Source organism: Rhineura floridana, chromosome 11, assembly GCF_030035675.1.
Source record: "Rhineura floridana isolate rRhiFlo1 chromosome 11, rRhiFlo1.hap2, whole genome shotgun sequence".
NCBI classification, from domain to species: Eukaryota; Metazoa; Chordata; class Lepidosauria; order Squamata; family Rhineuridae; genus Rhineura; species Rhineura floridana.
The window spans coordinates 38,530,950-38,786,573 of NC_084490.1; the positions used below are offsets into that span (position 1 = coordinate 38,530,950).

The following is a 255,624-nucleotide window of genomic DNA, read 5'->3' on the forward strand; positions in this document are numbered from 1 at the left end:
GGGAGGGGAAGGGGAGAAACTATTTAAGAAAAATAAAGAAATCATGTTTATGTGAAGATATAATAAGTACCCCAGTCTGTTAAATTTGTTCCAGAAAAAGGTTTTGCCTAACAGGGGACAGCCTCCCTCCCTCCCTCACACACTATTCTGTGTCACCACTGAAGTATCCAAGTGATAAAACACCCCATCATCACACACACACACACACACACACACATTATGACTGTAATGCTAAAAAAAAGTGAGTGGCCTCAGGAAAACAAGCCATGTTGACCATAAAAATCAGGGCCACACACAGGATAAGTGATAAAACATGCTCCAGATGCTGCAGTTTAGAGGGTACCAGATAGCCAGCTATTGCAAATGTGTACCTTAGCTTCATCCCCTTGTCAGCTTTTTCCTGGGGGCCAGGAAGGAAGCAAGGAAGGAAGGGCTGACTGACTGCCTGGTCATCTTCCCTGTAGTTGCCTAGCAACCACCAAGGTTATCATTCTCTCCTACAAGCGGCACAATGACCAACTTGACCATGATGTTGGGATGCTGGACCCCACATGGATGGAAGAGAGGGAGAGAGTTAAACAATGAAGCCAGTGGAGGAGACTGCTTATGGGTTTCCATTGTGCTAGACTAGATGGCTTTTCCTCTGATCTAGCAGGCCTCTTCTTATGTTCATTAATACAAACCCGTTTGGCCCAAATTAGGACTTCTATCCTGGCCTACTGGGAAGGAATTGGACTGGGGATGCTTGATTTCAAATCCTGTTGTGTTCAGGTTGCAAATGGGGAGTGTGGTCTTGCACTAGGGTTGCCAGGTTCATGGCCTGAGACTGATTCTGTATCTTTAGGAGAAAAGAAAGTCAGCCAAGTGCAGGTGGTCTTGCAACACGGTAATGAGAAAAACCACAAGGTGGAATTCTCCCTTCCCCCTGCACAACTTTTAAAGATACAGAAGACCTCTTGGTTGCCAGGCCCAGCAAATTTTGCAAATCTGTACCTGTATCTCCTTTTGTCCTCTTTGTCAGTTGCGTGTTCTCTCTCTCTCTCTCTCTCTTTCTCTGGCAGTGCTTAAGTGGCCATCCTAATTTCATTTTGATCAAGTTTGCTCAAGCTACGCTTGGAAGGATAACTGGATATAAATGGCTAAGCTGTCTCTCTTTTTCCAAGCCGAAGCTCTTGCTCCTCATTGCCCTCTCCTGGCAAGGAGATGAGCAGTTTCCTTTATTAGCCTCCGGAGACCTCCTCAACTACTCCGTACTCTGCATTTATGAGCCGGGAGGCTTTTACCACCATTTTAACTTACCTCCCGGAAGCTTCCTTTACCGTCAATTAAACCATAAGCAAACCAAAGTGTCCCAGAGGAGGAAAGACCTTCTTTGAGCTCTGGGCTATCCAGAGCCAAACAGCTTTCAGGACAATATAAATCAAGAATATGAGATGCAGTGTAGGCTTGTTCCTGTAATATTTTTATTAGATAGGACTAGGGCTGGCGTTACCACCTGGCATCCTTGGGCAGCTTCTTGGGCCCCGGCAGGGCTTATTGATGGTCCTGTGCAGGGCCACCCCTTTATTTTATTTGTCTGGGCTGGTATACCAAACAGTGCCAGACAATTGGGTCAGGCCACCATATTAATTTCTCAGCACACCCTGACGTAGTGTTTCTCTGGGGCATTGTGGGCAATTTCCCACAGCTCTATTCCAAAACAGATTGCCACATCTATGATACTGATATTAAGAATGATAATTTTATCAATATTTCCTTGCAAAATATCCCTATTTCCTTTCAACATATCAATATTAATATAAATATTTTTTTGGGGGGGGAAACAGATTGGTAAAAGCAGCGGATAGTGGACAAACAACAAATCTGAATTGATACCAGCCTGTTTAAGTCAACAGAATGCTTTCAGAGTGGCACCAGCCGGTGGATCCCATCCCTAGGCTAGACTTAGCCACCTTAACCAGCTTGGAGCAATGCTGTTGTTGTACCTATCACTGCCAGGTAAATCTGCCAGAGTCCACTAGCAGAGGACCCTTTGCTCAGGGCCTCCTCAAACCAGGAGTCAACCCTGGATGACAAAGCTTTGCAATATTCACCCATTTGTGTTCTATTAGTATTAGTATTGTTGGCTTAGGCCTGCATACATGTATTCATGCTTACAACCAGGTAATCTAAAATACCATCCCTTGAAGAAAACATTATGTGACCAGAAATGACACATTCTGCAATCTCAACCTTGCATATATGTGGGCTTAATGTGTGTCCACGTTGGCTATTTTAGGTTTGCCCCACCTACCCTACCCTCCATTTGATGAACCCGTGGCCCTCCAGATATTGTTGGACTCCCATCAGCCGCTGCCCATTGGTCGGAGAGGATGGGAGTTATAGTTCAACAATATCTATAGAGCCACAGCTTCCTTATCCCTGTTCTAAAAGAAAGGCTGTATTCTATTTTTCTTCCACTTTGCCCCCAAATATCTGGAAAACAGGTAGGGCAGCTGGAGCGTATAGATGCAGAGTATATATTGGGTTCCCCAGAAAATGCACTTTTGCAGTGTTAAAAAAATCATCCTGCATGAAACAGAAAATTCCTCCTATATTCTCAGGCAGTCGCCCATTGCTAGAAGACCACTTGCTCCCACAGGAACACAGGAAGCTGCTTCATGCTCAAGCAGACTGCCCATTTGTTTATGATATCTAGCCCTGACCATTGTCCATTTGATGGCTGAAGGGGACTGTTCCTGTCAGCTTAAAAATCATTGAAGAAATAATGTTTTTAACTGTATTTTAGACTATTTTTAACTGTGTTTTAGAATGTTCTTAATTGTAATTGTGTTATGGAATGTTTTTAACTGTTTAGTAAGTTTTTCATTTTATTGTTAAACTGTTTTGTTTATGGTTGTCACCCTAGGCTCCTTCTAGAGGAAAGGCAGGATTATTATTGTTGTTGTTAATATTAATAATTATAATAATAGCCAACATTGCACAAGCAGATTTCCAGTTGCACAATGAGACTTACACTTCCTCTTCACCCACCCTGCAGCCCCCATGCCTCCTAAATCTGTGCCAAAATGTTCCCCAACCCTCCAGAGCAGAATGGGGGGATGTGCAGGGGATGAAGCGTGAAGAGTGAATCCATTCCGGAAATTGTGTCCATTCCACTGGTGGACAAAACACCATTGGATATCACCCATTGTGTTTTAAAGTTGTCGTTTAAATTTGATTGTTCTATTTTTGTAAGCCATCTATCTATCTATCTATCTATCTATCTATCTATTCTATTTCTATGCCGCCTTTTGGCCAAAGGCCCTCAAGGTGGCTCACAAAAAATAAAATAAACACAAATACAAAATACACATCAGAAAAGAATACAGTGCACAAAAATTCAAACAACAAAATATTAACATTGTTTAGAAAACAAGGTTCTTTACAGGTCTGGAGGTAACCTGTCCTTAAAATGTAGCACTGCCAGTGCCACTCCAAGAATTTTAGTCCTCAAATATTGAGCAGCTGTTGTAAAGGATTTGCTCACCAACACCATCGGATACTTGCCCGAAATCATCGTCCATAGACTTGAAGTAGAACTTGTAGTTGGGCCGGTTGAGGAGCCTTGAAGTCGCCCAGCGTCACCCGCTTGGCCGGGATGAGCAGCTTCACCAGGTACGGCGTGTCCTGGTTGTCCAGATGGTAGATGGTCTTGGTCTCTGCCGTCACCATGGCCACCGCCGCTCCTCGCGGAGGACTCCTTGGGCAGAAGGCTCCAGGTGCCGCCGGCTGGGCCCGGGCCTGTTAGTACAGAAGCAGCCCGTTCTGCCGGCAGCAGCAGCAGCAACGAAGGCAGGCAAGCTGCCTGCCTACCTGCCTGCCTGCCTGCCCGTCTTGCTTTCTTCGCTCGCTCGCTCGGTCTGGCGGCCTCTCAAGCCAGGGGGCGGCTCTTGCGGGCCAGGCAGGCCTCGCACTCCCTGGTCTCTCGCCTGCCTTGTTCTCAGGCCAGGACTTGGCGCCACCGGCCAGGTCTCAGCGCTTGTTGTTGGCATCTGTGTGGCCTTTGGTCGGAAGACTGGGAGAAGCTTCCCCCGTTTTGCGCAAAGCAGCTACCAAGGCGGCATTTGCAGTCACTGAGCTGCAAAGGGAGGGAGTCAGCTCCTCTCCAGTGTTGTAATTCTTGAGAATGTTTTAATTAGTTAGGCTGGATATAATGTTTCAATAAATAAATAACCAAGGCAGCTAGAATTTTTTCATTAAAGCAAAAACAAAAACAAGCCCCTCCCCCAGATCATCAAGACTGGTCCCACAAAAAAAACTTGATTACATATGCTGTGCAGGGAAGGCCCTGTAGGGTGTGCAGAGTGTGTGGTGCCCCAGAGGGCCCACAAGCCCTGCAGGGCCTACCCAGTTTAGAAATCTTAAATGATCATATACAAACATTTCGGTTTTTATTTTTTTCTCTGACAGAAATGCACCAAGTCTGAAGCTTGCCCACCCACAACTCATCAGAGGGGCCTATAGTGGGGATTACCTGTAAACTAAGACATGCACTGACGTAGTGAGATCAGTGCTTAAGTCTTATCCCATTTGAATTCCTGCTACTTTTTGGAGAGCTTCCTGCTAGTTTTACCATGGAGAACCCTGATGGTCATTAGTACTAGGCTTTCCCAACATGGTGACTGCAGTATATATTCAAAGCAGCATTATACCACTTTAAACGGTCATGAGTTGCACTAAGAAATCCTGGAAACCATTGTTTGCTAAGGGTGCTGAGAGACCCCTATTCCTCTCCCACAGTTACAATTCCAAGAGTTCTCTGGGAAGAGGGATTGATTGTTAAGCCAATCTGGATGCAGATTGGGACTCTCAGACTTCCATGACTGTTTATCTTGAAAAGCAGAGCGGTAATGTGAACGTTCTCCTACTGCTTATGTGCTATTTTTGTTTATTACTATTTTCCGAATGACCGCTTGAGCTCTCCAAAGCGGAATTTTGTAGATGTTTCTAGAAACATTGGATTACAACATATTGTTGCACCCCACCCCGATCTCCAAGCAGTGCAAGACTTCCAGGGGTTCCTGCACTTACCCAGGGTTTGGTTTCCTTAGAAAGAAGGTCAACGGAGACTATGGTGTCTTATAGAATATATGGTTTATTATTCACACAACCTGAGCATAAGATGGATGGCTTCTCAGCATGAACAGTCCCTCAGATCTTGCTCCCCATCACCCATAGTTTTGGGGTCTCTTCAGACAGGGACCAAGCAAGCCCCTCTGCCTCCTTCCAGTTCCCAGCCTTTCCTCGGATTAACTCTCATGCAACATACCAACTTCCTTGTTAGGGGGGAGGCCTCCCTCCTGAAAGAGTTCTTAATGGCCCACATTGCGTCCCTGGGTGAATCTTACACTTGTTAATGAGGGCACTTGACAGACTTGGCTGAATCTATTAACTTATGAATAGAACTAGTCTGACCAGTAGAGCAGGTTTCTTCCTTTGCAGATCCCAAATCAGAGGCTGGAAAGGAGATTCACAGAAATAATCCATCTCAGCCCCCAAATCCCATAACACTATAAATGCAGCTGTTAGCACAGCAGAGTGAGTTGACAGGTGGATTTGCTTTGCTTTCTATGTGCTCTCCTGTCTGCAACTAAATTGGGAAGATAGGTCACAAATGTATTTTGCAGAAGAGCCCACAGCAAAGTATGGCTACCAACACTGATGCTGTGTTGCTGTTTTGGCTGAGCTGATAGACTTGGAGCAAAGATTGCCCTTGCAGCAGTCAGATCCAGGGCCCACAAGGACCTTTGAAATCTCCAAGGAAGTTGTTCCCACAAAGCTGGGGCTGGCCCTACCATTTAGCAGAATGAGGCAGCTGCCTCAGGTAGCAGATGCTGGAAAGCAGAAAGTGGTAACAGGTGTTGGAGAACAGAGATGCGTGTGCCACACTGACACACCCTGCCCAGTGCCCCCTAAACCAACCTGCTGCCCTCAGTTGTGGTGCAGACACTGTCAAAAAATCAACTGCCAGTCCAGTCAGCTTCTGGACATGGGGTGTTAGTTGGGGGGTGCCATCTTGTCCTTCACCTCAGGCAGCAAAATGTCTTTGGCTGGCCCTGTATAAAGCCCACCAAGCCTTGTATCCATAAGTAGGGTGTAATGGCTATAATTCCTCAGGGAAAGTTTATAGGACTTTAAGGCTGTGATCTTGTGCAGTCTTACTTGGAAGTAAGTCCCAATGTACATAGTGGACTGACTTCTGAATAAACATGTGCAGGATTGTGCTGTAAAGGCGAAAGTACCCTGACTTGGAACCATACATTGTGGCACTCTTGAATGACCTCAGAGTATGTCTTCTACCTTCTCCAATGAAGATCCCCAGGTCACTCAATTAGCAGGCTGATTCAAACCTGAAAGGTTGTAGCATGCTTCCATGCTAGACGTTTAGTGTGGAATTGCCATCCTTCATTCACCCATTTTTTACAGGACACCACATGACACCATCACCCAATCATTGTTACCCTGTGTTTTCCCTGCAGTTCTTCCATCTTTTCTCAGACTACAGAAAGACCAACTTTCCCCCCCAGAAGTACAGAAGAATAGTGCAGTCTTTAAAGTATAGGTGCCCTAGCACCACTTCCATCTTTTGAAAGGGGAGAGGTTTAACATAGAAGTGACATATCAGACAGGTAAATCTATCAGAGCCCAGTACTCCCACTATAACCTTTGTGGTAGGTACCATTTTATTACCTCATTAATTTTTAATTGATCTTTTAATAGTGCTAAAATGATTTTATTTATTTATTATTTATTTATTTAGTTGCATTTCTAAACCGCCCTATAGCCAGCAGCTCCCAGGGCGGTGTACAAATTCTAGTTAGAATTTATATATATATATATATATTCTAAAATATTAGCAAAATATCACTTATTGCACTACAAGAGTAAAATGCATTTTTTTAAGATTAAGGTTCATCTTTTAAAAACTATTATTTGTAGTAATTATTATTAAATTATTGCAGAAATTTACATAAAAATAAAACAAAATTGTAAAATAAAGTTTAGATTTCTTAACTGAATCAATGATAACTGTTAGATGAAAAAACAGATTATATCTTATAAATATAATATCTGGTACACATAGTGACACCTCAGATTATTTAATCTTGTTTCCATTCTCATCCAGATTAGTCATCACCATTTTAGGAACATTTTAGGAGTGACCAGAAAGGATTCCTCCCCATCTTAAAAAAAAAAAAAAATCATTATAGTGTTCTAGCCGTACTACAGTCTTTCATTTAAGTGCTACTTTGCTACCTCTTAAATGACCTGTAGAGGTCCGTCAGTCTCCTACCTTATCAACATTTCAGCATCTTTTGAAGACACATCTGTTTACACAGGTCTTTGGAGAACGATGATTATTGCTATGATCTTGTTTTTCCTTGCATGCTGTTATTATTTGGTTGGTTTGCAGAGTAATCTGAGTCATGGAAGCCAGTATAATTTATGTCATTTTAGGTTCAGCTGGCATAAAGTACACCATACCCAAACCCCATTCAGGAGTGAGGCTACTGCTGGCTGAGCCGGCCCAAACTTGGCAAAGGAAAAACAAGCATGTAAAATAGAGTTTGACTTACACCAGTGAAAGTACAGCCAGGTTTCTAGGTCACGTGACTGAGCTGAACAAAGTTATGATCCAGTGTAAGCACCCCACCCAGTCCAAACCCCAACACTCCCCCGGAACTTGGGTTTGCATTGTGCTCTTGGTGATATTTTATTGTGAAACTGTTTTAATTTTTGTATTGATTGAATTTTGTTCTATGCCGTCTTGGGCTCATTTGGGAGGGAAAGGGACGTGAAAAATATTATCATCATGATTGAAGTTAATGTTTAAAGAAATTGTACCCAGAAAATCATTTTAGTACTAACTGAAAGATTGGTTTTAAAAAATAACAAGTTGAAAAAAAGCCATAACTGCAAAAAGTTATAGTTCATGTCAGCAGAGCTTCAAGTGGCTATTCAGGGAAATAGGACCTTCCTCTTCCCTCCCTGCATCATGTCCCCTCGTGTGGATGGACATAGAGAAAAGCAGTGTGGAAAATTAATTGTAATTTTGCTTGCAGCTTATAGCAGAACAATGGTTTTTCACTGTATTAGCACAATGATCATCAGCACTAGGAGCCCCCTTCTGGAAGCAGCCTGAGATGCCAAACCCTGGTTTAAACTTTGTTAACTCATTCTCCAGGCGGGTCATTTTCCCCAAGACTATTTCTGGTGGTTTCAGATGATGGGAGACCTTCTGATGAGAAGATTCCAGGGCTCCATGTCATAATCAGAGGGGTCTAGGGGCTGTGTCTCAGAAGCAAAGGGCAGTCCACAACAGTGTGACCCTCTCTTCTCTGAGATCTGGCATTATTTTCATCCGTGCCCTACTTCTCTCCCACCCGCAATCCCTGATGTTTCAAATTATTTGACAATGTGAACATTTGAAGCAAGAAAAATCTGCATCATTTCACAGAAAGAAACAGGGACACCCTTGTCTACTAGTCCCACCTCAGCTCCCACACTGAGGATCCCTGTCTTGGCACGCGCACCCCTTACATATTGATGAAGTCTTTTCTTTCCCATCTGTATGTTGTTCTCATTGACTCTGTGATGGCTTCTGGTTTCTGAAGCAGGGCGTGTTAACTTCAGAATACTTCACAGAAGGTTTAATCTCATGATGGATCTGGTGATGCTTCTTATAGAATTGGAGCAGCTCAAAAACAGAATCAGCATGGCAGCGTAGTTCCAATTCCAGACTAGGATGGAGGAGATATGAGTACAAACAAATCATCCATGAGCAACCTTGCACCCTTCAGGGATGTCAGAGCATTCTGACAAAAACAGGAGCAGAAATTTCTGATGTTTGCCTATTCTTTGCATGTCCAGAAAGAAATCAATCCAGCGATTATGTTTGGTATTTGCTATTGTTGCTTTCAGTCCGCAAACTGTAATTAATTACATCCCCCTACACACACACACACACATACACATTGTATTGTGCTTCCTTTGCATTTAAATTAATGTGCTGGAATAACATAATGACAATATAATTTACATAATTAATTATGTAACTAGTATTACATAAATTACGTAATTTCGCCACAGAAGAGAGCAAGACAAATAATGTAGTTTTGGTGGAAGATGAACTGCAGTGGAATGGAAACAGTGCCGCATGTGATGAATACAGGGCAGAAGGGGAAATGATGCCTTCTGACATCCCTAGTCACTGTCTCCACACTTATTCTACTTTATAGGTTTGTTATGAGGATAAAACAGGGAGGAACAAACAAAGTATGCTGCCTTGAGTTCCTTGGGAAAAAAGTGGAAAAGAAACATAACAATAACATTTACTGTTGGGGTTAGTGCAGTGGTGGGGAATCTGTGGTCCCCAATATGTTGGACTCCATCTCCCATCACCTCCAGCCAGCATGGCCAATGGTCAGGAATGATGGGATTCAGTGCATCACTGTGGCCATCCAGAAGGAACCAATGGTATTTCGATGCTCATTCTCTGTCCTTCATTTTAGCATGTCCTCAGAAATGGGGCTGAAGGAATCTCTGCTGCATGTATGTATTGTTAAGATTAAACAAACCAAAACGACACCTTCCCAATATTTCCCCATAAGGCAAAATAGGGGCATTGTTTTACCAGGGATAGGTACCAGAAAATGGGAACTGCTCCAAACAAAGAGGACAGTGGGGTTATATCAGATTCTGTGCAGTGAACATGTGCAGATGCGTGAACAGCGTCATTACACAGTTTACTCTCTAGGTAGCACTAGGCTCAGTTGTATCTGGGTGAAGTCAGGAATTTTTTGTTTTGTTTTTGTCAGAGAGAGAAAATAAAGTTCTTGTCTAGCTTCCTGACAGGTGTGTTCTCTGAGCCTCAGATATGCCTCATGCATCCTCTGAGCAGGGAACGTAGGGTTCCTGGGCGCAGAACTTTTCACAGTTTCCATGTTGAATACTCTCATCTTGGAGGTTGGATACAGCCATTGTTAGTCACTTACTGCCAGAATGGAACACAAGCCACACAGGGGGAAAAAGTGTACAGGCTGCATTTTGGTGTGACATGTTATAGGAACTCAGGAAGCTGCCTTGTACTGAATCAGACCAACGGTAAATCTAGTTTAGTATGGTCTACACTGACTGGGAGTGGCTCTCCAGGGTTTCAGACTGGGGATATTCCCATCCCTACCTGGATATGCTGGGGATTGAACCTGGGCCCTTCTGCACGCAAAGCAGATGCTCTACCCCTGAGCTATAGCTCTTCCCTTCACATTTCCTTTGTACACTTGACCTGTCCCTTACCTGCTACTTCGTCTGATTCCTCCTCATTGCTTTCTTCATATTTCCTGAGGAATATAAAAAGTGTATTTCCATCAAAGTCTCCTTCTCTCCCTCCGGCTGTGGAGAGCCTGGACTCCAACATAGCCCAGGGCCTCCTCGTGCCCACCTTCTCCAGATGCTTAGGCCTGATCTGGCACAAGTCAGGGAGCCAGGAGGCTGCAGCAGGCCAAGCCAGTGCCTGAGGCTAAGAGGCAGGTGTCTCGCATCACCTGTCTGCGGAGAGAGCCTGGGTTTGTGCTGACATCTGCACTAGCAGGTGCTGGAGGCAAAAGAAGACATTGGAGCGAGGTTTGCAGCAGAGAGGGAGGAAGCAAATCACCAGGCTGCTTGAATTTTATAACACATCCTGGAATCGTTGCTCCAGTTATGAAGGGGAAAGGCAGCAACAGCGGGGGGGGGGGAGGATCCTGTAAAGCAGGGCTGGGTAACCTTCTTCAGCTCGAGGGCCACTTTACCTTCCGGGCGGTCTTCCAGGAGCCACATGTTATCAGTGGCATGGGCAAAAGCGGGCAGAGCAATGAATGTGAATTTTTGTACAGTAGGCTAGTTTCTGCACACACACTCACACATCCCTCTCTATCTTTCATCCTTCCCTCCATCCAAGCACGGCAAGAAGCTTTGTCAGAGTTCAAGCCACATTCCAGGCAGACAAAAATACTGGAGGAGGATGCAAAGCAGGGGCAGTGAGAGGTGAGCCCTGGGGAGTCTTGAGGGTCAGACAGAGAGGTCTGGAGGGCCCTATTTGAGCCCAGGCTGAGATTCCCCATCCCTGCTGTAATGATAGCCATAAAACCCACTCTTTGACTCCCCCCTCCCATTTTAGCCAACCTACCCCTTCCAAAAACAGTTGCTAAGGGGTCTGTCTCAGAAAGTAAGGAAGTTGTCCCCCTTTGGGCCCCTCTCTTATTTGAGCACAGGCTAATGATTAATATCCCGTTGGTTCTGGCATAGGATGACTACTTAGGCATCACCAACAAAGAGGATAAAGCAGACACATAGCTGCATCAAATGTGTGTATGCTCAGTTATATGTATAGAAGCAGCTCTATAATTCATTACTATCATTTAAATGGAAACACTAGTTCTGTCCACAGTGGGGAAGATGGTGACCAGCTGACCTGTGGGCCAGCTCAGTCTGCTGTCTGGGTGCCTAACTGATGACGGGCACCTTCAAGGCCCCTCCTGAGTCCTGATCTCCCTTCTTAGGGTTCCGTATCTTTCAGCTGGACTTGGGCCATCCAGCCCTTGAAAGAGACGATGTCTTCAAACAGAGGACTGTCTTCTGCAAATCAGGATGCATACAGGAGAGGGAAACTGTAGGGCCAAGATACATGTGATGTTAAATTTATTTATTTATTAAATGTATATCCTGCCCTTCCCCCCAAAGGAGCCCAGGGTGGCAAACAACAAGTAATAAAATGATAAAACATCTTAAAAACAATTCTGATACAGATGCAGACCAGGAATGATCTTTTGTTGGAAGTGGAAGGTCTTCGGTAGGTGCTAAAAAGACAGTAGAGATTGCACCTGCCTAATAAAGGGGAGTGAATTCCAAAGGGTAGGTGCCAGAACACTAAAGGCCCAATTCCTGTATTGTGTGGAATGGACCTCTGATGAGATGGTATCTACAGAAGGCCTTTGCCTGCAGAGTGCAATGACTGACCAGGTATATGGGTGAGATGATAGTTGAGGATGTATGTGAGCAGTTAATGTGAATTAAAAAAAAATGTTTTAAATAACAGCTATGAGAAGTGACCCTCCCCCCTTCCCACAGAATTGGGACCAAGGCATAAGGGGAGTATTTTTAACCCTTTCCTTGTGTGCCACAATCCTGCCAAAAAGTTTCCCCTGCCCAGCTGCTATTATCCCTGGGAAGGAAGCAATGGAACATTCCTTCCCAACTCTAATTGTTGATTACCCATATGATTCCCATAGCCCTGGGAAAGAGGTTAAAATCCACTCTACAGTCTTGCTCCTGTTCTCCCCCCCCCACCGGCTACTATTTAAAGAATTCAAAATGTGCTTATTAACACATACATGCATTTAATGTTACATGTAGTTGTTAAACCTCCAGCCCCATGAGGGCTGGTGCCAAGCATGCCGGGGCCCTTGGGCACCAGCCTGCCGCAGGCCCTGGCACCCACATTCGTGCCCCACCAACCTACCTTTTCCTTGGTGAATGTTGGTTGTGCTGCGGGTGCAAGCCTGCCATCAATCAGTGGCCAAAGTTTCCCTAAAGGGTTGATGCCGCCTCCTCTGCCATCTTGTTTGCTGGCACGCATGCGTGCTATCTGTGTGCATCCCTGCCATCAACCAAGATGGCAGCAGAGTCATCAACCCATTAAGGAAACCTCAGCTGCCATCTTGGTTGATGGCAGGGTTGACCCTGCAGCGCAACCAGCATTTACGTCAAGGAAGAGGTAGGTGGGGCATGCAGGTGGGCATTGCGGGCCTGCGCTGCAGTAGGAGGGGTGCCTGGGACCTCCTTCTCATGATCCACGGCAGGGATGGGAGCTGACACTGTGGCGAATCACGGAAGGGAGCACTACCCACCCACCCTAAGGAGGGGCTCTTCAGGGGCCCCTTGGGAGCCAGGGGCCCTTGGCCAGGACCCGACCTGGCCGCCCTCTGGCACCAGCCTTGAGCTCCATAGGACAGCAGGCTAAACAAACTAGGGGTCAGATTGGGAAAGACTTAGTGTCAAGAATGGCCTTTTAGCAGTGTTCTAATTGAAGAGGCTGGATTAATGCAAAACAGGAATAGGTAGAAGTGCTCAGGAGGAGCAGAGGGGGCAGATGATGATGTGGGGAGGATACCTCTGTTAAACACTCCCCCCACTTCCCTTGAGTGGTGAGAAGTAAATAGTAGAAGTAAGCAGACTTTTACAGCAAACAGCACAACCATTAATCCTGCTCTAAATTCCTTAAAGCAACAAGGTGGATCCCCATAGCCTCTAGGCTGTTTCCAGTCCAGCTAACCTCATGTCTCTCTTGCAGCTTCTGTCTATATTCAGATTGCTGCTGCCTTTAGCTATTTCTCAAGTCTTCCTCAAAATTCCATTGAGTGTCATATTGCCAAGGCTGGCAAGAGTGATTCCAGATCATTAAGGACCATTACTCCCCTTTTGTTATGTCCCTAAGCATCCATCAAGTTTGCTAGGCCAAACCACAGGATAGGCACATTCATATGCTATCTGAAACAGCCAAACCTGCATTGCAAGTAGAGAAGAAAGCTTCTGGTAGTTTTGTGAATTTAGGCTGTGAACTGGCGAAATAGAGAAGTCTATTTGTTGGCCTTGGTGCCATTGAGTTCCTTTTTACCTTAAAACTGCCTCAGGGCCTCTGTTGTTCTTCTGCTCAGAGCAGAACAAGAGAAAAGAAAATACAGCTAGAGCTTGAGGTGGGGGGAGGATTGAGAGGGGGGGAGGGATGGAAGGAATGGGAAGGGATGGGATAGGGGTATTTGAAGGGGTATTAGAAGACCCATGGAAAATAAGGCAGAGGTGGAATAATGAGAGTGGTGGGCTGGGATTGTGAGTCATCACTCCACATTAGGGCTGGGGGAGAAATTCGATTTAGTTCATATTTAAAGGCGAATCTATCAAACGTGCACTCTCTGAAACAATATGAAGACAGAAACTCAGCCACCCTTCATAATTCACAATTTACTGAACTTTGCAAAGCAGTTGGCCAACCAACCAATGTTTACAAAAATGCATATTTGAGTAGAAATGCCTAAAAATGAATATATGTGAAAATAGCATACAAAAATGCAATATATTAGCAAAAATAACATACAAAAATGCAATGTATTAGCAAAAATAACATACAAAAATGCAATGTATTAGCAAAAATTGCTACATACAAAAATGTGTTTATTAGGAGAAATTTGCACTAAAATGAATTTCTGTGGGGCTTTAAAAAAAGCACTCACAAATTGCTGCAGAAATGTAGAGAACTCAGTTTAAAATTGGAAGAATGAGAAGCCAAGTGAGCCAAAACTGACAGATCCATCCGTATTCCACATAATGAAGGATGCAGTGAATCTTAGTTAGGGAGCCGGGAGCCACACTGTCCCTGCCCTGGAAAGTTCCTTTTTAATCCTGTGCAAAGACAGGATATACAGTAGTTACAGAGATTCCTTCCAGACAACCTGTTTGTTGGGCATTCCTCCTGATTTGTTTGCACAAAGTTTGCAGGGAAGTCAGATGATGTTGTATCAAGCAAATGTTGTTCCACACTTTCCAGTGCATTTTCCTGTGACTTTTGTTATTGCAAAAAGTGTAGGGGTGTGGGTTTGTTACACAATAGCTCAAAATCAAGTGAATTTACCAGTGTGCGATTGGATTCCACCTGAATATAATGACAGTCAGAAAGCACCCTTAGTTAAATAAAAACTCTTTACATCAAGGGTGGCAATCCTCAGGCCCCCAAGGGAGGGGACAAATGGAGTCCTCCAGCCCTCTTCCCTCTTCCTTTGAGTCACACACCTCACCTGCCCTGCGACAGGCCTTCCTCGAGTGCTTTTGCCTGGCTGCAATGTGTCCTTGAACTGTGGTCACACCTCTTGTTTGCCTGGATGGGGAATGGAAATGTGTGTGTCTAGAGCGCTCGGATTTTTGTGCAGCTGAAATGCAGCCTAATATAACGGATAAAAGTCACATTCATTGCCCCACCCACGTTTTGTCTCTTGCCCCACCCACCACTAGCATGTGACTTCTAGACGGTCACCCACATCGGATGGTGGCCCCCTGGCTGAAAAGTTTCCTTAGCCCTGCTTTACATGCTTAGAACTACTGCTTCTGTCTTATCGCTTCCCGTATTATAAGACCTGGTGTTGAAAAAATACTCTGAGGTCTAGGCTGCACCCTAAGCACATTTCATTTACATTGAACAGAGTGAGTGTTACTTCCAGGTAAACAGGCACAGGGTTGCCACCTTGGCCACGGTAAACTCTAGCACCAGCTTCAGTCCCTTTTGCAGGGGACAGGGGAGCGCATGATATGAAATTGAGATTAGAGGTGATAACTGAGGCACACTTCTCAAGTGTCTGCAATAAAGGGGTACTGCTGCTCCAACCTGGCTATGATTCATGCCATCTGGCCGGGAAACAGGTATGGAAGGTTTGGGGATGCTCAGTGAGGATGGAAAAGCATTCCACGTATGATCCCAAAAATGCTACCTTCATTTATTTATTGTCATACACACCCCAGCCCAGGGCTAAAGCAAATGGATTTCAGGGCTATAGCCTGATGAACCCTGTCTCAATTTAAGTCCTGCAGATGTGAGGAAGCACTGGCTGCACCCCAGAACTGGCTCTCTGGAATCCATCTATTATCTCTTTTTCACACACATACATACACACCACTCACAAACGCACACTTCTGTTCACAATGCTCTGGTAGAGTCCTCTTTATAAGTCTCCCCCCCTTCTCCAATCTCCACCCTCATTCACTCCCTCTCCCCCCCCCCGGCTGCACTATTGCTGCCACCTGGAGCCTGCGGAATTGCTATGGCAACTGGGAATCTGCAGCACTGGTGGAGTCACCATGGCAACAAGGGATCCACAGTGTGCAGCGTTTCCATAGCGACTGGGTTTCAAGGGAGCCAACTGGGACCAGTGAGGGGGGGAGAAGAGAAACGAGCATCAGCCAAGGTATTTCCACAATCTCAGGATCCCCCCCCCCCATACACACACTGCATCTCCATGAATCTCAAAGGTCAATCAAGGGTTCTCCAATCCAAACAGGCAGGAGCAGTTTGGAGACACCAAGCCTGATTCAAGGGAATTATGAGACAAAGACTGATGCACTCCAAAAAGAGGAGTGTATACCTGTAAAGGGAGACATGGACCTCCTTACCATAATATAGAGGGCCAACCTGACTGATCCTTCCTGAAACAACACTACTGAAAACACACCCGTGATCTCCACATACAGAGACCATGGACAGAGTTACAATGGAGCACGGTGAGGCAGCTGCCCAATGCTCTCACCTCATGTTTTGATTTTTTTAAAAGGAGCAAGCATCTAGGCCTCATGGTGCAGAGCACAGTCTGGAAATGCGGAGGTTTTGCTCGCAACGCACTGGAGCTCTCTGTCAGAGCCTTCACTGCCCTGGAGCTAGGGATGGAAGGATCTGTCAATTTTAGTTCCCTCAGTTTCTAATTTTAAGAACATAAGAACATAAGAAGAGCCTGCTGGATCAGGCCAGTGGCCCATCTAGTCCAGCATCCTGTTCTCACAGTGCCCAACCAGGTGCCTGGGGGAAGCCCACAAGCAGGACCTGAGTGCAAGAACACTCTCCCCTCCTGAGGCTTCCGGCAACTGGTTTTCAGAAGCATGCTGCCTCTGACTAGGGTGGTAGAGCACAGCCAGCATGGCTAGTAGCCATTGATAGCCCTGTCCTCCATGAATTTGTCTAATCTTCTTTTAAAGCCATCCAAGCTAGTGGCCATTACTGCATCTTGTGGGAGCAAATTCCATAGTTTAACTATGCGCTGAGTAAAGAAGTACTTCCTTTTGTCTGTCCTGAATCTTCCAACATTCAGCTTCTTTGAATGTCCACGAGTTCTAGTATTATGAGAGAGGGAGAAAAACTTTTCTCTATCCACTTTCTCAAAGCCATGCATAATTTTATACACTTCTATCATGTCTCCTCTGACCCGCCTTTTCTCTAAACTAAAAAGCCCCAAATGCTTCAACCTTTCCTCATAAGGGAGTCGCTCCATCCACTTGATCATTCTGGTTACCCTCTTCTGAGCCTTTTCCAACTCTATATCCTTTTGAGATGAGGCGACCAGAACTGTACACAGTATTCCAAATGCGGCTGCACCATAGATTTATACAACGGCATTATGATATCGGCTGTTTTATTTTCAATACCTTTCCTAATTATCCCTAGCATGGAATTTGCCTTTTTCACAGCTGCTGCACACTGGGTCGACATTTTCATTGTCCTGTCCACTACAACCCCGAGGTCTCTCTCCTGGTCAGTCACCGCCAGTTCAGACCCCATAAGTGTATATGTGAAATTAAGATTTTTTACTCCAATATGCATAATTTTACACTTGTTTATATTGAATTGCATTTGCTATTTTCCCGCCCATTCACTCAGTTTGGAGAGGTCTTTTTGGAGCTGTTCGCAATCCCTTTTTGTTTTAACAACCCTGAACAATTTAGTATCGTCAGCAAACTTGGCCACTTCACTGCTCACTCCTAATTCTAGGTCATTAATGAACAAGTTGAAAAGTACAGGTCCCAATACCGATCCTTGAGGGACTCCACTTTCTATAGCCCTCCATTGGGAGAACTGTCCATTTATTCCTACTCTCTGCTTTCTGCTTCTTAACCAATTCCTTATCCACAAGAGGACCTTTCCTCTTATTCCATGACTGCTAAGCTTCCGCAGAAGTCTTTGGTGAGGTACCTTGTCAAAAGCTTTTTGAAAGTCTAAGTACACTATGTCCACTGGATCACCTCTATCTATATGCTTGTTGACACTCTCAAAGAATTCTAATAGGTTACTGAGACAGGACTTTCCCTTGCAGAAGCCATGCTGGCTCTGCTTCAGCAAGGCTTGTTCTTCTATGTGCTTAGTTAATCTAGCTTTAATAATGCTTTCTACCAGTTTTCCAGGGACAGAAGTTAAGCTAACTGGCCTGTAATTTCCGGGATCCCCTCTGGATCCCTTTTTGAAGATTGGCATTACATTTGCCACGTTCCAGTCCTCAGGCATGGAGGAGGACCTGAGGGACGTTACATATTTTAGTTAGCAGATCAGCAATTTCACATTTGAGTTTTTTGAGAACTCTCGGGTGGATGCCATCCGGGCCCGGTGATTTGTCAGTTTTTATATTGTCCATTAAGCTTAGAACGTCCTCTCTCATTACCACTATTTGTCTCAGTTCCTCAGAATCCCTTCCTGCAAATGTTAGTTCAAGTTCAGGGATCTGCTCTATATCTTCCACTGTGAAGACAGATGCAAAAAAAATCATTTAGCTTCTCTGCAATCTCCTTATTGTTCTTTAGTACTCCTTTGACTCCCTTATCATCCAAGGGTCCAATCGCCTCCCTAGATGGTCTTCTGCTTTGAATGTATTTACAGAATGTTTTGTTGTTGGTTTTTATGTTCTTAGCAATGTGCTCCTCAAATTCTGTTTTAGCATTCCTTATTGTCTTCTTGCATTTCTTTTGCCAGAGTTTGTGTTCCTTTTTATTTTCTTCATTCGGACAAGACTTCCATTTTCTGAAGGAAGACTTTTTGCCTATCAGAGCTTCCTTGACTTTGCTCGTTAACCATGCTGGCATCTTCTTGGCCCTGGTGGTACCTTTTCTGATCTGCGGTGTGCACTCCAGTTGAGCTTCTAATATAGTGTTTTTAAACAACTTCCAAGCATTTTCGAGTGATGTGATCCTCTGGACTTTGTTTTTCAGCTTTCTTTTTATCAATCCCCTCATTTTTGTGAAGTTTCCTCTTTTGAAGTCAAATGTGACCGTGTTGGATTTTCTTGGCAATTGGCCATTTACATGTATGTTTAATTTAATAGCACTATGGTCACTGCTCCCAATCGGTTCGACAACACTTACATCTCGCACCAGGTCCCAGTCCCCACTGAGGATTAAGTCCTTTGTTGCTGTCCCTTTGGTTGGTTCCATGACCAACTGGTCTAGGGCATAGTCATTTAGAATATCTAGAAATTTTGCTTCTTTGTCGTGACTGGAACACATATGCGGCCAGTCTATGTCTGGGTAGTTGAAGTCACCCATTACTACCACATTTCCTAGTTTGGATGCTTCCTCAATTTCGTATCTCATCTCCAGGTCTCCCTGAGCATTTTGATCAGGGGGACGATAGATCGTTCCCAGTATTAAATCCCTCCTGGGGCATGGTATCACCACCCACAACGATTCTGTGGAGGAGTCCGCCTCTTTTGGGGTTTTGAGCTTGCTGGATTCAATGCCTTCTTTCACATATAGAGCGACTCCGCCACCAATACATCCTTCCCTGTCCTTCCGATATAGTTTATATCCAGGGATAACCGTATCCCACTGGTTTTCTCCATTCCACCAGGTCTCTGTTATGCTCACTATATCACTCCAGTTCTCCCATCTTGGTTCGGAGGCTCCTAGCATTAGCATACAGACACTCGTAAGCAGTGTCTCTCTTCAAGTGTCTTTGGCACTTTTGGTTTGGCCTGTGGTAATTTTGCAATCAGAGAATGACCTTCACATTCAGGCCCCATCTGCACTTCAAATTTACCACTTTAAACCTTTAGGTGGCCTATAAACAGTTAGCAGCACTTCGTCGGGAAACTCAGCAGACCCACGAAACAGTTGGTCACAGTCTCCCTTCCCTCCACCCACCCAGTGGCAAGATCTATGACCACTTCTACTTAAATGATGGTAATTGTTTCTAAATTTGCATCTATACTTATAAATTAGCACATGCAAATTGTATGCAAATACAACACACACACCCCGCTTTTGCCCTCTTTTTATTATTATTATGCATTTCCTCTTTTCTTGGCAATACATGAGTGGCCGCCCTATGTGCAGGCCTATTCTATGGCAGACATGCGAAAGGTTTCTTGGCAGACAGTTCTATGTAGAAAATGGTAACACTGCCAAAACCAGTGTGGTGTCCCATTGCATGTCTGCTATCAGTACTGTAAAATGCTAAATACTATGGCATGTCAGCTATTGAATACTGTCAAAATATCATTGGTCAAATACCAAATAATGGCATCAAACATCACGGGATGTCAAAAGCAAACCATCAGCCCTCCCCCAGGTGCCCCAGCCTAGCCATCTAATACAAAGGGGATGTAAGTGGGCCTGCTTCGGAGGTGGTGCCTCGCTTATGGAATGCTTTGCCCAGGGAGACTCATCTGGTTATTATTTTGATGACTGATTTGCTCCATGTTTGAACCTTTTTTGTTTTCCCAGGCCTGGTAACAACATTTAATGGTCGTTTCATTTTATTTCTTGCTGCTTTGAGCCAGCCCAAGACATTTTGTTGCCTGAGGCAAAGGACAAGATGGCTGTTCTTGCCCCCACCCCATCACCATTCTATGTTCAGAAGCCTATGACAGTTGAATCTTAGGCCACATCTGCACCTTAAAAGCAGTATTAAATAGTCACGGCTTCCTCCAAAGAATCTTAGGGAACTGTACTTTGTTAAGGGTGCTGAGAATTGTTAGGAGACCCCTATTCCCCTCACAGAGCTACAGTTCCCAGAATGGTTTAAAAATCAGTCCCTCTTCCCAGGGAACTCTGAGAATTGTAGCTCTTTGAGGGGAAGAGGGGTCTCTTAGCAACTCTCAGCACCCTTAACTACAGTTCCCAGGAACTTTGGGGGGAAGCCAAGCAGTATAACAGTGTTTAAATGTGTGTTGCGGATGTAGCTTTACTTTGTCTCTGGCAAGTGGCAATGGGTCAGCATCTTCTGCTGAACATAAGGGCAGCAGACTATGTTAGGAGGTGCAGGGCAGGCCCATGTGACATGATGGCTTTTGCCCACTGCCTCAAGCCGCTGCCTTACTCTACCTTATGGTAGGGCCAGCCCTGCTTTGACCTGCTGCTCAGTTTTTCAGTTGCTGTTAATTTATTTTTATTTATTCGATTTCTTAGTCGCTCATCTGGCTGGTTACCCAGCCACTCTGAGCGATGTACAACGCAAAAAACATATAAAACATCAAAAACACCAAACACTAAGCAAGAAAGCTAAACAATAACATAGAGACTAACTCAGTTACAATACGGCTTCTCATCTGTATAGTCCAAAAAGTGCGCCTTCAGATGGAAACTCGTTAAGGACCCAGGAACACCAGAACTTGCCTTATACTGACTCAGACCATCGGTCTAGCTCAGTACTGTCTACACTGACTGGCAGCAGCTCTACAGGATTTCAGACAGGAGTCTGTTCCAGCCTTCCCTGGAAATGCTGAAGCTGGAACCTGGCGCCTTCTGCATGCAAAGCAGATGCTCTACCCCTGAGCTATAGCCCTTCCCCTATATTGGGTTGCCTCCTTTAACCCTTTACTTTTTTGTGTGTATTTGTGAGCTGCTCCAGGAATATTTTGTGTCAAAGGGTGGTGTGTGAATGTTCAAAATAAATAAATGAATGAATAAAAACCATTCTGACTGTAGGGACCATCGCAAGTTAAAAAAAACACATAAGAACAAAATAACCAGGAACAATTTTTCAAAACAAATTAGAACAAAATTTTAAATAAGAAACAAGACCTTGAAAGCCACACTAATATAATATGCTTAAGATGTCCAAATAAGGATATAAGATGAACAAACCACTATGGAATGATCCTAACAGAAAAGGCTCAGAGGAAAACAAAACAAAAACTGCATTTTTTACTACTGCCGTGCAGATAGTTAGTTGCAGGAACATAAAAACCCCAGTGTTCATACTATGCAATGGACTGAAGAAAAAACAAACTTTGCCAACCTTTGTTAGCATCTTTACAATGCAGCAGGAGAAAACACACAGCTACTTGCAGAAGCAGAGGCCAGAAGTGAAGAAGCTATTTCAACAAGTCAAAATTGGACAATGACAACCACAATTAAAGGTGCATCTGGCAGCACACACAAACGCTTTCAATTTGCCCATTCATTGTATGTACTACTGAATTCATTGTTTGGGGCTTTAGCATTTTAAAAAATCTTTGTCTTTGTGCTGTGTGTTTATTGTGCCCCTGCCAAAAATAAATTGTCAAAACACATTTTGGCCAGTCACATGTTACAGTAATGTTTTTTATTCCTGAACATTAATCTGGGTTTTGTCTTACCTTTTTTTGGGGGGGGGGGAGCACTCAAATGAAGCTGATTGACAGTAGGTTCCTTCAGGAGAGCTAAAGCATAATGCACATGATTAACATACGAACTTCTCTCCCAGAAGACGCGATGAAGTCTACACATTTTGATGGCTTTTTTTTTAAAGGATCAGGACAGAATCACCAAGGGTTTTTTTTTTTAAAAAACCACCAAAGACAATTATGAGCCAAATCAAACCTCCATATGCAGGGGCTATATACCTTGGAATATCAGGAGACCGCTATTCATTTTTATTGTTTATTGAAACGTGATATGATTTGTAGTGAGGCATTTAGTGTCTCGTAGTTTGGTCCTGAGTCTAGCTGCTTCCACAGTAGAGCCTTTTAGCGCTGCTAAGGCACTGCTTTCTCCATAATTAGCTGGAATTAAAGCAGATGTTGTGTAGCACTGAACTAGCCAACAGTGCCCTTCTCCATGGCCAAGAACCTTTTATAGCATTCACTGGCACTGAAGTCCTGTTCGAGAAGGGTGCTTTCCAAACACCAAGGGTGTTTTCTCTTTGTGGGGGGCCTGCCCCTCGATTGTGGCTAGGGAATCAGTGGCTAATGGCTGCTTAATTGCCTTTTGGGTAATCTCTCTGACATATATACATGTCTACTCACATGTAAGCCCAACTGAGTTCAATGGCACTTACTCCTAGATAGGCATGGAGGGATCTGTCAATATCAGCTCTCTCTGTTTCTCATTTCTCCAATCTTAAATTTAGTTCTCTGCATTTCTGCAGCATGGCATTTCCTCATGGAAATTCTTCAGCATTTTTAGTGCCTGCTTTCCCTAACACACATTTTTGTAAGCAGTTTTGACTAATGCACACATTTTTTTGCATGCAATGTCTCCTAACGTAATGCATGTTTGTGTGTTTTTTCGCTAATATATTCATTTGTATGCACATTTCCTCCTACTCTATGCATGTTTACAAACATTGTTTAATTGGAGTGCTGCATTGCAATATTTGGATAAGTGCAAATTTGGAAGGATTGCTGTGCTTGGGTTCTCATATTGTTTTGGAAACTGTGAATTTTATATATTTGGCTTTAAATGCAAACTGAATCAACTTTCTCCCCTATCTCTCCTCCTAGGTGAGTGTGTACAGGACTGCAGCCTTCATTGCTGAAGTGTCCCTTCCTGTCCTTATAGGACATTTTATTTAATACTAGCAGTAGTTATTCATCATCATCATCATCATCATCATCACGTACATAGCACCCTCTCTCAATGACTTCGCCTTTATGAACTCTCTCCACACCTCCAGAGCCCAGATAGGCCACTGTCTTCCCCTCCTGACCTTCACTGTCGCACGTTGCTGGATCTTGTATCAGCCACTACTCTGCAGAAACGGGAACAGAGAGGTGAGGTGCTGGAGGGAGATTTAGGAAGAGGATTTTCCATAGCAACCGAGCTCGCCATAGTAATGGTGCATTGCTGCTGCCTGGCTGCAGTGTGCATATTATAATGGAGAAGAAATCATCACTGAGCAGCAGCAAACAGCAGCATTTGGGTCCTGGAAGGAGGGATAAGAGACAGAACAAGGGTGGATGCCGTGGGTGAATGCAGGAGATGGAGGTAGACTGACAGCTCAAATTATATAGATGGAGTTACTATGTGCATTAAAAAGAACCTTCCCAGTGCTTTAGTTTTTGTTCCTTGGAAATATTTCAGGACTCCCATTGTCTGTTTGCAGTTTCTCCTTCTGTGAAGCTTACCTATGCCCAGTGTGAGAGAAAGAAATCTTTCCATACGCAAGCACACATACCTGCTTAATCAGGATGCTAGCGCATACAACATTATGACAACAATGTGCTTCAAGTCTGCTCTCAGGTGCCATGAAAGGTTACAGTATGTAAACCTGCCTTCCTTCACAGCTTTTCTTGACTGGATTAAAAACTGTGTCCTCCTTGAGATGTCAGTATTGCATTTAAATATATTCATGCCCCCCAAAAACAGGAGTGGGCAGCTGTCAAAGGCATTTTCGTGATGACCACGTAAAACCCTGATAGCAACTGTCCTGCCAAGATCCTTTGACATACAGGCCAAACCCTTAACCTGTGTCTGTCTGTCTCTTGTTGCACCTTGGTCTGTCTTTCCCTTGTCTGCTGCTGTTGGTACCAGCTGTGGCTCATCCAGTCCCCTGATGCCTTTCAGTATCTTGAGGTGTCAGTTTGATAGGATTGCCCCTAACCGCTTTAATGTTGTCCCTCAGGGATCCACCAGGCCCAGAAATGAAAGACATGCGGGGGCAGGAGACAAGGAAGTGGGGAAGGAGGACTGAGAGAGTGGAGAGACTTATCTTTATGGTGTGATGGGGGTGGTGAGTCAGTGGCACCAACTTCCCTTGCGGAGACCACTATCTCCCATGCCCTCCTTCTGAAAACAGCCCATGTGCACAGGATGGTCCCCTCTTGATGAATAGTGGGCCTACAAAATGACACATTCATTCCAAGTATAAGAGTCAGAGCTGATCTGCCGCCGCCGCCGCTGCCACCGCAGGAGCTCTTAACAATTAGGGACCTCACGGTGACCTGACAGCTGCTAAGAGAGATCTGAAGGCATCTGTTAAAGCAGATATAATGGACAGTCCTAAATTAGAGAGAAAGCAGTACATGTCTGACTCTATCCTTCAGTCACATCCACATCATATATTTAAAGCCTATTTCATGCACATGGCTTCCCACAAAGAATCCTGGGAACTTTGTTTACCTCTCAAAGAGCTGCAATTCCCAGGGCTATTAAGTTTCCAGGATTCTATTGGGGAAGCTATGCACTTGAAATGGGCTTTAAGTGTGATTTAAATGAATGGTGTGGATGTGACATTAATTTAGGACAGGGGTGCACATCTCAAATCACCCTGAGGGCCACTTCTATGTTTTCAGTCATGCAAGAGGGCCACATCACTACATGAACAGCAATTGTTATATAAGCAGTGGTGGCTGGGCTCCATGTCAGTAGGGCAGTGGAATCTGCTCTGGGTTTTAGTCCAAACATCAGCACCTCGGATAGTTCCTTTAAAGGTCTGTCAAAAAAACTGGAGTGGATTCCAGTGTCCCACTGACATGGAGCCACCACTGTATGTGTTTTCTTAGCCAGTTTCTCAGTGGTGCTCTATGGTAATTTTATTTCAGATTCTAGACTTAGTGGTCTTCTAGGGACAAGGAGAGAGTTTTTCTTTAGATGGTAGTGTGTATTACTTTAGTTATTTCAAAATGCAGTAAGTCACCCTGCTGCATTTGAGGGCCCTTCTTATTCTGTTGCATGGGGCCCATGATCGTTGCCCCAAAGTCCAATGCTAAGGTCACCCCTGCTTTCTCTGCCAACCTTCCTCTGTTCACTCTTTCCAGCATCATAGATCTGCATCCACACCTTTTTATCAGGCTGTATACCAATGTATCTTCCTCCAGTGGGTGTTAATTTTTCTGATGCAGAGCGAGCTGTGCTTCTAATATCAATTGTGATTAATTACATTTTAAAACCACCCTTCCTCCAACAAGCTGAAGGGAGTATATCATAGGAATGGGCAGAAATTCAATTCTGCTTGCATTTAAAGGTGAACTTACATAATTTGCGCTTTCTGAAACAATATGTAAAGCAAATATCCCTCAAAGTTCACACTTCTCTGAATTTTGCACTTCTTCAACCAACTCATAGGTTATATCCAGTGCTGGTCCTACTCAGAATAGACCCATGGAACTAATGAACCTAAGTTAGTAATGTCCATTAATGTTAATGGGTCTACTCTGAAGAGGATTAGCATTGAAGACAACTCAGTGGGTACAGAAATGCATCTACTAGGGCAGCCTTTCCCAACTAGTGGGCCACCAGATGTTGTTGGACCACAATTCCCATCTTTCCTGACCATTGGCAATGCTGGCTGAGGCTGATGGGAGTTGTGGTCCAACAACATCTAGTGGCCCACTAGTTGGGAAAGGCTGGACTAGGGTAAAGTATGCATATAAATATATATTACTGAAAATAGCATACAGAAACACATCATAATCATTATTAATAATAATCAATTAACAATTAATAATTAATTAATTATATTTCTATACCGCCCTTCCTCCCAGAAGGAGCTCAGGACAGCGACCAAAGGACAAAGCTCTAAAAACATTTTACAAACATCTTAAAAATAATACATCTTAAAAAATCTTTTAAAAAAAATCTTTAAGACATCATAAAAAGCGATTCCAGCACAGACGCAGAGGGAACCGCTGTGCAAAAATGGGTGTCAGGAAAAACAGACACAAAAATGGGTATATTAGAAGAAACTTGCACTAAAATGCTGATAAATTTTCATTTTGTTTTTTTTTTTAAATTGCAAACTGATGTAGAAAACCAAGACTGGAAACATGAGAAACCGAGAGAAACCAAAACTGACATGTTCACCCATCCCTAGCATACAAGCCCTATTCCCCATGCCTTTTTCATCCCTACAGTACTGTGAGGTAGATTAAGCTGAAGTTGTGACTGGCCCAAAGTCAGCCACAGTTGAAATTGGAATTTGAACCTCAGTCTTAGTCCAAGATACTGTCTGCTACAATGCACAGGCATACTTTTTTCAAGTCCCAATGTTTGCTGTTCTACCTGCCTGTCTCAGCCTGAGAATTTATCTGTTTTATTTAGTACCTTTTAAAAAAGCCAATATAACGTGAGTGTGTGAGTGTGTTTGTTTTGAGACTTAAAACATTATGCCCTGGCTAAGAGAGTGAGGAAGTAGTTTTGTGATTGTCTCAAGAGCCAGGAAATCAACATTCTACAGCCAGATTTTCCATCCATGCTAATGTGTATGACATAGATGCATGGGCATGGTAAGAACAATTCATCCGAGCATGCCATTTTAAATCATTTTTTTCAATTATTTATTTTAATCATTTTTTAAAAAATATGTGCACTAAACCTTTGAAAATTTCACTGCTATTGTGCAATTGCTCCAAATAATGTTAAGAAGTAGAAGAGGAATCCTCCAATAAATAAACACAGTAATAAAACATGTAGATCACAAAGGCAGCAGGTATTTTTTTTAAATGTAATAAACCACTTTTTCAGTTAAGTTCTATTTTTAAAAAATACATCTGTGGAAAGCATTTTTTTTTAACAAATTTCTAAAATGATGCTCATGGGTGTGCTGTGATATTGATGCGAAGGGATGGAGATATGGAGGTGATGCCCAATACACCACCACACACATCAAAAACACACCTCTCTTTTTTTAAAAAAAAAGAAAGATATCATTAAGGCAATCTATGTTTGTGGAGACTATACAGTAGGGCCCCGCTTTTTGGGCGTCGGGCACCATTCTATTGAATGAGTTCTGCTTTTCGGCAGGTTTCACTTATAGGCAGGGGTCTGGAACATAACCCGCCATATGAGTGGGGCCCTACTGTATTCCTGTTACATGCATTTTTCATAGAAGGTCTCTGGGGAAAAGGATCAATTTATTATGTTAAAAAATAAAATAAAGGTCACCACCCACCAACCTGACCACCTCATCTTGAAGTAAGACCTCCGCAGCTGAACTGAATCATATGTTCCCTGTTTATTTTGGATTTAAATTAAGAAAAGTGATGATTGATGAATGCGGGTGATTATTAATTGAAGGGAAATTGATTTTAAACAAAACCCATCTGCGTGGGAAATTAACTGGGGACAAATTAACTGAAGAGGACTCACCTAACTGATTTGGGGAGATGGGGTTGGGTGCAAATTAAATGAAAAAATATATGGAATGATTTGGATGGGAAATTAATTGGCTTGCCTGTGAAATTTAAAAAATCTGGTGATTATTATAGGTATAAATTAGCACAGGCAAAGTTTGTGCACATTTCTCTTTTTTGATGGTGCAAATCCTCTTTCTTGGTGACACATGAAGGGTAGAGATACACTTACTGTGGTGCGATTCCAGTGCGTCTCCACTTCTCTTTTCTGAAAATGGAGGGACACAACACTAGTTAAGCTCCATTCCTTTTTACTCTAAAAGCTGGGGTAGAAACACACACACTGTTCTGCCACTTTGATCTGGCGACTAGTGTGTTTACAGCCCTGGTTGGATCAGCTCGAGTGAGGTTTTTTAAAAAAATTCAGCTTCAGGCAGCTTTCACAACTGATTGGTAGATCAACCTATTTGCCTTCCAGGTGTGGCAAACAGAAACACTTCGCAGTAGGCTCAGGCATAGACAGTGATTGGCTCAACACTTTGCTGTGAGCGGTCCTGAAGATCTGAAGTCAGCAGTGAGGAAGGGAGATGTGTCTAGTCAAGGGCAGAGTCACTTCAAAACGCAGCCAGAAAAACCATTCTTGCTGCTTTTGAAGCGACTAGTATGCCCATAGCCTGAGTGGCCACCCTTCGCCTTGTGCAGAGCGTCTCAAATGCCACACACTGGTTCTATATTCACAGTCCATAGATTGAAAAGGCCATACATCCCCAGATGTCTGCCATGACAGGCTGGAATAAATTTGCCCTTTCCCCCATCCTGATTGTAAGTGCAACAAGCAAATTAAAGCAAGTTTTGGAGACAGGTAAATCCACATTAAACAATCTTTAGAACGAACCATCCTAAAACAAATCCATATGTCTCTTGCTGTGTTTGGGGAAAAATCACTCAGTAAGCAGCAGTTTGTGTGTGTGTTGATACTGATCCGCTAAAGTCATGGTTGCTGTTTTCACAGTAGCCTTGTCATTTACCTCTATTTTTCAGGCAGGGCGATGGCTGCTCAACCTTCCATGGCATGGAGAATTAACTTGCCTTTCAAGAGAAGCAGTGATTGCTGCAGCTTTACTGTCAACACAACCAGCAGAAGTCAGAGCAGGATCCACCGTAAACCCCCGTGCTCAAAGTCAGGCGACAAGCCACATGCCGATGAAGCAAATAAGAATGGAAAGGTCTCTTTGCTTAGCTCAGCTCTTGGAGCCGAATCAGAAAACAGCACTGCTATGCACACACACACACAAGTCTGCCAACCCCTGATGATCCAAAAGAGGAAGATTGTCCTCTTAATTCTCACTAAGACTGTAAAACTATGCCTGGTCTCTACCACTTCAAACTGCAGGGAAGGGGGTTCACATGATTGAATACTTCTCCATACCATCAATTTTCTATAGAAAATGAGGGGAAATGCTTCTAGCCTAGGCTTCTCCCTGATAAGCTAGTTCTGTGTGTAGGATGTATTTGACTTGAGTTATGATCAAAGGAAATGCTTAATATATAATCAGAGGAAAGCCAGGAGAGATTCTTTAATACATGTAGTCTTTGGGATGATAGGCCTAAAAAAAGGTATGAGGAAATAAGAAGGGAAGATGATGATGACAAAATCTGGCTCGCACTATTAACTTTTGTGTATGCAAATATACATAGTGCCATGGGATGATTAGTATTAACTAGGCAGAGGAGAAAAGTGAGAGGGTATAAGGACCAGAGCTTGTAACAAATTACTTGTAATTCATTACTTTTTTTAGGAATGAGTGGGTAATTCCTTTACATTTTGATTGTAATAGAACGAGGAGTAATTTTATTACTTTTGAGGAGTAATTGTAATGTTTCCAGCATTACTTTGGGGCATTACTTGGGGGAGGGAGCAGGGGAAGTCTTCTGCTCCTCTGATTTGTGAATGAAAATCATGTGCCTCAAACTGAGCTTCTGTGCAGCATCGCTTTTCCCCTGTGTGGAGATAAAGAACTGTGGAGGTGAACTATGACAGAGTGTGTGTGTGTGTGTGTGTGTGTGTGTGTGTGTGAGAGAGAGAGAGAGAGAGAGAGAGAGAGAGAGAGAGAATACTGTGTTTGCACTTGGCACACAAAGTGGCCTCCACCACCCTCTCTGGTTAGTGTACTGCATTTGCTTGGGTGAGTGTCCCTAAGTTGGGGGCAGGGCAGGGCAGGGTCTGGGAGGTGGTTAAGTGAGAGTGATTATGCTTGCTGGCTGAGTGGGGGGGTTGCACTTGGTTTGACGCCTACCCAGGCGCCCATGCCAGCAATTTGTGGGAGTGCCCTGCATTCAAGACAGAACTATGCAGTTAACGTCACGGGTAGCTTGGCTCTCGGAAAACATTTTGGACCGGGTTCTCAGAAAGCTGACAGTACAGGCAGGTCTTGTGTCTAAACAGGAGGCGCAAGCTTAGGAAGCGGTGGCTCTCCAGGTGTCGATGGACTACAACTCCCATCATCCCTGATTATTGGCCATACTGGCTGCAGCTGATGAGAGTCCAACAACATTTGAAGGGCTGCTGGTTCCTTGTCCCTGTGCATCGGATGCCTGCCTTGGAAGAAGACCCTGCTCCGAAATGCTAGGTGTGTGAAAACAGGCTGAAGTTGCTCAGTGACATGGAAAAGATTAAGCAGCATCTTTCTTAGATAGTACCTCCTGTCTGTTTCTGTAGTTAAAGAAGGGGTGTGGCCAAAAATGGGAGGCAAGATGACTAAATGGGCATGGCTAAAGAAGGAACAGATGGGGGCTACAAGGCTAAGGCGTGGTGGTGGTGGTTCAACTTACAGCACTAGAACCAAGTGATCCAGCAGTCTTTCCTCCACCTGCTTCCTGTCATCCAAGATCATGGAGGTGTTCTGCTGGCATATGATGTGACTAACTGATTAACACACTGAGCTTTTCCCCATTTGTTTGTGTTCTTGCATCCATCATGTGGGGGAATTCACCAGTGCTATTTAACCCTACAATGTGTTAAATTGCAGTGATTTGTGACTAAACAACGCTAGATGAACGTGATTATTGTTCTGCTCCTGGCTGCTGCAAGGCTTATAAAACGGCTGTCACCTGATTAAAGACAGCTGATCAATCGCAAGCATTTCAGTCAATTAGCAACCCTCCACATACTCTCTGCATCAGTAATTTAGGCCTGTTTTAAAAAGGAACAAAATGAAATTAGATCCATTGAGTACAACGGGATTTACTCCCAGGTCGGTGTATAGGGTTGCAGATAGGGATGCGGGAGAGAAATTTGATTCAGTCTGCATTTCACACTGAATCAATCAAATCTGAACTTTCTGAACTAATATTAGAACTGAAACTCTACCATCCTTCAAAATTTGGACTTATCCAGATTTTGTGATGTAATTCTCCAACCAAATAATATCGACATACATGTATATATTAGGGAGAATAAAACTAAATGTATTAGTGAGAATAATATATAACAGTACATTATATTAGGAGAACTTGCTTGCAAAAATGTGTACATTAGTCAAAACTGCATACAAAAATGTGTGTTAGGAGAAATTTGCACTATAATGCTGAAGAATTTTCATGAGGATTTTTCTTTAAATGCAAATTCATAGAATCATAGAATAGTAGAGTTGGAAGGGGCCTATAAGGCCATCAAGTCCAACCCCCTGGGCAATGCAGGAATTGTTGAAGAAACCTGCAGAATTGAATTTAAGATTGGAAAAATGAGAACAGAAACTGACAGATTCTTCCATCTCCAGTTGCACATTAACAAAGTGCAATCTGACACATGTTTATTCACAAGTAAATTCCATGGCGTTCAGTGGTACTTACTTCCAGTAAGAGTGTATAGGATTGTGGCTTTTATCTATATAAGTTTTAAGATTAGCCACTGAGCCAGTTTTAAGGTCTGTTACTTACTACATATACAGTTCTAAACAACTCTGGACCTGGTTATCTGAAAGGCTGGCTTCCCTTCCATTGCAAAGTAAGGACATTGAGATCAACAAATGGAATTCCATTAGTCTTGATTATTGGCTTATGGTGTCGTGGAGGTGGGCTTTTTCACTGGTGACATCTGGTGTTCTGAAATGCATTTCTGCTGAAGTACAAGAGGCCCTATCTGGATTGGCATTTCCTCGGCTTTTGAGGACACACTTGTTTACACAGGCAATCCTTCGATCTCTCAACCAGAGTCTCCTAGTTTGATTATTGTGCTGTTTTAATGGGATTGTGTTATTACATATTTTAATTATGGATATTTATAATTTAATGTTTTAATGGGTTTGTTTTATTGTGTATTTTAACTATGGGTGTACCTGCAAACTATACTTTTGTACTTGCAAACTGCTTAGAAGCCTATTTTAGCGTTAAATAGTATATAAATAAAGAAATACTACTACTAAATAAATAAAATGAATTTTGAAGGGGGACAAATTTTTTTTGGCTTCAGATGTTGCATCTATATATGTTGCACTAGGCACCAAGACGCATTCCATCCATCCATCTGACAATACATACACGCTCAGGCAACATATACTTTTATGTTGGATTTCCCCCCCTCTTAGCACATTATCCACAGATTGTGAAAATCCAAATTAAATTGGTAAAAAACAGGGATGGGTGAATCTGTTAATTTCAATTTTTTAAAAAAAGTTCTCATGAAAATTCATCAGTATTTTAGTGCAGATTTCTCCTAATACATAGAATTTTGTATGTAATCTTGCCCACTATACACATTTCTGCAAATCAGCAGCCCCTGATATAATACGCTTTTGCATCTTATTTTCACTAATGTATGCATTTTTATGAGAGCCAGTGTGGCGTAGTGGTTAGAGTGTTGGACTACGACCTGGGAGATCAGGGTTCGAATCCCCACATAGCCATGAAGCTCACTGGGTGACCTTGGGACAGTCACTGCCTCTCAGCCTCAGAGGAAGGCAATGGTAACCACCCCCCTGAATACCGCTTACCATGAAAACCCTATTCATAGGGTCGCTATAAATCGGAATCGACTTGAAGGCAGTTCATTTATGCATTTTTATGCACACTTTCCTAGTATATGCATGCTTGTATATATTACTTGGCTGAAGAGCTGCATTGCAAAATTTTGAGAAATGTGAATTTCATAGGATGGCTGTGTTTCAGTTTGTGTCTTGGTTCGGAAACTGAAATTAGGTAGGTTCACCTTTAAATGCAAACTGAATCAAATTTCTCCCCCATCCCTAGTAAAAAGGGCAGGTTGCCACTTGGATGAGGATAACATCATGTGGATGACTCAAAAAACATGCACGCTTGGGAGATGCACTGAATCCATTTTAAATTGCCCTTTGTACACATACTGAGGAGACTCCTCTTCTAAAATGGAACACAGATTTGTTTTAGGACCTGACATTTAATGCGTGGAGACTATAGGAGAGGGCCTACATCCTGCAATTTCCATTTGTTTCACACAAATGTACACAGTGGCAACTGGTAGCTCCATGTCAGTGGGGCAGTGGAATCCGCTCTGGGTTTTAGCCTAAACTTTCAAGGAGCTTGAAACGCCCTGGACAGCTCCTTGAAAGCTCAGACTAAAACCCAGAGTGGATTCCATTGCTCTACTGGCATGGAGCCACCAGCTGCCACTGAATGTACATAACCAGCCACCCACTTTTCCAACAAAATTGATAATGTTCTCAGATATGCAGGTATTAGAACTGGAACTGGCAGAATGCAAATATTCACAATTTCCTCTAATAACAAGCACTGGTGATGAGAGCCAACAGAAATGGGAGCCAAAATGGGTTCACTAGGAAACAAGAGGGAGGCTCTGAAGGAATGGCTGGCTGGACCTCTAATACAGGAGCAGTCCCATTAGGAGGGAGGATCTACTGCAACATTTTGTTGCAGATCCCACTAACAACAGCTCTATTGCCAACCTCTTTTTGGAATGTTGGTGGCACCCAGAAAGGAATACAGTATGACCAATGCAGTCTTACTGTTGCTGCGCAGCATCGACTGTTAGTTTCCAAGCCTTAGAAACAATGCTCCACATGATACAACCCCAAACTCCTTTGGCTCAATGTGTCACATTGTTGATTCATGTTCATTTCGTTTGTCACTGGAACCCCAGCAACTTTAATTCAAATGATGAATCTTAGCAAGTTATCTCCCATCTCATATTTAGCTGGTTCTCTCTCTCTCTCTCTCTCTCTCAACCCATACAAAACAGATACACATAATGAACAACTGAAATAGCAATGTTTTCCCTTCCCCCCCACACACACATTACTTTCCCATTTGACTAATCCATGCATCCTGGATTGGCCATTTCCAACAGCTCTAGAAAGCAGAACAAAAAGCAGGCCAAATCCATGCGAGAAGTAGGGGACCAATCCATCACCACATGATCAATTGTGATCACCAAGGAGTGCAGCTGGAATTTCAGCATGGGAGATGTGGCCACCCTTGGCAGGAATATTGTGCTTTGAATCTTGTGGTTCTTAGCACTGGAAGCCCTGGAGAGAAGACCGGTGCAAATGATGAATTGTACAGTGGCATCACTTTAAGCCAAATGGCACATTGCAAGGGAGATGCTACATCAACCTTACCCAAGCTGGGGCTGTCCAGCAGCCAGCAATGCCAACCACTGAGGATGCTGGGAGCTGCAGGCATCAGGCTGAGGAAGGCCATCCTGCATATTTTCCAATGCTTGAAAATGAAGCCTCAGTCTGCAATCGAGCTTGGATTGACTATGGCAACAGTGCTGGGAGAGGGATGCTTAATATTTTTTTTACACACAGTTTTCCTTGTTCAGATCACTCCCCCTCCCTAGCTTTCCTCTAATGGAAGAGGAAAATCAAACAAAAATGGGGAAGGGAGGAGTCGATTGGAGAAATCAGGCGAGAAGAAACACCACCCCTGCCCTGAGCTAATTTGGGATCTCCTGTGGGCTGCCGCTTTTAAGGTTAAAAAAGTAAAGATGCCACGACATCCAGTCACAGAGCTCAAGTGTCACATCTATTTTGGCCCTGGAAATTTCACTTTAAGGTGAGCCGTGTCAGCCCCAAACTCTACTACCTGGAGCTATCACCCATCCGAAGGGTATGGAACCTGCACCCCTGTGGATGTTGCTAGAACTAAACTAAACTAAACTAAAACTCCCACCATCCCTGACTATTGGTTATGCTGGCTGGGGCTGATGAGAGCTGGAGTCCAAGAACATCTGGAGGGCCCCTGGTTCCCCATCCCTGACCTATCCTCCCTTCGCCCTCCAGTCTCTGATGGTGCAATGATGAGTGGAGCAGAAGAAGTAAAATCTTTTCCAACTAGGGATATGCAAAAATTATTTCCCATGGAGGTTTCTGCCTTCCTGCATGCTGATCCATGCACATCCAAATCCTCATTAAGCATGTATGTTTTGAAAGAAAAACAGGTGCAGGAGCATGTGCCCACAGCATTCAAGCTGCATCAAGTCCCCCCTTTGGAAGCATACATTCAAGCCATATAAATCCCATTGGAGAACATGAATGCATGTTATGCTCTCAAATGTAATGCTGAGAGGACAGGGGAAGGCACTTGTACCTTGCATTTTCCAGCTAATGCACCTCAGCTTACATACCCAGTTTCCTTTTACTCTCTGATTTCCCAAGAAAGTCACTGATAATATTCAGAGGGTCCCCTGAGAGTCTCAGTGGGTCACCTATTGAATATTGATCTCAAGCATGGATCCAGCAGAGTGAGTTGACACATGACCTTCCAACCAATAACACATTCAGATTTTCCAGGGATTTCTTGGTGAAAGGGGCTAGTATACCAGGAGCAGTGGCTGAGAATGCCCAGAAAGTCTTGCCGGAATCTCTCAGGCTGTGGGCAATTAAACCTCCTTCCGTTGCAAACTGTGGTATTTATCTGTGTTTATGTAGTGAAGGCCCCCTTCTGCAACACACACACTTGTAAGTACACAGATAGCTTGATGCATTTCACCCAAAAATGTTTGTGTATAAATGCATTGCACACACAAAAGTGCATAGGCGGCCAATTTTGGTGCATGTGTTGAAGTGCCCAGAAATATTAATACATGTAAGGGTGTACCTTTCATTTTAAAACTCATGCAATCTGTTTCAGTCACAGGCACATCTTCCTGTATCCCCACACAGATGCCCATATCCACACACTTGTGCATAGACACACTGAGACAGGCATATATACACAGACATGCATATATACATTCAAGCGCATGCATCTACACTCCCAGGTGCAGACACATGGACACAAACATACACGCTTTCACTTTGCATATTCACTGCAAAGATCTTAACCACTATAAGTTCTCAGTCTTTTTGTGCTCTTCCTGGGGAAGGTACTTAGGGTAGGCAGGGCTCATTCAGGCTGCTCTGCCCAGGCCCTAGACAGCATTTTGTTAAAAGGCCATGGTAGTGCCACCATGAGTTAACTGGAGCCTAGGTACAGTTATTGTTCATTAAATTAGCAGAAGTGTAGCGGCAAATTGAGAATCGTAGGGTCCCTTTGTGAGTCATGCCACCTCCCACTGCCACACTCCCTTCTAAGATTATACTACTGACACTCATTGGGGCCTGCAAAACTGACTTGGAAAACTACAGTGATAAAGAAAAAAGCCTATGATGTTGTATGGAAGCTTCACCCTCTCACGTCAGTCCTCATGGATGGCTCCCTTCCCATTTGATTCACCACAGATTAACCAACCCCCTTGCGTACTCCCTTAGCTCCAAAATTACCCATCGTCCTTCCACAAGATCATCTCCCCCCCCAAAACAACACTCACCAGCCAAGTATTGTGGCCTGCAAGTACATCGCAACCTGCATTTTTGTAATTTCATATAGAGAGCAAATAGGAGTTTTGCCAAGTTTCTGACAAACCCCCCTGCATGGCTGATAGGCTTTTTTAGTCACAGACTTCATAGGCTGGCCGGCCTTTGTCAGATGAGATGACTACAGGTAACTTTTTTCTTTTCTTTCTTTTTTAGAGAACTCTTTCTCAGTATATTAAAGAAAGAAGTTAAGCAAGTCTAGGTAGACAGACAGGAAGACAGGAAACTGACTTATACTGTGTCAGACCCTGGGTCCGTCTTGCTCAGTATTGTCTACACTGACTGGCAGCAGCAGTCCAGGCTTTCAGGCAGGAGTTTCTCCCAGCCCACCTTGGAGATGCCAGGAATACAACCTGGGATCTTCTGCGTGGAAAGCAGATGCTCTGCCACTGAGCTGCGGCCCTTCCCCATTTAAAGCCTATTTTCATCAAGGATTTTTTAAAAAAGCATATTGTGGTTTTAGAAGCTCCTTTGCTGAAAGATCCTTCCATGCCTTCTCCACCCCAAGGTTAGGTACCTACAATAATAAAGTGACCTTAACTCACATGAATTATTTAACTATCATCCTTTAACTATCATTCTTCTTGTCTCTAATCTTGTCATACAAAGCAGCCAAAGGAAGAAATTAACCTATTTTATAGAGATAAATCTGCTATAGTGTCATGCAACCCAATCATATGCATGTTTACTCATCAGCAAGCTCCACTGTGATCAATGAAGCTTACTCCCAAGTAAACCAAGTTAGCCTTAACATGTTCATGTTGCTGCCTTCCTGAGAAAATTGCTTCCTTGTTTACTCCTCCCACAGCAGCAGCAGCATCCATTCTGCACAGGCAGCAGGTGAAGGCTGCAATCCAATACATGTCTACTCAGAAGTAAGCTCCATTGGGTTTAGCTTAAGTTTGTTAACAAGAGAGAGAGAGAGAGAGAGAGAGAGAGAGCAATTTTATCTGGGCAAAGTTTGACAGAGAAGGAAACTTTGCTTTGAATAATCTGCCACTCATATAACAAACCAAGGCAAGAAGCACCCAACCATTTTCCTTCTGTTTGCAAATTATAATGCTTTGCATCAGGAATACTTTCAAATTGCATGGGAGGGGGAGAAGGAATCGGAGGGGGGAGAAGGTGGGAAGATCTCGCTTTAAGAGCGAGAGAGAAAGGGCACAATTCTTCATCCCTTTGCAACTAATGTACCTCTCTTCCTCTTGAAACCTGAACTGATCCATCATCTCTGGGAGGGGGTAAAAAACCCAAGAAGCAAGCACAGCATCCAACTCCTTCCTAGGCTGGGTGATTTGAAGTCAAAATAGTCATTCCTGGGGTCGCAACTGCCTTCTACCCCTGTGTAAACGACTTCTCTAGCCCTCCGTAATCCTTGCCACTGTCCTCCTGTCTAAACTCCTTCTCTCAAGTGCAGGATCCTTTCATGCCACCTAAAGGACAAACCACATCTTGCATACTTTCAGAGTTTCTAGCCATCCTTTCCTCTTTCAGGCTGTGGAGAAATATTATCTATGTGTTTGTGTTAAGAAATGTTATATGAGCTCTGTGACTGCCATGAAGCCTTGTATTGGTACATTGTTGCTAGCCTGCTTGGCAGTGGTTGCTTGGTGACAGGTTCTGAGAGGTGAAAGACATCACTGCTTTAAGATTCTATTAAACAGGGCGTGATCAGGTCAATTCTTTCTGATTGACTGGAGGTTCAAGTCAATAGAGGGTTAACTAACAGTTAGCAGTTAGAAAGGGTAGCTGACATTAGTTTTATGTTGGGAAATGTTTGTAAGGAACAAAAAACTGAAACATGTTGCTTGCATAAGTATTCAACCCACACACATTAATATTTGGTAGAGCCACCTTTCACTGCAATAACAGCTTTAAGTCTTTTGGGGTAAGTATGTACCAGCTTTGCTCACAGTGTCAGAGTGACAATTTTCAAGGAGCGCCGCAGATTCTCAATGGGATTGAGATCAGGCCTTTGACTGGGCCACTGTAGGACATTCACTTTTTTGTTCTTGAGCCACTCCAATGTTGCTTTGGCCTTGTGCTTGGGATGATTGTCCTGCTGGAAAGTGAATTTCCGCCCAAGCTTCAGTTTTTAGTGGACTGAAGCAGGTTCTCTTGCATGTATTTTGCTCCATCCATTCTTCCTTCAATTTTAACATGGTGCCCAGTCCTTGCTAATGAGAAGCATCTCCACAGCATATTGCTGCCACCACCATACTTCACTGTAGGGAGGGCCGGCCCCAGACATGCTAGGGCCCTTGGGCACAAGCCTGGCCCAGGCCCCAGCGCTCTCCTTCCGCGATTCGCGGCGGGATCGCTGCCATGGATAGCACAGCAAGAGTTTTGGGGCGCCACCATTCCCTTGCTTAACCTACCTTGTTCTGCGGTTGTGCACGCAGGAGTGCCCTTAACAAAGATGGCAGCTAAGGTTTCCCTAAGGAGCTGAAGCGTCTGCTGCCATCTTGGTTCATGGCAGGGATGCGTACGTGCAGCACGCATGCATGCTGTCAGCCAAGATGGCGGCAGAGGCTTTAGCCCCTTAGGGAAACCTCAGCCACCATCTTTGTTAAGGGCACAGCTGCATGCGCAACTGCAAAACAAGGTAGGTTAAGCAAGGGAATGGCAGAGCCCTGAAGCTCTCACCATGCAATCTGCAGCAGCAATCCTGCCGTGAATTGTGGAAGGGGGGCAGAGGGGCCCCTCAGGGGCCCCTGTAGCCCCAGGGACCCTTGGGCTAGTGCCCCACCTGGCCGCCTTTTGGAACCAGCCCTGACTGTAGGGATGCTGTGTCGTGATGCATGGGAAGTGTTAGGTTTGCGCCACACATATTGCTTTGAGTTTTGGCCAAAAAGTTCTATCTTGGTCTCATCTGATCACAAAACCTTTTCCCACATCGCAGCTGGGGCACTCGCATGCTTTCTGGCAAACTCCAGATGTGCTTTCAGATCGTACTTTTTGAATAATGGCTTCTTTTTTGCCACCCTCCCAGACAGGCCAATGTTATGCAGAGCTCTTGATATGGTTGACTGGTGCACCGTTACTCCACTCCCAGCCACTGAACTCTGTAGCCCCTTCAAAGTGATTGTTGGCCTCTCTGTAGCTTCTCCCTACTTCCTCAACAACAAGTCTCCTTCTTGTTCAAATGTTGAGTTTTGAGGGATGGCTTTTCTTGGCAGTGCCTGGGTGGTGGCAGTGCCACTTCCGGATTGTTGATCCAACCAATGTCACCTTAAAATAATTGATTTTGAGTTTCAGTGTTTCAAAATAAAATATCATACATAACAAAATTTCAATGTACCATTTGTAATTCTGTAATATGAAAGCATTGGTCAGGGGTCTGATTACTTTTGCAAGGCATTGTATATACTCAGGGTGTCATTACTAGCTGTCTGGTGAAGATCAGAAGGGGGCCAGTGACTTAGTCTGAGGGCCATCCTGAAAAAAGGTCTTGCCAGAGGGAAGTAACCACAAGTGGGGGTATAACTCTGGCTAAACTGTGCAACAGCCAGGAGCGCAACCAGAGGAGCTTTGGGGCCCCAGTAGCTGGACTGGGTTGTGGAAATAATTGGCTGGGGTGGAGGTTTAGGGAAATTGGCCTGAAGGGAGAGCCACTTAAAGGTTGACGGCAGCAACTGGGTCTCTGGAGACTTTAGAACCTGTCAGCCAGCACCTATAAAGTCCCCAAATCAAGAACCCCATTCCCTTTTGTAAATAATATCCCTTTAATAAACCTCCAACATAGTTCAACATTTATACTATCAGTGATGGTATAGCAATGGGGAGGAGAGCCTGGCTGGGAGTCCAGAGTCTGTGAGTTCAAATTCCCACTTGTGTCTCCTGGGTGTAAAGGGCCAGCTAAAGATCACCCACACAGTGAGTGGCTCAGGGGTTATGTGCCCTGCCACCTGTGCAGCCGTGGGCAAGCGGCATAGTCCCAAGGAGCCCAGTTGCCCCCCAGCTGGCAGTTGTGGTCAAGGAAGGGGCTGGCTTGTGCAGCTGTGGCAAGCTCAGCAGGCCCCTGTTGGGGAGGACTAGCCTCAGAGGGAGGCAATGGTAAACCCCCTCTGAATACCACTTACCATGAAAACCCTATTCATAGGGTAGTCATAAGTCGGGATCGACTCGAAGGCAGTCCATTTCCATTTCATCAGTGATGGTGTCATCTCACACCTAAAGCCTTCCATACATGCTACTAGGAGGATTATGTGGGGATTGGTGGCAATGAAAGGATTACAGATGCCTGTTTTATGTGAAGTGAGGCTGAGGAACCAGAGGAATCCCTGACAAAGGCAATGAGGGCTAGAGGAGTTGACTGATTTTGTCCTCCTTCTCATCTGCCATCTACCAAGCTAAACTGCACTTCCCTCATCCATACAACTCAGCCTGCCTCACTCCTTCACCCTTCCTCATTCGCTGCTCCTTCTTCAAGGATAAAATTGAAAAGATCCCCTCACCCTTTTCCTCCTTTCCTGGCTCTCCCTCTTCCTAACCCTTTCCTCTTTTCATGTCTGCGTACGTACCATACCTTTACACATGACTTCCCCGAGCACATGACTTCCCCAAGAGAATCCTGGGAACTGTAGTTTAAGAGTGCTGGGAATTGTAGCTCTGTGAAGGCCAAACTACAGGTCCCAAGGTTCTTTGAGGGAAGCCATGTGCTTTAAACCAGGGTTTTCCAAACAATGGTCCGCAGAGAGCTGCTCGGTCATTCTTAAAACCCAGCAGTCTGTCCAGAAGTTGAGCAGAACAGACCAGAAGTGCCAGGGGGTGGGAGAGGCACTTGGGAGAGGATTAGCAGCAAAATTAATGGGAGGCTAGAATTAAGACTTTTAATTTTGATTCAATTAAAAATCATACAATATCTAGCACAGCCCCCTCAATCGCTACACAGGCGGAGGAATTGGTCCACTAAGAACCTCAGCAGTTTTCAAGTAGTCTATAGGGTAAAAGGTTGTTCTCTGCACATAGGCTTGGCAGCATTTCCTATATTGCATAGTTACATGGGCATTCCAGTAAGTGCTGCTGAGTCGGTGTGCAGAGAGCCATGCTGCGCTGCAAGCATGAGCAAGGCTTTATTTAGGCCCCACTAGACATTTAAAACAGTATGATACTACTTTAAACTGTCATGGCTTCCTCCAAAGAATCCCAGGGCTGAGAGTTGTTGGAAGACCCCTTCAGAGTTTTTAGATTCTGCTACCCCCTTTCCCCCTTCGGTGGCATGTTTCCACTCCCCCTCCGCACCCCTCAAATGACTGATGGTGCTTCCTGATGGAGGCTTAATATTGTAAATTGGATGTTGAGATCACAAACATTTTGCAACATTTTAAGAAATGTATTGGATTTTCCCCAAAGGGCAAATCCAGATTAAATGGGAGTGGGGGAAGGTGAGAGCCAGGCTGACATTTTGATGCCAACAATGGAACATAGGAAGCTGCCTTATACCGAGTCAGACCTTTGGTCCATCTAGCTCAGTATTGTCTACGCTGATTGGCAGCAGCTCTCCAGTGATTTCAGACAGGGAGTCTCCCCCAGCCCTACCTGGAGATGCCAGGGATCAAACCTGGGGCCTTCTGCATGCAAAGCAGATGCTCTACCATGGAGCTACAGCCCTTCCTCTTATAGTGCGGATGCTGCAAACAAAGTGCCTGCTTGAGAGGCATGGCTTCTGTAATCAACACCCACCGGGAAGCACCCTGAAAAAAGATGAATTGAAAGGTTCCGCCGAGCACTATCTATAACTGCTCCACTGAAAGTATCTTTATAAAAATCACTGATGAGCTCCTCACTACCAGATCCAAAGGTCTGTCTTCCTCCTCTGACCTTTCTGATGCCTTTGATTCAGTTCACTTTCTCTTGCTTGGCTCCCTTGATATCTAGACTAGGTCTCCAAGTTTCTGCCCTCACCCAGTTCTTCCTTGGTGTGTGTCATTCCTTTTTCAACATTTCCACTAACTGGGAAGCTTTCCCTTTCTGCTGGGATCCCTTTTCCCTAGGCGACTTCACCTAACTCCATGCCTTTCAGCCCCACCAACTCATGGATGATACATAGCTCTGCCTTCTCTGTCCAGAGCTTTTTCCTCCTGTCAGTCCCATGTCTCTAACCTCCTGCCTGGCATGCTTGCTCGGATGTTTCATGATTGTTTCAAGCTCACTAAGTCCAAAACTGAACTTCTCATTTTTCTTCCCCAGCTTCTCCCTCCTCCTATGCTGTCTGTATCTGTTGACACCACCAACCTCCCGGATGATCGTTGACTCCTCTTTCTCCTTTACTCTATAGTCAGTCAATTGCCAAATCATGTTGCTTCTCCTATGACAACACTGTGAAAATGCAGCCCTTCTCCACCTGCACTTCATGGAAACCCTGGCCCCATCGACACTGTACATTTGAGCACTATTTAGTCACGGCTTCCCCCAAAGAATCCCGGGAAGTGCAGTTTGTGAAGGGTGCTGAAAGTTGTTAGGAGACCCCTAGTCCCCTCACAGGACTACTATTCCCAGAGTTCCCTGGGAAGAGAGATTGATCCCCACTATGGGGATGGTAGCTCTGTGAGGGGAACAAGGGTCTCTTAACAACTCTCAGCACCCTTCACAAACTACAGCTCCCAGGATGCTTTGGGGGAAGCCATGACTCTTTAAAGTGGTATAATACTGCTTTAAATGTATAGTGCAGATGGAGCCACTGTTTCCACCCTGGTGATCTTTCGGCCTGTCTACTGCAGCCTTCTCTATAGTCTTCCACTGTTGCCTCTTTGCCTTTTCTCAGTGCTCTGCTTCCAAAATCATGTCCCTGAATCATCACTTCATCTACATCGGGGTGACCATGGATGGGGGAGGGAGAAATTTGCTCAGTTTTCCTTTTCGTGTGAACTTACCTAATTTGCCCTTCCTGAACCAACAGGTGAATCAAAACGCAGCTCTCCTTCAAAATTCTCACTTCACCAATTTTTTTGTGATGCAGTTCTCCAACCAGCGTGCACAACAATGTATATATTAGTGAAAATAATATACAAATTTATATTACATTATATTAGGGGTAACTTCAGAAATGTATATATCGGGCCAAACTGCATATAATCAGTGGGACAGTGAATCTGCTCTGGGTTTTAGTCTGAACTTTCAAGGAGCTGTCCAAGGTGCCCACTGACATCGGAGCCACCAGTCTCCACTGCATACAATGCATCTCCACAAAGCAATCTCCACAAATATGTATCCAGAGATTTGTACGGAACTGCAAATGTATTTTTATTATTTTTATTATTATTATTATATCCTGCCCTTTCTTTCAGTAGGAACCCAAACTGATGCAGAAATGGGGCGAACTGAACTTAAGCTTGGGAAACAAAGAAACCAAAATGGGCAGATTTGCCCAATTCTGGGACTGCCTGGCTACCCTTTTTCAAAGTGAGGGTTGCACTGACCCCTAGTTAGCTCTCTAGAGGCTGCATGTCAAAGTGGACATGGTAGCCAAAGTGTAAAAGTGGGCATGATGGGAACAGAAGTTCTCAAGGCTGCCGATCAAAAAAACTGACCCATCAGCTATTCTACAGTATGTTTATCATTCATTATTGAATTCCTTTTAATATATATATATATATATATATATATGGGGCAAATGGGGGGGTTGGTTTTCACACAAAGCTTGGCATCATAGGAAGGGACTAGGGTTGCCAGGTTCATGGCCTGAGACTGATCCTGTATCTTTAGGAGAAGAGAAAGTCAGCCAAGTGCAGGTGTTCTTGCAACACTGTAACAGGAAAAACCACAAGGTGGGATTCTCCCTTCCCCTTGCACAACTTCTAAAGATACAGAAGACCTCTTGGAGACCGGGCCTGGCAACGAAGAGGTCTTCTGTATCTTTAAAAGTTGTGCAAGGGGAAGGGAGAATTCCACCTTGTGGGTTTTCCCATTACAGTATTGCAAAAACACCTGCACTTGCTGAGTTTCTCTTCTCCTAAAGATACAGGATCAGTCTCAGGCCATGAACCTGGCAACCCTACAAGGGACCCACAGGAATACTCAGTAAAAAAAATGATTGCTGTTGTTGTTATGTTTGAGGGGGTCATAAAGGGCCACAAAAAACATTTGGAGGCAGGGCAGATACAGCCTACAGGCTAGCTACCGCTGGTCCACATGATGACACCCCTCCATGAATCTCTCGCCTGGATTCCTGTCTAGTACAGACTCTTTATCCTTACCTGCAAAGCCTCTGATGGCCTTTCCCCCTTATCTTTCTGCTCTCATACCCCAGGCATCCCTACCTGTGACCTTTCTTCTCCCAGCCCTACTGCCTCTGCTGCCTGCAGGTTTTCCTGCACCCTCAGATAAGACACCCTTTCTCCCTTGCCTGATGTTGGGTTGTATTCAACTATGCTCTACTCAGAGTAGACCCATTAAAAGTAATGAACTTAAATTGGTCATATTTTAACTTCAACAGGTCTACTCTGAGTAGGATTAGCACTGAATAGCACCCTTGCGATGCCACCTCCCTCCCAATCCCTCCTCAAAACCCACCTTTTCTGAGAACCTTTTGGCAAACCCCTTAGTCTCCATCCCCTACTGAAGGTGGACTTGTGAAACAAATGCAAAGTCCTTCCCCTGCATACTGCATACTCCTGCCTCCCTCTGTGTCAAATATTATACTGTGTAAGCTCCTCAGGGCAGAGACCTGTCTTCTTATACTGTGTGCAGCACCATGCACATTGACGGTACTATATAAGAAAACAAACGACAGAAATACACACTAGGTTTTTTTTTAAAAAAAAGTTAGTTCTTGGGATTCTATGCAAGAAAGCAGATTCATCAGCAGAGGCCACACTCCACTCCAAACAGTGTCAGTGCCAACCCCTGGACACACCCCCTCTGCCTGTCCAAGGGCACCTTACAAGTATATGGTGTGAAGTACAGGCAAGTGGGTATCCCATGGGGAATAATGCGTGTTGCAGTACATGTGCATGTGCCCTAGCATTATTGCCACAGCATTACACATTCCTGAACAAACCTGGTGCATGTGAGACTCCATTCATGCTTAGCAACAGCAGCCTTATGCTCCAAGCAGATCACACCTGCCCCCGTCCCAAAAGAACCACCCTAGGGAGGGTTGGAAACATCTTTATGGATTTTATTAAAATAGGAAACTCAGACCAGACCCCAAAATGCCAAGGGAATCAACAGGCCTTTTTTTTTTGTGGCCGGAAATGCACTCCCCCACCAAACCCCACGTACCCACCCCCAGATTATTACAAATTAAAAAATACCTCCACGCCCCTGTGTCTCTGGGGGGCACACCGGCCATGCCTGCCATCCCATAGTAATAATACTAGTCATAAAAAATCCCCCCGAACCCTGTGCGCCTGGCATTCCCGCGTGCTCCAAAGGTGAAGGGGGGGGGAACCCTGGCACCACCATGACCTTCTGTCTCTTTATTTAATTTCTTTATTTTGTATATCCCATTTGGATGAAAATAGAATTTTGATGGAAAGCGGATCAAAATAAGATTTTTTTCTTTCCTCTCCCATTTTGCTTGGGTTTCTTTTTCTTCCTAAAGTTTATTCCCATGACCTCAAAAGGAAAACAAATCAAAGAGTGATCCTTCCTTATTCTGTTGTTGTCATCTTGCTTTCTTTCGTTCTTCCCTTTTTTTTTTAGTAATACAGCAGGTAGTTGGATACAGAAACAGCCCTGATCTGTATATAAAAAAAGTCTCCAATGTAAAGGGAGAACAGTAGAAAAAGAAGACAAGGGGGGTGGGGGTGGGGAGAAAAGAAAGGAAGGAAGGGAAAAAAAGATCAGACAGAGGGAGAGCGTAGTATCTTGTTCTGCAAAAGAAAAAGAAGAGAACATAAAAGGCTAAATTGGTGAGAACCAAAGGTGTCCACTTGGGTGGGGGCTTGGCATCCAAGATCTGCCATGGCGGTGGAAAGATCTGGGGTTTTTTTGTTGGGGGTCGGGGAGGAGCTTTTCCTCAACTCCCCCCCCATGTACGAATCCACTGCCACCCCCCCACCACACAAGTATTCCCCGTTGCCTGGGTCTGTTGGGCGTCATATCTGTGTCTCTTGGACATTCTCTTTAGAGCTGCTCTTGAACAAAAGAGGTTCATGGATGGAATTAAGCATGGGGTTCTTGGAACCGCAGGTGAGGGGTCCGCCACCACTGTTGTTGTTGTAGTGGGCCTTGAAAGCAGCATAGTGGTTGAGGTGGTCGTGCTCGATGGCAGGAAGAGCCAGATGGCTGTCGCCGGGCCCCCCGGCCGTGGCAGGCAGCTCATCTTCAACGTTGATGATCTCAATGGTACGTGTGGGCCCATGGTGCTTGTGAAGCTGGTGCTGCTTGCGGAGTTTATAGAAGACAATGAGCATCACAGCAGCCATGAAGGTGATGGCCACAAAGCAGCCAATGATGATCTTGGTGGTTTTCATGACATCGTCTAGGTCCTTCATGCCACTTTCTGTTACATCTGTGATAGGGATGGTGAACGGCTTCTCGGTGCTACGGGTGCTGCGTGGGGTCAATGAGGTGGTGGAGTAAGTCATGCCCCAGCCCTGTGATGGTGTTGGCCCAGGCTCTTTCTTAGTAGGAACAGATTCGTCTGGAACCGAGTCCATAGTCTCCACAGTCACGGTAGTGAAATAGGTGTAACCTGTGGTGGCTGGGTCCACAGCTGAGACATTGAGTGTGGCCGAAGCAGTGGTGTTACCAGCTGAATTAGTCACCATGCAGGTGTACTGCCCTGTATCCTGGACAGTCACATTAGTGAAGTTCAGTGTGCCATCATGGAGGACGGAGATGCGCACCCGGTAGGAACCATGCGTCATCAGTGTCCCATTGGGCGTCAACCAGTTGACTGATGTCATGGAGGTCCCTGTCCGGCATTTCAGCTCAGCTGCCATCCCCTCAGTAACATTGAGGTCAGTGGGAGGCTCCACTATAACTGGGGCATAGCAGGTGAAATGGCTTTGATCCAGCTCTCCAATATACCGCCCTTTGAGGTTTGGTGGGGCGTGGCACCGGGCACAGCAGGTGGTGTTGTTGGGCACTGTCTCCTTGAGCCACCAGCTGAGCCACAACACATCGCAGTTGCAGTGCCAAGGGTTGTGATTGAGGTGGACACGCTCCAGGCGGTGCAAGGGAGTGAAGAGATCGTGTGGCAAGGACATCAAGTTATTGTGAGAGAGGTTGAGCTCCTCCAAGGACTTGAGGTCATCGAAGGCATTGCGTTCAATGGTAGCCACCTGGGCATGCATCAACCACAATTTGCGAAGGCTGGTCAGCCCTTGGAAGGAGCCTGGCCGGATCATGTCCAAGCGATTCCCAGACAGCTCCAGTTCCTCCAGCCGCACTAAGGCTGTCAAATTAGGGATGTCCTTTAAATTGCACATTCCCAAGTTCAGGTAGCGCAAGTTGACCAAGCCTTCAAAAGCTGCCTCCGAGATATATTCCAGCTTCTTGAGCTCTCCAAGGTCCAGTCGGCGCAAGGAAGGGACTCGGTTGAAGGCATAAGAAGGGATGCTTTCAATAGGGTTGTTCCTCAGCCACAGCTCCCGTAACTTGGAGAGGTACTCAAAGGCTTGCGTGGGGACAGTGGTCAGCCGGTTGTCAAAGAGCTCCAATGTGTTGAGGTTGGGCAAGCCATTGAAGGCTCCAACCTCAATCTTACGGATGAGGTTCTTGCTGAGCTGCAGAATCTCAAGATGACGAAGGTGCTTGAAAGTGTCAGTCTTTATGACCTGGATGTTGTTCTCCTGCAAGTTGAGGTACCGCGTGTTGATAGAAATGCTCTCGGGCACCTCCACAAGCTCCCGGCGTGTACAGATGACCCGACTGGCCTGGTTGCTGCAAGAACAAGCAGCTGGGCAGGAGGTGGGGGAGGCTCCACCCAAAACAAGTGATGGCAGCCAAAGGAAGAAGAGGATGAGATGCTTCCACACCATTCTAGATATTCCGGGTGCCAGCAAAGGCTTCCGAGTGCAGCGGCGGGTGGCCATGTCCAATGTTCATGCTTCAGTGAAGAGCAGGGTAGGTGCTCAGGTCTTTAGAAACTGAGAACAAGAAACAAAAAGAAAGAGAAATAAGCCAGAATCTGATACTGGATCTCAGGAGCATGATAGCTATCAGAAGCACTATCACTCACCCTAGTGAATGTATTTGCAGTCGCTTTAGGACAAAGGAAAGGTCTTCTTTGCACAACAAATCATTGACTTGTGCAATTCATTAGCAATGGCTATTAGCCTAAATTATATGGTTTTTACAAAGAATTAAGAAAATTCACAGCAGACAGATCTATAATCAGCTATGAACCATGGACAATATTAAACCGAATCTGCATATGAGCCTTACCCAACCTGGCGTCCTCCAGATGTTTCTGGACTCCAACTCTCATCAGCCCGAGACTCCCATCAGCATGACCAATAATCAGGGATTATGTGAATTGGAGTCCAAAACATCCAGAGGACACCAGGTTCAGCAAAGGCTGCTGTACAGTGTTCCATGGCAATGCACCTCGGAGGCCAGAGACTGGGAGGCAGAAAACCAGGGAAGGCCATTATCACCTTCAAGTCCTTCCCCAGCCTTCCCCAACCTGGTGTCCTCCAGATATTTTGGACTACAACTCTCATCAGCCTGAAACAGCATGGGAAGGCTGCCTTCCCCTTATAAGTCTATAAGTATCTTGCTGACTGTTTGACTTGCTTCCCCCTCTGGCTCAGTTTCACACTACCTCCCAGTGGGAAAGAATGAGGCATGTGTGAATTAATGAGCCTTCTCCTTGCTCCTCTCATTCACTCAGGAGCAGGTAAGCAGACATCAACAGCAGGGAGGGTCAGCAACAGGATCAGGAAGCTCCAGTGATTGGCAGTGTGCTCCCGACTGGGACAGGGTTCTTGATGGTACCCAAGTATACCATCCCTTGACACTTTCCCTTACTCCTCTGCTGTGTTTTGGAAAGTTTTGGACATGTATTCTCAGGCCATGAACGGTTCTGATGAATCCTGTGGAGTATCACTGTTGTATGTGCAAAAAGAGAATGCAACCCAGAATGTGATCATAAAAATGTAAGAGTAGCCTGCTGGATCAGGCCAGTGGTCCATCTAGACCAGCATCTTGTTCTCATATTGGCCCACCAGATGACCATGGGAAGCCCGCAAAAAGGACCTAACTTGCCTTCAGAGGCATTCTGCCTCCAATGGTGGAGGCAGAACATAGCCATTGTGATCAGTGATGTCCTGTTGCCATGCATTGCAAAGGAAAATTAGTATTACTGCTGCTGTTGTTGTTCTGTTACTGTTGTTGTTGTTAATATCCATTTTACGTGTTCATCCTGCCCTTCCTCCAAGGAGCTCATGGTTATCCCTCCCACTTGCCATTTCATCATTTCAGCAACGTTGTGAGGTAGGTTGTGCTGAGGGAGACTGGAGCTATTAGCCAAAGATCACACACAAAGCATTGGGTATGCTTTAATGGATTCCTGCATTGAGCAGGGGGTTGGACTTGATGGCCTTATAGGCCCCTTCCAACTCTACTATTCTATGATCAAGCATAGCATTAAACCCAGGTCTGCCCAGTCCAAGTCTGCTATACCCCAATGACTCTATGAGCATGATGAACACGTTGCTGTTTGAGGATGCCTCCTCACTACTGAGGAACCCAAAGGATTGGAGGAACACAGTTGGAAAAACATTGCTGTAAGTGTCAGATGTTGAGAACTGGCTGCAGGACAGCCTTCTCCAACCTGGTGCCCTCTATGTATTGTCGAACTAGAACTCCCATCATCCATGAAGGTTGGCCAGGCTGGCTGAGGGCTGTCAATGTCTGGAGGGCACCTGGTTGGCTGCAATGAAACATAACAGGAAGGGCAGCCAAATACCAGGGCTACTTTTAACATTTGGCTATTCCCGTCTTAGAAAGCAGAGTGTCCTTACATGACTTGGCCATATGATAATGGACAGCTGAATCCCAGGTGGAGCGGGCCCTATTCTAGTAATGTTTGTATTGTTTTAACAGTTTTGTGTTTGCTCCCCTGGGCTCCTTTGGGAAGAGGGGCAGGATAGGAATTTAATACATAATTAACAACCACAACATAATGATTTTTAAATGCACCTGTTCAAGAGCAGGGTTGCATAGTCATCTTTATTTATTTATTTATCCTCAATGTGGATGTCATTCTGAATCACTGAAAGAAGTGTGTGATAAATAAAATAAAATGTAAGTTATTTCAAGAATTTATAGCTTTGTTCTCAGTTTTTGATGAAAATGTCCAAAGAGGCATGCAATATAAAATGATTAAAACATTTTTAAAAATTTGTCAGCTTGATGCAAAACAAAATTTAAAAACAACAAATAGCAGCAAAATATTAAAATACTGGGTAAGATAGCTAGTAGCACAACCTATATAAGATTACTTAGCAGATAACATCAAAATCACACACACACAGTAAACAAAAAGATCTTGACCTTGTGCCTAAACAAACAGGAATACCCCCCCATATCCACACACTCCCCCCACCCAGGGAGAGTTATATCAATGGCACACCAATGCTAAAAAGGCTCTTTCTCTGGTTACCTCTCCCCCCCCTCATCTCTGAAGGAGGGGGCTCTCAGGAAAAGATCTCTATAAGAAGTTGTTAATGCTTGGGCAGATTCACACAGGAGTGGCAGTAGCTGATGCCCATTGGGACTGGCAGGGTGGAAAGCAGAGATGCCCACAGTAGGTGGAGCTAGAGCCAATGACAGGCAGAGGAAACTAATTCTAGTTTTGTCCCCATCCTCCTCCCTGCTGAGTTCTGCAAGGGCAACACAGAGACTAAGGAAGAGGAAGCTGACAGCCAGGGCTATCCCCTGGGCTGGTCATAAGTAAGGAGGCAGGCAGGTGGAAGCTGACTGAGGTTGGTGGGACAGTGCCCCATTTACCCTAATAGGCCACCCTCCACGGCATAGGAGCAGACAGTCCCATGATTACAAAGCAAGGCTGTGAGTAGGGTTGCCAGCCCTGGCCTCCAAGACGTCTTCTGTATCTTCAAAAGGTGTGCAGGGGGAAGGGAGAATTCCACCTTGTGGGTTTTCCCATTACAGTGTTGCCAGAACACCTGCACTTGGCTGACTTTCTCTTCTCCTAAAGATAGGGATCATCTCAGGCCATGAACCTGGCAACCCTAGCTGTGAGTGATTTAACAAACATAAAGTGTCCCTCACTCTTAGAATAATTTTAGGTGGTGTACTAGGTAAAAAACAGAAATCAAATTAAATTACAAAACTAATGGTTTGAGTGCATGTAACCTGCCTCCCCTGAGCCTAATAAAGTAAAGCCCCATCTATAGGCCCCATCTGTAGGCCACAGGTTATCTGGATTTTTCATTGGTGAAGTGTAAGTCATCTATTCTATTTTTTGCTCCCCACTGGAACCATAATACCCTCAAGCAATAATTAAAAAGTGTGCCTTTAACTTTCAGCTCCATTGTTTAAAAATTGGACCTCCCACCAATGAATCAATTCAGCTTTAGTTGATTAATCTACTGTCTAAAGCTTGCAGCTTAGTTAATAGTGCTCTTGAGTTACAATTACAATGAGTTACTATTCATGCATCAGATGTTGCTTGGAAGGAACATTAAAACTGGATGGACTGCAGGAGGAATTGGGGAGAGGGGGAACTGGGGTTAAAATGAGGTTGTGCTGTCAGCCTCAATGAGGACACTCTGCAGTCCAGCAGAAGGACTTGCTCTGCTCAAGCAATTATATTCCTGGACACTGCTGGGCAATGGAGAAAAAGGAAGGAGAGGGCAAAGTTGAAACATTCAAGCACAGAGAATGCATCTTTTGTTAATAAGACCTGGAGCAAATACAGGAAGCCAAGGCTGGGTCAGGATCTGCAGAAAAAGCGAGTTGAATCTTTATGAATAAACAAGGAGGGAGGGAGGGGGTGGCAAGCAATTATGTTCCTTGGGACAAGATGTTGCTGAGAACAGCAACCGGAATACTGTTGACCACTTTCTGTAAAGGGCATTGGAATACGGAGAAGGGATCACAGAAGGCTGGCCAGAGTGTTTAAGTAAGCCTCAGAGTTCTCTAAAGCCCCTGATAAAGTATAATTAGCTAAAAATAGAGCAGAACCTAATTTGCTTCCCCAAATTCTCTCCTATGGATTTTGATGCAGCATCTCCACCTGATATTCTCCAGTTAATTGATATCTGAACGTGCTTTGATATCCAATCAATGTTTAGTACCAGTCTTTGACACACGGCATTTGAGTTCAAGACAGGATGATTTGACAGCTGATAGGTGACAGTAGTTGGTCACTGACATGTAACAGCATTTAGCAGTATTTGATAATGAACATTCAGTGATGTTCACCACTTTATCATTGACACATTCACAATGGTATTCAGCATTTGACTGCTGAAAACTTATCTGATTTCCCATTTGCCATCTGTAGAAATCAAAACATTGGCAAGATGCCAGCATGTCTAAGGCTGCAACCAAGATGCATGTACCTGGAAGTAAGCCCCATTGAATTCACAGGGGTTTACTTCTGAGTAGACTTGCACAGACTGCACTGTTAAAACCCTTAAATTTGAAAGAAAATGTCACAGCCAGATTATGAACTCTAATTTCAAATTTGAAATAGCTCTTGCAAAACTGGCCTGACCTACAAGAGACAGGTTTGTTTGTTTGTTTATATATTCAAATGATTACAAGAAGGTCACACAAAAGGTTACAACCTTTGCTTAAGCACTGGCTAAAATGCAATTAAACCATGTTGACATCCATGTGCTTGATTATCATTTGGCTCAATGGGAATCTGGTGACTCTTTTTATGAAGCCTTGATCTGGCTGGATTGCATTTTATCTTTTTTATGCTTACAGCAGTTCTCTGTTTCCATTTGTCATTATTAATATGGCACCATCAATGTGCATAGCACTTTAAAAAGTACAAAGAAAACAGGGTACTGCCTTAGAGAACTTATCATCTAAAATTCAACACAGAGGAGCCAAAAGAGAAAAGGGGGAGGGAGATGGGGGCAGAGGAAAACAGAGGAAGATTTAGAATCATAGCATGGATGGGAACTTGTGGGTCTCTGGATGTTGTTGAACTAACTCCTATCAGCATCAATCAGAAGGCCAATGGTAAGGGATGGTGGGAGCTGTAGTCCAGCAACACCAGCAGTGCCATAGGTTCCCTATCCCTGCATTATAGCCTATGTCTGGAAAGGAATGAGCTACTATGATGATGGAAATGCTACTGAATGTCAAATATTTCCAAATATTTGTTTTAGCTCTTACTGAGAGTTTCTCAGTGCAGGAAACATCACAGGCAGACATTGGTCATGTGAAATTTCAATACAGTGAAGTTGCTAGTGCAGAATCCTGATGATGAACCAACTACCTCTGTATTAAAAGTCACTGAAGTCAAGGGTGCTTAAACTGGACACCCTTGTTCAACACTGTAGGTCATTTTCAGGCCATCATATATTTTTAGGGAAATTCTGCATTCCAGCCACCTTTGCACATAATAGGCAAATGCCTAGGCACAACTGGTTGATTGGTTAGTGTAACTGGACTTAGATCCTGCCACATCACCAGGGCCCAGGGGAGATACTGATCTCACATTACTGATGCTTCAGGAATTAGGTGTTGATTCAGAGTATGGACAAGTCCACACCATACATTTAAAGCATGTCCTGGGAACTGTAGTTTGTTAAGGGTGCCGAGAATTGTAGCTCTGTGTAGGGTAAACTGTAGTCACAGGATTCTTTGAGAGAAGCCACATACTTTATATATATGGTATGGATATGGACTACGTCACACTCAGAATAAACACATGACTAACAAGTATATTGATTTAATTGGGTTGACTCTGAATATGGCTTAGTCAGATATAACCCCATATTTTATTATGAACTGACCTGATCCACACCTCCTGAACTAATGTGCAGATCAGATCAGAGCTATCATGCTGCTGCACAGTTCTCTACTCAAAATGAGCATTTTTAGATAAAAATATGCTTAGAGATTATAGCATTTTTAAATAAGAAAATAATATGGACATGAATATTTTTACATTTTATTATATTTATTTAAACACATTGTTAACTTTCCTTCATTGTGAAGGGATACCAGGGCAGCAAACAATAAAAATGTTCAAACTTATTTTAAAACATACTTAATTTTTTTCATACTTAAATATTTTAAAACATATTTCAATACGTATTTAAAGGCAAATTTTCATGCTTTAAAAAAAAATAGATTAAAGCAGAAATAGAAGAGAATGGACTTATGAATGAAAAGTGACGTGTACCAGAAAAGTGACGTGTACCAGTGCTAAGAAGCCCTATTGAAAAGGCCTGTCTTCTCCCATCTATTACAGAAACAAATTCTATTGCCAAATTGTTCTCTCCCAGCCAATTAAGACCCTTCCCTATCCTCACTCAGTCTAATCATCACTGAACAATTGCTTACCACAGGGTGAAACTAGGGACGGATAGATCTGTCCATTTCAGTTTATCACAGTTTCTCATTTTTTCCTCAGTCTAAAGTTCAGTTTGCCACATTCCTGCATCAATATGCACTTAAAAAAGAAAAAGTCCTCAGGAAAATTCATCAGCATTTTAGTTTGCATTTCTCCTAATATGCACAATTTTGTATGCAATATTGCAGAATATACTCATTTTTGCAAGCAATTTGCCTAATATAATGCAGTTTTGTATGTCAATTTCATTATTTTTTTTTGCTACTTTCCCCTAATATACAAATTTGTATACACTTTTTTGGATTGGAGATCTGCATTGCAAAATTCAGAAAAGTGTATATTTCAAAGGAGAGTTGTGTTTTGGTTGCATATGGTTCAGGAAGTGTGGATTACGGGTAGATACATAATAAAATGTGAACTGAACCATATTTCTCCCCCATCCTGAGATGAAATAGAAGTTGAGAGCCTCATATTTTTTCAGGAATTCTTTGGCTCCACTTTAACTCAAATCTATGTCTGAGAGCCAGACTAGAATTGATGGTGTGAGATCCATGTTCTGCTGTCCTGCAAGTTTTTTAAAAGGTGACTGTTTAGGGTTTTGCTTTTGGAGGGAGGGTTTTTCACCCTTTTCCCTCTCAAGGTTTTTTCCCCCCTATCTGATCCCCCTCTCCATGCTCCCAGGAGCTATTTGTCCCATAGGGCAAAATATAATGCAGTATTTTTGCTCTTCAAAAAAATACATGTGGAAGATGCAATCATGGATCTCCCACTCTTTGAACATGTAAATAAAGGACATCTCTTTTTTTAAAAAAATATGGGATAACTGTGAATGCAAAGAAACAACAAAGAAATGTTTGACCTGGGGAAAATGTCAGGAAAAAATCCTGATAATACAAGCTGTCTTGACAATGTATCCAGACTGCCTCATAAGGTTGTGGACTCATTTGTTAGATGTTCTTAAACAGAGGCTGGATGACCACCTATCAGGGATGTTGCAACAGATTTCCTGCATTGGCATGTGGACAAGATGACCTTTGAGGTAACCTCCAAACCTACGATTCTATAGGCAACAGGAAGGTATGTCCCAAACACTACAATTTCTCTGGGTTCTCTCTCAGGAGCCTGCTATGCCCAGCGCGAACTTTAACAAAGAGTGATCCAAGGGCTGTCCACAATGTCACTCCATATTCACCTTATAACTTCACTACTCCAGGACTGACTGCAGCAGCTCAGTGGGTTGCATCCCATAGCCTTTCCTGTGCCTTTGTCTTGAGCTGCACATACAGTGAGAGGCAGGCAGCCCTCCATTCAGGAATTGAGCCAGTAACCTCATCATTACTTGCAAGTGGAATCTGGCCTAGAGTATTACCTGGGCCTCTGTGGACTTGGATTCTGGAGCCCTCTTCAGGCAGAAAAGGAAATAAGAGGATGCAACATTGGTCCTTATAACTGACCATCAGTAAGATGCCCCTGGATTGGCCAGGCCTACTGTAAATATTATGTACTTTTGGCCTTGGCTTGTCAACAGAATTGTGTTTTTTGCAACTTGCACTTGAGGCTCCAAACGATGAGGTTACATTTTAAAGGAATAGAACTGTTTGGTAACTAATGTATTGTATTTATTATTGTATATTAAAATAGAGTAAAAAAAAAGTCATACTGCTTTCTAAAAGCCAGTATGAACAAGAAAGCCATAGAGTGTATTTGATGTATGCTGGATTCTGACCTTGTCAGATGTTTAGAAGAAGGACATTCCATAGCTAGTAAGAACAGTCTTTGATATGCCTTTATGCTATTCCTCAGTGTGTGGGCTTGCCAAATGGAAGATTAAAACATACAACAGTGTACTTCAGTGGGGTGTGATAGATGCTTTAGCAGAAATTTCCCATACTTTATTTTTAAAGGGCAGGATTCCCCCACAATACTGAATTCTAGAAACTTGATCTTTCAAACAAAAAACTGAATGAGAAGGTCCCAAGAAGGGGTGGGGAAGCAGATTTTTCATATCACACATTCATGAACAATTTTCAGCCCATGGATGCATAGCAGCATCAAAATGATGCTCCTTGCATGGGACAGAATACAATCCAATATACATCAGGGAGGTCTAGAGTGTGGCCAAGGGAAGGAGAGGGTAAAGCATGGCAGATGATTTACCTTGTCGCACTGATGGGATTAAAATGGTCAAAACAGGATTTTTAAAAAATCTGTAGAGTGCCTAGGCACTTAACTGGAATGAGTCAGGCAACAGAGAGTATGAATTAGTGGTAAAAGGAGAGAGAGAGAGTGAGTCAGGCAACAGAGAGTATGGATTAGTGGTAAAAGGAGAGAGAGAGAGAGAGAGAGAGAGAGAGAGAGAGAGAGAGAGAGAGAGAGGGAGGGAGGGAGAGAGAGAGAGAGAGAGAGGGAGGGAGGGAGGGAGGGAGGGAGGGAGAGTAAAAATGCACTTATAACAGTATTTCATGAGTACTTGCACTGTATGTCTATATCGGTGCATGTTTGGCTGCTAGTGGACCATCCACCCACCCCACATCATTAGCTCAGCTGCTGAAAAACAGATATCACCAAGGGTTGGGTTTGCAGAAGGCTGGGCTCCTGCTGGGAGGAAGGGCAGGATATAAATCAAATAATAAATAAATAAGTATGAAGGTGGCTAAGCAAGCCAGAATCCACATTGCACAGCTCTGAGGACATACTTGTGAAGAGGAGGATGGACGAGGAATGACAACACAGGGATCTAGGGAAAACCAGCTAATGGCAGAGTAGGGTGTCCATGCGTCCTGCTTTAGACAAGGCATTTCCCTGTTTGAAGGGCTGTCAGAGGACAGTCATCTTTTTGGAGTTCTCTATTTGGAGGGCTGTGTGGTCCAAATCCAGCTTAAATATTTAAAAAACTGGGAAGAGGGAAAGCAGAGGCCATGAAGTTGTCCACCAGTAGTTAGCACTTAGACAGCAGATTGAGCAGGTCACCTGTTCACACAGCTTTTCCCACTATGGTGAGATGTATTGTATTTCTTTTTAAATTATAGTAATTTTGTGTTAATTTATAACTATACATATAAACCAACATATGCAAATGTGTGTCCCTTTTGGGGAGGGGGTGATGCATAAGTCATCACCTGTGGCAGAGGCAGAGAGAAAGTGAAGGCAGGTCAGTGAAAGCAGGAAACTTCAGAGCAGAGAAGTGAAGATGGCAATCAGCCAGTGCGAGTGAGTAAGTAAAGAATGGGCCTGAAGAGGCAATGGCATAAAGAGGTTTGGGAATCAACCAATCAGGTGCCTACATAGCTTCCTTAACCAATATTGTGCTTGCTCTGGTTTCATGAACATTCCAACAAGTGAGAGGAAGAGTCCGTCATGGAATGCTGAAAATCACTGAAGACATTTTGAGTGAAAGGAAGGAAAGGTTGTCCTTACTGGCCCCCCAAAAATTCTGCACTACAGGCACAGAGGCAGGAGGATCTGTGTGCTGCAGGGGAACAAAAAGGTTCAAAGGGCAATCAGGCAAGGCTTGGGAGGGGCTGTTGACACAAAGGGGGTGCACTACAGAAAGATGAAGAGAGATGAATTTCAAATATACTGTAGCTGCAAACTATTGAGCCAGATCTTGGGCTGCAGGTGTCTAGTATGTGTTTTTTATTTATGTGTTGATTTTTATTTATTGCCCTGCATACCATGAAGACTCAGGGAAGGTTAATGGTACTATACATAAAAAGACAATGCCCTTGTCAGGAATCTAAATTAGCCACTAGGCAGTTAAAATTGTGTAGGGAGAGAGGGGAAATAGGGAGGGGGGGATGGGAAAAATACAAGTTAATTCCCTTCTAAAATCCTCTGGTACTCTGCTTCTCCCTGGGAGAGACACGGTATACCTTTCTCATGCAAACCGTCTACATAGCTTGGTTCACTTCAAAAGGATTTCATAATGATAATAATAAGAGTAATAAAAGTAATAATTTACTACTGCTGCACATTCATGATCTAAAAATTCTCCCAACAGACCTGAAAGGCAGGTTAGCACTGTTATCCCATGGTGCAGCTGGGAGGGGGAGCACCAATGCTGAGAGATAATGGCTTACGTAAGGCCACTTGGTGATTTCATGGCAGGGGTGAGATTCTAATCGGGGCAGGAAGACTTTCTGTTTTGCAGCTAATAACGCAATCCTATACATGTCTACTCAGAGGTAATCCCCCAATGAGTTCACTAGAGCATCTAGGAAAGTAGGCATAGGATTACAGCTTCCATCTCTTAGCCACTACATAAGAATTTAAGAAGTGCCTGCTGGATCAGGCCAATGGCCCATCTAGTCCAGCATCCTGTTCTCACATTGGCCAACCAGGAAACCTGTGGGAAGCCTGCAAGCAGGACCTGAGCACAACAGGACTCTCCCCTCCTGCGATTGCCAGCAACTGGCATTTGGAGGCAGTTAACATAGCCTGCATGGCTATTAGCCATCCAAGTTGGCGGCCATCACTGCTTCTTATGGAAGCCAATTCCATAGTTTATGTGCTGTGAGACAAAGTTACTTTCTTTTGTCTTTCCTGAAATTTACACTACGCTATTCGCTAGGGATGGAGAAGAATATCCACTAAATCGGAATTAATACCGGATTCCAAATGAATTCGACAGTCCACTATCTCTTCAGACTGGCTTCTTGCTGCGGGCTGCGGCTATAATTGGCATGGATTTTTTGCGGTGGGCCACAGCTGTAATTGGCACCGGTTTTTTCTCAATTTCCCCCCCATTTTATGTAATTATTAATTTACATAATTACGTAATTATTAATTGAAATTCATTAATTTCATCTAAGTTAATGCATTCATAACAGAGTATAGGTGTGATAAATAGGAAAAAAATATAAATAGGAAAAAATAAACCATGTGGAACACTGTGATAATTTACATAGGCATTTATATTAAAAAAATTACACACTTTTTTTTTGCAACAAAAAAACCAACAGCGATCGAATCGGCAAGTGCCAAAGCAAGCAGGAACAAAAAAAGGGTGGATCAGGATGGAACGACGGACTATCGGAATACAAGTGGATCAGAATTAGGCTGCAAACCCCATCCCTACTATTCGCTTAACAGCCCATATGCTAGGCTAGTAATAGTCCAATTTCACAGATAATGGACTGAGGCTGGAGATAGTGGCCTAAAAAGCATTTAATACGTCACTACCATCCCCACCTCCCCGGTTGTGATGACAACTCTTCTAAGCCCAGAAGCATGCTGGGTTGATCCTAGATTTGGTGCTTTTAATAGCCCTCTTCAGAAATGTCCTCCACTTGTTCGGTGAATGCATGGAGGAGGAATGCCGGCTGTGTCCACTGGTCCCATCCCTCATGTCAGATCCCCACTGGCTCCACCCCTAACCTCAGTGGAAAGCCAGAAGGGGGAGCCTGCATACATACAGCGGTAGACCTTTAGGTTCTTTGTTAGCCTGGCCTCAACTCATTTAAAAGCCATCCATTCTTTTGGAATGAAACTCTTTTAGTCAGGCTTTTAAAAGTCCATCTGGTTCAGGGTTGTCCATACTGATTGGCAACAGCTCTCCAGAGTTTCAGAACGAGTCCTTTCTTGATCTTACCTGGAGATCCCAGGGATTGGACCCTGGACCTTTTGCATGCAAAGCAGATGCTCTGCCACTGAGCTACGGCTGTCCTACAGCCATTTAGCTTTTGGCTAAAGCTCTACTAAAAGTTTTTTTAAAAAGCTCTATTAAAAGCAAAATTGCCCTACAATATCTTATCCACGGTTCGAAATATACCTTAGCAGTTGCAGTGTGTGAAATGGCAGGCTGTGCACTGCGCATAGTGTCTCGGTGTTCATTTCTGTGCATTTATAGGCATCGGAACATTCATTTCTTGCTCAGAGATTTCAGTTCTAGAGAACCTGGGGAGGGAGCTAAACCCTAAACAATGGCAACAACTCTAGTGAGCAAGTCACACAAAGAGACACCCCACCTCACCCCAAGGAAAAACAGGGCCAAGCAATTCAACAGGAGCAGGCACCGGGGGGGAAAGGAAGCAAATAGGAATAGTTGGAGCATATGCACTTCAAGAAAAAAACCATTAAAAGGTCAATATAAAAACAACTGTCTAACAGCCTTCAGTCTATTTCACAACGCATGTGAAACAAGCAAAGTCTAACAGCTGCAAGAGACCACAGGAGTCCATAATATTGTTCAGTTAAAGCGCAGGAAGGCAGAATGGGTTTCACTTGGTGTTTATAGGAGGGATGGGGTACCTCACGTGGGAGGACCAAATGTAGCCCTCCAGGCCTCTCTGTCTGACCCACGGGACTCCTTCTAGGCCATACCCCTCCCCAGTCCACATCACTGAACAACCTGCCCTGTCCCCTCCCCAACTGCTTCTCGCTGGCTAGAATGTGTCTTTGGATTGTAGTAATGCCTCTCGCTTGCCTGGATGGATGGTGGAGGAGTGTAAGCCTGTGACTGACCTCTGTGGCTGGAATGTAGACTTTTACAAAGGGAAAAGTCACATCTGTGCTCCACCCACTTTTGCCTCTGGCTCTGCCCATTACTGGCATGTAAGCCCCCATAAAGTTCCTCACAAGGAAATGCAGCCTTAAGGCTTTAAAAAAATACACCATCCCGGTCTAAAAGATAGAAGTGTAGGTGCTAAATGAGTAATTCTGGGAAAGGTGTTCCACGTCCGAGGTACCACCACAGAAAAGGCCCTGACTGCAGTTGCCACCTGCCTAACCTGTTAAGGGGGTAGCACCTGGCACAGTGCTGAAGACCATGGCCTCCACGGACAGGTAGATTTGTATGGTAGAGTAGCCATGTATTCCTGTGCATCTGGTCACCCTGGTGCGTACATGGCAAAAAAACATAGAAACATAGGCAGCTGCCTGTTTTGGAGTCAGATCACTCATTGGTCCATCTAGCTCAGTATTATCTAGGTTGACCAGCAGTGGCTCTCAAGGGAGTTCAGACAGGGGTCTTTCACAGTCCTACCTGAAGATGTCAGGGATTGAACCAGGGACACCTTGAATGCAAAACATGTGCTCTACCAAGGGCAGTGGAGGTTTTTTTTTTGCATCAATGGCACTTTTTGGCATGAGGAGGTAGACTTGTGTGACCAGCTGGGCCATAAAGGGAGGCCTGATTCTCTGTGCTTCTTTGTTTCCCATTCCCCAACACACTAGATGAGGGATAGGAAACCCGCATCCCTTCAGATGTTGCTGGACTTCCATCAGTCCCAGTCAGCATAGCCAACAGACAGGGATGATGGGAGTTGCAGTCCAATAACATCTGCAGGATCACAGGTTCTCTATCCCTATACTAGACTATAGTACAGCAGCATGAAGTGGTAGAAAGCTGAATTGGTAGAATGGATTGTACCACTCTAGACTATTGTTAGGAACCACCATTTTTTAATACTCTACTATGTAAAAATAACCTGTGCATCAGGGAGGAAGATTCTAAGCCAGCTCTCTGCTGGCTATGTTAGTTTTCTACTTAGAGAAGGTGGGTTGGATTCTGTGTTGTCATTGTTTACACAGGGGAACATTTTAAAAAGTTTTTCCCCACCTGTAGCCTGAAGTGCCTTCCACCACTCCACCACCTCATTTTGCTGCATGTGCTGACCCAGCCTAAGAGAAAAAAAATACTTGTGATGCATGAACATCTACTTGCCCTGAAAGAGGTCAAGGTTTCATGTGCATTCCAAGGAAACCAAGCTTCGAGGGCATGCAAAGAGCTCACACTGTCACTGCCTTCCCCTACCCCATGCTCAAGAAGCTTGCCAGCTGCAAACTCCTTACCGGTGGGAAAAGTGACTCTGCCAGGACCTTGGAACTGTTGCACTTGCTGCCTCTGTCTCACAATACGTTTCGTGGCCTTGGGAGCCATGGAAGAGGGAGGTGGCAGTAGCAGTTTACAGGTTTCTGCTCACAAACATTTGAGGAGGGGTGTTCACCTATAAGTATTTCTCCTCAAACAACCATGACTTGAGCGAGTGTAGTGTAGTGGTTAAGAGTGTTGAACTGGGACCTGGGAGACCAGAGTTCAAATCCCTACTCAGTCATGAAGCTCACTGGGGTCACTCACCTTCTCTAAGCCTAACCTACCACAAAGGGTTGTTGTGAGGATAAAATGGGGAGGGTGAAACTATGTTCCCCACCTTGAGCTCCTTGGAGGAAAGGTGGGATATAAATGTAGTAAGTAATAAATAAAATGTAAAAACTCACCAAGGCAATGGGGAGGGCACCATATGGACTGTACGGTACCCTAGCACCACATTATGACATTCTTTGCACTTGACTGGTGACACACTTGCCAAAAAGTTTGGTTACACCTGCCCTAATAGCACAGACCATGAGTTCTCATTCTTTTCTTCCTGCAGACTGCTTGAAAATTGCTAGAAGTCTCAGAGGATTACTCAATAAACCTTTTTTCTTCAGTGCCAATATCATCAACAAAACTGACGACATATTATGTAAATCACAAGCCCTAGGCCAGGCCAATGCAAAGGGCTGGTTTTAAGTGGTAAAATTCAAGGGGAAATTAGCGTACACCAACAGCATGTTATGAAAACCACAAGCCCCTAGGCCAGGTCTTGTTTTAAGCTGTTTGAATAAAATCTGGCTTTCTCCATTGTCCAAAAAAAAAAAAAAAAATTAAAAAATCACCTACAGATATTTAACCAGTATTGTTCTGCAACCTTTCTGTGGATGACACGAATGCCACTTGCAGAACACAAATGGTCCATGGACCATAGTTTGACAACCTCTGGCATAGACAACAGGGGGGGTTGTTCCATCTTACTCTCACAGAACCCCTGAGTTTTGTAGCTAAGCAGGGATTACAACCTAGATTTCCCACCTCCAGACTCTAGCTGCTGTATCATGCTGCCTGGTCTTAAGAGACAGGCAATGTCTTTTCCCCTATTAGAGATTCTTCTTCATCAGGGAACTTAACAGTTACAGTCATAATGGGTTTACAGCGTGCATTATGCTGTGATGTTACCCACCCACACACACAACAATAGCGCCTGCCACTTGAGACGACTGCACCCCTCAGAGGACCTTTGAGCCCAGCATGCCGCCATGTGAGATGTTGTACAGCGTTTATGGTATTATTTCTCTAAACACACTGGGAGAGCGAACAAGCTTTTCTTAAGATGCAACCCAAATAATCCTTTCTGTAAAATAAAAAAAAAATTTTTTTGCTTCTTCCTTTATCCTAAGTGGTGATACACTAAATACCCTGCTCTTTTTTGATGGTTGTTATCATGCTAGCCCTCCCTCCCGAGCCTTTCTTCATGCTAAACCTGCCCAGGTCTTTCAACCCCTCTTTGCTGATTTTGCTCCCTAATCTTATTGTTCATTCTAAATTAATTCCCTTTCATTTCGTTTCTTGGCTCTCCACGCTGCACAAGGGTCCTCTCAAAACTTTGTCAGTCATACGATGAGGAGGAGGGGAGGAGGAACAAAGTCTGACCGAGCCTCTCCAAGTATCTCAAGAGTAGTATCCATACAGTGTGGTTTTAATCAGTTTTTAGCACTAACGTCTGTGACTTCTCCTGAGAGGCCCAGGGAGATGTAGCTTTCTGAAAGTGAACATATGAATTCTGGTAGTGTGGGTTGTTAGGGAGAACCTAGGAAAACAGAAAGCTCCTTTATACAAGGTCAGATTATCTGTCCATCTGACCCAGTACTGTTGTCTCCAGGGGTGGGGCCTATGGTCCTCCAGACTTTGCTGGACTACAACTCCTATTATCCATGACCTTTGGCCATGCTGACTTGGACTGGTGCAATTTGGAGTCCAACCACATCTGGAAGGCCCCAGGTTCCCCATCCCTGGTCTATTGTGAGTGTGTGCTGTGGCCGCCTCCCCTTGAACCATATGGGAGCATCTCTGTAATAGTGAGGACCTGTAGCTCTCTAGATGTTGTTGGAAAACTCCAATCAGCCCAAGCCAGTATGGGCAATGTTCAGGGATGATGGGAGCTGTCATCCAGTAACATATAGAAGGTACAGGTTCCGCATTCCTGGGTAGGACTGGATCCAAGGAGGGGGAATCCTGTTGAAAATACACTTGAAACGGCTATTTGCTCTCAAACCTGTCATTTGCTGCCATTAGCTTATTTGTTTCAAGGAAAGGGATGTTATCTAAAATGGTAAAATGGTCTGTGGGGAAGGTTGACCCTTAACCCTTCCCCACACAGTCCTAATCTAGATGTGGGTGAGGGAGGCTCAACTATTATTGTTGTTTTTCAAGCAAAGGAGAATCCCAGCCATGACATTCAAAGGCATGTTCAGTGTCACATGTTATTTGAACCTAACACCATGCCTTAAAGCTGAATCACTGCAGGTATTAATTCAGCTTATGTACCATCACCAAGCTCTGGCCAAAGGAGGGACCTTACAGGGTGAAAGCAGCCAAACTAGCAAAGACCCTTCTTGAACACCAAGAGGACAGAGCATGTCATGTGATAAGGCCTAATCCTTACAAAAACCTCTTTTTCATGTTTGTTCGCCAATTTGAACAGGGTTGGCTCCAGACATGAGGGGGCCCTTAGCAAACACAGCTCTGGTGCCCCATCTCCTATGCCAATACCCCCTCAGGAGGCTTAGCTGGGAGGGGGGCACACTTAAATTCCCCACAGTGCTCCTGAATGATGCAATGTCAAGCTCACAGTGGGAAATTAAAAGGCTGTCACCCAGCAAAGAGAGAGGAAATGGAAGGGGGCCCAGGATAGGTGTCAGTGGTGTGCCTTGCTAGGGCCCTAGAAGCTGCTTGAGGACACTGCTGAGCCTAGAATGATATGGAACAGGTCTCAGCCTTGCTTTCTCAAAGAGGTGGGAACTGACACATTTAAAAAGGGATACCAATGAGAATTCAGAAGGAATTCTCATCCCACTCTACATGCCTCTGAATTCTCATTGGTATCCCTGTTAAATCCTATTTCCCTGGCATTGAGGCCATATTCACACTGTACATTTATTCCACTATTATTCTACTTTAAATAGTCATAGTTTCCCCCTCAAGAATCTTGAAAAGTGTAGTTTGTGAAGGGTGCTGAGAGTTCTTAGGAGACCCCTATTCTGCTCAAGGAGCTAGTTATCAGAGTTCCCTGAGAAGAGGGATTGATTGTTAAATCACTCTGAGAATTGTAGCTCTGTGAGGAGAACAGGGGTCTCGTAACAACTCTCAACAGCCTTCACAAACTAGACTTCCCAGGATTCTTTGGGGGAAGCCATGACTGATTAAAGTGGAATAACAGCAGAATAAATATATGGTGTGAATGTGGCCTGAGAAACATTTACTAGACTAAGCTGTGGCTCAGACCAAGCCCAGTGGAATGGCAAGTGGGAAGGCCTCCTGAATTGCCAAACATACAGGTCAAAGCCTGGGCAAATTCCACACAGAGACAGTAGTAAATGCAGGCATAATTTCTTGCACTACACCTTACAAATTTACACACTCACAAATAGGCACACATAAACATGAAGGCAGAAGTGCATCACTGCTAAGAATGTCTCTGTGTGTACAGTATCTATGTGTGCCCATTAGCCAACGCCAACAGTATAGCTGTGGTGGGAATATTCCTTGGTGATACATGATCCCTCTATACCAGTTTTTAATACATGAGAGCATTTCATTTCTTAGAGGTAACATGCTGTTAGCTAACTTTAGCACGTTAATTCTAATCGGCAAATTAAATGCCAGACCACTGGATTGCTGTAACACTTTTTACCTCTTGACTCATTCTCTGAAAAAGAGCTTCCCTGTGCCCTTGGCTTTGAGCAGAACAAAACATGAACTGAATGTCCTATGGAACCTACAGCCCTGATCCCCTGCAAAAAAAAAAAGTTGCCACCAGCAAGGGAAGGCAGAGGTAGTCTTCACACACCAAAAACTGGGGCTGCCATATTGTTGCCTAAGGCGAAGGACAAGATGGCGCCTCCCCCCATTCCATGTACAAAAGCCTGGCAACTGAATCTTACTTTGACACTGGCACTGAGACAGCATCATCCACTGCCTTTAAGGGCAGCAGGCTAGCTTAGAAGGCACAGGACAAGCCATGTGGCACACACAGCTTTGCTCACTCCCTGACCTACAACACCTCCCACCTGAGGTAGCTGCCTCACCTTCTCTCATGGTAGGGCTGGCCCTAGGTCCCATGTCCTAAAGGTTGATAGGGACCTTCCCTAATGGAGCTTCCAAGCTATGAGAGGCACTACATTGCCACCTCTATACGCTTAGGGAGCTAGTTAACACACCTCTGTTTCCAAAGGCATTTGTTTCTTAAACTCTATCCCACTTTTTCAGCCAGAAATGGTATCCCAAAGCAGCTCACAGCAATTAAAACTCAATACACAATGCTGCTGGTAGGCACTATACATGAGGGAGGCAAGACACAGGCCCTGCCCTCAGACTTATGAATTAAGAAGCAAAACACGCAAGAGAAGGGGAGTGGAGGGATGAGGTTTACAATGCCAGGACAAAGAGTAGAGTTGTTGCCAGGCATTTATATCCAGTTAGGGCCAGGCTGATCACATTACAGGAATGGAAGTAGTGCAACTACCCAGAAGCCCTTGCTCTTCTGGTCAGCGACCAAGACTAGAATGACCTTCCTCATGTTACTGTAGACAGCAGGGTTGTTGATTATATGGTACGTAAATAATCAGAATGACAACTTGGCTATTTACAGCTTCTTAACTATATGGCCAATGTCATGGAAATATTGTTAATTCTTGTAATTTCTAATTGTGAGATGCTTTGTGCAGCACTGCCTGGAAATGAAGCTAAAACCTTTTATTAGGCAATTTTTAAACAAAATGCATTAATCATATGAGCTTAATTCTATTAAATCTGCAAAGAATTGCATTTCAAAGCAAGGGTGGGGGCATACTTTGTGGATAATGCATGTATGTGCTGTATCATCTTAGAAAAGGCATTCCCAAAAAGAACGTAAAAAGAGCCCTGTCTTTATAAAAAGTAGCCACCGATATCCCCAGTGATTTTTTGGTAAAAAATGAGGTGCCAGCACCCAATGGTTGCCATGGGGAGCCAAAAAAGAGGTGCCTGTACTTCGTACCAGTGAGCACGATTACCGAAAAAGGCCCTAGATATCCCTATCTCGCATGAATGTTCGGATCCCCTTTTCAAGCCACCTAAGCTATTAGGCCATCATCACATCTTGTGCCAGTGACTTTCATAAGTTAACTATATGCTGTGTGAAGAAGTATTTCCATTTTTCTGTCCTGAATTTTCCACCGCTCAGCTTCATCGGATGGCACCGACCCCTTCTCTCACACTGAGACGTGAATGCTGCTTCTAAGATGAGGCTTACCACCGGCAGTTTTCATAAGTAGCTGTATTAAAACCATATTTTAAAGCTAACTCACAGATAGGTGACATTTTCTACTTCCAGCAGCTCCCCCGCCCCCTGTTAACAGCACACTATTACTGGTGTGTGGCCCCTTTAAGAAACACTCCCTTGATCCCAGTATGTTAGACCTTTGTAGGCCTGCAGATGTTGTTAAGACTTCAACCCCCTCAGCCCCAACCAACACGGCCAAAGGATAGGGATGATGGGAGATGTGGTCCAGCAACATGTGGTGGGTCACTGGCATGAACGCAGACATGTTCTTTATCACTAATGTGTTTTCTGCTGCTAAGGTGGAAAGTAGGGTTCAAAAGGTGGAGTTAGGTTATAAATGGTTCCTAAAAAAGTTGTGATTCTGTGCATGCTTATCTGGGAGTAAGACCCGTTGAATTAAGTAAGACTTACTTCTAAACAGACATGTTTAGAATTACAGAAGTAGCCCCCCTGGGTTCAGCGGGGCTTACTCCTAGTGTAACAGGATTGCAGTCTAGTAGAGCAATCCTATACATGTTTACTCAAAAGTAAGTCCCACTGGTTTCTATGGGGCTCCCTCCTTGGTGAATGTGTTTAGGATCACAGCCTATAAGTTGCAGCCCTAGATTTTATAATTACATTATTAAAAAACAAGTCTGAGAGGCTTTCTAATGTCCTAGCTCAAGTATCCTCCAGAAACCAATACAAGATCTTTTTAGCTTGGCCTGGCATTTGTTGACGGATGGTAGCAATTCATTATTTAAATGAATGCATTTTATATCTCTATAGTTTAAGCACATAATTCATCAGGAAGGGTTTCCTTCCTGTGCTCTTGCGCAGCTCCCATTCATCTCAAAGGGGCTCACACACACAGAAAGACCTTCCCACTGGACTGTACTCAATATCTTTCATTTTAAATGATTTGAGCCTCGGAACAGGCTGTCTTCAAAACCCAAATGAAATGTTCAACCCCTGTCAAGCAATTAAGTGGTTCTAGGAAAACATATTCCTGGCACTGCACAATGCCAGGTTCCCAGAGAAAACCCTCATATGTTTACTTAATGCTCCAGTAAAGAATTAATATTTTAAACACCATGAAAAATTAATTCTGTTTTTTATTATTGGCAGGGAAACTAAGGAGGCTGCACTCCTATGCACACTTAGCGGCAAGCAGGTCCCAATGATCATGCTTCTGGCTGAAGATGTATAAGCTTGGGCTCTAAATGTTGCTGCCTTAGCAGTTTGAGAGGCTGATAAAATATGGAATGCTGTGTCCATAAAAGAATAACACCCCCAAAAGCAACCTTCCCTCTCCCCCCCCCAAATAATTATTGGTCCCAGTTTCTAATATACAGGAAATATGAGCTCTCCAGCAAATGAACCCAAGTTCTTGTCTCAAGTTTTGAACATTAATACAGCCTGGCATTTAACTTGGCGTAAGCAATTCCATGCAGACCAGTGGCTGGGATGGCAGACAGCCATAAGAACATAAAACAGCCCCACTGGATCAAACCAAAGGCCCATCTAGTCCAACACTCTGTTCTGACAGTGGCCAACCAGATGCCTGTGAGAAGCCTTAAGCAGGACTTGAGTGTGGTAGAGCTCTCCCTACCTGTGATTCCTAACTACTGCCTCCAACCGTGGAGGTAGAACATAGCCACTGTGGCTAGCAGCCATTGATAGCCTTATTCTCCATGAATTTGTCTAATCTCCTTTTAAAGCCATCCAAATTGGTGGCCATCAGTACATATTGTGCTGACAAGTTCCATATTTTAACCATTATACGCTGTGCAAAGAAATACTTTCTTTTGTCTGTCCTGAACATTCCAACATTCAGCTTCATGGGCTGGCCTCAAGGTCTAGAGTTGTGACAGAAGGAACCCACTTAGTTTCTGTGGTAGCCACAAAGGAAGGATGACCTCTGCCTCCACAACTAGCACCCAAATGCAATGGAGCTGGTAGAGGAGAGGAAGCAGTTTTTTTTACTAGCCCGTTAAGAAGCTAGTAGCCTGTGTTCTATCCAATTGTTATGTCTTTACGTGAACTACTGAATGAATTGCTTAATGTTGTAATAATGTTGGTATTATTGGTATTTGATACTGTTAACTGATATATTATTTATACTATATAATACAACCTATTTATAATATGTAAACAGCACCATCCTATGCATGACTACTCAGAAATAAGTCTCACTGCATTCCATGGGAATTACTCCCAGGTAAGTGTGCATAGAAAGACTACAGCCACTGACCTATTATTCACACTCATTTACACTTCTGATGTATTTTAATTTTTGAAATGTCAGTGGTATATTGTAGTGTATTACTTTTATGTGCTAGGCTATTGTGCTACTGTGAACTGCTTCAAGTACAATGTATTTGTGAAAACTGCAGTATATAAATAAACGGACTATCCAAATCCATTTCCATGCTGGAAACCAACATGGTAACAAAGGCTACTAGCCTCTTAGCAGACTGGTAAAAAGGAAAAAATCTCAGATTAGTAACACTTGTGGACTTATTTACAAAGCTGCATTAATAACACAGTGAAATTGGGATGAACATATAAAGCTGTCTTATTTTTTTTTAAAAAAATTACAATATTTTTATTCCCCCTTCAAGGAGGAAAACCCTCCCAAGATGGCGTACAGTTAAAATACAGTACAGTACAATTGCAACAATAAAATCACTGGTCCATCAAGCCCACGGCTACCTAACTGGCTATATTCTCCAGGGTCTCAGGCAAATACATCTTTAACTGGAGATGCCTTGTATATTGATGGTGCTATCTAAGTAACCATTATTATAATTATTATTACTACTACTCAGGGCCGTTTCTAAAGGGCGGCCAGGTGGCCTCAGCCGCCCCTCCGCTCCCCTTCCATGATCTGCGGCCCCCCACGCCCCCACCTACCTGTCTGCTGTCTTTTACCATTGCCCTTAACGAAGATGGCGGCCGCGGTTTCCCTAAGGTACTGAAGCCCCTGCCGCCATCTTAGTTGATGGCACAGATGCGCGCGCATAGCACGCATGCGTGCTATCAACAAAGATGGTGGTGGAGGCGTCATCCCCTTAGGGAAACTGCGGCTGCCATCTTCGTTAAGGGCAATGGTAAAAGACAGCAGACAGGTAAGTGAGAGGTGTGGGGTGTGTGTGCGTGCACGCAGGCAGGCGCACACACACACCGGAGGCCAAGGCAAGCTGATGCCCAAGGGCCCTGGCATCCCTGGAGCCAGCCCTGCTACTACTGTACTGCTATTATTATTTGTTACATATCTATTCCACTTAGGAACATTGCACACTGCTTTATACTGAGTCAGACTGGTCCATCTAGTTCACTGTTGTCTACACAGACTGGAAGCAGCTCTCTAGAGTTTCAGGGAAGGCTCTCTCGTCGCCTACCTGGAGATGCTGGGGGTTGAACCTGGGACCTTCTGCACGCAAAACAGATGCTTTACCACTGAGCTACGGAGCTCAAGCTGGCATGCGTGGTTCTTCCTCCCAACCACCACATTTTATCTTCACAATTAAGGCCAATCTGAAATTTCTCAGAAAAGAATTTTCTGACAGATCTTGTAAATAATATTAATAATACATTTCAAGTTCCTCCTGAACTGCTGGACAATGTCAGTCCTCCTCTGGAGAATTGTTGAAATGGCCTCCTCAGTTTCACCATTGTAAATTTGGGGGCACAAGTGTAGATCCAGTTTTAATATTCTTTTACTATTGTTAAAGAAAGAAATGCACTTCCCACCCTTCCAGTCCTCCTCTCATTCCATTGCTTCCATGTTCTACCATTGTGAACTAATAACTGGGCTTCATTCAACATTAAGTGAGCCATAATTGATTGGAAAATTTCCTGGCAAATGTTTGAAAAAATTATTTGCTGGGCTCCTTCAGTCCTACCCTGGAGAATATTCAGTGAAACGTTCTCTCCTTCCTCATTTTGCCACTGACAAAGATCATGGAGGATTTTGGGGAGCCATTTTCACTCAGCCCTACTCACAACAACCCTGTGATGCAGATGAGGTTGAGAAACAAGTCACCCAGTGAGGCTGAGTGGGGAGTTCAACCTGGATCTACACAGCCTTAGTCCAGTGCTCTAAACATTAGACTATACTACACTGATGATATCAGGAACTAAACATAAGAGCTTCTGCTTCGGTATAAGCATGAGCTACAGCTCCACACCAAAGAGCTTAAAAAAACCCAACAACCTGACACAACCAAACGCACGAGCAAAGAGTAATGCATCTTCCATATATGCCTCCTGTATTTTTCCCTTGACGTTTCTATCCCTTAGGAATGACAATGGTATGAAAAATGATGCTTCTTCCACTAAATTGGACTGCATTTAATTTAGGTAACGTCCAGAGAGGTGAAGAATGAAACTCGCTGGTGAGGGAAATAGATGACCACTAAATGCATGACCTCCTCCCACCCTGTGCAAGCTGAATGCATCCAACATACATGGCCCAGCAGAGGTTTAATAAACATCCTGGGGTTGCTACCCGTTTGTGACTACAAAGTTTAAAAGGGGGGGTCAGGAATCTGGCAGGCCATAATACACAGTGGTGGGCTTGCATTTGGCTTTGTATGCCACAAGTTGTAAAGGTTCACATTAATTAAAATGGCTTCAGAGGAGGGCAGTGCAATGAAGATGGTCGGGGGGACGGAAAACAAGGCATGTAAGGAAAGGCTAATGGAACTGAGTATTTTTAGCTTGGAAAAGAGAAGACGGGAGGGAGTGCGGGCATGACAGTACTCTTCATATACAGCAGAGGCAGCTTCCAGCTTCTTGAAAGTTCAGACTAAAACCTGGAGTGGATTCACTGCCCCACTGACATTTGAGCCACTAGCCTCCACTGTATATATACATCAAGAGCTGTTTCAGGCCACTCAGCACCATACATTTTAAAGCAGTATTATATCACTTTAAACAGTCATGGCTTTCCCCCAAAGAATCCTGGGAAGTGTTAAGGGTGCTGAGAGTTTTTAGGAGACCCCTATTCCTCTCAAAGAGCTACAATTTCCAGAGTGGTTTAACAATCAATCCCTCTTTCCAGGGAACTCTGCGAATTGTAGCTCTGTGAAGGAAATGTATGTATGTATGTGTATGTATGTACTGTCTTCAAGTCAATTCTGACTTATGGCGACCCTACGAATAGGATTTTCATGAGGCTGAGAGGCAGTGACTGGCCCAAGGTCACCCAGTGAGTTTCATGGCTACGTGGGGATTCAAACCCTGGTCTCCCAGGTCGTAGTCCAACACGTTAACCCTTAACACTTCCCAGGATTCTTTGGGGGAAGCCATGACTGTTTAAAGTGGCATAACAGTGCTTTAAGTGTATGATATGGATGTGGCCATAGAATATATGCTTGTTCTCTGCTGCCCCTGAGGCAGGACTGGATTTAATGCTGAAGTCACAGAAAGGGAGATTTTGACTGAACATCAGAAGAAATGTTTTGGTAATAAGAACATTTTGATAATAGAACTAATTACCTAAAGGGATGGATGAGCTGTGCTGGAGGTCTTTAAGCAGAGATTGAATGACCATTTGTTGGGGATGTACCAGCACCAGATTACCTACATTAAACAGGGTGTTGGACAAGGCTCTTCCAGCTCTGTGGTTCTATTATAAAAGTACCAGTCCATAAAAAAGAAAAGTTGAGCCTCACCAGTGTACTTCTCAGAAACAAGTTTGCTGCAGGTTGTGGACAGGGAACCTGTAGCCCTTCAAGTGCTGTTGGACCCCCAACGCCCATCATCCCTGACCATTGGCCAAGCTGGTTGAGGCTGATGAGAGATTGGAGTCCAACAACATCTAGAGGACCACGGGTTCCCCATCCTTGCTCTAGGTTCACCAGGAGTCACCTTGGGCTCCTGCTGGGAGGAAGGACAGGATATAAATCAAATAATAAATAAACCAGATAAATAAATAAACGGACCCCAGTCATACTCCTTAGATCCTAAGGAGACTTTCATTCTCCCCTTCTTAAGCTTTTTGGGGTCCACTCATAGCCATATTTGCCTTTTTCTGCATTTTTTTTAAAGCATGTCAGAAATCTGGGATGGAGAAGGAGATTGACAACTTGAAATGTATTCAGCAGAGAGCGACAAAATATGAGAGTCTAAAAGACAAATCCTGTGAGAAAAGGCTAAAGCAACTGGATATGTAGAGGAAAGAAGATTAAGTGGGGATATCCTGACAGTTTTCAAATATTTAAAAGCATCTCAGAGGGAAGAGGAGGAAGGGCAGAGGGAATTAATCATCGTCTCCACCATGAAGAGAGTCAAAGGAAATGGGTTAGAAATATAGAGAGGTAGATTTCTGTTGAATATTATGAAGCTGACCAGTGCAGCAAGTGAGCTGGGGAAAACTGCACAATCACTTTCCGTGGAGGCCTGCTAGAGAATGTTCGGCAAGCATCTGTAGGGAATCGTGTCATTTGGGCTCACAGCCCTAGTTGTTCCTAGGGCATAGTTTATTTACCGACTTACATTTACTTCCCATCTTTCTTCCACCACAGAACCCAGTGCACCATACGTGTGGTTCCCAGATGATCACCCAGCCAGGCAGTGATTAGACCTTGATACTACCTTACTGAAGCTGTGTAGGACTGGGTCTAGTAATTGGCAGTGTTAACATGTCACAGTAAGCCACAGTAAACCATAGCTCACCATGCACAAGCAAATCATGCCAGCTTCCTCCTCCATGTTTGTGATGGGAAGAAACAAACTAGGGTCCCTGCCTCAGCATTACATCCAAACCAAGGGTCATGGTTTGTTTTGCTGCCAATGAACTACAAACTGTAGCCAAACGTTGTTGGAGTGAAACAACTGTCTCTCCTTCAGGCATAACACTAAACCAGGGACTCCCAGAATGAGCAGGAAGGAACCAAACAATTCATATAATTTATGATAATTCATTAATTATGGTTGATTGTGACATGCAAACTGGACCAGTGTCTGGATAGCACAAAAGCCAGAAACATATAGACCATCTTGAAGTCTTAAAAAAAAGGGGGATATAAATAAGTGCAACCTAACAAGGATCCATCAATTCCTGCTACTGTTGTCTTCTTGCAACAGGTGCCATGAAGCTTGTGGCTGGCATTGTACATGGCTGATAGGCTGCAATCTTTGCTAGTCATAAGTTGTGCAGACTTGTTCAGGTAAAGGGATGGAAGGATCTACCAATTTCAGTTCTCTCAGGTTCTCATTCAATCAGTTCTTCACATTTCTTCAGCAATTTGTGAATTTCTTTTTTAAAAATCCTCACGAAAATTCTTCAGTATTTTAGTGTGAATTGCTGCTAGTAAACATATTTTTATATGCAGTTTTGACTAGTGTACACATTTTTGCAAACAAATTCCCCTAATATCATGCATTTTTGTATGCTATTTTCATTCATATATTCATTTTTATGCACATTTTCCCCTAATATATGCATTTTTGTAAACTGTTTGGTTAGAGAACTGCATCACAAAATTCAGATAAGAGCAGATTTTGAAGGATGGCTGTGTTTCGGTTCTCATATTGTTTTGGAAAATGCAAATCTGATAGACTTGGCTTTAAATGCAAACTGAACTGAATTTCTTCCCCATCCTTACTCAGGGCGAGTGGAGGCTGACAAACTAGGGCTGTGTATATGCCATACACTGAAAGTACATTGAAAGCATATTATTTCCCCCAAAGAATCCTGGGAGTTTACCCCTTACAGAGCTATAATCCCCAGCACCCTTAACAAAGTACAGTTCTCAAGATTCCTTGGGGGAAAACAGTATGCTTTGAATGTGCTTTCAATGTATGGTGAGTACACAGCATAAAAGAACCAAGATTCTCTTCTGCAAATTTCAGTAAAGGAATATTCTCTGAATATTATTTATGTATTTGTTTGTTACATTTACCCCGCCTTTTTTCACCATGGAACCCAAGGCAGCATACATGTGGTTCCTAGGCAGTCTCCCATCCAGGCACTGAGCAGACCCAGACCTGCTTATGTGCCCTCAGACCATAGCCTGGGATATTGTTATGGGCATGCAAATATTCATCACATTTTGGGCAGCTCTTTGCTCTTCAGCATTAGCAGTTGATATTCAGAATTGTTGCTGCAACAATCAACATTTGACAATATCCAATGGTGGTATGCAACAGTCAGTCAGAATTTCATAATATCAGACACCTGGCATCTTCAGGTAGGGCTGGAAAAGACTCCTGTCTGAAGAGAGGAGAGCTGCTGCCAGTTAAGTGTAGACAATACTGAGTTAGATGAACCAATGGTCTGACTTGGTATAAGATAGCTTGCTATGTAGAGTTTAATCAGCGTTATTATTGACTTCACTCAATGTAGCCAACAAAACCCGCACTTTTACCAATGCTGAGGTCAATTTTTGGTTTAAAAATTTGAATGGCAAATTTTGAGATCAAATTTCAGCATCAAAATCAAAAAGTTTACATTTGCCAGGCTTTTGAATCCCCCCCCAAAAAAAGTTCAATTTCAGCTCTAGCTAGATCCCTTGTAAACAAAGTTGGCCTGAATGTACAAGCAATCAAATGGCTCCTTGGGATGCCAGTATTTTTTTTAGAGACATCAGTGAAGCAGCATAAAGTCCAAGAGGTACCATCCAGAATCTTCTGGGTCACTGGAAGGGATCTGCTCAGATCTGCAAACACTGTTGCTTCTTGGAGCAGTAAAATGACTTAAGAAAGCCCTGCTTTTAGCTATGTGATCATTTTCCTGTAGCATTTAAGCCATGAATAAAGGATCAATTACATAAGAAGCTACCTTATGCCAACTCACACTATTTGTTCACCTAGGCCAGTACTGTCTACTTTGGTGGATCTCCAGGGTCTCAGGCAGAGGGTCTTTCCCATCACCTGCTACCTGATCCTTTTAAGTGGACAAGCAGAGGACTGAATCTGGTATTTTCCACATGGCAAACCATATGCTCTACTGCTGAGTGATGTCCCTTCTCTTAATTCCACAAAACTAAGCACTATTCAGGAGTGCACTTCCATGGTATTGTATTGGACTTAGAGACGGAGGGTGCTCTGGAGAGAATGCACAAAACTGATTTGGGTAATTCTATTTCATGAGCAGGTACATGATGACATAGTGTCCACTTTTGGCTTGTTAAACTGAGACAGCTAAGTAACTACCTGTTGGTAGCTGACAAGAAGCCCACCACCTCTGCGGTTTAGCTCCATGTGTACCCAGTCACCATTCCTTTGTTTGAACACAGTGGGCAGCTGGATGTGCAAACACCTAGTGTGTGTTTACAGGAGGGTTGATTTCCAATGAGAGGCAAGTGTGGTTCCAATATGCATCCAAGCTTCAAAGTGAATTCATCCTGTGTGCATCCCTTGTCTGTCTCTGCCTGCTGTCACACAGGGAGGAAGTAAAAAAAAATGTTTTGGTTTCCTGTAGCAATGAAATTGACTGAACCAGAAGCTGATCAAATTCTGGTATTGTCAGTGTCAACAATCCATTTGGAAGCAGCTGCAATTTGGGAATCGGGAAAATAAAGCAAAGATTTCCTATCCAACCCTGCCTCCCACTATGTCTGTCCAGTTATGAAGCTGCAAATTTGGTATTGTAAAACAGTGATGGGGAATATGTGGCCCTCCTGACGTTGCTGGACTTCAACTCCCATCAGCCCCAGCCAGCATGGCCAATGACTAGGAACGATGGGAGTCAGAGTCCAACAGTATCTGGAGGGCCACAGGTTCCCCATCCTGGCTGCAAAATTAAGGGAATAAATCATTCCCACTGTTCCACGTGCACACACACACAAATGCCAGTAATCTGGCTGTGAAGGCAGGGAGCTGCCATGCAGACAGAAACTAACCCTTCACACTGAAATCTGATGTCATGGTAAAAAACAACAATACCCGGCTTTAGATTGTGCTTTGTGGCCTAAATTACTGCAGTCCTAATTTAGCAGTGTGGAGGGCAAGAGGCTGCAGTGTTGATACCACTGAATAAAAAATCTGTTGTCAAAAACGTTTACATACCCTGAGGTTTAAATGAGCCTGGGAGAATTTTACACTTAACAACGACAAATACATGCAAACTGGAAATGGGACAGAAACTGATCTCCTCCTCTTCCCTCCCTGACCTCCACCCCCCACCCCCCAGCAACCCTTAAATCTTTTCAAGAGATCTTGCTTGCCAGGTTAAAGTATCTTTCTAATTTATGTGGCCTGAATAATTTCTTTTCTTCTTTGGATTTCTCTACTGGGAAACATGGGAAGAAGGAAGAAGAGAACAGAGACAAGAGAACAGAAAGGAATAAGGACAGGGGAAAGAGAAATGATGAAATGGGAGGTGCAAGGGATTCCAACAGAGAGAGAGAGAGAGAGAGAGAGAGAGAGAGGTATATTTACAGCCATTGATTGCGCCATGAGAGGGCAGATAAGCCCCTGTTCTTTTAGCTCTTCATCTGCAGCACCTCAGAATTACAATACTGGACTACCTTACAGGACTGTCATAAGGGTGACTCAGACAATATAATGTGCCTTGAGCACTTAGGAAACAAGTTATAAAAGAGGAGAGAGACCTAGAGAAAATAAAAAGCAGCAAGAAGGGAGAAATATAAAAAAAGAGGGGAAGAGAAAATCATGATAGTCAAAAACAGTGCAGAAGCAGTGGTTCTGCAAAAAAAAAAAAACCTACAAAGATTAAAGAACAACGCAGAGAAATAATGTGAAGAAAGGAAGAAAAATAAAGAAGAAAAATGAGGGGGGGGAAATGTGGAAAGGAATAGAAGTTTTTTAAAAATAGACAAGACTAAAAAAAAGGAGAATCTAAATAAAATAATTACAAGGCTTTTAAAAAGAATGTAAAAAAAAAAGCAATAGAAATATGGAAGGAAGGCAGGAACAGCGCATATCTTGCCTTAATTGTGAAACAACATAATTCCAGAAAGACATGCAGAATCCTTCTCAATGCACAGTAACATTGGCAAATGTCACAGCCTGGTGGGAAACGCGCCAGCCAACTGACATTGGATGGGCACGCCAGGGAGGGCAATCTGGCTGACACTGTATGGACAGAACCATATACTTATAGAGTGTGGGAATGATTTGGGAGGGAGAGGAATAGGGTAGGACAAAGGGACATCTGTAGACCCATTTCCACAAGCTCTCTGATTTGTGATTGGGGATACAGTGCTGACACAGAGAGCCTGGATGGAGCCAATGCCGACGTTGCCTAGAGTCGCCTGTATGAAAAGAGACATTGACTCTCTCACATAAGACCAACATGGTGATGCATTCCTGAGTCTACAGGAGCTAAAGGGTTTGTCGCTCTCTACACTAGGGGAGTGCAGACTTCAGGCTTGCGATATCTAATTTGTTTTTTACTAGAACCCCAAGATCACGTGCAAAAGGCATCCCTGATGAGAATGAAAGAACAAAGTGCCTTTGAGCACATTCTGAGCTTTGTTTTCAGCACCAGAACTGTATAGAGCTCACGGCTCTTTCACTACTGCTCTAAACCACAAACTTAAGAATTGTTTTACGCTATGCTCCAAGCAATCTTGAGAGCAGTAGCTTGGTGAGGAAATTGAGAATTCTGTTGGAATTCCCTAGCACCCCCACCCCCCAATCTTTACAGAATGAGCTAGCTCCCAAGATACTCTAGACAATCACCATAAAACCAGTATAAAGTTTGCAGTGTAGATGTGCCCTCAGATAGCGATGTGCTAACATTCTGTCAATTTGGATTTTGTACCAAATTTTCCATTAATTCAGTTATTTATTGTTGGAGGTCGGAATTTTTATGTAGTAAGTTTCCACTATTTTTGAAATTTTATTTTTCTTAAAAAAACCCTCATCTCTAAAATACTGATATTAAGAAAGATGATTTTATCAATATTTCCTTTCATTTATCAATATTTCCTTTCAAAATATCAATTTCCTTTCAAATTATTGATATTAATATCAATTTTTTTAAGAGGGGGAAAAACGGATCAGTAAAAGCAGCAGCTAACAGACAAAGAATGAACTCAAATTGATACAGGCCTTTAGGCTGACAGAATGCTTTTGAACCGGCATTGGCCAATGGATCCCATGCCTACCCTCAGAGGAATATTTCTAATCTATACTGGTGGGCAGCAAATTCAGTTGTCTGTCTCACAGTACAAGTTTGTTGTTGTTGTGTGCCTTCAGGCTGATTACGACTTATGGTGACCCTATGAATCAGTGACCTCCAAGAGCATCTGTCATGAACCACCCTGTTCAGATCTTGTAAATTCAGGTCTGTGGCTTCCTTTATGGAATCAATGCATCTCTTGTTTGGTCTTCCTCTTTTTCTACTCCCTTCCATTTTTCCCACCATTATTGTCTTTTCTAGTGAATCATGTCTTCTCTTTATGTGTCCAAAGTATGATAACCTGAGTTTCATCATTTTAGCTTCTAGTGATAGTTCTGGTTTAATTTGTTCTAACACCCAATTATTTGTCTTTTTCGCAGTCCATGGTATGCACAAAGCTCACATCCAATACCACATTTCAAATGAGTGGATTTTTCTCATCCATTTTTTTCAGGTTGCAGCTTGTCTTCACTCCCTAACAGGAGTGCTCCTATTCAGGGTTCCAGCCAGCCACACCCTTCTCCAGGATACTATAGGCCAAAAGGGGGCTCAAGCAGGCTAATTCACTCCATTCCTGGTGTTCTGTTCTCCATTTCCAATTGACACTCAGCATTCCATGGCTTCTGGAGGCCACTGAGAACGCTCAGTCCTCATTGGGATGTTTTTTGCGGGAGGAACCCTTTGGGGTGTTTTTTGAAGTACATTTTGTACTTTGGCATTACTTGAAGTTATTTTTTCATTTTTATTTATTTAATTTATATACTGCTTCATACTTGAAAAAAGCCTCTAAGCAGTTTGGGTGAAGTTCACCCAAGTACGCTGGTGGTGATATCTCCCTCTGGTTTTTCCAGAGCTTGAAAGATTACTTTTAAAAAGGAATAAATTACAATTACTGTTATATGGCCCCAAAAAGGAATAAATTAGCATTACAATTACAATTGTTCTGAAAGGAATTGATTACCGTTACTCAAAAGTAATCACTACAATTACACTTAAGTTACTTACAAAAAAACCCCTAGAGTGTCTGCAAGGTGCCTTGGCTGCTGCACACCTAAGTCGCCTAAAACAACATTAAAAATAAACACACACACACACACACACACACAGAGAGAGAGAGAGAGAGAGAGAGAGAGAGAGAGAGAGAGAGAGAGAGAGAGAGAGAGAGAGGATAGTGGAATAATTCCTTTTATCCATAAGATAGCAGTGGTGGTCTCTCCGCTGGTAAGGGAGGTGGGCAGAGAGGCAGAGGCCACTACTCAGATCTTTGCACATGAAACCAAGTGCAACCCCCCCCCACACACACTCAGCCAGCAAGCATAATCTCTCTTACTTAACCACATTCTGGACACCAACTAAGGGACACCCACCCAAGCAAACATTTTCCCCTGAGATGCAAAAAAGTTAAAACACCAGAAATGCAGCAAAGTAGTCGGGGGGGTGGGGGGTGGCAGAGGCTGCTTTGTGTGCCAAGTACAAACACAGTATTCACACACTCACATGTCATCTTTCACCTCCACAGTTCTTTATCTCCATTCTGCTGCTGCCTCCTTCTCCTCCTTTATCCATGTTCTTGTCCTCCGTCCCCATTCTTCTTCACCTCCATCCATTTTTAAAATAATTGTTTTCTCTGCTCCACTCCATCTCACTCTCCACCTCCTCCCTCGTCACCTCCTACCCACCCACAGAGCATGAGGGAAGAGCGACGGTGCACAGAAGCCCAGTTTGAGACACGATTTTAATTCACAAATCAAAGGAGCAGAAGACTTCCACTGCTCCCCCCCCCAAGTAATGCCCAAAAGTAATGCTGGAAACATTACAATTACTCCACAAAAGTAATAAAATTACTCCTCGTTCTATTACAATCAAAATGCAAAGGAATTACCCACTCATTCCTCAAAAAGTAATGAATTACAAGTAATTCTTTTTGTAACTAATTATTGTACTTCCAAGCTCTGCGTTTTTCAGTGGCTCCATTTTTTTTTTACTTCAATTCTGCCGACACTCAGAGTATAGTTCTATCCCACCTTTCCTCTGTGGGGACCAGCACATGTGGGGTTCCTCGTTGCTCTCCCATCCAGGCACTAATCAGACTCAAATCTGCTCACCTTCAGTAACATTGATGCATCATGTACCTTCAACTTCAAGCCGTCCTCTGCATCCCAGTTCTCTCCACAGAATGGAAAATTATGAAGAACTATATCTGTAGGTCTCTCAGACTGTTATGTCTCATCTACAATCCCTCCCTTAATTGAACCTTAGTGTTCGTTCACACCAGCTCAGCTGAAGGATGAAGGCCTTCACTCAAAGTCTACAAGCCCCTTCTTGCTCTATCCCGGCTCTGCTACGCAGCAGGAAGAACCTTGACAGAGTTTATTAAGTTCAATTATCCTATTTGCAAACTCATTCTCTGAGTGCTGATGCAGATGCAGTCAAAATGGCACCATCCATACACAAAAGGGAGGTATCAGCAGGCTTAGGGGAACCCCAAGGTTTGCAGAAAAATGCCCTTATTACTTTTTAAAAAGGGATGGGGTGGGAACAAACAGAGCAACTTAATGAGGAGTAGGCATGTTCAGTGGCCACAGAACATTGAGTTTCTCGGGGGGGGGGCGAAGAAAACCAGGAAGTGGAAATGAAATGGAAGTGTCCTGGAAAAGGACATGACTGGCTGGCTGACACTTTGAACAGGAGCATTATAGCCTGCAACTTTTGAGGGGCAGGGGGGCTGAGATTCTGTTGGGAGGAGGAGAATACCAGGGATGAAAGGGGGATGAAATGGAGTGTCTTGGAAATGGGCACGGCTATCTGGCTGGCGAGAACTGTGAACAGGGTCATTTCACCTTCCAACATTTCATTGCAGGTCCCATTTGTTTAATAAAATATTAACTATAGCAATCCTTAAGGGATATTTATTTGGAAGGAAGTCAGCAGGACTTACTTCTAAGAAAACATGGGACTGGGCTGTGGCAGCAATACAAGTAAAAACTGGGGCTGTTACATGTAGTTAGTGAATGGGCTAGATGAATCAACAAGTTGATACACTTTTTTAAAAGTGCCCCCAATTAACTGGCTATCAGACCTGTAACTGTTTTATATATTTAATGCAATTATAAAAACTGTTGATGGCAAGTACCATCGTAGAGGAAAACATAATTTTTAAATAGTATGTGTTTTAGGAAAAATGTTTTTTCTTCACATGCACATTCATGCAAAATTAATTGATTAATTGTTTAATTGACCAAATATACAATTAATCAGCTAAGATTAAATCGGGGCAGCCCTAGTTTTTTTAAAAAAACAATTTTTAAATTGTTTAATTTAAACTTAATGATGCATCCAGAGGTAAGCACAATTTTCCAGCCTGATCCTAAACCACAGATACAATTCATCCCCTCCAGTGTAGGGAAAACAGAATACTTCCCACATGTCCCTCCCTTTGCACTGTTGCAGTGCAGTGCAGTGCGATGCAGTGCAATGTGTCCAGTCATTATCTGCACTGGAAGACCTATATGAATGAACCTCTCATATACAGACAGGAAGTTCCTACAGATACATCCTCTATCTTGGAATTTCCTGAATACCATCCGACCCCGCATGACAGCTGTTCACAAACAATATTTTCATTTTCTAGTTCAAAATAATTTCATTCAGTTTTGGGCTCAAAATCTGACCTACAATGTAGGGTTGTTGTGTGTGTGTTTTGTTTGGTGCAAGCCTAGTCCCTGATGAATGCACGTCTGAGAACAATTTTTGTCCCTGAGTATCACTGTAGGATTCTGAGCCAGAAGTCGCCTTCTGCTTTATCATCTGAATTAACTAATTTATATAAACTGAAGGACCATACCTAGCACATGCATGTAAAGCAACCAGTGATGAACATGCTGCATTTGAGATCAGTTACAAAGTTGTACAAAGCTACATCAAGAAACCAGTAGAATGCAGATGCACCTAACTTTAATTTGTGTGATCATTCAAACAACATTTAAATCTAATAAAATGGTCATGATTGTGCAAATTTATGGTTTTTTATTTGACTATGATACCATACACCCTGAGTCCATATTTACAAAGGGAGAGAGGGGGTCACCCCCTTAGCCCTCACCCATACTGAAATTTACAAACACACTCACACACACAAGGGAAACAACGGGACAGGTCAATTGGCCCTGATCCATCCCAGGGCTGTGTACATTAAGTATTCCTGCTCAGATACCCTGTATTGACTCAGGACTATGAATTGCTGGATAAATCTAGTCCATCAAACACAATATGGAATGAAGTATCAATTCAAATTTGATCTGAAACTTACTCAGAGAAATCTCATCTTGGTAATTCAGGACAAGTAATGCAATACAAATTGCAACACAGTCTGGAACTGATTGATAGAGCACTAGTACCAGCTTAACAAGGAGAACACAACAAACAAAAGTCTTCCTTGATTCAATCAGGATATATTACCTAGCATTATCAGGGCCTCAAATGATTTACTTTCCCTGTTCCTGTACCCCATCTGAACAATCCAAATCCATGATTGATTCTACTTAGCACTATTCATAGCAAATGTTTATGGTAAAGGTTGCCTCATCATTTTTCGGCTACCCATGTAGAGATTCCAAACCGGCACATCCAGGCGGAAAGAAAAAAAGGAAGTACTTCCTCTGGGTGAAGGGATCATCCAGGGATTGAAAGAAATCTCAAGCCCTAGGCCAGGGCTGTGGACTTGTGGCCCTCCAGATGTTGCTGGTCTATAACTCCCATCAATGTTGACCACTAGCTATGCTAACCAGAGCTGAAGGGAGTTGGGAGTCCCATGTTATTTGGAGGGGCACATGTTACCCATCCATGCCCTAGGGCAGCGTTTCCCAACTAGTGGGCCACCAGATGTTGTTGGACCACGATCCCCATCTTTCCTGACCATTGGCAATGCTGGCTGAGGCTGATGTGAGTTGTGGTCCAACAACATCTGGTGGCCCACTAGTTGGGAAAGGCTGCCTTAGGGGGTTGGCAGAAAAAAATTCTTTTTATGAAGGAATAGCTCTTGCCTAGGAATAATGCAGGACACTTGGCTTTGCCAGCACTATGACATCACACTTGGCTGCTAAGGACTCAGAAGCAAGCTGAGCAACTTGCACCTACAGAAAATAATCAGCATAGGCAGCAGGTTCATCACATCACTTTCAATCCAGCCTTCTCTCTCGAAGTGACAGATCTGTTGTTAACCATATTGAAGGGTTAAAAGCTTTGTGAGATTTAAATGGAGAAGCATCCCCTTGAAACTTTATTTCATTTTTTATCTCAAATTTCCTCTAGGAAGCTGAGGGCAGCACACATAGCCACCCCTCCTAGTTTCCTGTGAGGTAGATTAGGTTGAGAGAGAAAGACTGGTCCAAGATCACCTAGTGAGGTTCATGGATGGGTGTAGGATCTGAACTCAGGTCTCCCTGGCCTTAGTTCAACACTCAAACCTAGTTTTCCCTACCCTGTTGCCCTTTAGAAGTTGTTGTTGGACTACAGCTTCCATCATTCCTTATTAGTGGCCATGTTGGCTGGAGCTGATGGGAATTGGAGTCCAACAACACCTGGAGGGCACCAGGATGGAGAAGGTTGCAGTAATCACTCCAGCACATCAATTCTGTGAAACCTGCCTGACTCCTAGAGATACCTTTATTAATGCTGCGGGGGAAAGTTCACAGACATTCATAAACTGCCTAGCACCATAATTGCAGGGCAGCTTCCTATAACTCTATGGATCCCATTCTCAAGGAAGTGTCATTGCTTACTGTGCCATAGTGATATGTCAATGGTGTGTGACTGAGGGTCAGTCTAGAGTAGACACAACACCGTTTATGCAAGTAGCAATTGTATGAATGGCTTTTAAAAAGTAAATTGCAGGTGTGGTGGTTGGGGGAAATCCAGATCCAGACCCTGATGTGGCAGATAGAAGGTCTTTAACCCAGTGCCTGCAATTTACTTTTAAAAACCATTCATGCAATTGCTAATTCCATGAAGGGCATATTATCTATAGTTTGCCTCTCATGTCGGAGCAGTGAGGGAATGGCACGTGAATGAAGAAAAGGGGCTGTAGGGGTATGTGAGCATAGAAAGAGGTATGTGTACATGCAGCTGGAGTGAGAACAGCATGGTTGCGTGTGTGTGTGTGTGTGTGTGTGTGTGTGTGTGTGTGAGAGAGAGAGAGAGAGAGAGAGAGAGAGAGAGACTGGGGAGAAAAGTGTATGTGAGAGAAAGACATGGACTGAGTGGTTGAATTTGTAAGTGGGACAGATTCAGGGAGATTCTGATGGGCTGGCATATATGCACACCCTGATTCACAGGTTTGTGAAAGAACTGATGAAAATTTCCTGGCATGGACACACCCAGAGGTGTGAGTTGCTGGGCAGAGGAACCATGGAGGTCAAATGTGCACTTTACAAGGAGCTTTTCCATTGATAAGATATTGACAATGGGAGCAGGCTACTCTTGCAGCAGCATGAGCCAGATTACATTGGGACGGCATGCTTAAACTGAATGTCTTAGTCGCATGTAATTAATGGGCCTTCTGTTTTCATTTTCCCATGAACATGCCAAACCATCAGGGCTGGCATCAGCACCAGCCATCCTTGGGCTGTTGGCAAAGTTCACCACTGACGCCTGCCCACAGCCTGCCTTTACAAAAACACTGGGTTATAGTCAAATAACTTTTACTTAGAGTAGACTCATTGAAATCAATGTAGCTAAGTTAGTAATGGTCATTAAATTTCAGTGGATCTACTGTGAGTAAAAAGACCCTCCATGGCGCAGAGTGGTAAGCGGTGGTAACGCAGCCGAAGCTCTGCTCACGGCCGGAGTTCGATTCCAACGGAAGGAGGAAGTCGAATACCCGGTATTTAGCCACCATTTCAATTTCCCATAATGCCCCAATGTAGCAGCACTCCGTAGCATTGAGGGAAATTGAAATGGTGGTCCCCCAACCTAATACTGCTCAAATAACCCCCACCAGGGCCCTCTGACAGAGGAAAAGACCATTGATAGGCACTTTGCCAAATGTTCTTCAAATGTGGAGCTGGTCCTGCAGATCACCACTGGCATGAACATCTGATACTGATTCCACAATGACCTCCTTGACAAAGCATGGTATGTACTTTTTAAATCTGAGAATTTTTAAAGAATTTTGTTTGCCAGTCACCTCATCACAGAACCATATGAAGTTCCTCCAGTTGTCCCTGAACTGCAACTCTGGTACCACTTGGGGATATCTGGCCAAGGTTTGAAAGCCATCAAGTCTGGTCTCCAGAGTTACAGATGTTTACTAAGGAAGACAATCAGTAGGATGGTCAATTCCTGGAACAGCCCCTGTAGCTCTCCCTTTAATAGCAGTTCCATCTACAGCAGCCATGGGGAAGCTTTGGCCCTCCAGATATTGCTGAACAACAACTCCCACCATCCCTGGCCATTTGCCATGCTTGCTGGGGCTGATGGGAGCGGTAGTTCTGAAACATCTGGAGGGCCAAAGGTTCCCCACACCGGATCTACAGCAAAAATGGACAACCTGAAGCCCTAGGGCCACACGCGACCCTCTGCCTAATTATCTATCTAACCCTCAGCTTAATTTCAAAAGCCTTCCGCATGTGATCACTTCAGATCTCTGGCAAGAGTGTCCCTCCCACAGCAGTCCACTGAGAGAGGAGGAAGAGGGACAGAGAAATGCAGGTGTCAGAGAGAGAAAAAGAGGTGTCAGAAAGAGTGGGGGGAAATGGGCTGGCCCACCCACTTTTGACCCTATCCCCACCCACTCTGCCCACAGTCAATATGCAGCCCCCAGCACAGTGCCCCCAGAGGAACACATCCCATGACAGAAAAAAGATTGCCCATACCTGATCCACAGCATTGCTCTCCAGCTGATGGGTCAGGGCCACTGCTGTGTCGCAACCTGATCTAAGGTGGGTTGCAACAGCAGCACTACTACCATACAATTATATGGTACAAATAAATTACAAAGGGGCTCCAAATGCATGTTTGTGTTAAAAATGGGTCCTAGGCCTGAAAAGGTTGAAGATTATTGATTGACAGAAGGGATAGCCAATGTAGTGCTCTCCAAATATTGTGGACTACAACTCCCATGTGCCCCAGCCAGCATGGCCAATGGTCAGGGAAGATGGGAGCTGTAGTCCAAAACATTTGGAGGAAACCATGTTGTCTACCCATCTACAACAATTAGAAAGAACTAGCATGGTGCAGTGTTGGGCTCATACTAGGGAGACCTAGGTTAAAATCTCCAGTCAGCCACAAAACTTACTAGATGACCTTGGACCAGTCATTCTCTCTCTCTCTCTCACTTACTTCACAGGGTTGTAGTGAGGATAAAAGGTGGAAACCATGCACATCACTCCTTGATGGAAAGGCGGAAACCATGCACATCACTCCTTGATGGAAAGGCAAGATAAACGAGAGAGAGAGAGAGAGAGAGAGAGAGAGAGAGAGAGAATTTACAGGTGATTATTTGTGGTCTCTGTGCGCACGCGTGATCTGAGGCCCTACAAAAAGAGCTTCTACATGCCTTCAAGTTATGCATATAGCTAGCATTTAGATTACTTTATATTAAAAATGTAAAAGGATGTATATTCCTATTGTATTTCTCACTTGAATATCCAAGATAAATTCTTCACAAATTTGTCTGATCATCTTCCCTCTTCACACCTTGCATAGCTTTAGTTTCTTAGCTGAAACAATATCCAGCATCCTTGTAAATCAATACAGCATGACAATTTCTGAATAGTAACATGAATAATAATGCCAATCATCACAATCAGATTAACCATATATTTGAAAGCCACCATGTCTCTTGGGCTATGCTGGTCTTCCTGTACATCTTCTCAGCTTCTTGGTTGTGAGGGAAAGCATGGCAACGGATGCAGCATCTGCTAAAGACCAGTTCTCATAGATGGTTTCTGATGTGATGATGTCATTGCAGAAGAGTGGGCTTTCCAAAAGCATAATTCAGAGATGGCAGGGGTGAAATTAGATCTCAGGAGCACCAGGAACTCTGGTCAGCTCATTGGTTTCAGAACATTCTGTAGCATCCAGAACTAACTGCTGTCAAAACTCCAAAGCAAGTGTAGATGGGCCATTGGATTGACATAGACTCAGTTCTTAAGATTCTCAACATAACCTGATATGAAAAACTAAAGATTTTTCCTGTAAAACCCATATATGACTGAGCCCTCCCTTATACTCCTCTGCTACCCATTTATCCACACATTGGCTGATTTAAGGCATCATGATAAGCCATGGTTTATCATGACAGGAATGAGCCTGTCTTTCCCTCCAGGATTGTATGATCCCTACTCCACCTCTAGCACAACTGCAAGGAAGAATTTGGAAACTTTCATTTCCATTTTTATTAACTGCACTTTAGCATTAAGTCCAAACACAACAAACTGTGGTTAATCTTAATTATCATTTTTTTGAAGCAAGTAAATTTTAAACCATGAGTTATAAAGCTGGTTGGTTTTAACAAACCATAGCTTGTTTGCTTGTTTATTTTTATATTGAGAGCCCATCTTTCCTCCAAAGAGCTCAAGATGGGTGTACATGGCTCCCTCCCTCCACAGTTCATCCTTACAACAACCCTATGAGGTAGGCTAGGTTGAGACTGTGACTGGCCCAAGGTCACCCAGTGAGGTTCATGGCTGAGTGAGGATTTAAACCCTGGTTTCCATAATCCTAGCTTAGTCCACTAAACCACATTGGCACTCAGAGAATTAGGCAGAATTAAAATTAAGCACTTTAGGGTTTGGACATAGCACTAAACTGTGCCTACCATATGCTGCGGGACAGGGAGGAAGACTACAGATGGACAAGGAGTTGTGGTGCCAGCACTGAAATTTTTATTCAAACACCTCTCTGGCTTCTGAGATTTTAAAATCTCTTACATTCCAGCATATATTTGCAACCATGAGGGTTAGAAACTTCTGAAACAATTGAAATTGATATTCCCGGGATCCTAAATTCTGCATCCAGTATCATACTTTGCACTTGTTTGTTTGTTTGGTAAGCAGGTGTCTGCAGTCCCACCGAAGCCCTGGAAGGATGTGAGGAATCTACCTTGGGGGAAGGGCCATAGCTCAGTGGCAAGAGTGTATACTTTACATGTGGAAGGTCTCAGGTTCAAAGGCTGGGAAAAGCCCCTATCTGAATCCCTCAAGAGTTGCTGCCAGTCAGAGCAGCCAATACCGAGCGTGATGGGCCAATGTGAGTGTAAGTCAGCTTCCTGTGTACTAAGGCTAAGTATGATATTATGTACTTTTACTATACATGGTAACAGACCAACTGTCTCAGGACAAATTCTTCAGATAAAATGTGCAATTTTATCAGTACAGCCTGTAAGTACATAGTAAGTAATGCAGTATATAGCCTGTAAGCCTTTTGGCTTATGGACCACATCACATCTGTCTATGTCCTGTATAGCGCTTAGCACACAGTACACATGCACAACTGCAGTATATATATTTAGCTCACATACCATTCTCTTTGCATTGCTCAATTGACAAGCTGAACAGCAAGCAGAAAGTTGACAAGCTGAACAGCAGGTGTGGCGTTTTTTTTAAAGAAACCTTCCAGCTAGTGCAAGGCTTGCAGGAATATTGGGCCTGAGCGTGCCCTAATCGGATTTATAATCTTGTTGCTGTATCAGTTTTTAATCTCAACCAATGCTAGCGAAAGCGATAGAAGCCCCCTCCCCGCTACTAAATGGATTGAGCTGACACACACAGCTTTCTGATGGTTTAACAAAATCAGATTAAAGTTAAACCAAGGTAGTTGTGAATATCCGTGAGGTGTCATCTGCTCTAATGCTCCTCATTCAAAGTCTAGCCACCGCTGTCTCTCGCCCTGTCTTGCTCTCTTCCCCCTCCCCATGTGTACATGTGCTGTTCTAGTGCTGACTTGGAGATGGGGAGGAACTCTGACCTAGAAGCCAAACAGACAAAGAGCGACTGCAGCTGGGGCCTCATCACAATGAGCAGTTCAGAGACAAGCATCCAAGACTCTGAGATGGGCTGGGTGCTATACAGAAGGTGTCCACAAGAGCATAGCCTCTTGTTCTAGTATAGCTCAGTGGTCAAGCACCTGCCTTGCATGCAGAAGTTCCACGGTTCAATTCCTGGCATCTTTGCTTAAAAACATCTGGGAAAGAGTCCTTAGAGTGACACTACTCATCACATTAGGCAGGACTACGCTAGATAGGCCAAGGGCCTGATTCAATATAAGGCACCCACCTTCATATATGTTCAACTAAAAAAACCCCACCCCAGATCTGCTATTCTTGCTATCAATCAGACCAAACCTGCCCCCCTTTTTGTATACATTTCAACAGTATGGACAGAGGGGGGAAATTCAGCATGATCCAAAGCCTCGCTTTGGACATATTCAGTACAAACCAATGTGGTGTTACAGTTAGTATGCTGGGACTTGGGTTGGGATTAATCCTCACTCCAGCCATGATCCTCTTTCATAGACTAGCCTACTTCACAAGGCAAATGTGAAGCTAAAATGGCAGAAATGCTCTGCACTCCTTTGAGGCAGGGCAAGATATAAATGTCATCAAGTTACATTATGGAAAGAGTGTGAGCTATAATTCTTTTTCATTTTTCTGTACTTTGCAAGAACTACAAACATGCCAGTAAAAACAGTAAATGAATTTGTGATTTGGCATGCATAGGTAGCATGCAAGTCTGCCCAGTGTTGAGAAGAAATAGTTCCTTGGTTTCTATTTATTACCAATGAATTGGTGAGAGATATAGACATGCCTGAGGAATAATCTTCTACAATCTCCCACCCCCCAGGCCACTTGAAAATTGTTGAGAGTCTTGGCAGACCACTTAATGATTTTTCTGCCTGTTGTTTAGCAACATGCGCTCTCTTGGCTTCTTCCCCTCTCCCCTGTGTATTGACTTTCCACTCCTTTCAAGTGCCTTGTCAGCCTCTTTTGCCTGCTTGGGACCTTCCCTTGTCTTGCCACCAACCATAGCTTTATTCCACCGAGGAAGGCAGAGCTTCCTCCCTCCATCACTTCTGGGCCATCCCGCTCACCTTCTGGGTGGATCACCGGGTTCTACGAACAACACAGCAGCCCCTGCGCCTGCTCTGCTTTACGCATGCATAGCCCTGGTGCCCACCATCCTTTGCACACACACATACCATTCTTCACACACTTATAGCTCTGCTGCTCCGCAGAGCTGCCGCCATGCAGCACCTGAATGAAACTCACAGACCTCCGGTGGTCCGCAGACCACACTTTGGGAACCCCTGATCTAACATGGAGAGGTTGAAACTGCATGCATACACACACAATGGCATCCCTGCTTTGTCTCCATGAACAAGCACCTCATGGTATCCAAAACTCTGGCTCCATCTAGCTCAGTATTGTCTAAACTGACTGGAAGTGGCTCTCCAGGATTTCAGGCAAGAGTCACTCCCAGCCCTACCTGGAGATGCTGAGGACTGAACTTGGGACCTTCTGCATGCCAGGCAGATGCTCTACCACTTAGCTACGGCCATTCCAGCACTATGCTACTTCTGCTTTGGGGGGGCAGTGGGAAGCAAAGAGACACTGCAACTCCTTCACTTGTTACCTCCTACAGGGTCTTGCACAGGAGAAGGTGGGTAAATCATGTCCAAAGTAATTCTGAGCATTGTCCAAGAGAAATACAAGACAAGGGGTATTCCATCTCCCTTAAAGACCTCACCGTACAAAATGAAGAATCAGTTCCTTTGCCTTGGGGCTACTTGGAAAAATGTTAATCATTTCAACCACAAAAATGAGAAAAATGCCCGTTTCTCTCTTAAATATTCCAAGATCATGAAATGTTTTCATTTTTGAATAAAGTCCTTTCATCCCTCCCACAAGTATTTATATAGATATATAAAACAGCTTTAATCATATTCTTCATTTAGAATAGACCTCCAAGCCAATTGGTTTCTCAATATTGGGGGGGGGGGTTAGGCTTCATGCAGCTTCAGGGCTTATATAATGACTATAAACTTGTATCATTTACTGGCACACTAAAATAAGCCCTTTACCTAGTCAGTGGCTCTCTTTGAAGAAACTTTGACCCTTTGGCACTCAAAGAAGTGATTGAAGACTGGAAATGTGTGGTGATTGTTGGCTGACCTGTGTGATGATTGTTCACTCTGATGTCCTAATTGATGTTTTTAAGGGTTATTTTTTCATTTATGTAGAATTTGAGTGTGGCCAATAAAAATAATAGTTCGATTAAAACTGTTTTATACCACTGAATAGCCACAATGACACTCCAAAGAATCCTGGGAGATGTATTTTGGCAATGGTGTAGAGAATTCTCTTAGAGATCCCAGCCTCAACTCTCAAAACTACAATCCCTTGAATTCCCTAGGGAAAGATTGTTGTTATATGCCTTCAAATCGATTACAACTTATGGTGACCCTATTAATCCTTTTTGGATATATTCATAAGGTTTTCATGGTAAGAAGTATTCAGAGGTGGTTCACCATTGCCTCACTCTAAGCCTACAGCACCCAGTATTCCCAGGCAGTCTCCCATTCAAGTACTGTGTATGTATGTGTACTGTCTTCAAGTCAATTCTAACTTACGGCGACCCTACGAATAGGGTTTTCATAAGGCTGAGAGGCAGTCACTGGCCCAAGTGAGCTTCATGGCTATGTGGGGATTCGAACCCTGGTCTCTCAGGTCATAGTCCAACACCTTAACCACTACACCACACTGGCTCTCACTGACCAGGCCTGACCCTGCTTAGCTGCCAAGATCAGATGAGATCGGGCATGTTCATGGTAGTATGGCCATAGACTAGGGAAAGATAACAACAATTAATCCAGTCTAAGTCTGTGGTGTAATTATGCCTTGATTCATGCTTGACTTTTCATACTTAATATCCATGTGTCAGATCAACTGTGAATGGTGCACACATAACATTTAAATGACTGGATGTTCCCACAAGATATTTGTTTGATTGTCACAGGAGTGTCCAGCCTCTGGCATGGGTACCACAAGAGGCACAGGCTCCTGGTTTGTGCCTCTCCTAGACCAGCTTTCCTCAACCTAATACCTTCTAGATTACTGTTCTTCAACCTTGAATCCCCAGATGCTGTTGGACTCCCATCAGACCCAGATAGCATGGTCAATGATCAGGGATGATGGGAGTTGTAGTCCATCAACATCTGTGGACCCAAGATTGAAGAACACTGTTCTAGATGTTGTTGGACTACAAATCCCAACAGCTCTGACCACTGGACATGCAGGCTGAGACTGATGGAAGTTGGAGTCCAACATCATCTGGAAGACATCAGGTTGGAAAAGTGTAGATGCAGCATTTCCCACTCACAAGAGGCATCCTGCTAGATCACGCCAAAAGCCCATCTAGTCCAGTATCCTGTTTCCCCCAGTAGCCAAACAGACACCTCCACAAAACCCACAAGCAGGGCAAGAAAGCACAAGTCCTCTATCACTGCTGCTCGCAAGTGGCTAGTCACTAGCACTGAGAGGTGTACTGCCTCTGAACTTAGAAAAGGGGTGGAGAATCTATGGCCCTCCAGGTGTTACCAGATTACAACTCCCATCATTACATCTGAAAGTGGGTGACTGAGAAGCAACTTTCCACCACTCATAGAGACTAACATGTGAAAGGGCACCAGCAGGTATTAGAGTAGATAATTCTCGAAGGCCTCTTTGAGCTATCCACACAGCATTGATAGGGAACTTGTGGCTGTCCAGATGTTGCTGAACTCTTTTAGCCCCAGCCAGCATCGCCAATGGACCGAAATGATGGGAGTTGTAGTCTAGCAATGTCTGCACAGACACAGGTTCCCAATTCTACTAGGTTAGTATAAGGGAAAGGGTCGTACCCTTTTCATCCTAAGCTTTTGCAGGGCTGTACTAGCCTCAAGAGCATGGGGTAAGGTGTTGGCCTCTTTCTTTAGTGGCATTTATTTATTTATATACTGCTTACATACTCAAATGGCATCCAAGCAGTTTACAAGCATAAAATCAATTATAAAATCCATACAAAATTAAAATATACAATAAAACAATTCCATCAAAACATTAAAAACACCCATCATCAAAATACATTAAGTATGCCTAGTTTTATTTTTTTAGAAAAATGTTTTGGGCAGTTATTTACTTGGATTACTCGTCCATCCTGAATCCTGAATAATTAGAAAGGGTGGTATGAGAACACCCTTAACTCTTCTAGGTGTTTATTTTTTAGTATTTAGTCTGTTCAAGTTCCTAGCCCATAAGTGTGAGGGATGTAGGGTTAGTGAGAGCATCTTTTAAGCTTCTAGTCTGAGGAGTCTTTCCTTTCGCACTCCTATTTTGTGATTTTGTTGTCATACATTGTCTGCTTGCTATAGTATTTTATTGTACATTGTATATTTTGTTTTAACATGTTGCTCACACTTTAGCAGCCTTTGGGTCAAAAAGCAGTATATAAATAAATTGTAGTAGCAATCATCCTCATCTTCATCCCTGACTAAAGAACCATCATGATTAATAGCCTGATCCTCCAATAATTTACCTAATTATATTTTTAAACCATCTAAACTAGTGACTGTCTCTACATCTTGTGGCAAACCTCCCCACAAATCAATTATGTGTTGTGTGAAGAAGTATTTCCTTTTGTCTGTCCTGAATCTCCTGACAGTCAGAGCTTGGAAAAGTTACTTTTTTTGAACTACAACTCCCATCAGCCCCAGCCAGCATGGCGCTGGCTGGGGCTGATGGGAGTTGTAGTTCAAAAAAGTAACTTTTCCAAGCTCTGCAGTCAGTTTCAATGGCTGACCCCATTCAAATTATGGGGTCTAAAATTAAAGGGGGGGGGACAAATCTCTATCTGCTTTCTCCACACTGTGCCTTATTTTCTAAACCTTGCCCTTTGCTTGTGAACTACTATCATAAGATCACTGCAAATTCAAGCAGTGGAGGCCAGGGAGAATATGTCTGAGAGAAAGGGGCATGATGCTCCCACAGTGCTAAAGTTGAGCAGATCTCATCTAGACTACCTAGCAGCCTCTTGTTCCACCACTCTGAGCTGGAAATAAATAAATAAGTTATGCTCCAGCTCAGAGTTACTCTGCCCTGACATTCATGCCCTCCCATACACCTTCTCACCTTGTTAAGACTGGACATTGCAATCTAAGTTGCATTTTTTTACCACAGATGTCTCCATCCATGGGTGACCAGAAAGGAGTTTCCTCCAGCTCATTGCAACATAGGAAGTTGCCTTCTACCAGGTCAGACTATTTGTCCATCAAATCCAGTATTCTGACAGGTAGTAGCTCTCCAGGGACTCAAGCAGCACTTTTATTCAGCACCTGCTACCTGACCCATTTTAACTAGAGATGCTGAAGACTGAACCTGGGACCAGATATCTGCATGCAAGGAATGCATCTGCATGCATGTGTTCAAACACTGAACTATGGCCTGCCCTTAGAGGATGGATATGGGACAAAATAGGGAGGTGCTGGAGGGGGAGCAGTATAAGAGAGGTCAAAAGGGTGGAGGCAGTGCAAAGGACCCTAAAGGCAGAAGAAGCTGAGAGCAGCTTTGTAAAAGTTACTTGCCTTAAAAAAAAGTCACTAGCCTGCCGTGGGCTGGCAGAAAAAGAGCAGAGAGAGCCATCTTTCTTACAACAACCTGGTGCATTTCTATCGTGGGTGCAGAGCCCCTCCTCTTGCAGCCCAATTGGCGATCTGTCCCTCCTCCACAAGCCTGCATGCAAGCCCTTGTTGCCTATGGCTACTAGGCAAGTGCTTATATACAAGACTGAGGTGAGAGAGACAGAACTGGAAGGTGCAATGCAAAAGTGGTCTGGGAAGATGATCAAGCATTGGTAGGGGTAGTCCCTCATGTCCCATATCATTATCATCATCATCATCAAATTTATATGCCACCTTTCTTCCAAGGAGCTCAAGGTGGCATACATGATTCCCCCATCTCCCCTCCTTCTCATTTTATCCTCATTTGACTTCATGGCCAAATGGGGATTTGAACCCTGGTCTCCCAGGTCCCAGTGCAGCATTCTAACCACTATACCACACTGGCTCGCCACAAAGTTATAAGAGACCCAAAGGCCATCTAGTGCACTGCACATCCACCAGTCAAAGCCAGACCACAATGGACCAACAGGAAGAAGTTGCACTGCAGGGGGGGGGAGGACATGGCTGTACATCTGATCAAGAGCTCTTGCCTATGGAAGTACATGCCACAGTAAGTGCTTTAGTGTTCCATTTGCAACAGAATCTGATAATTTTTGATGCAGACAGAATTTGGCTTAAGTAAACAAGTATATTCTATGAGAGAACACAAACCCCTCCCCTCTATCCTGTGTTACAAGTCACAGTGATGGAAAGGAGGACACACAGAATTTCTTATCAAGCCCATAGATGACAGTCAGCTAGAACCTGAATATGAACAAAATGTATCCACTGAAGTTCTCCAATGCAAATGGTTCTGAGGAGCCAGACACCAGAATGCAACAGAGGATTGGAGGAGGAGGAGCAAAGGGGCTAGACCTCATTAAGGATTTGGAGAAAGGATGAAGGGAGGGGGCTGAGAGGCAACTAGGCCTAAGGTGTTTCAGGGGGTGGGCAAGATGCTTGGCAGAAGACAGAGGCTGGGGAGAAGGGAAAACAAGCCAGAATATGGGATTTTGGGGGGGAGGGGGTGCACATATCTCCTAAGATTAGGGTTGGGAGTTCCAGGGGGTACACTGAGAGAAGGAAACACGATGAAGAGAGAGAAGGAAGGAATGTATCCCAAATTGTGGCGGGTGTGTATTATGTGCAATGGTTGGATGGAGATGGAGGAGGCAATGAGCTGAGATGAGAAGAGAAACAAGCCGATGCTTCCTCCCTCGCTGGTTCTGGTGCATCCTCTCCATCCCGGGTCTATCCATTCCTGCATCCCTGGTACCCACCTCTCTCTCTCTTCTCCCCCCCCCCGCCTCTTCCACCCGCGCCGCATCCCCATGGCAACCGCTCACCATCTCCTCCCTTCGCCTTTCCTCCTTCGCCACGGCTGTCGCGCGGTCTTTCTCTCCCCCCCGCGTCTCTTTCACCGCGGCAGTGCAAAGGGGGAGGCGGGGGGGGGAGGAATCAGCCTTCGTCCCCCCCCCCGACGAGTGGAGCCGAGAGGGGAAGGGGCTCGGCATGCAGGAGCTGCCGCGGGTGGATGGAGACGGGGAGGGAGACGGCAGCACGGCGCATCCTCCCAGCGGCAGCGCGGCCGGGGGAGGGAATACGGGGATGGCGGGAGGGTGGGCTTCGTTCTCCTTTTCATTCCCCCAAGCCTTCCCACCTCCTCCCTCTCTCTCCTCCAGATCTCCTTTCCTTTCCTTCCATGGCTCTCCCCTTTTTTTCTTACCCCCATCCCTGTTCTTCACCCCTCTCTTTTCTTTCTTGTCCCCTCTCGAGTTCCTCTTTTCTCCTCCACTACCCCTCCACCCATAAGAATCTTACAAGCCTTACTATATACGCAGGCGCGCGCGCGCGCGCGCACACACACACACTCCTCATGGAGCTGGGCATCCCCCTCTTCCATCCCCCACCACCACTCTTGAGTATCCCAGACGGGAAAAACCCTGCAGAAACCAATTTGCATGTGATAATACCTCAGGGGCTGCAGATTCTGAAATTGCCCTATGCTTACTAAGCAGGGAGGCTGAGCTAGGTCCAAAACTCAGCACAACTGCCCTGTCCTCCACTTTTCCCTTGCATGACATGACTTAAATCCATCCAGATAACTTCTGGGCCTTCAGTCCATATTCTGTATCTGTTACATCGAGGGTAGATATCGTAGAATCCCTCGACAAGAGCGGCTATGCCCGTGCGGGATGGGGGAAGTTGAAACGGCATCCCATGTGCTTCTATCTTGCCCATTTTACCTTTTATCAGACCAGTATCCAGAAATTACTCACTCTGTTGCAAGGTTCTGTGCCACTGCAATTATCATATGCAGAACACTTACTAGCTCAAATGTCCATACAGCCCTAATTCCAGTTGACTAATGTATGACTTTTAACTAGTTTTAATTAATGTTTGATGTTTTGTACCGGTCATGGACCATAAATAAAATTCATTCATTCATATATATCTGTTACACACACACACACAAAAGCACGTGTGCACACACTCATGCATACACGTGCGGTCGCACACACACGTATTTGCACCTACCAATCTTCCTCATTTTTACAAACTGTCCCTTCCAGAGGAATGCACCCCATCTGTCCTGCCAGTAGTGACCACATGCACTTGAAACACTCTACCTTGTCAAGCCCCACCCCACAGGAGTTCCACAGAGGTCAGGCCCATCACCCCTCAGCCCTGCCTCCTCTCCCCCTCCCATCTTCCCAGTCATTCCCTCTCCTCCCCCCCCCATTTGTCACACCTGCCTTTCCATTCATTCTCTGGTCACCTGTCAGAAGAGCAGCTGGTTTAGTCCGTTTTAGCAAAAATCACAGAGAATCCTGACTCTGACAGCTGAGAAATTGAGCTTTTGAAGGCAAAAGTCTACTTTGTTGGAGGCACAAATTGCTGAATATGTGTCTGGCCACCTGCTATCACAAAGTTCCTAATCCTCCACGAACCCATCCACCCAAGCAAGTAAGAATCTGACTGCACGTTTTAACAAATATTTAATAATGAATTCATATGCAGCTACTGGGTTTGTATTTAATATATATAAATGTAGGTGTATTTTTTTCTATTTTTGTAAGATCTTTCAATGAAAGTTAAAAAATAACAAAATAATCTGAGTGAATGCCCAAGAGAAGACTGAGAGGAGATATGATAGCACTCTTCAAGCACTCGAAAGGTTGTCACACGAGGAGGGCCAGGATCTCTTCTTGATCATCCCAGAGTGCAGGAAATGGAATAATGGACTCAAATTACAGGAAGCCAGATTTCGGCTGAACATAGAGCGGTAGGACAATGGAACCAATTACCTAGGGAGGTAGAGGCATTCAAGAGGCAGCTGGACAGCCACCTGTTGGGTATCCTTTAACTTGGATTCTTGCATTGAGCAGGGAGTTGGACTCAGTGGCCTTACAGGCCCCTTCCAACTCTACTATTCTATGATTCTATGATCACACTCTTGTCCCACATTAATTAATTAATCCAGAATAATTACCACCCCTGTGTGGTTCTCTCCTTACAAAAGATTACACTCAGTCACATGAAATGAGTTAACACACAGGGGGAGAGTTTCACCCCATGTTTCTTTAACTACAAATTATGTTGACAAAGAGGTGGTTAAATCCACAGTTTGAGAGGAAAAAATTACAGTGAATGTCACGAAATTATACCACATTCACACAAAAAAATCCTTGCAAATCCTCTTGCTGAAACATTTTTCTTAAAACCTTGCAAAACATGCATCTTCAAAAATATGTCCACAAAATATAAAATTTAAAAATCCAGCTTTCTATGAATACTTTTCATCTCCAAAATATTTATATAGATGCCTTGTCGTTCAGATCTCATTGAAATAGTCCAATTTCCCAATTTAGGGCCCTCTCTCACTTAAGGGCAAATCAATGCTACAAAGTTACATTGGTCTTGTACCCATTTTAGCTGTCATGGCTCCCTCCCCACAAAAGAATCCTGGGAACTGGAGTTTAGTGGAGAAGCTGAGAATTCCTCCCCATTCTCTCCCCACCACCACTAACCCCCCCCCCCCAGTTCTTAGAGAAGATTGAATGGCTGTCGAACAGTCTGTGGTATAGATTTGCACATGGGACCTGCTACAAAATGTTGCAAGGTGCCAGCCAGCCAACCGGCCAAGCCCTTTTCCAGCTACTCCATTCCACCCTCCCCACCAGTTTTCTCTTCCCCCTCCCAATAGTCAATCAGCATTCCTTGCCCACTGAGCATGCTCAGTCCCCACTGAGCTGTTGTTTTTTAACTTCTGCAAAACCTGGGGTTCCCCCAAGCCTGCTGACAGCTCCACCTTGGGCATGGGTGGTGCCATTTTGGCAACGTAAGGATCCATACTTGGAGAATGAGTGTGTGTGTGAACTTATATATTCATATACATATATATAAACTTATGTTACCAGCAACAGTGTAGGAGCCAATTTGGCATGTTTGCTCTTGAGCCATTCCAAATAACATCTGAAGGAAGCAAACCCCCCAAATAATGTGAGGGAAATAACCACTCTGGGCAGTAGCCTACTAACTGGTCAGTGGTCAGCGGAAGGATTTCAGCTTGTGCAATGGGACTCCCCCACCCACTGTACACACCTGCTCCAGAGGATTGGGCAACCCCTAGAACAGAGTTAGGGGGTGCATGTAGGGAGGAGAGGAGGATAATGTTCCATTGCAGAAGTAGAAATCCTTGCGCTAATGGAGCAATTGCCTTAGTGCTGCGTTGGATTTCACCCACTGACAGATCCACCTACATAATTTGCTTCCTTCAAATGTGAGTGTGAGGCAGGGAGGGAGGGAGTGAAAGTGAAAGGTGTTATAGGAGGTGGTTTGTATTTGAATTCCGAAGCTGTGTGAGTTTTTTTATCTTGTCAGTTGCTCAGTTAATATATTGTATCGACTCCTATTTTGTACATGGCTTTGAAAGTCATTTGAATATAAAGCAATTAAGACATTTTCTAAATAAATCATAAATAAATTTTACAGGGACTGGGCAAAAATGCCACTTTTGCCCAGGGCCAGCTCCAGCGTTTGAAAAGGCCCTGGGTCCAAGTGTCCTCTGGTGGGGGCCCTCCTCTGTCAGTGGGACCTGGCAGGCTTGCCTGGCTATGGTGGCAATACTGCAAGCAACACTGGACAGATAGGTCCAGCTACTTTTTCCATTCTCCATAATGCCTCAGAGTGATGCTAAGGAAGTGGCATTGTGGGAAATAAAAAGGGTAGCCAGTTCTAGCTGCCTGGTGCTGCTCAGAGTGCTGGGTCAGAAAAAAATGAGGGGGCAGGATCAGAGTATCGGCAGTGGGCCCTCCCAGGTTGTCGGGGCCCTAGCTGCTGCTCAAGGCTGCCAGGTGCTGAAGCCAGGTCCGGGAGCAGCATGTTGAGGCTACAAATTGTACTCCCGATTATACTGTGGCCCTGGGGTATGGACCCAGAGGTTCTCTCTCTGGTCCCTCTCTGAGTAGAAAAGCGACACTTATTCCACACATGCAGAATGATGAATTAATGTTTTTGTTGCATAGCCCAACAAAGAATATCAAGGATGGGAGGAGTTCTGGAACAACTTGATTCTCCCCTAACGATAGCTCTACATCTCCTGTGGGAGGCTAAATCTGATCCTTACAGTAATCTATCGAAACAAATCCAGACTGAGAAAGAAGCAATGCAGAAATATAAAATAAGCCACGGAGCCAGCTGTTGCTCCAAAATGCACCAAGTGAAAAGCGATCACAACTTGTGTAAAAAGAGATGTCCAAGGACCGTCTAGCAGTGTCCAGGAATACAGGAGATCCAGCTTCAAATCCTCTTCATCTATGAAGTTTGCACCTTGGCTTTGGCCAAGCCACTGTGGACCAATTCAGACAATAACAAGAGTGGTGTGGTTGCTGTTTCCCTGTAGCTACAACAATGCTGCTCTGTGGTCACAAGGAATGAGGCAGGCCTCAGCTCTAACCCAAATCCTGGTTAGAGCCCTGGGGCCAAATGTTTTCTGGAATGGACACAAGGCCCAGCCATCATATAACAACAAGCATTGGGACTGTTCAAGAAATGGTATACAAGGCAAGCCTAGCAGTGGGACACCCCACGCCTCACAAGGCCCCTACAACAAAGGGCTCTGATGTAATGAGAGGGAAATAATGTTGTGGACTACTCATTGTACCTGAAATCTCAAAGCATGCAAAGCCAGGGCTTAGAGCAGCCTGGGGACATCCCTGGACCACACTAGCCACCTGCCTCTCATGCATGGAGACCTCAGATGGCATGAGGGGATGAGGATGTCACTACCTCCCACACCACAGAGAAAGCTTTAGGTCAGGGATGGGGAACCTGTGGCCCTACAGATGCTGCTGAACATCAACTCCCTTCAGCTCCAGCCAGCATGTCCAATGGTCAGGGATGATGGGAACTGTCATCTTGTAACATCTGGAGGGCCACAGGTTCCCCACCACTGATTTAGGGCATGCGCTCATTAGGCCACAGTTAACTGGAGTGGGGCTCTGCAGGTGTTGTTCAACTGCAGCTCCCACCATCCCTGACCATTGTGTATGCTGGCTGGGGTCGGTGGAAGTTGTAGTCTACACCACCTGGAAGACACCACACTGGCTACCCCTGCATTAGGCCTCTTTACACATCATTGGGATGGAGTATGGGATGCATTCCAGATCTTGCAATCCATTCTGGAGCCTGGGTGGAGGAAATCCATTTCACACTCCATCAAAACTTTTCAGAGCCAAACCTGTCCCTACCAAGTGGTAACCTCTCTAAAGACAAACTACATTGGTTGAATGAATGCCTTGGTTCATGCTCTGGGGGCATATGACTTTGGTGTGAAGGAAAGAAGAACCGTATCGATTGCTAGAGCAATATGGTTCCTCTTTACAGACATTATTGGAGCAGAGCAGTTGCCGGCCACAGGAAGTAGTGGCCATATCACTCTTGTACAGCCTTTGCCAATGCGGCGCCCTCCAGATGTTTTGGATCAAAATATCTTGAGGGCACCATGTTGGCAAACTAAGGTTGTTGGTGAAGGCTGCACATTAATGAAGGCTCCTTTAGTAAAACTCCCAAATTTTCAACACGGCTTACCTCGATGGTGGGAAAGGAATGTTCAATACTCCTCAAAATGCCACAGAAAATAATAATACGAAAATTACAACTCGATGTCTGACTAGCAAGTCTCCAATGGGAACTGATGATGGACAGAAGAGGGTTAGAAAGATGAGAGGGTTGGAAAAAGGTTAATCTTCTGAGATTAAAACCTTCCACTAATTTGCTATCACTTCCCATCCCAAGGCAGATAATTTCCGTTTTTGCTAGGATTAGACAAAATGGGAGGGGGAGGAAAGAAGAGCATTTATAATAAACAAAAACACCCACCCCAAAACAACATAAACTTATTTTATTTCTACAGTGTGAGAACTAAGGGCCCCTCTAGACTGGTGGGGTTTTTTTGCAGGTGTATTCTGCAACAAGTCATTGATGCAACAATAGGGCATTAGTGGTGGATTTATATTGAACCATCCACACATCATTCTGGTTTATTAGTTGTTCTGTGATGCTCCCCCAATGTTACCGTATTATTGCAATCTGGAGGGTCACCCTTGCGTTATAGCAGGATGTGTTATAGCACAACAAAAGCAGGCAAAAAAAACAACAACGGAACATTTGTGGTACAAAAACTTACATGATTTCAGCAGGAAGCTATGGGACATACCCCGCTGGAAACAAAGCAGTATGTCTACCCCTAAACTTTTGCAGGCACAAACAGTACTGAAAGTGGAATTGCATATACTGTAGCTGCTGCCATGCCATCAAAAGCAGGAATAATCATGAATGTATAATCAAAAAGGACATCTGGAGGAGACCTTACTTTGGATGTTGCTGTGTGTACACAAGGAAGTTGCAGGCAGGCCCAACCTTAGAGAATATGCTAACTCTAAATCTGAAAGACACTTTTCTGTTTAAAGAAAATAAAATCTGTCATAGAATCATAGAGCTGGAGGGGGCTTTGTAAGACATCTTGTCCAACCAGTACAGAAAATCTAGAGCTAGAGCATCCCCAAGATATGGCTGTCCTGTCTCTTCTTGAAGACCTTCCTACCCCACTTCCATCTAATTAGGTCTGTTATTGAACTACTCTTACTATTTAACAAAAAAGTTTCTTCTAATGTTCAGCCAAAATCTACCGTCCTGAGACTGAAGCCCATTAGATTTATTTCTGCCCTCTGCCCTAGGCATCCAAGAACCAGGAGGGAACAGCCCCAGCAAACCTTGTGGGGATGGTCACTCCGCAAAGCCAGTACAACCACACAGAGCATACAGAACAAGTCCTGCTCCTTGCCTTTATTCTCCCAAATGGAATGTGCTGGGGGCAAGGCACTGACAATGGCCTTCAAAGCTGGCTCATATGGGGGAAAAGTGGTCTCTCCATGATGCCATGGAGGGCTTGAAAGGTTAGAGCCACCTCTTTAAAATGGGCTTGTAAGTAAAGCAGCTGCTAGTGCAATTGACACAGAACCTGCCTGAATACGGTTTTGCCTACCCACAGAATACTCAGTCCTCTGTGTAGAATGTTAAAGCTGCCTAAATGCAAATGAAGAAGGAAGGAAGGAAGGAAGGAAGGAAGGAAGGAAGGAAGGAAGGAAGGAAGGAAGGAAGGAAGGAAGGAAGGAAGGAAGGAAGGATTAAGAGCCCTGCGAGATCAGGCCAGAGGCCCATCTAGTTCAGCATCCTGTTTTCATAGTAGCCAACCAGATGCCTATTATTTATTTATTTTATTTATATTCCACCCTTCCTCCCAGCAGGAGCCCAGGGCAGAAAACAAAAGCACTAAAAACACTTTAAAACATCATAAAAACAGACTTTAAAATACATTAAAACAAAACAACTTTAAAAACATTTTTTTAAAGCTTTAAAGACATCTTAAAAATATAAAAAAGGTTTTAAAAAAACACATTAAAAAACAATTCCAACACAGATGCAGACTGGGATAGATCTCAACTTAAAAGTCTTGTTGAAAGAGGAAAATCTTCAAAAGGCACCAAAAAGATAACAGAGATGGTGCCTGTCTAATATTTAAGGGGAGGGAATTCCACAGGGTAGGTGCCGCCACACTAAAGGTCTGTTTCCTATGCTGTGCAGAATGGACCTCCTGATAAGAGGCCCTCACCTGCAGAGCGCAGTGATAAACTGGGTATATAAGGGGTCAGACAGTCTTTCAGGGCTTTGTACACCAAAACTAGAACCTTGAACTTGGCCCGGAAGCAAATGGGCAGCCAGTGCAATTCTTTCAGCAGTGGAGTGACATGTTGGCAATACCCTGCCCCAGTGAGCAGTCTTGCCACCACATTTTGCACTAGCTGCAACTTCCAGAACAACCTCAAGGGAAGCCCCACATAGAGCGCATTACAGTAATCCAGCCTGGGGGTTACCAGTCCATGGACAACAGTGGTCAGGCTATCCCGGTCCAGAAATGGCTGAAGCTGGTAAAAGGCACTCCTAGCCACGGAGGTCACCTGGGCTTCTAGCAACAAAGATGGGTCCAAGAGCACCCCCAGACTACAAAGCAGGCAACTGACCAATTATCCGAACTCGGGAACCACCAATCCACAGTGCCTTTGTCTTGCTAGGATTCAGACTCAGTTTATTGGCCCTCATCCAGCCCACCACAGAGTCCAGGCAGCGGCCAAGGGCTGGCACAGCCTCTCCCAATCCAGATGTTATGGAGAAATAGAGCTGGGTATCGTCAGCATACTGCTGACACCTCGCCCAAATGACCACTTCCAAGGGCTTCATATAGATGTTAAACAGCATGGGGGACAAGGTGATACCCTGTGGCACCACACAGCACAACTACCAGGTGGCCAAAAGACAATTACCCAATGCTATTCTCTGAGAGTGACCTTGGAGATAGGATCGGAACCACTGTAAAACAGTGCCTCCAATACCCATCTCACCAAGTCGGCCCAGAAGGGTACCATGGTCAATGGTATCAAAAGCAGCTGAGAGATCAAGTAAGAATAACAGGGTTGCACTCCCCCCATCCTTCTCCCGATAAAGGTCATCCATCAGAGTGACCCAGGCCGATTCAGTCCCATAACCAGGCCTGAACCCAGACCGGGATGGGTCAAGATAATCTGTTTCATCCAAGAGTACTTGCAATTGCTGCTCCACAACCCTCTCAACCATCTTCCCTAAGAAGGGGGTATTTGCAACCAGTCAGTAGTTGTCACAAACCATTGAGTCCAGGGTGGGCTTTTTCAGGCATGGTCAGATCACCACCTCTTTCAAGGCAGCTGGAACCACTCTCTCCCACAACAATGTGTTGACCACACCCTGGATCCACTCGGTCAACACCCCTCGGCAAGCTTTAATAAGCCAAGAAGGGCAAGGGTTGAGAGGATACATTGCTGGCCGTATTATCACAAGCACCTTGTCTACATCATCAGGCCGCATCAACTGAAACCATTCCCAAGAATTTGCAGCAGACTTTGCACTGGACACCTCACTGGGGACTACAGTAGATGTGGATGAGGCATCAAGACTGCTATGGAGGCAAGCAACTTTTCCCTCAAAGTGCCTTGCAAACAATTCACAGTGGGCCTCTGAAGCGTCTAAAACTCCATTTCCTGGAGTTGATGTCAACAGACTCCTGACAATAAAGAAAAGCTCCACTGGACGGCCCTCACCACCACACAGTAGGCACAGTTATAATGTTTTACTCGTGCTCGATCAGCCTCACAGCACGTCTTCCGCCACTTGCGCTCTAGCCATTGTCCAGTCTGTTTCATTGCCCTTAGCTCACTGGTATACCAAGGTGCACACTGGGCTCCACAATGCCAGAGTGGGCGCTCGGGGGCAACCATGTCAAGAGCCCGACGTGCCTCGCTGTTCCACAGTGTGACAAGGGCTTCAACAGGGTCACCTGCTCTATCTACTGGGATCTGGGAAGCCCACAAGCAGAACCTGAGTACAAGAGCACTCTTCCTCCTTGCAATTCCCAGCAACTGCTATATAGAGGCATACAGCCTCCAACAGTGGAGGGAGAACATAACCATTGTGGCTAGTAGCCACTGATAGCCTTATCCTCTATGAATTTGTCTAATCCTCTTTTAAAGCCTTCCAAGTTGGTGGTCATCAGTACATCTTGTGGAAATGAATTCCATAGTTTTATACACTGTGTGAAGAAGTATTTTTGTTTGTCCTGAATCTTCCAACATTCAGTTTCATTGGACGGCCCTGAGTTCTAGTATTATGAGAGAGGGAGAAGTTTTTCCACTTTCTCCAGACCATGCATAATTTTATACACCCCTAACTTGCCTTCTCTCTAAATGGGAAAAAAACCAAAACCCAGATGTTGTAACCTTTCCTCAGAGGGGAGCTGTTCCAAACAGCTGTCCACACAGGAAAGCATCTCATTTTTAAAAGTAGTTTTTATTCCAAGCTGATTTATAGTTTCAGACCATAAAAAAAAGTTCAAGTCCATGCCCTGAGGTAGCTGCAGTGTAAGTTACAAGCATCCCACTTCATACTTTAACAGGATGGCTGCCTCTTTCCCATAGCTTTCACGTTACTCTGGCAACATTTGAGGACTGAACCACATGAGGTCACATGGCCTGAGGGCAGAACTACATGCAATTTCAATGAACCTACCTCAAATTCACTGACTAAAGTGTGTAGGTGTGCTTTTCAGGGGTGAAGTGATAGGTACTGCTAGACTCTCCCCCATACCATTTGTCACTTCCCTCTCCAAACTACCCTCTCCCAGTTGTTTTGTCCTTATTTCTGCCCCCTCCAACCAGCCTCCATGACTGAAAATAAGCTTGGCGGGGGGTGGGGATGGAACATGGCCAGTGAGTGATGGGTTGAGGATGGGTGACACAAAGGAAAAGGGTTAAGTACCCATTTCCTGTCAGCACCTCTCTCCTGAAAATGCCTACCTGTGCAGTCCTATTATTCAGGAAACAACATTATTATTATTATTATTATTATTATTTATTATTATTATTATTATTATTATTATTTGCTTACTACATAAAAGGCCTTGAATTGTAAACCCTACAATTGTAAAACAAACAAAAAATCTGATTGGGACTCTCATGTTTCCTGAGTAATTCATTTTCAGTTTGCTGACATAATGTACAGTTCCACCCTTCACTGCTGCACCAGCTGCAGCCCTCAACAGATAAGAGCAAAAAGCTCCCATGCAGATTGTCTTGTCACTCAAATCTTTCACTATGGAATTCAAGTTCCATAAATGTAACTCAACTGGCTTCTTCGACAGGCTTTTTTACATAGCTCCCTGGCAGGGCTGTTAACACAGGCCTGCAGCAGGGTTTTGTCCCCCCCTCACCCCCCCCGAAAGGGAAGAGAGGGAGAGTGGGATGGAGGTTGTATTACACACAGTGCACTGTTAGTTCATTGTGCCTGAATACAGAACAGAGATATGTCCCTACAATACCAACAACCTGGCCAAACCACAAATGCCATTCCATTAGCCATTTGTTGCTGCCCTCTGGCAGTCAAGTGTCTGGATCAAGCTTTTTCAGTTGGCTTTGGTATGAAATATCTACTGTGAGACCATGCAGCTTCTTACACCTGAGATGAGAGCAAGAAAGGCTGCTAACAGGGAAAAAACAATGAACTGGGCATTTTCTGTGCTGGTACCCATTCTGTGGAATTTCTTCCCGACTTAGAAGACTTGTCAGGTTACCTAACTTTCCGTTTTTATAAGAACAGTAAAGGCCCTTTTTTATCACACGGGACATTTGGAGGTGGTTAAAGGCAATTGTTGGATTTTCATCTGACTGTCCTTAATGCTGGCTAATGTTATCATTATGTTGACCTCATCCACTAACTGATGCTATTTTTGTGTTTTGTTGCCTCTGCTGCTTGTATTGTGGATCTGGTTTTAATCTTACATGTATTTTTTATCTGAACTACCTTGGGATACCCTTATAGGGAGGAAAAATGACCCATGGATTTAATTAATAAACATATAAACAATAAAAGAGTGCATCTTTAACTGATATGAAATGAGGCATGTGGCCAAATTGCTTCTAATGTGCAGAATGTGGCTTTTACACAAACAAGTGTGGTCCATGACAATGGGACAAATTAAAATAATGATTAAGCTACTATAGGGTGCAAATTAGGATTGGCCGCCTGTTACTTGATGGTGACAAAATATTGTCAAATGTTACATGACACCAAGAACGCCATTGGGAATGTCTTAGTTTTTATTTATTTTATTTAACAGGATTTATTAGTCATCAAAGCCTCTAAGCAATCTACATAAAGTATACATTAACATTACAGATAAAATCTGATGCTAAAAACAAGTTGAACTCAAAAATATTCAAAAGATAAATAAAACCAGCAATATATATATACATACATACATATACACACATACATTATAAATGTACATACTAAAATCCATGTCAGATTTACTTTTGGCTTAATAAATCAAGATTTGAGCAAGTCTTTCAGTTACACACACTGGCCCTTTAAGTCTCTCTTTGCAGGAAGTCTTCTATTAACTATAGTTTCTAATTTTATCTGAACTGAGAGATGATGGTTAATAGCTTCAAATCATGACTTCATATCCTGGCGTTTTCCAAAGCCATAGTTTTCTGGTTTGGACAAAATGGGACACTAAAGCTAATGGGAGACTTCCTGGTTTGTCTGTTTGTGAAAAGGGGCTGCATGTGCAGACAAAGTGCTCGCTCATAACTCGATTTATTAAATCAAGATATGACTATACGAATGTGACAGCAATATATAGATGGCAGCACACTTTTTTATTTCATTGCAGTGCTACTTGTTAGCAAGAGCTGGAGAGAGGGTGGTTTATCCCCCAGCCTTGCAACAGTCAGGTGCAAAGCTAGCCGCATAGCAGAGCTTCTCCTAGTAGCCACCTGCTATAACTGCCTAGTAGCCACCTGCTATAACTGCAGTCATCTCCAAACAGGAAGAGGAACACAGGGAGTCAGCATCTGCCAAGGATGGTCCACAACTCCATCTTGTATGGCACAGGAACCAGGGCATAACTCCTCCATATGAACTGGCTAACTGGTTTCATAAAGTTCCTGTGAGGGACTGGGCTCAGGCCTAGAAACTTTTGATTTCACAGTAACAGTGGGCTAATTTGTTTCTGTAATTTGCCTCACTGTCAGACCTTTTGGTAATCGAAGTCCCTTTTTTGTTGTTCTAATAATGTTAAAGCTTCAAAAAAAAAATGGCAATTAATTATTAGACAATGTTTGACCAACCAGTTGACCAAAATCCTTTTTCACTGGTCATATCCCTACCCCTCAGCACTTGTGTGTGCTAGGAGGCCAGGGCCCACACCAGATTACAGCAGGCCCTCAAAAGCAGGTTTAAATAAGCCCAGTCATGTCAGCACATTAGCACTGCTGTGCATGCACACCTGCCATCCCCCAAGATGGGGGGGGCATATTGATGCCCCCTCCGCCATCTTGGGTGATGGCAAGCATGCATGCATAGAACGCTAACATGGCAATGCAGTGAAGTAGGAAGTGGCACAGCCAGCCCACACTGGGTGTTGCCTGGGAGGATGGCTCCTGCTCCACAATCCGTGCCAGCATTGGGTCACAGGCCACATGCTCTGCAAACTGATGTTAGTGCAGATCATGACAGGAGCTACACTTACCCACCCAGCCCCAGCTGCAGGGGCCCTTGGCCAGGGCCCAACCTGGTTAACCACTGGCACCAGGCCTGTCAGGAGCACAACAGAAGCTTGATGCTCTTCTTCCCTCAGTAAGTGAAGAATGATTATAGTAGCAGGGTGAACTGCAGGACTCAAAGGCACAGAAAGAGACTCTGATGGTGGGTAGGGTTGCAAGATGTCTGGTTTTTGCCCAGAGACTCCGGTTTTTGGGGGTCCTCTCCAGGTCTCCGGGTGAGTCACCTTAATCTCCGGACTCTTAGCTTTCATTAAAAAAAAAAGGTTTCTAGGTGGTCTGGTTCAAAAGATATAACCCAAAATGTCAGCTGCGCCCCCCCCCGCAACTTCTGTTACTACCAGTTGCTCTAATCCCTGTCCTTTTGGTTTTTTAGCCAATAAGTGAAGTCAGGGTTGTTATTGACAAGATTTTTTGACCCCTAAGCAATACCTAAACCCTTTTCCTGCTTGTCTCACATAAGGAATTCAGTAAATATATTATTTTTCAGCAGGAAAAAGAGTACTTTCTCTGTACAGGATTGGGACTTCTGAGTAAACATGCATAGAATTGCACTACAACAGAAGATCACAGCAGGATCTTGGTACGCATAAAAGTGTACAATCAAGGTTTTTTAATTACCTGCAAAAATGGCACGTTATATATTTTATCTTTCTAATAATTTTTGAAGAGACGTTTTCGAAAGTGTACATGCTGCAGTGTTATACTTCTCTAATTAAGGAGTCAAACAAGTTTAAATTTTACTGGACTGTTGAAGAGCGCAGTTCATTTGTCTCAATGTCACTACTACCAGATCTATCCGCATATCCTTGGAGACAGTTGTGAGAAATACAGCAAGGGGGTAGAACTTTGGTGGTGGTTGAAGAACATTCTGGGGTTGTAAGCAACAAACAAATCTTTTCACTTGGAACTAGCAACATGCCTGGTCTGAGACTTTCATGCAGAGAAGTAGGACCAGGGAACAATCCCCTTAGAAAGGCTATGTGGGTGGCACAAACACTGCTATTAAAGGCAGAGGAACCATCTCTTCAATTGCATCTGTTCACCAAACTGCATCTGCTCCAAAAATTTGAGAAACAAATGAGCTTGGGGAAGGGAAATTATGTCTAATGGCAGAACACACACACGGGGCGGGCGGTAATGCAAAGCAGGGCCTACTTGCTACCTGTTGTGGAAGAGCAAACGGTTTCCACACCCTCTACAAGTCAAAGTGGCCAAGTTTTTATGGCATCTGAGGCAGAAAACCTCACAAGCATGTCTTCCTTAGAGTGAAGATACAATAATAATTAGGTAACTTATAATTTGCTGCCCTTTCAGGACCTCCAAAATCGGATGCCTGCCTCATTTTTTGTTACTCAGTGGTTGCTCCTACACTAGCCCTCTTTTCCCCTTGAAATTGCCATCCATTCACTTCTTGCGGAGCATCCACACACAAAGTTGTTGTTAGCCCATTGAATCCCGGTATTTGAGAAAGAAAGATGAGGGGAAAATCCTCATGGCTCAGATACGCCACAGCCTGGAATAGGGTTGCCAGGTCAGAAGCATCCCAAAACCTGAGATTTTAGGGGCAGGCCCCAGTGATGTCATGGGGCGGGCCCGAGTGATGTCACGAGGCGGGCCCAAGTGATGTCATTAAGCATGATACATTAAGCATCAATCACAGTTGCTTGGAGCGTACAATTAAAAAAAATCTGACTGGAAATTAAGCTAGACAACTTAGCTAAAAGATGGAGCCTGGGTAGGGAACATTTAATCTAGCCTACTTGCTTTTGGCAACAAGGGTTTAAGTGCCTTTAGGCCAGGCCAGTCACCAGAAGGTCACTGTAGGAAGAAAGGAGCCTAGTGTTGTGGAGATGTTAGATGGGAGCATTCGGGAGTAAAGATGGATGCCCCTGAAGGCTGCAATTCTAAACACACGTACTAAGGGACTAAGCCCCCATAGAACTCAACAGGACTTACTTCTGAGTAGATATAGTTTGGATTGTGCTGTTGGTAAAGCTTGACTAGGGATCCTCTGCAAAGACATCCATATCCAAGCAGGGTTGGCAACCCCCTGCCTGGAATCTTTTAGTGTGGCTGCTCCAAACTTCTTTACAGATTTGACCCTTCACTTCAGAAAGAGGTCTGAGAAACGAGTAAGAGTAAGAAGATTCTCTACCCTTTCTGTCTGCACATCCTTCCCCTGCACCCAGCAGAAGCTCTGGGCCAGGCAGGACGCAGTGGCATCTCATAGAGGACACCCTCCCCTTTCATGGGGTGTATGATTTGTCCTAGCCCAGAGCAGATTTTGGGGTGGGCACTGTGATGTTCCTATATTAATGTATATATGGTAAGTGTTGGTTGTTTAGAAGATACATGGTAAGTGGAGTGAAAGAGGAGGGGGAGTGAATGGGCAGTAGAATGCTAGATGATTGGCTGAGTGTTTAAAATGGCTGAACGTATAAAAGGAAGAGTGAGAGTGGAATCTGGGGGGAGAAGAGAAAGAGTGGGTTGTTTGGTGGGGTTTGAGAGAGTGGTTTGCCAGGAGAGAGTGGAGAAGGAGGGGGGTGGAGTTCGGATTAGTATTGAGTAAAACCATATGCTTATGTGCCTTAAGAAGAAATCTTGTTAATCTTGTTAGCTTTGTTATCTTTAATAAATATTTAATTTGGTTTACCAAAGGCCTGATCCTTGGCTGGGGTTTCACAGACCAGAAGGGAGGGTAAGGTAATGACCAAGGCTGAAGGGAAACTGTAACAAATGGTGGCAGCGGTGAAGAGAATAACAATACCAGTATTCAGAGTCTCTGGGAATACTAGTATTAGGACGTGACTGGTGGTTGCCTAGCAGGGGGATCTGTTGAGATCGGTGCTAGAGCGGGGAGAGAAACCATATAAAAGGACAGTCCGGACTGGTGGAGTCCCTGGTGGTGCCTAGAGACAGGCAGTAACCACGAGCAGGTAGGAACCTGACAGGGAGAGCCAGGGAAGGGCGTCACAGGCACCCCGAATTACTTATTTTTCCTGTGTGTCTTTTTCTGCTTTTATTTTGTATAGATGCCCTCTTCAATGTCCCCTTCTTTGCCCTGCGCCCAGCAGAAGCTCTGGGCCAGGCGGGACACAGTGGCATCTCGCAGAGGACACCCTCCCCTTTCCTGGGGTATATGATTTGTGCTGTCCCAGAGCAGATTTCAGGGTGGGTACCCCCAGTTACTTATTTTTTTCTACATGTTTTTGTCCATTTTGATTTTGCATTGATGCACCCATGCATACCTGGTGCCCAGCAGAACCTCTGGACCAGACAGGATGCACTGGCATCTTGTAGAGGACTCCCTTCCCTTTCCTGGGGTATATGATTTGTGCTGTCCCAGAGCAGAGTTTGGGGTGGGCACCCCCAGTTACTTATTTTTTTCTACGTGTTTTTGTCCAATTTGATTTTGCATAGATGCCCTCGTCCGTGCCCTGCACCCAGCAGAAGCTCTGGGCCAGGTGGGACACAGTGGCATCTTGTAGAGGACATCCTTCCCTTTCATGGGGTGTATGATTTGCCCTGTCCCAGAGCAGAGTTTGGGGTGGGCACCCCCAGTTACATTTTTTTCTACGTGTTTTTGTCCATTTTGATCTTGCATAGATGCCCACCTCCGTGCCCTGCTCCCAGCAGAAGCTCTGGGCCAGGTGGGATGCAGTGGCATCTCGTAGAGGACACCCTCCCCTTTCCTGGGGTATATGTTTTGTCCTGTCCCAGAGCAGAGTTTGGGGTGGGCACCCTCAGTTACTTATTTTTTATGATTTTATGACATCATTATATATTTATGATAATATCAGAAGCCTGATGATTTTGATTGCATAAATGTATTCTTATTCTTGACAGGGAGAGTCCCCCGATCACAGTGATATATCATACAGGGTACCCCAACATATATTTTGGGGTTCAGAGACATGTTAAATAAACAGGGGTGACATTTTGGTGTATATCTCGGGAAGCAGACCACCTAGAAACTTTTTTTTTAATTGAAGCTGAGAGTCTGGAGATTAAGGGGTGCTAGCCAGAGAGCCGGCGGGGTCCCCAAAAAACTAGAGACTCCGGCCGAAAACCGGAGACCTGGTAACTCTAGCCTGGAATGTTATAAAAGACACTTGAGGTCTCAAATCAGGGATTCTGTGATAGGCCTCAGGCTACACTTTGTCTATGATGGGTGGGGAATCTCAAGCCCAGGGGCTGAACATGGTCCTCCAGTCTTCTCTGTCTGGCCCTCAGGATTCTCCCCATACCACACCTCTCATAGGCCCTGTTCCATGGCCTCCTCAAGTGCTTTTGCCTGGCTGGAATATGTCTTGGTGATAATTGTTTGGATGGAGAGAGGTACTTGTTGACATATGTGTAGAAAATTCTGACTTTTCCATGGCTGGAATGTAGCCTACTGTACAAAGATCAGAATTACATCCATTGCCCTGCCCCTTTTGCTTCTGACCTCACCCACTCTGCATGTGGCTCAGCTTTAGCCCAGCACTAGCATGTGTCTCCTGGAAGGTTGCTCTTGAGCAAATGTGGCACTTAGATTGAAAAAAGTTTCCCACCCCTGCTCTATGAGCTACCCTAGGTGCTTATCATAAGAGGGAAGTGCTGCCCCTCTGTTGCACTTCAGTGCCACCATTTCTGATGGGCAGAGGGCAGCATCACAGCTCAGCAAAGGTCAGGTGGCACAAGGAACCAATAGTGTTTCACCTGGCTTCATTTTTCCTGCTGCTAAGTAGTTGCAAATCAGCTGATATTTGAAATTTCCCACAATGACCCTGACTGATGGTGTTTTGCAGTATTGTGGGAAATTTAAAATAGCAGGTGACTCACAGTTGTCTACAAATTGGGGTGGTGCCATTACCAGTTAGTCCATGGAGAGGGGCTGTTGATGTCAGGAGGGGGACTGATGTCATGGAGACATTGATGTCAGGGGAGGCAACAAGATGGCACTTTGTTCAGGCTTAAACCTGAAGCCAGTCCAGGCAAACAGATTACAAACTGAGTGTGTGAGCTTTTCTTAGAGTGCTTTTTTAAAATCCACAGTTCAGTCCTTGTCTATTTTCTTTTCTGTATGGACCTTAATAATTCCAGTCATTTCCTTGAGTTTTGAAATAGGGTGAGGATGGAACTTACTAATGAACCAATGAGTATTGGTGATTTTTTTATTTGGACCATCTAGACAAAATCAAGACAATTGGCAACCCTAGCACACACCTATTCTTGGATTCTGCCTGTGTCATCAACTTACAGTTTCGCCACAAACATTGTAACTTCTGTGGTTAAGAAAGATTCATCACCCACAGTACCTTAGAGCAGTTGTCAAGAGCTGAGAGGGTCATGCATTTGAGTTTCATCCAGAATGCCTGTTCTCAAGAGACCTCAGTGTAGAGGTCACCCCTACATACACTGTAACTGCTTTAACATGCTCACAGCCAGGGTATAGATAGAGAAGATTCCCCCCACCCTTTCAATCTAAAACTTAATCAAGGATTGGGAACCTGTGACCTTACCGTTGCTGTTGGACTGCAACTTCCCTCATCATCCCTGACTGTTGGCAGTGCTGGCTGGGGCTGATGGGAAATGGAGTCCAGTAACATCTGTAAGGCCACAGGTTACCTGTCCATGGAAATATATTGGTTTTTTTGAGGCTAAAGGTTGTACAGACAAAGCCCTCCCCACGGTGTGTTCAGTAGTGCCTAGGGCATTAGAAATGACTGCAGCTGAAGATGTAATAATGAGCAAACCACAGAGCAAATAAATGGTCTCTAAGGATGGGGGTGGACCAGTCTATGGCCTGAGGGCTGCATGCAGATCCTGACCTGATTTCATGGAGAACTTGGCCTAGTTCCATGCCATTTGACAGGGCGGGGAAAGGGGGGAAAGGGGTGGAGGATTAAGAAAGAAAAGGGGGTGGCAGAAAGAGAAAGAGGCACCCAATCGCCTCTGACTGTGGCCCTGCTCACTGCTGGGCTCCGACAGATTATCCCTGAGATAATGTGGCCCTTGAAAGGAAAAGAAAGGTTCCCTGTCTTAGTGGGTGGAAGCATGGTGACCAGTTTTAATCAGTGGTGGCTGTTGCCCATTGGAATTGGCAGGGCGGAAGGCAGGGACACCAACAGTAGATGCAGCCAGAGCCAGTGACAGGCAGGGACATCCTTTAACTGGTTGGTTGTAAGAAGGCAAGCGGATGGGACGTTGGGTTGTGACTGGCTGACAGCAAATTGAGGTTGTAGAGGTGGTGCCTCCACAGGATTTAATTCAAACCCTGCTGCTTTTCCCTTGCCAACACCACAGCTCCCATTTCTTGCTCTCTACAGCATGTGGACAACCTGCTGCTACTCCGAACTCACCCACAACTAGGGTTGCCAGGTCAGAAGTATCCCAAACCCTGAGATTTCATTAAGCATGATTTATTAAGCCCCAGATTTCTGTCCTAGATGCCATAACAACTTGGCCACCTTGACTTGTAGAGGGTTTGGGAACCATTTGCTGTTCCACAACAGGCAGCAAATAGGCCCTGCTTGGCATTCCCCTTTACCCCACGTGTGTGTGTTCTGTCATTAGACATAATTTCCCTTCCCCAAGCTCATTTGTTTCTCAAATTTTTGGAGCAGATGCAATTGAGGAGATGGTTCCTCTGCCTTTAATAGTGGTGTTTGTGCGACATAGGCTTCCTAAAGGGATTGTTCCCTGGTCCCACTTTTCTATATGAAAGTCTCAGGCCAAGCATGTTGCTAGTTCCAAGTGAGATGATTTGTTTGTTGCTTACAACCCCAGAATGTTCTCCAACCACCACCAAAGTTCTCCTCCCTTGCTATATTTCTCAAAACTGTCTCCAAGGATATGCGGATAGAACTGGAAGTGGTGACATTGAGAACTACATCTAGATGTACTTATCTATAATATATATATATATATATATATTCAGAATCACACATTCAGCTGTTTTGAAACTATTTTATGGCTATTGGGTTTTAAATGGCTTTATTTCTTGTTGTGAGCTGCCTTGGTTTCCAATCCTACCTCACAGGGTTATTGGAAATATTCCATATGCACACACTGGAGATGTAAAAATATATTCACCTCATATAATAGTTTATTGTCAAAACCAGTTGGTCATTACAGAACATTTTTTTAGAAAAATATTTGTTTTCTGCCAAATAAAAGTAGTGACACCTAAGCAAACCCTGCCTAACTGCTTTTTAAAAAAAGGATCAGAGGGGAGAGAAAGATTTACAACACAATCCTTTTCTATGTTCACTCAAAAGTACCATGGATTTTCAGCACAATCCTAACCATGTCTCCTCAAAAGTAAGTCCTACTGAATTCAGTGGGGTTAGCGCCCAGCTATGTGGAATTAGCGTTGCAGCTTTACTCCCAGAAAGGTTTCATATTAGAAAGGGTTTCAAAACAGGTTATGAATAAAACAAATGAACAGCCCTCTTCAACAGTCCAGTAAAATTTAAACTTGTTTGACTCCTTAATTAGAGAAGTATAACACTGCAACATGTACACTTTCTAAAACTTCTGTTCAAAAATCATTTGAAAGATAAAATGTATAATGTGCCATTTTTGCAAGTAATAAAAACTGCATGTACACTTTTATGCCTACCAAGATCCTGCTGTGATCTTCTGTTGTAGTGCAATCCTATGCATGTTTATTCATAAGCAAGTCCCAATCCTGTACAGAGAAAGTACTCTTTATGCTGCTGAAAGCTATACAGTGCCTTGCAAAAGTGATCAGACCCCTGACCAATGCTCTCATATTACTGAATTAAATGGTACATTGTGATTTCATTCTGTGTATTTTATTTTGAAACACTGAAACTCAAAATCAATTCTTGTAAGGTGACATTGGTTTTATGTTTGTAAGGAACATAAAAAACTGAAACATGTTGCTTGCATAAGTATTCAACCCCCACACATTAATATTTGGTAGAGCCACCTTTCGCTGCAATAGCAGCTTTAAGTCTTTTGGGGTAACTATGTACCAGCTTTTCACAGTGTCGGAGGGATTTTGGCCCATTCTTCCTGGCAGGTTCGCTCCAGGTTGTTCAGGTTGGTTGGACATTGCTTGTGGACCACAATTTTCAAAGAGTGCCACAGATTCTCAATGGGATTGAGATCAGGACTTTGGGCCACTGTAGGACATTCACTTTTTTGTTCTTGAGCCACTCCAATGTTGCTTTGGCCTTGTGCTTGGGATCATTGTCCTGCTGAAACGTGAATTTCCTCCCAAGCTTCAGTTTTTTAGTGGACTGAAGCAGGTTCTCTTCTATTTTGCTCCATCCGTTCTTCCTTCAGTTTTAACAAGATGCCCAGTCTCTGCTGATGAGAAGCATCCCCACAGCATGATACTGCCCCCACCATATTTCACTGTAGGGATGCTGTGTCTTGAGGCATGGACAGTGTTAGATTTGGACCACACATAGTACTTTGAGTTTTGGCCAGAAAGTTCTATCTTGGTCTCGTCTGACCACAAAACCTTTTTCCACATCGCAGCTGGGGCACTCGCATGCTTTCTGGCAAACTTCAGATGTGCTTTCAGATAGTACTTTTTGAGTAAAGGCTTCTTTCTTGACACCCTCCCATATAGGCCAGCATTATGCACAACTCTTGATATGATTGACTGGTGCACCATTACTCCACTCCCAGCCACTGAACTCTGCAGCTCCTTCAAAGTGATTGTTGGCCTCTCTGTGACTTCTCTCACAAGTCTCCTTCTTGTTCGAGCACTGAGTTTTGAGGGACGGCTTTTTCTTGGCAGTGCCTGGGTGGTGTGATGCAGCTTCCACTTCTTGATCCAACTGTGCTCACTGTGATATCCAAACAGTTGGATATTAATTTGTCCCATTTTCCTAATCCATGCATTTGTATTACATTATCTCTCACTTCTGTAGAATGCGCTTTGGTGTTCATTTTCCTTCAGATCCACAGCCTGACCAATAATCCTTCAACAGTGGGGGTTTTATCCTGACAATCTGACAGCAGCTTTAATGGCTCACAGGTGGAGGCCAATGGTAAGGTAACTGTGTCCTCGATAGGGCAATTTCTTTCATCTGTGTAAACTGGGAGCTTCCACAGCACTGGGGTTGAACACTTGTATAAGCAACATGTTTCAGTTTTTTATGTTTCTTACAAACATTTCCCAACATAAAACCAATGTCACCTTACAATAATTGATTTTGAGTTTCAGTATTTCAAAATAATATATCATACAGAACGAAATTACTGTGTACCATCTGTAATTCAGTAATATGAGAGCATTGGTCAGCGGTCTGATTACTTTTGCAAGGCATTGTATATTTATTGAATTCCTGATGTGAGAGAAGCAGGAAAAGGAAACTGTTCTCAGAACTTGAAATGGGGTTTAGGTATTACCGGGGGGGGGTGTTGTCAACAAATCTTGTCAATCACAACCCTGACTTCACTTATTGGCTAAAAACCTGAAAGGGCAGAGATTAGAGCAGTCGGTATTAACAGAAGTTGCCAGGGGGCATAGCTGACATTTTGGGTTATATCGTTTGAACCAGACCACCTGGAAACTTAATTTTTTTTAAAAATGAAAGAGATTAAGGTGACTTACTCAGAGACCTGGAGAGGACCCCAAAAAACCAGAGTCTCCGGGTGAAAACCGGAGACCTGGCAACCCTAATCTGGAGGGCACTACAGTGGTGGCAACTGACTCAGCACATGTCACTCATCCTCTCTTAAAATCAAAAGATTGGCTTGTGGAAGTGGAGGGGGGTTTGACTTGGATCATAAGATGTTAATTTAAGGACGCTCACAGAAGGCAAGTTTCCAAACTCCTCCTCAGAGCATCCCAACACACCCTGGTAGCCACCTACGGCCCCAAAAATGTCTCTCCAGAGGGTTGAGGGACCCTCCTGAACAATGTGGATGGGGTACAGGGAGGGGGTACAGGAAACTTTCCTTCCACAGCTTCCTTATGTCAATTTATCTTAGGATCAAACCCAATTTTAGGCAATTCCCTCCTTTCCCAGCACCCCCCACACCCTGTCCCCCATTACTCAGGAGGGAGCCCAAACCACCCAGAGAGGCTTGCAGTGGGGGTGGGGAACAGGAAGCCACAATGGGTAGGAGTAAGGGACAAGAAATGTTCCTTCCACAAACCACCTTCAGCTAACTTAACTTACGACCCAAGCCATCACTGTTAGGAACATGGTCAGGCAATTTGTCCATCTAGTCCAGGGATAGGGAACTTTTATGAGCCGGAGGGCCACATTCCCTTCTGGGCCACCTTCCAGAGTCCAAATGCCAGTAGGGGTGAGGCCAGAGGCACTGCGAGTTCTCTGATTAAGCACTTTGAGAGTTTTTGTGGCTTAAGGGTTTTCTGATTAAGTGGTTTATTTTCCCTCTATAATAAACAAACAGTGGGTGGAGCAACAAATGAGAATTCAACACAGTAGGTTATTTTGACACACACTCACTCACCCCTCTCTATCCTCCATCCAGGCAAGCAAGAAGCAATATCAAAGTGCAAAGACACATTTCTGTGAAACAAAAACACTCAAGGAGGATATAAAACAGAGTTGATGAGGGATGTGGCCTGGGGAGAGGGGTGTAGCCTGCAGCAGAATCCCTAGGACCAGATAAAAAGGATTGGAGGGTTACATTTAGTCCTCAGGGTCTGAGGTTCCCTTTCTCTGATCTACCCCACTATTATCTACTACTCTGCCCAGAGCAATGGTGCACCAGCTATCTCTTAACTGGGCTTAGACTGGGAACTTTCTGTTTGCAAAGTACATGCTCTGCTACTAGGAAAGGGGGAGAAATTCAATTCAGTTCACATTTAAAGGCAAGCCTATCAAATTGACTCTCTCTGAAAGAATCCACGAACCAAAACACAACCATCCTTCAAAATTTCCACTCCTCCAAATTTGCAATGCAGTTCTCCAGTGAAGTAATGGTAACATGCAGAAAAATGCAGAGTAAAGTGCACATAGTGAAGAGAACATATGAAAATGCATTAGTATATTATTGAGAACTGCTTTGAAAAAATGTCCATACTAGGCAAAACTGCATACAAAAATGCATAAATTTAGGAGAAAATTGCACTAAAATGCTTATGAATATTCATTAGTTGTTTTTTTAGTCAAAAACAGATGTGGAAATGTAGAGAACTGAACTTTATTTTGGAAAAATGAGAAACAGAGAAACCAAAACAGCCAGATTAGTCCATCCCTATCTACCACCGTATAGATATTAAGCTGAATCTTTTGCCTCTGACTTTTGACCTTTTTGGTTGTGTTCAGATCCAACTGCTAAGTTTTTCCCTGTATGCATTCAGATTAGATAAGTGCTTTCCTTAAAAAATGAGAGACTATGCATAACCCCAGAAGGTGGAGATTTGACAAAAGAGAATCATGTGGGAAACACAATATAAAAAATATGAATCTGGATAATGATGAGTAGAGCTTCTAAGTAACAAGCTTAAGACACTAGGTTCCTCCCACAAGTCTCTTCTGTACCTAAAAACATATTGTTGGAACAATCAGTATGTGCAATTATCTCCATGTGAGAGGTAAGGGAGGGGTGGCAGAGAACAATCCTTATATGTAGGAGGCCCCAGATTCTATCACCAGCACCTCCTGTTTGTTTGTTTTTTAAAAAGATTTCAAGCCGCTCCCTTGTACTTGAGATACAAATACAGGAGCACAAAATGCACATGTCACTGGTGGGAACAAGTGTTCAAAACTGCCACTTGTCTCACAGAATGCACAGAAGGAGGAGACCCAGAGGAGCAGCCATAGATGGTTACTGTCTTGATATTTAAAATGAAACTCTATGTCCAGAGGAAAGATGCTATTCTGAGTATCAGATGGTGGTTAACAAATAACATGGGGTGCCCATCACCTTCATGCCCAGCTTGTAAGTTTCCCAAACCATCTGGCTGGCTGCTGTTGCTGCAAACAGAAGGATGGGCTAGAAAAGAGGAGGGCAACGCCACATGCAGCAGTGAGTGAGAGGCTGAGGGCGGTACACCAGTGAGTGTAGCTGGAATCACAGGTGGGTGGGGCTTGCACTGGTGGTCAATGGGGCCAGTCACATGCTAATTCACAGAAACACTAACTTCTGGGGAGGACATATGGGAAGGGGAATCGTTCCACCCCAGCAAAAATCAAAGGCAGCAGAATTCAGCAGCAGGTGGGTCACCCACTCAGGCTGCACTTAAGGCACTGAAGACCACACACGAGCCATAAACTGCCCACTAGAAGATGGCCCTTGATCTGATCCAGCAAGGCAGTTCTTACATTCTTAAATCTTTTTCCAGTTGCCACATTCATGTGTTCTACTGAGAAGTGTAACCATTTATAAATGTGCATATGCCACTTTCAACTAACATGTGCCATGTGCATTTTGTACTTGAGAAAGCCATACTCGAGTACAAAATGTCAAGTAAGGAACATATAAAACCCTAAATGCTTTCGGACCCAAATATCTTTTAGGGCACCTTTCATTTAATCAGCCCAGACATATTCCTACATAGATGTACACAGACCAGCCAACCTGGGCCCTGAGATCAGCAGAGCAGGCCCTCTTCATTGTGCTGTCAGCGGGTATGGTTTGGTGACAATGAATAGGCCCTTCTCAATAGTTACACCCCAACTGAGGAACTCCCTCCCCCTTGAGGCATGGATGTCTTATACTTTACGGGGCTTCAAATGCCAGATCATTTTGCAACTTGCAATAGGAAGAAATGTAGGCACAACCTTACACAAGCATGTTCAGGTATCGTAGTCTGGCTATGTCCCCGAGGCAGAAGGAGTGAGACAGAAGTGCTGAAGGACAGTGGGGGCAGGAAAGGAAGGAAGGGTATGAACACAGAATTGGCACGTCCAAAGCTCTAAATATTAACTGCTGGCAGCTAAGGGCTTTGAAATATTATTTCCAAGCTTATGTGAGCAGACACAAGTGCAACCACAGACGATTGGGGGATCTCATCTCAAAGTGAGTTAATTAAGCAGCAAATTAATTATCCAGCCAATCGGCTCTGTTGAGAGCTAAATAGCCAGGGGGTGATCAGCTGGTGTATGTGATCGATACTGAGCAAAGAGACGGTCAGGAAGAAGGCCAAGAGAAAGTGTGTGCACATGGAGAGAGAGACGGATGTTCAGGGTGAGGAAAGGCCACATGGCATGTGGAAGGAGTGGTGCAATACCCACTGTGATTCCTCCCCGCCCTCCACCCCAATTAACAAGAGCTCTAAGAATCTGCTTGGCTATGCTCAATCAGCAGAAGGGTGTTCTTCAGTTAATTTGTGGACAGACCATCCCATCCACTGGTCTCACATCCCAGGGGGCATCTCCTACTCCATCCATCTCCTATGAGAGCTGCAGCTCCAGTTATCACATCTCCCTAATATTGTACATACTACTGTGTATGCTGAAGACATATTTATATACATGCCTTCCCATCCTGCATTAAGGAAGGATAGAGAAGAAAATAAACCAGCAATGGGATTCAGTCTGTGTACCAGTGGTTTAGTCATCATAGCTTGAGACCCTTCCTAGCTGATGTTGACCCATCTGAGGCATCAGCAGGGCAGTAAGAGAAGCCAGGTCAATGGCCAGCCTTGTGATTGGCTGCTGGTGCCTCTTATAGGAATGGAATCCTTAGGTATCCTTCAGTATTGGTTGACACTTCAATTATCCTGCAAGACTGAAGCACAGTGCCATCTTCCTGCTTTCTAAGGTACCATCACTGGCATACTCTCCAACATTTCACAGGCAGAACTAGGAGGACATGGCTCTTCTCATACCAACTATCATTGCCTGAGCCACAATAGTGAAGGCTCTACTCTGTCTGTGGTATGCTGCATTATTTCCTCTGCAACAATGTTCTCTGCCAGCTTAAAAACCAAGATGGTTTAAAGTATACCTGAGCACTGCTGTGTGCCTTAGTGTCCATTCACAGTCATTGACTTGCATGTACACTGGAGGCAAGATTGTCCCAGGGTATGATCTGAAGACACACAAGGCCACCACCTTGCTGAAGATAAGCAGGTCATGGTCTGGTTAGCACCTGAATGGGAGGCTGCCTGGGCACCACATGTATGGCACTTTGGGTTCCATGGATTAAGAAAGTCCTGCTGGAGCATGCGCAGAGTTTCGTCAGGCTCTCAGAGGGCCTCATCTCAGCCTTCCAGTTAGATCTCATATGGAAGCTGAAGTTATATGTAATCATCTTACTGCCAGGACAGCCATCACTTGTGAGCATTATGAGCTGTGTCTCAGACATCTGGATAAAATAGTAAAATGGTAAAACTATTCCTGGACTGTACCACTTGGGACTGAAGGTGGGGACAGCAGTGGTTGGTGCTTATTGGGACTGGCTGGGCAGAAGGCAGGAAAGCCCAATAGTAGGTGGAGCCAGAACCAATGACAGGCAGAGCCAACTAATTCTAGTTTTGTCCCTAGCCGCCTCCTCCCTGCTGAGTTCTGTAAGAGCCACATTGAGACTAAGGAGGAGGAAGCTGACAGCTTGTGGCATCTTCCTGGACTGGTTGAAAGTAAGAAGGAAGGCAGGTGACTGACTAAAGGCAGACTGAGGTTAGTGGGGCAGTGCCGCACTCACTGGGTGTGGGATTGCATGATCAAATGTAAACACACTGGAGGGGGGGATACCAACACAATTAAAACTAAAATAAAACAAAGCATTTCACTTGAGAAAGTATAGAACCTTTCTCTCAAACACCGAAGGTCTATGTGCAGGAAGTTCTCTCTCTCTCTCCCCCCCCTCTCTCTGGTTCAGTCATCCAACATTGCCCCCTCCACCAATCCAGTGGGGCACTCAGGACAAGATTTTAAGGCAGAAATCCAGAGCAGAAGGGCCCCCAAATTAATGATAGGGTGGCCATGTATCCTACTTTACAGAGGACAGTCCTCTATTTGAAGGTCCACTGGTCCTGTGTTTGAATGGGTCCTCTATTTACAGCCTTTCAATTAGCGAAGTGGAAGATTTTTTAAAAAAACTCATAAGGAGGGGGGAGAGAGAGAGAGAGAGAGAGAGAGAGAAGGGGCTTTCAAGTTACCCATCAACAACAGACTGATCAGGCACACATGTCCACTTCAGTAGTCTTCCCCACTATGGTGAAAATATGGACTGAATTTCAACTTAAACTATAGGAATAATTTATAAATTGCATCTATGCATCTAAATAAGCTTATGCAAATGATTTGCAAATCTGTGCCCTTGTTTGGGTGATGCCTTTCCTTTTGTTTGACAATGCATATGTGGCCCTATGTTAAGTGAAGCAATACTACATTACTGTACCATCTAAAGGGGGTGGGGAGCTTATCACCACAAAGTCCAGAATCTAAAATTACCTAAGTGCAGCCCCCACCCCAGTCTGAAACAGTCCAGTCCAGGAATAGCTTTGACAAGCTGTTTGTTTAAGCTGCTTCTTGCATGCATTTGCCATAGGATTCCCTCTGCTTGTCCCTGTCTGTCTATCTGTCCCTCAGGAGGACATAGAACTCCTTTTTGGCCTTCCTGTCCATTGGTAACTGGCAAAACTCACATCAGGAGCAGATGACTGAATAAACCACTCCTAGCCAACAAAGAATCCAGCCCTGGACCCATGCCTGGGTCTAGTTTTTGCCCAAGAGCTTGGCTGCTCGATAGCTGAAGAGCGTAGCCAGGAATGGGAGTTTTTCAACAGTTTTGGCCACTGAGGCTTCAAGGATACCCTGCCAATTTCATAAAGGATCAGATCTGGTTTTAAAATGCCATTATCCTATCTACAGAAGAAAATCCACCAGGTTTAGTACCTGGGCAGGCAGAAGAAAGGAAAAAAGAAGAAAATGAGAGAGAGACAGAGACAGAGACAGAGACAGAGACAGAGAGACAGACTTATCAGGGAATGTTATCACTGTGGTAATTTGCTCAAAAGCCATCCTTCTAATTGTAGGTGGTGCCCTTCCACCTGTGATTATCCATAATTACAGTTATCCCTGTTTTGATTTCCTGATGATATTAAAACACAAATTGCCAACATCTTCATCACAGGTGGGTTACACTAGCACCCTCCGGCTCTATGTAGCCTCAAGGCAGTTCTCTGCAAACTACTATGAGAATCTCAGCTTTCATTTTTAAGAAGGCTATGTTTTTAGTACCTGTTGTTACAAGGATAAGCTGGAAAATGTATTGGCAATATATGCTGAAAGCTTAGAAAACAAGACAACAAGTGAGAAGAAACAAATTCAATTTTATTCCCCCTCAGACTCATGATCTCAGAGGCTATCTAATTCCCCCTCTCTCCAAACTCTTTATATGTTTGGAGGCAGAACAAGCATATTTCCAATTAAGTGTATTTAGTCAACCACCTGTGGCTTGGTATCTACCTACAGACCCAGCACACTCATACAACATAACAGAGTAACTGCTGCTCAGGGCAATTTGGCTTACACTACCATACTTCAAAGCTGGATGGACATTTTGCTGGCTCAAGAGAGGGAAAGTGTGGGTGTGTATGTGTGTGTGCGTGTGTGCGTGCACACACACACGAGTGTGTGCAGGTACACGCATGTGTGTCCATGTGTGTATGTGAGCATTTTAGCCTGCTCTTCCTTGCAGAGCAATTTCAGAGTGAGGTACAATTAAAATACAAGTGGAATTGTTCAACATGCATATTAAAAAAGTGGCAACATTTTAAAAGCAGGTAACTTACAGCCACAGGGAATACATAACCAACCAATCTGGCATTAAACTCCAGCAAAGGCCTGGGTGAACAACCAGGTCTTTAATTGGCACCAGAAATTTAACAGCACCAGCACCATACGTAGCAGGGAGTTCCAAAGCTGTGAGATTATCACCAAAAAGGCTCTCCCCCATGTCACCACCAATCAAGCCGTAAAGGAAGGTGGCACCACCAAGAGAACTTTCTTAGCATATCTGAATAGAAGTGCTGGCCTATAAAGGAACAGGTATTCTGTCAAGTAGCCAAGTCCCAGATTGTTTAAGGCTTTGTACACCAGTACCAAAACCTTGAAGTTAGCTCAATACCATGCTGGCAACCCATGTGGTTCTTTCAGAATCAGTATTATATGCTCACAGTAGACCATCCTCAATAGAAGCCTAGCCTGCACCAGCTGCATCTTCTGGATCAGCCCCACCTAGAGCACAAGAAAGTAATCCAGTCTCATGATTACCAGTGCATGGGTGAGTGTAGCAAGCCACCTCATGTCCAGGAACAATAGCTGACGAACCAGCCTAAGATGTAAAACGGCACTCCTTGCCGCAGAAGTCACTTGAGCCTCCAATCACAATGATGGCTCCAGGAGCATCCCTATACTATACACCTGTTCCTTCAGAGAGTGTGTAGTCCTTTCCAGAACAGGCAACCTACCCAATTCCTGGACCTAGGCACAACCTACCCACTGTACCTCCACCTTATCAGGATTCAGCTTCAACAGTTTGGCCCACATCCAGCCCACCATTGCATCCAAGCAGCACATCAGGGCCTGCAGTCTCACTTGACTCAGTTGGTAAATGGACACAAGTAGGTATCATCAGCATACTGACATAACCTTGCCCCAAATCCCCTAATGACCGCTCCCAACAGCTTCATATATAAGTTAAACATAAATTAAATAGACTGGAACCCTGCTGACCCCAACAGCTCAAAAACCATGGGGTTGACCAGGCATCACCCAATGCCACTCTCTGATCAAGGCCCCCCAGATAGGAGTGGATACACTGCAACACAGTACCTCCAACTACCATCCCACCAAGTTGTTCCAGTAAGATACAATGGTCAATTGTATGGTTAATACATTAATATCTGAAAAGGTTTGTTCCTTGGCTACTCTGCAAGCTAGGTAGTTGCAAAGTGCTGTCCTCTTCCAGCAAAAGAATGGCTGGGCATCAAAACGAGTTCTCTTGGCCAAAATACAACGGTGAGCACCTAACTTTCAAACTAAGGATAGGAACAGTGTAAGGCAGAGATGGGGAGCATCCGGCCTCTAAATGTTGCTGGATTATAATGTCCATTATCCTTGGCTATCAGCCTTGCTGACTAGTGCTTATGGGAGTTGGAGTGCAACAACATGGGGGGGGCAGCAAGGGTTCCCCACCCCTGGCCCAAAGGATAAGGAGATGATGAACCTTAACTGGAGTCATGGTAGTGGAGGAGGAGAAGGAGGCAGGTCCTCTCCCCAATATTGGCCAAGCATCCATGGCCAACTCTTCCACCAAGGAGCAAAATTATGCCACTTAAGGAACTCATATATGATTTGTTCAGGTATACCAATTACCTGTCCTCCCTCTTGGCTGATATGAAGTCTCCAAAGTAGCTCTACAGTAGCGAGCAGGTTGCTCAAGCCTGATTTATAACGCCACAATCCAAATCCCGAAACATGCCAGCTGTACCTTCTTCCCCCACGGAATGCCATCTGTATAGCAGGCTCATTAGACATAATCAAAGGGAGGCATCCTTGACATACCAACTGCACTAAATGTGCAGCCCCAGAGGTTTTATAGGAAGTCATAGGGACAAAAGGGGATATTTGGTTGGTTCTAGAGAGAATGTCACAGTTGGGATATCCCCTCTCTCTCTCTCTCTCTCTCTCTCTCACACACACACACACTCACACACTCACACACACACACACACACACTTCTTTTGTAGAGCCAGGATTTAAGGGCAGATGATCCTGTCGATTGCAGTATCTGCAGAGACTGGCTGGGACTACACATTATGAGGCAAACACAAATTTCCCCGACCTGTGTTTGCCTGGTAATGCAAATACAAGTATCGGGGGGTTGGGGGTTGGGTAAAGCAATATGTGGAAGAGAATCAACAGGTAGGCAGAGTGCTTAACCACTGACCTGATTGGTGCTACCTCCTCCCCTTGGCCAGGGTCCAAGACCAGAGGGAAAAGCCAGGCTGGGAGAGGAGAAGGGGACAGTCAAAAAATGTGCAATGAAAGCGGGTGGCAGAGAAAAGGTTAAGCCTCTCTCACTAACCTGCAACCTCCCCACCCCATGCATTAGTATTTATTTATTTAACAAAATGTATACACCACTTGATGGTGAAAAACCTCTAAGCTGTTTACAAAAAAATCATGAAAATTATCAATAGCCCATTAGCATCAACCCAGTGAACAATTCAAAGTGCTGGCGTTGTTGTATAAAACCCTGAACAGCCCAGGACTAGGTGGGTATCTGAAGGCCACCTTCTGCCTTCCTGTTTACTGAGGTAATTTGCTTTATACTTTATTATTCAGTTGTTGCTGGGTTTTTTTTAAAAAAATGGATATTGTCAACCTTATAATTACACTGTTCAAAGACGGGATAGAAAGATTTTAAACATTGGGAATAAGTGTTTACCAGCATAACATCATTGTTGGCTCCAGGGGTCTTTTTTGGGGGGGGGTAGGCTTCAGCACAATGCCCTCAGGGTCCCCCTTCCCTGCATACCCCACCTCATTGCTGTTACCCATTTGCTTGTTCTGTCCTCTAAGCCCCAATCCATCTCATTGCCCCCAAAATGTCCCCCTGCACAATAAGTGGGGTTTTAAAAGCCTCCATGGGCCCAACATTAACACCAAATTGCTGCAGGGAGGGCTATTTTCAGAGGGGGAAGGAGGATTGCAGCATGCAGAGAGGGGAGGGTTAACCCTTCCCTCCTCAGGAACAACTCCCCGGAATATAGCCCCCTGCATAACAATTAGGATTTTTTAAAAGCCTCCTAATTGCATTGTAGTACAGGGCAGGGCCAGGGCCAAGAGGGAAGGCTGCAAGCAAGATGAGAAGTCCCACAAGCTACATCCAGCCCACGGGCCTAAAGGAAGAGAGCAGAGAGCCCTGCTCCTTTTTCCTTTCCCTGTTACTGCTCACTTGTCTAGAAAAGGCAGGTTCTCAAACAGGGCTAGTTTCAGCACGCAGCATTCCTGAGCAGCTGCTATGGTTCCAGTGTTCCAGGAAGGGTCACTAGCACCAACACCTGCCTTGCGTCCCCCTTGCCAGGTGGCAGACCACTATGAGCTACCATTTTAAACTTCCGGCAATACGCCAGAGTGGTCAACACTGTGTCACTTCAGGGCACTGTGGGGAATTTAATATGGTGGCCCCTACTGCAACATTCCAGGGCATTATGGGAAATTTAAGAGGGCAACCTCCTGGCACCAATAGGAGGTATGCTGCTGTTGGAGAAAGGGACACGGGTGCAGGACAGGTACCATAGAGCTGGCCCTGATCCCAAATTCAGACCCATTTGAAAGAGCCTCAGGTAGCAAGAATGGGAAAGACCAGTGCACCTGGCTCCTTAGAGAGTTGAGTGGCAGAGAAAGGCCATAGCAAAAGTCCCAAGTTCAATCCCCGGCATCTCCAGGTAAGGCTGAGAGAAACTCCTGCCTGAAACCCTGGAGAGCCACTGCCTGTTATTGTAGACAATACTAAGCTAAATAGACCAAATGGTCTGTCTCAGTATAAGACATCTTCTGATGTTCCACCAGCCTGCAGTAGACCAGGGGAGGGGAACCTGCGGTCAAAGGTCACATGTGGCCCTTGGCCTAATTTCATGAGGGTGTGGGGAGCCCAGAGGAAAAGTTTGAAAAGCAGAAAAACTAGAGGGAAAGCTTAAATAGACGGAGCTACAAAATGAAAAAGGGGAGAAAGCCCTCTGCAAGCAAGCAGTTTGGATTTCTGCCACGAGCAATCAGTCACTTCTGAGGCAGCTCACAGGGGTGGGGGATGGGGGAGGAAGAATCAGGGGAGAGAGGGGGTTCAGAAAGAAGGCAGAGAGAAAAAGGGATGTCAGAGAGAGAGAGAGAGAGAGAGAGAGAGAGAGAGAGAGAGAGATGAAATCGCCCCACCCACTGGCCTCCAGCCACCCGCAGATTACCACTGAAGGGGTGCCGCCCTCAAGAGAAAAAAGGTTCCCCACCACTGGAGTAAACTAATGATTCAGTATAAGGCAACGTCATATAATTACACATGCATGTCTATCCCATCCCTTGGCTATTGAAAGTTTGATGACTCACAGCTATACATGCATGAATTGCCTGTTGAAAAGTATAGTATTCAAGGTTATGTGACCACCTCTATCTGTGATGTCTGATAGGTGATGGCTCTTTCACATATGATAGTCGTCAGCCAGTGGCAAACATGCACATGTGAATATGGCTTAAGTCAAACACATGAACTTAGGCCACATTCACACTATATATTCATTCTACTATTATTCCACTTTAAATAGTAATGGCTTCCCCCAAAGAATCCTGGAAAAGGTACTTTGTGAGGGGTTCTGAAAGTTGTTAGGAGACTCCTATTTCCCTCACAGAGCTACAATTCCCAAAGTTCTTTGGGGAGAGGGACTGACTGTTAAGCCAATCTGGCAACTGTAGCTCTGTGAAGGGAATAGGGACTCTCCTCTCAGCACCATTCACAAACTACACTTCCCAGGATTCTTTGGGGGAAGCTATGCTGTTTAAAGTGGAATAATAGCAGAATAAATATATGCTACGAATGTCACCCTATTCCATTACAAAGGAATCTTCCGACTTAATGTCAGGGGATATTAAGAGTTCTGCCTACAACATCTTCTTTACCCTTTCACACATCATCACTTGATGCTACAATCAATGAATAATAAACTGGGCCCCAACTGTGCAGGCTGGTTTAGAGACTGAGCAACAGAATGCAATCCTAGCACAACATCACAATTTAGGGTGTAGCACCAACACCACAATGTGTGATGTTGCTGATGCACTGGCAACAGCACATCTGTAGCTCTGCTAATTTGTGAAAACCTGAAAGAGATTTAGACTCCTGTAAAGTTCTTGCCCCTACTACCTAACCCCCATGACAAAAGGAAAACCAGTGCAGATGCTATATACTAACAGCAAACTAAATTCTCCAAGTGCTGGTCTTTATGTAGTGAAAATGGCACCGTCCATGCTCAAGAGGAAGATATCAGTAGGCATGGGGAGCCCCAAAGTTTGTAGATGTACAAAAAATATTTAGAGAAAAGCTCTAAGTCAGGATCAGGGAGGGCATAACAGGTCAGTAGGCATGGAATGCTGATTGATTATTGGAAGGAGGGAAATTGAAAACTGTTGGGAAAGGGAAAGGGAATGGAATACCTTGGAACAGGGCATGGCTGGCTGGCTGACTGTCTGGCATCCCAAAGAAGTGCATTCCGCACTGAAACATTTTCTTGAGGATCCCACTTCTATTTAAATTTTGTATTCGTACATTCTACATATATGTTGAAATAAATACATTACAATGCTGTGATGTTTTATGGCCAAACAGAAATGGAAGTCAATACTACAGTCTACTTGAATATACTTCATTTAGGCATCACCTGCTTAACTTGCTGGCGAAAGAGCTAAGGTCTGCTTGCTGTTATATCTTAGTTCTGAGATATCCAGCAAAACAGTTTCTGCACAGGGTATCTTAAATTAACTTGCAAAAGAGCCAATTTCTTGTACTATTTTTAATAAATGTAGAGAAGAGCTAGCACACAAAGCTCTTTGATAGAATCTAGAATGCACCATCCCTGGACAACTTGCCTTCAAATGGGAAAGAATGACATTCTGGAAACCTCGCAGAGTGCAAGACTGACCATGGGGGCACAGCATTCAAAACAAATTGGGAAACCTACATTTGACATCATCACAAGAAACCACACAGGTGGCAATACAAGAAGTCACATGGAGACGGATGGACAGCAGGTATAATGGGGGACGGAGTAAAGGTAACTCACTAACTGAATGCCATGTTGCTTACCACAAAGCAATTACCCTTTTGCACTTGACCCAATAGTTGCACGGTTATTATAAGCCAGCGGTCCATTTTGCATAATTTAAGTTTTCCCAGGGAGCAAGAGAGAAGACAACCGTTGGGTTTTACTGTGTTGCGTCAAAAGTTTTATATAATCTTACCATATATTAATTTTATTATTGTATTATCCACCTTTATTTTATTGTGCATATCAGAGCGTATTTTGATGTTGCCAAGGCCAATAGCTAGTACAATAAAATTTGATGGTGTTGATGATGAGCCATGGCTTTTCAAGTTCCTAGGTTTTTTTGGGGGGGGGAGAAGAAACTGGGGAACGCACCTTCAGTGAAATCCTCCTCCTCCCCACCAGGAAGAGAGCTGGCAAGCAAGCAAGCAGCTGCTGCTCCCACTCCCAACCGCCATTGTTTATTTGCTCCCTCTGGCCCAAAAGGGGAGAGAGCAGGCAGGCAGGCACGTTGTGAAGGAGGAGAAGCAAGTCCAAGAAGCTCTTGATGGAGACAGTATATCTCTGCATACCAGTTTCTGCGAAGCGCAGGTGGGGAGAGTGCTGCTGCGCTCAGGTCTCACTCATGGGCTTCCCATGGGCATCTGGGTTGGCCACAGAGAAAGCAGGATGCTGGAATAGACCAGCCTGATCCAGCAGGCTCTTCCTACATACTTTTGAGCCCCTGCAGGGATGATGGCTGATCATACCAAGCTGTGAAGCTTTCCTTGATCCTTCTGCCATTCTTTCCCCGGTCCTGGCATCTAACCTCCCCATCATTCACACACACATACACACGCTTGCTGCGTGGTACCTCCAGAGCCTTGCTCATTACAGCAGACAGGGGAAGAGGGAAGGAGAACTAGAGCTTGAGAGGGGCAGGCGGAAGAAGCTGTGGCTGTCTTGTCTTTGACTGCATAAGGAAACTTGAAGGCATAATGCAGACTTCCTGATTTCAAGCCTACCTGAGTCGCTGATTTATTTATTTTTTTAGTGAAGCTGGTAGAGTGTGGTATATAGCACAATGCCTAAGAGACTGGGGGGAGGCGAGTCAGGGAGTCCCCAGTTCAAATGTGGCCTCTGCCATGAGGTAGCCTGCCCTTACACACGCCTTGCTCTTTCTCTCCCTCAGCCAGTCTCCCCACCCCACACCCCAATCTGCAATAATGTGGGTAGTAGGGATGGGAGAATCTATTTCAGTTTCTCTCCATTTCTTATATTTTCCTCTCTTAAGTTCTTCTCTCCACATTTCCTCATGTCTGTGATTTTTTTTTAAAAAGTCCTCATGAAAATTCATCAGCGTTTTCTCCCAGCATACACATTTTTGTATGCAGTTTTGCAAAACTGTAAAGCAATTTTCCCCAGTATGATGCATTTTTGTAATATTATTTTCACTAAGATATGCATTTCTATGGACACTTTACCCTGGTATATGCATTTTTGTATGTACTGCTTGGCTGGAGAACCGTTCTGCAAAATTCAAAGAAGTGTGAATTGTGACTGATGGCTGTGTTTCAGTTCACATATTGTTTCTGAAAAAGCAAACTATATAGGTTCACCTTTTAAATGCAAACTGGGTCAAATTTCTCCCCATCCCTAAACATGGGGGATAATAATACTGAGTAACAAGGTTGTCGTAAGAGTAACAACTAGATATCGCATGTGAAGAGCTTAGAACGCTTGAAAACACCACATAAATGCTAAGTATTGTTATTAATAAGATTGCCTGGATGGTCATCAGTCAGAACTTGCTGAGCTTCCTCCCTTTATCTTGCATAGCGACTGCATCAGCCAAGGCCACTATGTGCCCCCACTGCGGCTCTGGGGAATTGTAAGACAACACAGAGCTCTTTTCCTATGTGACCCTATTTAGAGACTTACACAACACAGCTATGACCTCCAAGAGCAATAAAGATGCACAGGGTGTATCAGTTATCAAACAGGGTGTGACCTCACCACAGCCCCGCTGGGGGTCATAACCTCAACATTTGCAGAAACACCAGCATCAGGCAGTCAGGCATTGTAATGGATAGAGGGAAGAATGGGAAAGATGGCAAATGTCCAGGGCAGCAAGCAGGAGAAAAGTGATCCACAATGGTGTCTCATTTTGGGGGGCTTTTAGTTAGTGTGACCACATGCAGAGAGCTCCTGTGCCTTTAAGAAGAGGCAGCTTCTCTTTTCTGAAACTGTATCTCCTTAAAATAAATCCAGGGGCCCTATCCTCCTGTGCATCTGGCATCCTGCTTTCTAGTCCATTTGGACAAATCAGGTTAAACTGTACCTGCACACCTAAATATGCCTGCTGCGAAAACGTTAATTGCAGAAACCCACAAAAGTACAATCTCACTCTCAAAACAAGCCCTTGGCATTGCAATCTCTGCGGCAACCTGTGAGCATTTGCCTGCAAGTATTTTGTCTGCATTAAAAATACAGGTGGCCACAGACTGAAACTCACTCAATCACACACACACACAAACACACAGGCTACCCCTAAAGTGCAGGCATAAGAATGTATGCAAGTATATTCTGTACACCCACAAACTGACTGCAAAACCAGATAACCTGCCATCTGTTTTAGACTTGAACATACTAAGAAGAACCACAGCTGTATTTAAAAAGAAAAGAAAAGGCAAGTTTCTGCAATTTGCAGAAACAACCACCATTTGCATAGCTTCATTAATCTGTGTAAAGCATTATTTCACTTTCACTTTCCAGGGCGTGTTTGTCCTGTGAAGCAAACTTCACAGAATGTTAGAGTCTAATCTAGCAAGGAGACCTCCTTCTTGACCAGCATCCTGTCACCAACAAAAAACAGGCAGGTGACTAGATATTCACAATCAGGGTTGGATACTGACAGCCATCTTTTCTTACCTGTCTGGCGTTCAAAGGAATACTGCCTCTGAATGTGGAAGTTCTGTTTAGCTATCACAGCTACTAGACATCTACAGACCTTGTTCTCCATAACACTGTGTAATCCTTTAAGGCACCTTTCTCCAACCTGGGGCTGGGGGACAGTGCTGGCTGATGGAAATTGTAGTCCAAAAGATCTGGAGGGCACCAGGTTGGGAAAGGGTCTTTAAAATAACCTGTCAAAGCAAATAGGGATTACAATAATTGATTTTGTAAGAAAATAATGTGATGGCTAAACAAATATTTATTTTTGTCCATCCTGATGCTACTGACAATCAATTTCTTTATGACCTGGAGTTCTAACATTGAGATAAAATATTTTTGCTATTTACAATGCTCTAATCTATTATCTCTCACTCACTCACTCACACTCTCTCTCACACACACACACATACATTTAAACTAAGGCTGCAATTCTATGCACGCTTTCCTGGGAGTAAGGCCCATTAAACAACAGGACTTATTTCTGAGTAAGCATACCTAGAATTGCACTTGCCTATAAGGTGTACACTTACCTACAAGTAAGCAAAGCCCGCTGAACACAGCGAGACTTGCTTCCAAGCAAACAAGCATCGTATTGTAGCATAAAAGGCCCCAAATCTCTTTGGGCCTTCCTCATAGGGAAAATGCCCCAACCCCCTTGATTATTTGAATTGCAGTTTCTTTATATGGTTCCCATTTTCCATTTCAATGTCCATTTTACAGATGGGCAATAGAGAAAATAAGTTACTCCTTAGATCATATGATATTTGTACAACTTGAACCCCCAGACGTTTGGATATAAGGTCGTTTGAATATAAAGGCAGTTCACCTCCGCACAGGACCATAGTAGCTTTTAGCATAGCAGCTTGCTAACAAGTCACCAGTTAAACACTGAGAACAAAGAGATACATTAATGGCCTCTGATGCAGGTGGATCAGACCAGTTACACTAATCTAGCTATTAATTATCAGTTGTTGTTAATGGTTATCTCATTCCAGATTCTAAACCTACCCTTCCACCATTTCAATCCCATGCAACCCTTTCTTGCACACACCCCTGCCAAAAAAAATTCAACAGCTAATTCTTGGATGCAAAATCCACAATAAATGACAATTTACTACCATGAGCCCAGAGTTGCCACCTGTCTCCTGACAAGGCTCCTGCCCCTCTGATCATAGCAGGCAGAGATTATGCTTTCCCCCTCATAGCTAGCAAAGCCTACACCAGTTGGGTTTCCACCTGTCACAACACAGCTCTTGCTCTGTTTCTGTTGCCTCATGATGCCTTACTGGGGCTCTCACATCACCCACTTTTGACAGTAATCTCCCCCTGCCTCCAGGTGTGACACTGTCAAGGGTGGAGTTTCCATCCTGATATTTGCTTGCTGCCCCTTCACACTGCCAGATTACTATTGCCCTCTTGCAGCTACCTGGAAGTGCTGGGTATTTGTTTTTGTTTTCAACTCTTGCTGTGGACATCTGGTCAAAAGATAGTGAGCACAGAAAGGGGGTGAGAGCTTTGTGAGGCAGACTTGTGAAATGGAGAGGTCAGTGGGGAAAGCCTGTATGAACCTCGTTGCAAATGTGCCACTGTTTGTAGCACGGGATGCGTGCCAGAATATGTTTCCTTTGACAAGTGGAAGTCCCCTACCCTACCCCCACTCTCTCGTTTCTGAGCTGCTGGTAGCAGCAACGGCTGCCAACACATTTGCAAGGCTTTCAACTGCTACCATCAGTGCAAGACAGTTGGGTTGTGACATTCAGGGAGCGGGGTGGGGAGAAAGAAGGAAGAAAAGCTGAGTTTTTTTGAGATGATTCAAAAACACCGTAGCATCCTGTGCTTGAAAGCTACATCTCATGAAGGCTTGCAGTACTAACATGTCATTCAGGGTCCTAGACCCAGACATACCCTTAGCAGGCATAACTTGTCCAGGCCTGGTATTAGCAGCTGGCACCCTCAGGCAGAGGCCAGGCCCCCTCAACCTTGCAGGGCCCATCAGTGTTTATACCTGCTCTCCCTGCACTAGGTGGTTAAGCCTCTGGCAAACCACCATTTTAAATATCCCACAATGCCCTGATATTATATTGGGGATATTGGGGGAAGTTTAAAAGGCCACTGAGACGCAGCTACCTGGCACTGATTGCAGCAATGCTTCTACCAGGTAAGCCTCCCAGAGCCCACACTCGGGGGGGGGGGGCAAGGACCTCTTCAAAGTAATGCTGGCTTCTCCGTTGTCCAGTGCCTGGGAGGCTGCAACACAGGACTGGTAGATTGTGTTCAGGTAGGTGGGTCACCAGGTCTGTAGCTAGAAAATTTATGACGAGGCCTGAAGGGTACAACCAATGGGGAACAGCCAGAACAAAAACATGGGCAGCCTGTTATGTTTAAAAAGACATTAGGGTTAAGAAATTAAACAATGAAAACATTTATGTTTTACTAAGCAACTGGACGATATTGTCTCCTCACTTTTCTGTATTTCTACACAAGTAAAGTTGCTAGGGACTTCTTTTTTTAAGACCAAAGCTGAAAAAGTATGGAAGGGTTCTAGAGGCTCTCCTCTCCCTCTCCCCCCCCCCCATCACAAGCTGTGCAGGCCTTATTTAGTGAGGAATAAGAACAGACCATTACCTTGCTAGTGCATTATCTGAAAAGGGATGTGAACTAATAACACATAACAAGCATTATCTTGGTAGTTCTTGCACAAAGTTTATAAGGTACATCAGCATAATTATTCCCACACTAAAGGGAGGAGAGAGGCTGAGGACCAAACTAGACAGGATGCTAATCGTGTGAATGCAAAATTTTGAGAGAGATTATTTTGTCCTGACCAGAAGAGATAAAACCACATTCCCTACCCACATGGTCCCAAAGATGCTCAGGCTTCCTTTTGGGAGGTGATGTTTTGGTACTATTTGCCAAACATCACCCACCCATTCACCCCAAAAAATGCATGTTAATTTGAAAGCTACATCTAGTTTGGCTGTAAGAACCAAACATTTGCCTAAGGCCAGCTACTGCATTCATGACAAAAATGAGATTTGAAGCAGGGATTGCCTGGCTCACAAAGTAATCTCTTACAGCACAATTCTGTCCATGTTCACTCCGAAGTAAATCTGGCTGCATTCAATGGGGGTTTACTCCCCGGCATATGAATAGGATTACAGCCTGAGCCACCCTGCTACAAGCTTTGCCACCTGCAACAGGCTCCTCTTCTAACCTGCTCCTCCTTTCCGCTCCACAGTCCATGGATTTTTAGAAGTCAACAGTCCATTGGGATCCTGAAGTCAGGGCACTGAATAAATTCCCTTCAGTTATTATTTGATTGATCCCACATGCACACATCGCTTTCTCGAAGGACGTCCTGCCTTTCTCAGACAGGGGATCTGCCTGCCTCTCTCAGCTTATTCCAACCTGACAGTTAATCACCCTTTACCGGCTGCAAAATTTATGCATTATACAAATTGCAATTTGGCCGGCATTCACATCTAGCTGTCAGTCCTTGTTCTGGAACGTACGAGGCTTGGGGGACAAGCAAAAAAACCCAACCCTTCTAGTGGGCCCCTGCACCTCTGTCATAAGAAGAGCCCTGCTGAATTAAACCAAAGGTCCATCTAGTCCAGCATCCTGCTTCCCACAGTGGCCATCCAGATGCCTCTGGGAGGCCCACAAGCAGGTCACAAGCAACGCCTGCTGTTGCCCTCCAGCTACTGATATTCAGAGGTATGCTGCCTCTGAACATGGAGGCTCTATATAATCATCATGAATAGCTATTTATGGACCTGTTTTTCATGAATTTATCTAATCCCCTTTTAAAGCCATTTAAACCAGTGGCCATCACCACATCCTGTGGTAGCATCTTCCACACATGTGTTGTGTAAGGAAGTCATTCCTTTTGCCTGTCTGAAATCTCCCGCCAATTAGTTTCCTTCCTGGATCTCCACAGACAGTAGGGTAGCCACTTACACATCACCCAAAAAGAGGGTAACACAAGAACAAAAATTTGCATAAAATGTGCATGTGCTTAAATCCATCTTGCCATACTGGGAAAGACTAAGACCAGGTGATCTGTGCTCAGGCTGTTGTCCAGGTGAATAACTGTTGATGGGCTACTACAAGGCCCCTCCTGATCTCCCTTGTTATGGTTCTTGATCGTTAAGTTAGGCTTGGATGTGACAGTCCTTCAAGATGCCCTCAAATAGACGACTGTATAGTAAGATACACCACCCTGAAAGACAGATTAGTCTGGAGCCTCTTCTTTCATTACTGAAGCACTACAAGCATTGATTTTTAGCTAAAGAGTCTGCTTTTTTGTATGCTTCCCACCCACCCCACATGCTCTATGCCATGGTGTTAAATCTGTGAAAAGAAATAAATCAAATGAACCCAGGCCTGGTCTGCACATATAGCAGCAGAATGGTTAGAAGCCTGAGGTGGTAGTGTAGACTATACCACTTCAGACTGCATCTGGGGGAAAGGGTGTTATCATGTTTTAAAGCTCCCCCGTGTGCTTATTTGTTATTTTAAAAAACTCACTTTAAGTTTTTGATATATTTTTTAAAGCAGCATTAGGAAGAAAGGTTCTAGCCCTGGCTGTCCCTTGCAACTTTTCCACTTTCAGGGAGTCTATTTACAGAGGAGCTGTTAAAGAAGGCTCAGATGAACCACCAGTCAGGAACAGGGTTGCCAGGCTCAGGGCCTGAGACTGATCCTATATCTTTAGGAGAAGAGAAAGTCAGCCAAATGCAGGTGTTCTTGCAACACTGTAATGGGAAAAACCACAAGGCGGAATTCTCCCTTCCCCCTGCACACCTTTTAAAGATACAGAAGACCTTTAAGTCTGAGAAGAGTTTCCTTTTCCTGCTTGTCTCACATCAGGAATTCAGTAAATATATTATTTTTCAGCAGCATAAAGAGTACTTTCTCTGTACAGGGTTGGGACTCGCATCTGAGTAAACATGCATAGGATAATAATAATAATAATAAATTTTATTTCTAGGCCGCCTATCTGGCCGCACAAGCGGCCACTCTAGGCGGTGTACAAGATCAAGTAAAATACAACATACAAACTACATAAAAAGGATTGCACTACAACAGAAGATAGCAGGATCTTGGTAGGCATAAAAGTGTACATTCAGGGTTTTTTTAATTACTTGCAAAAATTGTATTATAGTAGGGCCCCGCTTCCCAGCGCTTCGCTTCCCGGCGTTCCGCTAATGCGGCGGCTTTCATTCCCCACTTTAAAGGCGCTTTTGCCGCTTTTGCGGCATCTTCGTGTCATTTTCGCACGATGCACCCCATTATACTCAATGCGGTTCCGCATTACGGCGATTTCCGCTTTACAGCAGGGGTCCAGAACAGAACCTGCCATATAAGCGGGGCCCGCCTGTATACTTTTTATCTTTCAAATAATTTTTGAACAGAAATTTTAAAAAATGTACATGTTACAGTGTTATACTTTTCTAATTAAGAAGTCAAACAAGTTTAACTTTTACTGGACTGTTGAAAAGGGCACCTTATTTGTCTTATTTATAACCTGTTTTGAAACCTTCCCAATATGCTTTTTTTCTGGGAGTAAAGCTCCAATGCTAATTCCACATAGCTGGAAGCTAACCCCACTGAATTCTGTAGGACTTACTTTTGAGGAGACATGGTTAGGATTGTGCTGAAAATCAGTGGGACTTCTGAGTGAACATAGAAAAGGATTGTGTTGTAAATCTCTCTCCCCTCTGATCCTTTTTTAAAAAGCAGTTAGGCAGGGCTTACTTAGGTGTCACTGCTTTTATTAGGCAGGAAACTAATACTTTAAAAAAAAAAAAATGTCCTGCAATGGCCAACTGGTTTTGACAATAAACTATTATATGCGGTGTATGTATGTTATATTTCCAGTGTGCGCGTATATGGAATATTTCTCTGTGAGGTAGGGTTGGAAACCAACGCAGCTCACAACAAGAAATAAAGCCATTTAAAATCCAATGAAAAACTATGGAATGCTTTAAAAGAAATGGGGGTGCCACAGCATCTGATTGTCCTGATGCTCAACCTATACTCTGGACAAGAGGCTACTGTAAGGCCAGAATGTGGAGAAACTGGTTGGTTACCCATAGGGCAGGGTGTGAGACAGGGGTGTATTTTATCACCCTATTTGTTTAATCTATATGCTGAACATATCATACAGAAAGTGGAATTGGACCAAGATGAAGGAGGTGTGAAAACTGGAGGGAGAACTATAACAATTTAAGATAGCAGATGATACCATACTACTGTCAGAAATCTGTAATGATTTGAAACAAATGCTGTTGAAAGTCAAAGAAGAAAGCACAAAAGCAGGACTACAGCTGAACATCAAGAAGACTAAAGTAACGACAACAGAAGATTTATGTAACTTTAAAGTTGACAATGAGGACATTGAACTTGTCAAGGATTATCAATACTTTGGCACCGTCATTAACCAAAATGGAGAAAATAGTCAAGAAATTAGAAGAAGGGTAGAACTGGGGAGGGCAGCTGTGAGAGAACTAGAAAAGGTCCTCAAATGCAAAGATGTATCACTGAACACTAAAGTCAGGATCATTCAGACCATGGTATTCCTAATCTCTAAGTATGGATGTGAAAGTTGGACAGTGAAAAAAGCAGATAAGAGAAAAATCAACTCATTTGAAATGTGGTGGTGGAGGAGAGATTTGCAGATACCAGCAAAAAAGACAAATACTTGGGTGTTAGAATAAATTAAAGCAGAACTATCATTAGAAGCTAAAATGATGAAACTGAGGTCATCATATTTTGGACACATCATGAGAAGATATGATTCACTAGAAAAGACAATAATGCTGGGAAAAACAGAAGGGAGTAGAAAAAGAGGAAGACCAAACAAGAGATGGATTGATTCCATAAAGGAAGCCACAGACATGAACTTACAAGATCTGAACAGGGTGGTTTATAACACATGCTATTGGAGGTCGCTGATTCATAGGGTCACCATAAGTCATAATCGACTTGAAGGCACATAACAACAACAAAATCCAATAACTGTAAAACAAATATAAAACAGTTGCAAAATAGCTTGAAGTGGCATGATTCTGAATTTTGGATTGTGTGAGTGAAGTTCCTTATCACTGAATTGCAGTCCCGTGCATGCTTCCCTGTCTGAGTAAGCCCCATTTAATACATTGGGACTTGCTTTTGAGTAAGCATGCAAAGGATTGCACTATAAATATCTTTACAGGTTGTGTAAATAATAAACATCTTTGACATTCATGCTTATATAAATTTTTCTTCATGCTATGTCTTGATATGTATCTGATTTCACACTATGGTTGTAAATCATTATTTACAAATGATTATTGCCTCTACATTTGAAGTGTGCCTTTCTTCCCTGGGGTGGTCATGGTCCCCCTCTGTTGTTTTCACTCTGAGGGGCAGATTAGTCACCCATACACTTTGTAGCTTATTTCCATTTTAAATTGTAATTAAAATGATTTATAAATAGGCAAAGTTTATGAAGTAATGCAGATCCACATAATACATTTACAGCACATCCAACTCACATTTAAAGCACATGACTTCCTCTAAAGGATCCTGGGAAGTGAAGTTTCGCCCTCACAATTGTAGTTCTCACCACCCTTAACAAACTACAGTTCCCAGGATTCTGTAGTGGGATTCAAGTGCTTCAAATGTATGTTGAATGTGCTTTAAATGCATGGTGTGGATCTGCCCTAGTATGCTGTGCATTCATTCGTGAATTGAAAAGAGCAATTTTAAAAGATACTTTTTAAACAGGGCTGTAGCTCTGTGATAGGGCACATGCTTTGCATGCAAAGGTCCAAAATTCAATCTCTGGAAGAGACTATTGCCTGGAATCCTGGAAAGCCAATGCTAGTCCATGTCATCAGTACAGAGCTAGATCGTACCAAATAGCCTGACTCGGTACAAATGAGGAAAGAGACCCAAGGGCCACAATGACTTGGAAATTTATTTATTTATTTTATCTACAACATTTATATACTGCTTTATTGTAAAAAAAACACCTCAAAGCAGTTTATAGAAGGAATTAAAACAATAAAATTATTGGCAAAAACAGTTAGACAGGTATTTAAAAACATTCAAAATAATAAAACCAACAATGAGTTAAAAACATATAAAAAACATAATAGTTTCTACATTCCTGAGTAGGCTTGCCTAAACAAAAATGTTTTTAGCAGGTGCCAAAAAGAGTACAATGAAGTTGCCTGCCTAATGTAAATAGGCAGGGAGTTCCAAAGCCACACTAAAGAATTGATTTCTTACAAGAGCAGAACAAGTACTATGTGGCATCCGTAACATGGAAAGCACACCTCGAACTTGGCCTGCTAAGCAAATCGGCAACCAGTGCAGATTTCAGAGCAGAGGTGCTATGTGCTGATAGGGTCTCACTCATGTCAGCAATCGTGCCACAGCATTCTGCACTAACTGCAGCCCCCAGGTAAGGTTGTGCTGTATGGGGATTTCTGTGACCTTGGCTAACTGGCTGCCAGGATTGTTTTTATTTTGGTTAGGAACCCTGACTGGTTGTGGAATGCTGTTTTCTGTCTTACTCATAGGAATCTTGTTGTGGTTGGTATGGTATTGCAAATTATCACTGTCTTTTGTTTTTCTTTTTCTATTTGCATTTTAGTTACCTCTGACTTTACTCCCTTTCTTCCATAGAAGCAACGACAGTGTTTCCATGCAGTCAGCTCAACCCCCTTAAACACACTGATGATGCATCTTGTTATTCGCACGATGGTTTATTCCTTGCCCAATAGTGGTAAAAGAGAATTCACATACTGGGAAGTGTGGCTTCAATTGCTTTTGTTCCCAATCTACTCCCTGTGAAGGTAGACCAAATCATGCGTGTTTTCTCTCTGTCAATTATTACTCACAGGAATTGGGTTGGCTGTCAAAGTGAGTTTATAGCAGCCCACATAGTAGGCAGGAAAGAGTAGAGAATCTTCTTAACTCTTACTCATTTCTCAAACCTCTGTCTGCAGTGAAGAGTCAAGTCTATAAAGAAGTTTGGAGCAGCCATGTAAAAAGGCAAGCAGGGCATTCCAGGCAGGGGGTTGCCAACTCTGCTTTGATATAGATATTGTTGCAGAGGATCCCTAATCAAGCCTTACCAACAGCACAATCCTAACTATATGTACTCAGAAGTAAGTCCTATTGAGTTCTATGGGGCTTAGTAAGTGTGTTTAGAATTGCGGCCTTCAGGGGTATCCATCTCTACTCCTGAGTGTTTCCAACTAACATCTCCACACAATTAGGCTACCTTCTTCCTACAATGGCTTTCTGGTGACTGGCCTGGCTTGAGGGCACTTAACTCTTCTTGCCAGAAGCAAGTAGGGTAGATTAAATGTTCCTTGTCCAAGCTCCCTAAGCAGGTGAGAAGGAATGATCTTGTCACTTCAGCTGGACCTAGAAACACACTAATTTAGCTAAGATTACTATTTTAATTTCCAATCAAATATTTTTTTTTGTTTGAGTGGTATGCTCCAAGCAACTATGGTGGATGATTAATGTATCATGCTTAATGACATCACTAGGGTCTGCCCACATTACATCACTAGGGCCTGCCCCTGAAATCTCAGGGTTTGGGATGCTTCTGACCTGGCAATCCTACATAGGAATCACCTTCAAGCAACTAGGCAATAATATTTAATTTTCAAATATCATATCTTGCTATAATCCTTATAACAACCCTATAAGGTATGAGTGTTATTATTTCCATTTTGCAGATGGAGGACTGAGGCTGAGGGCTTATCCACATGGAAGCATAACTTCATACTAATGCCACTGTTTTTACCTCTGTTTTCTATCTGCACCTTCTACAGTGAGGGCTCTATACTACCTGTAAATACAGTCTTTTCAATTCACACCAGCAGCAGTCCTTCCTCTATCACGCAGTTTCCTAATGACCACGCCCTCTCATCTTACATTGCCACTTCCTCTGGTTGCTAGGGAACTAGGGAGCATGCTCAGTTTATTTTACCAGCTGCAGTAGATTCCTTACAACAAAACAGAGGGGGGGAAACAAAAATTGTGGGCAAAAGGGGGTGCAGAAAGAACACACCTCCCTCTGTTTACACCCATGGGTGAAGGACCTAAAATTAGTGTAAACACTAAGATTAGGAGTTCTAAAACGTTGTCTCCTACTGTACCTCATTCAAATTGCTAATGGTCTTTGTGGGTAAATGAATGGATTTTATACCTGTTATAGCAATTGTAATATGCAGGCTAGATGATCTATTACTTTTAAATTTATTTGTATTGCTCCTATTATTTCTGCTTTGAGTTCTTATATATTGATACTTTTCCAGCTTTCATCTACACAAAAGCTGCTTAAGTGCCCCAGCAAGATGAGACTGAAGGTCTAGTCTCCTAATGCATCACCAAATAATCACCTGCCTTTAGGTATGTTAAATCAGGTACCCAGCATGGCAATTACAAAGAAACTAGCTGGACAAGTTTATTTTTAGTTGATACTGCTGGAAGTCAAACCATTGTTTGAGCAGTATTACACCTTTGTGCACAGGTTAGGGGAACAGGGAAAAAAATAACCACCTCCCCACTCTTTTTAGGTGTCTGAAAATAAGGGAGAATAGGCGATGCCACCTATGTGAGTCCAGCTGAAAGTACAAACCTTTGTTTGAGCAGTATTATACCTTTGCGCACAAGTTAGGGGGAAAAAATAAAAGGCACCATTCATCTGCCAAGAAGGGGGGCTGCTTATTGCAGTAAATAGCTGTAGTCTGCCCCCTGTGGCTGCTTGCAACAACATAAAAAAGGCCAGCAGAACTGAGGAGAGCAGCTGAAAGTTGCTTGTCAACCCACAGGAAGCAAAATGAAAGAAGGGAGGAAACAGTGGGCATGGAAAGGGGTGTGTGAAAAAGTAATGATTCACCCACCCACCAAAAAACATTGAAGCAAAGCTTCTGCAACCATTAGTGCAGCAGAGTGGAGATGTATTTTTCTCCACTTTTTGTATTATCATATTATCAGCAGGTTGGGTTAGTGCGTATTTACAGGGGGAAAACTGTGTGGTAGCTTTTGTTTGCCAATAACGTCATGTGAATGATGTGAATTAAGAGATGTCAGCAGCAGCGAACACACAGTAAACCACCATGTAGATAAGCCCGAAGAGACAGTGATTTGCCTAAGGCCACTCAGCGACTCCATGGTAGATTCAAGAATCAAGCTTCCTTAGGTCTTCCTGATTTACTGCTCACAGCGCAATCCTAACCATGTCTACCCAAAGTAAGTCCTATTGAATTCAGTAAGTGGGGTTAGGATTGCAGCCTCAGTCTCTTAGTTGATATATGGCACCAGCACATCAGCAGCTCTTTCTTTCTTTCTTTTGGCTACCAGTGACTAGGACTGGATATTCATGGGGTAAGACCAATTTCTGTGCACACCAGTAACTTTTGTGAACTTGCAAGGCCGAGCCAAGGCATATCCAGACGGAATGCCACTGTTGGGAATCGGACCCATGGGATTTCAGTCCTCAAAATGTGGAAGAAATATATTTAGGCCTGATTGTCCTCCTCAGGACCTTGCAGCCAATAGGAACCCAGACTGGGACCAGCACAGGGATTTTCGTGAGCATGAGAGTGGTGCAGGAGGAATATCACCTGCTTTTCTCTAGGACATGTTGCACTTCCTAGAATAGTAAGATAAAGAGCTACAGGCCCCTCCACACTAGGGTTTTTGCATATGCGTTCTGCAGCATGTCTTTCACACAATAACAGTGCATTAGTCGTGGATTTATACTAAAGTGTCTGCACATCATTCTGCTTTATTAGTTGTTCTGCAATACTTCTCCAATTTTATTGTATTAGTGCCATCTGGAACCCCCATCTTGAACATTTGTGGCATAATAAGATACAGGATTTCAGCAGAAAGTTGCAGGACATGCACTGATTGGAAACAAAACAGTTTGTCCACCCTTTAACTTTTGCAAGTGCAAACAGTGATGAGAGCATAATTGTGTACAACTGCCCCAATACCATCAAAAGCACAAAACATGCCATAATGCACAAATATAAAAGACATTTGGAGGGTCCCTAATTGGTTATATTTCCGGGCAGGAAGTAATGCCTAGTGGGGGGGGGGAAGCAGTGACAAACCCAAACTCCTGAATTGTTTTACCAGTGTGGAGCCCACCTTTCGCCTACCCATGTCTCAGTTTCCCCTTTGTGCAGGAAAGCCTGGTGCCCTTATTTCTGCTATAGGGGAGTGTGAGCATTGCAGAGGATAGGATTGGGGGGCAGAGGAGAGGGGATCTTTTTACTGCATCCCTCATCTCTTGCAGGCAGAAAGTTGCAAGAGAGACAGGAAGGGCATGGGGGTGACAGGCCATCGATAGGGGTCGGGAAGAGAAGATGAATCCAGCCCAAGGAATCAATTTCCAATCTTGCCTTCTTGTCAGCACTAATTCCTGCCAGATATACAGCAGCACTTCTGGGAGGAAGGCGCAGGGAAGGAAAGGGGATGTCTTTTGTTGTGGATAGGGTGCAAAGGCGGAATCAGCATTTGGCAACATCACTCCTTCCTGAGACTTTCTCCTGCCTACTCCATTAGGTTTCTAATCATCCCACTTTCAAAAAAAATCTGGAGTCTTGGCACCTGAGAGATTAGACCCCACTCTCTTACGCCAAGATTGCAGGTAGCAACTCAAATAATACACATTAAACTAATCACGGAAAAAACTCTAGAATCCCAGCTTTCCCCACTTTCCACCTTCTTGGCTTCAAGTTGCTCTTATGTGAACACTTTCCTGGAAGATATTGCTTTCCTTTTCTTCAGTCCTAGTTCTTAGAGTACTGTTCCCTCCACCCCTGCAACACCACCTTCCAAGATGACTGCTTTCAACCCCTCCCAACCCAACAGACTCCAATGCAAACTAAAAAAGCCACAGGTGTCTAGAGGGATCTTTGTTTCCAGAAGCTGAGCTGATCTACACATTATGCAGAAAGAAGTGGCAGTGATGTCCCATTTTTATTGAAAAGGGGGAGGGTCCTCTAACAAATCAGCACATTTGGGAGAATGGTTTAGCATTAGGGTTGTCAGGTTCAGGGCCTGAGACTGATCCTGTATCTTTAGGAGAAGAGAAAGTCAGCCAAGTGCAGGTGCTCTTGCAACCCTGCAATGGGAAAAACCACAAGGTGGAATTCTCCCTTCACCCTGCACAACTTTTAAAGATACAGAAGACCTCTTGGTTGCCAGTACCAGCCTCCTTTAGAAGTTGCGCAGGGGGAAGGGAGAATCCCACCTTGTGGTTTTTGCCATTACAGAGTTGCAAGAACACCTGCACTTGGCTGACTTTCTCTTCTCCTAAAGATACAGGATCAGGATCAGGCCCTGAACCTGGCAACCCTATTTAGCATAGTAACCCTGTCCCTCATGTGCTAGTCATGCATGGGCTTTTTATGTCACGCCCACATTCAAAGGTATGAATCCCCGCCTTGGCTTAGAAGTGGTGTAATCTGGAATTTGACCACTTCTTAGTCCATAATGTGTAGATTGGCCCTCGTTCCCCACCCAAAGAAATAGGGGCAATCAACTCTTGGCAAGACTGTTGTCACTGTCCCTTTAACAGCTGCTTGGCTGGCAGCAATCAGCAAGTGACTGGATTGAGCTCAGAGCTATGAAAACATACAGTTCCTGCCTATATCAACCACCCATTAGAGACCAGCCTGGTGTGATAGCTAGGGCAGCCTCTCTCAACCTTGGGTCCCCAGATGTTAATGTACTTATAACCCACATCATCCCCAACCAGCATGGCCAATGGTCAGGTCTGATGGGACCTGTAGTCCAACAACAGTTGGGGAACCAAAGTTGAGCACAGCTGGGTTGGAATATCAAACTAGGACCAGGACCAGGGAGTACTGAGTTCAAACTCTTACTCGGCCATGAAGCTGACACTGAATGATCCTGGGCCAATCACCCTCTTCCTCTGCCTACCTGACCTCACTGGACTGTTATAGGGATAAAATGGAGGAGAATACAAGGTGCACACCAATGAGATCTCCTTGGAGGAAGGGTACAATAATAAAGAACCAGAGCAGGACAGAACAGTTTTTTGTATTGCTATTATTCTCAAGTCAGGTCACAATCCTACAAAGAAACCAGGCATCTTAACATTTTCTCTCTGGGCCTCTCCAGATGTCCTTTTTATTGTGCATTCATGACAATTTCTGCTCATGATGGTATTGGAGGGATTATAAGCAATCCCACTTTCAACACTGTGCCTGCAAATGTTTCAGGGTGGGCATACTGCTTCATTTCCAGTCAGTGCACGTCCCATTAACTTCCTGCTGAAATCCTATAACTTTTTATACCACAAATGTTCTGGTGTGTTGTTTTTTGTCCTGCTTTTGTTGTGCTATAGTGCATGAGTGCCCCTCCAGATGACAATAATACAGTAACTAGGGATGGGATGCGTTGGCTGGTGCTGGTCTGAAAGCATTCCATCAACCTAACAGGCTGGTATTGATTCAAGTTCGTTCTTTGTCCACTAGATGCTGCTTCTACTAATCCAGGGTGTTTTTTTCCCCTTGCAAAAAATATTGATATTTTTAAAGGAAATATAGATAATTTTAAAGGAAATATTGATAAAATTATCATTTTAATATCAACATTTAAGAGGCAGATTTTTTAAAAAAACAACTCCATTTTCAAAAATAGCCATAGAAAATCACTACATAAAAATCTGATCAACAATGACAGAGAATAAGCAAATTAATGGAAAATTTGGGTAGAATTTGGTAAAATCCGAACTGAGTAGAATTCTAGCAAATCCCTAGCGATCACTGAACTACTAATAAAGCAGAATGATGTGTGGACAGTCCAGTATAAATCCACCACTAATGCATTACTATTGTGTAAATTATGTGTTGCACAATACACCCGCAAAAAGCCGCCGGACTGGAGGGGCCCTCTCTTCTTACTCACCTGTCCCAAAAGGGCAAGTCTTGCTTTGAACCCCATCCATTCTCATACACCAGTATGACCTCCTCATTTTAAGACACCCAGGGATCCAGCTATCCTCCTCCTCCTCTCCATGCTCCCTTCCTAGATATTCTAGGAATCCCAGTTTCCAGCACTGTTACCAGGCTCCCAATGCCTGGGGGTTCATTTCTTACAAAGCACGATGCCAGAGCTCAAATGTGTCTACGAGTCACACCCTTGGACCTTGAAGCCCTCCTTGCTAATCAGTGGTGCAGTTAGGTCATTTTAGACTCTGGACTCTTATTTGGTGTGTGTGTGGGGGGGACTTTTTAGATGATAATGTGTGTCACTTCACTTACTTCAATATGTGCTAAGCCAGCCCTATAGCATTTGGGCGGGGGCATCCTGCTGATCTTGCTCTATAGGGCCCTGGACTTCTGCCCCAAAGTTCTTTCCTGACAGCACCACTGTTTCTAATCCCAGTTGCTTGAAGAAAAGGGAAGGTGCTCTGCACCTGCTCAGAGACATATCCATCTTTCTTGAAGACTTCACATCAGACATCCCAGAGTCGATTCCTCAAAAACACTTTCCTAGAATGCTCAGTGAGTCTTACTAAACTCTTCCCCAGGTGACCTGGGGAGGGGGTGCTGTCCTCCACCCCATATCCCTTTTGCATTAGCCCCCTGCTGTGTTTCAGAGAAGCAGGGTGGCCAGCTTCAATCCTGCCTGCTTGCCTGCCTCAATGTCAGTGGCTGGAGGCATGCAACAGCTGCCGGCTGGGCTGGGCCTGGCAAGCGGGGATATGTGAGGTGCATGGCAATGAACTGATGCAAAGGAGGAGCCCACCGCAGAGGTCTGCCCAGTCCCCTCCAGCTGAGCAGAGAGAGAGAGAGAGAGGCAGGCTGGAAGCAAGGAGAGGGGGCTGTAGCTGCCAGCTAGAAAACATTTCCCCCTGCTGATACTCTCCCCACATTCCTTTGCCGCCCCCACAAAGAAGACTGAGATTGAGATTTCAGGATTGTGGTGAGGGACCGCACCTCTCCCCTACCATATGGGAGCAGCAAGACAAGGGCGCCAGAACAGTCTGACTGGGGCTCAGGGACTTGTGGGGTATTAACACACACACCCCAGTAAATATTAAAGACATTATCAGATGGCACAGTGTGTTTGCAGGAGAAGGGTGGGAGGTTGATACATTCTTCCCTCCCTTATCACATTTCTTTGGTATCCCCCCCACTGCCCCATCATCATATGCTGCCATATCCCTCCCTTCCCCATCTGAACTCTTTTATTTTTTGCCTTTTCCTGAAAATAAATAGGCATCTTTAAAGGGTCCGAATGGAGCATTGAAACAGATGCCTGCAGCAGCTCCTGCTGCCTCCTCTCTTTGGCATGCCTGCTCCCCTCTCTTCAAAATCAGCTTCTTCCACAAGCCCTTGCTTGGACCACTAAAAATCATTCCTTTCTGCAATGTTTCTCTCTCTCCCTCTCGCACACACACACACACACACACACACACAACACACACACACACAACACCCCAAATGTTCCCTATCCTCACTTCTTTATCTAAGCCCTGCTTTGTCCATTAATTCCTCTCCTGCCCCTCTTGAAGGCTGGTTCACACAACCAAGGCATGGGTGAGGCTGCAATCTGGGACAAAAATAATCATCTGAGTGTGTTGCCTGCGAGATCTATTTTTGGGGAAATGGGAATTCCTCCTCTTCCCATTCCCACCACCACCACCACTACATTCGTTTTTGCTCCAGTTTAAACAAAGTTATTTAATCAGATAGTTTCCAGATAGTCATTGTATTATTATCTGGAGCTATTTTCCTCTGATGGCCTGCTAGAAAGGGCAGGGTCCTCTGAGCATATGATGATCACCTCCCTCAACGCCTCTGGGAGCACATTCCCATTGTAGTTCTCACTTTGGTGCAACCAGAGGCATGGGATGCAACTATCCCTGGAAAAGGGAGGCAAGGCAGTTGCAATGCACACTGAAGCACCAGACACCTGTGAACCTCAAAGATGTTAGGCACTGTAATAATGTGCCCCGTGCCAGAAGTTAAAAGCTGCCCAGTTATACCATGAATCATCATCAACCAGCATGTCTCCTATATGGGGGGGGGCAGAGAGCAGGGTTTCTGGGTCAGTGGGGCTTCCAAGAGGACATGAGCTGTGGCTTACTGCTTCAAAGCCAGCAAAGATTCCTAAAAGGTGTGAGCTGAAAAGCACATGAAACAGCAACTGTGCTGAAGCTAAGCAAGTCTGGCTCTGGTTTCTGCCTGAATGAGAGACTGTCTGGGAATCCTAAATACACCTCAGCAAACTTCAGGGCAGGGTATATGTGTAGTAAATAACTGCAAGGACTGCAGGGCTATAACTCAGAGGTACAGCACCTGCTTTGCATGCACAAGGTGCTAGATTCAGTCCCTGCTATTGCCTCTTTTAAAAAAGAATCTCCAGTAGCAGGGAAGGACTAGACTGGGCCGCTGCCTAAAACTTTGAAGAGTGGATAGTCCTAGCCTTAATTTCTTTACATTAAAGAACATAAGAACATAAGAAGAGCCTGAAACTGGCTTATGACAGAATTAGACCTGTTGATGCATCAAGCTCAGTATTCTATACTGATGGGCAGCAACTCTCCAGGGTTTCACACAAGAAGTCTTTCCCAATCTGACGTGGAGATGCCAGGGATTGAAACTCTGACCTTCTGTGTGCAAAGCATGTGCTCAGTCACTGGGCTGCAGCTCCCAACCTACCCACCCCCAACAGGACTCATCCAACGCATTTTGCCACCTATAAGCTCATTGGAAGATTACAGAGAGTGCCAGGATTGCATCCAAGCACCCTCTGTATCGCTGCAACAGACGCTGAGGCATGCCTCTCAGATCACATGCTGCTTCACTGAACTCCAAAAAGGTTGCTGTCCATGCACCTATTTGGGTTGCTTGGGCCAGTGATCCTGTGATCAGATACTTTTGTGGTCCTGCAATCAGATACTTTTCTAAGGAAGAGGATTACACGGTTTTTATTTTTTCTTAGCTGTCTTTTCCAAACATCCAGCCTAAATCTATCTCCATGGTATTAAAGCACAATTCTTATTGTCCTTTCCTCAGTGGAGATGAATCCTCCTCTAGCTGTCCAGCTCCTCTAGCTCTTAACTATCACAAGCCTCATAGTCTTCTCTTCTCTAGACTAGATCAGGGATTAGATCAGGGATCTCCAGCCATAGCTCACTGACAGAGTGAATGCTTTGCATACAAAAGGACAGAGCATTTTGAACTTTGCATACAAAAGGACAGCAACTCAAGTTAAAAACCATTGAACAGCAGGTGATGAGAGAGGCCCTTTGCTGCCGGAGCCCCTAGAGACATGCTGCCAGTCAGTGTTGTATAGAATATTGAGCTAGATGGATCAATGATCTGACGTGGTACTAAGGCAGCTTCCCATATTCCTAACTAATGCTGAACCAAAATGCCCTCTCCAATGTGGCCACCCTGTTTGTAGGATTCAAAATTAGGGGGGATATTGGCATTTTGAGGTGCAGAAGTATCAACAGGGGTTGCTTCCAGATGGCCTGTTTATTGAGCATTCATCCTGATTTGCTTGCAGGGAGGTTAGATGACATTGGCTGTTTACTGAGCATTTACTCTCATTTGCAGGGAGCTTAGATCATGTTGCATCAAGCAAAGATTATCCCACACTTTCCAGTGCATTTTCCCATCACTATCCTTATCACAAAAAGTCCAGTCTTTTGGGGAGGTAGGTTTGTTGGGCAAGAGCTCCCAAACAACTTTAACTGCGCAACATGAATCTTCCACAATGCGACAGAATCCCACCCATAGTCCGAAAGTGCCCAGGAATAAAGTATGGGGTCAAATTACCAGCAGTGGTGATCAAGGGACTGAGTGCTGGTGGGTGCTATTTCACACAGACACACACACAAGGCTCCAGAGTCAGGGCACAAAATATTGCCCTCACTCCAGGGAGCAGGACCGCCGCTACTGCCCACTCCACAAAAGAGGTGGTGGTGGTTTTGTGAAATCTCTGCACTCTCCCTAGAACCCTAACTTTTGATGAGAGAGAGAGAGAGAGAGAGAGATGCTTAGACCTTTCAGCTCACCTTAGTTGGGACCCACAATCAGGTCAAGCCCCAACTTAAGGTAGGCCCTGCTAGTGGTACCACAGCCATTTTCTTCCTTTTTGGCTTTCTTCTTAAATAGAAGGATACTAACAAAGAGAGAAGAAAGGGTGACATATGGAAAGGAGCACAGAGTTCCTGTTTCTTTTTAACATTTGTGTAGGATAAGATATTTTTGTAGGTGTGATTTTTTTCACCCCTGCAGGATAAGATGCACCTGTCAAATTTTTGCCCCTCTTCTATGCAACTATTAAAAACACAAGAGACCTATACTCTTTTGCATCCGGTCAACCTAAAGAGGGGAAAAACTAAGTGAGGGGGGTCTCGTGTTGCAGTTTAGGATTAAAGGTGGGTCCTTCTGGAACTATAAAGATTGGGGACTACTGAGCTGGACAGTTCCCAGGTTCTTCAATCTTTTCTCTCAAGGCTGGGCTTCCCGGCTGCTTATTATAGCTCTCCTGTGAATTCATAGGCCACATTTATCATTGTCCAGTTATGGTGAGATGCAACCCCATCAGTCACTCACTCCCAGCATCCACGCTTGATTTCTCCTATTCTGTTCTGAACTATGTTATGCCAAGGGGGGAAGGGAGGGCCTAGATTTCCATCCTTCCATGTGTCTTGTCTCTCTGACCACATTATGCCACTCCTGAAATCCTTCCTCCAGATCCCACACACACTTCTTGTCCTTCTGGGAAGGACCACAGTGATGGAGCATCTACTTTGCATGAAGAAGGTCCCAAATTCAATCCCCAGAGCGCTCCAGGTAGGGCTGGAATAGACTCATGTCTGAAATCCTGGAGAGCAGCAGCCAGTCAGGGTGAACAACACTGAGCTAGATGGACCAATAGGTCTGACTCAATATAAGGCTGCTTCCTATGTTCCTATGGCCCTTTAACACTCTCCAGTGCATTTACCTGATGCAGCTGGAACATTTTACAGCCTGGATTTAATAGCCTTACAAGGCGGGCAACAGGTGAGGGGATCCTCCTTTAGACAATATGCATTACTTCATTTGTGAAACACACAATTAATATTTATTTTCTTCCCCCACCCCACCGCCATTCCATGCTTTTCAATTGTTTCTACATTTCTGATATGTTAAAGTAACAAACAAACAAAAAGTTAACCCTGATTTAAAAAGAAAAGAAATACTCTTGAGCATGTGAAGCTTTGTATTTTAAACTCACTTCAGTCATAGCACCATCAGGATAGGAGGAATAAAGCTGAGTTTGCTTCTGCTGCCCTGCTGGTAAACACATACACTTGGGGATAATGATAATATAAAAAAAGTTTTTTTTAAAAAAAGCAGCATCTGTAACCTTGTACAGTCACCCCCTGACTATAGAATGTGATGTGGTCATTTGGCATATGTTTATTGATATTTTTTGCTGTAACAAAAATGGCAAAAGATGATACAAACAAAAATTGCGTAGAGTGCAAATCATGCCCTTCGTTCATATTGAACAAAACAGTTCAAAATAAAAAAAAACTTTGCCTTTACAGCTTCTTGCTTCCTTAGCGCATATTGATAAGGGACAGTTCAACTCCCTTCCTGTATTATCCCTGTCCACAACCTGCCATGTGCCAAGAATGGAAGCCAACTTCTTCAGAGTGATCATACGTTGAACAGGAAAGAAAGAAAGAAAGAAAGAAAGAAAGAAAGAAAGAAAGAAAGAAAGAAAGAAAGAAAGAAAGAAAGAAAGAAAGAAAGAAAGAAAGGCTGCTGTTTGACCAGCATCAGCCCCAGTGGGCCTGGCATGCCCATGCCAGCCAAGTGCTGACACCACAGCCCTCATCATCTGCCACTCTCCAGGGTCACATCAACACCATACATTTAAAACCATCTTGTATCACTTTCAGTCATGGAAAATCCTGGGGATTGTAGTTTTTCAAGGGTGCTGGGAATTGCAACTCTGTGAGATCAGCACCCTTAACAAACAACAGTTCCCAGGATTCTCCATGACCATCAAAAGTGGTATAATAGTGCCCTCCAGATGTTGTTGGACTACAACTCCCATCATTCCTGATCATTGGCCATGCTGGCTGGGGCTGATGGGAGTTGAAATCCAACATCTGGAGGGCACCACGGTGACTATCCCTGCCTCACTGCAAGAAAGCCTTAATGTGTGTGTAACTGCAACAATTGCATATTCTTCCCCTATTTACCTGCCTACATTTCTCTCTTCCTCCTTTGTCTCCTTTGTGCCTATTTGAGTGCAAGCCCCTCATCCTCATTCATCCTCAGCAAGTCCCACATCCAGTGACTTGGATACATTGTGCAAATTCAGGAATATTTGCAGAAAATGTCTCCAGTTTACTCTAACCATGTGTTTTTTGCAAGAATGACTCAGGAGGTGTGGTTTGTAGAAACTGGGTTCAGATTTCTCCTTAGCTCTAAGTTATATTTGCATTTGGGTCTCCTCCTGCAGCTCTGTTGTTCCTGCTCTTGCCCGCCCAGTGCTGTCCTTCCCATATTTCCCATCCTCAAGTTATTTTAGTTATTTAAATATTTATAACCTGCCTTTCTTTGCAGAATCAGGTCAGCTCTCAATCTCAAATTAAAACAATATCAAAGTTTAAAAAGGAGAAATAATTAAACAAAAATAATGTGAAATAATAAAAGAATAAAGCATTACAATATTAACAAATCATGACAGAGCTGATTATATCTAACTCTTCAGAAAAATTAAAAGCTTGCTTAAACAGAAATTTATGAGGAAGCAAGGGTGAGCAATGACAAGCTTCTTGAGGAAGGAAATTTCACAAAACCGGAGCCACCATTATAAAGGCCCTGTACCTTGCTCTGGCAGATATTACTTTGAATGGTACAATCACCAAGAGCAGAGCCTATCCTGATTGTCTCATGGGGCAAGGGGGACTCAAAGGGGGAGATGCATGCATTATTATTATTATTCCTGTGACTGTGGTCTATATGAAGTAGAGACCTACACCAAAATGTTGCAGCATATCCCCAGCCCTTAACAGGAGTGCCTCTGTTCAGGACTCCAGCCTGCCAGGATCAAGAGCCTGTTTGGGTCTTGCAGGGGAGGAGGGATATTTGAGGAGGAGGGATACCCTCAATATTCTGTGGCTCGGCTGCCCTCATCATTATGTATGCCCTGAAAGCTCACTGTGCACAGGTCCTTCCTGGGCCATTTTAATGTGTGTATTTTTAAATATAAATATGTATTAATTTACAAACTAATATATCTTTGCATACCTAGGAAGTCCCCAAAGTATGGAGAAAACACTACATTATTCTGGGTCTGTTTCATTTCCAAACTGACAGGCATTTGGCACAGGATCACTAAAGTTCAGTACAAGAGGGAACAAGTGAGAACGAGTTGCAACAAAATATTACAGTAGATTCCCCACTTCTTAAGACAGGGATGGGGAACTTATGGCCCTCCCATTATCCCTGACCATGATGGCTGGGGATGATGAGAGATGGGAATCCAACAGCATCTGGAGGACCACAAGTTCCCAACCCCTGTTCTAAGGGCCATGGTCTTGCTCCTGCCAGTCTGAACAGGAACTTTTTAGCACTATTTGGGCTTTACAGAGCTATATAACAGGGAAATAGTAGTTTCTGGAGAATGAAAAAAAGGGAAATGTGTCCTTTTCCCTTTTCTCACTCCTGAAACCTCTCCATATAGCATGGGGAAGGGTATATCATGTGGATATACGTATCCCCAACTCTAACCTCCCTCCGGGATATAATAAGCCAGGGGTAGGGAACCTATGGCTCTTTAGATGTTGTTGGACTCCAATTTCCATCAGCCCCAGCTACCAACGGCCAATGGTCAGAAATCGTGGGAGCTGTAATCCAATGACATCTGGAGGGTCACTAGTTTTCCACCCCTCTTATAAGCTGCTAGGAGCTCAAGCAGGCCAGCTCCCTCCCACCCTCCACTGACATCCTCAGCATTCCACAGGGATATTCAACAAAGAGTCTTGTAACACACTGAAGACTAACAAGTTTGTTATGGCACAAGCTTCCATGGACTAGTCTGCATCTGATTAAGAGGATTCTAGTCTACAAAAGCATATGGTATAATTAGTATTTTTAATCTTTAAGGCATCACAAGATTCTTTGTTGATTTTGCTGCAACAGACTAACATGGCAACCTATCTGGAAATAGGTATATTCAGATAGCTCTCCCCCTGTTGTTTGTAAAAGCAACAACAACAAAGGGATTCATGCTGCTGGACTCACAGGGCAGTTCACTGCTTTCAGTGCAATCCAATATATGTTTACTCAGAAGTAAGCTTTATTGGGTCTGATGGGACTTACTCCCAGGTAAGTGTTATATGATTGTAGCCTTAGTTCATTAGTTTCCAATCTGTAAAATGAAATCTTACCTCCCAGGATTGCTGGAAGGACGAAAACAATAAGGACATAGGAAATTTGGTGGAAGTTATGATGTTATATTCGATGTGATGATTTCACTAGACATCAGCAAATAAAATCGCAACCAATCACAACTGGGCTAAAACAAAATTGTCACTAAAAAGACCACTGAGAGCAAGGGCAAGTAAGGATGATTAAACTTTTTAAAATGAACATTTTTTGCAAGGAGTGCCAAATATCTGCTAGAAAAGGAAAATGTTTTTCAGCATACTCAAAAATGTTTATAAAAAACAGAATAGTTGGCTGAGTGTCCAGACTGCAGCCAAAGAATAGGGGTAGAGATAGAACTACACAAACCATTGTCCAAAACTGAACAAACATACAATTTTCTTAACAGACACATGATTAAAATCAGACCAAATGCAGAATATTTCTGAAAATTTATGTTGAAAACATAAACTCTACAAACACATGCAATTCCAATTTTTTCACCCTTAGCAGGGATAGGGGTGCAGGTCATTTCTACTTCATTGCATATGAAAAAATATTTTTAGTTTTTCAGTTACTGAATATGGAGAGTGGGAAATCCTGCATCTTTGGCTGCAACTGGGACACTGAGCAAACATTATTCATCTGTTTTCATGAATATTTTTGACAGTGCCGCAAACATCTCCCTGTCTCAGTGATTTTTCAGCACTCCTTGGAAATTTGCTGCTTTTCATTTAAAATGCCATCATTTAACCTGCTCTCACTGATGTCATCACATGGCCAAATTTGGACTGGTTGGTATTTAGGAATGTCTGGTGGAATCATCACGTCATAATGTGTGATCCCTGATGGGAAAGGATGACCCATGTGAGTAATTCAGATAAAATGGAAGACAAAGAAGCTGCCAGGGAAAACAATGGGTCTGAACATGATAAAAGAAAATGAATGAATATTTACACTATTATTATTATTATTATTATTATTATTATTATTATTATTATTATATTATATTTATTAGTCGCCCATCTGGCTGGTTGTCCAGCCACTGGGCGACGTACAAAGTAAAATACACTATCTGTGTCGTCTTCTTTTTCTCCCCTCAAGAGAAATTTCCAACCCATTAAAATTACCAGCTTTGACACCCAAATCAAAACTGGCTAATATTCAGCTCAACCCTAGCTGCTATTTTCTATACAAAAGACACAGAAATGGAGCGGGGGAGTGCCCAGCAGTGCAGGGCCAAGGAAATAATCTGTTAGCCCCATTCACACCATCCGCTTCAGCTCAGACTCCCTTCTCTCCCTTGCTCCCCATACTCAGTCCCTCATCAAGACTTGTTGCTTCTCCCTTTATATCCCTTCCTCTCTGCCCCTTTGAAGACAATAAATACTAATTGCTGGGAATTGCAAGTGGGGAGTGCACTGTTGCACTCTGATCCTGCTTGCAGGCTTCCCATAGGCCACTGTGAGAACAGGATGCTGGACTGGATGGGTCACTGGCCTAATCCAGCAGGCAGGTTCTTCTTACCTTCTTAATCCTGGTTTCCACACTGGTCATCTCTTCTTTGACTACTCCAACTACCACCTCCCTGGTTTTCTGTTGTCACAGTTCAGCAGTTGCCTCACCTCTATCCATCCAGCACTCTGCTGCCAAAAACATTCACCTCCCATTGCTCTGATCCTGTGATGCCCTTACATTTCTGCACTGGCTTCCTGTCTGCTCCTGGATCCAGTCCCAGTTCTTAAGCCTCACTTCTCCTTACCTCTTCACTCTCATGTTCTGGCATCTCCTTGCTGCCTCCATGACGTTCTCCTTCTGCAGCTTCACTACTCCCAGCAATCCAAAGGTCTCCTGCTCCCTCAAAAGATCCTGCTCTTTCTCCCTTGCTGTCCCTTACATAGTGGTCACTTAGGCATTGCCAAAAGAGAGGAAATGCATCACCAGAGAGAGAGAGAGAGAGAGAGAGAGAGAGGATAACAGACACAGATTTGCATAAAATGTGCAAGTGCTAATTTATATGTAGAGATATACATTTAGAAATAATGACTATAATTTAGGCAGAAACACAGTACATCTCATCACAGTGGGTAAGGAGTGTAAGCAGATGAGCTGTGGGCCTGTTCAACCTGCTGTCCAGCTGCTATCCATTGATGGGCAACTTCAAGGTCCCTGAACTTCCTTTGTATGGTTCCTCATATTTAAACCAGAGTTGCATCAGGCAGCCCTTCCGATACAGGTCTCCCTCAGAAGTCTGTCTTCTGGCAGCCCTTCAAATAGAGGACTGACCTCCATAAAGTAGGACATATGGCCCTCCTACAAGTCCAGGAGCAGTCCTTTCTCAAAATGCACTTTTCCTATTTTATTTATTTATTTATTATTTGATTTATATCCCGCCCTTCCTCTCAGTAGGAGCCCAGGGCAGCTTTCCTATGAAGCCTTTAGCACAGTCTTCCCCACCTGGTGCCCACCAGATGTTTTTAGACTATAACTCCCATTTATTCCAGCCAGCATGGCTGTGCTGGCTGGGCCTGACATGAGTTGTAGTCCAAAACATCTGAAGGGCAGCAGGTTGAAGAAGGCTGTTTTAACCCAACTCCTTAGTCTCCATATCCCACTGTAATTAATTAAGTACATGTTGCTGAAATAAATGCATATCTTTCCCCTGTTTACCCCCTTGCCCTCCCTCTCCTTCCTCTGTTGTCTCCCTTGCATGTTGAATTGCAGACTGCAAGCTCCTCAAGCCTCACTGACGGTGCTGGAGAAATAAATATTGAAAAAAGCCAAGTAGTATTGCACAGTACAAACTGCAAAGTAGCTAATGAATGATGAGGTCCTTGCTAGATATCCTCCACTCTGATCACACAATCCCTTTGCTGCCTAATGACTTGCCCATTGAGTAGTTGGGGAAAGTCTGCCCTAGCTTTACACAGTTCAGTAATGTAAGGAAGTCTGCCAGAGAAATAATCATTGGGCAGCAATCTCTTGCCATCCAGGTTGTTGCGAGCTTTGATTTGTATTTCCCAAGTCTTTGTCTGTAGGTAGTCTTTTTAATTGTTTATCTAGCAATTTGAACCTCAGTTATGGATTTGATGATTGCTCTGCTTGGTTAGGGGTTCTTTTACCCCTGCAGAGATGTAGATTGCATTTGGGAGCATTTTGGATAATAGCTACTAATAGAGCTAACTTATATTACCGTGACTAATGCCGCTTTTTCAGAGAAATAAAATAGCGAGATATTAGTTCAGGCTCCCACTTCAAGACAGGGCCCTCAAGAGGCTATGGGACCTACTGTATAGATTACTGACCTTCATGGAATCCCATGGCAGTAAGTTCCACAGGGCAATCAAGCTTTGCATGCAGAAGAGCAGGTGTTTCTAAACTTGCTGCCTTTCTGTTCTCTTCAGAACGCTGCACATTCTAGATGGCCTTGCACACCACCCAACACACAATTCTACTGAATCTTCCATGCTGCAAACAGCAATTTCCTTTCAGAACAGACAAGTTTCTAGACTCATGGTTGCAAAGAAAAGACTGAGGAAGGTGTAAGAGATATCTGCTGGAGGCTGGCTTCCTGTGTTCTTAGGGCAGAGGTTACTGGGGGTTTCCAATCCCTATCCTCACCAGCCTCCGCCCACCTCTTCATTCCTCACCTTCTCTGCCAAACATTTCAAATCCTACCAAAACCAGTAAGTCAAAATGCATTGTGTGGCTTACATCATATAAATACTCTTCACAGACCCCTGCGTGTGGCGTTTAGGGTAAAGAACTTGATGCTGTTTCCTGGCATCAAATCCCAACCAATTCTTCCCCAACATCACTCTACTCTCTCATTAACTTTCCAAGAGGAGAACACCCAACCTTTATAACCTTCTCTGCCACAGAAACCATCAGAGACCCTCTTGTTTTTGTTTGCCCTTGTCTGTGTTAATTTTGCAGAGCTGCTGCACTCTCTTGCAATCACCAGGACAGCATATATTTTCATCGCCAGATAAACTCACTCAAATCTATTTCCCATCATTCCCTGGTCTTCTTCACAGGCACTACACACCCTGAACCTCTTCTACATCTCCTGCTCTTTTCTTTTTTTAAACAGGCATTCCCCCACCCCACCCCGGTTTTGTTTCCTATTCATTAGCCAAAAGGGGGAGAGAGGAAACAGCATTTCGATCATCAGGTATAAATCAGATTCTTATTTCCCTCACTTCCACAGAGCTACTTGGAGCAGTGAGCATAACCGCATCGCAACTGCCTCTTTCTTGCCAAATTGCCGCTTGTAATTAACACTCTGGAAACTTTAACCTGCCAGTGCACCATATCAGCGTCTATGGAAATTACTCACTGATAGAATCTTGTGTTCAGCTAACAACTAAACATATACACCCGGGGATTTTTTTGTTCTTTTTAAAACCAACAGAGCCTGTGGATGTTTAAAGAGGCATCCACATAGGCCAGAACAACACCTGAAATCACAAATGGGCAACCCATGGCTCAGGGCACATGTATCCCCAATCTCATTTTATGTAGCTCCCAATGCCTCCTGAAGCAGCCCCATTCTTTCATCCCATCAGAGTCTCTTCCCTGTTCCTTTCCTCCTTATTTTCCCTGACTTTTTAAAGTGTTTCCCCTTCTTTCCATAGAGGTCGCTTCCAAATAACCTGCTCATTGAGCACTCATCCTGATTTCTGTGCACAGAGTTTGTGCGGAGGTTAATTGATGTCCAGTGTTTATTGGACATTCATTCTGATTTGTAACAGTGGGTGTTATATGGTGTAGCATCAAACAACTGTTATCCCATACTTTCTAATGCAATTTCCCCTGAAAAACTGGGGTTTTGTTGTATTGGGGGGGGCGTTGTTTCTGGAAGTAAGTTTGTTGTGCAAGAGTACCAAATCCACTGTATTTGCATAACCTGAATTTGTGTGTATGTCACCTGCAAAATAGTTACTGGGAGGGGCAGCATTTTATTTTATTTTTTAAAATAGCTTGGGGAAAAATTTCTCCCCAACTGTCTGAGAACCAGTTGGTAGGCTTCTGCTATGTGTTTATATGCATATATAGAGAGAAATAGGATTGTATGCAACTAAGTCCTTACTTGTTAACGTATTGTTTTATTTATAATGTTAATGTTTCTTGTAAACTGCTTAGAGGTCTTTACATTCAAGCAGTACATACATTTTGTTAAATAAATAAATAATACTCAAAGTAGACCCACTGAAATTAATGAACCTTAGTCATATCTATTAACTTCAGTGGGTCTACTTTGAGCAGAATTAGCATTGACTATCATCCACAGTACACTAACAGAGCAATCTAAACCCCAGCTGGACTGCAGCAGAGTGTGACAAAGCGGCATAGCTACTGCCACATCCACAGCCCTGTCAATCGCACTGGCCAGGGCAGAGGGTAGAAGCAGGCAAAAGCCTGCTCTGGGCTATATATACCAGCCTGGAGGTGGCATAGCAATCAGATCCAGATCAGGCCCAATGCCACCAAGTGACAGCAGTGGGGCCCGCTCAGCTTCTCCCTTGGAACATCCCACCATTCTGGAGCTCTCTGTAGGCTACCACTGGTGGGAAGTCTGCTGGTGAGCAGAACAGGGAGCTCCAAGGGTGGAGGCCGACAGAGCTGCTCTGGGCTAGGAGGACAGAAGCATCCACCTTGTCCAACACACACACACACAGACAGACAGACAGACAGACACACACACACACACACAGAGAGAGAGAGAGAGAGAGAGAGAGAGAGAGACCAGTGAGGTGGATCAGAGGGTTGGACAGCGCACTGAAGCCAGAAAAGAATTATTTTCGCACTTTACAGAATGGTAGATGTATTGGTCTGTTGTACTAAAACAAATCCTCTGTATACTTATTTGAGAGTAGCTCTATCAAACACAGTGAGTAGGTATATATAGAAGATGGCATTCTAATCTGACATAGCCATGATGAAAAGTGAAGCAAGCCAGTCTTTATTCCAGCTTAAACTGGGAAGGGCCATAGCTCAGTGGTGAAGCATCTGCCTTGCATGCAGAAGGTTCCAAGTTCAATCCCTGGCAATTCCAGGAAGGGCTGGGAGACAGTCCTGCCTGAAATCCTGGAGAGCTGCTGTCAGTCAGTGTAGACAATACTGAGCTAGATGGACAAATGGTCTGACTCAGTATAAGGCAGCTTCCTACGTTCCTATGTAATCCAGAACACTTCTGTTTCTGTCTCCGCCCGTCATTGGCTCTGGCTCCACCCACCACTAGCATTCAGCGCTCAAAAGATTGTCTCCAAGGGAATACAGAAAAAAGGTTGCCCATCCCTGCCCTAAATAAGTGCTGCCCACACCGGTGATTCAAATCCATCACTAAACTTTCCACTATGGAAACAATTTTAGAATCTCAACTTAATGGTCCCTTCAGATGGTGATGTCTATTACTTTACTTCAAAATCTAGTAAGCTAGGACCTATTGCCATTGGTGGCTGGTGCCCATTGGGACTGATGAGGCGGAAGGCAGAGAGATTAACAGTAGGTAGAGCCAAAGCCAACAACAGGCAGAGACAGAGCCAGCTCATTCTAGTTTGGTACCAGTCCTCCTCCCTGCAGAGATCTGCAAGGGCAGCCCTGAGACCAAGGAGGAGGAAGCTGATAGGCAGGGCTGGTTGTAAGTAAGATGGCAGGCAGGTGGGGACTGGCCGAGGGCAGATTGAGGTTGGTGGGGCACTGATCCATTAGTCCTAATGAGCTAGCCTTTGCCGCCTTTTGCATTTGGGAGTCCTCTTGCTCACTCTGCTGAGAAGGGTTACATCCCCCAAACATTAAAAGCACTCACACCATTTTTATCTTTCATGGCTTCCCCAAAGAACCCTGGGAACTGTAGCTGTTGAGAGTGCTGGGAATTGTAGATGTGATAGGGATGGGGGAGAAATTTGATTCGCTTCCCATTTAAAGTCAAATTTATCAAAATTGCACTTCCTTAAACAACATAAGAATTGAAACACAGCCATACTTTAAAATTCACACTTATCTGAATTTTGTGATGCAGTTCTCCAACCAAGCAATGTTTACAAAAATGCATATCTTAGGGGAAAGTGTTCACAAAATGAATATACTGATGAAAATACCATACAAAAATGCATTATATTAGGATAAATTGCTTGCAAAAATGTATACACTAGTCAAAACTGCATAGAAAAATGTATTTATTATGGGAAATTCACACTAATATGCTGAAGAATTTTCATGAGGATTTTTTTAAAAAAATCACAAATTGCTGCAGAAATGTGGAGAACTGAATTTAAGATTAGAAAAATGAGAAACAGAGAGAACCGCAATTGACAAATAATTTCATCCATACTCTGTGAGGGATCTCCTAAGAAATCTCAGCACCCTTAACCAACGACAGGCCTGTACCTCTGCCCCCAAATCCTGCTCCTGACAGCACCACTGCCAGTACCACCACAACTGTTGAGACAGGTTCCTCCACAGAACTCATTCTCATTCCATACTGATAGACAAGATTTATCAGTCCAAATCACACAACCACTCCATGTGTAGCCAGGAGCTTTCTCACTGGGCCCTAATTGTGCAGGCCTCATGGTAAGCGGAACTGGATTTGTTCACTAGCAACACAAATCATAAGAGCGTGGATAGGAAAATTGCTTTCCATCTTTTGTAACACTTAAAACTCAGGGTTCACTCACTGAAGTTGACTGGTGGAAGATTCAGGACTGGCAAAAGGAAGACTCTGTCACACACTGCATAACTGATTGATGGAATCGTTCCTCAAGATGATGGCTAGCTTAGATGGCTTAAAAAAAAAGGATTAGACAAATCCATAGAAGCATATCAATGGCTATTAGAATCATACACTTGGAAATTACTCCAAAGAACTTCTAGTCCAGTTCTCTGCTAATGCAGGAAATTCACTGCTACATCATTCAGCTTGTGATCAACAACAATTCCAAGATCCTTCTCATATATGGCTCAGCAATATTACATGCGAAAAGGGTCTTGGAATTGTTGTTGATCACAAGCTGAATATGAACCAACAGTGTGATGTGGCTGCAAAAATGGCAAATGCTATTTTAGGCAGCATTAACAGCAGTATAGTTTCTAAATCACTTGAATTACTACTTTCCCTCTATTCAGCACTAGTTAGGCCTTATCTTGAGAAGTTATCCAGTTCTGGACACCGCACTTTAAGAAGGATGCAGACAAACTGGAACAGGTTCAGAGGAGGGCAACAGGAATTATCAGGGGACTGGAAACAAAGCCCTATGAGGAGAGACTGAAAGAACTGGGTGTGTTTAGCCTTTAGAAGAAAAGATTTGAGGGAACATATGATAGCACTCTTCAAGTACTTGAAAGATTGTCACATGGAGGAGGACCAAGATCTCAATCATCCCAGAGTGCAGGACACGTAATAATGGGCTCAAGTTACAGGAAGCCAGATTTCGCCTGAACATAACAATTTCAGCTAAACATCAGGAAAAACTTCCTAACTGTTAGAGTGGTACTACAATGGAATCCAATTACCTAGGGAGGTGGTGGGCTCTCCAATGCTGAAGGCATTCAAGAGGCAACTGGACAGCCACCTGTCAAGTATGCTTTAAATTGGTTTCCTGCATTGAGCAGGGAGCAGGCCTTATGGGCCCCTTCCAACCTTACTATTCTATGATTCTTTGATCCCCAATAGTTGGCCATCTAGCCTCTGCTGTAAAAACCTATGTGACATCTCTGCTATCTTTTTGGCACCTTTTGAAGACTTTCCTCTTTCAACAGGCCTTTTGAGTTGGGACCTATCCCAGTATGTGTCTGTGTTGGAATTGATTTTAATATGTTTTCTATAATTTTATGTTTTCAACCCCTTTTTTAAAGATGTTTTTAAAGCTTTTTAAAAAAAATATCTTTAACTTTGTTTTGTTTTAATGTATTTTAAGGTCTTTTTATGATGTTTTAAAGTGTTTTTAGCGTTTCTGTTTGCCGCCCTGGGCTCCTGCTGGGAAGAAGGGCAGGATATAAATCAAATAATAAATAAATAAATAAATAGAGTCCACCACCTTCTGAGGCAGTTTGTTCCAATCTTCCAAAAGGTATGTTGAAATCCCCTTTCAATCCATTGGTTTGATCCTGCCCTCTTGGGCAACAGAGTACAAATTTGCTCCATCTTCTATGTGACAGCTCTTCAAATATCTGAAGATGCTACTATAGCTAAAAGGAACCTCCCTGTTCAGATGTATTATACCTCTGACTACCAGATTCTGATGTGGGCGTGAGGATCATGCCCAGTTTGCAAGCTTCCCAGAGGTGTCACGCTGGGCACGGTAGGAAGGAGGACTCATCCAGTGAAATCAGCAATCCAACAAAGTAACAATATAATTTTTACACATCCCTGCAAACTTTAGAAATGTGGATAAAGCTGTGGCATGCAAAATTGCAATTTGCATTTCTGGTGGACAATTCAAATTAGCTCTTCATGAGAAAGCACAGTGGAAAGGCCATAGCTTAGTGACAGAACACATACTTTGCATGTAAAAAGTGCCAGATTCAATCCCTGGCATCTCCAGTTAAAAAAGAAAGGATCTAGCACCAAGTGATGGGAAAGACCTCTGCCTGCTAAGACCCATCCTGGATTGTTACTGTCTACTGGGCTTATGGACAAACATTCTGACGCAGTATAAGGCATCTTCTTATATTCCTACTCCAGGGGTGGGGAATTTGCAGCCTCTCCATATATTGCTGAACTACAGCACTCATCATCCCTCACCATTGGGCACACTGGCTTTGACTGATCCAAGTTGGAGTCCAACAACATTTAGAAGGTCAAAGGTTATCCAGCCCTCTCCCACTCTAAGCAGTGAGATGAAGTGTTTTTCCTAATGGGGCAAATAGCAACTGGGGATGATTTTCATGGAGATGGAAAGGGTTGAACTCTCCCCCCACTCCCAAGCCAGATAATTCCCTGCCCCCCAATGTACCATTCACAACACTTTAAAGAGAGGTGGATACATTCAGTTATGTCCATTACATAGTTTGGTCCTCAAATGAGACTACATATTAAGTATCCCGCAGAAAAAGCTAATTTTCAGACATGCTTAAGTTTGGTTTCTTTTTTGGTGTGGACTTCTATTTTGAAATAAATTTTTAAAATACAGTGAAAAGGAAGAACTCAAATGACAATACAACAAGATCACTAATTAAGGGGAAAGGGAAAGCACTGATAACCGTCCTTTGCATACCATGAATAAACTTGTAGAAGCAATCAGAATAAAACAGCCTAAAGCTGCAATCCTAACCCCATGAGAGTAAACTCCACTGAATTCAATAGGATGTACATCTGAGTAGGCATGACTGGGATTGCACTGTAAGGGTGTTTGGTTTCTGCCATTCAGATACATACCTACTCTGCAGAATTCTTAACTGTGAAACTTAAAAGCCCAAACATTTATTTTTTAAAAGAACCAAGGGGGATATTGAACATCCATAGAATTTACACAGGTCCTGTGATGCCAATCCCTGTTCTCCATTCCACCCTTCTCTACCCAACTCATCTGGGCCTACAACTCTCCTTTCAGCCATTCGGACCCCATAAACCAGACTTGTAAATAGTAAACTGAGGAGAGGAGAGAAACTAAGAATCACCTGGAGACTTCAAAGTACAGAAGCCTTTGTAAATGGAAAAAGAGCTGATTCTTCTGCTTCAGCCAATGTGCCCAAAATGACTTTGGCTGTGGTCCCACTGGTAATTCCTTGGGAGTTAAGGCTACTGAATTCACTGGGTTTTACTTTCTGAGTAAGCATGCATAAGACTGAGTTTGATCATAAGATACGTGTGGGCAGGTGGAATTATTAAAAAATATTATCTTTGGGAGACTAAGTCCCCGAAAATGTCCACTTTTGCCTCTCATGAACTCTCTAACATCCTACACTTGTTCCTCATCACACACACACATCACTCCTCCTTTCCTACAGCTCGGGGTAGAGCATCTGCTTTGCATGCAGAAGGTCCCAAGTTCAATCCCCAGAACTTCCATGCAAGGCTGGGAATAACCCTCATCTGAAACCCTAGAGAGCCACTGCCAGTCAGTGTAGGCAATACTGAGCTAGATGGACCAATGACCTGACTCCGTATAAGGCAGGTTCCTATGCTCCCCCTTGTTGCCACACCCAGTTTCCTGCAGCATTTTTATTCATACGCACTTCTTCTTTCTTTGTTCTCTCTCCCACAACCCACATTTAACCCCCACATACTACCTCAGCTCTGCTCCAACTCTCAGGCCACAACACATTTGGGATGCAATTTTCCCACCTTGCAGCAATATGAACTGGTGCCTTCCAATGCAAATATTTTTGCAACATTCCAAATTATGGATGCTGTTGGGATTAGACTGTTTTGTTATTTTTAAGTGTGCAAACTACTGATTTGGTTCCTCAAACCTGGGTTTCTGAAATCAGTATTTTCATACACAAACACCATTTTCCCAAAGATTCAGCTGCTACAAAATTTACTTCTACCTGTACTGTCTTTTTCACGTGCACCTGTCTACCAACATCAGTAGATCATGTGGTGACCCCTCTGTTATTCTCACTGCAACCATCTCTACTCCATTTTCTGCTCCATATATGCCTTTCTTCAAATGACATTGTACCCCGGTGCAAAACTCAGTTCCTTTGCACCCTGCCCCAGATAGCCTTTGCACCCATTTTACAACTAAGGCCAAAAGAGAGAGATTTGTTTGAGGTCAGACTATGCCATGACTGAGCTAGGATTTGAATTCAGCTCCACAGAGGCTCTTGGCTAAAATTAACAGTCAATAGCTCTGTCCACCTCCAACACATATCCTCCAGTTTACCTACTGCTATTTCCTGTGGATACTCTATGCCAAGGGTGGGGAACCTGTGGCCCTCTAGATGTTTTTGGACAAACTCCATCATCCCCAGCCAGCATGGCCAATAATCCAGGATGATGGAAGTTGTAGTCTAACAACGTCTGGAAAGCCAAAGGTTCCCCATCCCTGCTCTGTTCCTTCTTGCCAGTTCCAACTACTGTCTGCCACTTCCCCTTCTACCATAGACCTCACTTTAACTCCTTACACCACTGTCCTTGCCCACAGGTGCTCCCTCTAAATGCCAAGCAGGTTGCCACATCAGGGCCTGAGAGTTGTGGATTTTAAGTCCAGTCTCACTCATGGACTCACAGGTTCACATGTTCCCAAGCTGTTTCTCCTTGTATTAAATTTTTATTTTTATATCTGGTTTATTTTTATCTCATTGTGCACAAAAAAACCAACAGCAACTCTGTTGCCCTGACTTCATTAAAACAACGTATTAGTAACAGAAGATTTTAAAAAGAAAACTACAGAGGGGGGAAAAACCAAGACTCTAAAATCCTTAGGCAGAAAACCCTTCATACCAAACCAAAATTCTTAGCTGCTCTCCAAAATAGCCCACCACCAGTGACTCAGTTATGAGACGCAAGGTGGGGAGGGCGCTTAATGTAAACCATAAGCTCCAGACCCTAACTCCTCCCCCCTCCCCCCCAAAGCACAGTCTCCCCTCATATATCTTAAAAATAGCAGTTAATCTGCAATTCTAAACACACTTACATGGAAGCAAGTTCCACTGAATACAATGGTACTTACTTCTCAGTAGACCTCATAGTATTGAACGGCAAGAGGGGCAAGTACTACAATTAACCCTCACCTTGAGGAGTCATCATCAGCCTTACTTTCTTCCTTCCAAGATTAAAAAAAAATCTTTATAGCTAGCAACAAGCTCACACTTTCTGCTCTCTCACATTGTATCACACAGAGAGAGAGAGAGAAACTTTTTTGGCATTTAATTATTACATGTTTATTCCCCCCCCCCCGCCATCTTCCTTCCAAGGAGCTCAAGATGGCATACACCGCTCCTACCCCCATCCCACTGCATTTTATCCCCACAACCGCAAATCTGTAAGATAGATCAGGATGAGAGATGATGGCTGCCCCAAGGTCAGCCTATCAGCTTCTTGGCTAAGTGGGGCTTTAAACCTAGACTCATGGAAGGTTCCTCTAAGGTCATTCAGCCTAACCCCCTGCTGATGCAGGGAATCCACTACTACAACATTCCTGATAGGTAGCCATCAAGCCTCTGCTTAAAAACCTCCAAGAAAGGGGAGTCCACCACCTTCCAGGACGTTGTGTTCCACAGTCAAAACAGCTTGCTGTCTATACTGAGACCACTCTTGAATCACCCTCGGACTGAGCTTTCTCTTAATTGCCAAAACAAAAGACCTCACACTTTACAGACATCTAATAATATCATTTGAATTCAAAATGATTTCCATGATATGATACTTCCTTGTCATGATGACACAAATGCCACCCACATATCTGGGAAGAACACAATCCCTAAGGGGAGATTTGTTTACCTAGGTGTCTCAATACCTAGGGATTGAGACTACATTCCAAACCCTCACAACCTACTACTACAAGATCTTACATCCTGGAGAAGGAGCCTAACCCAGTGAGTTCATGGCTGAGCAGAGATTTGAACCTTCGTCTCCCAGGTCCAAGGCCAACACTCTAACCACTACAACAGTTCGCGCACTGAAGATCCCAAAATCACTCCCTGGCATTTCCAGTTTAAAAGGGTCAGGTAATAAACAGATGAGGGGAAAGGCCTTGGAGAGTTGCTGCCAGTTAGAGCAGACAGATGGACAAATTGTCTGACCTGGTACAAGGCAGCTCCCTGTGTTCCTCTTTGGCTGCCACTCCAGCTTCACTTCATCCCTGACGCCACACGTCCTCCCTGTTTCGGCACCTAATACAAGATTCCACTTCCAGCCTGTTCACACATACATGCAGTGACAGATCATTTCCTACGCACACCTTCTATAAGAAAAAAAAATCATATCCTCTTCCCCTAGACCCATCACTGAGAAGAATGTAAACTATTTTGTATAATGGGGACAAGATGTTGGAAAGGGGCAGCTGTGAAGGCAGCACTCTTCTGGGGCAGAAACTAAATGGGGTTCTCGCTTTTTTCTTTTCATCCCCATTCCTCTAGTTCCAATTGCCATGGTAACTGTTTCTAGCACATCCTCTTGGCCACCTTTTCTGGCAGCTGTAGCCATGTAGAGTTTATATATATATATAATTGTTATCCTGGAAAAAAATACACACACACACACACATACACCCCATAGCTAAGGGACGTAATTAATTTTCCATGTACAGGCCTAAGCTCATTGTATAAATTCACAGTTAACAAGTCAGCTGAATACACTACGGATTAATCCCCAAAGCTTCATGATATCTCCCCAGATGTCTGTCCCTAACATTCTCCTGTCAGCATTGAACTACAGAAAGTTAAGGACACAAAGCAACATCTGCCTAGGCCTCTTTCCTCACCTGCCTTCAGCAGTAGCTAGCTACAGTTAATAATGCGTGTTCCGCACATATGCACCAGGCGGCAATCACCCTCAATGTGGCCCTTGTCAAATGGCTCCTTGATCCTCCAGTGCCACATTCCCACATGCACAAATACATTGATTCTTCCCATCTCGGGGCTTCCTACTGTTGATCCCCTTCTATTGAGTGGAAAGGAGAGTCACTTTGGATAATCATAACCTGCCTCCCCATACAAAAAAACACACACAAAAAACAGAGAATATGAGTAGAAAGACCTGAGACTTTAAACAGTACCACTGCTAGGTGGATCAGACAGTATTAAAAGCAAATTTCCCCTCGAAGAATCCTGCAAACTGTTAAGGGTGCTAGGAATTGTAACTCTGTGAAGGGTAAATACAGTCTCCAGGCTTTTTTTGGAGAGGGGGAATGTACTTTAAATGTATGCTGTGCATACACTGATTAGATACACCAATAGCCAATTAAGTCCTAGCCAGCTTCTTGTATCTTTATTTCCTAAACTGTCTCCAGCCCTTGTAGTCCCTCTTTCATTCAACCCACAGACAAACACATACAAAATTTCACTGCCTCCTATGCTTACAGAACAGCCATTCCCAAGCAATTATACCCATCTATTGTGGGATTCCATTTCTACTCCTTTCATTCTCACATACACCTGCAGGATCCTGTATCTGTAATTTTATTGGTACTGTTGTCACTCTAAACCAGTCTCGGACGCCACTCCCATGCTTTCATGAACCCTCCACTATTTGTTTAAGGGCACAATTGCTCTAGGCCTCTCACGTGGAAGGGGTTGCATCTTCAATACTGAGGAACACTTAGCTGAGCACCGATGAGAAAATAAAGGCCTCAAGTGAACAATGTGCTGTCAGGGCACCTTTCAAAGGTTGTGATGTTCCCCCAAATGAATCCCTCAAATCCTAGGACCCATAACTCCTCCCAAGCCAGAACAGCTCCCATATGTTCCTCCATAGCTATTCCTCAGTCCAAGGTCCTCCCTTGGTCCCCAAGTGTCTCCAGATTAAAACACCTACAATAGCCTATGAAGACCTTCTCTCTCACACACACACCATTTTCTTGCATAAATTTGTAATTCCAGTATCTCCAGTCCCCTCAAATTCCCTTACACTAATATCCCACTCATAGTCTTTACAGTAACCATGACAACAAACAGCTTGTTCAGAGCCTTCTAGACATGTAGGCCTAGTTCTCACAAAGAGCAAATGGGGTGGGAAACCTGTGTCTTGACTGTACCATGCTCCTCCATACAAATGAGCAAGTCCCCACATGTAGAAAACTATCGTGTCAGAGTGAAGGGTTCAAGTCGAGCTTTCTCCCTAATATCTGGTTTTACATATGGAAGAACTTTCTTTTTTTATTATGGAGGAGTATTAAATCATGTCAGCTCCTACCTGCAGTCTGAAGTAGCACAATCCAGACACAGGTTTAATTCTTCCTCCACCCTTTGTGAGAATGAGGTTTCACTGAGGGGTATATTTTGTCACCCATACAGCACCATATCTTGGAAAACTTTAAATGGTTTTAGATGAAATGTAAATTGGTGAGAACCTTGAAAGCATAACCAACATGCCTGGAGTGTCAGGGACAGTGGTATAGATGGTGGGGTATAGGAACAGAATTGTGGGGATTTCTAATGGGATGGAAGCAGGAGTGGAATTCATTGAGGCCTATTTATTTTACACTACCTAGTTATTTGAAAGGGGGAACAACCTATCTTATTTATTATCATCATCATCATCATCATCAACAACAACTTGGGGGGGGTCAGTATTTATCCTTTTATTGGTGTTGTGCCTGTGTGGTATAATGGTTAGTATGTTGGACTGGGACCTGAGAGACCAGGGTTCTAATTCCTGGCTCAGCCATGAACTCACTGTATGGCTCTGGGCCAGTCATTGTCTCTCAGTCTAACCTACCTCACAGGGTTGTTGTGAGGATAAAATCTGTTTGGATGCCACCTTGAGCTCCTTGGAGGAAAGATGGGATATAAATGTAAAAATAAAACATTATTTTTATCTTTTACAATGTTAGGTTGGGCAGAAGACAAGAGATTTATTTATTTATTTATTACATTTATATACCGCCCCATAACCAAAGCTCTCTGGGAGGTTTACAGCAATTAAAAACAAATATACAAATTTAAAAACACATTTTAAAAAAAACAATTTAAGAAAAAATTTTAGAAAATGAACTTAGTTTAAATTTAATTTAATAAAAAAATGTTATATTATGCACACCATTAAACAGACAACAGGCTCCAGGGCACCTCAATTTTTTTGGCCACATGTTTATTTGGCTCCCCTCTTGGCCTGACTACTTAATGCTGACTGATCACCTGCAAGGAGCCACAATATGACCGAATGTGGCCCGGCACTTCCTATCATCTGAGGGAGCCTACCTTCTTCTTGAGTTAGAATACCATCCCTAGAGGAGAGAAGCAGAAAGCAAAACTGGCTCATGATGAGTGATGGAGGCACGAGCAATAAGTAATAATAAAGGGATGAGAGAAGCTAAGCTTATAAGTCAAGATGGTCCTTTGTGTTGTGATATGGAGGAGTGTCAACAGGGCCCACAGTGAGAAGAGTTTCAGAGCCTTGAAGGAGTACCTGCCCAGCTAATCCCAAATGGAGTAGGGGTGGGATGGGAAGATACCAGTGGCACAGGAGCCAATGGAGGCCAAGGTGGGGGGGAAAGAGACACCAAAGAACTCATATTGGCAAAATAACAGTAATGAAAAAAGATGGGGAAGTCCTTAAGGGTCACAAATGAATGGGGAGAAGGGAAATTCAGCAGGATGGTGGATCTGAAAGTGCAGAGAAGTCATGCTGTGATGGGAGGGGCTTAGCCCCCTTCGAATTGGGACCTAGGTAGCCTCATTTGGGATATTTGCATATACACTATGAGGGTGACACCATGAGTCTGAGACACCTAGACCTCATGGTAGGAGTGGAAAAGGCTTAAATCGAGGTGCGGGGAGAGGTTATTAGGAATGGGATAATATTTTGGCATAATACATTCTTGGGGGGAAACTGAGGATCTCATGATTGATCCCACTCTTGGGTGTGGGTCACTTTAATGGGAGATCAGAGGGCTGGCAATGGCTTCAAGCAGTCCACTGTGACAAAAGTAAGGAGGGGTCTGGCCCTAAAAGGAGGTCGGAGCATGGGGGGGCAGAAGAAGTTTAAGTTGGATCCGTGGAAAGCAGGGAGGAAAGGAAACCAGTTCCAGGGAGAGTCAACGGAAGGGTCCTGTGCCTCAAAGGGAACTTGACGTTGAGAGGTGTGAGGTAATAAAGACAGGAACCAGGCACATTTATTGGAGCCAGGCCTAGATGGGGACATATGGGACTCATCAACAGAGGAAGCCCCCCTGCCCACTGTGGAGGTGTGGCATCAGGCCTGAGTAATGAGCACAGCTTGATGGGAAAGCAAAGTGTGTTGCTATGGGAGCAGGCAATGAAAGGGAGGGGGCTAAACCTGAGAGGGGGGATCTTTAGAGGACATAGCAAATAAATGCTAGTGAGAGATTTTTTGTTGGGGGGAATGTTAGATTAAATGGGGGCTAGCTGGACCTAAGAGAGCTCCTGGATACAGTGGGAGGAGGGACAAGAAAAGGTTAGGATACCAGGCCAATGCGGGGGGGGGGAGGTGTCAAAGCACTATCTTTCTGCCACCAAGGGGGGTAGATAGTGCCATTTCCATAGCAACTTCCATCCATCATCCCCATTCCACTGCTCCTGTCCTATCAGTCCCTCCCCCACTGAATCACTGTCCCAATCTCACCTCTTCATCCTTCTATATATCATGTACGCCCCCCTCCTTCTATGAATCGTTTATGCGCCCCTTCCTCAGGCTGGATACTCCCAGCCTACCGCCGCTCCAAAAATAAAATCCCAGCCAGCCATCCTTATCGCCCTTTTGTCCTCACACTCACCAAAGTGGGGGTCGCCGTGGGGGTAACATCCCCTGCCCCGCTCCTCTGGCAACGTTGGCGCAGCTGGCTGCTCTCGCTCTCCTCCGCGTGCCCGGGGGGGGACGGGAGGGAGGCTGCAGGCTCTCCCCCGGTCCCCTTAATGTTTGGGCTCCATACAGATCCCGGATCAGACTCAACCGGAGCCCCGCCAAGGCCCTGGGGAGTGGGCGAAGAAGAAGAATCGGAAGCAATCGAAGACCCACGCACGCACGCACCCCCCAAACACTCGTCCTGGCTCCGACCCGACCCGGCTGCCAAGGAAGAAGCAGACCCAACCAGCCAACCAACCAACGTCGTCGGGAGCGCTGCAGCAAAAGCGCTCCTGCGAGGAGCAGGGACGGGAGTGGAATACTAATAGTGGAGGGGGGGGTGCGGTGGGAGGAAGCGGGGAGGGGGAGGGGAGAGCGAGTGAGATGGGGTGGGGGGGAGAGAAAAGGAGAGTAACGCGGGGGGGGGGCGGTGAGCGACTGAGGAAAGGAGCGAGAGCAATGGTCTGAAGGGGAGGGAGAGCCAGAGAGAGCGAGCGCGCGCAAAAGGCGTGATGGTGGTCAAGGCGCAGCGAGGGAGAGAAAACTGTGGCAGAGAACGGGGGGGGGGAGAGGGCAGATGGAAGGTTCAGGCGTGGTAGAGAGGATATTTGGGGTGGGGGAAGACCTTTAGCTGTTCCCCATGTCTAGAAGCAGGTTGCCTTTCCGCGTCCCTGATTGATTTTACCAAGAGAGAGGGGGGATATGCCGGGCCACTTATTGGAAAGCAAGCTCCTCAAACCACCATCCCGCGCCTTCCCTCAGCTCGACGTAGCGGTCCTTATTGGGAGAAAGACGGACGGACCGCCCTGGAGAGCTTGTGGGTTGGCTTGTTTCGTCTGCTTCGGGCCTTCTTCGCAGCTGTCACTCTCTTTTCCCCGCTGCCCAATTATGGAGATCATAAGTGTGTGTCTGGGGTTGTTTGTTTTTAGGTGGGAATCCAACAGTCAGGATATCAAGAGCGCGCGGCCCTTGAGGGATCCCAGAACTTGCGGCGAAAAGGGCATAGAGGAAATGTGACAAGACAGGTCAAGAGGTGACAAGACAGGTGAAGAAGACCAGGTCAAATGCAGCTTTCATCATTGTACAGACAGACTTGGCCTCATAGAATCAAAGAGTTGGAAGGGGCCTATAAGGCCATCGAGTCCAACCCCCTGCTCAATGCAGGAATCCAAATTAAAGCATCACCATCATTCCAGTCCAATAACAAAAATTATGCTCCAGTGTAATTTGATTTAGGAGTTAAATTGACTAGACGAAAAGCTGTCTTTACCCCAGGGTACAGGGGACCTGTGGCCTTCCACATTTATTTATTTATTTATTTTTACTACAATTCCCATCATCCCTGACCATTGAACACACTGTCTGGAGCAGATGGGAGTTGGAGTCCAACAACAGCTGGAGGGCTGCAGCATCCTCATCTCTGCTTTACACACAGACCTGTTCTAATTAATGTCACCACTCCTTTGACTCACTTGGGACTAGATATGGCTGCAGTTTAGAATTAGAAAAACAAAGCCAACAGGCTTCCCCTTCCTTTGCTAAGCTGAAACAATTAGTGGGGATCCCATAAAGAGAAGTCGAGAACCTATGGCCCTTCAGATGTTGCTGGACTGCTTCTCCCATAGTCCCTGACCACTGGCCATGCTAGCTGGAGCTGATGGGACCTGGAGTCCAAGAACAGCTGGAGGGCCACAGGGTCTTTTCTGACACCCTAAAATATTTCACCAAAAAAAAATAATTAAATTTATTATAGAAAAAAAAAATCTCCCCCCACCCCTACTTTTTTTGGTCCCCCCCCCCGAACTTTTAGGCTGGCTACAGGCCGGTGCGATGGAAGCAGGGAAAATGAGAGAGAGTTTGAGACAGAAGGAGGAATCATTGTTTATTACAAAAAAAGATATCGATGAAATAGTAACCAATATTGTAACCAATATAAGTACATACCAGGTGAAAAATTTACAATGCAATTGCAACCTAATGCCTTTGTTTTCTTTGTTGTGAACTGTTTTCTGAAAAATAGTAAAGGAACTAAAAGTTGATGTTGACTTTATTAATCTCACAAAGTTGGCTCAAGTGCATGAAAGTTCATGGACTTTCTGAATCTGTAATAATGACATATCGGGAAAAGGGGAAAGTCACTTCTGTTGCCCTACAGCAATCATTATGTCTGTATACAACTTTCTAAAACAGTGATGGGGAATCTGTGGCCCTCCAGATGCTGGACTACAGCTCCCACCAGCCCCAGCCAATGTATTCAATTATCAGGGATGATGGGAGTTGTAGTCCAGCAATATCTTGGGGGGGGCAACAGGTTCCCTATCCCTGTTCTAACAGATGGCTACTTTCACAAAATCTGTTAATGTACACCTTTTGGACCAGAAAGGTCTGCCCTCTGAAACACCAGGGAGCTGCTGCCAGTCATTGCAGGCAGTACTGAGCTAGATGGATCAGTGATCTGACTCGGTATAAGACAGCACCCAATGTTCCTAAGACTACTGACCTAAGAGCCCCTCAGTGCCCCAGGGTTCCTGAGTTATGCTGCGAACTGGACCTGGGGCCTTCTGTGTGCAATGCATAGGGTCTATGTCCCTTCCCTAAGAGTCTTCAACTCTTTTGGATCTACCCTTAACCAAAACTCATAAAATTGGACCCACTTTCTGTGATGATAACTTTGATGATAATAATAACTGGCATTTATGTGGCACTTTCCATGTTCTCTGAGCCACTACAGTATAGCATTTCCTTGCTTTTAAGAGTAAGATTGATGAGTTACTGTATTTTAATACTCAGTGGAGACTGGTGGCTCTGATGTCAGAGGGGCAGTGAATCCATTCCAGGTTTTAGACAGTACTTTCAAGGAGTGACAGCTCACACCCTCTGGTTCTTTACTTACAACTATTCATCCTCCTCTGAGGACTCATCCGATGGAGGCATGACACCAGGTTCTCTGAGGTCACTTTCTGGAGCTGGGGGTGCAGCAAGTGAAATATGCTGCTCTATTGACCTGGCAAGGAGAGGTGGCTAGGTTCCTAGTTCTGTTTATATCAGCAATAGCAAATCCAAAGGCTTTAGATTGCCTGCCAATCCCAGGGTCTGCCAAACACAATCCTAGTTCTGTTTAAATCAAGAATAGCCAATCCAAAAGGCTTTATGTTGCCTTCCAATAACAGAGCTTGTTGTTTGTTTGTTTGTTTATTGCATTTATATCCCAACTTTTCTCTAAGGAGCTCAAGGTGGCATACATGGTTCTCCCCTTCCCCATTTAATCCCCACAACAACCCTGTGAGGCAGGTTAGGCTAAGAGGCAGTGACTGACCCAAGGTCACCCAGTGAGCTTCATGGCTGGGTGGGGATTCGAACCCTGGTCTAGGCAAAACTAACTAGGCTTCAGGAAACAAAATTCCTGGTTCAGGTCCTGGAGTACCTGTCAAGGGATGACTACATTAAATGATCTTGCATATCTTAATGTCCTTATTAGTTGATTTTCTTTTAATTTCAGGATCCTATTATGTCATCTAGCTTTTTTCTTGATCCCCTGAAATCTTTGCAATGTCCAACCACACCAAGCACAGATTTTTGGGGTCACCCCTCCCCTGGCTGTTCCCAATATAATCACTTCCACATGCCAGCTGTAAAACTGGAAACAACGCAGAGAGAGGTGTGAGCAGCAGCTACTGCTGCTGCTTACGCATGGCATAAATTATCACCCCGCGCTAAGGCCAAGCATAAATGGGTCAGAAATCCAAACAACCCGGGGCTCCCCAATGTTAGTTGCCAACAAAATATTGAAAATGTTTCAGGCTACCCAAAATTTTATTCTCTCTTCCTGCCCCCAAAAGCTGCACACACACATTTTTTAATGCCTCCGCAATTTCCAGTTGTATATCTCTAAACAGTGCAACACGCTATTAGGTTGATAAACTGTGTTGCACTGTGGAGGAAGGGATAAAATAAAGGCAGGCTTCTTATTAGGAAAAAATGCTGAGCTGCCTAGTAAAAGGTGCTGCAAAGTGCTGCAATGGGTGTTGGGATGTGAGTAAATACATGTAATTGTGCAATAAGCCAAGAGCTTCAACAAATTATGGACCAATGATAGTAGGTGTGATGTTTGATAGGAAAGATCCCTAGTTCTGACTAACTAAGGTGGAGGCACAACAAAGCATGCTTGTTCCTTCATCGCAAGTCTCCTCTGCAAGTGAGGAGTGGAAGAAGACAGACAGAGGGAGGAAGTGAGGTCAGCAACCCTAGGAATAACACAGGTTAGAAGGAGAAGGACAGTGTCGGAAGCATCGAAGTTCCTCTCTCATATAATCTCATGATGGCATTCAGACATGCCAGATACATTTCAAAGAGCTTGTGGGCTTCACTGTCTTCTGGATTGATCATTTGAAGAAGGACCATAGCTCAGGGGCAGTAGGCCTCCTGATCTGCATGATTAAGGTCCCTGTTCACTCCTCTTCATCTCTTGGCAGGACTGGAAAAGACCCCTGTATGGATAGCCAGTGCCAATCATTACAAAATCAGTGTTTACACCACAGGTGGGAAATCTTTCTCAGCCCAGGGCCACATTCCCTCATGGACAACCTTCCGGGGGCCACATGACAGTGGTCAAAGCTAGAGGCACAAGTGGGTGGAACCAGTGGGACTGGTGGGGTGGAAAGCAGGGAGACTGATCATAGATGGATCCAGAGCCAATGACAGTAGGAGCCTGCCCCTGATTGTTAAAGAAGAAGGCAAACAAGTGAGGGTTGACTGAGGGCAGACTTGAGGTGGGGAAGTTCCTTTTGCCCTAATGAACCAGCCTCATGGAACAATGACTTTAATCTAACCTTTGTAGAGTATGCTACATTCCAGCCATCCATAAGTCAAAGATTTACACACACACACACACACAGAGGGTAGGGCTGTTGAGGCCTGTGGCTTGGGGAAAGTCCAGAGGGCCAGATAGAAAGATCTAGAGGGCCACATTTGACCCCAGGGCCTGGGTTTCCTCACCACTTGTCTCCACTGTAGAGACAACATTGAGCTAGATTTTATTTATTTACATAATCATTTACTCCATTTATCATTCACCCAATAACCAAAGTTCTTTGGGTGACATTCAGATTAAAGCACTGAGGTCAGAGTTTAAAACATTAGTCAATAGCAGCACAAAACACCCCATAAAGCAGAACAGTCTCCAAACTGCTGCCCAGGCCATAGAGAGTCATCTTCATTCCCTGTGCAGTGAATGTGTGGAGGAGGGAACCGGAATCATGCCTCCTCTCCTGGCTCCTTGACTTCCATGCATTCTCCCAAGGGTCTAAATAGAGCTTACGCATGTCTAGATTGTATGTGGGAGGGTTGTGGTGGTGGTTTTCCATAAAGGGGCGCAAAAAAAAAGTGATTCTCCCACCTACTGTCTGAAGTGGTTTAATCTATTCCAGTAGTTCCCAAACTCCCCCCCCCAACCACCTGAAAATTGCTGAGGGTCTTGATGGACCACTTAATGATTTTTCTGCCTGTTGTTTAGCTATTGTAATGCACTGCGTTAAATGCTAAACTATGCATTGACGCCCTACTCCTTTCAAATGCCTTGTCAGCTTCCCACACACACACACACCTGGGGCCTTCTCTCATCTTACCACCAACTATGGCTTTATTACTCTGAGGAAGGCAGATTCTCCTCCCCACCCCCCAGTCAGTTCTAGTCCATCCGCTGCACCCACCATTCCTCACACGCATGCACACACACAGGCACATGGACATGATGGCCCATCTGACCTGCCAACCCCTGGTCTCTTACTCTTTTACACTGATCCACATACTGTGAAACCCAGGAAGGCACAGCAAGTGAAGTGTGAAATCGAAATCTGGAAATGTCACATGTGAAATTGCTCATCTTTTAACTAAAATAATGCATTATCACCATCACCAAAAATCAGCCTCCCTCTTTTTTTTGCTGGAGGATTGGAAGCTGGCCAATGTAATCCATGTTAGAAGGGCAGCAGAATGTGTATATATGTGCCCACCGCACACACATATGGATGGATAGTGGGGAAATCTGGAGAGGATACAGGAAATTACACATCCTTCAGCCTAGCCTAAATTCTGGGCAAAAGTATTATTAAAGCTAAAAATTGCTCAATATATTGTAGAACAAGTCTTGCTGAGGAAGCACCAGCATGGCTTCTGCAAAAGGGAAGTTTCACCACAGTAGCCTTTAGAGCTCCTTTGAAGGGGTCAATGAAGATGTAGATAGGGATAATCCTCCCTCTTTCCTTTTGTCTCACGTTTTGCTTTTCTCCATTTTGAGTCTCCAGGGTAATATGTTGTTGCTGTTACATTACTAGCTTTTCTGTACAGCCTCGTGCCTGTTACACGCTTTATAAATAGCAAACAATGATGGTGGTTTCCCGCAGCCTTTTGGGGTATGGCTGGTGAACAAGCATTAAAGGATCTTTTCTCTCATGGCACCCAGACATTAGGATAGCATTTGCCAGCCTAGCAACCTCTAGATATTTATTGGCTGTTTTATTGGCTGTTGAAGTAAGCTGCTTTGGGTGCCTCCAAGTTGGAGGGGCTAAGCAGGATAGAAGGTTTAGCATAAACAAACAGATGACAATGGTGATGATGATCACCTGGTAGACTTCATATACGTAACCATTCAAAATGCTTTTGACAAAATTGCTTCACCAAAGGGTCTAAGTATCAGGCGGACCAAGCCAGGTCAGACCAGGGTGGTGTGTAACCATACCCAACTCCAGACCTGGAGTGTATGCTTTCCCCACCCAAGGGTCCTTGGGCTGCTAGGGCCATGAACTGGAAAGGTATCAGGAAGAAAGTACTACTCAGTTGACCAGGCAAGGGCAAAAGGCTAGACTACCCATCAGCCATAGCCAATCCAGTGTCCTAGGAAGCTGCCTTGTACCAGGTCAGACTATTTGTTTGTCCAGCCCAAGGGTTCTCCAGGGTCGCAGACAGTGCTCTTTTACATCATCTGCTACCTGATCCTTTTAGCTACAGATACCTGGGATAAAACATAGGGCCTTCTGCAAGCAAAACAGGTGTTCCACTATTGCCCCTGACCGATGGCCCCTCCCTTCATACAGCCTGCCAATTGCAGGAGCTGATGTTGCAGATCCTTATTTCTTTCAGAGAGCTCTGAGTTCCAAGTAGCTCAGCAGACATGTAGCTTTGGAAATGCTCAGGTGTCTTTTGTCAACGTGTGCTTTCACACATAGCGGTTTGCAATTGGACACACCTTCACGCAGTAAAGTCATCTACAGCAGTAGCTGCTAGCTGTGTTGTCTGTACACACAAGTGTTTTCAAACTCCCCTCTCCTCAATTAGTGTTTCCACCAACCTTTTTATAAATAAAATTTTTTTCACAGTCTTTCAAAAGAGGCAGGTGGAAACTGGTATGCTGATATACAGGGATATGTATCAGTATAAAGAGGCAGCTATGTCACTGTTTTGTTGTTATGTGCCTTCAAGTCAATTACAACTTATGGTGATCCAATGATTCAGTGACCTCCAACAGCATGTCATGAACCACCCTGTTCAGATCTTGTAAGTTCAGGTCTGTGGTTTCCTTTATGGAATCAATCCATCTCTTGTTTGGTCTTCCTCTTTTTCCACTCCCTTCTGTTTTTCCCAGCATTATTGTATTTTCTAGTGAAATCACTGTACCCACCAGCTTCCAATTTGTTTTCGAGCTAGGTTCAAGGCATTAGTGCTCAAATTACAACCTGAGCCTACAATACACAAAGGAATGCCTTTTTCCTTATGTTTGAGATTTCCCTGTTTGTGATCTTGAGGAATTCCACCATCAGGCTGGTGGCCACTACAGAATGGTCCTATCAGTGGTCCCTCACCCCCACCCCAGCTGAAGATCTGGAATTAGTTGCCAATTTTAATGTGACAGAACCAGGAGACTTGGCCCTGTTAAATGTGCTGTCTGGTCAGTTTTTAAAAACCATCTTAAAGCCGACTCTCTGTTTTAATGGATCCCTTTCTTACTATATCCTAATATTCTGATTGTTATTGCTGGGGTTTTATTGGTCATTCATGTGACTTCAAATGTAACCTGCTCCAAAAACAATTGTTGAAAGTAGGCTATATATCTGCCAAATAAACAAGGAAACACGAGACTCTGCAGGACCACAGATCACGGGCTGTGTACAAATGTTCCAGGTGCAAAATCTGTTGAAAATCAAGCATTCCACTGTTACTTTTATCTTTTTCTAAAAAAGGGGCAGGTTGCTAATTCTCAGTGTTGTGCTGAAAAAATGTGAAATCTTTGTGAAACCATATTTATATTCTGCACAAATGGTGGTGTTGTGCTAAAATTTAAGTATATTGGGAAGAACTAGTAAAGGTAATCAAACAGGCAGTGATATATTTAATTTCCCTAGACCCTTGAATAATTCTGTTAGGGTAGTTAAAAAGACACAGTGAAAAGACAGGACATGGAATTAATTTCAAATCCATTGACAGCAGCTTGAATTGAAGCTGCTCACAAGTGGGAAAGATCTGAACTGCGATCAGTTGATGAATAGCTGAAAACTCTTGGAATGGTAAAGTTAAACATACAGAGTCATGGTTCATGAAGCAAAGTGGGGGCTGAATAATTTCTGGAAAAATGGTCATGATTAGGTTTCAGAACACAAAACATACACAAAATATACATTTTAATGTTTTAGCAGCAATATGACTCTTCATTTGGGCTTACCCTGTCTACAAAGTTTAGTTTCATGTAGAAAGGGATAGCAGCAGGCTATGCTTGCTTGCTAAGCAGAAATAGATCTGTTCATAGGTAGTTCTCCCTGGCTGTTGTTTTAGGCTGCAGTTATATACACACTCATCTGATGTATCACTGAACTCAATGCAGTGGCAGCTGATAGCTCTATGTCAGTGGGGCAATGGAATCCACTCGAGTTTTAGTCTGAACTTTCAAGGAGCTGTTCAACAGCTCTTGAAAGTTCAGATTAAAACCTGGAGCAGATTCCACTGCCCCACTGACATGCAGCCATCAGCTGCCACTGAATGCCTGAGATTGTACTGTATGCACAACTGACTTCAATGAGACATGCAGCACAATCCTATGCACATTTCCTCAGAAGTAAGCCCCAGTGTCTTCAGCGGGCCTTACCTTCTGGTACTAATAATACTTAACACTGGTATAACTTATATGGCATGGAGGATCCAAAAAATTTCATATACTTTATCTTGTGCTCCTTAACACTAACTGTGTAAGGCAGACCAGTATTATTGTCTCCATATTGCAGATGGAGGGCTGAGAGACAGCGGCTTGCTTAAGCCCACCTACTGAGTTCATGAGAGAGGCAAAGTTTGAACCAGAGACATCTCTTACCCTACACAAATCATGGTGGAAGTGCAGCCCTTGTCACTACAGCCACACACTCAACAAAATGGTGTACAGAGACACCTATGAAATAACTGGAGCTGTTATTGCAATAGCAAGCACACAGTCTGTGCCTGTACACACACAGAGAGAGCATATTCCACCAGAAGAAAATGAACAGGCTTGACCATGTGCTAGGCAGGTATGCACATATAAAATCATTGCAAGCAATGCACTCACTGAGACCATGCTCCCTGGCATTCTCATGCACAATGGGTGCATCTCTTTGCATGCTGATTGTGCTGGGGTATGTGTGTGTGTGATGATGAAATACTGCACAAAACATGACCACTATATGTAAGAAGTGGATTAGACAGATTCATTGTGGACATCTGTCAATGGCTACTCATCATCACTGCTATATGGGACCTCCAGGTGCTTTAGAGGTAGTAAACTACTGAACAGCATTTGCCAGGGAGCAACAAAAGGAGAGGGCTGTTGCCTTCATGCTCTCCTTGTGGGCTTCCCAGAGGTATCTGGTTTGCCACAGTAGGAAATAGGATGCTGGACTAGATAGACCTTTGGTCTGATCCAGCAGGGCTCTTCTTATGTCCCTAGATATCAGCATATGAAACAGAATGAAATGAGGACTGATTGATTGGCTTTTATAGCCCGCCCACCATATAACACAATACAGTTAAACCATGTAACATCTTCCACTCCCAAAGGCCTCTGCAAAATGGTGCATCTGGCCTGGCATTGAAATGCATGCAGTGATGAGGACAGATGAACCTCAGATGGGTGGGGCATTTGACAATCTGGGGCCACCACAGAAAAGGCCTTCTCATGCACCATCACCGCCCCACAAACTTCACATGGCAGCGGAGCTGCCAGAAGGACTTGGCCTGCTGATCTCAACACCCTGGCAGGGCTATATTCGAGGAGGCATTCCATCAGATATTTGGAGCCCAAGTCCCTTAAAGCTCTGCATGTCAATGTGAGCACCATGATGAGCTGTGACCTGGGTTCAAATCCCCACTTAGCCATGAAGGAGGCTTCCAGGCAAACTATTTACTGAGCATTTATCCTGATTTGTTTGCAGGGAGATTAGATGGTGTGGACTATTTAATGAGCATTCATTCTCATTTGTTTGCAGGGAAGTTAGATGCTGCATCAAAACAGCTGTTATCCCACATTTTCCAGTGCATTCTCCCCATCACTTTATTTCTCGCAAAGAATCCAATCATTTAGGTAAATGGGTTTGCTGCACAAGGCCTCCCAATCAACAAATAATTCTGCAAGCTGAATTTGCCAGTATGTGATGGAATCCCAAATGAATATAGTGTCAGCCTGGAAGCATCCAAGCTCACTGGGTGACTTTGGGCCAGTCTTTATCTCTCAGCCTAACCTGACTCACAGGGTTATTGTGATGATAAAATGAAGGGGGTAAGCATGCCAGCTTGTGCTCCTTGGTGGAAACATGGGAGGAACACAGGAAAGGTCGTATAATGAGTCAGACCTTTGGTCCATCTGGTTCAGTATTGCCCACACTGACTAGCAGCGTCTCTCCAGGATTTCATGTAGAAGTTCTTTCCCAAACCTACCTTAAGATGCCGGGAATTGAACCTGGGATGCTCTACCATTGAGCTATGGCCCTTCCCAAATGCCCTAAATAAACAAACAATGCCTTTCACAGCAGCCTAATATGTGAAAACATAGCAGGGGGAGATACCTTTCTGGAATGGAGATCAAATGGATAGGAGAGCATTCCCTGCTTAATTTCTGCATGCCAGGCTGCTCTGAAAGGTGCAGAAGGGCGAGCAAACACAATTCATTGAGGATCGGCTGGGCAATTCTTGATAAGCTAGGGGGGAGAGAGAGAGAGAGAGAGAACAGCCAGGCAAATTAGGACCCCTGCCGCGGACTAATTATCTGGGAGTGTCTCAGTGTAGGAACTGGCGTCCCCTATTCCATCCACAGACATCCTTTCAAATTCCCAAGCAGCTATGTGCTGGCTGATGATGATTGCCTTCTGAGCAGCCCCCATGTTCCTTTGCTGCAGCAATGTTCAGTGTGAAGCTGGCTTCATGGCCAGCAGGAAGGACCATCTCAGGGACGCCAGGAAGCCCAGGTTGCGGGCCAGATTGATGGGAGCCGGTCCCAGAGAACAGGGCCCAACAAGAACAAGGGAGGGGGTTGGCAGGAATCAGCTCGAAAGGAAACAAGCTCTTCCCGTGTAGTCTGGTCTGGTGTTCCTCAGTGGAAGGCACTGACCTGGTTGTTGCCACTTGTTTCCTTCCTCTCTCTTCCTTTTACAGAGGCTGCTAGGGTGAGGAGGTCACTCTGAAGGACCTAGCCAGATTGCGGCAGAGCCAGGCATGTTGCAGATCCTCCTGTGCCTACCAGGATCCAAGTTCTGCATGAGGCCACTGGCCATCTGGTGTGGTTTTGTGCAAGGATGTGACTCTCCAGAGGTGGAGGAGGAGGGAGAGAAGAGCCTGGCAGCTCCCTTGACAATCAGGAGCAATGTGATCTCACTGACAGACCGTCAAAAGCCAAGCCAGGGAAAAATAAATTCTATTATTGCAGGCCATTTTCTGAACCTGGGTCAGTTTATGCAGGCAGCAGTATGAGCCAGGAATTAGGAGGTAGAATGGACTCTATCAATGTGGGATGCAGGAAGGGGGGGACAGTAGTGGGGTGGGGGGATACAGGAGGAACATGTAGAGGATAGTGGCCACTATTAGGCTCAGGCAGGAAATGCTGGGTGTCTGTGATGGCAACAGCTTTTTGGCTTTTCTTCCAGAGCCTCCTAAACAATGGAGGCTGGTTTACTAGGCAACAAACCGTCATGCAACCAACAAGTTGCCCACCAATATCAGTCTGCCCTCAGTTAGCCTCCCACCTGCCTGCCCTCTTACTTACAACTAGTCCAGGCGGGTGCGCTGGCTGTCAGCTTCCTCTTCCTTTATCTCAGTGTTTATTATTATTGTTTAGATAGATAGATAGATAGATAGATAGATAGATAGACATATAGATAGATAGGCAGATAGATAATATGTCAAAATGGCTTTGAAAAAGTTTACAACATGAAATTATTTATTATATATATATACATAATTAAATTACAATTACAATTCAATCAGAACATTAAAACATTCTTAATTAAAATATGCAGTAAAACAAACCAGTTAATAAAATTAGAAGTTCAAGCGCAGGGAAATGTTTGCCTAAACAGGTCTGTCTTCAGGAGCCGGCAGAATGCCAATACAGATTGGGCCTTTCATTCTTCAATGTTGCTCTTGTAGGAATCAGCTGGTAGAAGGATGTGGACAAAGCTAGGATGAGTAGGCTCTGCCTATCATTGGCTCTGACTCTACCTACTGTTGGGCTCTCTGCCTTCTGTTCTACCAGTCCCAGTGGGCACCAGTCATCACTGCCTCTAACTGTTCCCCTCTGTTGGAAGATGGCCTTCTGCTCTCACATACAGTGGACACTACTATCCCATCACTGGTGTTGAAGCAAGATTCAACTTTCAGTTCTGTAGTTTCCTGTGCATGGGCTTGAGTTTGGGGGAGCATCATATTGTGCTGTGCCTCAGGCAGCAAAACATCTTGAGCTGGCCCTGGTCTCCCAGCATCCACTGCCTGAGACTGCTCCCTCACTCTGCTTAATGGTAGGACCAGCCCTGCAAGGCATTTTGCATATACTTGTGTAAAAGAGGGGGCCTTGGGGCAAGTGCATTGGAGATAAGCATGTTAACTTGTAGTGCTGAAAAGGGCTAGGAGTTTATAACACACACATACCCACACACATCAGGAGAGTGTTAAAAAAATGAGCTGTCTCATTTCTTCATCCATCATTGCCAGCAAGATCGACATGTTTGCTCTGGTGCGAAAACCAAGATCTCCTCTGTCCCTGTGGTGACATGATAGTACTTTTAACTCAGGGGTAGGGATAGAGGATCCATTCGTTTTTGTTCTCTCAGATTCTTGTTTTCCCTATCTTATATTCCTGCAGCAATTTGCCAGTAAAAAAAAATCCTCATGAAAATTCTCCAGCATTTTGGTGAAAATGTCTTCTGCTTAACACATTTTCGTACACAACTTTGATTAATGTGCACATTTTTGTAAGCAATTTCTCCTAATATATAGGAGAATGCATTTTTGTATGTTATTTTCACTCATATATTTCTTTTTATGCACACTTTCCCCTAATATATGCATTTTTGCAAACATTTCTTAGTTGGATCACTGCATTGCAAAATTAGGATAAGTGCACATTTCAAATCATCACAGAATCACAGAACCCTAGAACTGTAGAGTTGGAAGGGGCCTATAAGGCCATCGAGTCCAACCCCCTGCTAAATGGTTGTGTTCCACTTCTCATGTTGTTTTGGAAAGTGCGAATTTGATAAATTTGACTTTAAATGCAAACTGAAACAAATTGCTCCCCCATCCCTACTCAGAGGTAGCCAACATGTTACCTTCCAGATGCTGTTGGACTAAAACTCCCATCATCCCTGGCTATTGGCTATACTGACTGGGAGGGATGGGAGTTGTACCATGTTGGCTACCGCTGGTTTAACTGGTATATTAAGAACATAAGAACATAAGAAGAGCCTGCTGGATCAGGCCAGTGGCCCATCTAGTCCAGCATCCTGTTCTCACAGTGGCCATTTCTTAATAATTATTAAGAAATAATACTATTTCTTAATAAAGAAACAGATCTGAGAGTACTCAGAGTAAAGCTGCAATCCCACACACTGTTGGGAATAATCCCAGTAAGGTTTCTTAGTCAACATGGATAGACTGGTAGGCAGCCTTGAGGTGCCAGGGAGTCCCTGTGAATATTCTGTCTAAGGAAGGAGGTTACAGGAACCCTCCTGATGCACAGATCAGTAAGAGTACAACACTCCTGGGAGCATTCACATATGGTTCTGCAGTGGAACAAATATATGCCTGGGATTCTTACAGCACCAGCTTCCCCAGGGTATGTTGTGAGAAATGCATGTATGATTACTACTCTGCAGGGAAATCCGTTATTCCAGAGAGATGGCCTTCCAGTTGTTGTTTAACTGCACCTCCCATCATTCCTAACCATTGGCCATGCTGGCTGCAGCTGATGGAAGATAGGATCCAACAGCATCTGGAGGGCCATATGTTCCCCATCCCTGGATTACCCCAAATGTTTTCTAAATGCAGGGTGCCGATGACAACTGGTTCACCCTTGTTGTCTGGTACGCTCAGGAATTCGCCTTCACTGTGTTAGGAAGATGAAGAATGAAAGTGCTACCTGGAAGTCTTGTGAAGAGGATGAAGGATCTCCAACAGAGCATCTCAGCATCCTCACCCAACTATAATTCCCAAGGTTCTTTGGAAGAAGCTGTGACAGTTAAACTGGCATAAAAATTATATAGATTTGTAGCGCATATATGTCCACAAAAGTGCAAAAAGGTGTCCCTTTGTGTACCATCAGTTGGTGAAGAAGTTTATTGGTCTGTTGGCTTAATCAATGTGTGTCCCAACCTTTGAAATCAAACACCTCCAAGGCAGCTTGCAAAGTAAAATGGAAAACAAGAAACAACCATTAAATAAACAACAAGACGACAGCAAGATAAAAACAGCAACTCCTAAATGTAGTCTTTTGAATCTTTTGCAGTCTTTTGAGTTCTACAGAACTCTTCATTGAACTGAAGAGGAAAACATAGGAAGTTTTCAGCTATCATGCAAGCAAAGTCAATTACAGATACGTTTTTCTGCCTGTTCAAACAGTGGATTACCTGTGTGTGGTTTTTTCCCCCTTTCCAGTACATTGGTAGTACACAGCCTAGCAGCTAGTTACTGACAGCCATAATCATCAAAGAAGCCAAGATTTTTATTCATCTCCTTGCCTTTACGAAATCAGACCTAGAGGGAGATTGATAAAGAGATGCACACACATATTTAAGGATACCTGGGGCTGTGTTTAATGGGGAAATGTCCCAAAGGTGGAAGAATTGTGATGAAAAGGACTGGAATGCAGGGCTGTCTTGACTGTACAAGTTACCTGATTGGTTGCTGGAGATTATCATCATTTTTCACTTGCCAATGATGCTGTATGAATTTTGAGAGGTACACTTTCAGAATCCCTTGCAGAATTCTGGAGGACAGCTTTAGAGTCACATGGCAAAATATCATGAGCCCTGTTGGAACAAGTGTGTGGAGTGTCTGCATAAACTACATCATGTTCCAATTTGTTAACTGTTTAGCAAAAAGCTATTCTATCAAGGACAGTTTGTCTTGTATTGAGGTACATTGAATTAACGGTGCACTGTCTCCTTAAGTATAGCCCAGCCTCCAGATGTTCCCTCCCCTCACTCTTCCCTTGGCCTAGAACAGGTGTGGGGAACATTTGGCCTTCCAATAGTTGCTGAAATACAACTCTCATCAGCCCCGGCCAGCATGGCCAATGGCCAGGGAGGATGGGAGTTGTAGTTCAACAGAATCTAGAAGGTCAAAAGTTCTCCACACCTGGTCTAGGAGAAAAACCCAGCTGCAAGCCTGTGTTAAGAGCCCTCCGGGAAGGTGAATATAACCGTGTTTGATATCCTTCTTTAGTTAACAGCACCCTGTATGTAACTTAAATAAAGCAAATACAAACCACATATGTCAAACACAGCTGAGGCACTAACCAGCCAAAGTTAAGCACTTTCTTCCAATGTAGGTTGGCCAGGATGCTAAAGAGGACAAGGCTCCTAATACACCATTAATAGTTGTGCAGAAAGGGGAATTTCAAACACATTTATACTGCTTTAACTCTTATGCCTTCCCACAAAGAATCCTGGAGACGGTAGTCTTCTAAGGGCACTGTCCTCACAGACCTAAAATTCCCAGCACCCTTAACAAATTATAGTTACCAGGATTCTCCATGACTGTTAAACTAGTAGAAGAGTGCTTTAAATGTGGGGTGTAGATGTGAAGGTACTATTCTACAACAACTATTAATGTGCAGGAGCTCTTTTGACCCTTGCCACCTTATCTCAGTAAGACTTGGAAGTGTTTAAGGCTGTGTACACACCATAGATTTAAAGCACATTATTTTCCACAAAATAATCCTGGGAACTGTAGTTTGGTAACAGTGCTGGGAGCTGTAGCTCTGTGAGGCGTAAACTACAGTTCACAGGATTCTTTGGGGAAAATAACGTGCTTTAAATGTATGGTGTGTACACAGCCTAACATAGGCGGCATTATGGACTTGGAAAGAATCAAGCAAAAAATGCAAACGTATGTTTGGTCAACCGTACAGGTCTAGATGTATTTATTGCTTTGAAATTTACATGCATTCATATTGGATGAATGCCAATTGCTGAGAATCCCAAGAGGAGAGAGGGCTGCTGTGTTCAGTTCCTGCTTGCAGGCTTCCCGTAGGCATCTGCTTGGCCACTGTGAGAACAGGATGCTGGATTATGATGGGCCCCTGGCCTGACCCAGCAGGGCTGTTCTTAGGTTCTTCTGATGGGGCAATGCAAAATTCCTCTTTGGCAACAATAACAAGAGCAAGAAGAAACCCCAACCCTCTTCAAACTCCACCCTTCTGCTTTTTATTTTACAACACATGAATAAAGAAAATGTTCAGGCTATTTTCTTTGTTCTCTGAAGTGTAACAAGGCAACAAATTGACCCAGAAGGTGCCGAAGGGAGAGAGGATCACAATTTGTTTCTTCTGTATTGGTTTTTCTGGCTTCCTTTTTGCTTCACAAATCTGCCTTCTCATTCCTTCAGCTTCTGCGCCAGCTGATGTCCCAAGAGGCAGCTGCTGCTAAGTTCTCCTCTTCCTAGACATTGGTGAGAGAACAGGGGAAGGGCCATGGCCCAGTGGTACAGCATGTGCCCTGCATGCAGAAGGTCCCTGGTTCAATCCCCAGCATCTCCAGGTAGGGCTGGGAATATCCCCTGCCCCAAACCTTAGAGCCCATCAGCATAGAGTCTGCACCCTGATGTCTGAGGTGCAAATGAGAAGCACAGGGAGTACCCCCACCTGGCTTCTTTCCACCACATATGTGTGGGGTGGCTTCAAAAAGAAGTGCTTGGAGGGATAATTGGTTTCCATTATATGGAAACCACTTTCCCCTTCTTGAGCAAGGCATGCTCAGCTGATGGGTGGCTGGGAGCGTGCCTTGCTCCAGCAAAGGAACATTCAGGAGCCCACTTGAAGCTCCTGCTTGTTCCTTTGAAGCCCCACCCTTCCTGCTCCACACCTGACATCAGGTTCAGTGGGTGGGTGTGGCTTTCCCAAAATAGCCCCATGGGCAAATGGGAAAGCCTGGCGAGCCCCATTTGGCCCATGGACTGGAGGTTCTCCTCCCCTGGCATAGACAATACTAAGCTAGGAGGACCATTGGTCTGACTCTGCATGATGCAGGTTCCTGCATCCCGATGTTCCTAATTGAAAAGCAGTGATGAGACTCTGCTGTGGTGAGGCCCAGTGGAATAACTGGGGTCTTCAGAATGATCCAGCTTCCAGGATCCCTCTCCCATGGCCTACGACAGTGGTGGGGAACCTGTAGTCCATGGGCCTTATTAGGCCTGTCGCTGCAAGGCTGTTTTGGCCAAGCCACACCCACCTACCATTGACATGTCATCATATCTGTCATCAGGTGCGGGGCAGGTAAAGACACTTGCCAATGGAAAACACGCAGCACTTTGCAGGCTCTGAGGATCACCGGAGGGTCTGTGCCTTTGCCTACACAGTCTGATTTCATAGTACCATGCAGGCAGACACGGGTTACCGGATGTCATTGTGACATCAGGTGATTGATAGCTCAATGGCTGCAGGCCTGTGTTAAGGGCCCTTCCAGGAAGCTATGGAGAGCCTTGTTTAATAATTAATTAATTATTATACAAACCTTGCCAACACTTGTCTGGAGGCTGAATGAGTAATCAAGATTCAGCACAGACCTAATCAGGCCTGAACTTGTGACCAGTGGTGGCTGGTGGCTCCATAACAGTGGGGCAATGGAATCCGCTCTGGGTTTTAGCCCAACGTTTCAAGGAGCTGTCAAATGTGCTGACCCTATTTTAGGGATAGATTTCAGCACCTTTGACAACTCCTTGAAACTTTGGTCTACAACCAAGAGTTCCACTGCTCCACTGGTATGGAACCACCAGCCGCCACTGCTTGTGACCCAACGATCAAATATAGACCGCCAGCCAGATATGGCAGCCCTTCAGGGCCTTGAGATACCTTCCTCCTGGCTACATTTTTCTCTGATGATTTGATATAGGAGCATCTTCGTGGAGGAAGCATGTGTGAGTCCAATGAATTCCACTTCCTGGCAGATCTTTTACATAAGAGACTATCTGCCACTCTGATGTAGTTGGATAACACTTGGATTATTTTGCCAGGGTGGGTAGGTGGGCAAGGAATGCACCTTTTCAGCTGGGAAGAGATCAACATGAAAAAGAAGTAGGTATTTCCAGTCAAGGCCGGGAAAGTACAGAAACTGCTCTGCAGTGGAGAGTTACTGATTTTTACAGGTACTTGCAGATTCATAAGAGCTGCAGCCGGGATCCCATGAGGACTAAGCAAACTGGGACCCAGGTGCAGCATCTTGGAACACGCCCCTTTCCCTAATCTGGAGCTGGGAGATCCATCTGCCAAGAGTTCCAGACAATGCCACAAAGGACCCCTCCAGAGTGAGAAGCACCTGCTCCTCAGCTTCACTATGGCTTAGCAGGGGAGCAGCGCCACCTGCTGGGAGACTGCTTCCCTGCACAGGATGTGCAGGAATTTTAAGTAAATCAAAGTTCTCATAGCTACCTTTCACTGGTGCTGCATGTATGGAATTTATAATGTCAAATGAATTCCTTTTAAAGTGCAGGCGAGGAAGCACAAGCAGCCAAAGGGTTAACATCACCTCCTTCCATATTTATTATAGAGAGTGTATAGAGGGTTGATGCAAAATAAATGGGAGAGATTAGATGGAATTATTTTTATTGTTATGTGAGAGACGGAAAGAGAGGGAGAGATGGTGCTGTGTACTCTACAAAGGAGTTTATTATTTATTTATTTATTTATATCCCACCCTTCCTCCCAGTAGGAGCCCAGGGCGTTACAGGCATTGTGGGAGCAAGGGACATTAAGGGAAAATGAGCAGAATAATTTGACACATCCCAGAATATTTTAACAATTTTCAGAAGCACAAAGGAACTTGTGGCACCTTAAAGACTAACATACTGATTATTGCATAGGTTTTCATGGACCAGCATTCAATAGATCATATGCTAAGTTGGCAGGTTTTGTCTGTATTGGTTTTTCTTGTATTGGCATATAAAGGGGGATCAGAGAAATGTTAGCAGTGAGATCAGAGGTAAATGAAATGCACAAAATATAGGCTATGATAATTACACTAAGGCTTAAATGTACAAATAATTGCAGTGACTGTTCACAAAGCTGGCTTGATGATAACACAAACATCCTGGCATTTGGTAAGTTAATAACACATTAAAAATTTTTTTTCTTGATTTAAGTCAAAAGTGATAGAATAGAACTTCTTGATAATCGCTTATGCCCTTGTAAATTTGTTCATCTTTAAGGTACCTTTGTTCTTTTATCCATGTGAAATGAAATAAGAAATGATCATCAAGTGACATTATTATTATTATTATTATTATTTAGAAATAGCAGCTGCAAAAGCTATAGTATAGGGTGACAAGATGCAAAAGAGGCCAGGGCTCTGGCCACCCTGGAGTCTTAGCAGATTATTGTTTCTTCATATTGCAGCAGCAGCAGCAGCATACAAAGTAATTACAGAGTTTCACATGCAGAAATAGGCAGGTCTCCCTTCCCAAGGAATTTACTATCTCAAACAGGGAATGAGGAAAACAATAGAAGGGGGGATAAGCATATGCAGGGAAGAAGGTGATCTGCTCTTATCCGGAGGGAGGAGCCTATGGGGAACAGCAAGTTGTTGCAGCACCACGGAGAGCTCCAAGCAAGCAACATTGCTCAGACAAAGGATGGGGGTGTCCAGAGGCCTTCTGAGTCTCTGCCTCCAGTCTACCTGTCATATGTGCTGCCACTTGTGTTGAACGACAATCTCTTAAAGGGCCACCAGTTACTTCTTCTTCACTCCATGGCCTCCCTTGCACAGTTGGGCTGGTGAGGGAAAGTAGTTCCTTGCCTTGGGGCTTCCCAGAGGCATCCAGTTGACCCCTGTGGGAAAAAGGTTGCTGGACTAGATGGACCTTTGGTCTGATTCAGCAGGGCTCTTCTTATGTTGGTCACATCCACAGCATACATTTAAAGCACGTGGCTTCCCCCAGAGGATCCTGGGGAATACAGAGCAATAGTTCCCAGCACCCATTGCAAACTACAGTCCCCAGGATTCTTTGGGGGAAGCCATATGGGCATAAAAAGGTATGGTGTGTATATGACTGACACGTAACACCACCAAAGACCACAAACCCAGCAGAACATAAATTTAAAAGCAGGAAAGATACCAGGGGGTGATATTGAGAAGTACAGAAGGAGAGGTGGAGGTGGGTAGAGGTTGCCCAGAGTTTATAAGGAAAATAACTTGCTCAGTATAAGATATTGCAATTGGGCTGGAGAAAATGATCTCATGCACAAGCACGTTAGGATGAATGCTCAATGAACAGCTCATCTAGAGGGACCCTAAATAAGCACAAATATTACAAAACACCATAAATCTCCAGAGGCTTTATTCCAAAGGAGACCAAGCCCAGATAAGTACTGCTTTGAAATAAAAACTTCTGAATGCTTGGGGGGTGCATAACAATATACTCAATATGCAATATGACTGTTTCCTAGTCTAAAGATCCTGGTTGCTGCAAATTTACCAGACCAGGAAAAGAAATCAAACTTTTTATTGCCTAGCAGAGTCTATACATGTAAGTAAATCAATTGCTTAGTGATTGTTGGGGGGTGGGGGCTTTCAGGGTGCAAAATACATTTGGGGTGCATCACTTATGGATGGGGTGCACAGTATACTTAAGCTGGAGCGGACACCTCTTGTGACCTTCCAGGGAAGATGTGATGCCATTTATGGAACCATTTAAACATGTGATTATGATGATGATATACTGCAGGCAATCAAGCTTTGCGTAGCTGGGTGCTGTTCAATGAAATAAAAGCAAGGTTGACACAGAAGCGCTTTTAACTAGATTACAAACAGCTTCAGTGTGGCCTATGGACATTTCCTGTCCTTGCACTAGAGCAAGAATGGGGAATACAGGAATGTAAGTAGAGCCCTGCTGGATCAGGCCAATGGCCCATCTAGTTCAGTATCCTGTTCTAACAATGGCCAGCCAGATGTCTGTGGGAAAGCCTTGCAAGCAGGACATGAGCGCAACAGCACTCTCCCCTGTGGGCCATCCAGATGTTGTTGAACTATTGCTCCCATCATCTGTGACCAACAGCCAGGCTGGTTGGGGCTGATGGAAGCTGTGGTCCAGCAACATCTGGAGGACTCGCAGGTTCCTTGTTCCTGCACTGATATGTTGGTCTCCAACTGATGTCTCAGGGGCTACTCCTGCAGAGGTGGGTGACCTGTGGCTCTCCAGATGTTGCTGGACTCAGCTCCCATCAGCCCCAGCCAGCATGGCTAATGGTGTGAAATAGTGGGAGTTGTAGTTCCACAATGTCTGGAGGGCCGCGGGTTCCTCATTCCTGCGCTACTAGGTTGCAGGCTGATCTAATGTGGGTCACAAAACAGCATCACCACCATACAAATAGATGGGGGGAAATTAAGACGTGGGTCCCCAAGTGCATGTTTGGGCTCAAGGTGAGTCCCAGGCTTTAAAATATTGAAGACTGTTATGGTTGAGCATGCTCACTACTAGAGAATCCGAAAGTCTGTGTTCTGGACTCATCACCACACACACTTGACTGAAGACTGATTCATATGACTAAGCAAGTTGATTTTTTTAGTGGACTTTGGCATATTGAACCCAGTCTTATTTTTAGTGAGATTGTCACCTGAGATCTGTAGTGTAATGACAAGAGAATGGATGTTCTCTGTCATAGCCTCCCATTTATGAGATATACTCCCCCAGGGAAGTCCACATGACATCAACCTTGTCATCATCTTAGCAACAGGTAAATATTTCATTTTCCGGGCATTTCGGCAACACCAGTGATATGCTACTGTATTGTTAAATTTGTTTTTAATTATGCTCATGTGATTTACTATTGCATTTTTACTTGCTTGTATATTGCTTCGGAAAAAATTTTCATGGGAAGCAAAGTACAAATTTAATAAACTAAAGGGTAAATTGATGTGAGATGTTTTATTTATTTGATTGTTTGATTGACTGATATCCCACCCTTTCTCCCAGTAGGACCCCAGGGCGGCATGTTGCTCTCACAGATGATCCTTCCAGAGACAGGGCACTCAGGTGAAGACTCGTTGCCCACAGAGGCAAATGGGGTCCACCAAGGTAGAGATCATGCATGTAGGGTGTGCAGGTAGGGTAACCATGTGTCTTACCTGACACAGAAGGGACATCTGTCAGAGGACAGACCTCTGTTTTAAAGCATCTTCTATTTCAAAGGCTTTCTGGTCAAGTCTGGTTGAAAGAAAGAACCATAAGTAGAGAGAAGGGCTGTAGCTCAGTGCCAGAAGATCTATCTTGCATGCAGAAGGTCCCAGGTTTAATCCCCAGCATCTCCAGGTAGGGAAAGGAGAGACCCCTGCCTGAAACCTGTGGGGAGCCACTGCCTGTCAGAGTAGACAATACTCAGCTAAATTAATTTTACAATTATTTTTATACAAATATATATTGCAAAGCATTTTAACATTGAGGGTCACAGCCTGTTGGACTTTTCCATTACAGCGATAGAGATGCCAGCAGATCCAGCAGCATTGACCAAAAGGGAGAACTTTTGGATTTACTCTCTGGACACATTGGCACCACATGGCCTGAACCTGGAGGACAGTACCACCACTACTTAGCTTCTGCAAATGAAGCCCCTCTGAGCATTCCATACTCAAAGCTCTATAACTGCCACCTTGGTAACAGCATTTATATGTTGGCAGCTGATGAAGGTGGAAGCTGAAACGTTTTGTTAATATAATAAAAACCTCTGTTTGGTTAATCACAATTACGTTTATATATATATATTAGGTGATTAACGGAATCCTTATAGGGATCCAGAGCAAGCTTGAGTGAAGTTCTGTTTGTTGCTTTCAAAACTGTCTTATCTGTATACCAAAGCAACTCGCATCCAACAAGGATCCAGTCTTCTTCATTCAAGTTCTCCATCATGCACAACAACCACCCAAGGTACGCAATGTTTTTACAAGAGAAGATTACAAAATGCCAACTTACTATAGAGCATCTTAAAGTATATAAGTCCTTAAACATTATCCCACGAGGCCTTGAGATCTATAAACCAATTTCTATTCCAGAAAGTATCCCTTTATGTCTAAATTGGCACATAGAGAAACAGCAGCTGAGCATATTCCTTATTTCTACGATTATTAAGCAGAATCTTCTGAAAATCAAGACCTTGAAACATGCACTACAGCAGGAACTAATGTTTCAAAGAAACATTCTAACACCATGCGACTATGAATGCCTCCTGTATCTGCTCCATAAAACAGAACAGACAACTTTTATCAATGTCCATGCCACCAAAAAGAAAAAACTCAAAAGGGATATTCTAAGATATCATCTTCCTCTTATTCCATCCAATTTAATAACACAGTGTTCTATATATAAAGAAATATTTTCATGTACTACAAGAGCAAAAGCTAACCACAAGAAAAAGAAAAACAGGAGATTCAAAAGAGTTACTCCAAAAACTTCCACATGTATAACAAGATCACCTGACATAACTTACAGAAATGACTCCACAACAATAATAGATCTCACTGCAGGCAAAATGTCACCTAATGAAATTATGCTTCTGTCCAAAGGCCTCAACTTCTGCCCAACACCTAGAGAGCACAATATAGCACAGATGAAATGTGACATCAAAGCATTTGAAAGGAGATGTAGATTGGCTGAATTTTTTTATGATGACTCTAAGAACAACATAGACCTCTACAATAGAGATCCTCTGCTACAGTTTCTGCCACCTAAAACTTGGACACCGAACATTAACAGGAATCCAGTCCTAGAAACCTTTCTCTTATCAATAAACAGAGTCATCAACAACCACACACCAACTCCTACTCATGACAACCTTTCAAAAGAAGAAAGAATAGCCCTAAGGAACCTTCAGATGAGAAGGGATATTGTCATCAAGCCTGCAGATAAGGGTGGTGCTGTTGTGGTACTTAACACTACAGACTATATAGCAGAAGGTCAAAGACAACTAAAGGATGAAACAACATATAGATTTCTTGACAAAGACATCACCACAGATCTCAATACTTGTATCATTACATCTATACAAAACCTTACAAGTAGGAAACTTCTTAAAGAGGAAACTGCGGATCTTGTTAATCCAAATCCCACCCCTGGAAGGTTTTACATGCTGCCTAAAATCCACAAAGCCAACAATCCTGGTCGCCCAATTGTCTCAGGTAACAACACAGCTACTGAAAGGATTTCTCTGTACATTGACTTAAATTTACAAAACTTGGTGCAAAACCTCCCATCGTATATCAAAGACACCAAGGACTTCTTGCTTAAAATTGAGTCTTTAAACAAGCAGTATCAATTCCACAACAATACTATACTAGCTACTTTAGATGTCACATCTCTTTACAACAATATACCGCATAATGATGGGATTCAGGCTTTAAATGAGTTCCTTAACACCAGAGATATGAACAATCCTCCAACAGAGGTTCTCACAACTTTAGCTACGCTAGTCCTGACTTGTAACAACTTTACATTCAATGGAGAACACTACCTGCAACTACAAGGCACAGCTATGGGGACTTGCATGGCTCCATCATATGCAAATCTCTTTATGGGTAAACTGGAACAGGAGATCCTCAAAAAGGCCATCAACAAACCACTTATATGGTGGCGATACATTGACGACATCTTTATGGTCTGGACGAATGGTAAAGAGAGTTTGGAACAATTTAAAAATTACATCAACTCTATCCATCCCTCTATTAAGTTTACATTTAATAGTACAAATGACAATCCGCACATCCCTTTTCTGGATGTCCTTCTTACCATTGAAAACAACAAAATAGCCACTGATCTCTACAGCAAACCCACTGATGCCCACACCTATTTAAACTGGAAATCCTGCCATCCTAGGCATATAAAGAAGATTGTGTATAGCTTAGCTCTGAGAATCAAACTTATTTGCAACACTGAAGATAAATACCAGAGAAGGATCAGTGAACTTAAAGAACACCTTCTTCGAATAGGATATTCTCCACATATTATGAATTGCAACATCCACCGAGCCTCCATTCTGTCCAGAGAAAACCTTCTCCATCATACTGAGGTGTCAAAGAGCAGAGAGCAACAGATTCCATTTGTGGTAGATTTCCATCCAGCATCTCCTAACTATCACCGAGCAATCAAGGAGAGCTACCCATTGCTGGCAAACTCTGAACATCTTACCAGAGCCATCAGCAGGCCTCCTGTTATAGCATTTCGCCAACCTCCTAATTTGCGCAGACTGTTGGTGAGAGCTGAGCTTAAGCCACCTATCACCAATCCAGGATCTCATCCTTGTCACTCCAAATGCTGTATCACCTGTGTGTACCTCAGGGAGACAGCCACTTTTACAAGCACTAGGACAGGCAGGACATATTACATCAAACAGAACATCACCTGCAGGTCCTGCAATATAGTTTACATCATCGAGTGCAAAAGACCAGGATGCAATATTCAATATGTAGGAAAGACCACAACTGACATACGCACGCACTTCAGAAACCACAAGTCGGCAATCTTGACAAAAAAAGTGGAGCAACCAGTTGCAAAGCATTTTAACATCGAGGGTCACAGCCTGTTGGACTTTTCCATAACAGCAATAGAGATGCCAGCAGATCCAGCAGCATTGACCAAAAGGGAGAACTTTTGGATTTACTCTCTGGACACATTGGCACCACATGGCCTGAACCTGGAGGACATTACCACCACTACTTAGCTTCTGCAAATGAAGCCCCTCTGAGCATTCCATCCTCAAAGCTCTATAACTGCCACCTTGGTAACAGCATTTGTATGTTGGCAGCTGATGAAGGCGGAAGCTGAAACGTTTTGTTAATATAATAAAAACCTCTGTTTGGTTAATCACAATTACGTTTATATATTATATACAAGCAATTGCGAGTGTAAGAACCTTGCTGGGAATGAGCATGCTACATCATAAAACCATCAGGGATGTAAATCAGTGTCCAAGTGTGTCTCACATGTGACCATGAGAGGTGCCTCTGTTCTGATGAACTGAATAAAAGGATACCAAGTGATGGGAAATGTGTCTGTTTTTGTGCGTCCTTGTGTTTTTTGAAGTTGGCTATAATGGAACAGCTATCATAATGTTGTTTATGATGATGAAACTGGAACCATGTGGTAATGGTTCTTCCAGAGCAACTGATCCAGGTTTGAATCCTTTCCATGTGCCTAGTCACAGAGTCTCGCTCTACGGGAGGAGGAGGAGGGCCTTGAGTGTAAGCACTGCTGAGTAAGGATCCCATGTGGCGAATGCTGAGATGGTTGAGAGGTCTGCCCACATGCTGGCTGCAATGTTAGTTCACTGAACTCAGAGAGGGAGAGTTTAATTATAGCTACAATAAATCCCAAAGAGAAGACTTAGTGCAAATAGTCCCCAGCTGGTGGGAATCAGAAGTAGGGAAGGTGCTGTTGCAGTCAGGTCCTGCTTGATGGCTTTCCAAAAGCATCTGGTTGGCGAGAACAGGATGCTTAGCTTGATCTAGCAGGGCTCTTTTTAGCTTCTTATGTCCTAGAGCCCTGTTCTTCAACCTTGGGTCCCCAGATGTTGATGGACTACAATTCCCATCATTCCTGACCATTGACCATGCTGTCTGGGGACGATGGGAGTTGTTGTCCAGCAACATCTGGGGACCCAAGGTTGAAGAACAGTGTCCCAGAGACATTGTTGAAGGATTCTGAGAATCAAGTTACATTCAGTCCTGTGGATGTTTCCCCCCCTCTTTTATTTTTGATCAAAAGCAGTCCCCGCCCCTTCAAAGTATAGCACAGGGGCCTAGTGGCTAACAAACTGAACTGCAAATCAGAAAGCCCTGTGTTCAAATCTTGCCTCTGCCATGAACTCGTTACTAGGGATGGATAGAGCCATCAGTTTTGGTTCTCTCAGTTTTTCCAGTCTTAAATTCAGTTCTCTACATATCTGCAGCAATCTGCGAATTTTCATTTTAAAAATCTGGGTGAAAATTCTTTAGTATTTTAGCACCAATTTCTCCCAATAAACACATTTTGTATGCAGTTTTGACTGATGTACACATTTTGGCAAGCAATTTCTCCTAATATAGCATATTTTGTGCTATTTGTACTAATATATTCATTTTTATGCACACTTTCCCCTAACAAATACATTTTTGTAAACATTGTTTGGTGGAGAATTGCATCGCAAAATTCAGATAAGCGCAAATTTCAAAGGATGGCTGTGTTTTGGTTCTCATATCATTTTAGAAAGTGCAGATTTGATGGATTTGGCTTTAAATGCAAACTCAAACAAATTTCTGCCCCAATCCTAACTCACTATGGAGATTTAGATAAGCCACCATCTTCCAGCCTCCCATGTGCAATATGAGGGATAATAATGTTGACTAACCTAACAGGGTTGTTGTTGTTATTGTTGTACAGATTACAACGAGACCATGCACGTGCAGTGAGGCTTGAACACTGAAAAGAGCTAGACAAATGTGATGAAGGCTGTGAGTTTTGGCAGAAGGAAGAGAACATCCCCACCCACCATCACTGTATTTTTCTCTGTGGGAGAAAAGCTACCAGCTTCTGCATGTTTTCCCCATATGGAGCAAAAAGCTGCTGAAATCTATAGTGAATTTTGAGTAGAAAATACACTATGGGTTGTATTCAACTAAATCATAGCGTAGATCCATTGAAACTAATGAACCTAAGTTAGCCATGTCCATTAACTTCAAATGGTCTGCTCTGAATAGGACTAGCATTGAATATCACCCTATAAGCCCCCTTTCCGCCTTGCCATTCCTTTATTGAAACGCACAGTCTCAGAGGCTGCTACAAAGAAAAGACTGGAGAAAAGTTACTCATGGCTGCATGGAACCTGTAGTTTTGCCCAGAGGCCTTCCATTCAATTGTGATTGGCTTCTGCAACCCATGTTAATATCACTCCAAAACTCAACTTGGAGTTCTCCCTTGCTGCCACCAGAGGCTGCTCTGAGACTATGTTAGAAATCAAGGGCCTGTAAAGTACGGTGGTAAAAGGGTGATGCCGTGAATGTCAGAATATTTAATTGGCAACTTCAGTGTGTATTTTTATTTCTCTCCTCCTCCACTAGCACCTGCAAACACACACACGCCTTAGATCTGATTGGAACAACCATTTTGTGCAGGTTAAAGGCAATTGATCATGCAAATAGTTATGCAAATGTTGGGGTGTGTGACAGAAAACACTCTGCCTCTTGAAGTCACCATTGTTAGGGACAGGCCTTTGGCCAGCAGCATCAGGAGCATTCAGGGAGATCAGGTCTCAAAGACATAGGTCTCCTCTGGCTCTGTCAAATTTTCCTGACGTGTGAGCCAGAGGTGTTGGAGTCTCCCACCATAGGCTGCTCCTCTTCAGATCAGGCAGAAACAGTAACAAGACCGCCACAAGCTCATAGACCAGTGAAGTTAGCACTTGACCTGGACATTTAGAATAAAAAGCTGAAAACTGCAAGGTGTCTTCATTTGACAGCTGCGATAAACTTAGGCCCATCTGCACTACACGTTTAAAGCAGTATTATACCAGTTTAGCAGGTATGGCTTCCCCAAAGAATCTTGGGAGCTATAGTTTGTTAAGGGTGCAGGGAGTTGTTAGGAGACCCCTATTCCCCTCACAGAGCTACAATTCCTGGAGTGGCTTAACAAGCAATCCCTCTTCCCAGGGAACTCTGGGAATCGTAGCTCTGTGAAAGGAATAGGGGTCTCCTAACAACTCTCAGCACCCTTCACAAACTACAGTTCCTAGGATTCTTTGGGGGAAGCCATAACTGTTTAAAGTGGTATAATGCTGCTTTAAAAGTACATTGCAGATGAGGCCATATTGAAAGTCCCCAAAAGATCCAGCTTGGGGAAAAGCCACCATATTAAGAGTTATGTTTGCACATAATCTGGTTTAATAACTTAGAAATTATGGTCAATGGCTTCAAAGCAAGTCAGGATATTAACCCAACTTTCAACCATGGCTTCACATCCTAGCTTGTTTAGAAGTCATTAACTGTAGCACCCAGTTTTGCACATAACGGGAAACTATGGTTAAGTGCTGAATCTTTTGCTTGTTCACCTGATCACACAAGGGAGGAGCAAAGAAGCTGCAAAGGAAGTCCATACGCAGTTTTGGAGTAAAAAGGGACAGCGTTTGACTAGTGTGTATCTCTGGCTTCAGAAAGCAGAGCTGGAGATGCATGGAAGCCAGCACAACGCAAAATGGAACGCCTACTGGTATGAATGGGAAATCTGCCTCCTATGCAGATTTGCGTGCAGGTGTCAACTACTCCAGTCTAATTCAAATGGGGAAAATGTGGATTAGCAGCTAAATAATGCTCAAATGTAGACAAGCCTGGAGTTCAGCTACTTCTGGAAGCCATCACATTGGGTTTCTCTGCTCTAGTCCATGAAAGTCTCCCTAGGAAATTGATCTTCGGTTGGTTGAACAGGATGAGAAGCAATTAAGTCCCATTGAGAATAGCAGACGTGCAACCGTTGGGGGGGGGGAGCCCAGATTGGGACCACAGTATGGCAAAGTCCCCCTTCCCCACACATCACACATGGTCCCAATTCAGCTCAGTGCTCCCTGCACAAGCTATTGTTGCTGCTGCTGCTGTTGGTGTTTAAAATCAACAACGCAAGGGCTAAAGATATAAATAAGGTTGTGGCCCTGAGCAGGGAATGGATGCCTCATCTCTACTGTGTAAGTAGAAATGGGTGCCCCTGGGCACCAAGGCCCACCTTGCAGCACACAGCCTGGGATTTCACACACAAACTGCAGCTATGCTGTGGAGAGCATATCCAAGGACCAACAGGACGGAGGTGTATATAATGATGCATGGTGCAGAGAAAGTGGATACTAGAACTTGGGGCTATCCAATGAACCTGAATGGAGGGAAGCTTCAGGACAGATGAAAGAAAGTCCTTCTCCACCCAGCACTATGGAATTCCCTCCCAAGAGATGAAGTAATAATGGCCACCAGCTTGGATAGCTTTAAAAAGAGGTTTAAAATCCATAGAGGACAAGGCTCCAAATGGCTACTTCATTGTTGTTGGGAAGAGTGCTGTTGCACTCAGGTCCTGCTGGTTTTGACTTCCCACAGGAATCTGTCTGGCCACTGGGAGAACAGGATGCTGGACTGGGTGGACCTTTGGCCTGACCTATCAGGGCTCTTCTGATGTTGTTATGGCACTGAAAGAAATCCAGAGTAAGCGATTGCAAAACATTTCAAAATATATTTTAAGATATTCATATCCCACCAGTCCTCACAGAGGCTGCTGACAAAACGAAAAAGTCACGAGAGGCAATAAAAAGTCAGAAAGCATGAAAAAGAACCACAAAAAGTGCAAACCAGCAATACACATAAGTAAGCAGCCGCAGTAAAAACAAAACAGAAAACAGAAGGATTGCATATCAATTATGGTGAGGCAAGCAACATAATTCAGACTCTGAAGGCCAAGGACCACCCTAAATATTTATTTGTTGTGCAGTTAGTCTAGTCCTGAGGGCAGTTGTGATATTTATTTTATTTATTTGTTGCATTTTTATACCGCCCCACTAGCATAGCTCTCTGGGCGGTGTACAACAAAGCAGTACAAATATATACAATAAAATCCAATAATAACATATAACAAAATACAAAAAATACAAAAAGCTAAAAACAATTACGATACATTTTAAAACTGAATTAAGTTAGATTAAAAAGCCTTGGAAAAGAGGAAGGTTTTAACTTGGCGCCTAAAAGATAACAATGTCGGCACCAAGCGCACCTCATCGGGGAGACTGTTCCACAGTTCGGGGGCCACCACTGAGAAGGCCCTAGTTCTTGTTACCACCCTCCGAGCTTCTCTATGGGTCGGAACTCGGAGGAGAGCCTTTGATGTAGAACGCAGTGTACGGGCAGGTTCGTATCAGGAGAGGCGTTCCAACAGATATTGTGGTCCTGCGCCGTATAAGGCTTTATAGGTCAAAACCAGCACTTTGAATCTGGCCCGGAAGCAAATTGGAAGCCAGTGCAGGCGAGCCAGAACAAGTGTTATATGTTCGGACCGTTTGGTCCTCGTTATCAATCTGGCTGCCGCGTTTTGCACAAGCTGTAGCTTCCGAACTGTCTTCAGAGGCAGCCCTACGTAGAGCGCATTGCAGTAATCCAGTCGCGACGTTACCAGAGCATGTACAACTGATATGTCCTAAAGTAAGGCAAAGGTAGGTCCAGAGAGTACAGTCTCTGTGTCAGATGACCTTTCATGGAAGTAAGTTTGCATCCTTTAAGTCTAGTCAACATGGGGCCTTCCAGTTATTGTTGGATTACAGCTCCCGTCATCCTTGATCATTGGCCATGGTTGCTGGGGCTGATGGGATTTTGAATCCAGCAACATCTGGAGAGGACTACATTGGCTACAGCTGTTTAAGTAAGTCATCCCAACAGAGGGATACTAGCAACTAACAAAGATTGCCAACTCTTTTTTTTTTATCGGTCACTGTTCCTATGCCTTTAAACAGCAGCTTGATCTCCAGCAGGTGATAATGTTTTTTCTCCCATAACCAAAAGAGCTTCACCTGCTGATTCTGCAGATCAATTTTTGATAAAGGTACAGGAGTGGAGCAGCAGACTGGTTTTTACTGGTCAGTTGGCAACCATACTCTGTGGAATAGGAAAATCTGGATTAAATGCGGAGGATGCTAGCTGACATTTTGAAGAGGGTGATGTCACGTGGATGCTGCAAAAAACTTGCACACATGAGTAGCAGTAAGTCAGCAATATACTCCCATGTGGACAAGCCAGATCCTCAGTTTCCACAGGTGCCCCTGTGTTCTGACCCAAACACTCATATACACCCCAGTGGCCCCTTCCCCCTTAATCTTTGCATGTCTGAGCTACCATAATAGCATTATGGAGGGGAGGGAGTGAAAGAGAGACGAGAGAGAAACCACAGAATAAAGGGACCCAAAGGACAGGGAGCCTGTATCTTTTTTCATAGACTGGTGGCTCCAATGTCAGTGGGGCAGTGAAGCCACTCCAGGTTGTAGTCTGAACTTTCAAGGAGCTGTCCAAGGTGCTTTCAGCTCCTTGAAAGTTCAGAGTAAAACCTGGAGACATTTCACTGCCCCACTGGCATCGGAGCCACCAGACTCCGCTGTAGCTCCTCATCACAGGCTGAAGTTGAATCCTGATAAGACTGAGGTGCTACTCGTGGGAGACAAGGGAAGGCTGGGAGATGTTGACCTGGTGTTCGACGGGGTGAAATTGCCCCTGAAGGACCAGGTCCGCAGCCTTGGGGTTGTTCTTGATTCCAAGCTGTCCATGGAGGCTCAGATTTCGGCAGTGAGCTGGGCAGCTTGGTATCAATTACACCTCATTCGTAGACTGCAGCCCTACCTTCCTGCTCATCAGCTCCCACTGGTGGTACATGCCCTGGTCACCTCTCGGTTGGATTACTGTAATGCGCTCTACGTGGGGTTACCCTTGAAAACAGTCCGGAAATTACAACTTATACAAAATGCTGCGGCTCGACTACTTACAAACTGTCGCCGCCGGGAACACATCACCCCAGTGTTGTTCGACCTACACTGGCTCCCAGTTATTTTCTGGGCCCAATTCAAGGTGTTTGTATTAACCTTTAAATCCCTATACGGTCTCGGCCCAGTTTATCTGATGGAGCGCCTCCAGCGCCACCAACCATCCCGCCCAACAAGATCAGCCACACAGGACCTTCTCTCAATCCCGCCAACTAAAACAGCTAGGTTGGCGGGGACAAGAGAGAGGGCATTTTCAGTGGCGGCCCCCACTCTCTGGAACTCCCTCCCGTATGACCTTCGACATGCCCCTTCCCTGAATGTATTCCGCCAAGCTTTGAAGACCTGGCTCTTCAGACAGGCCTTTGGGACTTACGGGGAGGGTTAAATTTTTACGACCAATAGCCTACTACTCTGTACTGGAACTGTTTTATTGTTTTATTGTTATATTGTATTTTATGATGTATTTTATTATGATGTAATGTATTGTTGTTAAATTGTATGTCGCCTAGAGTGGCCATTGGCCAGATAGGCGACCCACAAATTAAATTATTATTATTATTATTATTATTATTATTATTATTATTATTATTATTATTATCTTCTCCATCATGGCATCTGGTTGGCCACTGTGAGAACAGGCTGCTGGACTGGATAGGCCTTTCGTCTTAAGCTCCTGTGTCCCTATCCCTGCTCAGCAGATTGCCACAGACAAGTCACTGTCTCTTACAGAATTGTTATCATGATAACATCATTTTATTTCATTTTATTAAAAAATCATTCTTCCTAGGCACGTGTGGATCTCTCCCCCTGCCCACCTCTCCATTTTCAGCTTAAGAGCTAATGACTGATCCAAGGTCACCCGCTAAGAGCTGTTGTTTTAATTTATATGGCCATCTGTTAATAAAGTTCTCTGCATGGCTTACAGAATAAAAACAGTCATACAGTACTTAAAAATGCACATGCAATAATTAAAACAAAATGTAAATAAAAAGGGGAAAAAAGAAAACCTTTCCAAGTGGAGACAGAATCGAACCATTTGCAGCATAAAACTACACTGCTGAGAGAGACAGAGTGCGTAAGGCAGTAAGTGGTAGCTGGGGCTGCTGGGAGTTGTAGTCCAAGGAGCTTATGGGAGTTGTAGACTGAAACATCTGGAGGGCACCAGGCTGGGGAAGGCTGGGGTAAGGTTTCTTTATAACCACATTAAAACAGCACAGGCTCAGGGTTTATTTTGAAACACAAATGTAAAAGGTGTGGTTGAACATAAAGGCCATAAAGAGGGTGCCAGGTGAGCCTCTCTGGGGAGGCTGTTCCAAAAGCAGGGTGCCACCACTGAAAAGACCCTCTCCTTTGTATCCACTTGCCCCACCTCACTTGGCAGTAGCAGGCAGAGCAGGGCCTCAGAAGAGTTTCAGAGCTGAGTGGCAACCAGGACTCCCCACAAGCCTTGCCCCCAAGCTCTCTAACTGCTATGCTATACTGTCTCTCTCCAGAAATGGGTTCACAGACACTTTTGTGAGAAACGGTGGCTTAAAAATGGATGGGGTGATTTGAAAAAGGAGATTTCATCTGGTGCCCTTTGTCCTACAGTGACCAGGAGGGAAAAGGTGCATTGACTGAAATCCTCTCATTTTGCATGGCTATGAAAGATGCAGAGAGGGCGGCCTGCACCGGTTCTCCTACACAAATGGGAGAAGCAGCTCTCATGGCATGTGAAATATTTTTAGAGCCCTGTGCCCCTCAGTCACCAGGAGCGGGGGCTGGGATGCTTTTTTTAGCTCCCACGTGTGTCTCTCCACTCTCTGCCTCCGGCTCCCGCTGTATCCGCTGATACAGGTTGGTCACGTTTTTGGCTGCTGATGCTGGCGCTGCCTTCTCGTCTTCACACATCCACACGTCAGGGCTGCTTGTAGCCCCCAGTCCCCATCCATTCACACACACAAACACGCATCCATAAAAGGGAGTGTTGTGTGATTTGACGGGGGGGGGGGAGGAACCAGGGCCCATTGCTACAGAGAACCATCTCCTCTTACACACACACCGCTCCTCATTGCTATGCCTGCTTTGATTCCTACACATTCCGCCCAGCTTATCCAGGCTGTTCCTGGGGGTGGGGTGAGCAGAGCAGAGCCCAAAAGGGAATGAATGAAAAACGTGATGCAGAGAGAGAGGATGAAGGAATGAATGAATGAAGAGGGAAAGGGGAAAACATGAATGAGAAACATGAAGAGGGATGAGGTGGGGAAGGAGGCAGAAGGAAAGCCAGCATTGTTTAAATGGGTGGATGGATGTGTTTAGAAAAGCAAGAAACTCCTCTCTCTCTCTCTCTCTCTCTCTCTCTCTGTTTGTGTGTGTACAATCAGAGGGGATTTATTTTCCCTTTCCTTTTAAAATTTATTTTTAAAATTTATTTTAGAAAAGCAGGAACAAATTCCATAAGGACATTTCCGTTATTCAAAGAGCTTACAAATACTTGAACGGATGATGAGAGGAGAGAAAGAGCAAATATTACAAGAAATGCCTTTTTTTAAAAAATCCACATCTTGTCAATTACAAAATGGATTAAATCTCCAGCTGTAAATTCTCTCTCAGGAACTTGTGGTTTGGTTTTGCTTTCAGGATCAACTTCACCACATGTTTTCTTAAAGAGAAAGATTGCTTTATAGTGATCATCTCAAACTAGTAAATCAGTTTTGACATCATATTCACAGCACGCCACATTTTCCTGCATGTTCCATCAAACGCCGTACATTTGGGTTCCCCAATATTTGGCTACAACTAGCCAAACCAGATGGTATTTTTCTATCCTTTTCCCCTAGAATTATTCCACTTCCTCCCCCTCCATGCACAGTAGTAACATCTGTGGTAACAGCTGTTTCTGATTCTTCCTTACACTTTACATTTTATTCAGGATTATTGTGATGGCCCCTTGCAGTCTCCACCTGTGCTTAGGCCCCAGTCATTCCCAAGGAAATCCAAGTGGCAGGAGTGAATACAGCCAGAGTGGGGGAACCTGTGGCCCTCCAGATGATGATGGACCACAATTCCCAGCATCCCTGACCATTGGTCGCCCTGGATTAAGCTGACAGGATCTGAGTCCAGCAGTATCGAGAGAGCTGCAGGTTCCCCGCCTTTGTTGTCTTGTCTGTCTCAGCAGGCATCATCTTGGAATTGAACAATCAGCTTTCATATTGTATTCCTAACTGTTTTACTGAAACAGGAGCAGAAAGCAACATACCATTTGTTGATGGGACGCCACATGAGTTCACCACGGGAAGAGTTATAACACAAAAGCAAATTGCTGGGAGTTGGTTTTGGAAAGCATACAGAACCTGATCAAGACATTTTGCTACCTAAGACAACAGCAAAATTGAATTATTATTATTATTATTATTTCCATTTATAGACTGCTTACCATCTAAAAGATCTCAAAGCAGTTTACAATAGAATACACAAGGTACAATAACAAACATATCAAATTAATTTACAAAGCAAAATACATAAACAATATCCATATACATAAACACAGTATAAAAGTCAGAATTCACCAAGGGAATTTTACTCTCCTGTAGTAATTAATAAAAGTCAGACATGCTTAACTTTGGCCTTATTGGCCATAAAAATGGACTGCCTTCAAGTCGAATAGGGTTTTCAGGGTCAGCGGGATTCAGAGGTGGTTTACCATTGCCTTCCTCTGAGGCTGAGAGGCAGTGACTGGCCCAAGATCACCCAGTAAGCTTCATGGGTGTGTGGGGATTCGAACCCTGGTCTCCCAGGTTGTAGTCCAACATTCTAACCACTATGCCACACTGGCAAAAGGCAAGATAGCAAAAACCCAGAACCCGACTGGGCTAGCAGTTGAATCTCTGCTGGTAATGGGACGACACCCTCCACTGCACTTGAGGGCATCAGGCTAACTTAGGGAGTGATGGGGAGGCTGCAGGGCACAGGTCTGCACCTTTGGCATTTGCTGCTGCAGACAACTGCCTCACTCTATGTAATGGTATGGCCAGTCCTGATTTGTGTGCAATTTATTCCTTGTTGACGAGTGTCTTGTTTATCAATCCAAAGACATTCCTTACATGTAAGAAATGTACACTGTACATCACCATTATACTTTTTTTAATGAATTGATGGTTTAGAAATACTCCTATAAAATAAATAAATGAGGTTACATATCAGAGGGAATACATCATGTGCCAAAGTTGTCATGATCTGTGTGACAATTTTATTATTTTTTTGGTAGGCATGGGATGAATAAATTGCAGTACAATTAACAGTCCAGTCCTATGCAATGCTTATTCAGGTGTAATTCATCCTGTCTTCAATGGGGCTTCCATACAAGCAGCCAAAGGATTGCAAAGGATTGCAGGCTTTAAAAAGAGTATTTTCTCCAGTGCAACAAATCACATTACTTTGCAATGTGGGCCTGCCCCAGACTGGCTTTTTTATTGTGCATTCATAAAGATTTGTATTCATGATGTTATCAGGGTGGTGATCACACTTTCAATACTGTCTGAGCCTGCAAATGTTTTGGGATGGTCACACTGCTTCATTTGCAATCAGTGCATATCCCATAACTTCCTGCTGAAATCCCATACCTATTTATACCATAAATATTTTTGTTTATTTTTGTCCTGCTTTTGTTGAACTATAACCCCTTGGACAGCAATAATATGGTAGCATTGGGGAAGCATCACAGAACAAAGTAAGCAGAATAAATCAATCACTAATGCACTAGGAATACATCAAGAACATGTGGCAGAATATACCCACACTAAAACACCCGTCTGGAGGGGGCCAATATTCTTACAGATATCAGCAGCTGATGCCCTATAGACCCAGGCAATGCCTGCAGGAAACAAAGAATTCTGGGACTGAGAGAGAGCATGTCCCAGAGGGAGGCACACTTTCTTTGCCCCTCAAACTCTCAAATCCTTAAGAGTCTGGTTCATTCTCTTGTAACACTCTTCTGATTGGCTCCAGCCATTCTCCCAAGCTGCTTAAAAGATCTGGATACCCCATAAGGATACATAGAGAAATATTTTTATCTAAACATCCTTTAATCTGATTTATAATTTAATCTCATGTCCCATCTACCCCTGCTAGTGGACTGGCAGACCAGGCATGCTCCCAGCATCCACCCCAGTCCCAGTAAGCTCTACATATTTCCCTCACCTCTATACTTGGGATGTGATTGTATTTAAACCCTCTGCTGGTAACCAATCTAGGGATGGCAAGTTCTGTCAATTTCAGTTCTCCCCCTTTCTTATTTTTTTTACCAGCAGTTTCAGTTCTCCACATTTCTTCAGCAATTTCCATTAAAAAAAAATCCTCATGAAAATTCTCCAGAATTTTAGTGTGAATTTCTCCTAATAAACACATTTTTGTAGGCAGTTTTGACCAAGGTACACATTTTTGAAAGCCGTTTCTTGTCATATAATGCATTTTTGTATGTTTTCACTCATATATTTGTTTTTATGCACACTTTCCACTAATATAAGCATATTTGTAAACATTTTTTGGTTGGCAAATTTTGCATTGCAAAATTTCAGTTAAATGCAAATTTCAAAGGATGGCTGTCTTTCAGTTCTCATATTTTTTCAGAAAGTGCAAATTTGATAAATTCAGCTTGAAATGCTATCTGAACTGAATTTGTTGCCCATCCCCACCAATAGTTGCTGAGTCCCAGTGTGTGGCCTGAAAGTACATGGTATGGCAGCTATGCTGAAGCTAATAAGCAGGTCCTGGGCTGGTCAGTGTCTGAGTGGGAGACAACCTTGGAAATTTGCAGGTGCCCCCTCAAGTTCTGTGAAGGACATGGGTGGTATAAATTCAATAAAAAATGACAACAAGCCTCTCCAAGCCAGATCTCAGCCCCCTTGCAAAGGTTCAGGCTGTTGGAAGGAAATGGACTGCCTTCAAGCCGATTCCAACTTATGGGCGATTCTATGAATAGGGTTTTCATGGTAAGCAGTATTTAGAGGTGGTTTACCATTGCCTTCCTCTGAGGCTGAGAGGCAGTGACTGGCCCAAGGTCACCCAGTGAGCTTCATGGCTGTGTGGGGATTCAAACCCTGGTCTCCCAGGTCTTAGTCCAACACCTTCACCACTACACCACACTGGCTCTCTCAGTTTGTTACCTAAAGCCATTTTCTTCAGATAAGCCTTTCCCAACCTGGTGCCATCTGGATGTTTGTTTATTTCTTGTATCTGTACCCCAGTCTTCAGCCCAAAAGGTCCCCAGAGTTAGCTTACCCAAATCATTTAATACAAGACAGTCTCTGTCCGCAGGCTTACAATCTAAAAACTATGACACACAAGGGGAAAGGGGCAGGGAGGCAATGCTGTTGGGCTACAGCTCCCATGATTCCTTCACCATTGACCATACTGGCTGGGTTGATGGGAAGTCCAACAACATCTGGGGGACACTAGGTTGGGATAGGCTGCCCCGCTGCAATCTACTGCTTTCCTCTGGTCTTCAACTCTGAGCTCATCTATGTGGTGATTTACTGTGTGTTTGGTGCTATGCACACTTCCTTTAAATTTGCATGGTTCACATGATGTTACTGGCAAACAGAAGCTATCATGCAGTTTTCCCCTGTAAATCCATACTAACCTAATCCACAGATAATACGAAAAGGGGAGAAAAAAGGTATCCACTCCGTCTCTCTAGTGGTTGCAGATGCTTTGCTCTGATGCTTTTACATGGGTGTGTCAATTGTTCCCCTCTCCATGCCCACTATCTCCTCCTCCCTTTGTTCATTTTGTTTCCTGTGGGCTGACAAGCAACTTCCAGCTGCTCTCCTCTGCTGACCTTCTTTATGTTGTTGCAAACAGTGCCTTTATTTTATTTTCCTCCTAACTTGTGCACAAAAGCATAACACTGCTCAAACAAAGATTTGAATTTCAGCTGTATCCTACCAACCATAGGCAGGGAAAACACAGATATTTGCATTTCCAAGGAACCTACTGCAGCTGGTAGAACAGGCTGAGCATGCTCGGTCACCCAGCAGCTAGAGGGAGTGGAAATGTATAATTAGAGGTTGGGGCCACAAGGAAACAGCTAGACTAATCCTTCCCAGGGGAATGCTTTCTTTTGTGAATAGGAAAAAGTGATTGGCACCTACCATTAAGCAGGAACTGTGGACAGTGCAAATCAATAACAAAGGGAAAACAGTGTATTTGCCATGAAGAAATGCTCCCATGTAGACGACCCCACCATTCTTCATCACTAGCTGACTAAAGCTAAGAGCAGGACAAGACTGAGAGACTACATAAGTATTAGAATCAATATCACTTCTTATCGGCACACCGACTGACCTCTTTGTTTTCCAAAGCCTCCTTCACTCCTTCCGTCCTTCAGCAGATTTTATTTCAACTCCCTTCAACTCCCTTCCAGCACAAAGAGTTGAATAATGAAGAGTAAAATGAATAATGGAAAATAAAAATGTTGAAGAGTAACAAAGAGTAATGAAGAAAGTAATAAAAGTAAAAAATTACAGAGCTCCAAACACATCCCTGTTAATGTGGTGCCATCTTATCTCCCATCCAAAATAAAGCACTGTGCAAAGGTAAAATTCACATCTATTGCTCTGCCCAGTTTTTTGCCTCTGGCTCCACCTAACACTAGTACGTGGCACTTGGAATATTGCCCACACCATGTATTGAAAGCACATTTAAAGTGCATGACTTTCCCCAAATAATCTGGGAACTGTAGTTTATCCCTCACGGGGCTACAATTCCCAGCACCCTTAACAAACTATAGTTCCCAGGATTCTTTGGGGGAGAGCCATGTGATTTAAATGTGCTTTTAATGTATGGTGCTCACAGGATCCATAGTAAATCCTTACACCCAACCCGATCAGAGTCAGCAGAGTTCTTAGATGACTCTTTTAATGCTGTTTGGGATTTCCAACTGCTCCTCTGTTGCCCTTGACAACCTGCTATTGTTGCCCACCTTTGGACAGACTCGGTTTAATACTGTTAAAGTCAGGACTTCTTCAGGCCTGCCTTTCATTTGTTTGGGGAAACATAGACATTGTGGGTAGCTTCCCTGGAGTCTCTTACTCTGATGGTGAAGAAAATCTGCAGTGTGTGCCTGCAGATGGAAACGGCTGAGCAGTTCTGGTTGCTCCATCTCAAAAAAGGAAATACCACAGAGCTACACAGAGAAACGTCCGAGTTCCCTCTCAGAACAAACATGAGTGGTTGAGTACCGATCAGTTTGGAGGAAAAACAAGACCCACCCAACATACTTAAAAGGTATATTGACATATAGAAGTTGTGAGTATTTGGGTTGCGTACACACCATAGATTTAAAGTGCATGACTTCCCCCCAATGAATTCCGTGAACTGTAGTTGATTAAGGGTGCTGGGAATTTAAAAAGGCTTTTTTAAAAAAGAAAAAGAAAACTACCAAACAAAGAGACCCTCCGTGGTGCAGAGTGGTAAGCGGCGGTAATGCAGCCAAAGCTCTGCTCACGGCCAGAGTTCAATTCCAACGGAAGGAGGAAGTTGAATCTCCGGTAAAAGGGGTCGAGGTCCACTCAGCCTTCCATCCATCTGTGGTTGGTAAAATGAGTACCTGGCATATGCTGAGGGGTAAAGAAAGGCCGGGGACGGAACTGGCAATCCCACCCCATATATACGGTCTGCCTAGTAAACGTCACAAGACGTCACCCTAGGGGTCGGAAACGACTCGCACTATAAGTGTGGGGACACCTTTACCTTTACTTACCAAACAAAATGGTCCAACAAGAACCTATGAGAGTTCAAGTTTTGGGTCGTAGAGATAAGGAATATTAGAGTAACTCACTTCATGGTCTGAAGTGGGTTCACACTGAACATAGCAACCCCTGCCTTAGCTGTTACCTTTTTTTAGGGGAAAACAAGATGCTGTCCAATCACAGCCATGCTAAATTCCTGGATGATTATTTTCGATGGGCAGCTCTCATGGACTGCTGAGACTCTAAAAGAACTGAAGGACTGTGTGAGTGTCAGTTGAGTCTATGGGCGAGAGTAGACTTGAGACACAGAATGTTGGGGTGTCAGTTGAGGGGTGGGGAGAGAAGAGGAGGGCAGAGAAAAAGAGGGAAGTGGCCTATCAAGCCCCTAATAGTGAGAGAATGAGATTAAGGTTTAGGGGTTGAGTGACATTAAGTTAAAAATAAAACCTCCCCTCTCTGTGATGTGGGGATGTTTCAAGGAGGGAAGGAAAAAGGATCCCACAGTCCTCCATGAAATAACTGTAAAATGTTCAAGAAGCCCTCGAGCACTTTATAGCATATTACAGGAGACAGAGAGAACAAAAGGGGTCTTTTTCCCTTCCCTCCTGCATTTGAATCTCTCCCCTGAAAAGCCTGTGCAGTTCTCCGGGGCTCCTTGAGCCCTGAACAAGAGCATTCCTAGGGGATAGGATGACACTGCAACATTTTGTTGCACTTCCCATTTATTGTTCTTAAGATGAAAAGTCTAAAGTAGGTGTGTTTGTTTGTTTTTTAGTTTGGAAAAATGATGACTGGTGAGCCATGATGAGAGGTTCATAACATTGTGAATGATCTGAGATGAGTGAATAGTGACATTATTCTCTCTCTCTCTCAGTCTCTCTCTCTGCAGGATTATCTCATGAAACTGATTGGTGCCAGGCTTGTAGCCTTCCTGATAGGCTTGTAGCCTTCCTTAATTTATGGATTCCATTGCCACAGGATGTGGTGATGCCCACCAGCATAGATGGCCTTGCACATTCACAAAGAACAGGCTGATCAATGGCAATTAGCCATGACATATCCAGGAGGGGTATTTGTCTTTCTCCCCGCAGCATCTGGTCATCATCAATGAAACAGGCTAGGCTGAAAGTCCCAGGTTCAATCCCTGGCATCTCCAGGCAGGGCTGGGAGAGACCCTTGCCTGAAACCCTGGAGAGCCTCTGCCACTCAGAGTAGATGGATCAATGGTTTTACTCTGTTAAAGGCAGCTTTCCATGTCCCTATAGTGACTGGCCCAGGTTCATCCAGTAAGAGCTCCATGGTTGAACTGGGATTTGAACCTGGGTCCCTCAGTCATAGTCTGACCTTCTGATCATTGTCCTACATTGGCTCTCTGTCTGTGAGCTTCCCCAGGAAGGCACCTGGCAAGTATCTATTGAAGACAGTGCTGGACCTGAAGGATTAACAGTTAGGAAGCCACATTTTGGTTGATCATCAGGAAAAACTTCCTTATTGTTAGGGAAGTACACCAATGGAACCAATGACCTAGGGGGGTAGTAGGCTAACCAACGTTGGAGACTTTCAAGAGGCAGCTGGACAGCCTCCTGTCGGGTATGCTTTAACTTGAATTCCTGCACTGAGCAAAGGGTTGGACTCGATGGCTTTCCTGCCAACTCTATGATTCTGTGACTGCTGGTCTGATTCAGGAAGGCAATTTTTTCACATAGCCAAAAAATGTGTTTTAAGTTTGCAAGACATATGAACCCAAGTGCTTTGCTGGATCAGACCAAAGTCCATCTAATTCAGCACTTTCTTTTCAACAGGAGCCAGCCAGATGCCTCTTGGCACTCACTAGTATAACTTAGAAGGTTATGGCTTTTCACTGTTATTCATTGCTGATATCTGGCATTTAGAGATATTCTGCCACTGTACATAGAGGGTCCATCTGACTCATAGTGATGCCTATCATCCATGAATTTGTCTAAGTCTTTTTTTAAAAAAGTAAGACACCTAAACTAGCGGCCATCACCATACACTGTGGTAGTGTAATATATTGCTGGATGCCTGCTGGTTTCTAACTGAAGCAAGCTCTAATTTTTGTAAATGTATCCTATATGCCAGCCTTTGCCAACATGGTGCCCTCCAGATGTTGTTGGACTATAATTCCCACCAACTGCAGCCGGCATGGCCCATGACAAGGGATGATGGGAAATGTTTGACTGAGATATTCCACTCTATCCCATAAATTCAGAACGGCTTACAGCAGTCTTTCTACATGTTAAGACTTTTGTCCCCAAGTGGCTCACAGTCTAAGGAAATCAAATGGCCTGGGGATATTTTTTAAAAGGCCAAATGAAATAAAAATGACACTTGTACACAAAATTATAATTCTTTGTGCAGTGCTGCAGCAAAGGCTCAACCCATCTCCAATATTACAACACCCTCATCCTGTGTAATGAATGGGAAGCAAAGGAAGCTGTGTTACATGGAGCCAGACCATTGGTCCATCTAGCGTAGTATTGCCTACTCTGACCCAGCTTTCCAGGGTTTCAGATGGGGGTCTGTTCCAGGCCTGTCTGGAGTTGCTGGGGATTGAAACTAGGACCTTCTGCGTGCAAAGCAGATGCTCTGCCACTGAGCCACAGCCCTTTGGCTGGGAGTGACAGCCACATTCCTTCCCCAGCTTGCCTGCGTTTCAGAACATGCAGACATGTCATCCAGCAAAGAAGATGCAAAAATTAAATGGCCCTCAAAGAACAAATAAGAATAATATTCAAAGGGTAGCTGTGTAGGTCCAGAAGAAGAAGAAACCACGCCAAGTTGGGAAATATCTTTATTAGGAGCAGTGAAAAAGGCCCCAGGATGTGGTAAGTTTTTGAGTTTTCCAGAACTCTTCATCAAGCAACATAGTTCAAAAAGATAGGGGCTGATTGGACCAGAAAAAAAGGGTGGTTGGACCAGGAGGTTGGATCTCATCTATAATCTAAAAAGTATTGTTTTATGCAAATGCACCTTTATGCAAATTGAACAGAGTAATTGATTAAATCTGCATAATCAACAATGAATTGACCAATTAATCTTTAGTCTTGCGACAGCCCTAAAATATGATTACAATGTAAGAGTCACTGTGTTTTATGCGTTATTAAGAAATATAGAAATAGATCTCTAACCTTAGAGGTCCCTAGGCCCAGATAATAACAAATTCCATATGGTATACTAATAGCAAACTCATTCTTCAAGTGTGGATCCTTATTTTGTAGTTAAAATGATATCTTCCATGCACTTGAGGGAGTTATCAGCCTTGGAGTATTCAACGTTTTGCAGAAGTATAAAAAATCTTGGGGTGGGAGGAACCCTAAGGGAGAGGAAATAACAACCCAATGTGGACTGTGCATACCTAGTAGGAATAGACTGCTGACTGACTGTTAGGAGGAACAGGAGAAAAGAGTAGGGAGGGACAATGGGATGGAGTGTCCTGGAAAAGGGCATAAGTTGGCTGGCTAGAACTCTGAACAGAAACAAGCCACATTGCAGTATTTTGTTGTAGGTCCCATTTGTCACACTCTAGTAGCCAAGAAGTCCTAGTCACAATACAGCTTGATTGGACCTTCCTGTGTCCAGCTGAAGGTGGTCACCAATGCTGATAAATAGAGACTGTACCACAGAGTTGCAGGAGTAGAGTGATTTGCAGCTTTCAGTTTTACACTGGAACCTTGAGGCTGTATCTCACTGAGTTGATGGTAGTAGCAGCCATGCGGTTAGAGCATTTGTTCATCTGTCGACATGGGGCATGAGTGTTTTAGAGTTGTGCTTCCCAACTTGTAGGTCACAAAGCCTGTGCCAGTGGGTTGCAGACTTTATAAGTGAACCCAACATCGTTATTGCTTTTAATCCTTAATTGGTATGATAAATACCTCTTACAATTTTTTGTTTTGTTGGCATATTATAATGCTGGCTTGCCACTGATGCTTGCCAAAATGGACTTTATTCTGAATAAAACTATTACAAATATTCATAGTTCATTATACCTAACAATGCCTGTGTAAATGTATGTTTTTAGAATAATTTTTATAGCTTATGAAGTAATATCCTGCAATCAGATGATTGGTGTTCTTACATTCCCATTTTTAAAAAAACGGAATAACTTTGTAAGTACTATAAATATTTCAACAAATTCCACATCAATAGGGGGGTTAAGAAAGTTTTTGTTCGGATGCCTGAAACTGCTGTTGCTATTATTGCTGTTGTTGTTATTATTATTTATTAGATTTATTAATCGCTTGATATCCAAAGGTCTTTAAGCAACTTAACTACACTGTTAAAAACACAAATAAATATGTTAGACCATAAAAACAAAACAAGAACAAACCCCCCCAACAGCCACAGAAAAACTTTGGCAGCCCACTAATAACAAACAATAGTCTATCAAAAGCCTGGGAAAAGTCTTTGCCTAGTGACAAAAATATGGTTATAAAATAGATAAATTTGCAGTTTATCTATGCATGAAATACATGAAACTGATGGCTACTGAAGACCTAAGGTCCAAAATTCATATGACAATAAACCAGTGGGTGACCCATACCAAGTAAATTTGGGTTGGGAACCACTGTTTTAGAGAGTTTTACACTGTACAGAGAAAGTACTTGTCGGGTGCATGAGGGATGGAGGTCCTAGCAGAGACATAAAAACTTACCAAGACACAAACATGATGGAGAGAACAAAGATAAAGAGCCAAGCTACATGTCCAAAAGAACTATGTCATGGGTCTATTGCTGGACAGTACCATTTCAGACTGTAGTTGGAGGGACTGAGTGCTTGAGTTTGCCCCCATCTTAATACAAAAGCAACTCCCTGCACATGTTGGATTAGCACTTCTCCCTGACATATTGCTTTTCAATGTGCAGGGAGGTGGGAGGGTATGTGCAGAAACTTTCAAACATAGTCTCCCATCTATAGTCTGCATAGGCAGAATACGGCAATTGATGCATGGTGTCTAATGCCACAGAACATGTGTCTCAGGTCACATCCACACTATACATCTAAAACACTCTGATACTTTAAGGGTGCTCAGGGGTGTTAGGAGACCCCTCACAGAGCTACAGTTCCCAGCACCCTTAACAACCTACAGTTCCCAGGGTTCTATAGTTCCCAGGGGAAACCACAACTGTTTAAAGTGGTAAGAGAATGTTCCCTATCTTGTTTGTCCTTAACTAATTTCAGACAAAGGGGAGCCCAATGCCCACTGTGAAGGCAGGTGCACAGGCAAGGGAGGCTTGTTGCTTCGCTCCTCCACCGAGATTGGAATGGAGATCAGCTGATGTTGCATATTAACTATAAGCCTGGAGGAGGTCTGTGGTTCAAATACCGCTTCTGTCATTAATGTGTTGGTGACTTGGCTAAAGTCACTTTTCTCAGCCTCAGCCCCATGATATACAGGGGGAAGGGAAGCCTGATCTACATGTCAGGGTTCTTGTTTAATACTATTGTATATGAATCACTTTGTGAACACAGACATGCCAAACAGATGCTAATGATTATTGAATGACTCCATACATATATTGACTTTTGAACACAGTGGCTGCTGGCCCTTATGAACAGTATTGCTTCATTGATCCTATAATTTTTGTTCTCTTGGTCCAAGGCAGTTGCCTTATCTCTTATCTCTAAGCACTGACTAAAGAAAATTCACTAGACTAAAGGGTAATGCGAACTGACCATTTACAGTGCCTTGCAAAGGTATTCAGACCCCTGACCAATGTTCTGATATTACTGAATTACAAATGGTACATAGTAATTTTGTTCTGTATGATATTTTACTTTGAAACACTGAAACTCAAAATCAACTATTGTAAGGTGAGATTAGTTTTATGTTGGGAAATGTTTGTAAGAAACATAAAACACTGAAACATGTTGCTTGTGTAAGTGTTCAACCCCCACACATTAATATTTGGTACAACCACCTTTTGCTGCAATAACAGCTTTAAGTCTTTTGGGGTAGGTATGTACCAGCTTTGGACATGGTGTCAGAGGGATGCACACCTTAACGTGGTGAGGGGGTTTGAGAGTGTTGAAGAAGCTAAGAGCAATGCTGTCAGGAGTCTAGACCAAGAGGCAAAACTCCTAGCAGGGGCACCCAAGACGGAATGGTCAAAGCTGAAACACCAGACTAAGATGCATCCAAACTCAGAGGAAGGCAATGGTAAACCACCTCTGAATATCTCTTACCACGAAAACCCTATGAACAGAGTATCCAAAATGCAACACGAGATAGTGCTGGAAGATGAGACCCCCAGGTCAGAAGGCACTCACCGAGCTACTGGGGAAGAACAAAGGACAAGTAGCGCTGTGACTAATGATGCAGCTGGGTCAAAGCTGAAAGGAAGCCCAGAGACTGATGCGCACAGATGCGAAAGGAGAGTCCGGAGTTGTATGATGCACACAATAGGAACATGGAATGTGAGAAGCATGAACCAGGGAAAGTAAGAAATTGTCAAGCAAGAAATGGAACACATCCACATTACAAAACTTGGTGTGAGCAAACTAAAATGGATGGGAATGGGACATTTTCAATCAGGCAACTACAAAATATTTAATGCAGCAAATGAGAAATTAAGAAGAAATGGAGTTGCTTTAATAGTGAGAAGTAATGTAGCAAGAGCAATTAGGAGCTAAAATGCAAAGTCGGAGCGAGTTATATCAATGAGATTAAACGGGAAACCTATCAACATAACCATCATCCAAGTCTATGCTCCAACGGCAAACGAAGAAGAAGAGGAATTGGAGAGATTTTATGTAGAAGTACAGGAAGAAATTGATCACATACCAAAACAAAATGTGCTGATAATCATGGGGGATTAAAATGCAAAAGTAGGGAACAGAGAAGAATTAGGAATTGTGGGGAAATGGGGCCTAGGAGACAGAAATGAAGCAGGAGAAAGACTTATTGAATTCTGTGAAGCCAATAACTTGTTTCTTGTGAACACATTTTTTGAGCAACCGAAAAGACAACTGTACACATGGACATCACGACATGGTCAATATAGGAATCAAATTGATTATATAATCAGTAGCAGAAGATGGAGAAGTTCCATACTTTCTGCGAAAACAAGACCAGGAGCAGACCGCGGTACAGATCATGAACTGGTCATATCGAAAATCAGAGTAAAGCTAAAGAAGACCAACAAAGCAATCATAATGCCAAAATACAATTTAAATAACATCCCAGAAGAATATAAAGATTAAATAAGGAACAGGTTTGAGGCTTTAAACTTAGTTGACAGAGAACCAGAACTATGGAATGAAGTCAGAGACGTTATCAGGGAAGAATGCAAAAAGACAATACCTCTAGTTAAAAAGAGAGAAAGACCTCAATGGATGACTGAAGAAACTCTTAAAATGGTTAAAGAGAGAAGGAAAGCAAAAGCAAAAGGAGATAGAAACACAGTCAGAACCCTAAATGCAACAATACAGCAACTAGTACGTAGGGACAAAGAGAACTATTACAATAGTTATTGTATAGAAATAGAAGAGGACAACAAAAAGGGTAGAACAAGAGCCCTATTCCAAAAGATTAGAGAAATGAAAGGGAAATTTAAACCACAAGTAGGGATGTTGAATAATCAACAGGAAAACACACTGACTGACTGAGATGAAATAAAAGGAAGATGGAAGCAATACACTGAAGAACTCTATAAAAGAGATGCCAGGATGACAGATTCATTCACAGAGGAACCATATGATGAAGAACCAGAAATTTTAGAATGCGAGGTGAAAGCTGCTCTTAAAATACTTGGAAGAAACAAATCACCAGGAATAGATGGCATACCAATAGAGTTGCTACAAGCTACTGGGACTGAATCTGTCCAAATTTTGAAAAAAATCTGTTAAGAAATATGGAAAACTAAACAATGGCCCACAGACTGGAAGCGTTCCATATACATCTCAATTCCAAAGAAAGGGGATCCCAGGGAATACAGTAATTATCAAAATATTGCCTTAATTTCCCATGCAAGTAAAGTAATGCTCAAGATTCTACAACAAAGGCTTTTACCATATATGGAGCGAGAAATGCCAGATCTCCAAGCTGGATTTAGAAAGGGAAGAGGTACCAGAGATCATATTGCAAACATACGTTGGATAATGGAACGGACCAAGGAATTTCAGAAGAAAATCACCCTGTGCTTTATAGATTACAGCAAAGCCTTTGACTGTGTAGATCATGAAAAACTATGGAATGCTTTAAAACAAATGGGGGTGCCACAGCATCTGATTGTCCTGATGCACACCCTATACTCTGGACAAGAGGCTACTGTAAGGACAGAATATGGAGAAACCGATTGGTTCCCCATCGGAAAGGGTGTGAGACAGGGGTGTATTTAATCACCCTATTTATTTAATCTATATGCAGAACATATCATACAGAAAGCGGGATTGGACCAAGATGAAGGAGGTGTGAAAATTGGAGGGAGAAATATCAATAATTTAAGATATGCAGACGATACCATACTACTAGCAGAAACCAGTAATGATTTGAAATGAATGCTGATGAAAGTTAAAGAGGAAAGCACAAAAGCAGGTCTACAGCTGAACGTCAAAAAGACTACAGTAATGACAACAGAAGATTTATGTAACTTTACAGTTGACAATGAGAACATTGAACTTGTCAAGGATTATCATTACCTTGGCACAGTCAATGGAGACAATAGTCAAGAAATCAGAAGGAGGCTAGGACTGGAGAGGGCCACTGTGAGAGAACTAGAAAAGGTCCTCAAATGCAAAGATGTATCACTGAACACTGAAGTCAGGATCATTCAGACCATGGTATTCCTGATCTTTATGTATGGATGTGAAAGTTGGACAGTGAAAAAAGCGGATAAGAGAAAAATCAACTCATTTGAAATGTGGTGTTGGAGGAGAGCTTTGCGCGTACCATGGACTGCGAAAAAGACCAATAATTGGGTGTTAGAACAAATTAAACCAGAACTGTCACTAGAAGCTAAAATTATGTAAACTGAGGTTATTCATACTTTGGACACATAATGAGAAGACACAATTCACTAGAAAAGACAATAATGCTGGGGAAAACAGAAGGGAGTAGAAAAAGAGGAAGGCCAAACAAGAGATGGATTGATTCCATAAAGGAAGCCACAGACATGAACTTACAAGATCTGAACCGGGTGGTTCATGACAGATGCTCTTGGAGGTCTCTGATTCATAGGGTCACCATAAGTCATAGTCGACTTGGAGGCGCATAACAACAACAATGTACCAGCTTTGCACACAGTGTCAGAGGGATGTGGGCCCATTCTTCTTGGCAGATTCGCTCCAGGTCATTCAGGTTGGTTGGACATCACTTGGGGACTGCAACTTTCAAAGAGCTCCACAGGTTCTCAATGGGATTGAGATCAGGACTTTGACTGGGACACTGCAGGACATTCACCATTTTGTTCTTGAACCACTCCAATGTTGCTTTGGCCTTGTGCTTGGGATCATTGTCCTGCTGAAAAGTGAATTTCCTCCCAAGCTTTGAGTTTCGGTCAAAAAGCTCTATTTTGGTCTCATCTGACCACAAAACCTTTTCCCACATCGCAGCTGGGGCACTCACATGCTTTCTGGCAAACTCCAGATGTGCTTTCAGATAGTACTTTTTGAGTAATGGTTTCTTTCTTGCCACTCTCCCATACAGACCAGTGTTATGCAGAGCTTTTGATATGGTTAACTGGTGCACCGTTACTCCACTCCCAGCCACTGAACTCTGTAGCTCCCTCAAAGTGATTGTTGGCCTCTCTGTGGCTTCTCTCATAAGCCTCTTTCTTGTTCAAGCACTGAATTTTGAGGGACAGCCTTTCCTTGGCAGTGCCTGGGTAGTGTGATGCAGCCTCCACTTCCTGATTATTGATCCAACTGAATTCACTGGGATATCCAAACACTTGTATATTATTTTGTACCCTTTTCCTAATCTATGCATTTGTGTTACATTATCTCTCACTTCTGTAGAATGCTCTTTGGTCTTCATTTTCCTTCAGATCCATAGCCTCACCAATGATCCTTCAACAGGGGGGGTTTTATCCTGTCAATGTGACAGCAACTTAAATGCTGCTGGAGGCCAATGGTAAGGTAACTGTGTCCTCGATAGGGCAATTTCTTTCATCTGTGTAAACTGGGAGCTTCCACAGCACAGGGGTTGAACACTTATGCAAGCGACATGTTTCAGTTTTTTATGTTTCTTACAAACATTTCTGAACATAAAACCAATGTCACCTTACAATAATTGATTTTCAGTGTTTCAAAATAATATATCATACAGAACAAAATTACAATGTACCATTTGTAATTCAGTAATATGAAAAGCACTGGTCAGGGATCAGAGTACTTTTGCAAGGCACTGTACCTGCACAGCCTATTTCTGTCTCAAGCCAAACATATCATGGATGCATGCATGCATGCACGCACACATACACACACAAAGGCATCATAATGACACCAACTCAGAGTTCATGTCTTCTCCAGAGGACTCAGATTATGAATTATTATTTTTTTACCCACCTCTGTATTTGAGCAGATAGTAACGAAGCCAGGATGATCATTAGAATCATCTGGCCACCCCTGTGTTCTCAAATCCTTGGCTTCTAACTTCAAAAACCTGGCTTGCTCTTTGCACATGCTCGGATGCACAGTCTTTTCCTGAAATGCTACAGGAGTGTCAGATAATTTGTGGGAGTTTTAGGTTTGATGCGGGAGCAACCCTTGGATAACCTTGTGCTCAAAATGAAGGCCTGAATCACATCATCCCTCAGGAAAAAATGCTTGGCTTGGGGTTGGTTTGCTTTTTAATGTTCAAAAAGGACCTTCACTGGAGTCCAAGGAGGCTTTTAAATAGTGGCAATTTTGTGCAAATCTCTCACACATTCAGGTAGATGCCAACATATGCCCTTTGTACAATAAGAGTGTACCTTCATAAGCCACCACAAAGAAAATGGATACATTACACTAAACATCAATGGCTAAATACCATGCTTGCACAACAAATTCACTTGTTTGGGAAAAAACAGACTTTTTATGGTACAAAAAGTGACAGAAAAAATAACAGTGGAAAGTGCAGGAGAGCAACCAGCTGACAGCAACTTCTTATAACCGCTGTGCAAATTTTGTGAAAACAAATCAGGACAATTGGTGAATAAATGCTTTGTCTAGAAGTGGCCCATGGGGCCAAAGAATCTCCTCGTATAACATCAGCATTGGTACTTTGTCAAGGCTCTGACTGCAGGGAAACTGCCCAAGTCGCCAGCAGATGAAAATGAACACTTTGCCTCAAGGGAAATACTATCTACTCCAGTGGATGGTCCTAAACCTGTGAGCTTCATGCCTCAAGTTTTCATGGCCCTTCCATCCAAATGGTCTCATGGTCACACATGGTCTCATGGTGTCACTGCTTCTCCCACCTTCAGGACCCATTTAAACTTCCTCTTCTTCTGCTTCTCTCTTGTCCCAGTCATAAAGGGCTCACCTGTAACACCCAAGAAGCTACAGGGCTGGCTTAACTGTGCTGGCAACACCAACAGTCATTCAGTGTCAATAGAGCCATGATCCAGAAAATCCACCCCAGGATGCCTTGCTCTGATGCAGATATACTGGGACATAAGACACAGATTGCACATGATCCAAGATTGGTGTCCATCCTTGTATTTTAATTTATTGCCAATATTTCTTTGCTGCCTTTCAGGGCAAGCTCTTCCAAGGTGGCTCACATGCATCATGGTAATAAAAAATGAAATACAACCAAAACCATATTATTTATGTTAGAATCACCATTAATATCGGTAAGGCATAATACTGTATACGAACATCTAGAGAGGGGTGGTTATTTTCTCTAATAAGGGAGCCACTCCAAGTGTCACTGGCATCCCACTCTGATGATGTTGCATTTCAAAATGAATATTGTATGGTTACAAGCCAGAACATATGAAGCTGTCTTATATCTAGCGACACCATAAGCCAGCTCAGATATTGCTGGACCAGAACTCCCATCATTCCCAAGCATTGGCCATGCTACCTAAGGCTGGTGGGAGTTGGAGTCCATAACACCTGGAGGGCATAGGTCCATCCCTGACATAGGTCCATCCAGCGTGCTATTGCACTGCAAGCATCCTGAGATGCTCCTCTCAAATTGCATGTCATGAGTGCCTGGGGTAGCAAAAGCCCTGCCTGGCAGTGTTGATACATAGGAACTTCTAGGAGACAGTCTCATTTGATCTTAGAGAAATTATGGAACATATGCAAACTTTTTTAAAAACGTAAAATCTTCCTGTTTCAACAAGCATTTACTTTTTTAAAAATGAGCATCCAATGATAGCTGATACCTTGGAAGACAGAAACAAAATTCAAAGGGATCTAGATAGGCTGGAGCATTGGGCTGAAAACAACAGAATGAAATTTAACAGGGATAAGTGCAAAGTTCTACATCTAGGAAAAAGAAACCAAATGCACAGTTATAAGATGGGGGATACTTGGCTCAGCGATACTACATGTAAGAAGGATTTTGGGATTGTTGTTGATCACAAGCGGAATATGAGCTAACAGTGTGATGTGGCTGCAAAAAAGGCAAATGTTTTTTTAGGCTGCATTAGCAGAAGTACAGTTTCCAGACCATCTGAAGTATTGGTTCCCCTCTATTTGGCACTGGTTATATAACTCCAAACCATGGTTCGACCATGAATGTGTCACCCTAAAGAACCTACTGCTGGATAAATACAGGGAGTATAGATTCTTAGACTTGCCCTCCTTGCCGGGGAGTATTTTGAGCTTAAGAGGAATTATAAAGCTTTAATAAATAAAATAAAAAAACATGCTAGGAAGGAAGATTGGGAAAACTTGATAAAAGCAGTCAGAATGAGAGACCAACCCAAATTTTGGAAACTGGTTGCCAGAGGATGCCAGTCTGTTACTGCGAACGTGGATTTTTATATCTCTCCTACGGCATGGGAAGCTCACTTTAGGTCGATTTTCTCCAAGCCTGCTTTCAAAGACCATATAGATGAGGAGACAAATCAATTGGAATTGCTTCCCGAATGTCCCCAGTGTCAGTCTCAGAAATTGTGTCGCTTATCGATAAACTTAAATTTGGTAAGGCCCCAGGAAGCGACAATGTGCCTCCAGAACTCCTCAATGATAATGTGGACTGGTGGGCACCGCTTTTGGCAGCCCTCTTTACACACATTGATCGAACTGCTTATATCCCTGATGACTGGAGACTGGCCATTGTAATTCCCATATTTAAGAAGGGGAAACAATCAGACCCCGCTAATTATCGTCCAATCAGCCTGCTAAGTGTTATTAGCAAGCTTTACACTTCCCACCTACTTGACAAATTTCAGGACTGGCTTGAAGCTGATAAGATCCTAGTAGAGGAACAAGCTGGTTTCAGGGCAGGTCGCTCCACCCTTGACCAGGGGCTGGTATTGCAACATCTCGTGGAAAAGTACATGTCCCCCTCTGGTGGATCTTTGTATGCGGCGTTTATTGATTTTAAATCCGCATTCGACCTGATCCCGAGGGACAGGCTATGGGAAAAACTGAGGGAGTATAAGAGAGACAGGCGATTACTCGCCTTGATTCAGAACCTGTATGGGAACACCTCTTTAAAAGTTAGATGCAATCAAGCAGGCCAGTTATCAGCTTCTATTCCAACACATAACGGTGTTAAGCAGGGGTGTGTCCTTGCGCCATCGCTGTTTAATTGTTATATTAATCCCCTAATTAAACATCTTGCTGCGGAAAATGCCCACCCTCCCATGCTAGCAGGTAGATCATTGTCATCTCTTTTGTATACTGACGATGCTGTCCTACTGTCCTTAACTTGTGTGGGTTTGCATCGTCTTCTAAAAGCACTTGGCTCTTTTTGTGAGACAGAACATCTCATAATTAATCATGACAAGTATAAGATTGTAATATTTACCCATAAAAGATCTAAACATCGTTGGTGGCTGAACAACCATCCAATTGAACAAGTTCCATTTTATAGATATCTGGGGATTATTTTTCATTCATCGGGTTCCTGGACGTATCATTTAAGAAATGCTGGTGAAAGTGTGCAGAGAAGCACTAGGGCGCTTCTCTCATTCTTTTTCTCCAAAGGGGGTCAATACACCCCTTCGACAATGCTGGTTTTTAACGCCAGAGTAATTCCCCAACTCTTATATGGAACACAGTTATGCCATCAAGGCAACTATGCCCCTCTGGAACGTGTTCAATCAAAATTCATTAGGAGCATTTTAGGCCTGCCCAGCTGCGTACCAAACGTTGCATTATGCTGAGAGGTAGACACCTTGTTGGTTGAGACCAGGGCATGGGCTTATAGGATAAATTTGTGGCTTAAGCTGATTTTTGCCCCCCTGGGTCTTGCCCCATTAATCCTTACCAACCTTTTTCAATCTAGATGGAAACATATGGTGACCTCTAAGTTGTTGTCCTTAGGCTTCTCCCAGTCAGCTATATTACAACTGGGATATTTCAAAGCCAAAGAACTCACCATGCAACGTATCAGGGACATAGAACTTCAGTTTAATATGAGTCAGTTGTCAGCATTTCCCTATGTTAGGCCCAGCGCAAAGGTGCCCGCACTTGCAACATACCTAACTACTTTGAGTCTTCCCAAGTACAGAAAGGCATTTTCCCAGGCCAGATTTAACGCTCTTCCCTCAGCTGTACTTGATGAGAGGTATAAGAAAGTGCCCTATGCAGACAGGCACTGTATCTGTGACTCCGTAGCGGTGGAAGGGGTGGAGCAAGTTATGTTATATTGTCACTTTTATTCTGATCTTCGCACTCTGTTCATCTATCCCTGCCTTCTTAAAAGGATCAGAACTTTTGAAGAAAATGAAGTCCATGTTTTACTTGAAGATCGACATCCATTCATCATGGATATGGTTGCGAAATTCTGTGTTGCGGCCATGGCTCGCAGAAAGAGCTTGGTCCAATCATCTTAAATTTTATTTCAATTATTTTATCACCTGGTATCAGGCTTGAGTAAAATGTATTTTATATGTCTGTATTTATATTTGTGTCAAAATTGCTGGTCTTGGACCGAATTAAATAAATTCATTCATCTTGAGTACTGCGTCTAGTTCTGGATACCACACTTTAAGAAGGATGCAGACAATGAGTTCAGAGGAGGGCAACGAGGATGATCAGGGAACTGGAAACAAAGCCTTATGAGGAGAGACTGAAAGAACTAGGCATGTTTAGCCTTGAGAAGACTGAGAGAAAATATGATAGCACTCTTCAAGTACTTGAAAGGTTGTCACACAGAAGAGGGCCAGGATCTCTTCTCAATCGTCCCAGAGTGCAGGACACGGAATAATGGGCTCAAGTTACAGGAAGCCAGATTTCAACTGAACATCAGGAAAAACCTCCCAGGAGGATCCCTCCGCCTGTGCAGCCTCTGAGACGGGCTCCCGTCTTGGATGAAACTTTTTCAGTTTTAAATCCACTCAGAAGGGTCTTTTTTGACTGGGGATAATTTCTTCCGGATAAGGAAGAAACGTGAGATTTCCCACATAGCTTTGTTGTGATTGTTGGAGACTGGAATTCGTCAGAATTGTCTGTGAAAGAAGGTCTTCCAGCAGCTCGGACGGAGCGAGGATTTCTAGCTAGCTCAGCTGAATAAGTGACCCGTTTTTTTTTCTTTAAAGAAAAACGGACTAACATGCAAGCATTCTCCCGTCTACACTTATTACTTTCTTATCTATATAGCTAAAGAGATTTGTCAAAGAACCAGCAATTAAGAAAACCTGGGTGAGTCAAAACTTTCCTTCTCTTTTACTCACGGAACTAAGGGGGAAGAAAATAAAAATAGCCTATCTTTTTTTTATTGCAAAAAGCTGACATGGAAAATAGCATTATAAAGATTACAACGGATGAGGGGTTTCTGATTGGAAGAGAAAAGAAAAATCTTTTTGATTTATAAGACTTTTGTGTAATATATGTCTGGGACTATTTTTTCTGATCTACTTTTTTTTTTTGACGAATCTGCTCATTCTTTCTGCTACTAGTTATTTGGACGCTGTGAACTAAAGCTGTTTTTGCACTTCTGGGCATATAAGAGATAAGGGCTGTCTAGAGTGTGACGCCAGTTGGTTTGAAAGATTAACTCCTTTGTAACTGGATAAAGAAATAAACTGCTCTTTGCTTGGTACATTGAAAATTGAAGGAGTTTTGTTCCTTTGGCTTTAAGAATGACAATTAAGAAGATCATGGATGTACAAGAAGGGACTTTATCTTTAGACATGTTTCAGAAAATAATGAATGGGATTAAGTCAATAAAACAAGAACTGAGAAATAATAGTCAAGCGTTGAGAATTGAATTTGACGAAATGAGACAGGAGCTGAAAGAAATTCAGGATTCTATGAGAAAGGAGAATAAAGATAGATCTGGAAAACCAAAAAAGGATGAAAGAGAAATTAAAGGCAAGGTTCAAACTATGGAGATTGGATTAAATATAGACATGGAAAAAGATTTGGATTTCCTGGCTGTGATGGATCCTGGAGACAAATATTACGGTTTGGAACTCAGCGCTGTCCCTGAAGGAATTGAAGAGATTGGAGATAAAGATATTATCGGTTCAAAAAAATTCCTGGACTGGAAGGATTTGATGGAACTTGAAATGGAGAAAGTTAACAGAATTAATCCCTGTTTTGTGTCAATGGAAAAATCTTCAAGAGATGTGCTAGTGTATCATGTAAAAAAGAGGAACAGAGATGCGGCTTTGCAACAATACTTCAGTTATACGTTCGGAATTGATGGCAAGAAAATATCTGTGATAAAGGAAATTCCTATCAGACTCTTATTATATGACTATGACAGCAAGATTATTGGGTGCGCAAAGATGGAAGATGGAAGATGGAACCAATACGGATAATGGAAGAAGAGTGATTTGAAATTACTGGACTTAGTAGACTTGATGAGTTGGATTAATTGACATGTTTATCTAGAAAAAAATTGATGGACATATATCTCAAGGATTGGAAACTTCTCTTTGACTTTTTGTGGAAGAATAAAATGATATGATGTTAATGAGATTTGAAACCAATTAAGATAACCACTGGAGGAAGGTGATTTTATAATCTATTAAGAGACAGGCTTGTTATATATTATTGATTTATAGCTGAACTACGACAAATCGGAAGTCAATATTTTTATATATTTTTTCTTTTTTTATTGTATTAGTTATTGATTTGTGTTTTTTCTTTTTGTATTGTTTTGGTTTTGAAAATTTGAATAAAAATTAATTGGGGGGGGGAAGGAAAAACCTCCTAACAGAGCGGTACGACAATGGGACCAATTACCTAAGGAGGTGGTGAGCTCTTCAACCCTGGAGGCATTGAAGAGGCAGCTGGGCAACCACCTGTCACATATGCTGTAATTTGGATTCCTGCATTGATCAGAGGGTTGGACTGAATGACCTTAGAGACCCCTTCCAACTCTATGATTCTATGATTTGTACATGGATGTTCTGGATGTTTTAAATCACAAGTGGGCAATCTTCAAACTGGGGAGGGGCTTCCTTCTACTGGTGGCTCCAATGTCAGTGGGGCAGTGAATCCGCTCCAGGTTTTAGTCCAAACTTTCAAGGAGCTGTCCAAGGTGCTGAACCTATTACAGGATGAGGTCTCAGCACCTGAAGCTTCCATCCTAGATTTCCTTCCTTGCTCTTTGTTTCCTCCTTATTTTTCCTGGCTTTTTCAAGTGTGATCAACTATCCCATAGAAATCAATGGGGATTCAACGAGCTTTGCTTTGTCTGGCTCATGCCCTCTGGCAGGGGTGGGGAACCTCAGGCCAAAGAAATGTGGCCCTCCAAACCTCCCTGTCTGGCCCTTGGGACCCTTCCACACCACACCCTCCCTCTAGCCACACCCCCTGCTGGCCCTCCTTCACACCCTCCCTGAGTGTTTTTGCCTGGCTGGAATGAGTCCTTCACCTCTGCTCCTGCTCCTTGCTTGCCTGGATGAAGGACAGAGAGGGGCAGGTGAGTGTGTGCAGGCGACACAGAAACTAGCCTACCGTCCCAAGAGAAAATTTGTATCCATTGCTCTGCCCACTTTTGCCTCTGGCCCTGCCCACTACTGACATGTTGCCCACAAGGGAATGCGGCCGAAAAAGGCTTGTCCTATAGGGACATAGAAAGCTTCCTCTGACAGAGTCAGACCATGGATCCACTTAGCTCGGCGGCCCGGACGTCTTTTACTTGTGTTTGTTTTTGCTGTAGTCAGGCTCCAGGATACAGGTGTTAGTAACCAAAGAGTGTTATCAGACAGGGTGATATTCCCCTTCCTGGCAGGGCTCTTTCACCCAGGCCCATAGCACAGTTTCTCCTAGACCTGGTGTGGAAGAAGCCTTTGGCCATCCAGATGTTGCAGAACTATAATTCCCATCATCCCTGGCCATTGGCCTTGCTGGCTGGGGCTGATGGGAGTTGCAGCTCAGGAACTTCTGGAAGGCTAACCTGGTTTTAGACAATTGGCAGCAGCTGTCCCTGGTCTGAGACATGAGTCTTTCCCAGCCCAGTCTGGAACTGCCAAAGATCTAACCTGGAACCTTTGGAATGTGAAGATGTGCTTTGGAGTGAGCCACAACAGCCCTTCTCTTATCATGTTGGTTTTAATACAACAGCTGGAAGACAGGCAAACAAAGCCCTCTAAGTCAGTGTCATCATCAGGATTGTTAACGAGCATTTCCAGAGCACTGGGTTTCGTGCAGCCAGTCCTTTGTAATAACTACCTCATTTATCTAGAGCAAACATGGTGAGGCAGGTCACTAATTGCAGATGGTGCAACAGAGACTGAGAGGAGGGAACGACTTGTTCAAGAACATCCGGAGAATCCATTTGCCTGAGCAGTCTCTTCAACCCACATCCAGTACAAGCCATGAGCGGACAGATGTGGACATTCTGGAGTCTGTAGGAAGGCGCCTTGGGGCCGCTTCACTTTGCCCACTTAACAAGCTAGCCATCGACTACATTCAATGGTACAGCGGGCTCGTGCACATTTCTTTCACCATCTGTAAATGGCCCTCTATGACTCCAGGCAGACGTGCCTATGCGTAACTTCCAATGCCTTCTTTGGGCTGGCACTGTGGGAATTGAGCATGCACATGTCTGCCCTAAGCAAGGGAAGGCTTGCTTCCATCATGGGATGAATGAGTCCCAGCTGCTCAGCCCCATCCCCTTGCCTCGGAAGAACTCAGTGGACTTGCTGCTTGGCAACACCATGGAAGAACAAGTATGAGGGCACAAAATGCTGCCCGAATAATCCCAGCACTGTTTGGATTGCCATGTTCTTTCTCTTCCAGATATTGCTCTGGGATGTGATTGCATTGTGCAAAACTTGTATTTATATATTTAATTTACACCCAGCCCTTATTTTCACCATAGAAACCCAAGGAGACTTACATATGGTTCCCAGGCGGTCTCTCATCCAGGCACTGACCAGACCTGACCCTGCTTAGCTTCAGCAGTACTGGCCTCATGTGCCTTCAGACCATAGCCTGGGACCTTTTGCTAAGATCCTTTGAGATCATGGGACAGAAGTATTCTAAATAAAATAAAATGTATGGGATATGCACCTGCCTTCCTTGGTTCCACATTTACTTATATATTCCATGTATATCTTGCCCTTCTTCCAAGGAGCTCAGATCACCATGCATGGTTCCTGGTGGGAAGGGGCTGTAGCTCAACTGGAGGGCATCTCCTTTGGGTGCAGAAAGTCTCCGGTTCAATCCCTGGCATTTCCAGATAGAATTTTTTTCCTGCCCTATCTGAAAACCCTGGAGACCAGCTGCCAGCCAGGGTAGACAGCTCTAAGCTAGATGCACATACTTTGTATGCAGAAAGTCCCAGGTTCACTTAGTTCCTGGCTGGCAGGGCTGGAGGAAGGGCTGGAGAAAGATTGAGAGCAGGATCCTGTTGTATTTAATTTTCTCATAAAATGTAAATGCATTCTATAATTCTTTAAAAAGCGGTGAAATCCTGGAGCGCTGCCACCAGTCCATGTACGTAGATAGTACTGAGTTAAATGGACCAGTAGTCTGACTCAGTATAAGGCAGATTCCTTTGTGCTTATGTCTGTCCATCATCATCCCATGTTATCCTCACAGCAACCCTGCGAGGTAGGTTAGGCTGTGAGATAGTGACTAGTCTGAGAGGTCACTCGGCAAGTTGCATGGCCAAGTGGAGATTGGCGCCTGGGGTCTCCCCAGTCCTAGTCCAGCACTCTAACCACCACACCACACTGGACCTCACATGATAGCAGATGCATGAGAATGTGGGGTCGAGTCTTGCCAATGCCCCATGATACAGAGAGGACGACTGGTTTGGTAAGCACATGTACCAGCTCGGGGTTGTATTTCTGTGTCATACTCACCCACATACATGCACCACACCCCTGAAAGCCTGGCAGGGGCACCTGTTGTGGACAGAGCAGGAGGGCAGGGGGAAGAGGAGGGGGGCGACTGAAAGAAGCAAAGATGACAGAGGATGGCAGAAGCCAAGGAAAGGAATCAAGAGAGGTAAGCAATCTAGCACAGGTGCAGGAGAGAAGTTGCAGGACTCCAGATTCGCCCACAAATGGAACCACTCGGCCTTGGGGGGAGTCAAAACGGGGAAGAAAGGAGCGGGCCAACTTGCTTCCATGCGATGGTCTAATTTCCCAGAGTGCCACATGGGATCCATAGAGGGGCTGTGCCTCCCGCTGACGTCAATCAGCCTCAGTGTAGAGAGACCAGCGAAGGGGGTCGCGCTACTCCACGGCACGGTTGCCCTCCTGCGGGCACAGGCAGGGCAGGCGGCAGAGAGGAGGCTTGCTGGTCTCCAGGCGAAGGCTTCTCCTCGCCGTCCATGGCGGGCAGCTCCTGCGGCGGGAATGACCTCTGGGGGGCCCCCTCGTGGCGCTCCAGCGATGCCATCGTACAACCCCGGATGCTTTTTGGGGTAAGGGCTTTCTGATACGGGGGTTGGACAGACCCAGAAAGCCCAGACCGCAAAAAGACCCAGGGAAGACCCTTCTGCCCCTCTCCTCTCTCGCTCCCCCCCCCCGCGTCTTCTCTTTTTTCCGTGACTGTGACCCGGCAAGAAAGAGCCGCAGCAGCTCCTGTCTGAGGTCCTTCCACCCTCGACTCTGCCGAACCCACCTGTGGCGTGTCTGGATGCGGTCTCAGCCGTTGGGGCTGCCCCTTCCCCCTTCTTGGGCTGACCCCTCTTTAGCCTTGGAGACTCCCATGGCGCGATCTGCACCCCGACTGCAACTCGCGCTGGCTCCTCCGTCTTGGCTCCGCAGGCGATGAAGGTTCCCGCCTCTCTCATGCAGCTCCCTCTCTCTCTTGTGGCTAGAAGACCCCAGTTCTCGGGTCCCACCCAGACTCCCCGCCCCTTCCTCTCCATCACTTGCCCCCCTTCCCTCCTTCCTGGGGAGCTCCTTGCTTCCACCGCCCACGCAGTCAGGCACCGTCTATCTGTCGGTGGGGGAATCTCTCACCATCGACTCCAACCTCCCCCCCCGTTGAAAAAAAACACGCTTTTAAGCTCTGCTCCGCCCCGCCCCGCCTCGCCCCTATCCTCTGCAGAAGCCCAGAGCCAAGCCTTTTCCAAAAGGCTCGGGTTCACCCCTTCTCCCACCTCTCTCTCCCTCTCTGAGCTTTTTAGGATGTCCTCGTTATTTCTCACCCTCCTTCTCCTTCCTTGACAGAGCAAAGACCTCCTCATATCAAAGGATCACACACACACACACACACACACACTTCCCATCCTATTACATGCAAGGCTGACTCTGTACATTCTCCAAGTGAGAGTGTGTCAGATAGGGTCAGGGTTCCTTATGTGCCCCCTGCACCCCACTTTCCAGGAAAGACTAGAGACTACCTGATAAAGCACTTTATTGACTAGCAGGGGCTGTACATATATGTAGAAATAAATAAATACATACATACACTGAAAGGAACCACACATCTAGTAATGGGCACCCAGTGCCAGTCCTTTGTGTGCATGCGCATGCATGGACACGCACACATGTCCCAGAGCCCAAAACACATCATCTTTACACAATCCTACACTGTCATAGACTCAGACTAAAAAAACCAAAAACAGCTCCCTATCCCTGTTCTCTCTCTCTCTCTCTCTCTTTATGTGTGTGTGTGTGTGTGACACACACAAACACCTTTCATTCCCATACACTCAGGGATAGATAGGCACACATATTGTCATACCATAGACATATAGACATGCAACACTTCATGACTGTGAAGATGCAAACATATCCACTGCTCACAAGCCTCCCAACACACAGCCTGTGACTTTCACACACACACACACACACAGACACACACACTCTTAAGGCTGCTTCAGTTGAGACAATTTTCCTACATATGCACATGTGCAGAAAAGAACATGTAAATGATGTGTCGATCATCATGTGTGAGGATAGCACACATGTCTGTTGCAGTGTGCATGCAGTGGGAAGCCATAGCCAACTGTGGCTTCTTAGCCTGCAGAAAAAAACACTGATGAACTTGTGATCATCATACAGTATGATCTATGCTTGATTTGTGTACTTTTTCTGACATGTGTTTTCCATACAGGAAATCTGTGAAGTCTGAAGTTGACCCTCAGAGGGTGACACATCCTAGGCATACATCCTGCATGTTTTGCACAGGCACACACACTCATACAACCAAACACACTGTGATAGTCACATGCATTAACGCTCATGCACAATTCCACACATCTCTACCCCAACATACAAATACAGAGGAGCACATATATTGGCTAGACAAGGAATCAAGCCCTTCATCCCACAACATACAGTCATAGAAATAATGACAAAATATACGCAGCCCTGAATCAGAGATGTTTAAATGTACAAAGAAGAAAACAGAGGGCTTGGGAACTGTGTACAGGGGAACATAAACGCACAGAAACAACTGTGGCCAACGATGCACATCATGCTCGCCTCCCCCTTCCGGAACCAGCCATTGCCTCTCTGCCCCCCCCCAGTCTTCTACAAAACCAAAACACAAACACACACTTTGCTTTCTCTGATACATCTCCTTATTTTTTCCTCTTTCACCTCCCTTTCACACTGTGTGTTATATGTATACATACACACAATTTCCATGTCTTAGATCCAGTCCAGTGTGTCTAAAGAACTCACATCCCTGTGCCTCCCGGTACTCTCTGATCTCCTTTGGTACATTTCCACTTCCCCATTCCCCAGTTCCTCTTCTCCCTCCACCACCTGCACCACCCCATTCTTCCCAGCCCCCCCCCAACCTTGTCTAGATATCCCTAAAAGAGCAGGAGTATGATGATACTCTAAAACTCCCGTTCCCTCTCTCTCCTTCCGTGCCTATTCCCGTTGGGCAGACGCTCACCTTCTCCATCGGGGCGCCCCAGAGGGTAGGGAAACAGAAGCTGTCAGTTTGGGGGAGAAAGGGAGGGGATCTGTCCAGATCGCGGAGCTGCAGAGACTGCTGAGTCCCGCCCGAGACTCCGGCAGGCGAGTCACGAATCGGGGAAGGGAACTCCGGGCCCGAGCGTGACGCATCTGCCAGGCAGTCACGAAGCGCCGCTGATTGGGGAGGGAAGAGGAGCCCTGGGGGGAGCGCAGGGCGCACTGGCGCTAGAAAAGGGAGGGCCGGCAGGTGGTGCTGGGAGGGACAGCGTCTTAGGTACGATCAGGACCACGGACAGTTCCCCGTGGAGCCGAAGGAGATTTTCAGGACCTGGGACAGCTACCCCAAACTGGTGGGAAAGGACGGACAAACTCGAAGGTCATGCCAGTCGGGTTCTCTATATCCGAGAAGGGAGGTGGAGGAGACATCAAGGGCTGCGTATAAAATATACCGTGAGCTGGTGGACTGCAGCTAATTTGCATGACATTAGCATAATGTGCATATCATTTTTATGATCCTGGAGGATACCAACCAACAACTGGTGGACATAATGCATATACTCCTACCGTATCCTTTATCTAAAATTGTTTCTTGCTAAATATTTTTTTCTCTTTAAGATTCAGCCTTTGGAAAATGTTGATACAATGACTTCAAAATCGAGGAAGATTTGGGGGCTGTTTTTTTTTAATAGAATTAATCTGGCTTCTTTACTAATGCTCTGTTTCCCTACTTAGATCCTGTAGCTATTTTTTGTAATCCTATTTTCAACTGTAGCTCAGTGACCACCAGAACTGGAAACTTACTATTGCTTTCAAAATAAAAACAGGGGTTCCAAAACATTTAAGGCTGTACTCCTATGTTCACTTGCCAGGAAGTAAACACAATTGGACCCAATGTGTCTTATTTCTGAGTAAACATGCATAGGAAGTGCAATTCTTCCTATGGGCTCCTTCTGGGAGGAAGGGCGGGGTATAAATTTAATAATAAATACATTCTTCTTAGAAATAAGCCCCACTGAGTTCAATAGGACTTGCTCCCAAGTAAAAGCATGTATAGGATTTCAGCCTAAGTAATTTTTTTAATGATTTTCAGAGACCTGTGAGACACATGACACATGTTCTGCGTTCCAGATTGGGACAGTGCAATTTTTTATTCTCACCCAGGATTATAAGAGCTCAGTTTATCAATGAAAGATGCTGAGAACTGTTCCTGTCTGGAAATCAGTACAGTTAGGATACAGAAAGAGTGTGTTCATAAACAACACTGATGTAAATTCCCTAATCATAAGTATCTCTTGTTGAGGTACTAAGCACTGTTTCCTCTTACTTGTGTGAATATAGTTATGGCCATTAAGAAAAAAGATACTCAACCACTCAAAATTATACCAGATGCTCTGGACTCTGATATTTATTACACTCATACCATCACTCAATGAGATGTTCAGAACTTTGTTGGCTACCTTTTAATCAGTGATAGGCAGGGATGTAGGTGTGCAGAATCTCAGGGGGTCTTAAACCCTTTACTTTTTTGGGAGCAGGGTCCCAGCAGGGTCCCTATGTCTCCAGCATCCTACAAGCTGATTAGCATGAAAAAGGAGTGTGCTGGCCACTGAGATGAGTCTTCTAACATGCTTCCTTGTCCTATACTGCTGACTGGAACCAATCAGAGTGAAAGGAGGTGAGTCAGCCACTGAGAAGATTCTTCTCAGTAGCTAACATTCTCCTTTTTCATGCAGTTTGGCTCCTAGGGACATCTGCTGTTGTGGAAGAAGGCATTAACAAGGATCTCATTCTCAAAAGGGGGGGCATAGGTGTGACTAGCATGAAGAAACCCTGCCGTTCTGAATTTGCCACTGCACTACTGGTGATGGGAACAAGGACAAAGATTTAGCCATCGGAACTGTGAAGTGGGGGAGAGAGAGAAAGACAGAGAGAGAAAGACAGAAAAACAAATAGATCTACTTTGCTTCAAAACCAAGATTCCCACAAAGCATGTTTGTGAAAGAAAACTGGTTCAGTGATGCCTCCTTCACAAGAATTTTCTTGCCCCAAAAAATATTCATCTGAAGATTCTATTCTAGCTGAATTTCTGAGGACCTCAGTATTTTGAATTCTGAGCATCAGCACAAGGTTTGGGAACATCCCTATACAGAGTTATACTTTTTATTATTACAGTTTTATCAAGGAGGCTCAGGGTGGTACACATGGCTTCCCCTTCCCATTTTATTCTCACAACAATCCTGTGAGGTAGGCAAGGCTGAGAGAGAGAGAGAGAGAGAGAGAGAGAGAATATGACTGGGTGAAATTTACTCAGTGAGTTACATGACCAGCCAACGATTTGAGCCTGTATCCAACATGTTATCAACTACACCACATTAAAACGTCATGCCATAATGGAATACCCACCTGGATTTTTTAGGCAATGTCTATGAGGAGCATCACAAATTCCTGCTGGCTAGCTCTATATTCTTTTCCTCGGATTTGTATTCTGCCATTTCTCCAAAAAGCTCAAGGTGATCTATGTAGGTTATGCCATTATATCCTCACAATAACCCTGCACCATTAGGAATACAGACGCTGGTTTGCCCAAAGTCACCCAGTGAGCTTCATAAGTTAAGTTCTGAACCTAGTTCTTGCCAGTCCAAGATAACTACTATGCCACTCTGACTCTCCTTTATAGATTTTTTCCCTTGCAAAATCAGATCTTTTATTGCACATGTAAATTTAGCCCAGTCATTCAAATAAATTCCAAAGCAACATTAGGATGAAGGTAATATTTCATGGAATCATAGAATCATAGAGTTGGAAGGGGCCTATAAACCCATCCAGTCCAATCCCTTGCTCAATGCAGGAATCCAAATTAAAGCATACCTGACAGGTGCCTGTCCAACTGCATTGTGCATGCCTCCAATGTTGGAGAGCCCACCACCTCCCTAGGTCATTGGTTTCATTGTCGTACTGCTCTAACAGGACATTTTTCCTGATGTTCAATCAAAATCTGGCTTCCTGTATCTTGAGCCCATTGTTCCACATCCTGCACTCTGGGACAATCGAGAAGAGATCCTGGCCCTCTGTGTGGCAACCTTTCAGGTACTTGAAGAGTGCTATCATATCTTCCCTCAGTCTTCTCTTCTCAAGGCTAAATATGTCCAGCTCTTTCCTCATAGGGCTTTGTTTCTAGTCCCCTGATCATCCTTGTTGCCCTCCTCTGAACCTGTTCTAGTTTGTCTGCATCTTTCTTAAAGTGTGGTGTCCAGAACTGGATGAAGTACTCAAGAGTAGGCCTAACCAGTGCCGAATAGAGGGGAACCAATACTTCATACGATTTGGAAACTATACTTTTGTTAATGCAACCTAAAATAGCATTTGCCTTTTTTGCAGCCACATCACACTGTTGACTCATATCCAGCTTGTGATCAACAACAATCCCAAGATCCTTTTTACATGTAGTATTGCAGAGCCAAGTATCCCCCATCTTATAACTGTGCATTTGGATTTTTTTCCCTAGGTGTAGAACTTTGCACTTATCCCCGTTAAATTTCATTCTGTTGTTTTCAGCCCAATGCTCCAGCTTATCAAGATCCCTTTGAATTTTGTTTCTGTCTTCCAAGGTATTAGCTATCCCTCCCAATTTTGTATCATCTGCAAATTTGATAAGCATTCCCTCCACCTTCTCATCCAAGTCATTAATAAAAATATTGAAGAGCATTGGACCCAGGACCACGCCCTGTGGTACCCCGCTTGTTACCTAGTCTGAGAAGGAACTACTGATAAGCACTCTATGATTCTGTAGCCAACTGTGATGGTTGTTCCATCCAGCCCATATTTAGCTAGCTTGCCAATCAGAATATCACGGGGCAATCTGTCAAACGCTTTGCTGAAGTCGAGATGTTTTCTATGGGAACCAGCTGTTAGGGCTAGCCCAGTTATTCCCAGAGGAGAAATTCAATATTTACTATTTCATACCAAGACTAGCTAAAGTCAGCATGTCACAGGATCTAAGAGGTATATCTTAGGATCCTTTCCAAGAGCACCAAGAATGCTGAGTCACAGCTCTTGAGCTTGCACCCAACTGGCACACAATCTGAAAGTTGTGCCCACACCAGTAGCCACAGTGACATTGCAAGAGGTACTAAGGCAGGACAATCAGGCTTCCTTTGCCATCCATAAAACTATTGCTATATTCTTGGGTTGCTTCCGACCTAATACTGCTGGGTCACTTTGGAACAGCCTTGTTTCTGCTTATTTTGCTTGATTTAGGCTGCAATCCTATATCCAGTTATTTGGGAGAAAGTCCCCTTGGGAACATGCCCAGCAGAGTCAACATGTATAGGATTGCACTGAATGTATAGGACAGGATTATCTTAAGGAGGTAAATATTGTCTGTTTTTGACTGGGTTGGCCTATCATCAGCCACCCTGAGCCACTTTCCTTTGGCGGCAGATTGGGAGGGGCAACAGAAGGAGCCCCCACCTTGCCACCTGCCCTAGTCCCTGCAGGTCATCAAAATGAGTGCACCCGCACCCCGCCAGTTGCTGCCATGCTGCTCAAGCTCCTGTTGCAGGCAGTCATCTGGCCAGGCACTTTGGTGAAACCCGGCTAGATTTGCGGCAGCTTCCTCTTTCAACAAGCCTTTCAAGTAGAGACCTTATCCCAATCTGCGTCTGTTTTGGAATTGCTTTTAAAGATGTTTTAAAAGATTTGTTTTTTAATGTTTTATTTCCAAGATGTTTTTGAGAAGTTAAAAGAGGTTTTAAGTGTTTTGTCCCTTGTTTGCTGCCCTGGGCTCTTCCCAAGAGGAGGGCAGGTTGCAACAATAAAATGCATAATTTTAAAATTCTAAAAGAACCATATTACAGCAATTCAGGCTTACAACAGCATTCACCTCCTTGACTATGTACAGGACAGTGCTTCTTGATGAGAATACAAAAGCCTGACAGAAGAGGAAATCTTTCAGTTGGCATAGAAAACTGATGATGATATAGTAGTAGTGGTAGCAAAAATAGGGGTGTAGTCATCCAGGGTCTTGGGGGGGTGTGTCTTAGATCTCTTACACTTTTGGGAGCAGGGCTCCTATGTTTCCAACATCCTACGAGCCAATCAGCATGAAAGGATATTGTGTTGGCCTCTGAAAAGAGTCTTCTAATATACTTCCTTGTCCTTTCCTGCTGATTGGAGCCAATCAGAGTGAAAGAATGGGAGTCAGCCACGGAGAACTCTCCTGAGTAGTTAACACTCTCCACTTTCATGCTTATTGGCTCCTAGGTAGGGACATCTGTTGTTGTGGGAGAAGGCATTCTCAACCCAGCAGCTACGAGAAGGGGAAGGGGCCATGGCTATCATGAAAGGACCCTGCACTTCTGAGTTTGCCACTACACTACTGATTCATCATAATATCTTCTTCTTCTATTACCACTTGAAAACCTTAATTCTCCAGTTACTCCCTTGCTGCCCCTTGTGTCTGTAATGCCCATCCACAATATCTTCATGGTGCCACCTCTCTCGCAAATCCCTTCTCAAAAACAGCATTTTGGTGGAGCTTTTCAGCTTCACCCAGGGGTGGGGGACCTGTGGCCCTCCAGATATTGTTGGACTACAGCTCTTTTCATCCACAACCATTGGCCATGCTGCTGGGGAGATGGGACTTGGAGTCCAACAACGCCTAGAGGGTTGGCGACTCCCCAGCCCTGGCTTAACCCCTTAGCCTTTATTCAACTGCAACAAAGCCTAACCCACTACAGTCCTATGTATGTTTACTCAACCTGCTTCATTCAACTGGACTTACTCCCAAGTATGTTTGTGTAGGATTACAGCAGGGATGAGGAACTTTCAGGCCTCTTTATTGGGACTCTCCCCAGGCCATGAACCCTCCTGAGACCTACCCTTCACTAGCCCTCCTTTGCACCCTCTTTGTGTGTTTTTGCTTGGCTGGAATGAGTCCTTGGACTCTGATAATTATTTGTTTATTTATTTATTATTTGATGTATATCCCACCTTTCCTCCCAGCAGGAGCCCAGGGTGGCAAACAAAAGCAGCAAAAACACTTTAAAACATCATAAAAACAGACTTTAAAATACATTAAAACAAAACATATTTAAAAACATTTTTTTAAAAGCTTTCAAGGCATCTTTTTTTAAAAAAGGTTAAAAACATACTAAAAAGCAATTCCAACACAGACGCAGACTGGGATAGGTCTCAACTTTAAAGGCTTGTTGAAAGAGGAAGGTCTTCAATAGGCACCAAAAAATAACAGAGATGGTGCCTGCCTAATATTTAAGGGGAGGGAATTCCACAGGGTAGGTGCCGCCACACTAAAAGTCCGTTTCCTATATTGTGCAGAATGAACCTCCTGATAAGATGGTATCTACAGGAGGCCCTCACCTGAAGAGTGCAGTGATAGACTGGGTATATAAGGGATAAGACGGTCTTTCAGGTATCCTGGTCCCAAGATGTATAGGACTTTGTACACCAAGACTAGAACCTTGAACTTGGCCCGGTAGCAAATGGGCAGCCATGATAATGCTTCTTGCTTGCCTGGATGGAAGGGGCAGAGAGATGTGTGAATGTGAAGAAACTAGCCTACTGTACAAAAGTAAATTTCACATTCATTGCTCTGCTCACCACCAGCCACTGGCATGTGGCCCCTGGAAGGTTTCCCAAAAGGAATGTGGCCCCCGGACTGGAAAAAGTCTCCCCACCCCTGGATTACAACCTAAGAGTGCAGTCCTATCCATGTTTAATCAGACTTTTCACTGTTTACAGTGGAACTTACTTCCCAGGTCACTATGCATAAGACTGCAGTCTTAGGATGTATCACTACATTTGGTCCCATTTAACCCTTGCTACCCTTGCCCCTTTTCTCCCACTTCATTTTGCGGTCTCCAGGACTGATGAAAATTAAGACTAAAGCTCTTCAGGGCAGGGATCTCCTCTTGGTTTCCGTCTTTGTGCTTGTGATACTTTGTAAATCAGAAAGTACACTATGGTGTAATAACAAGACCGACAACTTTTGAAGCCAGGAAGCATCACACAGACACCAACCTAATTACCCAGATGAGAAGCAACACAAGAATAGGTTTTAGGCAGAATTCAGTCTTCTGCCTGCTGCTTGGCAGAGGTTCATAAGGATTCAGATGAGACAATAATCACACCAGAAAGCTCCCTTGTAACTTATTTTATTAGAGGATAGGCCATACAACACAAGGAGAGAGAAAACAGATATACAGAGTCACGTTCCTTCTGTCACTGAGGAACTCCTGTATCAGCACAGGTGTAATTTCAGCATGCTGTGGCACACATTGCAGTCCTGACCCACGGAGAGGTTCCTCTTGGAAGGGGTCTGTCAGGGTTATATACATCCCCACCACCATTGACCGTATAGTATTCATGGTTACATAACGAATAATACATTAATCACACCAGTGGTTTGGCCTCGGGAGTCACAAGTGAGCCGTTGACACATTCTACACCTAACATCACAGCTGACACTGACTAGCCTATCTCTCTCGGCTCAAAACACCTGACTTTACCATTAACAATCCCTAAAATCTATATGAGCTCAAAAGCAAATAAAAGGTACAGCAAAGACTTGGGCATAAGGAAGGATTATCGTATGCATCAATTTCTAATCTTGCTATATCTTCCGCATGATCCCAGCACACTCATGCTGAGTGGAAAGTATCCAGCTGACACATTTGCCAGGTTGTCAGTCAGTCAGAGATAATCTGGGGACTTTTACCTGGGAAGGGGTAAGGGTCCTCTCTCATTGCTGGAAATCTAAACATTGGGGTAATGGAACCCACGCATTTGAAAAATTCTAATTTTGGCTCTTCTCAGAAGTTACATTCCTGCAGCTAGAAGGTCAAAATCATCAGTGGCTGCAAAGCACGACCTTACAACTTGCAAGAGCCAATTATCAGAACTGAGGATCATTTATACTGAGAATAATTCGGTACAAATCTTGTCTCAGGTATCATGGACAAGCTATGGAGATATTTAAGGAAGAAAGGACAATCTGAAAGGGACACCCTTCCCCACAGCTATTATTCAAAGCCTTTAACTGTGGCCAAAATATTTAACAATATACAGAGGGAGGGAGGGCTACATTTCATCTAATGTTGGGCAGAAGATGCTCACAGTGGAAAATGTAATAAATTTCCTTGTGGATGGATGGGGAAGCAGGTCTACATCCACGATCTGACTGAGACTGCAGGCTTGGATTTGGGTGGTATACTGCAAGAACATTCCTGCCGCCGCCCGAACCCCACACTCCTGTCTCTCTCTCTCTCTCTCCTCTGCGGTGGGTTATTAGGATGTGAGTCGGGTGCTGCTGCTGAGAGCTGGTTGCTATAAATAGCTCGGCTGCTCCACACGATCCCTTTTGCACCAGGCTGCAGTGAGCTATAAATAGCTCTTGGCCATGTGTCTCAGCCTCCCCTCCCCCGACATGGCCAGAGATGGCTGCTCTTCTTTTAACATGAGGTCTACCCATGTGCTCCCCTCAGCAGGAGACAGAGCCTCCCATGAATAGAGACCCACCTTTTCATTCATGTTATTTCATAGCTGCAGCTGGGGCATCCTTGGGGGCTGCTTTCCCTGGGTACAGCAGCTGATGAACAAGAGTGCCCATTCACTCCCAGCTCTTAGGAACATAGGAACCTGCAGACATCCTTTGCATTGTGCATTCATGATGACTTGGACTCATGATGGCAACGGGGTGGTTAAAAGCAATTCTACTTTCAATACAAAAGGCTCAAAGTGAACATACTGCTTTGTTTCATGTTGGGGCATGTCCTGTTATGTACTGCTGAAATCCCGTAACTTTTTATTTATTTATTTATATTTATATCCCGCCTTTCCTCCAAGGTGCTCTAGGTGGTATACATGGTTCTCCTCCACCTCCATTTTATCCCCACAACAACCCTGTGAGGTAGGTCAGGCTGAGAGATGGTGACTGGCCCAAGGTCACTCAGGAAGGTTCATTGCTGAGTGGGGATGTGAACGCTGATCTCCCAGGTCCTTGTCCAACACTCTAACCACTACACCACACTGGCTCTCACTTTTATACCACAAAGACCAACTCCAAACTGGTGGGTTTCTGCGAGTGTATTCTTTAACATGTCATTGATGCAGAGCCCCTCCAGAATCCAATTATTGCATGTTCATCATGATTTGTGCTCATGATGCTAACAAGACAGTCATACACAAACCCGATTTTGCAGCAGTCACACTGCTTCATTTTCAATCAGTGCATGTCCTGGAACGTCCGTCTGAAATCCCGTCACTTTTTATACAACAAATGTTGTTTTGGTTCTGCTTTTGTTGTGCTATAGCTCCTCTGGACAGCAATAATATGGGAGTATTAGGGAAGCATCAAAGAACATGGAGGGAGAAGGCACCATCTTGCCCTTTGTGTCAGGCAGCAAATTTCCCTGGGTAAGATCCTTGTTCAAACAGGAAGTCTTGTTGGCGGGGGGGTCCAATGGCCAGGCCTTTGTGGAGAAGGCCAGTCCAGAGCCTGTGAACACTTCTCTGCTTGGATGACGCTTCAGGCTCCTAGTCTGATTGCTCTCACCACACCCACTCTAGTCTGATTGCTCTCACCAGCCCCCCACTGTAACTGAAACTTTCCAGTTCCAGCCCTGGTACCTTCTGCCAATATACAATAGTGCAATGTGGACTAGTGGCTTGTTGAGAGACCCCAACAAGGTACAGCGATGAATGGGGATGATGAGGAAAAAACAGAGAAGGCCCTGTAAGGCTCAAAGGAAGTGCTATCCCCACCCACCCAGCCACAGAACAAGAGTTCCAAATAGGAAAGGTAGCAGGATATCAACAGCATTAAGGACTCAACCTAAGATTCAGCCTCAAACCATGAGCACAAACCAGTTTGCACAATGGTCTGGTTTACACATAAGAATGAGGTAGTCGCATGGTCTGTACCACTTGAGTGATAAAGTTAAAAAAACTTTGGACGTGTCACACACTGAGTTCATTCAGAATCAAAATCATCCCCGGTCTCCAAGCTTCCATGACCTCTTGATGTTTTGGTGGTGGTGGTGTATGAAAACCCATGAATTTATCCCAGGCTAGTGTTTCCAAAACTTATTAAGCCATTCCCCCTTTCTAGGTCTCATGCTTGACTTCTAATATAATCAAAATCCTTGCTGAAAGCTATTTCCCAGCCCTTCAATCTTCATGCCCACACAGTTTCTATGACTGCATTCAGACATCCCTCAAACTATATTTTGGAGGATCTTAATCTGTGTTGCATTTGTACGTTCCATCTCCCTTCTCTTCCTCTCACACACAGGGGCTTAATTCATTATATTCATTATATCCAGGTCTCTTCAAACCATAGATATGACATCCAAACCAGGAAACTATTGCTTGAGCAATCCCTCTGAACCAGGATTGCAATTTACAAACCAGGTTCAAACAGTGGTTTGGAATCCTGCTTTCAATGGATCACTAAACCATAGCTTGATGGTTTGGATGTTAAAATTCAAAAGATTATCTGCATGCAACATTAAAAAAAAGACCCTCCCAACGATAAAATAGTCACAACATCTGTTATGTAGGTTCATGTAATAGAATAAAGGCAGATTCATTCTGAATGTGAGGCTGTGGCTGTAAAGCAGAGATGGACGTGTGAAGGCTGGGTGGAGGGGAGATTCAAAGACCAGCACAAAACAGATCAGTCAGGCTGCTTGTCAGCTGTGGCA

The 255,624-nt window shown here is 44.0% G+C and overlaps 1 protein-coding gene across 5 annotated transcripts; it reads right to left on the reverse strand.

Annotated features, from left to right (window-relative positions):
- Nucleotides 1-45,962: 45,962 nt before the first annotated feature.
- On the reverse strand, nucleotides 45,963-179,748 carry LRRC4B (leucine rich repeat containing 4B). 5 transcript variants are annotated; one of them, XM_061588837.1, is made up of 2 exons: nucleotides 179,464-179,748; nucleotides 45,963-48,765 (listed from the first exon to the last, which is right to left on the reverse strand). In XM_061588837.1, the coding sequence occupies exon 2, from the start codon at nucleotides 48,709-48,711 to the stop codon at nucleotides 46,768-46,770; it is 1,944 nt and encodes a 647-aa protein (XP_061444821.1). In that variant the 5' UTR covers nucleotides 48,712-48,765; nucleotides 179,464-179,748; the 3' UTR covers nucleotides 45,963-46,767. The 5 variants fall into 5 exon arrangements, with proteins under 5 accessions (XP_061444821.1, XP_061444823.1, XP_061444822.1 ...); XM_061588839.1 differs by lacking the exon at nucleotides 179,464-179,748 and adding an exon at nucleotides 137,646-137,736; XM_061588838.1 differs by lacking the exon at nucleotides 179,464-179,748 and adding an exon at nucleotides 130,297-130,460.
- Nucleotides 179,749-255,624: the final 75,876 nt, after the last annotated feature.

Bases quoted from the DNA above. Each gene is read 5' to 3' on its own strand.
- LRRC4B (XM_061588837.1), bottom strand. From the start codon at position 48,711: ATGGCCACCCGCCGCTGCACTCGGAAGCCTTTGCTGGCACCCGGAATA.